Genomic DNA, 288,358 nt, shown 5'->3' with positions numbered 1-288,358 from the left:
CAAAAATCAATGAAACCAAGAGCTGGTTCTTTGAGAAAATAAACAAAATAGATAAGCCTCTAGCCAAACTTATTAAGAGAAAAAGAGAATCAACACAAATCAACAGAATCAGAAATGAGAATGGAAAAATCATGACAGACTCCACAGAAATACAAAGAATTATTAAAGACTACTATGAAAACCTATATGCCAACAAGCTGGAAAACCTAGAAGAAATGGACAACTTCCTAGAAAAATACAACCTCCCAAGACTGACCAAGGAGGAAACACTAAAGTTAAACAAACCAATTATGAGCAAAGAAATCGAAATGGTAATCAAAAAACTACCCAAGAACAAAACCTCGGGACCGGACGGATTTACCTCAGAGTTTTATCAGACACACAGAGAAGACAAAATACCCATTCTCCTTAAAGTTTTCCAAAAAATAGAAGAGGAGGGAATACTCCCAAACTCATTCTATGAAGCCAACATCACCCTAATACCAAAACCAGGCAAAGACCCCACCAAAAAAGAAAATTACAGAACAATATCCCTGATGAATGTAGATGCAAAAATACTCAATAAAATATTAGCAAACCGAATTCAAAAGTATATCAAAAGGATCATACACCATGACCAAGTGGGATCCATCCCAGGGATGCAAGGATGGTACAACATTCGAAAATCCATCAACATCATCCACGACATCAACAAAAAGAAAGACAAAAACCACAAGATCATTTCCACAGATGCTGAAAAAGCATTTGACAAAATTGAACATCCATTCATGATAAAAACTCTCAGCAAAATGGGAATAGAGGGCAAGTTCCTAAACATAATAAAGGCCATATACGTCAAACTCACAGCCAACATTATACTGAACAGCAAGAAGCTGAAAGCTTTTCCTCTGAGATCAGGAACAAGACAGGATGCCCACTCTCCCCACTGCTATTTAACATAGTACTGGAGGTCCTAGCCACGGAAATCAGACAAAACAAAGAAATACAAGGAATCCAGCTTAGTAAAGAAGAAGTTAAACTGTCACTATTTGCAGATGATATGATACTGTACATAAAAAACCCTGAAGACTCCACCCCAAAACTACTAGAACTGATATCAGAATACAGCAAAGTTGCAGGATACAAAACTAACACACAGAAATCTGTAGCTTTCCTATACACTAACAATGAACCAATAGAAAGAGAAATCAGGAAAACAATTCCATTCACAATTGCATCAAAAAGAATAAAATACCTAGGAATAAATCTAACCAAAGAAGTGAATGACCTATACTCTGAAAACTACAAGTCACCCTTAAGAGAAACTAAAGGGGACACTAACAAATGGAAACATCCCATGCTCGTGGCTAGGAAGAATCAATATCGTCAAAATGACCATGCTGCACAAAGCAATATACAGATTTGATGCAATCCCTATCAAATTACCAGCAACATTCTTCAATGAACTGGAACAAATAATTCAAAAATTCATATGGAAACAACAAAGACCCCGAATACCCACAGCAATCCTGAGAAAGAAGAATAAAGTAGAGGGGATCTCACTCTCCAACTTCAAGCTCTACTATAAAGTCATAGTAATCAAGACAATTTGGTACTGGCACAAGAACAGAGACACAGACCAGTGGAACAGATTAGAGACTCCAGACATTAACCCAAACATATATGGTCAATTAATATTTGATAAAGGAGCCATGGACATACAATGGCGAAATGACAGTCTCTTCAACAGATGGTGCTGGCAAAACTGGACAGCTACATGTAGGAGAATGAAACTGGACCATTGTCTAACCCCATATACAAAAGTAAATTCAAAATGGATCAAAGACCTCAATGTAAGTCATGAAACCATTAAACTTGTGGGAAAAAAAATAGGCAAAACCTCTTAGACATAAACATGTGTGACCTCTTCTTGAACATATCTCCCCGTGCAAGGAAATCAACAGCAAAAATGAACAAGTGGGACTACATTAAGCTGAAAGGCTTCTGTACAGCAAAAGAAACCATCAATAGAACAAAAAGGAACCCTAGAGTACGGGAGAATATTTTCGTAAATGACAGATCTGACAAAGGCTTGACATCCAAAATATATAAAGAGCTCACATGCCTCAACAAACAAAAATCAAATAATCCAATTAAAAAATGGGCAGAGGAACTGAACAGAGAGTTCTCCAAAAAAGAAATACAGATGGCCAACAGACACATGAAAAGATGTTCCACATCACTAATTAACAGAGAAATGCAAATTAAAACTACGATGAGGTATCACCTCACACCAGTAAGGATGGCTGCCATCCAAAAGACAAACAACAACAAATGTTGGCGAGGCTGTGGAGAAAGGGGAACCCTCCTACACTGCTGGTGGGAATGTAAATTAGTTCAACCATTGTGGAAAGCAGTATGGAGGTTCATCAAAATGCTCAAAACAGACTTACCATTTGACCCAGGAATTCCACTCCTAGGAATTTACCCTAAGAACGCAGCAATCAAGTTTGAGAAAGACAGATGCACCCCTATGTTTATTGCAGCACTATTTACAATAACCAAGAATAGGAAGCAACCTAAATGTCCATCAGTAGATGAATGGATAAAGAAGATGTGGTACATATACACAATGGAATACTACTCGGCCATAAGAAGAGGGCAAATCCTACCATTTGCAGGAACATGGATGGACCTGGAGGGTATTATGCTCAGTGAAATAAGCCAAGTGGAGAAAGAGAAATACCAAATGATTTCACTCATCTGTGGAGTGTAAGAACAAAGGAAAAACTGAAGGAACAAAACAGCAGCGGAATCACAGAACCCAAGAATGGACTAACTGTCACCAAAGGGAAAGGGACTGGGGAGGATGGGTGGGTAGGGAGGGATAAGAGGGGGGAAGAAGAAGAGGGGTATTAAGATTAGCATGCATGAGGAGGTGGGAGAAAGGGGAGGGCTGTACAACACAGAGAACACAATTAGTGATTCTACAACATTTTGCTATGCTGATGGACAGTGACTGCAAAGGGGTTTATAGTGGGTACCTGGTGTAGGTGAGAGCCTAGTAAACATAATATTATTCATGTAAGTGTAGATTAAAGATAACAAAAAAAAAAAGAAAGAAAGAGAAGGGGGATTATTCCCTGATAGGATAAAACTAACTGTAAATCAACGATTAATGCATGCTTTAAATATCCTTAATTTTGATCACTTAAAGGGTGTTAGATGATCAGCTATGGAGGTACACTTTTCTGATAATATTCCCTTCTCTTAAAAAAAAAAAAGCAGTTCCTGTGTGGTAACCTCCAATGAGTTCTACACAATGGTATAAAGGGCATATCAAAGTGTGGGCAAAGGGTCTGTTTGTGTTTATACAGAGGATCAAAGTCTAATTTGGCTACCCAGAAAATGAACTAAGATTCGATATGAAGAAGAACTTTCAACATCAGCACTCTCTGGAAGAGTCATACCAGAAGATGATAATCAAAAATCCTCAACAAAGATCCAGGCGATACTGCAATTGTAGCTGCATTAATCCCACCAGTTCCTGGACTTGCCATTGGAATGAAGAAGGAGATATCTAAGCTGGCTTGTGCATACAGTAAAACAACAAATTTGACTGGATCTGTACTGTTGGAACTCAACCAAGAATTAGGAGAAGTGCAAGTTGTAGTGCTCCAAAATCTTACAACCACAGACTATCTACTGTTAAAAGAACATATGGAATGTGAACAGTTCTCAGAAATGGGTTGTTTTAATTTGTCTGATTTCTCCCAGATTGTTCAAGTACAGTTGGACAATATCCATTATATCATAGACAAATTTTCACAAATGCCTAGGGTGCGTAACTGGTTTTCTTGGCTTCACTGGAGATGGCTGGTAATTATAGATCTGCTTTGGTTATGTAACTGTATTCCTATTAAGTTAATGTGTGTGCACAATTTAATTAGTAGTTTAAAACCTATACATGCTGAAGTTACTCTACAAGAAGATATGTCAAAGAAATAATCAATCTTCCCATGTTTTCTTCCGTCTGCTACCTCTATAGCTTTTCTTCTTCCTTCCTAATTACAACCCTTAAATAGAATTCATGCCTCATATCGAATTCACCGGGCATCATAATTCCTCCAAGTGGTAAAGATACCTCAAGACAAATGCTGGGCATAGAAGCCACAGGGCATAAATCTGCAAAGAAGTAAAAAGCTAACCTTTTCAAACAATATGGCTTCTCTCTCACCAACTTTACATTTCTCTGTATGGCCCCAGAAGATGACTGATTAGCCAGAGACAGGTAAGATTCCTCAAGGGAGAAACAACCTAAGACAGGCATAATTGCAGGGGGGCCATCAGGTGAGAAATTGGGGATCAACAGAGGTGAAGCTTAGAACCTCAACCCCCCCCCCCTGCTTTGAGAGAAATCTTCTGCATCCGTGGATGTTTTATTGCCCTTGTCTAGCTTGGATTAACACATAATCTACAGGCATACACCTGATCATCTACATTTGCTCTCTTACAACACTAAACTATGTTTTCTACCTTTATCTTGCATCTACCTACCATTTCAGCATTTTATTTAAAAAAATAATAATAATAATAAAGGGAGAAATGTGGGATTCACATATAAATCAAGTATAAAAATCAAACGAATATTCATATTTGACCTGATTGTTTATAGTTCATAATGAGTGATCAAAACCGAAAGTTTTTGTGATGACTGCCCTTGTACTGTTCACCATGTAAGAACTTATTCAGTAGGTAAGAATTCGTTCACCATGTAAGAACTTGTTCGTTATGCTTCAGAAGATTGGAGGCTGATGAGAATTAGGCTGGGGGTGGATTAATGATTGTGCATTGAGCATTGACTCCCCTATACAGAATTTTATTGTTGTTAACAACCATTTGATCAATAAATATGAGAGATGCCCTCTCAAAAAAAAAAAAAAAAGAGCTCTGCCCAGCGGTCTGGGTGGAGGCAGAGATGGAGGTGAACTACAAACCTGCAGACTGTAGGATGCAGGTGTGATCACAGTGCTTGACCTCCCACTGTGAGAAAAAAATAGGGTATAAACCCTTTTACCCCAAAGTGTTGTGTTGTCATTTCTTGGTCTCACCAAATCAATAATGAACTTGCCCAGGGCTGAAACCCTCAGGCAAGGCACCACCTTTTTTGTTTTCTTTACGATTGTGGATAACTGTTTTACACTCATAACTCTTCTAGTGCCTAAAACAGTTGCAAACTTAGATTTTTGTTGGCTAATTAAGAGCATTTTCAGTTTTTTTCTCTTCCATACTATTATTACTCTCATTTTCTCAAAAATAGGGATTGCTGAAAACAATGAACAAAGCACAGTTGCCATTTATTCTTTTATACCTAGAACACTTTCCCACTTCAGGAACCCTAATCTTTATTTTACTTTCTGAATCTGAAGTTTTTTCTCTGGTAATTTAATAGCAGAAAGAATTGTCCTATTGATCAGAAATCAACAAACCAAGAGTTGTGTGTTTGTTTGACTTGGTTTGATCTGCTTTGCTTTTCAAATGGAGAGTAATAACACACAAATTAAAATTAGACAATATATCTTATTCCTTCTCTCTGACGCTGAACGTCTAACAGAATTCTTAAAGAGTTTCAGCTTGGGTTGATCCCAGCGAAATTATATTTGCAGTCATTAGTAAAAGACCATCATGTGGAACCTCTTTAGAAATTGAAGACTGTGCTTCTAAAGTAAGAGATTAGCTCACTCTTCCTATCTTTTCTGTTCTAAATTGATAAAAGCAGTTTCTACAGTTATCTCCTACCTATGCATTTTCTCATGTGTGTCCATTTAGAAGATATCAGAAAATTTTCTTCATTTCATAAAAACAGAGAAATTCATGGTAATATGATTACTCAATTAAAAATAATTTAATGTGCTGGATTAACAGGGTGTTGAAAGGAGACAGGAAGAGTTACCTGGCAATTGATCAAGGTGCTTTATCTCTTAAGACAATACTCACATAAAAATAGCTCATAAATCTGAAAGGGCAATTACTTTAGCAGTAGTGGAACATTTTTACAAAAGAAAATGGAATTAATGAGAAAGGGATTTTTAATAATACTGAAATGCAGTATTCCTGAGCTTTTCCTCTTTGGTACCATTATGTGAGTCATATGCATATTTCATTGAATTTGTTTTAAAGACAGCAAGAACTCTCAGGTAACCTCCATAAGATTTTAAAACTAAAGAACCTCAGTAGAGAGACAAACAATAAATACCAAAATAGCTTTACACATTTTGCAGTGACATGCCCTTAATATAAATAACATAGTTGCGTGTTGACTGTTCATCATATGATATAAATTCATTGATGTTTTTTATAGCCATTACAAATGATTTCACTTTAAGAGTGGCAGTCTTCTGAGACACACCTAATAACCAGATTCATGTTTCCTATAATAAACGAGCCACTTTAATTAAAAGCATTGTGAGGAAGTTGGGGTTCCTGTGGCCAGGATCCTCACTGAACTTAAACCACCTGATGATGTAACTGGCGTGTTGCTGGGCTGCCGGTTCCACACCTTTAGCAATAAGCTATTATTGAGCTATCTAGAGAGCTTGGCCCAGTGCTCTGCGTGGAGGCAGAGACGCTAGTGCTCGACCTACTGCTGGGAGAAAAAGCCGGGTAATAAACCCTTTCACCCCAAAGAACGTTTTGCTGTCAGTTTCTTTGGTCACATTGAATCCATAGCAAACTTGCCCGGGGCTGAAACACATTGGCAAGACAGCATATATTTAATATATATCCAACATTTGCCGTTTTGTAGTTAGCATGATCATACAAGTCTAATAATATACTGCACTCCTTTGAAGGTATATATTTTTCCTTAGAACTAAAAGTTATAAAAGTTCATACAGTAGTGAGAAATATTTTGCATGTAAAGATAGATACAACCATCTTTGTGATATCAAGTGCTCAAAATCAACATCTTTAAAAGGGCATTTCAAGGGTCATTAGCATGCGCTTGATCAATGGAACTAGGTCTTTTATGACACTGGCTGAGTTATAAAAAATAATGTGTCATATAATGGTGTATATAAATAAATATTCTCCAACAAATACAATTAATAGAGTTGATGCTATTAGAAGATATTCTTTTCCCAAATATGTGTCTACATTACCTAAATCCATATATATTCAAATAAAGCTGAAAATGGTTACATAATTGCTAACATTCTGATGTCTTACCTCACATGATTTCAGAAGTATTCTATGACATTTCTACAGAAGTAATGCAATACAACATCATTTACAACATGCCAGAGATGGATATGATATACCTCTGTTATATGAAATTGTATATAAATTTATGATAAAGAAAGAAAAGGTCAAGATGGCCTTGTAAATCAATTCCAAACTTAAATAACCCGGAAATATCTCTTTATGACAATGTAAGAATGTACAGTATAAGTCCTTTCTGACAATGTTTTTGGAAGACAAAACAAATATTTGTCATATGATCATTAATCTATTTTAATAAAATAACTTCATAAAATAATAAAATTAAATTAATACTCTTGTCAGAATTTATTGTATTACACAAAAGGAGAGTAGATTTTTAGCCAATACATTGATCATAGTTTCACCATAAATTAAAATTACGGACTTTAGAGGTATCTCTTCTAAGGTGGACAACATGAGGGAAAAAATCAATACATATTCCCATGAAGAATATGTTGGATTTATTGCAAAAGACTGTATATAAGACTGGATAGACTATTGATCCAAAACAGAATGTTTTTATAAACAAATTAAACCCTTGAGTGAGGCTTTAGAAAAGTATGTTGGTGGAGAAATATTTTTAAGACATTGTTTTCTGCTCCTTTCTTCATCCTTAGTTGACTAGACAATCAAGAATGGTGCTGAATAAAGAATGAAGTTTTCACAGCAATGGTAAATAAATCTCTAGTCTAAAGGAAGCATTTACAATAACTCAGAGCTCCTGTGCTATTCTACAATAAGGAAACTGACATAAGTGGGTGTGTTTCTTAAAAACGTATGTATAGCCTACAGTCTTCTGTGCAGAATGTGAAAGGTAGGTAGTCACTATTTTGTGTTGAAATGTTCCAAGAGCAAATGATTAGGAAAAATACGTAGTTATTAATATAACAAAAGGGTCAAGAGTATTTATCTTTTTGATTGCATGGTTTGCATTTTGTTTTGTCTCCCTTATATTATGCTGATTTTAATTTTCTTCCCTCTTAATTTATTCCACACAGTCAATCATTTAATTACAGTTCTGAAAGATGCTCCCTTTTAATGATTTTCTTTGCATATTTCACTTCCTTCAATTACCTAAGGAATTATTCTGGAATAGGGGAGATTGTAGCCTTAGTTGAGACCATGTCCAATTTCAACAATGGCAGAAATATGCAGAGGGTTCTTTTCTTGTTTTTAAGCTGATAGCGTTTTGGATGCAAAGAAATATTAGCCAAGACAGGCAATGAAAAGTTCATGTGATTTAAGAGCACAGAGTCTTCTTTACAGAATTACTATGGTTTGCAGCAAATTCCACATCATCTATGAAATATAAGGAGAGATCTATTACTATCTATGTACTGTTATACCTACATTGCTTCGAAATAGAATATATATTAATTCAGACATCTGACATTGCTTGACATCAACACAGCATGATATAGCTTTCAAGTTCGTTGCCTCTGTTTCTTTTAACCAAAATAGATATATATTTTCTGTATTTTCTCAGATCTTAATAATAGGGAATCCAGACCCAGGTGACATCTCATAACTCTTTAATCAGAATTAAAAGATAAACCTTTCTACACTTAGTGTTGTTTCTATTTTATTTCTAAGCTTTCTATATACTCAAGGAGAGTATTTAAGGTTTTAAGCAATTCAAGGAAATACACACTAAGTTAGTGTTTGATACAAAGATAAGTATTTTTTAAACTCATTATTTCATGTGCTTCAGAAAGTCTCTCAATGCAGACAAAAATATCTATGCCTATGTACATTTTAAGCACCCCATAATAATTCACTTCAAAAAGATTTTTGAAGATGAAAATATCTTCAAGAAAATATGATATTTCAAAAAATTTAGATATATCTTATTCATATAATAATATGGTGACTTTTAATAAAACTGAGCCTAAAATTTACGTAAGTATAGAAGAGTTCAGTCATTAATACACAAAACCTTACTTGCCATAATAGCCTTATGTGCAAAGCATGAACTAAGTTGAAAGGTACTTCTATTTCTAAAGTCAGAGGGCAAGCCATATTTTAAATGATGGGAATTTTGGCACATAATCCACGTTTTATCAAAGGATAATATGGCCATATATGGCAACACTCAATAGTAATATGAGATCTGAATAACAAACCACAGGCACTGTTTTCATTAAAATGTGGATATGTGATTCTCATATGGGTCATCTTATGTAATTTTTCTCATAAGTTTCTTGTCACTTGGATTTTTAGCAGAACTGGAATGCTTTGCTTAAAGCTAGTCAGTCATAGCAGTGAGACAAGCAGATGCTCACTATAACAGGCATTTACAACTGTAATTTGTTTAGGTCTTTGTGATCAGACATGAAATCTTGAGGAAAGACTGGCATTTGATTAGTGAAGTGGTGATAGAATAAATATTGTTTTGTGCAGTATAGCTGCTGCCATTTGGAACATGCTGAAATAAACCTGTGCTTGACTCGTAATCATCAGAAAACATAACTGTGAACTAGCTTCAAATAGCCATTAGGACATATTTTTGAACTGCTCTGCTGCAAAGCCTATTTCTTTTCATAAAAAAATCTCTTTAAATGCTTTCACTTGATGTGCCAGCACAGACTTTTTTTCATTGTTTTATAACTCAAATATTTTATATTAAAATATTGGACATCAATTATGTAAATAAAATACTATGAAGGACAATAAATATGCGCTGAAATGACTAAAATACATTTTTTTCTGTATGATTTAGTGAATAAGTTGCTTAACTCTAGAGAAAAATGTCAAACTAACTTTATTATTCTCACTGGAAAGTATTAGCATAAAGGATATCTAACAGAGACAGTGTAGCCAATTATTCCTATTGTTCTGCAGTTTAGGTGAATGTGAGAGAGAAGGTTATAACCAAAATAAGAGTCACAATGTCAATGGATTTCTTGGCAATAAATGAGGTTATTTGAATGATATGTCATCAAATCAACAAATGACCTCTTTGACCTAACTGACTATGTTTTAAAGACCATCCTGATTTAAGAGTTCATGACTGCTGAAAAGTTAATGCCATTTATTTCATCAAGAAAGTATTTTCACAGGCAAAAAATACTCAAAGTTGAGAATCTTGTTTCCTGATATCACAGCAGCTACTCACTGAATGATCTTCCTTAAAGTCTCAAACACTTAGTCCAATTGTATGATGTTTACTCTGGCTAGAGGTTATGTAAACTTTCTTTTGTCATTACGAAACTTTAATTGGCACTTTCCATAGACTACAGACAAAATATAGAAATAGTTCTTGATTGTCTCTTGAATTATCATAAATTTTCTCCAAATTTCTTTTATTGGAGGAGATCAGCTTAAGTGGGAATATAAATTTTTATGTATAATAAACTACTTCACTTAAACAGATTTTTAATACTTATCACTATAAGTTTCATCACAGAAATGTAGTGAGTTAAAAGGTGACCAAATGTTTTCTGCTTTAAGTATGGCCAAATAACTCCTAAAAGAATAACCATGTTTCAGATAGTAACTATAAAGCCTGAATAAAATATTTAGAAAAATACATATATATATTTACACTACAGGGGGAATGCACCTGAATATACTAGAAGGTAAATAATACAGGCAGAACTGGAGAGAAGCTGGGGCTTGGATAAGGAGAAAATAGCTTGTGAATTTCATATTTTTATCACATATAACCAAATGGTACACTCCCCCAGTCTTCACCATGTGACTTGGTTAAACTTTGATGGAAAACAGAAGGTCATATTGGCTAACAGAATTACAGGACAGTCTTTAATGCACCATGGCTACTAGAAGATTCAAATCCTTGAAATGAGGATGCTAGAAAGGGAAATTCAAATTAGGGTAAGAGCCAAATATCTGACCTTTGAAAAACACATGAACAGTACAGAATCCAAGCAAACAACCACATCAGAGATTGTAGTTTTAGTTTATCGAAGTTAAATGCTAATTTAAATTACTTTTTTGCATGACCTAACTTAATCCAAATTTTCAGCAACAGAATTTACAATGTCCAAGACAAAATTCAAACTTATATTTCACAGAAATAAGAATATCATTCTTTAAAGAAAAAAAATCAATGCAATAGAGACCAACACCAGATGAACAAGTATCACAAATATACAGAAAAATTTTAAAACACAATTCTAACTACTCAAGGATGGACTGACAGACTAATAAAGGAATGGAGAAACAGGTATGCAATAAACAAGAATGATAAACATTATACAATATTATCAGCAGACTTCTCAGCAGAAACTTTACAGCCCAGAAAGGAGTGGCATCAAATATTTAATATACAAAACAGAAGGACATTCACCCAGGAATATTATCACTCAAATTTGAAGCAGACATTAAACAATTTCTAGATAAATGAAGGCTCAGGGAATTTATAACCACCAACCAGGATTACAGAATATGTTAAAGAGACTGATGTAGATGGATGTGTTCCTAAGGCTAAAAGGTTCTCACCAGTAAAAATAAATCCACAGCAAAGACAGTAGACTAACTAATTAACAAACAAGTACGATATCAAAACAAAAGTAGAAAACCAACTATACACAAAATCAGCCAAGGGATACACAAAAGTGCAGATTATGACCTCTAATACAGAAAGTGTGGAGGAGGAAGAAGAAGAAAGTAGTTTTACATCACGTTTGAAATAGAGCAATCATCAACTTAAATACAGTTATATAATTAGGAAACTATCCTTGAACCTTATGGTATCCACAAACCTAAAGCCTCTAATAGATACTCAAAAATTAAAATGAAGAATCTAATCAAAACACTAAAAAAAAAATCAAATAACAAGAGAAGAGTATAAGAGAGGAAGAAAGCAACAGAAAAGAACTATAAAAACAACCAGAAAAAAAAAAATGGCAATAAGTACATTCATACCAATAATTACCTTAAAGGTAAATGGACTGAATGAACCACTCAAAAGACACAGAATGGCAGAATGGAAAAGAAATAATACCCCTTTATATACTGACTACAAGAGACTTATTTCAGACCCAATGACAAACACAGACAAAAAATGAAAGGATGGGAAAAGATATTTCATGCAAGTAATAGGGAGAAAAAAGGAGGAAGGTACTTTTATCAGACAAAATATATTTCAAAACAAATAAAGTGACAAGACAAAATAGGGCATTACATAATGACAAAGCAGTCAGTCTAACCAGAGAATATAAGCATTACAAGTATCTATGTATTCAACATAGGAGCCACTAAATATGTAAAACAAATACAAACAAAATTAAAGGGAAAAATAGATTGAACACCTTCATTTTAGGAGACTAATGTACCACTGACATCATTGGACAGATCAACCAGACAGAAAATAAAGAAGCAAACAGAGGCACTGAACAATACATTAGATCAAATGGACTTAACAGATATCTACAGATCACTTCATGCAAAACCAGCAGGATACACAATTTTCTCAAGTGTACATGGAAGGTTCTCCAGAAGATCTCATACTAGGCTGTGAGAAGAGCCTCAATAAATTCAAAAACACTGAAATTCTATCAAGCAGTTTCTCAGACCACAACAGTATAAAACTAGAAATTTACACAAGGAAAACAAAAAAGCCCACAAGCAATAGAGGCTAAACAACATGCTTCTAAATAATCAATGGATCAGAGAAAAAATTAAAACAGAAATCAAGCAATACATGGAAACAAATGAAAACAAAAATTCAACAGTTCAAATTTGTGGGACACCATAAAAGCAATTCTAAGAGGGAAGTACATAGCAATTCAGGCCTACCTCAAGAAATAAGAACACTCCCAAATAAAGTCTACATTGACAATTAAAGAAAGTAGAAAAAGAAGAACAAATTATCCCAAAGTTAGTAAAAGGAGGACATAATAAGGATCAGAGCAGAAATAAAGAAGAATAAAACAATAAAAATATCAATAAAACCAAAAACTGGTTCTTTGAGACGATAAACAAAATAGATAAACAGCTAGCCAGACCCATCAAGAAAAAAAGAGAGAGTACACAAATAAATGAAATCACAAATGAAGAAGGAATAGTCACAAAAGATACCAAGAAACACAAAGAATTATTAGAGAATAATATGAAAAATTATATGCAAATAAATTGGACAACCTAGAGGTACTGGACAAATTCCTAGAAAATTACAGCTTCCCAAATTTGACCTAGGAAGAAAAAGAAAATATGAACAGACCAATTACCACTAATGAAATTGAATTGGTAATCAAAAAACAAAAGTACCAATCCAGATGGCTTCACACCTGATTTCTACCAAACATTTAAAGAACAGCTAATAACCATGCTTCTTAAAGTACTCTAAAAAGTAGAAGAGGAGGGAATACTTCCAAACTCATTTTATAGGGCAGAATCACTCTAACACCAAAACCAGTAAAAGATATTAAAAAAAAGAAAATTATAGACCAATATATGTAATGAACATCAATGCAAAAATCCTCAACAAAATACTAGCAAGTCAAATTCAAAAATACATTAAAGGATCATCCATCATGACCAAATGGATTCATCAGGGATTCCAGAATGGTATGATATTCATAAATCAATCAATATCATACACCACATCAAAAAAAAAGAAGGATAAAAATCATAGGATCATGTCAATAGATGAAAAAGCATTTGACAAAATTCAACATCCATTCATGATAAAAACTCTCAACAAAATGGGTATAGAGTTCCTACTAAAATATAATAAAGGCCATATATGACACCCCACAGCCAACAGCTTATCTAATAGTAAAAAGCTGAAAGCATTCCTTTAAGGTCAGGAAAAAGACAAGTATGCCAACCCTCATCACTTTTATTCAACATAGTACTGGAGGTCCTAGCCATGGCAATCAGAAAACACAAAGAGATAAAAGCCATCCAAATTAGTAAGGAAGAAGTTAAACTATCACTATTAGCAGGCAATATGATATTATATATAGAAAACCCTAAAGATACCCCAAAAGCTTTTAGAACTAATAACTGGATTCAGCAAAGTTGTGGGATACAAAATAAATACACAGAAATCTGTTGCATTCCTATATATTAACAAAAAACTAGCAGAAAGACAAGTCAGGAAAACAGTTCCATCTACAATTGCATCAATAAAACTAAAATACCTAGGAATAGACTTAATCAAGGTGGTGAAAGACCTGTATTCTGAAAACTATATGACACTTATGAGATAAAAATGACACAAATAAATGGAAGTCTATCCCATGTGCATGGATAGGAAGAATTAACACTGTAAAAATGGACATTTTGCCCAAAGCAGTTCACAGATTCAATGTAATTCTTATCAAAATACCAACAGTATTCTTCATTGAACTAGAACAAATAGTGCTAAAATTCATATGGAACCACAAATGACCCCGAGTTGCCAAAGTAACCCTGAAAATAAACAAAAATGGGGGTTTTACACTCCCTGACTTCAAGCAAAACTGCAAAGATACAGTGATCAACACAGTATGGTACTGGCACAAGAACAGACCCATAGATCAGTGGAACAGAATAGAGAGCCCAGATATAAACCCACACATATATGGCCAATTAATATACAATAAAGTAAACACAGATATACAATGGAGAAAAGATGGCCTCTTCAACAACTGGTATTGGCAAAACTGGACAGCTACATGTAAGAGAATGAAACTGGATTACTGTCTAATTTCATACACAAAAGTAAACTCTAAATGCATCAAAGACCTGAATGTAAGTCATGAAACCATAAAACTCTTAGAAGAAAATATAGGCAAAAGTTTCTTAAATATAAATCTGAGCAATTTTTTCCTGGACAAATCTCCTTGGATAAGGAAAACAAAATAAAAATGAACAAGTGGGATGATATCAAACTAAAAACGTGGTGTATAGTAAAGATCACCATCAGCAGAACAAAATGGTAGCCTACAATATAGGAAAATATATTTGTAAATGATTTATCTGATAAGGGGTTAACATTAAAAATAAATAAAGAACTCACACCTCAACACCAAAGAAACAAATAACCCAATTAAAAATGGGCAGAGGACCTGAACAGACATTTCTCCAAAGCAGAAATACTGATGGCCAACAGGCACATGAAAAGATACTTCACATTGCTAATCATCAGGGAAATGCAAATAAAACCACAATGAGATATCACCTCACAGTAGTCAAAATGGCCATTAAGGAAAAGACTTGAAATAAGGTGTGGTGAGGATGTGGGGGAAAGGGAACCCTCCTACACTGCTGGTGGGAATGTAAATTGGTACAGCCACTGTTGAAAGCTGTATGGAGGGCCCTCAAACAACTAAAAATAGAAATATCTTTCAATATCAATAGATGAATGAATGAAGAAGAGATGGTAGATATACACAATCAAATATTCAGCCAAGAAAAGAAATCCTGCCATTTACCACAACATGGATGGCTCTAGAGGGTATTATGCTTAGTAAAATAAGCAAGGTGGAGAAAGACAAAAATCATATGATTTCATATGATTTATAAAACATATGAAATATAAAATTATTTCATATGAAATATAAAACAAAGCAAAACAGAAGGAATAAAACAGCAGTAGACTCACAGATACTGAAAAGTGAATAGTGTTTACTGTGAAGGAGGGGTTGGGATGGGCAGTGGGGAGGTCAAGGGAATAAAGAGGCACAAAAATTCTCAATCATAATACAAGTTGGTCACAGAGACAGTAGTACAGCACAGAGAATATGGTCAATGCTTCTGTAACATCTTTCTATTTTGACAGATAGTAACTGCACTAAAGTGGGTGAGGATTTAATAATAGGGTAATTGTTGAACCACTGTTTTGTATATTTGAAGCCAATATAAGATTGTATATCAACAGTACTTAATCAAATTTTTAAAAATTATTTTATAAAATGTTACACAATAAGCAAGTCTGGTAAATAGGTATGCAATAAACAAGTAGGTAAATGTTAACTAGAATTATGACTATGTTCATTATGAATTTCTTTCAACTTCTATGCATGTTCAAAAATTTTTCATATCAAAAGTATGAAAAAAAAATAAATGATTTAAAAGAATGAAAAGAATATTTGTTTTCCTTCAGGGTTATAATAGTTTTCATTATTTATCTGTATTTTCCATATACATATAAATGTCTCTGCTCAATTGGCCTAGTCAAGTCTAACTACCTAATAATGTGAAGTAGAATATATATGTATAATAAATAAATTTCTATTTGTATGTGAACAGTTGACTATTATCAGGGAAAAGAAGAGATATGTCATAGAGTGAATATGTATAAAGTTTGAAAATTTTTAAAACTGTATTACAAATCTATTATTTCTTTCCCAGCTGACATTGTTGAAGTCAATTTTCACTGAGATTATATTTCTTCAATTTATAAAATGCAGTTAATTTTCCATATCCCCTAAGATTATTATAAGATTAAATAAAAGGATGTACTTTGTAAATACTATATCAACTTAGATGTATGCATAAAAAGTGATCATTATATAACAACTGGAAAATATTTGGCATATTTCAATAGGTCTCTAAGTAAGCAACCAATTTTGTACTCTGTATCATTCCTCTTGTTTAATTATTAGTAAAATCAAATTCTTAATTGGTATGAGGATAAAATAAGAAAGTCTATGAGCACACTTTATAAAACTATCAAATAATGTTCTTAATTCATACAATAACTGTTACTGTTTATATTTTACCTTAATATAATTATTTTAAATAATACAAGATATTATTCATATATATAATTATATATACATATATATTACATATACATACATATAGATTATTTTGGTCATATGCTATTAAATAATGATCAAAATGTCTATACTATATAGTTAGATATATATTCTTTCTATGGATTATCTCATTTATGTAAGTACATTTTCTTCTAGGATTAGCTATTAGTAACACAAACTTGCTTTGAATGCTCTTCACCACATCCTAGTTAGATAATGAAGGAGCCATGGATATACAATGGGGAAATGACAGCCTCTTCAACAACTGGTGTTAGCAAACTGGACAGCTACATGCAAGAGATTGAAACTGGATTATTGTCTAACCCCATAAACAAAACTAAAGTCAAAATGGATCAAAGACCTGAATGTAAGTCATGAAACCATTAAACTCTAAGAAGAAAACATAGGCAAAAAGCTCCTGAATATAAACATGAGCAACTTTTCCTGAACGCATCTCCTCAGGCAAAGGAAACAAAATTAAAAAATGAATAAATGGGACTACATCAAACTAAGAGCTTCTGTACAACAAAGGACACCATCATCAGAACAAAAAGGCATCCTATAGCATGGGAGAATATATTTGTAAATGACATATCCGACAAGGGGTTAACACCCAAAATACATATAGAATTCATATGCCTCAACAACAAATAATACTTGTTATTTTAAACAGGTTGTCTGTTATACAGCATCTGCTATACTCCTGGCATTTTCTTTCACTGTTTCCAGTTGGGTTTTTCTGATTTTTAAGAAGATGCTCCTAGAAGAAACCAATAGGGATTGGTGGAAGTAAGATAGAGAATGGGAAGACAAGCATGGATAATATTTCAGGCACAATCTATGCTTGATTATGCAGAAAGTTCTGAAGCATAAGTTACAATTCAGAATTTGTCCTGCCTTGAGGCAAGAGTTGGGCTTTCATATTCCTTCAAGTCAGTCATTGGCTATGCCTGGTCTAGTTGGTGGTAGGGGAGAATACGTAAAATTCCAAGCACACTGCAACTCTCTTGTGCGTATAGGTAAAAGGGCTCCAATAAGCCAAGAGTTGGAAACTTGATATAAAGTTGGACAGTAACAATAAGTGTTTTGAAAGTGAGAAGAGCACTAACAATCTAAACGTAAATGTAAGAAACATTTATTGCAGGCATGCATTGTATAAGACTTGCTACTCGAGGTACTGGAGATATAGAAATGAAAAAAAGACAAAAAACACTGTCCATATGGTATGTTCTAAAGGATTACTTTTTTTCTTTTACAGTATATCCTACTCAGAAACCAAGACTTAAATGCAAGGAATTTACTGGAGTAAGTAATACAGGAAGCACTAGAAGCAAATCAAGAGCAATCAAGAGCCTAAGAGGAACATACCTCAAAATAATGAAGGCCATATATGACAAATCCACAGCTAACATCATACCCAATGGTGAAGAATGAAAGTTTTTCCTCTGAGGTCAGGAACAGGCAGAATGTCCACTCTTACCACTTTTATTCAACATAATAGAGGAATCCTAGCCACAGTAATCAAGCAATTAAAAGAAGTAAATGGCATCAAATTGAAAAGGAAGAAGTAAAGTTGTCACTATTTGCAAATAACATATTATATACAGAAAACCCTACAGTAAACTCATTTATTGAACCCTAAATGAATTTAGTCAATGCACAGTCCAAAATAAATATAAAGAAATCTGTTGAGTTTCTACATACAAATAACAAACTTGCAAAATGATATTAAGAAAACAATCTCATTTATAATTTTATCAAACAGAATAAAATACCTAGGAATAAAACTAATCAAGGAAGTAAAAGACCTGTACTATGGAAACTATGAGATATTATGAAAGGAACTGAAGATGATACAAATAAATGGAAAGATATTCCATGGTCATGGATAGGAAATAATAATCTTAAAAATGGCCATGCTACCCAAAGCAATCTACGGATTCAATGGAATTCCTATCAAATTTCCAATAACATTTTTCAGAGAACTAAAACAAGGAAATCTAAAATTTGCATGGAACCAAAAAAAAAACAAAAAAAATCCAAACAAACAGCCAAAGCAATTTTGAGAAAGAAGAACAAAGCTGGAGGTATCATATGTCCTGATTTCAAAGTATACTACAAAGATAGATAATAAAAACAGTATGGTACTGACACAAAACTACACACATAGATCAAGAGTACAGAATAGTAATTCCAGTAATACAACCACATTTTATGGCAAATCAGTACATGACAAAGGAGGTAGGAAAATACATTGAAGAATAAACAGTCCCTTCAATAAGTGGTGTTGGGAAAACTGGACAGGTACGTGCAAAAGAATGAAACTGGATTACTGTCTTATACCACACAGAAAAATAAATTTGAAATGTCTGAAAAACCTAAATATGATACCTGAAACCATAAAACTCCTAGGCAGTAAACTTGTTAACATCAGCATTACTAAACTTTCTAGATATATCTCCCCAGGCAACAGAAACAAAAGCAAAAACAAGCAAGTGGGATTACATCAAGCTAAAAAATTTCTGCACAACAAAATGTAAAGGCAATCTACTATATGGAAGAACATATTTGCAAATGATCTATCCAACAAGGGGTTGAGATCCAAAATATATGAAGAACTCATACAACTCAACACACACACAAAAAAAATAATAATCTGATTTAAAAATTAAATAGACTTTTTCTGAAGAAGACATACAAACGCACATGCACATGAAAAGATGCTCAACATCATTAATCATCAGGGAAACCACAATGAGATATTAATTCACACCAGTCAGAATGGCTAATATCAATGAGACAACAAAAAACAAGTGTTGACAAGGATGTGGAGGAAAGGGAGTTCTCATTCATTGTTAGTGGTAATGTAAATTGGTGCAGCCACTATGGAAAACAGTAGGGAAGCTTCTCAAAAAACTAAAAATAGAAATACCATATGACTCAGTAATTCTACTTCAGGAATTTAGCCAAAGAAAATAAATAAATAAATTGGAAAAGACATATGCATTCCTTTATTTATTGCAGCAATATTTACAATAGCCAAGATATGGAAGCACCTACTTGTCCATTGATAGATAAATGGATAAAGATGAAGTGCTGCAGTATAATGGAATATTACTCAGCCATAAAAACGGATGAAATCTTGCCATTTACACCAGCACAGATGGACCTAGAGGGTATTATGCTAACTGAAAAAACTCAGAGAAAGAGATTAACATATGATTTCACTTACATGTGGAATCTAAAAAACAAAACAAATGAATAAGCAAAGAAACAAACAGAAGTAGACTCATAAACACAGAAAAAGGACTGGTAGTTGCTACAGGGTAGGGGAAGATGGACAAAACAGGTGAAGGGGATAAAGCATTAAATCTTCCAATTATTAAAACCATTAATCATGGGAATAAAAACATAGGGAATATTGCAATATCTTTGTATGTTGACGCATGGTAGCTACACGTAATAGTGTTGAGCATTTAGCAATGTATCAAATTGTTAAATCACTATGTCATACAGCTGAAACCAATGTAATATTGTATATCAACTAAACTTCAATTTAAAAATAGGGAGGAGAGCCTGTATTACTATATGTAATTGAGTTGCCAACTGCTGAAAGGGGTTGCTGAATTCCATAGGTCCTCCTGTGAAGCCCTATGGAATCTGTATTACAACTATCTGTCACAGGATGAAAGATGAGGTTGCTATTTACCTGTAGGTTTCCATCTGCATTGGTTAAAAGTTTATTCCACCGGGCATTAACTCCCTTGCACCACCAATGTGCATGTATATTTATGCCAAGAAGCTTCTTGTAGCCTCTGACTTGCCACTACCGTGTTATCCCTGAGTAAGACAGCAATAAAGGGCAGGAAACTAATAAGTACAGCAAAGGACTAATGTGAGATACTCTCAGAGCACATATAGAACTGATTCACAACAGCCATGGCTGGAGTAATAAGCAAATGAAGACAACCAGATATAAAGTTGTGTGTAAGAGCTGATACAGATCAGCTCTTGTACCATACTGTTCCCCTTGTTTACTCCCTTAAATCCAATCAAATACAGGATTACTCTCAAGGCGATGGCCCACTGAAATATCTGCAAAGTATTAAGGCAAGGTTATTAAAATTAGCCATGAGCAACAATACAGCCACTGATCCTTGGGTCATATTTAATATTTTTTACATCTATCTTTCAGCATCCTTCTAGATTTCTCTCACACTCAGCTATCAGTTTGGTAGCTCTGAGTTGTTACAAGACCCAAATGCCCCCAAAATATGAATTCTTCATTGTTTTGCACTTGTCAAACTGTGGTTGCTGTAATGTATATTCAAATTTATCCTGAATCCCAAAAGCTGCAAGAGACTTTGAAGAGAATAGTTTGTATTCCAGCATATTCCTCTTTCACTGTTCAAGAGCAATCCTAGTTCCTAATTTTAATTGGAGTTTATTCCTGACAGTACAGTTATTCCTTTCTTTGTTTGCTGGTCTGCTGGAATTAAAAAACCAAAATGAAGATGTTACAGTGTTAATGCTCTATGGAACAAATAGTGTTTCTCTAAGCAGAAGCATTCTCTCCATTGCAAGGAATCAGAAGGTTGACTTTAACATACCCTAAAGTGGTAGACAGAGAGAAATACAGATTCTGAAAGTGTACCAATGGGAGTACTTCCATCTTTTGGTTCTTGAACCTACATATTCTAGATTTGGCAACAGACCATGTTTCAATGGTTTCATATTTCAGCATATATATATAAAACGTTTGGAATATTGGCCCCCATTTTCACAGGATGTTAATTCCTTTCAGAAACATTAGCTAAATACTTAGCATGGCATTCCATGTTATTAATATCTACCTGTAACTGATGAAATACATATTAATACCTGAAAATCCTATGGTCATAAACTCACTCTTAGACATCCTTTGCTGTAAAATAGATATCTTGCTTCAAAGTGATGTTGTGTAGGACACCTTCCTAAGAGTTTAGGTGTTCTGTAAACCCTCAGATGGTCACAATGGAGGAAGATCTTTGGTAAAGGAAGGTAAACCCACATATTAGGAGTAGATGTCAAATTTGTAATTGCTATCCATTCTAGGGTGAAAAATGTCTTATGTAATCAACCTTCCTTTTAATGGCAGCTTGTCTTCTTCAAGACTAGTGACACAAGAGCTCAGCATTGGTCTCCTGAAATAAATTTCGGGCATTTAGCATGTGAGCAGTTACCTCAGCCTTAGCGAGAAGAGGTACAACCATGTGACTATGGCCACTCTCATCAACAGTGCAGTGACTAAGGAGGGAGACTGATTGTCATCCTTAGTTCAATTCAGCCTCTCCACCTGGTTGTTAAGAGTCTTCAAGTGGTAGAAGATTGTCACTTAGGGGCATTAACTTGAGACACAAAGATATGAACTATTTGTGCCAAGTTCCCTAAGTCTGCCCATCTGTTTCTTTCCAGAATTTATTTTCCCTGATCTTCTAATCATTTCCAGAGTTCTGAATAATCTGTCACGCGATTCGACTCTGCCCAGAAGTCATATCCATTCATACTTTAAAACTTGTTCCTTCCATGAAAAGTGAAGGACAAATTATAATAACCAAATATCTATCCTTCATCCTATTCTTTACCCTGTTGATACCCAAAGCTCTACTTAGGCAATCCTGTGATACAGCATCGATGTATCATGCCTTCTCATCTAGCGATGAGACAGCTTTCTATCACTTGGTCACAGAAAATGTCTCAGAAGCCCCTAAATATTATGTGGAAAAAGGTCTTTAGTAGGAACCTAGGTCATCTGCATCTGCATCATTGCTTCTGGACCACTTTGGGCCCAATCTTGCATGCACCATTTCCACTGTAAAATTAATTGTTACACCTCCCTGATCTTATGAAATAGCAGGTCTAAAAATACCAAACCTTGTCAAATAGTAGCTTTGTATCCCATGACTACAAGTCTTTATAGTAGTCAATAACATGACAGGAGCTAACTTTATAAATGATACTGCTATAGAAGTTATAACTTTCCTGCAGAACCCATAAGGTCTGTGAGCCACTTCTGTTTTTATGCACTAAGAATTTTATTCACTAGGACTTTATTTACCAATTCCAGATTACCTGTCACTGTAGCTAGGATCTCCTTCACTGCTCTCTCTTTCCATGGGCCCCACTTAAAACTGGCAGCCTTCAGAGTTACCAACTCTGAAGTATATACATATATACATATATATGTGGTATATACATATATACATATATATACATATATATGTAGTATATATCTAGCTAGCTAGACAGATATAGCATGTTCACTCCAAAATCCAAAGGACCACCAAGTACTATGCCTTTTTCATAGTTCAACCATTTTCACTTTATTCTAAGATGTTGTAGAAATTGGATTTTGATAAACTTCACAGATATCATGAATAACAGATCTCATGCTCTTGTACACATGCCTTCCTAAGGCTTATAGGCTACTTGCACTTTACAAATCATGTCCAATTAGCATGATATGAAACCAGCATTATGATCTCCAGAATGTCAAGATGATCAAAGTCCCTAAGGACACACTACTGTGCAGAGTCCTGAGGCAGGGGAATGAATGTGCACTGCTGTCCTTTCCATGTAAATGCAAATAGCTTTAGCTTCTCCTTAGTGTTAAAGACTAGTAAAAATGTATTGACATATTAATATTGGCAAAACAATTGCCAGAAATTCTGTTGATCTATTGAAGAAAAAATAGTAAAGTAAACATGGGAACTATCATCTAATTAAATTCCCAGTACTCTAAGACAATCCATCTGTTTTTACATGGGTCAGTTAGGAATGGAAACATGATAGCCACTTTCTGCAAGTACTTCAAGTCCTTGATGGTCAGAGGATGTGGTATGGCTTCTGCTTTACCAAGTTGGCTGACTGAGAAGCAATGACTTCCATGAACATTACTGCTTACTTGCTCTTATTAGAGAAGTCAGGAAACCTATGTGAGAATTCTACCAACTGCTAAGTATATTTATCCCAAAAACACATTTGGAAATGGTGCGAGTTACCACAGTTTTTCCACACTCCCATAGTATTCACTGTGAGATGGACTTAGGCCAGAAAAACATTTATCACCTGCCTTCCATTAATCTCCAAAACTACTAGAAGACCTTGATAAAAATTCTGTGTTCTGTAGTATCAGATTTTCCATATCCAACAGTTTTTCATAAAGTTTCAAAATTTTCCTTTGCCCAGTGTGCAAATTCCTTTGCAATTGGATTGAGTAAATGTTTATCACATATGCTTTCAATGTTATTACTGGGTCTTCCTTCTTTTATCACTGAACTCTAGGCTTGTGAACATAATCACAACTCAAAAAGAGGGGAAGCAACTGTGATATCTCATTTCAATGTCAGATACCACACTTCTACTTTATAGCTCTCAATATTTTTTATTATATAAATTTAGCAATGTTCTATCTTGCCACTAAGAGCACCTTGATTCCTCCATCACCTCAGATCCCTGTGGGACAAGTTAGCCTGATTGTTACTCCTATCTTACTACTAATTACACTAATCAGGTCACATAACCTCTGAAGTTAAATGCTGCCATTTAGTCTCTGCCTTTCCAAAACACCACCAGTCCTCTTTCTATTAGGGAGCTCAGTGGCATGATAGCAACTCCCATAGTTAATCCCAGCTTGACAGATGAGAGCCACTACTGAGCTAAAGATGTTCTGGCATATTTCATAAATTTATCACGTCCTGTCCTGATAGTATTATCAGGGCCCTCCTAGGCAATATGTTCTAGTGATGGTTCTCTAGTCTTTTAGAACTAATCTAATGTAAATGTCTGACTTTCTAAGTTTTCTACTCTTATTCAGTGATACAGAAATTCCAGCTTCTTTGCTTTATTTACTCAAAGTTATAATTAAGCTTGAAAGAGCCATCCCACCAGAGTTAAGACCAGCTTCAGATGTCCTCACCAGAACACTGAATTCTGAGATATGGGGGGATGGACAGCTCACAAATTATCACCAAGAGAGGCTGTTTTGCCCTACCTTCTTGGTTTAACACCTTAAGAACTACTCCCACACATTTCTCCCTCTCCTGTTGATACATAATAAACAGATCCCACAATTTATTTGATGTGTAATTATTTTAATCTTGGAAAACACAAACTATTTCCCCATGACTGTGTTAAGTAATATAATGAGGGGTGGCAGGGGTGAAGGTTGACAAATTCAAGTATTATCTTTGTAAGGAACAATTATTAAATTTTCAGCTTTCTAGAAACTGGCTACTGGGCGCTTATAAGGGATTAGGAGGGGGAGGAGTGGGCAAGCTATCCTAGGGGGTGTGGAGAGGTATGATTGGCTAAAGGTGACATAATAGACAACTAGAAACTTTTTTCTTTCCAAGAGGGAGGAGGCTGATATCTGGGTCTTAGTTGGCACATCAGGATGGAATTCAGGGAGAGCTGTCCCCTTTCCATATATGGCACGGACTTTGGGGTCTGGTCTGTTCTCCCCCTATGACATCTCTCTGTTCAGTTTGCATGTCCTTGTTTTTCCTTTCTCCAGCCTAACAGCTACCACTGTCTTAGCCTGGGTATTCTGACAAAACAAAGCTTAAATTTACTTACATATAAGTAATTTATTGTGGAATATAATCCAGGAAGCAGAAGTGAGGAGGTAAAAAAAGCAAAATAGTTAAGCAAATCTGAAGTGGTGCAGAAAAGGTAAACACTAAACAAAATAAAATGTACAGTTTTACAGGTTGTTGTAAGCTCTGGAACAAGAATAAAGCAAGAATGGGGAATGGAGATATCAAAGATGTGTGAGTCAACTCTAAACAGAATGGTCAGGGAGGGTCAGAGGGGTAGAATGTGCTCAAATCATATTGGGCTTTGAGAAGCATTATAGAACTGGCTCTAAGTGAAACAGGAAGGCTGGAGGATTTTTGAGAGATGCAGCATGTCCTGACTTATGTTTTTAAAAAATAGCTTTGTCTATCATTTGAAGAACAGACTATATATGTGGTCTTAAAGAGTTGAAGCAGGGACATAAATTGAGGCTACCTCAGTAATTGTGTGACAGAACAAAAAGTCTTAGACCAAGATGGTAGTATCTTGAAGGAAAGAACTACTTGGGGAGTACCATCACCCAATTTATTAATTTGGCAGGAGTGTGGGTGTGGGTAAAATTATAACTTTTCCAGAATATTTCACCTGGCTTTAGTACATCTGCATATCTATAGGCGTTCAGAGGTGGAAAGAAGTATGGCTTTAGTACATTTGCATCTTTCCTCAGGGTTGGAGAAGTTCATCTCAGTATCAATAGGTGATTACCTGGGCAACAGAGGGCTTATCTGTACCTGAGAGGGGAGGGGGAGGGCCAGTGGTTGCTGCTGGAGCAGAGAAGAAAGACAGACTGGGACTGCAGTTTGTGAGCAATAAACGGGTTTTAAACTTTATTTCTCCCTTTGATTGATTTTGGTTTTTAGAAGTATTTTGCCCGGGATTTCCTTTCCCTGGACTGACAGTGGGAAAGAAGCAATCCCACTGAAAAAGTTTCCTCTGGAAGTTGTACAGTCGGTCTTTTCTCATGACATGTATCTGGACACAGTGCTCCCACTAACCTCCAAAGTAACTCTAACCTTAGATCAATACCCCTAACGATGAAGAAATATAGGAAAAATTGTCAGCTCCACCACACTGAGAATCTGTACACATGAAAAATGGTAAATATCTTTACTTTGGGCTTATAGTTACCTTAAGAGTCCACAGACTGAATGAGTAATAGGGCAAGAATACAAATATAAAAATAAAATGCCTGATAACAAATTTGGTAAAATAATCTCATTTCAAATTAAATTTTTAGGAGTTGAAAGGGCACTTTGATTAGTGCTGTAAGAATGAGTTAGCATGAGAATGGCCATCTTAAGGGCCGAAAAGCCATTTCTTGAGTACAGGACTCCAAGGGAGGAGGGACGGGGTAAGGCTTGATAAACAAGTTTTGAAGAACGAATTAATCAAGGACATCGGGTTGTGGGCAGCTGCGGCCCTGGTTCAGATACATGCAACACCACTCTGTCTAACTGAGGAGTGGTCTTATCTTGCTCTTGCTAAAAATAGTATGTAACTGTGGAAAATTACTGTGAGTTAAGTGCTTTGAAAATGCTATATAAATCCTTAGCTTTGAGTGCTTGGGGTCCTTGTTGAAACCCGCTGCGTAGGGCAGATACTTGGACCCCAGCTAGCTGGAAATAAACCTCGCTGTGTGACTTGAATTATCGTGAGTGTCTTCTGTCTATTTGAGAGGTGGTCGACTCCGGACCCTAACAGTGCATTTTAATAGAAAATTTATAACTCAATGACTAGTAATTGATATCCAGATGTAAGCCCATTACATGTGAATGAATCATTAAAACATAAGCAATGTCTTACTCTATTAAAATAAATCCTGTGGTGTTAGATATTTGTTAAGATAAAAATTTAATTCTAATGCATGTTGAAAGTTTCAACCTTTGATAGAATTTTGAGTCTAAATCTCTACAATATATTCATGCTTTATTATATAAATTCAGCAATGTTTTATCTTGCCAAGTCTCATTTACACTTATAAAAAAATTAATTATTAATCATATAAAACAGGGCTAAATAAAACAGACTATGGTACTTAGGCAAAATTTGGGTATTTTCAAGTTTGTGAATATATACACTCTTGGTATGTATGTTATACATAAATATTTTTGTAATATTCAACAAAAAGTCATGAAATAATTTACAATAATAGTAAGAGCTTATAAAAGTATTTAACAATCATTTTTTCCTTGACATGATATTCATAAAATATGTATAAAGTACTATAAAATAAACATATGAAAAACAAAAGGATTTTTTTCCTTACATATGTGATAGCTTAAAATGAAGACATGTAAATAGATAATTAAAATTCTAGCATTAAATTGGATGTGCTGTTATAGAGATGTAGATAAAATGCTAAAAGATTTCAAAGGAGATTCTACTCCTAGCTATGCAAAGGACAGTCACCAATCTAATGCTAATGACTTAGTATCCGGTGACTAGAAGTGGATTAAGTAATTAAGTAAAATATAAAGTAAAATCTTGGCAATGAAAAATCCTTCATTAATGACTCACTTGAGATTCTGAGGAGAAATCATGGTAAAATCCACTATACATTTCCTTTCCTTCCTAAATGGTGTCCAAATAACATAATACAGCTTTTACTTTTTTATTCAGCATCCTCATTATAGTTGTTACTCTTGTGCACTCCAGTGGAGTGTTATATAATGGTTCAGCTGAAAATGATATTGTTTATGAGGTCAAAAGTATAGTGACTATAACATAAACTAGAACTTGACTTCTTAAAAACATGTCAATCTCTTTTACTTTTTCATACTTTGTTTCTGAAACATTCATTAGAGGATGTGTGGTTGCATGACTTACTATGTTTTATAGCCTAGACATGTGTGTGTGTTATTTATAGGTTTAAAGAATCAAAGGCCAAAGCTATCTTTCTCCAATTGGCTTTCTCAAATATTCCTTAACTCTTTAGCACCACTCAAAATAGCATCTGATTTATATATCATACAATGAAAACACACTCCTTCTTATGAGCCTGCACACATCATTCTAGGTCACTTGAAACACATCTAACCATGGTTATGAAGAATGGGAAACTGACCTTTCCAAGAATCTGTGGTAAATATGCCTAAGGAAAAAATGATCCAAAAATCTCAATTTTTAAATTAACAATGGAAGATATTTCTGTATATCTGATACTAGATATTTATTCTTTAGTTTTGACTTTTAATATAAGTTCAGGAACAAAAAGTTCTTCATCACAGAACTATAAGCCTTCCTGTCCCAGGAGTGGCAGAAGTTGAAGGAAGATTCAGGAGATGGTTGAACAGATATAAGACTGGCTGTTGAGTTACACTAATGAGGTGAGCCAGCAGATTGGAGAGAACATGTGTAGGCTAGAAAATGTCTGTTGCTTCACTTTTATCCTCCAAATTTTGCACACAATTTTCTCTTATGGCTTACCCTAATTGAGAACAAAGGAGAAGGAAATTCTGGGAATGTATTTCAGTCTAGACAAATTGAAACATTACAAAGCTAACACGTATCACATACCACTTTCTTAGACTGAAGTTCAAACTCTTTAGCATATTACACAAGACTTTTTGAAAATTCCCAATTCCCTAAATGGCCCTATATGCATGGGTTTGTATCTGGGTTCTCTATTCTGTTCTATTATCTATGGGTCTGTGCTTCTGCCAATACTGTTTAGATTACTGTAGCTTTGCAGTATAACTTGAAGTCAGGGACCATAATTCTTCCAGCTTTGTTCTTCTTCCTCAGGATGGCTTTGTCTATTCAGTGTCTTTTGTGGTTCCATATGAATTTTAGGATTACTTTCTCTAGTTCATTGAAAAATGTCATTGGTGTTTTCATAGGGATTGCACACAATCTGTAGATTGCTTTGGGCAGTATGGCCATTTGACAATATTAATTCTTCCTATCCATGAGCATGGGATGGATTTTCATTTATTTATGTTTTCTTCAGTTTCTCTCATCAGTGTTTTACAGTTTTCAGAGTACAGGTCTTTCACCACCTTGGTTAGATTTATTCCTAGGTATTTATTCTTTTTTGACACAATTGTAAATGGAGTTTTTTTTCCTGATTTCTATTTCTTTTAGTTCATTGTTAGTATATAAGAATTTAACAGGTCATCTGCAAATAGTGACAGTTTTACTTCTTCCTTACCAATTTGGATGCTTTTTGTCTCTTCATCTTGTCTGACTGCCATGGCTAGGACTGACAGTATTATTTTGAATAAAAGTGGTAAAAGTGAGCATGTTCCTGATCTTAGAAGAAAAGCTTTCAGTTTTTCACCATAGAGCATTAAGTTAGCTGTGGGTTTGTTGTATACAGCCTTTATTATGCTGAGGTATGTTCCCTCTATAACCATTTTGTTGAGAGTTTTTATCATGAATGGATGTTGAATTCTGTCAAATGCTTTTTCAGCATCTATTGAGATGATTATATAGTTTTTATCCTTCCTTTTGTTAATGTGGTCATCTATAAATATTATAAGTATTATACCATCCTTGCATCCCTGGAATAAATCCCACTCAGTTATGATGAATGATCCTTTTGATATGCTTTTGAATTCAGTTTGCTAATATTTTCTTGAATATTTTTGCATCTATGTTCCTCAGGAATATTGGTCTATAATTTTCTTTTTTTTGTGGTGTTTTTATCCAGTTTTGGTATTAGAGTGATGCTGGCCTCATAGAATGAGTTTTCTATTCTTTGGAATAGAAATAGGTCCTCTTCTATTTTTTGGAATACTTTAAGAAGTATGGATATTAGCTCTTCTTTAAATATCTGGTAGAATTCAGCCATGAAGCCATCTGGTACAGGAGTTTTGTTTGTTGGGAGTTTTTTGATTACCAATTTGATTTCATTGCTTGTAATTGGTCTGTTCAAATTCACTGATGCCCATTTTTTTCAGTCTTTTTCATCTCTGCTTGATTTTGTATAGTTTCTATTACTATGTCTTCAAATTCACTGATCTTTTTTCTGGCATGTGTAATCTGCTTTAATCCCATCTATAATATTTTTAATTTTGATATTTTATTTGTTCATCCCTAGAAATTTTATTTGCCACCTTTTTATATCTTACATTTCTTTACTTATTTAGTATCCTTGTCTTCCTTCACTTTCTGGAACATGTGTAACATATTTATATCTGTTTTAACATCATTGTCTGCTACTTGCATCATCTCTCCATTTCTGGGTCTATTTCTACTTACTGGTTTTTGTCCAAGGTATGGGTGGTATTTTTCTGCTTCTTCCCATACCTGGTATTTTATTTGGTTGCCAGATGTTACAAATTCAACCTTTTCGGGCATTATATTCTTTTAAATATTGCTGGGTTTTCTTTTGGACCATAGTTAATGTAAATCAATTTGGACCTTCTCAGGTTTGATTTTAAATTTTATTATGGTATATCTAGAGAATTTCTAGGGTTTTATTAGAGTCCTGGAAATTTTTCAGCCTTCTCCTTTCTGGTGTGATTCACCACCCTTCCTTGGTTAGTATGTACTCACACTGAGTATTTAGCTCAAGAGTCCAGTGGACCCTCATGCATATTTCTGCAGACTGCCTGCTCTCTCCATTCTCAGTCTCTCTCTGAGCAACATCTTCCTCTCTGGTACTCTGTTCCACAACTTGATCTCTCCAAACTCTGATCAAGACCAGTTTAGGTCCCTCCTCCCTGTACTGTTTAACTGCCTAGAATAAGTTGGAGTAATTGTAAGCCTACCTTGTTTGTATCCCTTCTCCCCAAGAGCAAAGTTCTAAGCTGCCCAATATCTGAGAACTGTTGTTTCATATATTTTGTATAGTTAACTAGTGTGTAAGTGGAGGATAAATCCAGTTTTTCATATCCCATCACAGCCTAAACCAGAAATTTCTATAACTGTTTTACATAAAATAGTAACACAAAATAGTTGTGATATTATTTTACTTTAATAATTGGTGGTGAACACATGGCTGTTCGAATGTCTGAATTACTTATTTGATATTATCTAACCCTTCATGAAACTAAATGCTAGGATTTAAATTTCCTGTGGAAGAAACAGATGCAAGACCACCTGAAAGAAAAGCTGGAAAGGGGGACATGCAGGAGGAGCCAAAGAGACACATTTTTGGAAGTGAGTAAAAAAGAACAACATTCAGATAGATACGAAAGATTGCCAGTTCACAAATTGTCCTATGTGTGCTCACTGTTTCATTAGTGTCTTAAGGAGAAAGAAACCAAGCCTGATCTATTGGGGGTAAGAAAGAATACTTGGAATAAGTTTCATTTTCCACTGGATGTCATAGGAAATTAAAAATTTGAGCATAGAGGTAAATATATACAATGGAATATTATTCAGCCATAAGAAAGAAACAAAATCCTACCATTTGCAACAACATGGATGGAGCTGGAGGACTTTATGCTCAGTGAAATAAGCCAGGCAGAGAAAGACAAATGCCAAATGATTTCCCTCATCTGTGGAGTATAACAATGAAGCAAAACTCAAGGAACAAAATGGCAGCAGGCTCAGAGACTCCAAGAATGAACTAGTGGTTACCAAAGGGGAGGGGTGTGGGAGGTGGGTGGGGAGGGAGGGAGAAGGGAACTGAGGGGTATTATGTTTAGGACACATGGTGTGGGGGATCACGGGGAGAACAGTGTATCACAGAGAAGAGACAATGAATCTCTGGCAACTTGCTGCCCTGATGGACAGTGACTGCATTGGGTTTGGGGTGGGCAGTTGATAATATGGGTAAATGTAGTAACCACATTGTTTTTTCATATGAAACCTTCATTAGAGTGTATATCAATCATACCTTAATAAAAAATTTTTTTAAAGTTTGAGCATAGACTTTTTAAGGTTTTGAGATTTTAAATCCTATGGATAATAATATTTATGTCTGCCAAAATGAACAGTGAACAAAGCAAATCCACAGAAGCTGCAGACCATTCTCTTTCTATTTTAGTTTATAATTTATGAGTATGGTTCTTTCTGGTTGAAATCTCTAGATTACAGCATTATAACTTGTCAAATCCCAACCACAGCTCTATTTCTCTTTCAAAACCTCAAACATCACAACACAGAAATAAAGCCTAGTGAATAAAGACTATTTCATAAATGACAGTGGAATACCAGAAACTATACATAGTGAGCTATGTCGCCATACTTGAGAATACTCCACTCTCAAATGAGACTATAGCAATAAAGACAGGTAACCACACATTCACAGGGGCTGCTAAAAATAAAAAAAGATCTATGCCTAATAATTTTGATATGATATACATGTAAATATAACAATGTATAATATAAATATAACTCAATATATTATATGTATAATATATAAACAGATAAAAAATACAGATACTAACAAAAAGTCAGTTTAAAATCATTCTGCCAGGAACATCAAACTCACACATTGCTTTACTTCAAGTCCAAATAATTCCAAGCAGCCTGAACGTTTTTGTAGATATGATAGGGTGCTGTCTGGCACTGCTTATTCAATATTCCTTCATTAATAAAAGAACTCTGCGTGAGCAGAGACAGAATGAAATCAATAGCTCCACAAAAATTCAAGATCAGGGCTTTTTGCCTGATCTTGCCAAGGGCCTTGTTATGATGACCAGCTAAATTCATCAGGCACAAAACTGAATTTCAGAAGAATTTCTTTTAAATCTGCCCATACTATTTTTCATTTGATTTTCAAGCAAATGTATAAAGTAGCAACAATTCCTCTGAATACACCCTATAGGGTCTCCTTTTAAATCCATGCAGGAAACTGAGTGCGACCAGTGCTGATTTGTCCACTGATTATATTCGATTCAATAAACTTTAATCGAACATTCACTAGTTAAATTAAACCATTCTAAACAATGATAGCTATAAATATAATGACTGTGTATTAAAAAAAAAAGACAACTCTAAAGGTCAGGACATTTCTGTATATTTTATGGTACTTAGTATCTTAAACATACTTCTTAAATGTATTACTTTTCAAGAAGAAAGATGTAATGTTATTAAGGTGTTTATACAAATTAATACCTGTAAGTGTAAGTTACAAAAAATCACATTCTGGAGTTTCTTGAATTATCTAGTTTGATTTTAGAGCAACAGAACAATGTACTAACTGATATAGTTAGGACTAACCAATACAGAATGTTAAAAACTGGATTTCTATTATTGTTTTGGTGTGTAGACATAGTTGTATTTAGATCAAATTTTAAATAACTTAAAAAAATGTAAAATATAGACATCACCTGTTCGATCAAGTGAATGAAATGGTGGTCAGTCTAGAAAAGCAACTGTAAGAGAAATCAACAGAAAACTTAAAAATACAAAGTTCAAATCTTCATGTTTTGTTATTTTTTGTAAAGTATGACAATTTCAGTAGATGTCACATTGAAGAACAATAGGAAAATAAGTATATGCAACCTTTTATAATTGACTTAGGGAGATGTAAATAAACAATGCTATTACTGCAACCACAAGTCTCCTATGTATAATATGATGAGCAAAACATGACTTGCTGTGAATTGAAAATGATTTTTTAAGAGAATAAAAAGAAATCTGCTTGAAATGAGATGTCTAACATTAATTAAAAATGTGGCATAAAAAATAAAGAGGACATATACATTATTTAGAGAAAGAAAAATATACTGAGAAAGAGCATTGATTTTTCTTTCACTTTTGAGGCTTTGGGAGTTTAACTTTTGGGCTTTAATGGAACCAGCTCATGGAATCCTTCAAGCTCTCTCTGAAGAAATATAACAAAATACAATTAATCCATACCCAATGCAATTTCAAAATATATAAACTCTTTTTATTCACATATTTTAAATTGAAGTTATAAGCTCTTTAAAGTCAAATATAGATAGTAATTTTACAAATGAAAACTTTGCCATAGGAGTTTTAATATCAAGATGTTTGAAAAAACATTTAAGATGGAATCCTCACTATGCCACTTGCAACCCACGTGACTTCATGTACCATTCTGAAGCTCTGTTTTTAGGTATGTGCCAGTTCGCTACATCTACCAGTTTGCTAGAATGGTTACATGAGATGAGATACATAAGGTACTTGGTGTGGTGATGGCACCGAGGAGTCATCAATAGATAGTTGTGGCCGGTTAACACTGTGGCAATCTCCCAACAAATATTATTTATGAGACATTTCATAATTTAATTGTTTTTTCCATTTGGTTGAGTTCTGTTTGTTTTTTCTAACTTTACCCCAAAATAGAATGCTAGCTGAAAGGCTTTTATAATAAAACCATTCAAGAGAAAATGGCACAATTTGTAATATCTTCAAAAATGAATCTTTCTGATATGTGCATATCTTCAAACACTAGTGGATTCAAGAGTCAGTATCCTTCAATCCATGATCTATATACCTCCTCAGTAATCTTTGGTTTTGTTTTTGGGTGGGTGTACTTAAGGGATCAAGGTCATTCAGTTTTCTGAATTTACTAGTCTGGGAGCCATAGAAGATTACACCTGGTTTATTGCAGATAAGCAAATCCTAACCTCTGAAGAAACACGAAGTTACCCATTGGGGTTATCTTATTATCATATTTTCTCCATTACCACTTTCTGCATAATTCAGTCACCATTTCCACTGGGATGGATAGGTCTGTCAAAAACATAGTCACCTTCATAAAGTAACATGACTCTTGACATTAATTACTCATTTTCCTTGCTAATCTCACATTATGTATCAATGAGTAATGAGTTTTGTGAAATCAGTTCTAATGAACATGAACCTCTATTTTCTGAAAATCTGAGTTTAATTTTTTTCATCTAGCTGACATTCCCTTAAATAGGAAGTACTCCTAATTAAGTTCTTCGTACATCTTCTGTTTTCTAAGTGTATTTTAGGCAACTGAAGATTTATGAAATAGAAATGAAGCCCATGCCCTCTCACTGCAAAGTAGAAATAGAAAGATCCCTAGTTTTCCTCACATCGCACTGAAGTGCTGGTAAAGCTGCTAAGAAATGGGCAATCACACACTTTGCAGGTAGTAGCCAAAACTGATATAAAATGTTTGGAAAACAATTCATTGATATGTTCTAAAAATTCTAAACATGTTTATATCATTGGACACAGTAGGTCTACCTTTAATAATTTATTATAAAGTACAATATAAAATGTTGACAAACATTTTACACAATATTCTTAGTTTAAATGTTATTTGTAATAGTGGCAAATTGAAAATAGCCTAAATATTCAATAATAGAGTTATGGTTAGGCAAGTTGTGTTTTACTTACAGTAATACATTATATCCACCAAATACATAAAAAAAACTTTTAAAAGATTTTTTCAGTTATATAAATAGAAGGTAACATAATTAAATGGAAGTTCCAAATTAGGGCTCTGGAGTGGGATCTTAATTTCAATTAACCACTTGTTAGTTCAGTGATGTTCGGTGAAAGGGTTACTTGGCCTCCATATCTCAGGTTGCTCTTCTGTGAAATGAGGAAAATAATATGATCTACCTCTTTCGGTTGTTATGTGCTCACAAAAAATCACAAGAAAGTGATTACAGCATGCGTGACACAGATATCACTCAAAAATATTAGCTCTTATTATTATTTGTGTAAAATTAGGATACTAAATCTATGTGTGAATTGAAAAGTACTTAGAAACAACACATATGAATTGCACTAATATGTTAAAAGCAGGGTTTTTGTTCTATTTTGTTATGACTTTTGCTAGATTTTCTACACTTTTATGTATTTCCTGTTTTACAAAGAAAAAAAAGTTATCTTTTGATTATCATTAAGATTAAATAAAAAATAATGTCTGAAAAATTTTATGGACAACCTCTATTTCTAAACCATTAACTCAGCATCACTACGAAAATGTCAACTGTACTGCTCACACAAATTAGAGCTATTAGTTATATCAATCATAATTTGTTAGAGGCTAGTATATTTCCAAGAGAAATAATAGAGACACAATTTAATATTCTCAGATTTTCTCGGTTGGTTCAATTAATATCTCTCCCTCCCTCTTCTGACTAAAAATGTATGTCTACATGGATAGTCATATAATTTTCTACTTGCCATGTGCAAGTAGACTACATTTTAAAACTAATCAGCAGAAATGGAGGAGGAATTTCAGTGTAAAATGGCTTTTCACACTGAATATGTCTACATTATAATATGCTTTTTGATATTTTATTTGTCAATGAATTTCTTTCTTGGTCTTTCTCATTTTATCACTAGTTTTAGCCATTCTTGAGAGTTTTAACCTCAACTGTATCTAAGGTTTCCAAATTAACTGGTCCACAGTAAGACTGTTCACTGCAATTACCTTAACCAGTGTTAATAAATAAGCATTACATGGTCAGCATTGAGGCAACATTAATCAGCATGAGCAAAAAGGTTATAATAGTACTTAGTTTACAGAATGCTGAGTTGTAAAAGTGTAGTTTCACAAACAGAATCTAATAGCATGTATTATATGTAGTAGATTATTTTATTATTTTGATCCTTGCTTTTTATGTGCTATTAATAACATTTCAATTGATATAATGATTTTCGATTCTGCTTTCACATATGTGCACATACACACACACACACACACACACACACACACACAGAAAACATAGTGCTACTAAGGATTCAAGTCAGTGGAAGTCATGAGATCCTAGAAGTGATATTGATGTTGGTAAAGCTTGCCCAAAATCATGGGATGCATTCATTTTCATAGGTCTGCAGTCTAACTATGACTCCTAATACATTACATAACACTCTACTCACCTGATAAAACATCTTTCAAAGTTGATAATTATTTGGGTAAATAAATAACAGTTTACTCTTTTATGTACCCTTCTTCCCACTCTCGACCTGTTTTGAGATAAATTTAGTAAATCTAATTTTTTATTTCTACAGATCCTTATTTACTATCCTTTGTGTATGAATATCATCATTGTTGAAGTAAATTCTTGGCATACTGTGGGAGAGAAAGGGAGAGAAGTTTCTAAGAACACTGACAGAAGACAGCTGTGGAACAAAACCAAGCAAAAAGTCAGGGCAAATCTAGGTAACAGACTGTGAATCAGTAGATACCCTGAAGTCCGAGTCTACAGAGAACACGGATCCCGTAGCTGGTGGACTCAGAGGAGGACTGCATACACGAGTGGCGCGCTGGCAAAGCAGTTCAGCAGCAGCCAGGGGGTACCAGGCTGAATGGAAAGCACAATACAATAGGCTGTGGAATATTAAGAAAATAAAATATGTGAAAGTTTAAATAAAAACAAATATAAAATGATAGTGGTACTCTAACCACCAGTAGGAACAGAATAAAGACCAGAGATGTTGCTAACCACCCTACAGGGCATGGGACAGCCCAGCTGAAAAAGAATTTTATCTGGCATCTAATGTCAGAAGTACTAAGTTTGAGATACCCTGTATTACAGAATTGGTGGCCCCGTAGTTTGTGCACACTTAGTACATAGTAATTCTGAATTACATTTATCACACTATTTTTTCTACCATCAAGGACTTAGAGAATAATAGCAAGAGAGCAAGAAGAAAGCCAGAATATTTTTGGACTTGAATCTTTAAAGCGACACCCTATCACTTTTACTATTTTCTATTTATTAGAATCAAGTTTCTAGGCCCAGGTCATACATGTGAGAAGGGGATTACACAAGGCTGTGAATACTGGCAAATTAGGATCAACTATTTTATAGGTTGTCTACCACAACCCTCTCACTTTTCTTTAAAGATTCAATCTCTCCCTCAAACAAAGTACATTCAACTCTCCATAAATCCCCTAAATCTTATCCCGTTATAACATTAGATCAAAGTACAGAATCTCACCATCTAAATCAGATACACGTGTAGATTAAGCTTCTTAGTTGCCCTTCTTTAGCCCTCAGGCGTAGTTAAGCCCATCCTTATCACACTAGTGGGAGAGGACACCAGGAAGCTAGTGCATGATTTCTCCTAGATCTGCCTTTTTCTTTGTTCATATGCCTTTTTTCTCTTTGCTGATTTTCATTTGTGTCCTTTCAATGTAATATACATGTAATATGATTACAACAGTTTTCTATAAATCCTTTGAGCTCTTTCAATGAATCATAAAACCTGAGGGTAGCTGTGGGGACTATGAGCATCCACCACCAACCCTTTGCTTGCAAATCTTCTTAGCTCTATCACCCAATTCAGTAGGCATACTTTCTACTTTTCATATTCCTCAAGTAGATACTGTTCCTACAGTTCTATCACTCCATTAACATGTGCCTTCCTCCAATTTCTAGTAACACTTTCCCATTTCCTTCTGAGTCCTCCCTGGAAAGTTTCTCAACTTCAAAATTTTAGTAACAGTCTTTGGTAAGACAATACAGAATTTCTCTAACATTACCCAGAAACTCCTTCCAGCCTCTATCCACTACCAGCATCCTATGCCACCCCACATATTTAGGTATTTGTTCAAGCATCACTCCACACCCAGTACCAAAATCTATAGTAGTTATCTCCATAAATTTCTCCAAAGCTTGATGGCTTGAAATAAACATTATTTTTATATCACATAGTTTCTGTGGGTCAAGAATCCAGGAATAGCTTAACAAAGGACTTCTGACTCAAGTTTTCTCACAAAGTTACAATCTAGGTGTTAGCTGGAGCTGTAGTCTCCTAAAGGCTTGACTTGTGAGCAGAATATGCTTCTAAGACATCTGGCTGTTCGCAGACCTCATATCCTTACTGGCTATTGGCTAGAGATATCAGTTCCTTGCCATGTGGGCTTCTCTATAGGGCTATTCAAATATGACATCTGCTTCTCCAGAATGAGGCCTGATAGAAAGAGGGAAAATAAGAAATGGTAATAAAGGGAAAGCAAGATAAAAGCCAGAGTAATTTTTTAATCTACTCTAAGAAGTGACATCTCATCACATTTGCTGCACTCTATTCTTTAGAAAGAAGTCATTAGGCTCAGCCCACACTCAGTGGGAGAAAATTACACAAGATGTGTATGCCAGGAGATGTAGATCGATGGGGCCATCTATCACATCTAACTAGATAAGGAAAAATGAGAGCAGAAATAATTATCAATATCAGGTACGAGAACCTACCATATCTATAGATACAAAACAATAATAACAGAACATTATGAAGAAATTTATGCCAGTACATTTAACAATAAATTCCTTGAAAGACACAAACCACAAGAGTTCCCTGTATTAGTTTTCTATTGTTGTGTAAAAAATTACCAAAAATCTAAATACTTAACCACATAGTGGTTCACTGTTCTGTAGGTTGGAAATCTAAGAAGGCTTGGCTAGGATTTCTGATTAGACTCACTCACAAAGCCAAAAAATTAAGGTACTGGCCTGGCTGAACTCTTAAATGGAGATGCTGGGTAAGAATCTACTTTCAAGTTTATTTATGTTGCTGGCATAATTCAGTTTCTTACAGCTTTAAGATAGAGGTTCCCATTTCCTTTCTGGAAATCCATCAGGGGCAGCTCTTAGTTCCTTGAGACAGCTCTCTAGTCCTTGTACCTGACCCTCCGCATCTTTCCGACAGTGCTACTTTGAATAGTACTCTCTCATTTTCTTTTCTACTGAAAGCTAGAGGAAACAGCCTTTAAAAGGATTATGTGGTTAGTGCAGGTCTGTGCTTTCTTTTAATTAACTCAAAGTCTTAAGTAACCTTAATTAAGTAGCCTTAATTACATCTGCAAAATCTCTTTTGCCATGTAACATAACATAATCACCAGCACGGTATCACATCACATTTATAGTCCCAGGTATTAGCATGGGAATCCAGAAGTGGGCATTTTAAAATTCTGTCTATCACATTAATTCAAATGAAATAGATGATGTAGGTAGCCCTGTATCTACTAAATAATTTGAACTTAGCATCCAAAAACCTTCCCACAAAGAAAACACTAGGTTCAGATGGCTCCACTGATGAATTTCACCAAACTCTTAAGAAAGGAACTACTAAATCTACATCACAAACACCTCCAGAAAAATTGAAAAGGAGGGAATACTTCCTAGATATCCAACCAACAGCATTAAAAGAAAAAAGTACAAATAAATATTATTCGTGAACACTGAAGAAAAATTATAATTTTAATGAATGGAGTCAAACAACATATAAAAAGGACACTATATTGTAATGGAGTTCAGCCCAAGAATATATATATGGCTGGTTTAACACTTGAAAAGTAATCAATGTAATTCAGTCTATTAACAAATTAAAAAAAAGTCCTGATGATCATACCAGTGGTCACAGAAAAAAGCAAAGCATTCTACGTAATTCAACATCTATTTGATTTAAATACAAAAAAAAAAGCAAAAAAACAGACATAACAAATGGAATAGAAGAAAACTTCCACAGTTTGACAAACGGCATCTAGGAAAATCATAGAGCTAACATCATATCTCACAGTGAAAGACTGAATTCATGCCTCTTAATATCAAGAGAAAGCCAACAATGTCTGCTCTTTTTTCTTCTATGCAACATTGTCCTGAGTGTTTTAGCCAGTGTAACCAGGCGAGAAAAAGAAAGGAAAATTCATACAGACGGGTAAAGAAGACTAAAAACTGTCTTTATTCCTAAATGACATGACTGTTTATGTAAAAAAGTCCAGTGGAATCTTGAAAAAAAATTACTTGAACTAATAACTGAATATAACACGGTGGCTGGATAAAATGTCACGAAGGAACATCTACTGTATATTTATATACTAGTAATGAAGAATTGACCACTGAAAATTTTTTAAAATGACATTTTCAATACCATAAAATGTGAAATACTTAGAAATACATCTGATGAATGATATGCAAGACCTGTAAACACTGGTATTTACAGAGTGTTGCTGAGAAATTTAAAGACCTAAATAAATGAAAAGATATACAATATTTGTGTTTCTGCCACTGGCTAGAGATATCAGTTCCTTAATTCAATAATATTAAGATTTCATTTATCTATATATTCAGTGTAACCTAACCAAAATCACAGCAATCTTTTTTGCAGAAATGTACAAGGCAATTCTAAAATTCATATGGAAATAAGAAGGACCTAAAATAGAAAAAAAAATTTTGATAAACAGAAACAAGCCTGAAGGATTAATACTGTCTGCTTTCAAGACTTTTAAAGTTTCAGTAATCAAGATGGTATGGTACACGGGCAAAGAAAGACCAATAGAATAGAAAAGAATGGCTAGAAATAGACCCGTCATATATGGACAACTGATTTTTGACAAATGTACAAAGGTATATAAGAGGAAAAAGAATGAAGCCTTTAAAACAAATGATGCTAAAATAATCATAATTACACACACACACACACACACACACACAAAGTTAAGAAAGAACTGTGATTCGTGCCACATATAATACCCAAAAAGTAACTCAAAATGGTTCACAGAGCTAAATATAAAATAAAAAATATAAAAAATAAAATAAATATAATAAATATATAAAATATAAAATATAAATATAAAATAAAACCTTAGAGAAACTCTAAGTCAAAGGTAACACAATATATGAAGCCTGGTCTTTGAACAAATTTACATACTAAATTTTATCAACACTTAAAATATCTGCTCTGTTAAGAAGGTTGTTAAGGAAATGGAAGGACAAGTTAAAGATCAGAATAAAATGTTTGTAAAACTTAAACCTGAAAAAATGTGTCTAGAATATATAAAGAATACTCAAAACCCAATAATGAAATAATAGCTGACTCAATTAAAGACTGGGCAAAAATTTCAAAACTTGACATAAGAATATATACAGTTAAAAAGACTAACATGAGTCATTAGGGGAATATAATTTAAAACCACAATGAGATACCACCTCACATTTAGAAAAATGTGTAAAATTTAAACTATCTGACTACATCAAATGTTTTTGAGAATTTACAGGAACTGGAACTTTTATATTGTACTTGCAGGAATGGAAAATGATACAACCACTTTGAAAATCAGTTTGACAGTTTCTTAATAAGTTAGATATAAACACACCATATAACCTAGCCATCCCACTCCTTATGTATTCACTAAGAGAAATAAAAGCTTATACCCTCAAGAACTCATACACAAATATTTACAGCAATTTTACTGGTAGTAGGCAAAATCTGGTAATAAACTTAAATGTCCATCAACAAGTGAATGAATAAAGTGTCATATCCACAGAATGGAATATTAGGCAATAAAAAGGAATGAACTAATGAAACATGCTACAGCATGTATAAATTTCAAAATAATTAGCTGTGAAAGAATACAGGCAGAAATGAATACACATTCTCTGATTCCATTTATATAACATACCAGGATATGGTATAACAGGGAAGCTTATCAATTGTTACATATGAAACTAAGACTTGAAGAGATTACAAAGGTGCACATTAAAAATCTGGGGGATGATGACATGTTCACTGTGTTGTTTGTGGTGATCATGTCATGGATTTACATTTATGTTAAAACTTATCAAATTGTACACCTTAAATATTCACAGTTTGATGCATGTTGTTTCTGAGTAATGCTATTTCTTAAAAATCATTTTAAAAACACACATGATACCATTTTATACCATCCAGGTTGGCAAAAACAAAAACACAGACAAGTCTATAATTACAGAAACTGTTACAATTACACTACTGTTGGGCAACAGGAGATAAGTCCAACAAGGGCACTGATTTTTTTGTTTTGTCCAACAATAAATTCCTAGGTCCTAGAATTGTGCCTTACACATAATGTATGCTTAATACATATTAATTTAACTTGAATAAATAAGTGAAGCATGTATCAGTACATTTTGACATTATATTGTTGACAGTGCTCATTCCACATGAACCAGTAATTTCATGTACCTTGTACTTGTACAAATATACTAGGACACACTTATAAAAGCATTCATTGGCAGTATATTACTAAACAAAACCTTCAGATTATACCAATGTCTATCATGAGTGAATGACAACCTGACAATGTATTCATGCAATGGAATATTATAACTCAAATTAAAGGAATTATTACAGAACCATGCCAGCAGTATGGCTGAATCTCAATAGTATAATATGGATGAGTGAAGAAGGCAGTAAGAAAAAAAAATGTGCAGTATGATTAGTTACATAGTTAAGAAAAATTTCTGATACATTTGTTTTACTATTGCAGTAGCAAAACAATTATGAATCTGTGTAAAACCTCTGGACATAAAAGACCCTATTGTGGGATTAACATTGCATCCTCTTTTTGAAACAGGAACTATGTTGAACTATGGAACTGGGCAAAGGCTTATCACTGAACAAGTATGGCTGCATCCATACTCTTGATAAAAACAGGACACTCTGCCAGTGATATTTTCTTAGTAACTCACATACTCTACTCAGAAAACCAGTGAACTGTAAAACATAACTTTTTATCTTCTGATCATGCATTTCAGAAAACAACTTGTGTAAGTTCCCTGATACTTCCATGCTTTGCTAATAAAGACTCCTGGCTTTTACTCCTCTGTGGAACAGAATTTGGGTTACTACCCAATTCTGCTCCCTGAATTACAATTCTACGACCCCAAATAGATGCTTTTGTTTGAAATCACAATCGGGAAATTGTGACACAACTGTGAAAAACAGAAGTTTAACAACTTCAAATTCAGAACTGTGATTACCCTTAGGTAGAGTAGGATGTACATGGGGAAAAAGCACGGATGGCTCTGTATTTAGCTTCTGTTATTATTTGTTGTCCTTTATCTATCTGCATTGTATTTATTATTCTGCACATAAAAAATATTCCACTAAAATAAAATCATTTTGAAAAATAATCAGGAAACAGGAAAACTAAGAGTTATGTGTATGAGAGTGAGAAGGTGGGTGGCTGTGTTCTGTGATGTGGGAGAGAAGTGGGGATGTGAAGGGCTAAACCGAGGAGGCTTTAATTGCTCTGCCAATACTCAGGATAACTTCCCTCTTTCTCCCAAGATGCTTCAGAGAATCCTGAGGGTACTCATCCGGCTCCTTTGCTTGGTAGGCCAGGGATATGTGAGAGAATAGGAAGCAGCCATCTACACAGCTCTGTAATCAATCCCCATGTAGTCATCCACTGCTGGAGTTCCAACAGGCAGAAGAGCTCCTCAGTCAACATGAGAATATTTCTGGTTTCCTCTCTGGAAGGCTGTGCTTTTTCTCTCCTATGTTTACCATTAACACTTTCATATAACTCATTCTGCACAATTTTATTGAAACCTTATTTCCTTTGGTATCTCTGCTCCCCTTACTTTATATAACATCCAGCTTTATACCTCATATATTTAAGAAGATCACTAGAGGGAGAAACAATAAACACATATGTTCAGTCTGTCATCTTGAACTGGATTTCTATAATTATTTTCTGATGCAAACACACACACACACAAGGAAAAAAACTACTAAATCCAAACAGACATGGTGTTTTGAATAATTCACTGTTTCGGATGATTTCATTTTTATTTTTACCACACTAGTGGAGAAGTGACCATATAAAGCAACCATTTTTAGTGATTGCTTTTCACTATGTCACTTACCTTAAAATAGGAGACACTAAAAGTAGTTTGTTCTGGTTTCTTAAATCAATGATTCAAATAACTTATTTTTAGGTTTTGTATGAAGAGTATCTAAGGATAGCATGTGAGAAAAACTTGTTCTTTACCAACTGAAGGAAAGTGAGAAAATATACAAACCAAGTTTACACAAACCCCTAGTAGCTTAAGATTTCTAAATGACCAAAATGGCTTCCAGCTGACAAAGAGATGAGATTCTATATTAATTTTCAGTGAAGTGGCTACATTTTCACTGAGCTGCTTTGGATCTGAGAACTCAGCAAAATCCACAGCTAAAAAAGCTATACCAAAGCAAGACACAGGTGCATACTATGCCCTAAGAAAAGTATAAACATGTTGTAGTGATGAGATGTGGAATTAAGATGTGGTTATTTTCTAAATTAATTTTAAACTTTTCATTAAGGCACCTTCCTTAATGAAACTGATACCATTGATTGAGATCGTACCTGGGTCTAATAAAGTGATTTATTTCTTGGCAACTGTGTGACCAACAATACAAGTTACATTATTTTTAATTTTTTAAATTCAAATTAAAATAATAATCTTTGTGTATAGTATATAGCCCAAGAGTCTTTTTAAGAGTACTGGCCATAGAATTGTACAATGCCATGGTTATTTATTAAAATGTATATTTTGAGATATAAGACCTCCTGAATTCAACTTTGAGATATAAAACATGAATTCAAATTCAAGTTCTCATCTCAGGTTGATTTACAGGTTTATTTTTGTAGCTGTACCACAATGAGAAGTCACTTAACCTTTCAATTTCATCATCAATACAATAGGTCCATAAAGAGAATACTTACCTGGATTGTTGTGAGGATTGAGTTAGACAACATGTAGAAAAGTAGTGTGCAACCTTTATAAATGTCAAATATGGAACATGAAAAATTGCTTGATGTTTGCTCATTCTAATGGAAAATCCTAGGTTTTTGTATAGCATGAAGGTAGCCTAATTATACAGCAACTGATAAAATTGTGATGTAGCATAATATTTACTACTAATTTTCTGACATATCTAAGTTTACACAGTACTGCCAAATTTGTTTGCTCTTCCTGTTCCTTTGCAATTTTTCTGCATCTACCAGGTCTCCTATTTCTTCTCATCTCTCCCCACAACCAAATAAAAGTAATTATGTAGATTAATTTTTCTTTAAGGTCTTCTTGTAGTCTCTGTAATCAATATTTTGTGAAATTGTTCCAGATAATGTAAGCTATTTCCATAAACTCTCTACTAAATATAATTGTACAAGTCTAAATAAAATGCCAGCAATGAAGTGGACAACTGCATTAGTTTCTATTGATACAACAAATTACCACAAACTTAATGAATTTTAAGCAACAGGGATTTATTATTTCACATTTTTTTTAGATTAAAATTTCAAAAGGCTATCCCTGGGCTCAAATCAAGCTATAGGCATGGTTTCGTAACTTGCTAGAGGCTCTAGGGAAGAATCCACATTCAGATTTATGCGATTATTGGCAGAATTGAGTTGCATGCAGCTATACTACTGAGGTGTCAGTTTCCTTGCTGGTATAGGGTAAGGTCATTCTTAGCTTCTAGAGACTGTTCACATTCCTTGGCTCATGGCCTGCTTAATCTTCAAAGCCAGCAGCAATGGGTTGAGCCCTACTCATACCTCATCTCTCCTGTCTTCTGTTTACTATATCTCTTTCAGATATTTCTGTCTTCTTTTATTTTTAAAGGGCCAATTGGTAATCCAGCATAATCTCCCTATTTCAAAGCCAGTTTATTAGAAACTTAATTCCATCTGTAAAGTCCCTTTTACTGTGTATCACATCATATTCACAGGTGATTAACATGAGCCAGTGACGGTATGGCTTATGTTAGAAAAAGATAAGAAAATCTAATATATAGGGAACCACTTAGAAAACAGGAACATATGAAAGCAATTTCCAATACCTATAAAATATATTCATATGAACATTTATATACTCTGATTTTAAAGACGTTTTTCTATGAAAATTTGGAATATGGAAATTTTTAAAGACTAATCAATATACTTCTTTTTGTTAGTCTTGAGATATATTAAAATAAAACTTTAAAATAAAACATGTATATACAACATTCAAGATGGTGGTGTGAGAGGTGAGATGGAGAATACCTCCCAAAACCACAGATAATATGAAAATGTAGTTAATTGATACAACTAATGCTAAAACAACAAGAAAAAAGGCTGAACCAGAGTGCACACAGACCTCACAAACACAGCAGATGTCACCAAACAGGGTAATGTAGGAAAGCCTTAATCAGGCAGGACCCAAACCCTTCCTCCACGCCAGGCCACAGGCGGGAGGAAGAGAAACGGAGCGGAGGAGGGGGTGGAAGCCTGAGACTGCTGAACACCCAGCCCTGCAGGTCCACTTTGGGAGTGGAAACCTACACTGTGTGGTGCTCTGGATGTTGGGGAGCTCAGACAGATGAAGTGCTTGAGAGACTGAGACTCTGGCCCTTTGTGGAGGAGGGGATCCACACTCAGCTACTCTGGGACAAGGGCAGGTGGTCAGAGAGGCTTCCTAGCAGCGAGAGGGCTGCTGAAGGAGCAGGGTTTGCACGGAGCTTGCTGTGTGGGGTAGGGGAGAGCTAGACAAGGTTGTCTGGGCATGCTCTGCACAGCTGGTTGGGAACTTTGAAGTGCTTCAGGTGCCGCATCCCCCTGGCTGCCTACTCATCTCCGAGGTCCCCTACTGTGATAACACAGCCTGCTGCGCTTTCCTCCTAGCCTGCCAACACTAGTTCAGAAACCTGCAGTCACTGTGTTGGCATCAGGCCAGCCAGAGGGAGGCCCCACGTACAACAGCTAGAAATGCAAAGCACAGAGGCTTACACCTGTGTGCTTGGCACACTGGCTCTGATACCAGAGACAGGCACCACAGACAAGGATCAAGAAACAGATCCTTCCTCCCCCAAGGCACCAGCTCTGCTCCCTTATGACCCCTAACCCCACCCTAGGGGTGGAGCAGCTACAGAGACTGGAGTCTCTGGGCACTAGTGGGCACCACACAGAAATATGAAACATCAAAAGAACATGATTCAGACCAAAATCTCACAAACCCCAGAAAAAGGGTAAAATGAAACTGAACTCACCAACCTACCTGAAAGAAAGTTCAAAATGAAAATCATAAAGATGCTTATGGAGTTACAGAAAAATATTCAAGAACTCAGGAATGAATTTAAGTTGGAGATTCAATCATTAAGAAATTCCATATCTGAAATGAAACATACAATGGAGGGATTTACAAGAAGATTAGATGTAGTAGAAGAGACAATAAATAGAATAGAAATTAGAGAAAATGAATACAAAGAAGCTGAGGCACAAAGAGAAAAAAATCCTCTAAGAATGAAAGAATATTGAGAGAATTGTGTGATGAATCCAAATGGAAAAATATTCGTATTATAGGGGTACCAGAAGATGAAGAGAGAAAAAGGGATAGAAAGTGCCATTGAGGAAGTAATTGCTGAAGACTTGCCCAATCTGGGGAAGGAGATAGTCTCTCAAGCCATGGAGGTGCACAGATGGCCCAACACAAGGGACCCAAGGAGGACAACACCAAGACATATAATAATTAAAATGGCAAAGATCAAGGATAAAGACAGACTTTTAAAAGCAGCTAGTGAGAGAAAAAAGATCACATATAAAGGAAAACCCATCAGAGTATCATCAGACTTCTCAACAGAAGCATTACAGGCCAGAAGGGAGTGGCAAGATATATTTAATGCAATGAAGCAGAAGGGCCTTGAACCAAGAATACTATACCTGGTGAAGTTATTATTTAATTTGAAGAAGGGATTAAACAATTTTCAGATAAGTAGAGGTTGAGAGAATATACCTCCCACAAACCACCTCTACAGTGCACTTTGGAGGGACTCCAAAAAATGGAAGTGTTCCTAAAGCTAAATAGAAGTCACCCAAGGGATAGACAAAGAGTACAAAATATGATTCATAACATACAAAGAATGGAGGAGGAAGTAAAAGGAGGGAAAAAAAGGGAGAACCTTTAGGTTCTGTTTGTAATAGCACACAAAGTGAGTTAAATTAGACTGTTAGATAGTAAGGAAATTACCCTTGAACCTTTGGTAACCATGAATCTAAATCCTGCATGGCAATAAGTACATACCTATCAATAATCACCCTAAATGTAAATGGTTTGAATGCACCAATCAAAAGACATAGAGTCACTGAATGGATTAAAAACAAGACCCATAAATATGCTGCCTACAAGAGACTCACTTCAAACCCAAAGACAAACACAGATTGAAAATAAAGGGATGGAAAAAGATATTTCATGCAACTAACAGGGAGAAAAAAGCAGGATTTGCAGTGCTTGTATCAGACCAAATAGACTTGAAAACAAAGAAAGTAACAAGAGACAAAGAAGGACATTACATAATGATAAAGGGGTCAATCCAACAAGAGGATGTAACTGTTATAAATATCTATGCTCACAACACAGGATCACCCACATATGTGAAATAAATACTAACAGAATTAAAGGTGGAAATAGAATGCAAAGCATTCATTTTAGGAGACTTCAACACACCACTCACTCCAAAAGACAGAACAACCAGACAGAAAATAAGTAAAGAGACAGAGGCACTGAACAACATTTTAGAACAGATGGACCTATTGATCCATCCATCCAAAGCACTCCATCTAAAAGCAAAAGGATGCACATTCTTCACAAGTGCACATGGAACATTTTTAAGAATATATCATATACTAGGCCACAAAAAGAACTTCAGTAAATTCAAAAAGACTGAAATTTTACCAACCAGCTACTCAGATCACAAAGATACGAAACTAGAAATAAATTACACAAAGAAAATGAAAAAGCCCACAAACACATGGAGGTTTAATAACATGTTCCTAAATAATCAATGGATCAATGGCCAAGTAAAAACAGAGATCAAGCAATATATGGAGACAAACGGCAACAATGATTCACAACACAAAATCTGTGGGATGCAGCAAAGGCCATGTTAAGAGGGAAATATATTGCAATTCAGGTCTACCTCAGGAAAGAAGAAAAATGCCAAATGAACAGTCTAAATTCACAATTAATGAAACTAGAAAAGGAAGAACAAATGAGGCCCAAAGTCAGTAGAAGGAGGGACATAATAAAGATTAAGGCAGAAATAAATGAAATTGAGAAGAATAAAACAATAGAAAGAATTAGTGAGAGCAGAAGCTGGTTCTTTGAGAAAATAAACAAAATAGATAAGCCCCTAGCCAGACTTACCAAGAAAAAAATGAGAGTCTACTCATATAAACAGAATCAGAAATGAGAAAGGAAAAATCACTACAGACACCAGAGAAATACAAAGAATTATGGGAGAATACTATGAAAAATTATATGGTAACAAACTGAATAACCTACAAGAAATGGACAACCTTCTAGAAAAATACAACCTTCCAATGCTGACCAAGAGAGAAACAGAAAATCTGAATAGAACAATTACCAGCAAAGACATTGAATTGGTAATGAAAAAATTACCTAATAAAAAAACACCTGTACCAGACGGTTTCACTGCTGAATTTTATCAAATATTTAGTGAAGACCTAATACCCATCCTCCTTAAAGTTTTCCAAAAAGTAGTAGAGGAGGGAATACTCCCAAACTCATTCTAAAAGGCCAACATCACTCTAATACCAAAACCAGGCAAAGACACCACAAAAAAGAAAATTACTGACCACTATCCCTGATGAACATAAATGCAAAAATACTCAACAAAATATTAGCAAACCTAATTCAAAAACACATCGAAAAGATCATCCATCATGATCAAGTGGGATTCATACAAGGCATGCAAGGATGGTACAACATTGAAAATCCATCAACATCATGCACTACATCAACAAATAAGACAAAAACCACATGATCATCTGCATAGATGCTGAAAAAGCATTTGACAAAATTCAACACTCATTCATGATAGAAACTCTCAACAAAATGAGCATAGAAGGCAAGTACCTCAACATAATAAAGGCCATATATGACAAACCCACAGTCAACATTATACTTAACAGCGAGAAGCTGAAAGCTATTCCTTTAAAATCAGAAACAAGACAAGGACGCCCACTCCCCACACTTTTATTCAGCATAGTTCTGGAGGTCCTAGCCATGGCACTCAGACAAAACAAAGAAATAAAAGGCACCCAGATAGGCAAGGAAGAAATCAAACTGTCCCTGTTTGCAGAAGACATGATATTGTACATAAAAAACCCTAAAGAATCCACTCCAAAACTACTAGATCTAATATCTGAATTCAGCAAAGTTGCAGGATACAAAATAAATACACAGAAATCTGTTGCTCTTCTATACACTAATGATGAACTAGCATAAAAAGAAATCAGGAAAACAATTCCGTTCACAATTGCATCAAATAGAGTAAAATACCTCAGAATAAACCTAACCAAGGAAGTGAAAGACCTATAGCCTGAAAACTATGGGACACTATTAAGAGAAATTAAAGAGGACACTAATAAATGGAAAATCATCCCATACTCTTGGCTAGGAAGAATTAATATTGTCAAAATGGCAATCCTGCCTAAAGCAATCTACAGATTCAGTGCAATTCCTATCAAAATGCCTAGAGTATTCTTCAACAAACAAGTGCAAATAGTTCTAAAATTCATATGGAATGACAAAAGACCCCAAATAGCCAAACCAATCCTGAGAAGGAAAAATAAAGCAAGGGGGATCTCGCTTCCCAACTTCAAGCTCTACTACAAAGCCACAGTAATCAAGACAATTTGGTACTGGCACAAGAACAGACCCACAGATCAGTGGAACAGAATAGAGAGCCCAGATATTAATCCAAACATATATGGTCAATTCATATACAATAAAGGAGCCATGGACACACAATAGGGAAATGAGAGCCTCTTCAACAGCTGGTGTTGGCAAAACTGGACAGCTACATGTAAAAGAATGAAACTGGATCATTGTCTAACTCCATACACAAAAGTAAATTCGAAATGGATCAAAGACCTGAATGTAAGTCATGAAATCATAAAACTCTTAGAAAAAATATAGGCAAAAATCTCTTGGACATAAACATGATCAACTTCTTTATTAACGTATCTCCCCAGGCAATAGAAACAAAAGGAAAAATGAACAAGTGGGACTATATCAAATTAAAAAGCATCTTTACAGCAAAGGATACCATCAGTAGAACAAAATGACATCCTACATTATGGGAGAATATATTCATAAATGACATATCTGATAAGGGGTTGACATCAAATTATATAATGAGCTCACACACATCAACAAACAAAAAGCAAATAATCCTATTAAGAAAAGGGCAGAGGAACTGAACAGACAGTTATCCAAAAAAGAAATACAGATGGCCAACAGACACATGAAAAGATGTTCCACATCGCTAATTATCAGAGAAATGCAAATTAAAACCACAATGAGATACCACATCACACCAGTTAGGATGGCTACCATCCAAAAGACAAACAACAACAAATGTTGGCGAGGATGCGGAGAAAGGGGAACCCTCCTACACTGCTGGTGGGAATGTAAACTAGTTCAACCATTGTGGAAAGCAGTATGGAGGTGCCTCAAAACGCTCAAAATAGACTTACCATTTGACCCAGTAATTCCACTCCTAGGAATTTACCCAAAGAAAACAAGATCCCAGATTCAAAAAGTCATGTGCAGTCCTATGTTTATCGCAGCACTATTTAAAATAGCCAAGAAATGGGAGCAACCTATGTGTCCATCAGTAGATGAGTGGATAAAGAAGATGTGGTACATATACACAATGAAATATTACTCAGCCATAAGAAGAAAACAAATCTTACCATTTGCAACAACATGGATGGAGCTAGAGAGTATTATGCTCAGTGAAATAAGCCAGGCAGAGAAAAACAAGTACCAAGTGATTTCACTCATATATGGAGTATAAGAACAAAGAAAAAACTGATGGAGCAAAACAGCAGCAGACTCACAGAACCCAAGAATGGACTAACAGGTACCAAAGGGAAAGGGACTGGGGAGGATGGGTGGGTAGGGAGGAATAAGGGGAGGAAGAAGAAATGGGATATTATGATTAGCATGCATAATGGGGGGGGTGGGAGAAACGGGAGGGCTGTACAAAACATAGAAGACAAGTAGTGATTATACAACATTTTGCTATGCTGATGGACAGTGACTGTAAGGGGGTTTGTGGGGGGAACCTGGTACAGGGGAGAGCCTAGTAAACATAATGTTCTTCATGTAATTGTAGATTAATGATAAAAAAGAAAGGAAAGGGGGATTACTCCCTGATAGGATAAAACTAACTGCGAATCAACGATTAATGCATGCTTTAAATATCCTTAATTCTGATCATTTAAAGGGTGTCAGATGATCAGCTATGGAAGTACATTTTTCTCATAATATCCCTTTTTCTTAAAAAAAAAAAGAAAAAAGGCAGTTCCTGGGTGGTGATCTCCAATAGGTTCTTCACAATGGTATAAAGGGCATATCAAAGTGTGGGCAGGAGGTTTGTTTGTGTTTATACAGAGGATCAAAGCCTAATTTGGCTACCCAGAAAACGAATTAAGATACAATATGAAGAAGAACTTCCAACATCAACATTCTCTGGAAGAGTCATTCCAGAAGATGATCATCAAAAAACTTTAACAAAGATCCTGGTGCTGTTGCAGTTGCAGCTGCATTCATTCCACTGGTTCCTGGACTTGCCATTGGAATGAAGAAGGAGACATCTAAGCTGGCCTGTGCATATAGTAAAACAACAAATTTGACTGAATCTGTACTGTCGGAACTCAATCAAGAATTAGGAGAAGTACAAGTTGCAGTGCTCCAAAATCTTGCGACTATAGACTATCTACTGTTAAAAGAACATATGGGATGTGAACAGTTCCCAGGAATGTGTTGTTTTAATTTGTCTGATTTTTCTCAAAATATTCAAATTCAGTTAGACAGTATCCATCATATTGTTGTTAAGTTTTCACAAATGCCTAGGGTGCCTAACTGGTGTTCTTGGTTTCACTGGAGATGGCTGGTAATTGTAGGTCTGCTTTGGTTATGTAACTGTATTCCTATTATGTTAATGTGTGCACGCAATTTAATTAGTAATTTAAGACCTATACATGCTTATGTTACACTACAAGAAGATATGTCAAAGAAATAATCAATCCTCCCATGTTTTCTTCCGTCTGCTACTTCTTTAGCTTCTCCCTTCATAATTACAACCCCTAAGTAGAATTCATGCCTTATATCGATATTACCAAGTATCATAATTCTTCCAAGTGGTAAAGATACCTCAAGACAAATGCTGGGCATAGAAGCCACCGAGCATAAATCTTCAAAGAAGTAAAAAGCTAACCTTTTCAAACAATATTGCTTCTCTCTCACTTGCCAACTTTACATTTCCCTGTATGGCCCCGGAAGATGACTGGTTAGCCAGAGTCAGGTAAGATTCCTCAAGGGAGGAATGACCTAAGACAGGCACAGTCACAGGGGGGCCATCAGGTGAGAAATTGGGGATCAACAGAGGGTAGGCTTAGAATCTCACCCCCTTCCCCCTTTTTAGAGAGAAATCTTCTGCATCTGTGGATGTTTTGTTGCCCTTGTCTTGCTTGGATTAATTCTTAGTCTATAGACACACACCTGATCATCTACATTTGCCCTCTTACAGCACTAAACTATGTTTTCTACCTTTATCTTGCATCTACCTACCACTTCAGCATTTTATTAAAAATAATAATAATAATAATAAGGGAGAAATGTGGGATTCACATATAAATCAAGTATAAAAATCAAACGAATAATCGTAATTGACCTGATTGTTTATAGTTCATGATGCGTGATCAAAACCAGAAGTTTCTTTGATGACTGCCCTTGCACTCACTGTTCACCATGTAAGAACTTATTCACTATGTAAGAATTTGTTCACTATGTAAAAACTTGTTCGTTATGCTTCAAAAGATTGGAGACTGTTGAGAACTTGGCATGGGGTTGATTAATGATTGTGCATTGAGTCCCCTATACAGAAGTTTATTGTTGTTAACAACCATATGATCAATAAATATGAGAGATGCCCTCTCAAAAAAAAAAAAACAATTAATTGTGTTTCTTTGTGTATAACTACAAATCTTAGCAGTTCTCTGAATATGGCAGACTATTTTATATTTGCAATGTTTTTTAAATAAATTATCTGCTTAAAATGACCATTTCTCCAGCTTTTATACAATTACTTAAAAAAAAGCTGAAATTTAAATCATGTTTATACAGTCATAGAATTAGTCCCGGTGTTAGTATTCTAATTCCTTGACAGTAGGTAATCTGTGATTAGTAAATGTAAACTATTTCTATAAGCCAAATTATTAGATGACACATAAACTGCATTTAATAAGCAAGCTGGTAGCAAATTGCCATATATTCAAAAAGATTACTGATCACATAATGTAAACATTAAGACATAAATGGTTTTTAGCACTTTTATACTTCCTATATGCCTTCTAAGCACTTTACAAATAGTAGTCTTTCAATCTTTGACATAATCATGTGAAATTAGACACAATTTTCTGTAATTTCATATACTTTATGTGTAAAGAAACTGAGCATAAGGAGGTTAAGTAACATAGCCAAGGACACAGAACTTATAAATGATAGAGCCAGGATTGGAACCAAGCTGTTGCCCCCTCAAGTTACTGTTTTTAACCAAGATGCTATGTTGCTACCATTAGGTCAATTAGCCCAAAATAAGTAAAGCATAAAGGTAAATCATTCAGTAATATCTGGTAAAGCAGAGAAAAGAGTAAGTACACATGGTAAAAATAAATGATCCACCCTTAATGACTCAACCAGTTAGTGCTCGCACTATCACAGAGGTGAATTTCTGACTCTGGATTCGGTATGTTAGTCGATCAGTTCTTCTACAGATGGTATTTTATATGTTTCTGTATTCACATCTTTCCTCAGTTCTCTCTAAGGGAATGGATCGATTATGATTCACCTTACTTTAAATAGACACATATAAATAATCTATTACAGAGGACCACATTCAGAATTTCAATTAAAAAATATGGATATTCCACTATTGAATCTTTACACTTGGCAGAGACAAACTTTTATCTGATATGGGAGATATTTCATAAAGAAGAAAAAAATCAAGTGCCTTAGAACTTTATTTAGTTCATTTGGAAGACTTTATTTTATGTCTGGTAGATTCATAAAAACCACTTGCCTCTTTGTAAATGTAATCTGAATAGCAATGAAATACTTGAAATTTTACCAATCGAGTCACCACTGTATTAACTGCTTAGTGATTTCACATTTGATGTTACTATCTTTTCATCAACATCCTATGGAATTTAGTATCCAATAAGTAATAACTAACAAGGCATAAATAGGTAATTTGCAGAAGAATTAAAGTGGCAGAGAGCAATCTTTCTTTTCTTTGAGGGAAAATTAGTTGACATACACTTTGAAAACAATAATATGGTAAAGCATCTTCGGCATTCTACCAGTTTGATCTAATTCATATTAACCATGTAATTAGAATTAATCATCTAAAATGTAATAAAAAATTTAAAAGGTAGACTATAAAAAAGCTGTCTATATACATGTTTTATTTTTTATTTTTTTATTTTTATATCATTAATGTTCAATTACTTGAACAACATTATGGTTACTAGACTACCCCCATTTTCAACTCCCCCCCACATACCCCATTAGAGTCACTGCCCATTAGCATAGTAAGATGCTATAGAACCATTACTTATCTTCTATGTATATACTGCCTTTCCCATGTCCCTCTCCTACATTATGTGTGCTAATCATAATGCTCCATTATCCCCCTTATCCTCCCTTCCCACCCATCCTTCCCAGTCCCTTTCCCTTTGGTAACTATTAGTCCATTCTTGGGTTCTGTGAGTCTGCTGCTGTTTTGTTCCTTCAGTTTTCTCTTTGTTCTTATACTCCATATATGAAATCACTTGGTACTTGTTTTTCTCTGCCTGGCTTATTTCACTGAGCATAATACCCTCTAGCTCCATCATGTTGTTGCAAATGGTAAGATTTGTTTTCTTCTTATGGCTGAGTAATATTCCATTGTGTATATGTACCACATCTTCTTTATCCATTCATCTACTGATGGACACATAGGTTGCTTCCATTTCTTGGCTATTTTAAATAGTGCTGCGATAAACATAGGACTGCACATGACTTTTTGAATCTGGGATCTTGTTTTCTTTGGGTAAATTCCTAGGAGTGGAATTACTGGGTCAAATGGTAAGTCTATTTTGAGCGTTTTGAGGCACCTCCATACTGCTTTCCACAATGGTTGAACTAGTTTACATTCCCACCAGCAGTGTAGGAGGGTTCCCCTTTCTCCGCAACATTGCCAACATTTGTTGTTGTTTGTCTTTTGGATGGTAGCCATCCTAACTGGTGTGATGTGGTATCTCATTGTGGTTTTAATTTCCATTTCTCTGATAATCTATAGATGTCTATTAGGTCCATCTGTTCTAGTGTGTTGTTCAGTGCCTGTGTGTCCTTACTTATTTTCTGCCCGGTGGATCTATCCTTTGGAGTGAGTGGTGTGTTGAAGTCTCCTAAAATGAATGCATTGCCATCTATTTCCCCCTTTAGTTCTGTTAGTATTTGTTTCACATATGCTGGTGCTCCTGTGTTGGGTGCATAAATATTTAGAATAGTTATATCTTATTATCATTATGTAGTGTCCTTCTTTATCTCTTGTTACTTTCTTTGTTTTGAAGTCTATTTTGTCTGATATTAGTACTGCAACCCCTGCTTTCTTCTCTGTTGTTTGCCTGAAATATATTTTTCCATCCCTTGACTTTTAGTCTGTACATGTCTTTGGGTTTGAGGTGATTTTCTTGTAAGCAGCATATAGATGGGTCTTGCTTTTTTATCCATTCTATTACTCTGTGTCTTTTGACTGGTGCATTCAGTCCATTTACATTTAAGGTGACTATTGAAAGATATGTACTTATTGCCATTGCAGGCTTTAGATTTGTCGTTACCAAAGGTTCAAGGTTAGCCTCTTTAGTATCTTACTGACTAACTTAGCTCACTTATTGAGCTGTTATATACACCGTCTGGAGATTCTTTTCTTCTCTCCCTTCTTATTCCTCCTCCTCCATTCTTCATATGTCGTGTATTTTGTTTTGTTCTCTTTTTAGGAGTGCTCCCATCTAGAGCAGTCCCTGTAAAATGCCCTGTAGAGGTGGTTTGTGGGAGGCAAATTCCCTGTACTTTTGCTTGTCTGGGAATTGTTTAATCCCTCCATCATATTTAAATGATAATTTTGCTGGATACAGTATCCTTGGTTCAAGGCCCTTCTGTTTCATTGCATTAAATATATCATGCCATTGTCTTCTGGCCTGTAAGGTTTCTGTCGAGAAGTCTGATGATAGCCTGACGGGTTTTCCTTTATAGGTGACCTTTTTCTCTCTAGCTGCCTTTAAAACTCTTTCCTTGTCCTTGATCTTTGCCATTTTAGTTATTACGTGTCTTGGTGTTGTCCTCCTTGGGTCCTTTTTGTTGGGAGTTCTGTGTATTTCCATGGTCTGTTCGATTATTTCCTCTCCCAGTTTGGGGAAGTTTTCAGCAATCATTTCTTACAAGATACTTTCCGTCCCTTTTCCTCTCTCTTCTTCTTCTGGTACCCCTATAATACAGATATTGTTCCTTTTGGATTGGTCACACAGTTCTCTTAATATTGTTTCATTCCTGGAGATCCTTATATCTCGCTCTGCATCAGCTTCTATGCATTCCTGTTCTCTGGTTTCTATTCCATCAATGGCCTCTTGCATCTCATCCATTCTGTTTATAAATCCTTCCAGAGTTTGTTTCACTTCTGTAATCTCCTTCCTGGCATCTGTGATCTCCCTCCAGACTTCATCCCTTGCATATTTCTCTGCATCTTTGTCAGCATGTTTATGATTTTTATTTTGAATTCTTTTTCAGGAAGACTGGTTAGCTCTGTCTCCTTGTCAGGTGTTGACTCTGTGAACTTTGTCTGCCTGTAATTTTGCCTTTTCATGGTGATAGAGATAGTTTGCAGAGCTGGCATGAGTGACAGCTGGAAGAACTTCCCTTTTTGTTGGTTTGTGGCCTTCCTCTTTTGGGAGAGCAGCGACCTCTAGTAGCTTGTGCTGGGCAGCTGCATGCACACAGGGCTTCTGATTCCTGCCCGGCTGCTATGGAGTTTATATCTGCTGTTGTTGTGGGCATGGCTTGCCTCAGGCTGCTCCTCCAATATGGTGGAGCCGAGTTGGAAGGGGAGTGGCCGGGAGGCTATTTATCTCTGTGAGAGTCTTCCGTGCTCCCTGCTGCCCAGGGGCTTAGAGTGCCCAGAGATCCCCAGATTCCCTGCTGCCTGACTAAGTGTCCCAGGATGCTTTGGTCCTGTTTTGGGGTCCCTGTCCCTTTAAGACTTTCAAAAAGCACTCACAACAAAAAACAAATACAAAAACAAAAACAAAAAATTAAATAAATAATTATAAAATAAAATAAAATCCGCTCGCTTTTCTTTGTCCCCCGGTGCCGGCCTCCAGGACCTGCTCACAGGTCTTGCTGTCTTGTTTCCCTAGTATCCAGGACCCCACACATGCACTGTGTCTGTGCTCTGTTCTAGATAGCTGGGGATGGGTGTGTAGCAGTCCTAGGCTCCCTCTCTCTCCCAGCTCCAACATCTCTCCTCCCGCCGGGAGCTGGGTGGAGGGGCGCTCGGGTCCCGCTGGGCTGGGGCTTGTATCTTACCCCCTTCACGCGGTGCTGGGTTCTCGCAGGTGTGGATGTAGTCTGCATGTTGTCCTGTGTCCTCTGGTCTCTATTCTAGGAAGAGTTGTGTTTGTTATATTTTCATAAATATATGTGGCTTTGGGAGGAGATTTCGGCTGCTCTACTCACACTGCCATCTTGGCTCCACTCCCCAATTAATTGTTTAAGAATATCAATTAGTTACAGTGAACCCAAAGATAAGTAGAGCTAAATAATGACACTCCAGAGACTAGAATACATCACTCAGTCCATCTGGCATCTATGGTTCTACTCTCAGCCTTCATTCTTCTTTGCTATACTCCAGCTTTCTCCACAGTGCAGAAAAAAATATGCTCAGTAAGAATGCACGAAATTTCAATCTTTACTGCATTAGCCACTGGACAATACTAGAGTCTAATGGTTGGATTCTCTAGGTTCTAAAACAAAAACATTAGAGAATGAATTTGATTTGCTTAGTGTGGAACAAATGGACCAAAATCTATGTATGATCTGGGGACAGACCTCAAGGTATGAACATACAGATAAAGCACCACGTGTGTGAGAGCATTGTGGGAGGAAGGAGTGGAGCAGTTCCCAGAGGGAAGGAGGTGAAAAATGGGTAGAATATCTATATCTGTCCATTGTAATTTGCATATGAACATTTCCCCAAAAGAATAGCAGGTACATTGTCTCCCATTTCCACAGACAAACTATGGTCCTTGACTTTTCACTTTCTGAAATATAAAAGAGGAGGGTCCCAGAGATGTGAGGCAAGTAGGCCAGTGGTCTTTGCAACTGGTATAAAAGGAAAAGGAGAAGCAGCAGCAGAGCATGTGGCTGAGAGAATCAGAGAATAGCGTGAGAAGAGGCGAAGGAGAAAACAAAGGGAAGAGGGAAAAACAAAGTATAAGAGCAAAAAGTATAAAGAGATAGAGAGATAGCAGTTGTGAAATGAGGCTTTGACTGTTTTAAGACATTTATGGCATTTGGCTTCAGTGAACTAGGAAAGGATGCAGGGAGTAGTCATGTTGGACATTTCTTTAATAAAGGAGAGTCCTACAGAGGAATGTTCAGAGCAACTGCCACCCTTCTCTTCTAATTAATTACTGATAGGAATTGATAATATCATTTTAATTGTGGTAATGTAAATGGAAGAAAACATCATCCTTTTCGTTCCTTAGTGACCTAGGGAAGTACACATTGCATTGAATGAAAAAGATGTTAATAACTAACTGATCATTTTCAGAAGTACCAAAGAAAAGGAAAAACTTATTAATTTTTTCATCTTAAAGCTCCTTTGATCCCAGAATAAAGCCTACCAATGGCAAAATTCATTTGTTAGGAAGTTGTGGAGAGATTATTTAACATTAAGAACATTAAAATTTGTTTCTACATATGATGCACAATGAGGTAACCAAAAACCCACTCAGTTGCCAATATTAATTGAAAATGGAGATGATTTCTCTACCAAAGTATTGTGAATATAATTTGTATATAGAAAAAAATTATATGCATGTGAATCATTTTGTCTTTGAATAATTTTAGGTTCTGCCTGGACAAGCATATACTCTTTTACATTATCCTCAACTTCTGATTACCTAGGAATATACCTAGTTACCAAGCATACAAAATCCATTTTAATTTCTTTTTTCCTCATCCATCCTTTCCCAGTTCCAGCAGATCCTTGATCCACACAATCTCTTTTGTCTTTTCTGTTCAATTTTTGGTGTCTCTACCCGAGAACAGAACTTCCATTTCAGACCTCAGCTACAACTATTTCTGATTTAACCTTCCCCCATCTACTCCATTTTGTCTGACAATTGCTTTCACACCTGTTCTAAAATGCTGATTAATTATAAGTTCCAAACTCTTGGTATACCATGCATGACCTTCCATACTTTGATTGCATCATGTTTTCCAGAGTTAAGATTCTATTCTTTTTACCAACGTCTCCCCACACATATAACTGTCTCTGCTGGCATGATTTTTGGTGACATAAAGGTTTATTTTTCACCTTTAAATACACTTAAAGTGTCTGGTTTATTTTTTCACTGCCTACACCCCCACCATGGATTGCCCCCTCAATGTTTATACCCATTCAGTTGTACTCATCATGCAAGATTCTACTCATATCAATAATACAGGTTTTATCACCTCTCAATAGCTAAAACACATCCAGCATTCACTTGACAAATGTATTTTACATTACTTTCAGTATAGCTTTGGCTTCTTGAAGACTATGTTTTCAGCTTGTGCATATTCACCTTTATGTGATTATTTACAATAAGACTATGTGGGTTTACTTATTGAACTGTGGTTAAAATTGCAATATTTCCAGAATCTCTCAGCTGGCCTTAGTATATCTTCATATCAATATATGTTTCCAAGGGGTGGATAGAAGTAGTCTATCTCCATACCAATAGGTAATTACATAAGCAAGCAAGGGCTTATCCAGACTAGAGAGGTTGGGTGGGGTCCCTTCTTCTGCAGCTGGGTTGGGAGAGACACTGGAGAGCAGAAGTAGATGACCGCTTGTAAGCAACAAGTGGGTTTCTCCCACTTTATTTCTCCCTTTGACTGACTTTGGTTTCAAAGATATTTTGCCCCAGGATTAACCCCCGGAATCACACAAATAAAACAAAAGAAAAAGAAAATGAGAGGGATAAGATGTTTACTGCTATAGAACTTATGTTAAGCATACATCTGCAAGTTAATTTGCAAGTGATTCTTGAAATTAAACTGATTCAGTCCATTAAATAGTTCAATAATTTAGAACCAGAACTTCAGGGATAAATAGCTACAATGGGTGAGATTATCTAGTCACAGTGTTTTAACGGTGACAATTAAACTGAATTTTTAAACAGTGACAATTAAAAACTGAGTTTTCTGATAAACTAATATTCATAATGTCAACTGACAGCCCTATAAATATTGGTTGCCACTATAACTTAATCAGCTCTAAAAACAAAACGCTAACTTAAGACAAAAAGCAAAGAATAAACTATCTACTTGGTTAAATTTTTTCTGAGACAGTATCAATGCAAATTTACTGCTGCTTATGTCTGATAATCCTATTAAAATATTAGCACATTTCAAATAGTACAATAATCATACAGTTTTATATTCAGATTTATTACCTATAACAGACTAAATACATAATATGTCAGTAAATACAAGTTTATCTCAATAAACTGACTAGTTAAGTGTTTTTTTTTAAGTGTTGTGGGTAAAATTGTAATATTTCCAGAATATATCGCCTGGCTTTAGTGCATCTGCATATCAACAGGAATTCTTCAGAGTGGAGAAAAGTTCCTCTTTATATCAATGAGTGAATTACCTGGGCAACCAAGGGCTTATTTGAACCTTAGAGGTTAGGGGGAGCGCTGGTTTGCTTCTGCTGGAGCAGGAAAGAGAGACACCCCAAACTGCAGTTTGTAAACAATAAATTGGTTTTAAACTTTATTTCTCCTTTGACTGATTTTGGTTTTAGAGGTATTTTGCCCCCAGGATTTCCTCTCCCCGGACTTAACAGTGTAAATTTTGGTTGTTATAATATGAAAGACCAATTAAAAGAAAATATAAATGGTGACTAATAATCTCATTTTAAAGACCCTGAAAATACTAGAAAAAAATAATTCAAAAGGTATATAATTTCACATAGCAATCAATAAGAGTTTTTATAGGAAATTGAAAGTATTAGTAGAATTTCACTTCCTTTGGATATGGTAATAGCATCAGTTCATACTGTATTTTATTTTGCTTTTTCTCTTTGTTTTGTTTTTGGTTTTTCTCTTTTTTAAGTGTCCTAGGACAAATTGATTCTTATTTATTCAATATGTTTCACTCAATTACAGTCATTATTATTTAAATTCCTCTAATTGCTCCAATTTGGCCAGTGAGAAGCTCTTTCTATGGGCTCCTGTGTCATTTTGGCATGACCTTTTTAGTCTGAAAAGTTTCTTCTTACTGGCACAAGATGCTCTTGGCTTCCTTTTTGTATTCTCTGCCCAAGACCTAGAATCAGTGATTATTTCAAGGAGTCCAAATTACTTTAAGTGTGTATATATATATATATATATATATATATATATATATATATATATACACACACACACACTTGTTACTTTAAGTACACACTTATTACACACAAATTACTTCAAGTGTGTTTATGTGTATATATATATATATATATACACACATGCACACACATACAAATTACTTCAAGCACACACACACTTATATGTGTGTATATACATATATATATATACATAATCTGTTTCTGTTTTTCTAAAATGTTAATAGTATTTGGGGGAAAAAAAGGAGGGAAGACTGCTATTCTCATTGCTCTGCAGTTTTCTGGGGGATAATTAGAATATTCAATAGTAATCTGCCATTAGGTTCCTGGTAGAACTCTGGAGATTTACGGTTAAAGGAGATGTCAAATCATGAAACCATTGTAAAACAAAATGTCTAGAATGCATAGAGATCAATAGGTCAAAATAATATAATATTTTGAAAGCTACTGAAAGCCAGCAACACTCAAATTTCAAAGAGGAAAGCAAGGCAGATGGCTAATAAAGAGTGGTAGGAAGGAGCCAGGGAGGATCAAAACAAATCAGGTATCAAGTGGTGAGCACAAGTAGCAAGAAGATCTGGAATCTGAAGTTAATTCTTTTCCTGAAAACATCTTACTACTATGCATCATGCTGTGGTAAAGTCACATCTATGGGTTTGGCAGCCATATAGATAAAATAAGCCATTCAGATACGAGAAAAATAATTATCTAGACAAAAGAAGTAATAATGAAAAATTTTAGAAGCCTTTTCAAAAAGTACAAGCTGATTCACAAGTAAATCAATTAATTGCCTGAACAAAATTCAACGCTTTACAGAAAGGCCACAAAATCCACTCAAAATCATAACATGCACAATATTTAACTACAACATGTGAGAAAGCAGGATAATGGGACACATAACTCGGAGAAAAATCAGTCAATATAAATAAACTCTAAAATGATAAAGAAGGTAGAACAGGAGTCAAGCACTTTATAAGATTGCTTTAACGTATCCAAGCACTCAAAAAAAAGCATAAATAAAATGCAGAGAGACATGGAGACTCTAAGATATGGAACTTCCAGAACCAAAATATATTTAATTATTGGAATGAAATACCATTGGATGGGCTTTTCAAAAAATTAAACAATGACAGAAAAGTATTAGTAAAGATGAAGATAGTAAATAGAAATACCAAAACGGAAGCAGAAAGAAAACAGGCTGGAAAAAATAGATGCTCAGTGTCCTTGGAATAATAACAACCTGTCATAAATGTAACTGGAGGTAAAAAACAAAGAGGAAGAAATAAGGGAACAAAGTTATGAAAAAACATCAATTTCTTACCAAAGTGAAATTCAGAAGGCAATGTTACATCTTTAAAATACTTAATGGAAAAAAGAAATTTAAAAAATGATTGTTGACCTAAATGCTGTATTCAACAAATAATCTGTAAAAAGTATTTCAGATAAGCAAAAGTTGCATGAATTTTGAGCCACAGACTAGCTCGAGAAAATCCTTCAGGCTGAGTGAAGAGTTTCCAAAATGGTAAACATGTGGATAAATAATTATATTCTATTCTGTATATCGTCATAATAATAGTTTACTATTTAAAGCAAACTTAATAACACTATATTGACAGTTTTTGTAAACTGTAGACAAAAATGGGAAATAATAACACAAAAGATGAGAAAAGGAAAATGGAAATATCCTAGATTCTTTATTATTTATGATATGCTGATATCTTTTATACACACACAGTAACTCTAGCAACCATTAAATTATAAATCAAACAAGTATAGCTAATTAGGCAATAGAAGGGGTGTTTCTCATCCTATTTATTTTGCTTTCTAAGTTCCATCTTCTGGAATGAAATTCCCTGCTGCTTTCTCTTTTTTCCTATCACTTCTGTACCTCTAGGTCTGCTTTGAAATTGTCAGTCACTATATTACATATGAAATATGTCATGTGTCATGTCTCCAATCCCCAGTTATATGGTTCAACCATACTTTGTGCACACACCTATCTTAGGGAGTATGACATTGTTACAAGCATTTTCTTAAATGAGCTAGACACTAAAATAGGTGCTGGAGATATAGCAGTGTACAAATCAAAAATAATTTGTATTCACAAAGCTTATATGGGTAAAGACAACTCTTAACTGTGTGATAATTATAGCTAACGAGATTTACAATGAAACTAATTCTTATTAACTTTGTTTCTCTACTGCCTAGTCCATTTTGAATTATAGAAAGTGGTCAAAAAATAACTATTGACTGAATAAGGAATGTGCAAAGACATGGTGATTTAAATGCTGACATTCATGATTTAAATGCTGTTCTCTGATAATGTCATCTCTGTTTTCTCCAAGAAATACGAGCTTCCACAGCTCTTTGTTCATGTCACTTAATAGCCCTTATCATCATATTGATGATAATTTATCTACTTAAGTAATTATGGGCAATTTGACGACAAGTTCTGTACATTTTCTATGAATAAAATGAGTATCTCCAAATTAATAAACTTGCAAGATTACCCTTTCTCTATTATTGTTCTTAATTGCTTGACTGATTTTTCAAATGGACAACCACATTTTCATTACTGCAATGAAGTCTGCCTTTACATGATATATTATGCTTCCATATGGATTTCATAATGAGCAAGGGATTATCTTTATTTTATACACTAAGGAAAAGTCTGTGTGAGATTGGTGTTATTTCTTTCTTAAATACTTGGAAGAATTTAAGAAGACATCTGAGCCTAGAATTTCCTTTGTGTAAATGTTTTTAATAAGAATTTTGAGCTTCTTTAATAGATATGAGACTAATTATGTTTCTTATTTCATCTATCACTTTTGGAAAACTGGGTTTTGAAGAATTTGTGCATTTCACATACATTGTAAATTTTATTTTTACAAATTTACTGACATAAAGTTGTTCACATTACATTTTAATAATTAGTATTTTAATGATTGTAGAAAGTGTGCTGGGTTACCTTATTTCTAATTTTGAAAATTTGTACTTTTCCTTTTTCCCTTAGCAGTCTTAGAAGAGTTTATAAATTTGTTAATCATTTCAAAGTACAGTTTGGGCTATTCTCTAATAGACATTCATTCTCTATACCACTGATTTCTGCTCTACTTTTATTATTCTTTTTTTTCTTTTTCCTTTGCCTTTGATAAACTGTACTTTTTCTAGCTTTGGGAATGGAAATTTATCATTGGGTTTTAACATTGTTCCCCAAATATGTTTTCTCATCCTTATAACTTACAGCACACTGTGCTATAAGTTAGATACATATCTTAATCATCATTAGGTTCAAAACATTTTCTAATTTTCATTGTAGTAATTTATTTACCCATGGATTATGTAGATGTGTACTGCTTAATTACCAAGAAATTAGGAACTTTGTTATAAAATTTGATTCATTCCATTAAGATGAGAATATACTCTGAACTACTGAGACTTTGTCAGTATATTCAGACTATATTCAGAATATAATCAATTTCAGTACAAGCTACACATGCACTTTGAAATAATGTACCTTTTGCCATTGTTGGAGTAAGTTTCTACATGTGGCAATTCATTTATAAGGTGTGTTGTTTAGATTTTGTGATTTTATTCTATCAATTAAGACATTAAATTCATTCTCATGATTTTTTTTTGTCTATTTCTGCTTCTAATTCTGTCAGTTTTTGCTTTATGCATTTAAAACTGTGTTACTGGGTGATGCAGATTTAGAACTGTTTTACCTTCCTGATTGTTTAAAAATTTTTTAAAAATTTCATAGTGATGCATCTTAACTTAAAATTGTTTTGTCTGGTAGCAATATTCTACATAAGCCTTCCTGCGACCAGTTGAGTGGTAAATTTCTTACCCTTTAACTTCTAATCTTCCTGAGTCTTTTCTGGGCATGGAATTGTAGCTTATTCTGAATTACATTTTAGCATTTTAAAAATGTCACTCCACTGTTATATGGCTTCTATTTTTAGTGTTTTTTGTTGTTCTTCCTTTGAAAATAATTTCCTCCTATTGGCTACTTTTAAGATTCCTCTCTTTGGGGTTTGCACAGTTTTATTATGATATGTGCTTCAGATTCACTGAGCTTGAATCTGTTGATTGATATCTTCCTTCAGTTTTATATAATTTTTGCTATTATTATTTCATATATTACATTTGCCACAGTTTTTTCTTTGCTATCCTCTTCCACAACTTTTTCTTTCCTATCCCTTAGGACTCTAGTAACAAAAATGTTTGGTATTCCAAATATATGCATGGTTGACTGCTTTCCATCTCTTTTTTCCCATTCTTTGTGGTTTGTTTTTCTACTCTAGAAAACATATTTCCTACTGTACTGCTTTTGAATTTGCAGACATGATTTCTCCTGTTGCCAGCCTACTGTCAATCTCATTTAATGAGATAATGACTTTACATTGTAATTTTGAAGTTTGGGACTATCCATTTGACTTTGTTTTGTAGATTCAATTTTATTGTTTAAAGTCTGTATCTATTAATTCATTTTGTCCATATTCTTTCTTCTCTATTTGATTTATAATATTTATAAATGTCATTTTCAAGTCCATGTTATTTCTAATGACTTAGCCATGCATCTGTTTCTATTATCTATTTTTTTATCTTGGCATGCTTAATAATTTCGATTGAGTGCCAGGAAGAGTGTATATAGATTCTACAGATACCATATGTTATCGTCCATCACAGTGGGTTTACCCCTCTCTTCTGCTAAGCAGATCAACTGATACATTAGTTGCATCTTAATCTTGCTACTGAGCTAAGTCCAGGATACAACTTTGCTAAAACCAAGTGTACCCCTACACTTCCCTTGTTCTTAGATGATGTTCTTCATGCTGTCAATGGATACTTTTAGTAGGTTCCTGGATCCTGGTACATCTTTGTCTCCTGAGCACCATTAGACTGCAAGTAATTGCATTGTGCTTGTGAAAAGTCTTCAGCTTATCTGATTATCCTACCACCTTGGAGAGTTTCAGAATGGGGCAAATGTGTTCCACAGGAAACCAGCTGTTCATGAATTCTACTCAAAATGCCTATTTTGTTACTCCAATCCCATACAGCTGGCAAAAGCTCTTAGTTTCTCTGGCCAAGTTCAGACTCTTTAATTCTCACAATTAGCAAATAACCCCAAGGAAAAAGTTACAGGTTATTAACTTGTCTTTAAATATAATTCTCAGATATATTTAAACACGTTTCTTTTTTATTTTATTAAGCCTTTCTAAATTTTCTCAGAGCATGTTCTGCTACAAATAAAATAAAATCATCTTACCTAAAACCTTCTTGAATATGAAAAGAATATCCTGGAAACACATCCCATATTCATGGCTAGGAAGAATTAATATTGTCAAAATGGCCATCCTGTCTAAAGCAATCTACAGATTCAATGCAATTCCTATCAAAATACCAATAGCATTCTTCAATGAACTAGAGAAAACCATTCTAAAATTCATATGGAACCACAAAAGACCCTGAATAGCCAAAACAATCCTGAGAAGGAAGAATAAAGTGGGGGGTGGGGATGGGGATTACCCTCCCTGACTTCAAGCTCTACTACAAAGCCACAGTAATCAAGACAATTTGGTACTGGCACAAGAACAGACCCATAGACCAATGTAACAGACTAGAGAGCCCAGATATAAATCTAATCACATATGGTCAATTAATATATGTTAAGGAAGCCACACACAATGGAGAAATGACAGCCTCTTCAACAGCTGATGTTGGCAAAACTAGATAGCTACCTGCAAGAGAATTAAACTGGATTATTGTTTCTCCCCATACACAAAACTAAACTCAAAATGGACCAAAGACCAAAATGTAAGTCATGAAAACATAAAACTCTGAGAAGACAACATAGGCAAAAACCTCCTGAATTATTACTTCTTCCTGAACCCATCTCCATGAGCAAAGGAAACAAAAGCAAAAATGAACTCATGGGACTACATCAAACTAAAAAGTTTCTGTACAGCAAAGGACACCATCAACAGAACAAAAAGGCATCCAATAGTATGGGAGAATATATTTGTAAATAATGTAACCAACAAGAACTCACACACCTCAACACCCAAAAAGCAAATAACCCAATTAACAAATGGGCAGAGGATATGAAGAGACAGTTCTCCAAAGAAGAAATTCAGATGGCCAACAGACACTTGAAAAGATGCTCCACATCACTAATCATCAGGGAAATGAAAATTAAAACCACAATGAGATATCACCCTACACCAGTAAGGATGGCCAGCATCGAAAAGACTAAGAACAACAAATGCTGGCGAGGATGTGGAGAAAGAGGAACCCTCCTACACTGCTGGTGGGAATGTAAGCTAGCTCAACCATTGTGGAAAGCAATATGGAGGTTCCTCAAAAAAATAAAAATAGAAATACCATTTGACCTGGGAATCCCACTCTGTGGAATTTCCCCAAAGAATACAACTTCTTAGATTAAAAAAGAAATATGCACCTCTATGTTTATCACAGCACTATTTAAAATAGCCAAGATATGGAAGCAACCTATGTGTCCATCAGTAGATGAATGAATGAAGAAGATGTGGTAAAGAACATACACACAATGGAATACTATTCAGCCATAAGAAAGAAACAAATCCTACCATTTGCAACAACATGGATGGAGCTGTAAGATATTATGCTCAGTGAAATAAGCCAGGAGGAGAAAGACAAGTGCTACATCATTTCCCTCATTTGTGGAGTACAACAATGAAGCAATACTGAAGGAACAAAATAGCAGCAGACTCAGAGACTCCAAGAAGGGACTAGTGGTTACCAAAGGGGAGGGGTGTGGGAGGGCGGGTGGGAAAGGAGGGAGAAGGAGACTGAGGGGTATTATGTTTAGTACACATGGTGTGGGAGAGCACGGGGAAAACAAGGTAGCACAGAGAAGGCAAATAGTGAATCTGTGGCATCTTACTATACTGATGGACAGTGACTACATTGTAGTATGGGTGCGGACTTGATAATAGGAGTAAATGTAGTAACCACATTGTTTTTTCATATGAGTGTATATCAATAATACCTTAATAAAATTTAAAAAAAAAAGAAAAGAAAAGAATATCCTTCTAACTCCACTCCAACAAAACTTCAATAGGTTTGTACCCTTTACAATATTTCTGTACTCCCAGCTGTGGGATGAAATGTGGGGTAAGGTTGAGGGGTACTGCTTTCATTCTCCTGTGTCTACCTGTGTCTCTAATCCCTGCTCTCTTGGATCAGTTTCTATCTTCTCTTGTTAGCTGTCCCGAGGATCCTGCCTGCTGTTTTCTCTGCTTGACTTTTGCCCAAAAACATTTTAAAAAATTACAAAACATAAAGACTAGTTTTTTATGACCAAGGCCTGACTTACAAATGCTATGTAGGGCAACAGATACTTTACTCATGTTTCAGGGATAACAAAGTAAAATTACAAAATTTAATTTCTTCTTGATGTTTATTTATTTATAAAACCACTTTAACATTTAATATTACATCTCATGCTAACTCTAGTCTATTCACCTTCTACCCGTGTACTGACTGATTTCCCTATGTTGGTAATCTCAGGCTTTGTCCTTTTGACATGTTGCTGGGATACACTTCACTCCCTAACGAAAATAATTTTTTCCCTCATTTCATCCTTCCTTAGGATTGTCTCTGCACTCCAATCACAAGTAATATCTTTCATCTCACCCACTAGGTACAAAACAAGAATTCCTCTTACTTTTTTAATGTAAAATAATATAGCTCTAAAACTCTCCTATCACAGGCCAACTGGAGCCTCTCTTTCTTAGTTAAAAAAACTCAATAATATCTGACAGGATTTTCTACTGTTGTTTTCCCTGAATAACTGGTCAAATGGAAGCAAGTATTTAAAATAGCATTTTGTGAGATACTTGTATATTACTTCAGAGAAGAGTTATTAACATGTAATTGAAAAGCTCTGCCTAAGATATAGTTAGTGTTTACTGATATTTTTAAGGGACAAACCATATTGTTTTACAAATACTAATAGATTTACTCAATGAACACAAACAATGGTAATGATTTTATTTCAACAATCAGAGTTCTTCAAAAGACAAAAACTAGGTTATAAGGACAAACTCTGAAATGTCCTAAAATTAAGTGACCTAAGGGCCAAAGAATGAAGGAGGCAAAGAAGGGAAGGTAATTAGTCAACAGCTGTGGGCTGTAGCTAACTAGAAACTCCACGTTTGTGGATGAAGTTATTTCAACAATCATTTAGAAGGTCCCCAGAACTACCATATACCTCTTGCATGTGACCAGTGCATCAAGCAATCTATGAACCTTCTCTGTGGAATAACCACATATCCCAGGACTTTCCCCACTTCCCATTAGCCCACATTCCTTATCTGCAAACAGTGTGAATTTTTCTTTATTAAGGAATCATTGATATACACTCTTATGAAGGTTTCACAACAAGAACAATGTGGTTATTACATTCATCCTTATTATTTATGAGTCCCCCATACAGCATTGCAGTCACTGTCAATCAGTGTAGCAAGTTGCCACAGAGTACCTATTTGGCTTCTCTAAGCTACACTGTCTTCCCGATGACCCCATACACACCATGTGCACCAATCATGATACCCCACAATCACCTTCTACCTCCCTCCCCACCTGCCCTACCACACCCCTCCCCTTTGGTAACCACTAGTCCCTTCTTGGAGTCTCTGAGTCTGCTGCTGTTTTGTTCCTACAGTGTTGCTTCATTGTTATATCCCACAAATGAGGGAAATCATTTGGTACTTGTCTTTCTCCTCCTGGCTATTTTCACTTAGCATAATATCCTCCAGCTCCATCTATGTTGTTGCAAATGGTAGGATTTGTTTCATTCTTATGGCTGAATAGCATTCCACTGTGTAAATGTACCACCTCTTCTTTATCCATTCATCTACTGATGCACACTGCGGTTGCTTCCATATCTTGGCTATTGCAAATAGTGCTGCAATAAACATAGGGGTGCATTTGAGTTTTTGAATCTTAGAAGTTGCTTTCTTTGGGTAAATTCCAAGGAGTGGAGTTCCCGGGTCAAATGGTATTTCTATTTTTATTTTTTTGAGGAACCTCCATATTGCTTCCACAAAGGTTGAACTACAGTACATTCTCACCAGCAGTGTAGGAGGGTTCCCCTTTCTCTGCATCTGTGCCAGAATTTGTTGTTCTGAGTATTTTCTATGTTGGTCATCCCAACTTCTGTGAGGTGATATCTCATTGTGGTTTTAATTTGCATTTCCATGATAATTAGTGATATGGGGCATCTTTTCATGTACCTGTTGGCCATCTGAATTTCTTCTTCAGACACACAGACAACTGTCTGTTCAGACCTTCCACCCATTTTTTAATAGGATTATTTGCTTTTTGGGTGTTGAGGTGTGTGAGTTCTTTATGTATTTTGGATGTTAACACTTTTTCAGATATGTAATTTACAAATATATTCTCCCATACTATAGGATGCCTCCTGGTTCTGGCTGACGGTGTCCTTTGGTTTACAGAAGGCTTTTAGCATGATGCAGTCCCATTTGTTCATTTTTTATTTAGTTTCCCTTGCCTAAGGAGATGAGTTCAGGAAAAAGTTGTTCATGTTTATATTCAAGAGACTTTTGCCTGTGTTTTCTTCTAAGAGTTTTGGGGTTTTGTGACTTACATTCAGGTCTTTGTTCCATTTTGAGTTTACTTCTATGTATAGGGTTTGACAATAATCCATTTTCATTCTTTTGCATGGAGCTGTCCAATTTTGCCAACACCAGCTGTTGAAGATGCTGTGATTTCCCCATTGTATATCCATGGCTTCCTTAACATATATTAATTGACCATATGTGATTAGATTTATATCTGGGCTCTCTAGTCTGTTACATTGGTCTATGGGTCTGTTCTTGTGCCAGTACCAAATTGTCTTGATTACTGTAGCTTTGTAATAGAACTTGAAGTCAGGGAGGGTAATCCCCACCCCCACCCCCCACTTTATTCTTCCTTCTCAGGATTGCTTTGGCTATTCGGAGTCTTTTGTGGTTCCATGTGTATTTTAGAACTATTTTCTCTAGCTCATTGAAGAATGCTATTGGTATTTTGATAGGGATTGTATTGAATCTGTAGATTGCTTTAGGTAGGATGGCCATTTTGGCAATATTAATTCTTCCTATCCATGAGCATGGGATGTGTTCCCATTTATTGGCACCTTCTTTAATTTCTCTCATGAGTGTCTTGTAGTTTTCAGAGTATAGGTCTTTCACTTTGTTCATTAGGTTTATTCCTATGTATTTTATTATTTTTTTTGAGGCAATTGTGAATAGAATTGTTTTTCTGATTTCTCTATCTGCTAGTTCATCATTAGTGCATAGGAATGCCACATATTTCTGTGTATTAATTTTGCATCCAGCAACTTTGCTGAATTCAGATATTAGATCTATTAGTTTTTGAGTGGATGCCTTAGGGTTTTTTATGTACAATATCATGTCATCTGCAAACAGGGACAGTTTAACTTCTTCCTTGCCAATCTGGATGTTTTTATTTCTTTGTGTTGTCTGATTGCCATGGCTAGGACTTCTAGAACTACTTTGAATAAAAGTGGAGAGAGTGGGCATCCTTGCCTGGTTCCTGATGTTAAGGGAAAAGCTTTCAGCTTCTCACTGTTAAGTATAATGTTGGCTGTGGGTTTGTCATATATGGCCTTTATTATGTTGAGGTTCGTACCCTACATACCCTTTTTGTTGAGAGGTTTAATGATGAATGGATGTTGAATTTTGATAAATGCTTTCTCAGCATCTATGGAGATGATCATGTGGTTTTTGTCCTTCTTTTTGTTGATATGGTGGATGATGTTGATGGATTTTTGAATGTTGTACTATCCTTGCATCCCTGGAATAAATCCTACTTCCTCATGATGGGTGATCTTTTTGATGTATTTTTTAATTCAGTTTGCTAATATTTTGTTGAGTATTTTTGCATCTATGTTCATCAGGGATATTGGTCTTTAATTTTCTTTTTGTGTGTTGTCTTTGCCTGGTTTGGGTATTAGAGTGATGTTGGCCTCATAGAATGAGTTTGGGAGTATTCCCTCCTCTTCCACTTTTTGGACAACTTTAAGGAGGATGGGTGTTAGGTCTTCACTAAATGTTTGGTAAAATTCAGCAGTGAAGCCATCTGGTTCAGGATTTTGTTAGGTAGTTTTTGACTACCAATTCAATTTCATTGCTGGTAATTGGTTTGTTCAGATTTTCTGTTTCTTCCTGGGTTAGCCTTGGAAGGTTGTATTTTTCTAGAAAGTTGTCCATTTCTTCTTGGTTATCCAGTTTGTTACCACATAATTTTTCATAGTATTCTCTCATAACTATTTGTATTTCTGTGGTGTCCATAGTGATCTTTCCTTACTCATTTCTGATTCTGTTTATGTGTGTAGACTCTTTTTTTTCCTGATAAGTCCTGACAGTCTTATCTATTTTGTTAATTTTCCTGAAGAATCAGCTCAATTTCATTGATTCTTTCTAATGTTTTATTATTCTAGATTTCATTTATTTATGCTGTAATCTTTATTATGTCCCACTTTCTACTGACTTTGGGCCTCATTTGTTCTTCTTTTTCTAGTTTCATTAATTGTGAGTTTAGACTGTTCATATGGGATGGTTATTCTTTCCTGACATAGGCCTGTGTTGTAGTATACTTCCCTCTTACCACAGCCTTCGCTGGATCTCACAGATTTTGTAGTGTTGAATTATTGTTTTCATTTTTTTCCATATATTGCTTGATCTCTGTTTTTACTTGGTCATTGATCCATTGATTATTTAGCAGTATGTTATTAAACCTCACTGTGTTTGTGGGCTTTTTCATTTTCTTTGTGTAATTTATTTCTAGTCTCATACCATTATGTTCTGAAAAGCTGGTTGGTACAATTTAAATCTTTCTTGAATTTACTGAAGCTGTCTTTGTGGCCTAGTATATGATCTATTCTTGAAAATGTTTCATGTGCACTTGAGAATTATGTGTATCCTGCTGTTCTTGGATGGAGTGTTCTGTAGATGTCCATTTGGTCTATCTTTTCTAATATGTTGTTCAGTGCCTCTGTGTCCTTACATTTTCTGTCTGGTTGATCTGTCCTTTGGAGTGAGTGGTGTGTTCAAGTCTCCTAAAATGAATGCATTCTTTTATATCCCCCTTTAATTCTGTTAGTATTTGTTTCAAATATATAGGTAATACTGTGTTGGATGCATAGATATTTATAATAGTTATATCCTCTTTGGACTGACCCCTTTATCATTATGCAATGTTCTTCTTTGTCTCTTGTGACTTTCTTTGCTTTGAAGTTTACTTTGTCTGATACAAGTACTGCAACTCCTGCTTTTTTCTCTCTATTAGTTTAATAAAATATCTTTTTCCATTCCTTCACTTTCAGTCTGTGCATGTCTTTAGGTTTGAAGTGAGTCTCCTGTAGGCAGCATAGAGACGGGTCTTGTTTTTCATCCTTTCAGTGACTCTATGTCTTTTGATTGGTGCATTCAGACCATTTACATTTAGGGTCATTATCGATAGGTATGTACTTATTGCCATTGCAGGCTTTAGATTCATGGTTACCAAAGGTTCAAGGGTAATTCATTTTTTATCTAAAAGTCTAATTTAACTCACTAAGTATGCTAATACAAACACAACCAAAAGGTTCTATTTTTTTTTCCTCCTTTTTCTTCCTCCTCCGGTCTTTATATATTAGGTATCATATTCTGTACTCTTTGCCTATCTCCTGATTTGATTTTGCATCTGCTTAGTAATTAACTGTTCTGCTTTCTTTGTTGTGGTTTTATTTCTCCTGGTGACAGCTATTTAGCCTTAGGAACACTTCTATCTATAGCTTTCCTTCCCAAATATACTCTACAGATGGTTTGTGGGAGGTAAATTCTCTCAGCTTTTGCTTATCTGGAAATTGTTTAATACCTCCTTCAAATTTAAATGATAATCTTGCCAGATAAAGTAATCTTGGTTCCAGGCCCTTCTGCTTCATGGCATTAAATACATCATGCCACTCCCTTCTGGCCTGTAAGGTTTCTGCTGAGAAATGTGATGATAGCCTGATGGGTTTTCCTTTGTATGTGATCTTTTTTCTCTCTCTAGGTGCTTTTAAAAGTCTGTCCTTATCTTTTATCTTCACCATTTTATATCTTGATGTTGCCTTCCTTGGTTCCCTTGTGTTGGGAGATTTGTGCATTTCCATAGTCTGTGAGAGTATCTCCTTCCCCAGACAGAGGAAGTTTTCAGCAATTACATACTCAAAGACACTTTCTATCCCCTTTTCTCTCTCTTCTTCTGGTTCCCCTATAATGTCAATATTGTTCCATTTGGATTGGTCACACAGCTCTCTCAATATTCTTTCATTCCTAGAGATGCTTTTTTTCTCTCTGTGCCTCAGCTTCTTTGTATTCCTCTTCTCTAAATTCTATATACCATTTTCCATCCTTTCTACTACATCTAATCTGCTTTTAAATCCCTCCATTATATGTTTCATTTCAGTTATGGAATTTCTTAATGATTGAATCTCCATCCTAAATTCATCCCTGAGTTCTTGTATATTTTTCTATACTTCCATGAGCATGTTTATGATTTTTATTTTGAACTCTGTGTCAGGAAGATTGGTGAGTTCAGTTTCATTTGTTCCTTTTTCTGGTGTTTGTGAGATTTTTGTTTGAGCCATGTTCCTCTGCCATTTCATATTTGTATGTGGTGCTCTCTAGTGCCCAGAAGCTCTAGTCTCTGGAGCTTCTCAGCCCCTGGAGTGATGAATGATGTAGGGGGTCACAGTGGAGCAGCGCTGGTGCCTGGAGGGGAGGAAAGAGATGTTTTCTGCTTCCTGGCTGCAGTGCCTGTCTCCAGTGAGCCGAGCACACAGGTGTAAGCATTTGTGCTTTGAGTCTGTAGTCCTTGTAGGTGGGTCCTCCCTCTGGCTGGCCTGACACCAGGGCAGGGACTGCTAGTTTGTGAACTGGTGCTGGCATGGCAGGAGGAAGGCCCAGCACGCTGTGTATCACAATGGGGGCCTCAGAGCTGAGTAGCCAGCCAGGGGGATGGAGCGCCTGAAGCTCCTGAAATTTCCCAACCTGCTGGGAAGAGCGCGCCAAGACAGCCTTGACCACTTATCCCTTCTCCCACGCTCCATGCAAACCCCACCCCTCCAGCAGCCCTCTTGCTGCTAGGAAGCCTCTCAGACTGCCGGCCTTTCCTTTGTTCCAGGGTGGCAGGATGTGGATCTCTGTCATCCAGAAATGGCTGGGATCTCAGTCTCTCCAAGTGTTCTGGCTGTTTTAGCTTTTCAACCCCATTAATCTCCATAGCACCATGCAATGTAGGTTTTTGCTCTCAAAGCAGATCTCTAGGGCTGGGTGTTCAGTGGTCATAGGCTTCCACCCCCTCCCTGCTCCACTTCTCTTCCTCCCTCCAGTGAGCTGGGGTGGAGGAAGGGCTTCAGTCCCATCTAATTAAGGCTTTGGTATGTTTCCCTGTTTCTTGAGGTCTGCTCTCTTCTCCAGATGTATGCAGTCTGGTGCAGCCTTCTTTCCTGTTTCTCTTTTAGGATTAGCTGTATTAACTATATTTTTGTATTATATGTGGTTTTCAGAGGATTTCTGTCTCACTTCTCACTCCGCCATCTTGAATCCCCAGGCTCACCAGTGTGAATTTAATGAACTTTCTTTCTTTGAGGCCTCTCATAAATATGCCCTATTTCTTTAGTCTAGCAGACAAGTTGTTTCTGTTAACTGGCATTCCTTTTGGTGAGGCATAAATTTTCCATCCCAGGACTCATAGCTTTTCTAGCTAGCATCTGTAAAGACTCAATAAGCCTTTTTATTTCTATCATTCATTGGTTATGTCACCTTAGGTAACAAACAGGGAGCTCGCACTAGTTCTTTTCAATTTGTTTTATCAAATGTTTTATCAAAACATTATCAAATGTTTTCAATCTGTTTTATCAAAATAAGGATAAACTATTTACCCTGCGTGTCTGTTATGAGGTGCAAATTCAAAAGCATTCAGTCATTCATCTTTAACTTAATGCCTAATCTGAGCACTATGTTGAATGTTGTGGAAAGAGATGTAAAAGATACATTTCCAGGTTTGGAAGTGTTCAGCATCTAGTGATGAAATCAGAGATGCAGATACATTATTACAATTTGTGATAAATGCCATGGAAGGATCATGTTTAGGATGTAAAAAACACAGAGAAGGGCTACATTCATTCTGAAGAGGAAAGGAAGAAGTTTATTGAGATATGAAATCAAATACAGAAGTTGGGAAAAGATATTTAAAATGGAAGGAGCTGTTAGTGTAAAGGACTGTTGTGAGAGAGTGATAACATTTTGGAAAAGTCAAAATTAAATCAATGTAACTAGATTATTTTCACCTAACAATTAGGAGAGTGAATTCTAGACAGGATGTTTGGGTCCAAATGTTACAACCCTCTGTGCCATGCTAAACAATTTATATTTTTGTCATGAAGTCAATAGAGAGTCATTCAATTGTGAAGGATTTTTCACAATGATCAGATTTCCATTTTTGGAACGATCTCCAGACACTTATTAAATGCTCAATCATGATTATATAGATGATAATCTCTTTGTTGAACCTGAATTCATGTATTTCCAAAAGATTAAAGTTAATTGGAGAATGTATCCATGACATAGCCTCATTAGTCTGAAAATTTACCAGTTATATTTCTGTCATGTCTGACTAACTACTAAGGGACTGGACATTAAGCTCTGCAAACCATAAAAAATCAAAAGAATTTTCATGCCATCCCTACAGCAAGCTTCAGGATCTATTCCAAACTTCAATACATTTTATCTTCTTTAAACACTTCCAAAATTTTAAGCTATGGGTTTCTTTAAAGAAATTTGTATTAAAGGGCTACGATGGTTGAAGACACAGTTGTTGAACTGATCAAAGTGGGTGGGTTAAAAGTTATGGTGAGTCCATGGATTTATTTTTCTACAGTGGGCCTAATCTATTTTCTTTTTCTAAATTGACAGCTTTGTCACCTAAGTGCAGATCAAAATCTCTGCTAAATCAATGTATTTTTTACTGCCTTTAGCAGGTCCTGTATCCTGCCTTAAGGTAAAATTACATTGGTTTTATAAGATTTGTGTTGTACACACAACAATGTTGATTATTTTCCTGCACCTAGGATGATCAAGATCTTGTGAAAGTTGATTGATGGTTTGTTTGCATATTTTTCTAGGTATCAAATTAAACATAATAGTACTGTAACCTCAAAAGTGTTTTAAAGCTTATTTACAAAAGAAAAAAATTCATGTATTACTGATGATCCTTCCTTGTTTTGTGGTGGGCCTGTATTGTCCTATAACCTTCAATTAACACTCAATGGAAATAGTGAAAGAATTTAAGGATCTTGAAATACATGACACTGAAGTTCCTATAAGTGAAAGGATTCAGGTTATTTTAGAAGAAAGAGATTCTCCACTTAAAATGGATTCCACTAATCACAGTCTGGCTCTGACTGGGTAGTCTGATTCTAGGTGAACTTTAGCTGCTAAAATTAACATTTGCAGGTAAAGAATAAACAGCCCTAGTTTCTGAGTATGTTCTGACCTCAGTTTTTTCACCAACTACCACCTCGCACCTTAAATTATCTTATTCTTGATCTATTAAAGGACACTTTTTAAAAACTTTCACCAAAATAACTGCTCTTCTTGTTTCTTTGTGCATTTGGTTTTGGTTAATGTTTGGTTAAATATTTTTGTTGAATGGTAGAAGTTTTAAAATGCTTTGTTCTAAAACAAAACAAAATGTTCAGGTTTAATGAAATGATACAAACCTTTGAGTCATAGTTATAGATATAACAACCAAACATTGAAAATAGTTTGAAACCAACAAGCCAAAGCTACTAAAATGTATTCTTAAGAAATTTTAGGTATCACCAATTTAAAAAATGCATCTTGACCTTTTCTCCATTGCAAAGAAGGATTTGATTACAGCGATGAAGCTGCCTTTTTTATATTTTTTCCATTTTATTTATTTGTAATAAAATTTATGCATCGAGCTATTGTTCACAGTGAACAGACTTTCTATCCTCCCTTTCCAAGCTCAATTTATAATTCCAAGCTGAATATAATTTCCAAGCTGAATTTATAATTCAGAGATTATAAATGCTAAGTAGTGAACACGAATTGAAAATCCCAAGGTGGTGAATAGAGTCCATAAAAGGAAAAAAACTTCTTCAAAATTCTCTATGGAAATATTTGTTCATTTTTTTCATTTTAGAATAGTTAATATGCCCTCTCTTGAGAATTTCTAGCTGATGATGTGTCAATATTCAGGAATTTTACATTCAAATGAAAGAATGCTCATCAGGCTATCAGGCGTGTTTTCTTTTAATAGCAAAGTATACTTAATATACAATTTTCCATTATAACCATTTTTAAGTTTATAATCCAGAGCCATTAAGTACATCTACAGTGTTGCTCAATCATCACCACTATCTTTTTCCAGAGCCATTTCATCATCCAAACAGAAATTTTATACTCATTAAACAAGTACTCCTCATCCTCTTTTCCCCAGCCTTAGTAACCCCTCTATTAATATTTCTGTGTCTATGAATTTGCCTGTTCTCAGTACCTCATATAGGTGGGCTTATACAATATTTGTCCTTTTGTCTCTGGATCATTTCCCTTGGCATAGTGCCATTCAAGATTCATCCATGTTGTAGCATTTCTCAAATCTTCACTTTCTTAAGGGTGAATAATATTCTTTGTATGTATGCACCACATTTTATTTATATGTTCAACTATTTTTGGACACCAGGGTTGTCTTCATCTTTTGGCTATCATAAATAATGCTGCTATGAATAATGATGTGGAAGTGTCTGCTTAAGTCCCTGATTTCAATTCTTCAGGGTATATACCTAGAAGTGGAACTGCTGCATTGGTTGGTAATTCTATGTTTAACTTTTTGATGAACTTTCATACTGTTTTTTCCACAGTGGCTGTATCATTTTACATTCTCAGCAGCAATCTACCAGGTTTCCATTTTCTCCACATCCTCACAGTTTGTTAGTTTTCTGTTTTTTTTCATAAGCGTCCTAATGTGTGTAAAATGATATTTCACAGCAGTTGATTTTCTTAGTGATACTGAGCATCTTTTCATGAATTTATTGCTCATTTGTATATTTTCTTTGGAGAAGTGTCTATTCAGGTCCTTTGCCCATTTTTCAAATCCAATTGGTTTTTGCTGTTCTTGTTAAGCTGTAATTCTGCCTATAGTCTGGGTATTAACCTCTTATCAGCTATAGCTTTGAAAATATTTTCTCCCATTAATAGTATGCCTTTTTACCCTCTTGATGGTATACTTTGAAAGACAAACATCTTAAATTTTGAAGAAATCCAATGTATCTATTTTTGCTGTTGTTGCCTGTACATCTGGTGTCATACCCCAAATAGCTTTTCATAGAGAAAAACATAAAGTAGTCTCGTGCCACCACACGCTGTTGGAGGAGCACAGTAAGCTCAGCTATTAGAATTCTGTACTCTATAAAAGCTGCAAAAAAGCTTTTGGAGTCATTGACTGTTTTTCAATTACTCCTGGGTTTTGGAGCATGAGATTCCATGTCCAGTTCATCCACTAAGTAGCTAGACGTGTTCTCCAGTTGTTAGGCCCTGCTGCTCACAGGACATATCTGGGAGCACTTATTCCAAAATACATTTCAGCATCTAGTTTTAAAAGTTTTAAAAATCAGTTAGTAAACTTCAAGTCACTTAGGATTTAGATTAAGCTTTATAGACTTAAAAGGAAACTTCCCAACTGCCTTGTAAAGAAATCTAAGGAAATATTTCTAGTCAACCATCTAAGTGATCTTTGCCTTTATTGTTTTGACTGTGTTATTTTACAACCCTAGAGAGATAGAAATTAATTTGTAGAAAAACTGATAGCTAAGCAAATAATTCTTGTCTTTAGAAATGTAAAATATCTCTGGTGGAAGTTCAGTTGATTTCTTTTCCCCACGGTAGAAAAAGCCAGTTTGCATCTATTAAGCAAATTCATTTCGGGATTTCTAATGGCTTGTAAATGTGTCTTTTTCTCTGTGGATTCGGCTCCAACCAAGCCAGTTATAATACTTTTCTGGTTCCCTTATTAATTAATGAGTTAAATAAAATCTTTCACACACATTTTATATTTCTATGAGTCATAATTGTAAATATATACAAAAATATTGCTTAATAGCCTGTACCCCACTAAAATATTCAGTGTGATTGTTTTAGATAAGTAAATATATTCTTTAAAAATCAGCTTGCTTTCATGTTTTTTTTGTGCCATTATAAAATTCTTATCCATATCCTATACACCTTTTACATCCCAGGTCAAGTCTTTTCAAGATCAATTTAAACATTTTTTTATTCCTCTGAACTAAGAACCTTTATGAACCAACAATGTACTCAATAACTGACATTGTACAATATTGGGATATATTTGTCTTTGTACACTATTTAGTTTTACATATATAATGGCTCAATATAGTCAACAGTTCTTAAATATTTGGACTTTGTATTATCCGCAATATAAGCTTTATGCAGAATAGGAATTTAAATATTTAATCTTATTTGCTGATATAGTTAATTCTCATAATGTTTGATAAAGTTTGCAAGTATTTTTGATATTTAAAAGAATCAACAATCTTTCTATTAATTAATCACAGAAATACCCAGTGTCCAAATAATTCTAAAATTTGTTTTTTTCTTAATCTAGCTCAGGTATTTTAAAGTTCACCATACCCTTCCTCCAGCTCCATCCCTACAAAGCATACAAGATCCCTCAGAAGCAGAATTACCAATCAATGTTTCTCAACCTTTTCATTTTTGCCTCCCTCAGAGAAAATTTTAACTTAAATTCTTATTGATGAGTGTAGTTAAGTATTAGGGAATAAGATTTTGCCATGTAAAGTTGAGCTTTGGAGGGTCACAATATACCATAATATCTAAAAAATTTTTTCTGTCCCCAAAAGTTTTACCCCCTTGGGGGCAATACCATCCGCACTGAGAATGCATGCTATATGTGTTTCAAGTTGCTGGAAATTCTAATTTCAGGAGGCTGCTTTAACTGTTTTAAAAATTAGAGCGTATATGAGATAAACAAACTTGTACCACAAGGCTTAAGTTTGACAATTATGCTAACAAAGCCATTTACTCTTTATTTTATTTTTCAAGACCCTCACCCCAACCTGACAGGGGAGACAGTCAGGGAGAAAGAGAATAAAAAGGAAAAAAATTGTTCTTTAATGTTATCATTTTTATTCTCTCACTATACATTTTTAAATATTTATATATGTAAACATTTTTAAATGAGTTATTTATTTGTGAGTTTCCATCCTCAAGGAATACACACAGTATGGACAGTCCTGTCTCTGCATTGTTCCATATGAACAATTTCAATTACCATGGTTTAGTTCAATAACATCAGTCTTCCAACAACATGGGTCAAATTTCATTTACCATGTTGTAATAGCTCTGAGTAATTACATAAAGTTCAATTCAATTCTGGCTCTTTAGTCCAAAAATCATGATGTAAATAATTGAGGCACATCATTATTAGCAATCAATCACATCACTTCTTCCAAAGTCTGTCAACAATTGTCACTGTGCACCTGTTATTCGTTCACAGCAAAAAGCATAGTTGTATTGCCTCCTCCTTTCCCAGGCATAAACTCCCAAGACAAAATTAATAATTAAAGAGAGAATTGGTCAGTAAATATCAAAGTGCAGCAAAGCAATGAAAAGTGATCATGCTGGAAGTGAAACTCAAATCCAAAGTAAGTGGAGTGATAGAGGAAACCTCTGTCTCTGGGAAAGTTGACGCCATCACAGTTGAAGAGACTCTAGTTAAAGCAGTCAGAGTAGCTTAGTGAAAGTGAACTTAGGGACATAAAGGAAGAAAGTGATTGTAACGAAATGAAAGACTTCAAAAGGAAGTGACAACATCAAAACCTTTATATTAAAGCAGCTCTAGGAGATACTTCAGGACACTGAATGTGCAAAGCCCTCCTGGCCCAAATTTTGGGAGCTATTTCAAACTTAGAATGGAGTAACACAATACCTCTAAGACATAAAAAAGATGCTCACTCTCAATGTTACACCAGGAGAAGCAGCAAGCACCATGTAAAACTCTTGATAACTGTTTATAGACATATAACCTTTAATTCTTGATACATGTTTTAAGAATTACACTGTACCAGATACATATTAGTTTTACTATATTTTTACTTCCCTGCACATTTACTGCCATCAGTAAGAAAGTAGTAATGTTTTCACAAAAATATTTAGAAGTTTCAGAATAATAGTAATTCTCCCACTAATTATTGGAATTGTTTTGCATAGATTTAGTTTACATGTCATTTTTACCATCATACACTACTCAATAAAGAAGAAGTGCCTATTCTTGAACTTTGTACTATTCACTCAGCAAGTTTCAATGTCTGATCCTGTGCATTTATGTATATTATTTAATTTTAATAAGTTGCATGTGTTGAACATGTTAGTGGACCCCAGATATTCTCTAAACCATGGATTAGGTACCACCATCCTGATCGCTGAAAGAGCTGTTAAAGTAACTAGATCTGTTTCCTGGACTTGTGTCCCCATGTACTTCTTTGCGAATGAGTGAGTATTAAAATGTGGCCAGAAGCCTCCTTTAGTGGTTAGGAATTTTTTCTTCCCTTCTCCTTTCTTTCTTGATCTTGTACTCTTTGGTTCTGGTTATGATTTTCCATCTCAAGATATTTCAATCCTTTTCCTGTACTGAGACCAAACCTTTAAAAAAAAATAGTAAGTGCAAGAAAAGAAATAAAGGAGAGTCAGGTACTGGAAATCCCCAAAAGATACGAACTTCAAAGTATCTCCTACTCCATTATTTCTTTTTCAAATTGAGTTTCCACCCTATTCTTCACCTCAGCATTTGTGATAAAATATTTGGCATAGCCTGAAATTTTGTTTCTAAAATATTGATGATTTTAACATATGTCTTCTGTGTAAAAAGTCAACCAACTGAAATCTATGTGTAATTTTTCCTTTCCCAGTAGGAACACAGAGAAAAAGGAGAAATCTGTGAGTAGGTGTAAGACACATTTTTACTCTCAGCCTGTGTTCCCTTAGATAATTTACAGTAAAATGATTTGAAAGACTTCAAAAGAACTTTGTGTACACTCAGGATTTATAAAAACAAACTAGGTTTACATAAAGTTGCCTGAATTCAATCTCATGATAGCACTACTCTGGTACTTAAGCATAATCATTCCACAAAACATTAATAATATGCATTATAGTTAACAGTAGCTTCATTAGATATAGTGGAATCTTTGGTCAGAATTCACTTAAATGTTACTCAGTCATTAATATGCATGATCAATATGTAGAGAATTTGTTAAAAATAAAAAAAATCCAAGTCAGAAGGTCTTGGAGTAGAGCTCAGGAATCTGTTATTTTAAAAAATGTCTTGACAATTCTGATGCTAGTGTGCTGAGAACTAAATTTTAAGTAATACTGAAAAAAGAGACCTATGAGTATTGTAGTGCAGTGTGAATCAAAGGCAGTCCAATGAAGGTGAAAATGTTTAGTTTATGGAGTCAGATTGTTTGACTTCAACATTCACTTACTATTTGTGTGATTGTGGTTCAGTCAAAAACTTTCTCTGTGCTTCAGATACTTCATCTGGAAAATAGAAACTAGAACAAAACCTCTTAAAATGCGTTTTGTGAGGATGATGTGAAATAATCCTTTCTAAGGGTTTATTTAGCACAGTGCCTGGCAACTAGGAAGTACTTTAATACAGTTGATTTGTATTGGTTTTTTGCTTTTTTTTCTCCACAGATTCTGCAGATCACCTTCATTGTGCTCAAGTTTTGATGAGAATGCACTCTAAGATGCCTTGTATCACAGTTGTTAGAGCTAATATATATGGCAGGGAGGTCTCAGAAAGAAGGAGAGGAAAGGTATAAATAACCATGACCATCAATATTTCCCAAATTCAGTAAGGTATTTCATTCTCCATCCCACAGCAAAGAGTAAGGGGAGGCAGAAAGGACAGACATGTTTCTCTAGTAAAGTCTTTCCACACAGAAATGAAAGTAGATGGGAATGAGAAGAATTAATCAATATGTATATTGGTAATGTGCAGCAAGTACATTGGTAAGGCTCATCAGCTGTTGAAATATTGATATGAAATGCAAATTTGGATGTACTGTTATTGGCCCTTTGCACCTGCCCTCCACAGCATGCTTATGCAATATGGCTGGGTTTTATTATACTTTCCTAAACAACTGGTCAATAGCTGACCAACTGGTAGTATATAAAGACATAATAATGGTGCAAAGTAATTACTATTTAATAATGTAAATATTATGTACATAAATCCATAAGTAACAATTACCTATATTGACAAAAATACCTGTATTTCCCTACTGGCCACTCTTCAAGGGAGGCTGCCTCAGTACCTACTCTTGGACCTCTACCCTTCCCTTGAACACTCAGGATATCTGCAGGCACCAGTAACTGTAGGTTCAGCAGGTCTACAACATACTTGCTTCATGTTTTAAGTTTCCTTCTAGAAATCAGTCTTTTTCTTTCTCTAAGGTATTTATTTGCACATGGTAGAGTATAAGGTTATTAACACAGTACCGTCTGGCAACTGTGGATGGCCTGAGATTGTAACACATAAAAAATTATTTCTAAATGCAGAACTGTCACGGATTGTGTTTGGGAATTCAAATTACATCAAAATTAGTTGATTGCTATATATATTTCCCAGTGTTAATTAAAAAATGTCATGCACATGTGTGACACTCTCTGGAGTATCTATAGAGTATTAGAAGCTCTGTATCAGATTATGTACATTTTAAACTTTATATTACATATTTTCCCATCAAAGCTGGGCATAAAAGCTTCTGGGAAGACTAATTTGGGGTTCCCTAATTGGGGTTTTAGTACTTCCATATCTCAACCCAAAGCATATTGCATTCCCACTAGCAGTATATGAGCATATTTTCCTACACCCCAGCAAACACTTAATATTTCCAGACCTTTACATTTTTTCCATATTTAGTAATATGAAATTTTATCTCATTTAAATTTTTTTCATTTTCTCTTTACTCATGAAATTCAACATTTTTTCATATATTTTAATTTTATTATTTTAGCAGAATATATAATCAAATTAAATGTTTCTGCTGCTCTAGTTATTAAAAAAGCTATCTAACTAGTATTAAGTACTTTATGAAGAGGTTTTAAATAAAGCAAATAGAAAAATATAACAAGAAAGTGAGATCTTTTAAGCTGTATAATTTAGCTATTACAAATCATAGACCACAGAATTTATTTCTATATCTATGTAACCATTATTTTCCTTCCACACTCAAAAATTATATTTTGAATTATAAAATAGATTTTCTGGAGTCTGTCTTTCCATTAACTTAGATTCAACCTGATTAAAACCAACAAATGCCCTCCCCATGCTCTCAAAACTAAATACAACAGATTTGCTATAAGTTTTTTATTTATTTCTGATACCTCATTTTATGCCTAAGACTGAAATTTCAATTATAATTATCCACCAGTCAATTAGACACAAAAGTCTACCAAGTCATGCTTAAAATAAGTATAGGAGAAATAAATACTTAGGTCAAGAATGAGAACCAAAACAAGATCACCTTTGTAAGGGGTCTATGTTTACTCATAATCCCAGATCATCTCCATACAGTGGCAGGGGTGGCAATGGTCAGAAGCTGGGCATAAAAGCCTCTGGAAAGACTGATTTGGGGTTCCCCTTACTAATTGAGGTTTTAGTACTTCAATATCTCAACCAAAAGTAAGGACAGGGGATACGAGTGGAGGCAGACGGAAGGATTTCAGGGTGGTGCCTTGGAGACAGAATTCCAAACTGTGTTCCTCTAACCTGCGAGGCTGCCAAGAACTCTGCTACGTTTCTCAGTCTCCTGAGAGAAGGTAGCCTCTTCTGAAGGTGGCAAATGATCTTAATGGAAAAGTGCCCCTAAATGCCAGGCTTTTCTTTCTTTATTTCTTTACTCTCCCACATATTGGTCCCTTATTTCCTCATTACCATAGCAGTGTTCTAATGCCTTCAAGTAGTTGTGTTCACATTTTCATGGTTCTTCCAGTTATTCTTAGTGAGAGAGCTGATCCAAATTACCTAGTCTTGCATTACAGAAACAGAAGTCCTTTGTAATATTGGTGTTTATTTGTAAATATGCAGTTCCTCCTTACTGGAATTTTTTCTCTACTCATGATAAATATTCCAAATCAAAATCCTACTTCAGATAGATTAGTAACTGGTAGGAGCACCATGGGTATTTTAAATGAGTGTGCAAAACAATCCTTTTTGTTGTATATTTTAAACATGACTGACATAAGTTTCTTCTTGCTCTCTATACATATACTGTGCCTCATATTGAGATATGGACCCTAATTAACCTCTCTTTAAATCTGGGCTGGCTTTAGTTTCTTACTTAAACAAAAAGTGTGAGCAAAAGTGACTCAGGACTACTGAGTTTAGGTCATAAGAATCCTTGCAGTTTCTTCCTACATCTTTTAGACCACTAACTCTTAGGATGCTCCCTCAGAATGCAGCTGCCATGCTGTGAGAAAAACTAGCCACACAGAGTGATGACATGGAAGTGATCTAGTCAACAACTCCACCTGAGCAACTAGCTGACAGTTAATTTAGATATCGAGCCAAGTCTAGCTGTGAGATGACTCTAGTCTTCATCTGAGACTGCATAGAAACCTCAAGTAAGAATGACCACAGGATCATGACAGTTAATAGTGTATTTTTGCCTTAAAATAGTGAATTTCAGAATAGTTAAAAATATCAATTGATAACCTAAACATCCTTAAGAGCTTTACAATTAAGTGAAGAAGAAAGACACAAAAGTAGATTCTAATAACCATATGTAGTAAATACAATGAAGAGTGTGTGCATAATGCTATGAAGAAAATGAGAAAAGAAACCCTGAGAGAAGGTACTACAACCCTCAGAAGAGGATTTCTACATTTAAAATATAACTTAAAAGCAGAATAAGAATTTTTCTGGAAAAGAAAGTCTGTTAATGACAGAGGAGAATGGTGTTAAGGAAACTATAAGCATTAAGATTTTACTGGATTCAAATTATTGGGAGACAATGGTTAGAAATGAGTCTGGGAAGAAAGGCAACGATTCATATCATGCAGGGCCCTGTTGATTATGTAGAAGATAGAGAGACATTGAAGGCCTCTAATCTGAGAAGCAACATAGCCAAATTAGTTTTTAAATCAATTGTCTCAGGCCATGTGTGGATAATAAGTGGCAGGTTGAAAGTGGAAGGAAAAAAAAACTGGTGCTAAGGCAAGGGAAAGAAACCATTGTAATAATTTAAGTGATATAAAATGAGGTCCTGGCCTAAGTATACACAGAAAAGTGGGAAAGATTTAGAGTATTATGAAGAATATATTAACAGAATTTTTGATGGATTGAATGCAGGGATAAAGTGAGGGAAAAATCAAATATGATTTCCATGCTTCTTGCATGCAATAGAGAAAAAAATGTGATACAAATAAGACTGAGGAAAAATATTGGTTTGAAATATTGAGTTTAAGGTGCCTGTAAGAAATTAAGCTAGTGACTTCTAGCAAATCTTGGGTATATAAATATTATGCATGAAAAAATTAGGGTTTAAAATTTATTCATTCATTCATTCATTCATTAAATTATTGTTGATTAAATGACTAAAAGGTGCCAGGCACTACTGTAGGTGATTGGATTACATCAGAGCATCGAAGACCAGTATCATTGAGAATATATTTTAATAAAGGAGACAGACAGTAAATAATCAACCTAATAAAAAATAATAAATAAACAGTGAGTGAGTGGGGTGTTATTTTAGGTAGTGTAGTTAGGAGAGGAAGGGGATCTAGATGGACATGGCTTAAAAGGAACATAAGAAAAAACATATTCCAAAAGAAAAAAGAAGAGGGGAAAAAACGTGTGTCAGTACAGTGACAGGTCAAGGACATTAGGAAATGAATCAGACTATTCTCATTTATCTAATGAAAGATGAAAAGTTTCTCAAGGGTTTATATAACTTGCTGGATAATCCTTTTTAAATTTTTTCTAAAATGATCAAGACCATTAATGTTAAATGATTAGTGAAAATCAAAATAGGTAATAGCATTTTTTAACATAATAGAACATCTCTGGGATGTCACAGCAGTATAACATATATAAAAGAAGAATATCATACAGTCTCTTATCCAAAGAAGATTAACTCACATAAAACAGCTCACAACATAATCTATTATATAATTAAGAACTTACTTTGGTAATTTTGGGTATAAATATTTAGAGTTAACATTCTTTGTTCCAGGTGTTGTATATGTACACAGTTTCATATAAGCTTATTTTTGTGCATATCTTTGTAGACAGTACTGGCTAAAATGTGTGTAGTGTTTTATAAATTTCAAAACAATTTTGTACCCATTGTAGGCAAAGAAGGCTACCTTACATACATAAATACCAAAATTTTTCTCATGTATGTTTTGAAAAAAGCAGTATTTCTAAATCTATGTTATGAAACACATTTAATCATTTTGTTCTAAATTCCAGCTACTAACTTAATTTACAATAACCAATCAGAAGTTATTTTGAAAACAAAAGTAGATATACCATTTCCTTTCCAGAATAGAACTCTTTTTCACAGCCAATGTAGAACACATGATACAAATTGCTTCGTGGACTTTCTTTCTCTCAAGGAGAAATGTTGTGTGAATTGCTATGTACCTATAAGCTATGATGTGGTCCATGACATCACAAAATTGGCCATCTGGAAATGTAGTATAAAAGAGCTTTACTAACAGAACAAATCACTAACTAAAAACAAACAATACTCAGAATTATGTTTAAGAAAACAATGAAATTTTACTTATTTACTAAAGAAAGTAGTAGAGTATTGGTGAATTTGTGTTGTTTAGTTACAGCGTCTTTCAGTGGTGTGCAATACAATCTTTGGTTTATTACTAAGCTTTTCTTATGGCAAGTAAGTATGCTAAGACCCTGTTTTTATTCATAACACAATTATCACATATTGCTTACTTTGGATCTTTAAATATTACCATCTTCTATCAAACTCTTCTGGCAAAATTTCACAGCATTTCTCTTCTTAACTCCTAGTTAAAAATGATCTTCTAATGCCATGAAATATAGGAAAATGGAGACTTAAAGATGTGTTCATATAGGAGTTTTGGTCCAATCATTGATACTGTGAATATGAATGAGATCAGAATAATTTTTATCCCCAGAAAAAAAAGCACATATTGTCATTTAAAGAACACCTGTTGATCTTGAGGTGATAAAATGGGTATGATTTTGTTACTACATTACAGTTTTGTGTGTCTATTAAACACAGCTTCTCATACCCAAATAGGCATGCTACCTTGCTTACTGAGAAATGGAGCTGGAAAAAGATGGAAGAAGACACTCGGAGAAAAATGAAAAGTGTGTGTAAAAACAAATGATCAAACAATTATGTTGTATTTAGAACAGGTAACAAAAATTCACTATTATAACCACCCAGCTACTGTACCTTACCAATTCATTTTCAAACTGTTCAATGATTCTAAAGGTTTGAAAATGATAAAATTTCCAACAATTTTTATGTATGAATCTTTGAAAAAAATACTCTATGCTGATTTATCCTATATAGAGAGATAGAAAGAGGAAGATTAAGAAACAAATGTAAAACTATATTTTTAAACAGAGTCTCAGATATGTTCTAGAAAGTTATCCCAAAGTGTTTCAGATGTAACTCTGCAGTTTTATCTATTACCTCAAAATTAATTTTCTGTTCTGTTTCTGCTAGGAAATAATGGGAATTTCCAACTGTGGTTATGATTGCTAGGATTATCATTACACTAACAATCACCAAATAATTCCATTTTTTCCCTCTTATTCTCTATTCTCTTTTCTATGCATGATCCAACTCTTCAAAAGGAATTTTCAAAGTTTTTCTTGTTATTAATGTTTCATGGAAAAAATACCTCAAGTTATCCCACACACAATGACAAATATTCATAATATCAGGATGAAAATGGATGCAATGTGATGAAAATCTTAGGGGATTATAATTTTCAAAAATATTTGAATCCTGACATTTCCTATATTAAAAAACAAATGAAGAGTTTTCAGAAAAAAATTAGTAGTGATTTGGTGTAAAGTATGTATCTGATATTGCAAAAAATTTACCCTCATTTTAATGTGGAAGTAATTTCCATATTTCCAGCTCACATATTTCAATACTTAGGAAGTACCATTTCTAGAAAAATCAACAGAAGACATAGCTCAAGAAGTATTAAAGTTATAACTATATGAAAGAAAGGGCTTAGGGTAGTTGCCACCTCCTCCCCATGTTTTTATCTTATGGAGAACACTTACTTTTTCCAGCTTCAAAGAAATGAAGTTGCTTGAGTATAAACAGTGCAGGGTGTGTAAGAGAGTTATTTACCTTTTTCTTTGCTCATGGGAAGCAGCTTTTCTGCCTCTTTTCTTGAGATCTAAGAAACAGAAGTTTTTGGTAGCTTAGAAGTAATCATTTTTTCTATCCTACTGTCCATCCATCACTGAATTCTTCCTCAGGAATAAACACAAGTCAGATACACTGGGAAATTATATTTTTGAGTATGACTGCGTGTGAATAGGTGAGATTTCAGCTGTGTGTGGGTGAGTGGAGGTCACAAACGTAATATCCCATTTATATGAAGGAAAGAAAGCCTGTTAGTTATTCTATGCACAGTATTTTAGATGACCAAAAGCCCTAGATAGATAAATACACATGAATACCTAGCCAAATAGATTATTTCAACAGGCTATTCATAAATGGCATAAATGGCAGTGGATATATATGCATATATAATAGCTAAATACTGTGTGCCTTTAACCAAAAACACTCAATGACGGTCTGCACTACAAACTTTGTTTAAAGCATTAAATACGGTATCAAGTCCTCTGTCAATGACAGAAGAAGGTTCCAGACACTACTTGTTTCATAATCCTGTGTTCAGCTAACTCTCTACATCTCTGCAGCTCAAGTTACCAGCAAATGCTGAACTGGAGCACTAGAGTCAATGCTTGTTGGTTAACAAATTCCCCGCAAAATATCTCCCAAAGCCTCAGAAGCTGTAGTGATGTCATATCCGTTGCCCAGGTCTCCACACCTCTCTCAGCAGTTACTCCCTTTATCTTTCCCTCTGGTCAAAACTTTTGAACGGGGCTGGCTGGATAGCAAAGGGAGAGGGTAAACCGGGGCGCAGGTGGGAGCTGCTTCAGCACCTCGGTCAGCGCCCGCCGCAGCCCAGCCCACCGTCCTACTCGCAGACACCCAGCTCTGAGAATGCCTGCGGAATGATCGCCCCCCAGGGCGGCCGCCGCTGCAGCCGCTCCCGCTGCTGCTCCAGCCACAGCCGCTGCCTCCACTCCGCTCTGACTGGCAGGCAGAAAGTGCAACTGCTAGGGGAAGGTCTGCAGTGAGTGGAGCGGCCACATAAAAGAGAGTACAGAGGGGCAAAAACCTACATCAGAATGCAGGCGACGTCCAACCTACTCAATCTCCTGCTGCTGTCTTTGCTTGCTGGATTAAATCCTTCCAAGGTATGGGCAATATTTTAACTATTGTTTGAAATAAATGTGCAATATGTAACAAACTGACCAAAAAGGCAAATAAATACGAAAAAAAAAAACGGCACGAAAGACAGCTCCTCTAGCTGTCTTGTGGTGACTGCCGTATCCCCACTGCTTGAAAGATACGGTGAACTACCGGAGGAACAGCTCCTCAAGGTAGAGTCCTGGCGAGAGGGGGTGGGGACAAGGAGCGAATATAATGTGCATGGGCAGCGGGCAATGCGGCTCTAGGGGGAATTTAGCTTATTCCGTATCCAAGTGCTTAACGTTGTTCTTAAGTCGGACGGGTAATGCAAAGAAAGAAGGAGTTAGCAGTTGAAACAGTGCAATTTTTAAACATGTATTAGGAGGTGGTGAACCTTTTCTTTGTTGAAAACAGAAAGCATTCTCCAGCTGATTCTGGTCAATAACTCCCATCGCAGACGTGCTGCGGTTTGCGTCCAAAACATTTAGGATGCTGCTTGTAACACACGCGGCAGATCAGCAGAGCCGTAGTCTCTGCCATGGCTGAGAGGCTTTGGTGAAAGAGGCTTGTGTTTATTTGCTTCTTTCTTTTCATTAAGGAAACTAGAGGGCACTGAGGAAGTTCTGATCACCACTGTTAAGAAACAGGAAGTGAGAATCCTATCAAACTAAGGAGGGCAATAGGAAGGATGAGTTGTTTCACAGCCGTTGAACTCTGAAAATTATCCAGTACGGACAATTAAAGTGAACGCTCACCTTTTTTGATTAAAAAGCAGAAAAATATGGAGAAATGTTTTCAGCGATGTATTAGAAAAGTCTTGATGATAAAGTGAGATAATTTGAGAACTTCAGCATTCTAAGAAACCATAATTATCTGAAATAAGCGATAAGGCATCTGGTAAAAAGAAGGGCAAGATACAATTTAAAAATTATTTCACTTAGTTAGCTTGTCAAGAACAATTTGACAAAAGGAAAATTGATGCCCTGTAACAAAACCATTTAAAGCTGTATTTTGGAAAACCGTGAAGTTATTTGTAAAGCTTTACATCATCTGTGTAGTATAGAGAAATTAAGTTTCTTTTAATAATTGAACAGAACTAAACATGTAACCAAGCATAATTTAATATTGTGGTTGGCTGAATATTTTTAGGCCTAATATGTAGGTTATAGTAAAATTTAGAATCATATCATATATACTTTTAATTATTTCTGTGCATTTTTCATATTTACATAGACCTGATGAGAATAAAATCATTTCATCTTAAAACTATGGTTATGCTGATAGTGTCACTGTGAAGTCTTTATATGGTGTGTGAATGCCATCTTAATGATCTTAATGGAATATTTTACATATTAAGGAGTATTTTAAAACCTTCTATATCTAGTAAAAAGTGCTTTTGCTTTACATTTTTTAATTTTTTGTCCTCTTTGCCTCTGGATCTATAGTGACACATTCTATTTTAAGTCTCATCATATTATTTTGGTTACAACTTTTGAACATATTCCATTATAAATCTCTCTTGAAATATTTTTGATAAAACATATTTAAAAACAAAGCTAATTATTGAGTTACTGCAGAAAAAAAGGTCTTGACTAAAGTGAGTTTTGTCATGTTTTATAATGAATTCAAAAATGCAGACCTTTACTAACAACTCTTTGTGTGATTCACTTTGTCTGATATCTGTAATACATATCTTCACTTCCTGCAACTCATTCTTTCCCCTAATAAAATATATATAAACAAAGAAGAGCTTCTGTTAAATATTGAGATAAGTGCCCCAAATAAATGATGCATTTTAGTCAATATGATCTTTTCTAGTATTAAGTTTATTTCTGATTTGAATTAAACATATTACAAAACTTTTCTTCAGTCTTAAATGTGGCTGCTTAGTTCAACTGAGCTGAGAAATCCAAGGAAGGAAAGGCATACATTAACTTTCCAAACTGTCTTTCAGCTTCTAGATACTGCAACACAGTGTGCAAAGAACAGAAGATGGTATTTTGTTCTACACCATAGATGACATTATAGAGTGCACTGAAGTGTTCATATCAGTGTTTTTAACCTTTAAAAAGTTCTGAGACTGGAAGGCAAAATATTGTTTTAAAAAGGTGAATAAAAGCTAGTTTTGTATATTTTATCAAACAATTGTTGACCATCAAACTATTTCCTCCACACCCCACCCTAAAATCACAAGTGGCAGCACTGAATTCTCAAAAGAATTGTCAATTAGGTTATGAACTAGGAATTTTCTCATATTTTATTAGTTTTTGTGCTAACTACTTGAGTATAGTTAATAAAATTAGCATTCATGTACAAATTATGCTTGGTGAAATTGAAATTAAAAATCCAATAATGTACTACCACATAAGACCACAGTTTTTGGATAACTAAGTAACAAATAAGTGGTAACACTTAAAGGTACAAAAGTTCTAACATCTAATTCTTTTCTTATATACTAATATGTTAGGGCTGATTTCATATTCATTTATTTTTAAAAATTCATTTAAGTATTCTATATTATACTTCATGTTTACAGTAAACATGTATAATCACACATGGATACACACAAACTGGCTAAATAGGAGTGCTCTTAAAATTGAATAGAATTATTTTTCACTTGTAAGATTGACACATGTATCAAATATTGGAAATCTAAATGTTAAAAAATAATGATTATATGTTTATCTGGAAATAAAAGGGCTTTCAACAATAGTACCAACTCCATTTCATGGATGACTATATAATACTTATATTTATGATTAATTTCCTGGGAATTGAGACTTACTGATCTTATAGGACATTTTATAAAATGCTTAAGTATCGCCATCTTATGGCAAGATAAGTTCCTTGAAAATAATTTTATTTTTAAATTTAAAAAAATGCCCAAACTTCTATATTCACAAGATGAACTTGCTTTCAGCATGCATTTACATTCTTTTCTCTCACTTAATATATTAGAAAATAGGGAAGATTAGTATTTTCCTTTGGCAAAGAAAGTCAATTCACCATTAATTAATTTTTGTATTTTTATATAGACAGATTATCAATTTTCCTCTCCGGAAACGTATGAGAACTATGTTTTCTTAATTAAAGTATTATTAACAAGTTCCTAGTTCCATTTAGAAAATTCACTGGTATATCACTTTGCCTATTTTAAAAGAGATTAATTAATTTCATTTGTAATGGAGTATCTGATTTATAGGCAATATGCCAAATCATTCATTCAGTAAGTAAATTTTAAAACTGAAAACTTGTAGGAATTTTAAGTATTGCTCCATTTTTTACAGAAAGGACTATTTCTGTGTAGGAAATTCCTAAGAGCGGCTGCTAGATGGCATCTCTGTGCTTTTAAACTAAAGGCATTCAATTGTAATGACCTTGATAGTATGAGAGTGAACCTATTTTTTTCTTTTACAAGATTTTTAGCAGACCATTATTTGAACAATGTAACAAAATAGTAATCCCTGTGAATCAGAACCATGAATTTCTGTGTTCTGCAATGCTGAACTATAAAGAAAGGAGAATGAATATAAATGTGACTGTGTGAGTTTCAAATGGAACATTTACACTGGGATCAGACAGGTGGGAAATAGTTAAAAAGAGGTGACATGGGCATAGCCACACATTTCAGCGACTATTGAACTTTAAAGCAGCCACACTTGCGTAATAAATATATTGCAAAATGCCTAAGCATGCTTAGGTGGAGAACACATTTACTATCGTCTTACCTAGAAATATCTTAAATAACTTATCACCCATGGTACTTGCTCACACTCCAGACATAAAATGTAACAATGACTCAGCAATAATCTTCAACACCAAACTGTCCTTTCTGTCCAAAACAAGTCAGCCAATTAGAGCTCTTGCCTTAAATAAGACAACTGCTTTAAAGCCATATAAATAAGATGGGAGCTATGAGAACTTCAATAATAATACTGCAAAATGTTTCATAACAAATCATGTATAAGTGCCCTTACTTATGTTTTGTTACTGCTATGCAAAACCATCAAAGACCTAATTGGCTAGAAGTTGACTGTACATATAAATCTAGTTAAAATTCTTATTCTACTACTTTGAAGCACAATTGATAAAACAAAAAAAAACAGCAAAAGAAAGAAATTGAGATCAGTATCAATTTGCTTTACAGTTCACCTTAAAAATATTCTTTTGTATCATTTGTATGCCAGAGACATACTCTATACAAGATCAACATAAATTAGAACAGAAAATACGGATCAATGGCATTGGGCAAGGACCTGAATTATGCACCAGTAAACCCTGATATGGTAAAAAGTGAAAAGTTCAATGTAACCCATCCATGTTTTGAGAAAGCAAATGGCTTTCCCACTTTGACTTTATCCCATCTTCCTTAACCCAATTCAATTTTTATTTGGGAGAAAGTATTCTTTCTCACTCTTTCCCTTGGCAATTTGGAAAGATTAAAATGTAGTGCTTTCCTCTATTTTCTTTTAAATCCTATTCCCTGTAACTTTGCAAGTGTTCTCTTTAAAAAATGACTACTGTAATGATTGATAAGTGCTCTTCCAGGAGGGAAAGCAGTACAAGGCTGAGAAACATAGGGGGCAGGACTCAGAGTCCCTCATTTCTCATCCCTACTTTGCCACTAATTAACTACAGTATATATAATTTTGAGGAAGCTGTGATCTCAGTGCCCTCACCGGTAAATGAAGTGCCTACATGTTCTTAAAACATGTTTGTGAACCCGAGGATGGCTGTGCTATGGTCCACGTTTGTGCCCTTCTCTGCCCAATTCATATGTTGAAACCTAATGCCCAAAGTGTTTGGGTATTAAGACTGATGTAAGTGTCTCTAGAGAGATAACTCCCTCTTCCCACCATGTGGGGCACAACAAGATTGTGACCTCGAAGAAGGCCCTCCCCTGACCATGCCAGCACTTGATCTTGAACTTTTGAGCTCCAGAATGGTGAGAAAGAAGTATCTGTTTATAAGCTCCCAGTCTAGGTTATTTTGTTATGGCAGCCTGAATGGACTAAAATAATCTGTTTAATATTTGATCACTCATTAAAAATCAGCAGATTTGTTCCTAAGATCAAAAACTTTGTGAGACCTGGGGATCAACCCGCCTAGGTAGTATCATGAAGTTTTCATTGTCTGTGTTTGGCATTTGGAGCCTTCAATTTTCCACTTCCTCGTGCATCGGCCTCTCCCTCCCTTCTCTGTCCACATTCGTGATCCATGTATTTGGGCTTCTATCCATTCACCCATTAAACTTTGCTCCCCTGACAAGACTATCTATCAATTTAGTGGATCTGAAAGCCAGCATGTTTCCTGCTTTAGCTGTAAGTCCTTTATTTAATGAAAAAAATTCCCTAGTGAAAAGTAAAGTAAAATATTATTTCCCATATAAAAGGAATTGCTGGTGTATTGAAGAGATGTAGAAAATATTTGGGAGGGCTACTTGTAACAGGTCCTGCATATTCATTGCTGACTCTTCCCAAGCAGGAATGTCCTTAAGGATTTTAGATTGGCAATCATTAGAAAAGCCTCAATTTTTGTATAAACAAAATATATAAAGGAAAAAAATGAGACTGGATAAGGCTGTAGCTTTAGGAGATAAGACCCATCATTTGATTTACTTAAGTATTAATTAGCCATCATTTTACCTTAAAATGAAACTTAATTGGCAATAGTGAAATTAAGAAAGGAAATACAAAAGCAGATAATTGTCTTGGAGGTTAGATAAGATGACAGTGAGTCTTTGGAATCATTCACATTTGTATAAATGTACATGTGTGCATATATGTAAACAAATTATTTCACAATGGCATCAAGTTAGCAAGGTGACATAAAATCTATTTAAACACACTATCTAGGAACCAGGTTTAAATAAAAAATAAGATGTTGAAACTGGCCATACATCTACTCATTCTACACCATTTATCAATTGAAAACCTTGAAGGATGTTTTTTTATTAATGAAGCTAACATTATAATGACAATTTTCAAATATAATTTAAAAAGTTGTATCCCAAAATAATAGTAAAGTAAAAGGTGAAGATGTGCATGAAATCATAAGAATTGATTTTAACTCCTACCTGTGCAACTCTAGTAAAACACTTAACCTTTTGGAAGCTAAGTTTTCATAACTATGAAGCAGATGTAATAGCAATTGATTTGTAGTTATTGATGATGTTAGTTTATATAAAAATCCATTTTAAACCATAAAGTTCTATGCAAATATTCCACTAACATCAGTCACTATAAAAGCAAATCTAAAGTCTGTTGTGGACATAAGAGAAATATGTTAAGATGTTAATAGAAGAAGTTCTCATGTCTCTTCTATTGTGTTGTTCCCCCTTCTCAACTTTAAGAAAAGTGAGTGCCATATAAAATTATCAGCAGGGCTTTTCAGAACAAGCCTTTAATTTTGGTCAAAGCTCCAGTTTCAACACATTACTTTAAAAATTTACATTATATTTAATATCCAAAAAAGCATATCTTACAAGTTTACTATGAAAAAGTATAAGACATGAGTGGTTCCATAGTATTAGAGCCAAACCACACAAAGGAGTTTTTAAACTAATCATGGAGAGTAGACTACAGAGAGGATGGATATATTTAAGCTAAGAAGATATCAACAGATAAAACTGCTTTTTTGACCTTCTTATATCTTTGCAAAGTATACCAATGATAAAGTAGTTTAAATCCTCTCTAAGATTTAGAACTATTAAAGAAATAAGGTTTAAAAAGGAATTTTCTCAAGTTACTCAATCTAAAAATGTTCAGGACAGAGGTCACTGTCTTAGTCCTTATAGGATGCTATAACAAAAAATATCACAGACAATGTTTTTTTAACAACAGAAATGTACTGCTCACAATTTATTCTGCAGGTGGGGAAGTCCAAGATCAAGGCACCAGCATGATCAAGTTTTGATGAGAACTCTCCCCCTAGTTTATAGCTTATGCCTTCTTGCTGTGTCCTGGCATCACTGTAGGGGCTGGGAGCTCTGTGGAATCTTTTGCATAAGAGCACTAATCCATTTCATGAGGTCTCCACCTTCATAGCCTAATCACCTCCCAAAGGCTCCACTTCCTAATAGCATCCCAATGGGCACTGAGATATCATCATATTAATAAGGCTGGTGGCAAGGGTGGTGGATGCGGGGAACAAACATTTGGACCTCACAATCATGAAGAAATGATCACTTTTATGAACATACTTTCTCTGCTCTTTTCTCCTGGATTGATTTCTCAGTCCCTCTGTTTATAATGGTTTTCCTGCTGTTCTCAATAGAGCTAACTACAAAATGCTTGAAAAGACCAGACCCTTAATTAGCCACTTAATAACTTTTTTCTATTGTTGCTCATCCAAAAGCAAGTCTACCAGAGTAACTAACTATGAGTTGACTCTTTCTTCTCTCAGTTAACCCATGTAGATGATATGAAGGGTAAAAATAGATGAGAGCAACCATGTAGTATCTAGGATAGGCCCTACCTAAGAACAAGGAATATTTAAGAATAATTGTACTCTCCCAAAAATACTTGTACACCATACCACAGCAAAGTTTAATTTATTTCTGTTACTTGCTACAAGAGGTTGCAAACCCTTTTCTTTGAGGGGCAGGGTGATCAAGAACTGCGTAAGACCATCTCTTAATAGTGCCAATAATTTGAATGGCACTAATAAAATACTCAAAAATATTATTGAAACAATGAAAAATAGACTTTCTAATAACATTTATGTTTCGTGCACTAAAAAAAAGATGTTGGGAAGCATGTACCATGAAGCTATGCCTTCTATTTTTCTCATATCAAGCCTTCAGAAGAATAAAAATAAGTTCTAAAAGAGGGTAACAGATGTTGTCGTGTTCATGCTTTCGCTTCTCCCTAGAAAGCTCTTTCCCTCTTCCCCATATGTCAAAATTTTACCTATATTTTAAGATGCAACTCAAGTGTCACTTCCATAAATCCTCCCTGATTCTCCTTGCACACCAGGATGAAGTAATCCTGATAAACTAAGAGCTCCTATAAGTAAGAATCATGATTTATTTATCACTTGTGCAGAATAGTGTTCAGAGAACAGATTGAATTGTATTTCTTATGTCCCCCACAAATTTGCAAAGTACTATTTGTAATCTTATCACTTTTATTACACTTACCATTTTGATTTAAAATAAAACAAAATTCAGACATTTATTCTATCTTTTCCCCTACTAAATAATATTACAGCTGAGGGAAGGCTCTGTGTCTTGGTCATTACCTTTTCCTGTCTAGCAACTAACACAGTGCCTTCTCAGGTAAAATATTTATCAAGTACTTGCTGAAAAACAAATGAACAGATGAAGAAAACATTCAGAGAACACTTAAAAAAAACTTAAAATGCTGTGTTAAATGTTACATGAATGTAATCGATGATTTTGCTTATAATAGTACCATATAAATACTGACTCCATATTTGTACTACATTACTATATGACTGGCACACCACCACCATACAGAATAACATTAAATAATTAAAAGCAAAATATAGGTATATGGAGTTATATTTATCTGAATTGTCAATTTCTAAATATAGTTAGAAACTCAGAATTTTCATCAACTTTGTAGGCTAAATGTTCTGGGAAGAAATGTCAGTAATAAAATTGTTCTAATAGCACAAATAAACAGCTATCTAGATAACCCAAAAAGGAGGGCATAAAGTGGAGATACAATCCTTTTTCTTTTTCTAACTAAGCTAACGATGATAAAGAAGCATTATACCATGATGATTTAAATAGTATTAGTAGAGGGACCAATTCCAGATGGTAGGATTTCATCAAATAGATAATCAGTATTGGAAATGTTGATTCACTGGCACCAAAATATCACTGGTGAAATACTGACTTACAAGACACCATCATTTCTGGGAATGATCTGTGTTTATGGTTGTTTAGGTAACTGTTTATACTGTTTATCTGAAATTAGTATCAGTGGTGGGTATTTTACACCTACATATGTCTTATGTCATGACAACTACATCTTAGTGCATACAACCATAGTACTAAACAAACAATTATCCAGTTCAAGACTTACTAAAGACTTTTTATTATACTTACCATATATTATTTATACCATACTATAGATATATTCTATTCTTTATAACAAAATGAGTGCTAGACAAAGTCAGTCAAAAATAACTCTTGTTTGATTGGCATATGCCTTAAAGAACTCAAGGGATAAGCTGGAGGTTATGTATAGACAGTTATGAAGCTCATGCAGAAGAGGTAGTTATTGTAACACAATGACTCAAAAATCGGTATATTTGAGAGTAAGGAGTCAAGCAGATGGAATAGAACAGTAATTTATTCATGGTGCCCACTGTTGGTGCCCAAAGCATCATGACATCCCTCTCAGTCAAAGCAAGGAAAGATTCCAAGTCTAAATATTTTTCCTGAAATAAAAATGGAATAAGACTTAGAGAAATGAAGAAATTATAAATAAGCTTATATGTAGCATGAAGGTGACTACATTCAAATATAGTTAAAAGAAAAAGAAGGGTTGAGAGGAGGTATTTGTTTACGCATCAGTGAAGGATTGAAGCTTTTAGAGATGATGTGCACATTTGCCAATGTGTATTTAACTATTCTGAGTGAGGGTTATTGCCTCTTATGAACAACACACACCCCACCGAATGATTGCATTCATTAATCTGAGACCTGGCCACCCTTCTCCTACTGTTGGCATTCACTTTAAAACAAGGTCTGTAATAGTTCAATCTTTGATATCTCTTAGTAAGAAGAAATAGAAGGAAGGAAAAGGCATGGAAATACTTTTAAGTTCCTTTTCTGTTCTTAACTTGCATCATAACTTTGCAGGTAGCAGGTAGAAAGGCAATAGAAAAGTGATTGTATTTTATTCATTTGTTCATAATCATTTCTTTTGGGAAAGCTACCTTTCAAGGGACTCAACCTTATTAATATTAACAATATATAAAATGAAAGTAAAGGAAGAGAGAAAGCAAACTGGAAAGTTCATAGTATTGTGGACAGAGTACTAAATTAGGAGTCAGGAAAGCTGAGCCCACACAGCTTGCGAACTACCTAGTTGTATGGCTTTGGCCAACTTACTGAACATTTTTGGTTTCCATTTCCTTGTATACAAATGAGGATATTATACTAAATGCTCTTTTTTTAATTGGTAGGCCATCCTAAAATGGTGAACATTCATCCCTTATAAATGTAGCTCCTCACTCTTTCATCCTCTTTCCTTCTGCTCATATACTCTCCAATTGTTAAAATTAAGGTAATACCTAGGATTCTTTTACTCTGAAAAGAAAAAAGACTGATTTCTGTTGAAAATCAAAATTAATGTCATTGAGAAAATCACAGCAATTCAGTCATATACATATAGTGACATAAAAATATCTAAGTCCATTTCATATCCCAAGCATTTCAGCATATTTATCATTTATTTTGTATCCTTCCCTTTCATTAGCTTTTGTAGATTTAATGAAAAATAAATGAGTGAATGACATTGTGTTAGTACTGTCTTTTTCTGACAATAGTTAAAAGATTCAGAGTTACAGGAAATAGAGAGACCACCTATTTTAATTCTGCATAAAGATAAAAATCTCCTCTGTAACATAGCTGTTGGATGCTAGCTAGCTACTGTCCTAAGTTTCTAATATTGAGGAAAGAGACAGTATTCAAGAGACTGGATTATTTTTAATCAAAAATAATTAGAAAGTTTCTTTTTATATTGAGTTATGACTTCTAATAGTGTCTTTTACTAGTGAGCTATTATCCTTTATTTGGCTAAATATAATAAGAAAAAAAGTATATGGATTATTGTAGGCAGAATAATGTCCCCCCACAAAGATATTCATATTCTAATCCCTAGAACATGTAAATGTGTTAACTTACATGGCCGAAGGGAATTTGTAGATGACTAAATAAGAACCCTGAGATGGGAAGATTATCCTGGATTTTCTGAATGTAATCAAAAAGGCCCTTGTCAGGGAAGGCCAGATGCTCAGAGTGAGAAGAAGAGAGGATGACAGAGCAGAGATTGGAGAAAGGCACTTTAAAGACAGGGAAAGGGGCCAAAAGCCAAGGATCATGGGCCACCTCTTGAAGATGGAAAGCCATAAACTGGATTTTTCTCTAGAGCTGCCAGAAATACAGCCTGCTGACACTTTAATTTTAACCTCATAAGACTTATTTCAGACATTTACCTCCAGAACTGTAGATGCTAAACATGTGTTATTTTAAACCACTGAGGTTATGGTAATTTGTTACAGCAGCAATAGGAAACAAAGACATTAGTTTAGATGATAATAATTAATATCTACACACAAAAGTAAGTCAGCCAAATGATGCTGTAGTCTATGTTTGTGAATACTGAGGTGAAAGAGACCATAGATGTGAAATTATAGTGAGGTCAGAAAAGTATAAAGTTAGAAAATATAGAAATAAAAAATTGCTTATTAAAGATGACTAATTAGGTAATAAATAACCCTAATTGAATTCCATGATAGATTATTGTGCTCCTTAGATAGCATTTATAAGATACAAAGTGAGTCTTTTTGTTGACTCTCACCCTCAACCTAAGAATTAGGTGGTTGTAATTTCATTTCTTTGTCAGCATAGGATTTAAAAGCATTTGATAAAAGATTCTTTATACTAGATTTGTAACTCACAGTGAAAATACAAATAAATTGGCTACATAAGATTCAGTAAAATGGTGGTGATGGCTCCTTTTTCACTGATAAAATTTGATATAACAAAGGCACTGGCATGTCTTCAGAGAAAAGCAATTTTATTTAGAAAACTAATACGTGTTAAACAATGAAGGTATAGTCAAACGTGATGATTGCTTAGTGACATCCCACAAAATAGAAGAAGGATATACCCCTTTTACATGGAGTTGAAAAACAAAAATTTGTGTTGTTGAGTTTGCTTATTTAACTTCAAATAATTGAGATTTCTTTTTACCTTTAAGAAAATGTGTAATGTGAAGAAAATAATTAGTCTAGAAATGAGTGATTCTCAATGACCTTAATTACCACATATGATAGAGTAGTCCACTGGCATTCATATTCTAATAAGTGTTTAAATAAATACTCAGGCCTGGCATTATTCTAAAGAGAGCTGGAGATAAAGGACTTTTTGAAAAGTTATAGTTACTACTCTCAAAAAGCCTTCCTTTTTTTACAACTGGAGAACTCACACAAGTATACTAGTAATTGTAAGACTATGTCCTATAACAGTCCTATAACAGAGATTTGTAAAGGACACAAGTAGGAGGTAGAGAATGGACATCTACATAAGATTGGGGCACAAGAGAAAATCTCCTTTTGTTTCAAGGAAGATCAGCAAGACAGTAAAGGAAAAGAGGGCATTCCATTAAAATACAACAACCTGTATGAAGTCACATAGATGAAAAAAAAAGATATGCAACCCTGAAGAACTTGCTTACATGACTTAAGTTTTTTTACTGCTAGATTATATGGGAACCAGAAGAAGTTGATGCAGATAAAAAAGAGAGCTGTGGGTGACATTAAAATGGTAGAAAAATTATTACCTAAAATTTCTAAGACTTGACCTGTACAATATTTATAAATGTTTCTGGACTTTATGTTAACCTAAAACAAATAAGCAAAACACAAAACAGATGCATTACTCAGAGTTCTCCAGAGAAACAAAGAGGATGTATGTATGTGTGTGTATGTGTTTGTGTGCACGCATATACAGGTGACACTTGAACAACACAGATTTCAACTGCGTACGTCCACTTATACGTGGATTTTTTCCAACAAATACATTGGAAAGCTTCTTGGAGACTGTGGCAATCTGAAAAACATCGTATTTTCTCTAGCTTATTCTGTTGTAAGAACAGAATATATAATACACATAACATATAAAATATGTGTTAAAAAATATTCAGTAAGACTTCTGGTCAACAGTAGACTATTGGTAGTTAAGCTTTGGGAAGCCAAAAGTTACACGTAGATTTTCAGCACCATTGGCATCCCTACCCCTGTGTTGTCCGAGGGTTAACTGTAAATATTAAATATATATATATGTAAATATATAAAACCGTGTGTGTGTGTGTATATATATATAGAGAGAGAGAGAAACTATACATGTATATGTATGTGAATATATGTATCATATATAAAAAAGATTTATTCTAAGTAATTGGCTCATGTGGTAATTCCCAATGTAATTCTCAACATCTGCAGTCAGTAAGTCAGCCAGGAGAGTGATAATGCAGATTCCATCTAAAAGCCTTCAGACTCAAGACTTAGAAAGAGCCAAAGTTTCAGTTTGAGTCCAACGGCAAGAAAAAAATTGTCCTAGCTGAAAGGCAGTTAGGCAGAAGGGATTTTTTCTTATTCAGTCTTTTCACTGCATTCAGGACTTTAACTGATTGGATGAGGCCCACCTGTATTAGGGAAGACAATCTGCTTTAACTCAGTCTACCAATTCAGTTGTTAGCATCATCTAGAAAACAGCCTTGCAGACACATCCAAAGTAATTTTTGACCAAACCACGGAACCCCATAGCCCATTCAAGTTGACACATAAAACTAACCATCACAGAAGTAACAGAAAAACAAAACTCTATATAGATATATATCTAAGTGTCTCTTATATTATAATATATTCCTATCATCTATTTATGTATTTAATGTCATCTCTATCTACCTACATGTCTAGCTTTACAGTTATCCACCTATTTATGTCAAAACATAAATTAGAATCCCAACATATACCTTTCCCCAAAATCTCTATGATTTCATTGTGATTGTCCCTTCCTCAACCACTTATCCTGACTGGGCTCCCAAGAAATTTGTGACCAAAGATTCTTTGCACTCTACGTTCCATCACCACCATCATACATGAAAATTATTATTATTACTCAGTTATTAAAATTATTATAAGTCCTTTGATAACGAGTCTGTTGTCAGAATGGTTTTCCCAAAATAAATGATCTTCTACTATATTGTCATCTGATTACAAGATGAATCTGGCTTTGTTAAACTGGCCTGCAATTTGGCATCACTTAAAACTTAGGTTACATGTTGATTTAGAATTCTATTGATTAGCATTTTTTTATAATTTAAAGTTCTTTTTTTCATCTTGAACTAACTTGGACTAAGGGAAATTACTTTCTTTAATCTTTGTTATTTTTCCTTTTCCTTCCTTCTTTCTTTCTTATTTTTTTTCTGTTCATTCAAAAAACACAATAAAATCCTGCCATAATGTTAAAATTAGACTTTAAACCATGTCAAATGGGTTGCCATGTTGCAACAAAATAACAAAATGACCAGAGTAATGCTGGTATGAAAGTCAGAGCCAATCACCAATTATGTGACATTCACATCATCAGGACTTCTGGCGAAAGATTTTCAATGTAGTTTTAGAATATCTGCCATGTACCCAGCACAATCTGGAATCTAAGGATACAGCAGTAATCAATAACAGAAAAATCTCTGCCCTCATAATGCTTATGGCCTAATTAAAAATATGCAATAAAAACAAACAAACAAAATGTTACATGGTAATACATTATGTGAAAGGAAAACAATGCAAAGAAGAGTGAGATACAGCAGCATGTTGTGGGATAGGGACAAACAGAATATATCCCACAATAAATGTGATACTTGAGCAAAAGCATGAAGAAGGTAAGTGGGTGAGCTATGTAGATGTTTGGGCAAAGAGAGTTCCAAGAAAAGAAAATTTTAAGTACAAATTCAATAAAGCAAGAGCATACATGGCAGGTTTAGAAAAGGCAAGGAGGCCAGAAAGCAAGTGAAATGAGCAAGGGGACTAATAGAAAATGAAATCAGCAATTTAACAGGTGGCCAGGTCATACAGATCCCAATATGTTTGAAGGATTCTAAGTGGGATGACAATATACTAGTGTGTTTTGAGCATAAATGTGACATGATGTAATTTGTCTTAAAAGGATTATTTTGATGAATGAAGTATTTACTTTCGGTTTTAAGAAGGAGAAAGACCAGATAGTATAAAAAATGAAGTTGGTATTGGTGGTGGCGAACAGAACTTTTCAGTGAATTTCAAAACTGGCTAAGAAGTTTTTTGTCTTGAACAACTGGAAGGAAATATGTCTCTTGAGATGGAAAACAAAAACACTGGGAGAGATCAGGAGTTTGATTCTGGACATGCTAAGTTTGAAGTGTCTATTAGACATCCAAGTGTAGTTTTGATAAGAGTAGGTAGTTGGTATTTGAAATTCAGTGGAGAAGTCTGGACTGAATATATCATATTAGCAATCATCAATACGTAGAAAGTATTTAAGCCCATGAAACTGGAGGGGATCACCAAGAGAAGTGGCCTGAACACTAAGCTTCAAATACTTAGAGGTAAAAAGCTGAGGGAAAACCAGTAATAAGAGACTAAGACAAAATCAGTGAAATGTAAGGAAAACTAGGAGAAAATATTGTCCTGAGAACAATGTGAATAAAATGTCTCAAGGAGAAATATTTATTAAATTACTAAATTATAAGCTCTATATGGACCAAGTAATATGAAAAAAATTAATCATTGTCTTTAGGAATGGAAATCATTGGTGACATTGATGTGTGGTTTCAATGGATTGGTGATGACAAAATCCTCATCCTAATGGATTCAACTGGAGGAAGGGGCAATTAGACACAACAAACAGTTTAAAACAGTACTCCTGAGGAATTCTGCTATGAGGAGAAGAGAAATGGAATGGGTATACCCATAGGAGGAGATGGCATCAGACATTTTTGTTTTGTTTACATTTAAAATAGGAGAAATAACACCATGTCATAATGCTGATTGGAATTGTCCATTTCATATGCATGGTAATAAATCAATGAAATAATGGATTTTAAATCCATTTATTTTAAATAGGGCCACAGAGAATTCCTCTCTGGGTACAGGTGGAAAGACAAAATACATGTGTACAAATGCTGTTGGTAGTTTAGATAGGGAAGTGGAAGCACATGGAAGCTCTCTTGTAATTGCTTTCATTTTCTCAATGAGATAGGAGGATGGGTTATAGAGAAGAAAAAGATTAATGTCCTGAAAACCGCCATTAGAAGCAAAGAGGACAGCTTTCCCACTGCCAAGTTTAGTGACAGATAAATGTGGCAATGGGCTTGAGAGTGCTTTAGTGGCAGCTGTGCACTAAGGGGAAAACCAGATTTCAATAAAAGTTAAAAGGCAAAAATTCTCAGAAATGTGAGTAAACATGAGAGAATGTCACTAATGATTGACTGTGAGTTTGTCACATGTTGCTATCTGCATTAACTTGATAATGAATATTTCACATACATGGAAAGAGAAGTCTGAGTTTTCCCCAGGAACTAGTTACTTTTTCACTGACTCTATGAAGAAGTTTAGCCTGCCGAAATCCCCCCAGATGTGGAAAATGTATAAAACCATAAACTGGTTGGGCATTCAACACAGATTATAAAAGAAAGTGGAAAGATGTACAACTCCTTTCTCCCTCACTCTGGGCCAGATTTATCTTAGATGTCACATCATACTCAGGGGAAGACTGATCCACTGAGTGTTAGAAGTTGATATGATATAACCAGGAAAGAGGGTGGAGCTGACAGGAAGTGGGATTATGTATTTTAACTACATTGGGTCAAACCTCTACTCTGAAAGTTTCCTGGGAACATGTTTAAAGCAATGTAAGAAAGTTGTATTGCTAACTAATGTGGGGGCTCTATGTTCCAAAAGCAATTTTCCCATGTCCAAGACAGCATATTGTTTTAGCCCCACCAAACACATATAGCAAAATTTGTTCCTTCCATAAATTCTAAGACTAAAATAAAATCTTATTTCAATGTACTATATTAGTGGAAAAAAATCTGTAGTTTATTATACTTGATAATTTATTTCTGTTCTAGCATATGCCTATGGAGACATGGCCCACTTATGGCTCTTAATCTTATGATGTCTTTCTAATTATCCAACAAACATAAAAGAAGAAAAATGTTTAGTCTTATGTGACTAAAGCAAGGGAAAAAATGATTGATGTGAATATTCTTTTTATCTCTCTTTCTATAGGATGACATTATAATAGAGTAAAAAGAATGTGTGTAAAATAATGTAATGATGTTAAACTAAGAATCTGGAAATAGAAAAATTAAAGCATGTCCCTGTGTATTTGTGCATATGTGTGTGTGTATTGTGAAAGAGAGAAAGTTTCACTTGGTAATTACTAGTGTAACACTCAACAACTGAAACTATTTACATTAATTATAGAATTTAATGAACAGCATGATCTACAAAATATTTTTAAATGCAACTTGATTATTTCCAAATCATGTAATAATCTGCTTGTCCTACAAATTTTATTTGAACTGTTGTCTAATTGAGATCTTTAGAACTCATTGTAAAAATAGCTGAGGTGACTTTCAAATTATCCTATCGATTAAGAAAATATGGTGATTTAAATTCCTCATGAAAATTCTGTTTATATTAAAAAAACTTGTTTCCTTCCTCAATTTTCTTTTTACCTTTTATACAAAAAAAGTCATCTTTAATCTTGGTCACAATCAATAAATAGTTCAAATGACAGAAAACTGCAATACATTTTCTTCATAGAAATGGTAAGAAATTACTTGTCTTGCTTGAAGCATCTAATGTCTCTCAAAATCACACATTTCTCATTATTATTATTATTATAATGGGGGAAATAATACTATCGTCATGGTACTACATGAGGGTTAAATAACATTTTGAAGCACCAGGTCAAGTACCTGAAATTTAGTTAAGTGTTAAATAAATAGCAGCCTATTTTTCAGTTACTCAGTGTTCCAAAATATTACTTGTGCTATATGTTCTTCTTCTTATCTAATGTGCTATATCTGTACCCTGACATTAATGATTCAGTTCATCTTATCTAGTTTTCTTATGTATGATTCCCAGTATATCTTATGAAAAAGCAAAAGATATATATTTCTTTCAGAAACTCTCTACCTGCTCCTGGCCCCATCCTCATAAAGTTTAACATTCTTAGATTATCTTTTGAAACAGTGATGTGAAAGTCTTTATATTTAGGGGAGAAAAAGAAGAAAAAGAAAGTCACAAAGACCCTTCAAAACAAATAAGGCTGTGTCTGTGGGAATAAATCAAGAGCACAATTATTCCCCCCCAAAAAAGAATGACAACCAATGCTTTGCCATAAGGGTTGATAAAGGAGGGGTGGAAGAACACAAATTTTATATGTTCTATCGTTATTCACTTACAGACCATTTCTGATAGCTTGAACATTACTTCTGGTGTTGAAAATTCTTTTGTACAAAGTAAGATAGAACTGGATTAACAAATGACCCTAAAAGTTCCTTGCAATTCTGAGATGTATTTCAATTCAACACATCTTTGCTAAGCACATATTCAGTTCAGGTTCCCCAGATGCTGTGGTTTTAATTTGTTCCAACTCTCTATGCTCTTTTTGTAGTCATGCCCCATTTGGTATTTATACAGAATCATAGCATGTGTTCAAGGAAAAGAGAAATACAAATATCTAAATTTAAGCTAATTATGGTCCAGCTCTTAGCAAAAGAGAGTATCTCAAAGAACTCAATGATTCAGTAAAGATGTCAGAATAGAATAACATCAGTTACTGGGCTATCTGAGAACTTTTCCCAACCATTACAGTAGAAATGTTGAAAATGAGGAAAGGGTTGATTGAAACCCCCAAATGATTGTTATTTAATTACAAATCCTTTTGGACACTTATATTTTAATAAAGGTTGTTAATTCTACCTCTAGCATAACTGTTAATACATATAATTTGTATAAGTACCATTGAGATTTCCAGAGGGTAAAATTTCTAGTTTACTGTTACACACTTTTTATTAACAGCACTGTTAACAGCAAATAATTCAGGGAAAGTTATTCAAATATGAGCTACAGATACATAATGCAATAGCTCCCTCTTCCTCGTTGTTCCTACTCATGTATATTTTAAATCATGCCAAGTAAATCTAATGAATGTGTAAAGGATTTTGAGATCAATAAAGAGAGAACAGATGGAAAAGTTATCTTTCTTGCAGTCCCAGCATATGCTAAGGCTTCAAAAAAATTTTTTCTTAATTTAAAAAATATAGCAGAGTGGTTAAAACTCATAGTTTTGATCAAGACTTTCTATTTATTAGCCATGGAATCTTGAGAAATTATTTAACTTGTATAAACCTCACATTTATAAATTCAGGGTAAAATGAAACCGATCTCTTAATATTGGGAAGAATATGAGATAATATTTTCTGGGAGTATCTGGAACATAGTAAGGCAGGGACAATAAAGACACTAATACCAACTGGAGCCATATAGCTAATTCTATTATTGGTATTAGTATTTTTGCCTCTGTGTAATTATCTCTTTTTAGGTCATCTATTATGTAAATCCTCTCCGTGCTCTTTACAAGGTGGAAAAGGCATGGGTGTAGCTAGAAATCAGCAATAGTCTGTCCGTTCCTGGGCATCTATCCAGTGACCAGATGGTCACTACAATCCACCTGGATACGTGTAATTCCCCTGCAAAATACCAGGTCAGAGTTCCTTAAGTGGAATTTAACAATAAAATGGAGTAATTTTAAATTATTAGGTAAATTTATTTTAAATGTCTGATGAAAGAGATAAACACAAGTCACTAATTACAAATTGTATTGTGTCCTAGTGTTTTGAGACTTTTGTCTCTTAATCTTCTGTTCTTTCCTGTCCTGTTATTAATTTTTCAAAGAGCTTAAAATGCCTTAATTTAAGAATGTTCACTAAACTACAAATGCACTTTTATGCATTTAACTTGTAACAAATCGTCAAAACGTGCTTCTGACTCCTCCTGTACTTTCTTCACATTGCTTTTTTTATGTTCTTTTTGTCATTTTTGTAGATTGTTTATATACTTTTTTCAATTCTCTGTGTATATTCCACTGCTTCTTGTCTTCTCCTATTTTTTCTCCTATACCCTCTATGCAATGAGCTACACCCTCCTGCCCTCCTCTTTTGCTCTTTTCTGATAACTTCCATCTATATGGAAATAGCAATATCTTATGAAAGCATTGTGCTACTTGTACTGCAAACATTTATAATAAATGATTTACAGTTTCTGTGGCAATGCTTACTTGTAGTTCCAAATGACATTCTGCTGGCTGAAATTCGACTATTTTTATCCTCAAGACACATTGATATTTTGGCTAAAAACACTGGTTGTAACTTAGAAAGCCACTAGAAAAACAGTTCCTTTAGGAAACAAAGAAGATTATATCAGATATTTTATTGATTACTCTACCTACAACAAAAACAACACATTTCAAAAACAGAAAACTTTAAAAAATATTTTTACTATTAATTCTTTAATGCCCAAAGGGCATTGCTGTGGTTCCATTAAGGTAAATGGATTAGTACACAAAAATAAGCTTAAATTCATTTTAAAAACTAAAAGCACCTGTGTGATTTAGCCTGATAATTACTTTATAGCCATGGGACTATGTAGGTGTGGTGCTGTGCCACTTTAAATGTTAATCTAAGCGTTATCTGACAATATCCACACCACTGTCCCCAAACAGCAACAATTTGCCTGGGAGAAATCTGGATTCGGAGGTAATTTAGATAATTGAAATAATTTGCTTCCTGTTGAGCAGAGAGGATTACATGCTTTACTTTCATCGGCAAAGCACAGCTCTCCACGGAACATATGTGATAACCTCATACTTGTTTCCCATTGGTTGAGTTTAAAGTCATAATCCATTCAGTATACAAGTTCCATGGTAAAAGTGACCGAGCAATAACTTTTTTTATGTCATCAACACAACAGTCGCATCAACCACATAAGCAAAACAAAAGCATGACGTTCCATTACTGAGTTTCTTCATCTGCGGAAAGGAGAATGAGGGAACACGAAGAACAAATGAGATTGTTTCTCAATTCCTATTTATCCTATACCTTCTTCCAGAGAATCCGCTTTAAGAGCATGGTAGGGCGGTCCCTGCTTCAGGGGCTTATAATCTAATTGTGGATACTGGCCAAATCAAGCAGTGGATAAATAAATAGCAAAACAATATAGTATTTGCAAATTGTCAAGATACTGGTTCAAAGCAAAAGCATCAGGAGATGGTAGGTTATACAGCATTACTTGATCCTGTCAGAATTTGATTAAAATAACACCTTGCATCAAAACACCTAGCACAGGCACAACAGTAAGTGGACAGGAAATTATAGGTCCTTATCACCTGCATAAGAAGAAACTGATAACATATCCGCTATGGTATAAAGATAAAATCATGAAAAGAGAACCATGGTTGTAACATCCCAAACTAAAGAAAGTGAGGAAACCACAAGCACAACTGAGGGGTGGGAGTCCTTGAGGCCGTCCCGCTGTAACCCTGAAATCACAGAGCTGAGGGATGATACTGAAATTCAGTCTAGTTACAGCTCCTAAAATAGAGAAGTATGACTTAGCTGACTTTAAAATAGTATCCTCTGTACAGAAATGCCCAAAACCCTAAAAGACCCATTTATCCACTTATTAAATCATGCTTTCCTGTTCTTATTTCACAGACCACTAAGAAGTGAAATGGTAGTCATTGGCAAAAAAGCATAAAACACAGACCCACCAGTGAATTAAAACATCTGAATAATAATTGTTAATTTTGCCAAATAATTTTTGAGTACCTATTATGTTTTAGGCACGAAACTCTTTGTTAGTGGTATAGAATCTCAACAAGTTACAGAAAGGAGAGTGCTGACTATCAAAGGGCTAAGAAAAACAGAGCATATGGGTGATATAAACTGGGATTGAGGCTTAGCAGTAAGGAATTTGGCAAGTGAATTCTCAAATGGTAGTGACCTTTTGTAAGGGTGAATAGTTTAGGCTGTATGATTTCAGAAACCCTGGGAAAACATTAAATCAAGACAAATTTATTTTCTATCTGCTTCTCTTATTAAAACCTTCTCTAGTCTCAAATTTCTTCAGAAAAAAAATAGCATTCCATGTAAAATCCTTTTCACTATCACCTCATCTCTCTAGTCCCTTGACACTTTTTGCCAGAGCCCTACCAAAAGATGTACTATTCCAAAGACATCTATGCCTTTTGGAGTCTCCAATCGTTTGCTTTATGATATGTATTTTTCTTAGAAGACCAATATTTCTACTCCAACTCTCAAAACCTACCGATCCTTCATAGTTTCAATCTGCCCAGACAAATTAGCTTTTTCTTCCAGGGGTCCATAGCACTTTTTCTTTCTGCTATAACATTTAAAGAGTCTAATCTTTTAGAGTCATTTGTGTTTGCATCAGATTCCCTCATGAACAACTCAAGACCAGAAATTCAATCTTCTTTATTTTTGCAGCTGCCTCAGAGGAGGCGCACAGTAGCTTCTCAATAAGTGGTCATTGAAGGGACTGAGATGGACAGATGGGTAAACTCACTTTTTGTGGTGCATACAGTCCAAATTCAATAAACCAGCGGCTTGCTCTCCAAGTGAGAGAGATCTAAGCTTTTCAGCACAGAGATGACCTTAGAAAAGAATTAAAATTTACAAAATGAAATGTAGACCTTCCTATTTTTAGCAGTTGTGGACCTTGTATATTAAGGACTCAACCTGGCAAAATTCCTGGACCGTGCTTCAGCACACTGAAGTTCTTGGCCTGGTCAACAATGCTGACTGACACAGACCCTCATTGAGCTCTCTGGAACTTGATGACTTCATCTGAAATTGAAATTTAGACTCAGTTTAAAAAATTAAGTTGATTAATTTTATTATGCTGGTTTTCCAGACCAGCATTCTAAAGCATAATTTCAATAAATAGCCAATGAAAGATAATAAACATTTCAACCAGAAAAGATAATCCACTGGAAAATATTATTCATCAAGTAGCAAAAGGAATGCATTTTTAATATCAAGATCAAAGGACTAATTTTCTGTTTTTGCCACTGAAATAAATGAGAGACAGCAGACACTACAGCCTTATCATAAAGATATTTCAAAGTGGCACAATTTCCAACATAAACTGAGATTTATCATATCCTTCTGGAAATATCACAGGCCTTCCCTCTAATGGGACAGAAACACTCTATCTGCCCAAGGAACAGTAGGTGCCATATCACAATTACTTTCTTAAAGTATTATGAAAGCAGTAAAATTAAACATCAAAGACTTGAAACACTGAGCAATACTTAAAAAAATACTAGTTATGCCACACTGTTATAAATCTGTAAAGAGAAGAATCCAATTTAAGAAATATTTACTGAACTATGAACTCAAAAGTTGACTTTTTAAGAATTGTCTTGATGTCCAGTTTAGGAAAACACACACACACAAACACACACATGCACACACACACTAAAATACTTAAAGCAAAGCTAAATTAGATTATCAATCTACTGGCATATAAACTACATAAAAGAAAAACATTCTTTTATATCTCTTTAGAATACTTTGTATACTCTTAACAACTTGATTTAGAATAAATAAAAAATGATATAACCAAATTGATATTTTTCTGTCAGCTCTATTCTATAGTGATGAACTACACAGTATCATCTTGGACATCTCCAGATCACACTAAAGGCTGGTCTGATCAGGCCTCATAAAATAACTTTAATATTGAAAAGAATACCATATACTCCAATTAAATTACTTACTGAATTCAATTCAAGAAGCACTTAAACTGAATGCAGAAGTTTTTCTCTACTTCAACCAAGTTTTTGGAACTTCATTTTGGAATATTTGCCATCTTTGTAAACTATTAATGCAGTTTGGCCATCAAAATTCTGCCAACAGGTGTGGCTATTCTCTAACTAGCAACAAGGAAAAGAATTTATCAAAAGAAGAGGAAAAGACTTGAAAATGTAGTTCTAGTATTCTTAAGCTTTCAAAACCATTTTCTGTATAAATTTCCATTTCACATTTGGCATAATACAGCTGAAAAGAACAGTCGAGGGCCATCCTAAATGGTAATGTAGGAGTTATCCCAAATTCCCCTCTCTGTAATCCCACATTCAAGCAATCACCAATCCCTGTTACACTGCACCATTAATCTGACTTAAATCTGTCCTGCCACTCCAATTCTTTTGTGAGTGCTCCAGCTCAGGAATTCATTTTCTCTCACATCTGGACTGGAACAACTGAAGCTTACTTGTCTCCTATTCTCTGCTTTCTTAGTGTATCCTCAACACTGCTCTGAGCATCCTCTTTCTGACAATGGCTGAAAATGCAATTATTTCAGAATCCTACTCAAAAATCTTCAAATCATTTTCATGATCTCAGAACAAAATCTAAACTCCTTTACATACAAAGGTCTTCATAATCTGCCTATACATTGTTCATCTCCCATCACACAAGCTACCCCTACCCTACACATTATGTCCAGAAGTGCTTCAAAATTCAAAACATGATTTTGTGTCATGGCACCTTATACTTACATGTATAAGGTGTTCCTTTTGATGGGAGTATCCTTCCCAAGTTATCCTGCCTGCAAATTCCTAGCCATGCTTCAGTGTAAACTATTCCTCATGAGTGAAGCTTACACTAGCAGAAAACTGGAGGGCTCCTTTTCTCCTTTGTATTTAGAAAAATCATTACAAGGGCTAATTTTATTATAATTGCTCATACATTTGTGTTTGTCTCCCCTAAAATGTGAGAATCTTAGAGACATGAATCGGCAGCCTGTCTTCATGATTTTCATCCTCAGAGCTTGACAGAATGCCTCACAGGAAGTAGGTGCTCAGTAAATGTTTGTCACAGGAGAAAGGAAAAAAGGGAGGGAGGGAGAAAAAAAGAAACAAAGCAGGGACAGATTGAAGAAAGGAGAGAAGTACTGCTTAGCAGAGAGTAGTATTTAGACAAAACACCTTGTCTTCATCTTCTCCCCAAACCCTTACCTCAAATATTTTTTTTCATAGTGATATCTATAGTAAATAAATACCAAGAACAATCTTAAAGTGGAAAACATATATATGTGTATGTGTGTGCAAGTGTGTGTGTGTGTGTGTGTATAAAGGGTCTGTTAGGATAAAATGTCAATCTATAGCCTGAAGGGTACATCAGGGGTCCCTGAGAGAATGAAGTGTCAGCTAACTCCATTAACTCTGTCACTGACTTGCTGGTAGGGAAAGAAAGCCCCCATTTTTATTTAATTCTCCATAAAGAAATCCTACCTCCTCTACCCTAGTCCCAGTCCCCTCTTAGAGCTCTGGCTCACTTATTTTCTCCATCTTTTTGAGACTGACATCCCATGATGCCTTGACTTCAATGGTGCAGAAAAGACAACAAAGAGAATGACCTGCCAGCCTGTCTAGTTATCATGAACCTGCACGTAAGAAAGGCTGGCATATAACTTTGTGTTTAATGAACAAAATAAAGCAACTGTCTAGTTGGCTTTCTGAAACTTGAAATGCATAAAAGGAAAAGTTAAGGTCCCTCTTGACCCCAAAGCAACAAGCAACTGATCTTTAATGAAAAGAATCTGTGGTAAAGGGACACCGAATAAGAGAAGACACTGGGAACCAAAGAGAGGGCACTGTCACTGACACACACAAGCATCCACCCAAACTCCTCTAAAGGAAAAAGGGTAGGTAACAGGGTACTCAGGATATATGAGGATGGAGAAATACAGCCTGCGTGGGGAGAGGGGTCTGTACATCCATTAGTTAACTATTATAATAGGATCCCTAAGACACCTTTTTATTCTACTGCTAAGTTATCACACTGCCAGACCATGTCCTTTAAATGGAAGGTGTGCACTCACCTAGCTATCTTGTCATTTCCCTTTTTCCACTGACCAGGATACAAATGAAAAGGCAGGACCCTGATCCAAAGAGGGAAGCTGTGTGTAGGCAGTTAGCAGAGCCTGTCGCTAGCCCTGGATAACTGATATTTTGAGTGCTACATAGGAGAGAAATTAATTGCTATCTTGCTTAAACTATTTTCTTTTGTTTTTTTTTGATACATTAGGTTAGACTGTACTCTAATACAGGAAGGTAGGTAAATCAAATATAGCTATAGTAGCCATGGTATTTGGGTGTTAGTCAAAGTGAAATGGGAAATTGTAAGGAATTTTTAAATAGAGGAGACATTTAAGAGTAGACATCAGTAGTCAGTTGGACTACAACTCAGAGATATATAAGAAATGTGAATTAGTAAGTGGTTTGGATACAGGTAGTTATTGAAATCCTGAATGTGTATTAGATCCCCCCCCAAATAGTATAGAGGATGAAAACGTGCAGGTCAATGTACAGCCTGTAGGAATTCCAATAGGAACAGCAATAGTTAATTAACAAACAGGACAAAGAAGGAACAACCAGAAAGGTAGATAAGTAAAATGTTAATGAAACAACCATATTTGCCCTAATTTCCACAGTAAACATTCAGAATATTTTCCCTTAGTGAACTTAACATTTCATTTATTTTATATGTGAATTTTTATTCAAGTAACAGACATAAGAAATGTACTAACTCAAGTGAGATTAACAACAAAAAGTAAAAGTATTTGAAATACACACAGATTCATCAAAGTTCAGAAACTCACCCTCCATAATTAAAGCCTCCTATCATTATACTAACCAGAAATATGAGAATGCCAATATCCAATATCTCACTAAAAAACTCCAGATGCTTAGTTAAGTGAAATAGAATGTCAGGACTTATTCTCTGTTCATTTGCTCTGACTGGTTTTCTGTCATTTTTTACATATTCCCCAGGTCAGTACCCCACATGAAAATATTTCCTCACAAGCTTACCTTTCAGTAAGTGGCTACCTATCAACCAGAGTCCAACAGATGGCAAATTCAAACAAGGAACTTTAGTGAAAGATTTGTTTACCAAAGATGAAGAATTTAAAGGAAACAAGAGATTGCACAGTGTTCAGGGGTTAGCAGCAGAGTGTTAGCAACTACTACCCCAAACCTAAAGGGAGAAGGGGAGTTAGCAGCAACCTGAACTGGAGAGATACCTGTGGGAGAGGTTCACCCAAAATAGACTAGGACTCTGGGTAAAGGCAGAGAGTCAGAGAAATAAATATATAACATTCACATTCCTCCTGCCTTCTGATGTCCTATCAGTACCCCTGATTGGCCAAATACACCCAGAAGCCAATTATTAGACCCCTCCTCCCAAAGACACCGCAGGAGGAGAAGGGTAGAGAGTGGATGTAGAGGTGCAAATTAAAAATAGGCGCCTCTTCAGAATTGTAAAGACTTTGGTTATAGTGGAGTGGGTACTATAAATAAATATTCTGTGTTATTTGAACTAATTATAGAGTAAATTAAAGCTATGAACAATATTTTAGTTATTCCTCAGAATGAGCTATTTCTGGTTTTGGTGTGATACCCAGTGACTCTAAACTCTGCATGAAGAGTTAGGACATCTGGGCTTGGATATGTCTGCCAGATGGTGTGGGATGCTCAAAGATCTGGATAGCTAATTTTACACAGTAACTGCTTCTAATAGGAGTTTTATATTGAAACCTCTGACATGCTTTTACCATCTATTGTACTGCCAAGTATGGCTATAATAAGTGTGCATGAATTAATAGCTAATTCTCCAGAAATACTATGCGGTTTTTTTTCTGCTTTCCTTCAAAAATCTTTACCCTGCTCAGCTACTCACACTTTAATTCTACAACCTTCATCTTTCTTTCAATCCTTTTCTGCCCTGAAGTGGTAGTTCCCATTAGCCTAGGCATACACATATATACACACACACACACATATATACATGTATGTATAGTACATACTATTATAGTATACAATAGTATACTATAGTATACTATTGTGCATTCAGAGTCAGGAGATTTGAAGATATTTTTTTCCACAAGTAACAGAAGCAGTGTTTCCTGAGCATTGAGGAAATTCCAATCACAACTCTTTATTTTCTTGAGGTCCATTAATGGCCTTTAAGCAAATGTTGTTCCCCCCCTTAAGTAACTGCTATCTGTGCAATTCTCTCAGCTCTTAAAACCTCACCACAATTTAAGCATGTTTTGAACGATCTTCCCCCTTTGAGCTAGAACACATATTTGAACTTTTTTTTACTGTCTAATTTGCTATCTCAGAAATGCTTCTTTATACTTTACCTCTCATATAAGGGACACATCTTTCATGTAAGGGACGGGATATGGCAAAACACCAGTCGCCTTGTAGCATTGCTTTTCATGTCATCCAGTTTGTTCTCCTTCCTTGGATTCTACCAACTTGTTTAAAATACAAATGCATTTCTCTTGTATACTGGCATGTTGATGTTCCATAGTGAATTTTATTTTCTTTAACTCAGAATTAAAGTGCTAGTGGGAAGAATCAGCTTTCAAAGAAAGTCAAAAAGTTACAACTGCTTGATGATGGTGACAATCCATTCAAAGTTTTACATATCTAACCAACAGCAACATAGGGTGTTAATGATGAGTGTTTCAAGATATATTGCACTTCTAATTAATGAGTTTTCCACTTAATGTGCTTCATTTATAAATTGGTGAAAATATATTCTACTCTCAATTATTAACATCTTTTCCACTTACAATTCTTCAAAAGACGCCCATTACCCTAAAGATAAAATGCAAACTTTTCAACATGGCATATAAAACTCCCATACTGTTTGATCTCACCCTTGCCATTCTCATTAGGCCACATGCTCCAGCAATAAGGAAGGGTGCCAACATGCTCTTCCTTACAACCCCATGTTTTGGCATTTGTAGCTCTCTTGGACTGATGTCATGCTCCTCCCAAACCCAATTCCACATACATTTAAAACCACCATTACATATTGTTTGTTTCAAGACTAACCAGGAATTAAAATTTAGCCTTGGTCAGTGTTAGCTGAACTGTCAAGAGAAAACAACCAATGATCAGACTTCTATCAATGAAAGTGAAAGCCATGTAATATGGGCAAAAATTTTGTTTTTACTATTATTTTTGAACATACATACATCCCTGGCACTGTACTAGTAACTGGCAATATAAACATGAGTAAGAAGAGGCCAAACCCTCTAGGACACGGTTATCCTTGATACAATAAATTTATTTGTAAATCAATATTAAAAACACATTTAATATAAAAGGATACTGGAATGAATTTCTTCCTCAGTTAGACCTCCAACCCCACATGAGGAATTTGCAGCGGCATGAATTAAAGTCTCTTGGTCTGCTCATCTACATCAAGGATATAAAAAGGATAGAGAAGAACTGACAAAGGGGTGAAAAGAAACATGCTTACATCTCTTTGACCCCTCATTAAGCTCAAGGGTGTAAAAGGCATCTGAGAGGAAATAAAATAGCAACAAACATCCTAGACCAGTAGAGAGATTTCTTCTGAAAGAGCCATGTCTCCCTCTCCAGATACATGTGAAGGTACCTCCTTAATACAATCCTCGCAAAAGGACTATTTGCAGAAATTTGAGTAGGTTTTCTGCAGTTAGAACATAAAACTGACATTGGGTCCACTGGGTGGTTTGGGGTTGGCCTCCTACCTAGAGGACAAGAGAAACGTTAAGTACCTGCTTTGGAAGCAGATTAAGGAGAGTAAAAACGGAATTTGCCTGTACTCCTAAATTTCATCAGGAAAAAGGATACGTAAAAATTTTCCATACCCTATGTAACAACGGGGAAATCACAGATTATGAGACCTGGGTCCTGCCCAACACAGTAATTCAGAAGCATGAAACTTCAACAGGAAGAGTCTGAACTTGTACTGCCTGCTGTCCAGGGCAGAGAAGGGAGCTCCCCTCTGCACATGTTACATCCATGTCAACTGAACTGCAAAGGAAAAGGGAGCCCACCTGGGAAACTGAAGAGCCTACCAACTCACAACCTGAGACAGTCAGCTCCAGTCAAACAAATCCCCAAGTACAAAATTTAATTAGCAACCCAGTGAGCACAAAGACACACAGCTAAGAACTTGCTTGTCTCCTATCACTCTCCCTCTCTGTGCACCAACCCCAACTTTCACTATGGCAGGAAGTTAACTGCTCAGGAAGGGTGGAGACAGAGAGAGAGAAAAGGATGAAGAAGAGCTACTAACCAATGCTTCCAGTTTGAGAGAGAAGAGAACAATTAACACAGAGAAACTTCTGTTCTTTGATATTACAAAGGACATGCTAATTTCTGAATCAACACTTTTTGTTACTTGAAGTAACTTTAGAGCTGTTACTTTTCTGAAAATGTAAAAGCCCTGGAATCTGCTAGAACTTTCGTTCTGGGACAGAAATTTGACCCCCATTGAATAAAGTACTGAGGATCAATAAAAGTCAGAAGAAAGTCACATTTTGATTATAATACACATATCCTTTATGTTCAACAAAGTAGTTAGAAAACAAAGGACAATTTATTCTCCAAAAACCCTTATAGGTGGTTATTTTCCCGTTTATTTGGTGTTTCTGTATTCTAAAAGAGGAGGACAGAAAATAATACATCTGACTTTACCAATCATAACATATTAATTAATCATTTTTCAAAGTCCTTACTAAAAGGAAGGTGCTTTGCGAGGTGTCACATATCAAAAACAGGCAGGGGGTTTGAGGGTGGGTGGCTGTAGTTATATAATATCTAGTGAAAATTCCAGGTATGTTTTTGGCACTGAATGTGAATCTCTACAAAAAAAGCCGAATATGTTAATAATTTCTGAGGAGCGACTAACAATAAACTTTTTATCTTCAGAAAACATTTCTATACCTATTATGTAGAAGACAAAAACAGTGCTAAAAAATGAGCAATTTGATGATTTTGGAGAATAAATGAAAAAATTGACAGGCATATTAATAAATGAAAATGAGGCTATTATGAGTGTTAAGAAAGAAGCCAAGAAGCACTTGCACTAAGGCACTTGGACCCTGAGACCTTCACAGAACTTACCACACTCCCAAAAATATATATAATTATGTAGTTTTCTTTTGTTAAGAGTTTTTTTTTTAACATACTATCTCTAAAGCTGAACTCCTATGTGAAGTTTTACCCCCAGTTTCCTGGATCACTATATAAGTTATATCTTTCAGTCATGAAAATAAATTAGTTATTTACTTTACAGCCAATTAGGGGAATTCGTTTTTTACTAATGCATGGTCTAGCCTTACTGTCTGCAATAAATCTTGATTTCCTCTTTTGTGAAAACACTGCAAGATTATAAATCATAACAACAATATTAACAACTTTTTATTACATAGTCCTTTAGTCTGTCAGCATCCAGAGTTGTTAGGAAAAATATTTCTGTTGGTATTTTCTTCTAACTTCATTTTATTTACTAGTCATGAATATTTCTCTTTCAGCAAACATGTTGTCAAATGTTAAAAATTATTACTTAGGGACCAGCTCTTTTCAACTAACAATGAAGGCTTGACACATGGTACATAATAGAGCCAACAAATCTAGTATCAGCTGCAAAATTTAACTGCTAAATATAGTATTCATCTTAAATGTTATAATAATTTACACAAGACAGATCATTTGGTTTAGTCAACTTAAATTTCTTTATTTACAAAGTAGATGTAAAATTACATCTAATAAGAATTAGCTTCTCTTCTAGGTTCTTCATTTTAAAAATGTAACATTAACTTGAGAAGTTTATAAAGTCATTAATCTTGTAAAATTACAGTTCAGAGAATTTTTCATTTGCCCCCATCATCTTTTTTTGCCAGTTCTTTAGATGAGTACTTCCTATGATAAAAAATCATATCCAAAAACATGTCTCCTTGAGCCACTGAACATTGTACATATATTATCCAAGAAATCTCATCATTGAATCTCAATAATTAGATCCTGAATTTTCTTTCCAATCAATTTATTCTTACACTAAAGACTTATTTAAATATGTCTTCTCCCAACACTCAAAAGTTTAGAAATATCAAGAGCATATGTCAAACAAGGACTGGTTAACATGGCCTATGAATGCTGTGATCAGATTGCTCAGCTGGACTAGCAAAGCTGTGGGGTTCTAGGTAGCTCTAATTCTCTTCCATCTGTACAGGGTGAAATGAGACACTCTGACAGAAGTCAGTACATAGCTTAATAATGTGTTCATCAAAATGGAGAATTGGCCAGTCATGTAAAAATAGTTGACCCTGAACAACATGGGTTTGAACTGTGTGGGTCCATATATATGTGGATTTTTTTCAATAAATACATTGGAAATATTTTTTGGAGATTTGCAACAATTGGAAAAACAATTTCCTTTCTCTAGCTTACTTTATTGTAAGAATATAACATAATACATATAACATATAAAATATGTATAAATCAACCATTTTTATGTTATTGGTAAAGATTCCGGTTAAAAGTAGGCTACTAATAATTAAGTTTCTGGGGAGTCAAAAGTCACATGCTGATTTTCAACAGCATGGAGGATTGGCACCCCTAACCTGACCTTGTTCAAGGTTTAATGTAAAAGGAGAATCACTGAGGCAATTTGACAATGCCCACCCAAGAACTTTCTAGAAAGAAGGGTGCAAACACAGCAGACTGTTCTGCCACAACACATCTTCTATAACACCAATCATCTCTCATATGATTGGAAAATACAGAAATAATGTTCATATAACAGAAATGTGTTGTTTTGTAAATATTTTTTTCTTGGCATTTACAGTTAGAATCATGACAATAGAATTGATAGTGAGCCCCTGTACTCAGGTCACCTTCCCCAGTAAGCTGTGCCCCGAGCCTTGAGCTGAGCTTGTGGCAGGTTGCACTTACTGCTGGTCCAGCGAAACAGCCACAATAACTCTGAGTTATGCTTCTGTCTGCATTGCTCCAGGCCCACAAGTCAGCATTTACATGTAATTGCTTTTGGCACTTCATACTGAAAATTCCAGCTATTGTAAGCTGCATTCCCAAGTTATCTAAGTAATCTCTCAAGGTACTTATTATTGTTTCTGTTAATACTCTAGATCCACAATTATATAGTTTTCAGTGGTTTGGCCCAACTCTATTTTCCCCATAAGCCTTGTTATTTTTTGTACACAGTTTTGAAGAATCAAGGATTTGTCATGAATCCATGTCTCATGTTACAACAGAAACACCTCTATATGTCACCCTTTGTAGAGAAACATCAGGGTATCAGACATGGATGTTCTTTGATTTATATGACTAAGTCTTGTTACTTTGATTTCTTTTGCTTGAAGCAACTTCTGATAATTACTGGTCAGTCAATGCAAATATGCAATCCACTCATATTTTTAATGGGAAATCATAAATTTGCATTTTTATTACATACATAAATCTCTTGTGAATTTGGTTAACATACATTAACAAATAACAGTTCAGTCAAGTCTAAGCACTAAGAAGATTGAGCTTCTGAGCTTAAAAAACTAAAGACTAGATTCTGAACTCCAGGGCTAACAGAAATTAATGCCCTCCTGCATGGTCTTGACTCAGTAGCCAGCTAGCCTCATCCAAGATTGATCTGCCTTTTATCTTGCTCTGTAACTTTTTTAAATATCTCATTTCTATATTGCAAAATGGTGGAGATCAATTTTGATTCAAACCTTCAATTCTAGATAAATTAGTTAACCTTTGTAAGCCTAATTTTCTGATATTGATATACCCACTGCACAGGGTTGCTGTGAATGTTTTATAAGCCTCGCACAGTGCTTGAAATGTGCAGAGGTGCTTGATAAAGTATACTCATTATAATTATAACTCATGATGAGCAATGCATCCCATTTGTGCCAGTCCTTTCCCACCATTATGCCTCCAAATTCAATTCTTACTTTAAAAAGTAAAAGGGGGAAGAAAAAGGGCAGAGAAAATGCATTGGAATTTATAAATATGTGGTTGTGAGGTCTCTATATATTTATAGCTTTATCTTTCTAACCCCTAACATATTTAACAGTAAAGAAAATCTATTCCTGTAGTACTGCTGAAAAGGAAAGCAGTATAAATGATACGCCTATACACAATCTCAGATAGATGCACGGAGTCCAGAGTACCTCCTGGGCTACCTTATTGGTAGAAAGCTTTATGATTATATTATCCAAAATTGCATTCTCAAGACAATTAAAAGACTGCATGCTCCATTTGAGGAAAAATCATTTTCCTCAAGAATCCAGTCTGAGCTCATACATTTTAGCCAGGAAATTCTTCCTATGTCTTCTCCAAATTCAATTTTCATTGCCTGCTCAGAGAGAGCAATGTGGTTATGTTTGAAGAATATGATAAAAAGCTTACACGTCCTGAAGAAAACTTAAGGTACATCTAATTATTATGTTGCTCTGATCCCAAATCTGTAATGTAGTATTGTAAAAAAGACTCTAAGTTAGTGAATTAATTTTGACTTTAACAAACTGTCTGAGGTTGGGAAAACCATTGACGTATCTGAGTCTGTTTTCTCTGAATAAGATGGGACCAGTAATGTCAGTCATGCCAACCACTTCACAATGTAGTAAAGAACCACTATGAAAAATTCAATCAATTATGCTAGACTATATAAGTGCAAGAGCCTATCACCATACTAAAAGTGCAATGATTTTTTAATGTAAAATTCAATAAAAAATTCCAAGCCAATAAAAAAAACCAATAAAAACAGTAGATGAAATTAACATGTAATTCAAATGGTCAGTATTAAGTAAAGCATAGAGTCTGTTTTTCCCATCATACTTGTAAAAATTTCACTGTTTCAAGGAAATCAGTTTGGCTACTGCAGGTTCAAACTTAGAGGCAGAACAGGTCATCAAAATGATTCACCCACGAATGCTATCTCCTGAATTCAATAGCACCTCTAAAGTTCATTCCTTTAGCCACAGTCATTGCTTAATCCCATTGTTGCGGCATCCCTTCCTGTGTGCTCACTTTTTACTCTGGTTGTCAGGTAAATGTAAGCATTGGGTTATCATCTTTCCACTCCCATTGGGTACTTCTTGAATTAAACACACTTAAGAAGAGCTGTCGTCTAAAGTTTCTCTAATTTCCATTCTTAGCATTAAGAATGCTTCCTTAGCGTTCCTTGATATATGATACTTGAAACTGGTCATCTGTCAATTCTACTAGTGCCCAGCCTTTTAAGAACCTACAGTGTTATCTTTTCACTTCCTAATTATTCAGCTTCTTCTCAGAGAGATCTCCTTTATGTAGTATCTAATGTTTATGATTTTCTTAAGTTTCAAAGGAAGAAAGAGAAAGTGAATGTAACTTAAGTATTAACTGTTATTTAATTTCTATAGCCATTCTTTGGTGTAATAGCTAATCATACATATTATTATTTCAGTGATATTTGGCAATAAAATTGGTAACAATTAGGTTTTTAGTTTAAGGTTTAACAGAAGATTAGGTTAGACTTTTTCCATTTTTAATCTATGAATTCCTTTGTGTGGTTTACTGTGAAGATGAGATGGTTTTCATTTGTATTCAGTTTGCCATGTAGCTTTCAAACTGTCACATGAGTATTTCTTCATCTACATGCCTTCTGATCTTCATGGTCTCTGGCACTCTGATGGAGTACATTATATCAGCATTCAGTCTAAGTGTTTTTCAAACATCTTTCACTTTTCAGCAACCAATAGCATCATGTAAAAAGCTTTACTTACTACTCTTTGAGTAGAAACTCCAAGTCTGACACAATAGCTCTAAAACTATTTTGTTCTTATAAGGTGATAGTTAGAAAGTACCCTTTGAATACATACTTATATGTTTTATATTGTCAGGAGTACGTCTATTCCCTGCTAGAAATCATGGACTATGGTAACGGGTCTCCCTAGTACTACATGGGCATTTTGTATCAGGTACAATCAGTCTGCCTAAAACCACAGAATATTTACAAAGACATAAGTGCAGGTATGAAAGGAAATAATTGAGTCTAGAAGCTTATCAATTTAATTTTATGATGAGAGAATTGAATAAATCACAAAATACAAAATAACTGAAAAGAGAAAAATTGATGAGTAGTACCCTCAAAAATTCCTCTTCCTAGCAATTAGAAATGTAAGAAAAGCATCACTCACCTGACTACATTCCTCTCAAAAAGATTGTTTGCTGGTTTTTAAGTACTTCATGAGTTTAATGCCTGTGAGAATGTTCTCATTCAGTCCATTCAGTTAAGAATGACATTGCTCAATGTTCTATCAGCACCCAGCTAAAATTATATAATTAATTCTATGTTTTCCTACCCTTGTAATACAAATTCATCAATTCAACAGAGATATTTCCTTCTTTCTTTAAGGCCTCATGGCATTTGGCTTATACCTCTAGTATGACATTTATGGTGTGGCTAAGTAACTATTTGTAAATTTTGCCTGTCTTTCTATATGCCTGTCTATATGAATAGCTTGTGAGTTCTTAAAAGATAGGATTATTTTAGCCATCTTTGTACCCTCAACACTGGTAAGGTTTCATAAATTATCTATATCAACCATTTATCAATAAATTAATTCAAATGACATAATGCTGTTTTAATTAGCTCGCTAGCTAATTAGCTATATTTACTGACCCTACTCTGAGGTCTAAGCCAACATTTCTCACAACTACTTGACATCTTAGACATGTCTCCAAAGTGCCTTAAATTTAATATGTTCAGAAGTAATTCATGGGCTTCTAGCCCCTAACATGGACTCAGCCTAATATTTCCTCCCCCAGTGAATGTTACCATCTATCCACCAGTTGTGCAAGCCAGAAACCTAAAGCTCAACACTTGACACACTCTCCTTTTAGCACCTCCATTTCCATTCCTCTTGGTTTTGCCTGCTAAATATCTTTGAGTCCTTCTAATTTTTGCTATGTTAATCACCCCACCCTAATCCAAACACCAGCACCACAAGTGGGTTTAGAAGAGGTGAGCTAAGGGCAGTAATTAAAAAATAAGTAAAATATGAATAGATTTGTAGAATTTTAGCTAATAAAAAAAATTTTTTTAAATGACAAGAAATTAATCATAGCATCCCTATCTATTAGGATTAACCTAATAGAGGATTAACCTAATAACTAGGATTAACCTAATAACTTCAGGAGACTGACCTCCAGAAGTGTATCCCTTAGGATAGACCCTTCCAAAGAATACCTTTAGAAAGACAGTTATGCAGTTGGTTTTATTTGGCCTATCAATGAACACTGAACACCAACTGTAATATGTAATGTTGTTTAGAGGGAGAGGAATTCTTTTATACATCATGGCAAGAGAGGTTTTGTGGATGAAAAGAAAGACTGAGACCTAGCATTCCTGAGCTTTTCTTCTAATGAAATTTCTTTGATATTATCAAATTATCTTACCTGCAGTTGGAACTGTAGGCACATTTTCCTTTGTTAGCCAGAGGTCCCAGGATAGATAATCTCTGTCTTGCAGGAGGAGCCCACCATCCAATGGGAAGAGAAAGGTGTAAAGCAGTCACTAATAATGATACAACATGAAAGGACTATGTATGGCAAAGGCTTATGATAGTGAAAGACCAAAAGATGCAAAAATGCCTTCTCTCTTCCCTCCGTTTCCTATAAATACATATAAAATATATGCATTCTATTACAGAAAATCTGACTGCAATTACATGCAATATTTATTAATGACTGAAACAGACCTTTGAGGAATTACAAAGGGCCATTCAAAATATCAGGGCCTTCCATCAATATTAGTTAGGCTAGGTAAAATAAATATATTGGTAGGAAAATAGATGTTTCCTAAGAAGAGAAGGCAAAGGTAGAGTATTATCAGGAAGAGAACAATGTGGAAAAAGACATGGATCTTTAAAACTTAAGTTTGAGGACCCAGTGGAAAGAATGGTGTAGATGGAACTAAAGACAAATGGTTCTATGTATTGGAGTGAATGCCAGGAGATGAGACTGGACTAACTCAGCAGGTTCAGGACCACATTGTAAAGCTTTATATGGCTTATTAGAGAGCTTTAATTTCATCTTGCAAACAGAGCTAAAAGAGGATTTTTTAAATATTTGTTTTAGTAAAATTATTATGGTAGCACTGTGGAGTTTAGACTGGAATGAAGAAGACTAATAAGGAAAATCCCAAGAAAAATCTTCAAAAAGCGTTTTATAAAACTGTGATTGTCATAATATAAATTAGTCACAGGGATGAAAGTACAACATAGAAAATATAGTCCAAAGTTCTGTAACATCCTTCCATGTTGACAATAGTAACTACACACACCAGATGGGCTTATAATAATTTATTTAACTATAACTATCAAATCACTATTTTGTATATTGAAACCAATATAATATTGTATATCAATTATACTTCAATGAAATTTTTTTTTAATTGTGATTGTGTTGGATTGAGAGAGAGCAAATATAATAAAGAAACATAAAGTAAAATAGATTTTGGTGATTGGTATTAGAAATATAAAAGCTAAAACAACTGTGATTTATAACTTGAGGGTAGATGGTGAAGCCCTTAACTGGGATAAGGAACAAGAATGGGAAGAGACTTTGGAGAGGTAATGGGAAATCATGAAAGTTCAATTTGATACCTGTAATATTTGATGAAACTGAGGTAAATTCAAGAAGTAATTAGATGTGAGTATATAAAAAGTTTAAGACTGAAGACAGCTTTGAGAGAACGTAATGCATTGAAAGTGCTTGAAACTACTGGGCAAATGAGATTATCCTGATTTACACATAGTTAGAAGTGAAATATAAAAGAACACAGTCTGAGGAACTACAACAGGTAATGAGAAGCCTCCAGCAAGGGGAACAGAGCACTAACAGTCAGGATCTAGGAAGAAAGTCAGAAGAGAGAATTGTCTTAGAAACTGAGAGTGAGAAAAAAACTTAAGAAGCAGGGGATATGGGCAATAGCAGTAAAAAATGTACACAGAAGTCCAGTAGTGCTGAAGACAAGTTACCAAAGTTGGTGATCATGAGTTTGTTAGAAACTTTAGTGTTTACATAAAGCAGCAGAAGCAGGCTAAATAAAAAATACATGTGAATTAAGTGTAACAATTAAACAGAATCTTACTTGTACAAAGAATGACAGAGACAGTCTCACAACTTGAGCAGCCCAGGGCGACAGTGTTTCGGATCAGAGATTATTCCTTATACAATGGAGAGTATATACTACTCTCCATTTCCCAACTTCAGAATAGCCAAGGTGTCCTCGTGATGATGTTCAGAAAACCTAGGGATGCTTGAATCTTGCCTGTGCAACCGCTTCTTTTTCCCTTTGAGTCCCCAAGGGAGATAGAGGCACCACAGCAGCAAAACAATTGAACATTTTTCTTATAAGCTAAGACTTCAACCTCAGCATTTCAGAATTTTAGCATACCAAATGAACAATACAGAGAACTTATTTAATATAATATTTTGGTCTATTGAAACAGCCTCATAATGAGTAGGCTGTCTGGTGAGCTCCACCTTCCTCATCTCTACCCCACCTCCAGGGTTCAAACTGAGCTGGACAAACAGAAAGGTCACATGTCCCATAACACAATGTATTCTGATCCATAACATGATGGGGAGAAGACAACTCCCATAAAGGAACAACCCTGGAAACAGTCATACTTAGCTGTCTGAGAGCATCTGAAAAAGTCACTTAATGGCACAGTACCCAATAAACTTCTAAATTCTGACTAATCTAGATTACCACTCCTCCTCCTTTAGGGTGGAGTAAAAGAGGGTGGAATTCCTTATTGAAAAGGAAGTCTAATTATTTTTCTGACTAAACTTTGGAAATGCTGCTATCTACCTTTCAATTACTTTATCTTCATGTTAGGTGGCACTTCTAGTTTGAAATATTAAAGTGCAGTTATTGCTTTTAGGAAAATGTTATGACACCAAATAGGAGCTCATCTTAGGAAAGCAGTATCATTATTCAACAAAGTTTTAAACCTAAATTAAAACGTTTTAGGGTTTATGTTCTTTACAATCAAGAAACAATATTTCATGTCTCTAGAAATGTAATGAAATTCATTTTGATTTCACAATCATCATATATACCCATCTAAATATCAGTTTTTCACATTTGTTATTTCTAAAATAAAAATTACAGGTAGAAGAAACGGCACATACCTACATAAATTTGAAGTAAGTCTTTTTTATAATAAAAGTGGACAAGTTCATTCTATAATGTAAGATAGAAAAGCAATTTGCTTTTGGCTACAATTCTATTAAAATGGGTAGGCAATTTGGTCAGTTCTTAATTATTAAAGAAATGCTAGTATCATTAAAATAATTTTAAATGGATAAGCTAAAGGTCATTTTAAATTTATTGTAGAATATATATTTTACTACTTACATTCAAATATGAATGTATCCTAGGAATAAACCCCACTTTAAATAATGTATTAGCACCATAGTTCATGAAGATCAAAGTAGGAAGAAGCCAGAAAGCTGAACAATTTACCCTACTCACTCATGAACTCCACCAATCCTCCTTCTCTCAAAATCTTCTCTTAAAGGTTCCCCCAGTACCTAGAATCTGAGCTAGTTGTTCCCTTTTCTGTGTATCTGTATTTGTCACTTTCTTTTCCTATATGTGGACGCATGTAGGGCTAAATGTGTCACAGTGTCTGATGGGTCCAGCATCCTGTTCTGCCTGTTCATATGAGTCTGTGAAGGGTAAAAATATTAGGCTGAATGTTTTTCTCAGAACCAGCCACTTACTAGACTGAACTGAGTATCTGATCTATAGGTTGAAATGGCCTGTACAAGATGCTCTGACCAAATAGGATCAATTAACTTGGATAAAACAAAGAGTCTGTTTTTTTCCTAGAACTTAGAGATTACAAAGGGGTTTGACTAATTCACGCAAGAAGAGACAGAGTTTCATACAGGGAGAAGCAGAAATATCATGAAAGAACAATTGTTGAAAGTTGCAGTCTGCAAATTTTTCTCTGTAAAGGATCAGATAGTAAAGATTTTAGGTTTTGCAGACCCTAGGGTATCTATTGTAACAAGCAATTTTTTTTGGCTACAATTCTATTAAATTGTAGTCAATTCTGCCACTGTATCAAAAAAAAAAAACAGGCATGAACAAATTTAAACAAATGGATGTGACTGTGGTCTAGTACAAATTTATTTACAAAAACAGATGATACACAGAATTTGGCCCATGAGCCATAGTTTGCCAGTCCCTATTCTAGAGTTCTGTGTCCAGTGAAAGACAATGTGAGCCACATATGTAACCTTACATTTTCTAGTATCCATATTAAAAAGTCAAAATAAACAGGTGAAATAATTTTAACAATATATTTTACTTACTGTATGTCTCCAAAATGCTATCACTTCAACATAACATTAATATAAAAATTGAGAAAGTTTTAATACTAAGTCTTAAAACCCAATGTGCATTTTATATTTACAGCATCTCTTGATTAGTGTTACATAGCCACCACTAACTACTAGGTATCATATTGAACTATGTAGCTGTAGACAGTGAAAGAGAGTATATAAGGGAGTAGTCAGTCTCCTGATGCCCACAGTCCTTATTATTTTCACAAAATTTTTCTAAAGATAGCCTGGGAAGATCTTGTCACTGCTGCCCAAAGAGCCTAACATAAAGTGTGAATAAAAAAATGAAAGAACAAACAATGGAATGAATGCTATTAAGTGTAAAAAAATCCCCTTATATATTTTAAGTCCAGGGAGAGGAAATCCCAGGGCAAAATACCTCTAAAAACAAAAATCAGTCAAAGGTAGAAATAAAGTTTAAAATCTGTTTATTGCTCATAAACTGCAGCCCTGGACCATCTCTCTTTCCTGCTCCAGCAGAAGCAAAACTGGCCCTCCCCCTCACCTGTCAGGTACAGATAAGCCCTCTGTTGCCCAGGTAATTACCCATTGATACAGAGATGAACTTCTCTCCACCCCTGAGGAATGATGGATATGCACTAAAGCCACACTTCTTTCCACCTCTGAACGCCTATTGATATGCAGATGTACCAAAGCCAGGTGAGGTATTCTGGGAATATTACAATTTTACTCACAATATATATAAGTAATATGTACATATTACTAGCTTAGTGTTTTCATTATTATTAGACTGCAAAATTTTCGAGAACGGGGGTAGCTTGTCTTGCATGTTTGTAGTTCAGTGGCTGCCCTACATTCTCCCTTATTTAATTCCACAAAGAAGCTTAATATCTGTTGTTTGAGTAAGCAATGAATATGATAGTCATTGTTACAGATCCCTAATACAGATCTGTATTAAGCACTAGGTAACTAAACCAAGAAAGATGAAATAACTCAAGGATTCTATAAATTATCCAAGAAGTACCAAATGTAGGCAAGTCAATCCAGTAAAGGAGGAAGGAAGGAGAGAAGCAGTCTTTCTTGGGCTAAGGCCTGAAAGCTCAGCAGGTGTTTCTTAGGCAGATCATTTGCTTATGGTGGTAAATAGCACAGTCACTGTACTGTTTAAACAATACTTTGTAATCAAGAGAACACGGAGGAAGTTAAAAATTTAAAAAAAAGAAAAAGGCAAGTTTGAACTAGCTGAATGCTATTTAAAACCTTTTTAGGTCATTTGAAGAAATTTAAATATCTATAGATTTTAGTTTTGTTTCAAAGAAACAATTATCCCAATCAATTCTTTTCAATTTACAATCTACCTTCTCTACAAGGATAGAAAAATGGAAAACTATCATCCCCACAAAATTTAGATATCTGTTTCAGCAAAGACAATTCTTTTACTATTTGGGACAAAGAAAGTTGAGTCTGAATGATTTTGCTGACTCAACTCAAAACATGCCATTATTTTAAAGATTGGAAGATCCTGAAATTTTCATTTCTATGTGGGCTCTATACATGCAGAATATTTCAAAACCTATCAAGAATAGAGCTTGTTTACTAAAGAAATGGCACTTTTGAAGCTTTGAATCTGGCTGACCTTTCCTTCTTTCAGCTTATTCAAGACAAATGGCTGCAGACAATGACTAAGAGTTGTGGGGAGCTATGAACCTTCAGAACTCTGAGGCACTTAGGAACAGCAGATCATTTCCTTTCATGGCAGAATCCCTGCCAATGTCTGATCATGCTGATGATTAGCTCAAAGTGATCATGAATGATTCATTAAGTCAGTCTCTAGTTTATTATGAGGTCAAAGCTGCACACACCTGGAATACTGAGATAGGAAAGAAACTGTGTTTCATTTAAAATATTTTTCCAAAAATGTAGATTCATACCACTGACTTTCTTGCGTATATTACTGCATAGCTACTTCAGGGGAAAATAAGTTATAAAGTCTCATAGAGCATTCACGATCACTAATTCAAAATTTATTAACTTATCTCACTTGATCTTCACAAATACATGTTGGTGGTAGTTACTTATTTTTGTCAGGTGACACTGACTCATAAGCAATTTGGAATAGGAAAACTAAGGTGATAAAATGCTATGCTAATCCAAATAGTTCATAGCCAGACTGTCACAGTAATATAATCCACTTATTAACTTACTGTATGCTAAAGTATCCCATACATATACTGTCACTTAACCTTAAATAGACCCTACAAGTATGAAATTCACTGATTTGTTCAATCAATAAATATTAAGTTCCTTTTCTGAGCTTGTCCCTGTCATAAGGGACATAGCAATGAACAAACCAGACAAACCTCTTATTCGTATAGAAGACACTACTGGACAGAGGCAGTCTATCAAAAAAACACAATTAAATATCATTACTAATAATAGAGGCGGTAAGGTGAGAAATCCATCCAGGAGAAGATAAAGGGTAAAGTGATCAGCTAGTCTATGATTTATACACTGAGGTGATGCTGGGCCTGTCAAAATGACATTTGAATGGAAATGTGAAGGGAGTAAGACAGTAAGGGACAAGACAAAAAATGATAAAGGAGTTTAGGTGGAGAAAGACAAATACCATATGATTTCACTTATTTGTGGAATCTAAAAACAAAACAAAAATGAGCAAAACAGTAGAAAACTCATAGACACCAAGATGTGACTGCTGGTTACAATAGGGGAGGGTCTGGGGAGTGTGGGTGGGAAGTGTGAGGGGATAAAGGGACACAAAAATTTTCAATAATAATATAAGCTGGTCATGGAAATAGTAGTACCACATGGAGAACATAGTGATTCCGTAACATCTTCCTATGTTGACAGGTAGTAATGTGCTAGGTGGAGTGAAGTTAATAATGTGGATAAGTGGTGAATGACTGTGTTATATAATTGAAACTAACATAAGATTGTGCATCAACTATACTTCAATTAAAAAAGAGAAAGAAAAAAAAAAGAGAGAAAGGTTGATGGTGAAGCTTCTTGGTGCATTCAAGGAACACCAAAAAGACCAGCATGCCTGGAGAGGATTGGAGTGATGAGATAATATTAGGAAGGTCACTGAGATAATATTAGGAAGGTCACTGGAACAAGATCCCAAAGGGTTTTAAATAGAACAAGCAGATTTTAGATAGAATACTCAGTAAAATTGCAGCCATCAAAGGCTTTTAACAGAGGGATGACTTGATCTAAACTTTTATTGTACAAAGATTATTCTTTCTTTTTTGTAGATAATAGAATATTGTGGATATAGGAGTCAAAAATAGAAATACCCATTAACATAGATTTGTCTAGAAGGATAGCAGTCAAATTGTGAGAAAGGTTCCAATTTTGGAAGTATTTTGAAAGTAGAGCTATTATAACTAAGAATATGTAATTAATTGAATAAAGATCACCACTTCTAAATGTCTATAACTTTGCCTTTCAAATGAGAGCTACTCCAAAAATATAGGTTAAGTGAATCAAATAGCTTCAAAAGGAAATTTATCCTTCCTTCCTTCCTCCCTTCCCTCCCTTTCTTCCTGCATTGTTTATTCAAAGGTATGGCACCAAATGAAGTCCTAACATTACTGAATTAAGACCTTTACAAACTGCTTCTGTTCTGTGAATTATGTCTCTTTGTTTCTGGGATTTTCAGAAAAAAAGCAGCTTACATCTCCTTACCTCTCTTACATTCACCACATTCACTAAATTCCCTCTCTGCAATGTATACTTGTTTCAAAAAGGAATCATAGCCTCTCATCCCCTCTTTTTCTCCCTTCTCTTCCTACTTTACGAAAACTGCAGGATGCTCAAAATAACAATACCAAATTGATTAAGTTGTATGCTTCAGAAAACAAAATCTTTAGTAATTAAGAACAATGAATGTGGATGTGGACTGCCTAAATTTAATTCCCAGCCCTTTTAGGTTTCGGACCATGAACAGGTTGCCTAGCTCTCCTGCCCCTCAATTTCCTCATCTGTAAAATTGGGATGATAGTAGTATTTATCTCAAAGGATTATTGTGAGAATTAAAGAACTTACTGTATGTGAAACAGTTAAAATTATGCCCTACACAATAGTATTACTTGGTTCATAGTCTTCACAGTTGCAGAGAGAATTAATTTGTTGCTATTCACATGACAGACAATTGATAAATATAAAATCAAACTGGATTCTTGCTGACACTCACTATTTTTTCTCTTTTACCTCTGGCAACACTTTAGTGGTCTGTAAAGTTTAGTGACCCTGCTGACCAAGGTAGTAAATTCAGATTGTCTGATAGTACCAGGAATACACTGTCTTGGGCATTTTTCTGAAAGGACAGTATCTGATGTGTGACTCCTAAACACTCAAATTTTAGGAGATTCCATTTGTAATGATTTTAGACCCTTGTCATGACCCCGCCTGAACACCATCAAGAGAAAGCACATTCAATTGCAATCACAATCAATATTTCTTTACACTATTTTTAAAAATTGTTTTATTCTTTTTTTGTGTATTTGCTTTTAAAATAACTTTATTGGGATAAAACTGATATAAAAAATACAAATTTTAAATGTACAATTCTTTAAAATATAAAATATAAAAGTATATTCACCCATAAAACTACCAACACAATTGAGGTAAAGAATATATCTATCACTTTGCAAAATTTCCTTAGTAATCTTTCTTTCCCATCCTTTCCTCCCCACCCCCACACCACAAAAACCATTGATCCACTTTCTGTAATTATAGATAAGCCTGTATTTTCTACAACCATATATAAATGGAATCATATTGTATGTACTCTCTTGTCTGGTTTTTCTCACTCAGCATTATTATTTTTAGACTCATTTACGTTGTATATATCAAAAGTTCATTCCTTCTTATTACTGACTTGAATGTCTCTGTAAGAACACACTATGATTTCTTTATCCATTCACTTTTTTAAAATTTATTTTTATTTCATTTTATTTTTTATTTTTTTATTTTTATTTTGGTATCATTAATCTACAATTACAGAAAGAACATTATGTTTACTAGGTTCCCCCCTTCACCAAGTCCCCCGCACATACCCCTTCACAGTCACTGTCCATCTGCATAGTAAGATGCTATAAAATCACTACTTGTCTTCTCTGTGTTGCACAGCCCTCCCCATGTCCCCCACACACTATACATGCTAATCGTAATGCCCTCTTTCTTTTTCCCTGCCATTATCCCTCCCTTCCCACACATTGTCCCCAGTTCCTTTCCCTTTGGTAACTATTAGTCCATTCTTGGGTTCTATGATTCTGCTGCTGTTTTGTTCCCTCAGTTTTCCTTTGTTCTTATACTCCACATAAGAGTGAAATCATTTGGTAGTTGTCCTTCTCTACTTGGCTTATTTCACTGAGCATAATACCTTCTAGCTCCATCCATGTTGTTGCGAATGGTAGGATCTGTTTTTTTCTTATGGCTGCATAATATTCCATTGTGTATATGTACCACATCTTCTTTATCCATTCATCTACTGATAGACATTTAGGTTGCTTCCATATCTTGGCTATTGTAAATAGTGCAGCGATAAACACAGGGGTGCATGTGTCTTTTTCAAACTGGGCTGCTGCATTCTTAGGATAAATTCGTAGAAGTGGAATTCCTGGGTCAAATGGTATTTCTATTTTGAGCATTCTGAGGAACCTCCATAATGCTTTCCACAATGGTTGAACTAATTTACATTCCCACCAGCAGTGTAGGAGGGTTCCCCTTTCTCCACAACCTCGCCAACATTTCTTGTTGTTTGTCTTTTCGATGATGGCGATCCTTACTGGTATGAGGTGATAACTCATTGTAGTTTTAATTTACATTTCTCTGATGATTAGTGATGTGGAGCATTTTTTCATGTGCCTGCTGGCCATCTGGATTTCTTCTTTAGAGAACTGTCTGTTCAGCTCCTCTGCCCATTTTTGAATTGGGTTATTTGCTTTTTGTTTGTTGAGGTGTGTGAGCTCTTTATATATTTTGGATGTCAATCCTTTATCGGATCTGCCATTTATGAATATGTTCTCCCATACTGTAGGATACCTTCTTGTTCTATTGATGGTGTCCTTTGCTGTACAGAAGCTTTTTAGCTTGATATAGTCCCACTTGTTCATTTTTGCCTTTGTTTCCCTTGCCCGGGGAGATATGTTCATGAAGAAGTCACTCATGTTTATGTCCATGAGATTTTTGCCTATGTTTTTTCTAAGAGTTTTATGGTTTCATGACTTACATTCAGGTCTTTGGTCCATTTTGGGTTTACTTTTGTGTATGGGATTAGACAGTGATCCAGTTTCATTCTCTTACATGTAGCTGTCCAGTTTTGCCAGCATGATCTGTTGAAGAGACTGTCATTTCCCCATTGTATGTCCATGGCTCCTTTATCAAATATTAATTGGCCATATATGTTTGGGTTAATGTCTGGAGTCTCTATTCTGTTCCACTGGTCTGAGGCTCTGTTCTTGTGCCAGTACCAAATTGTCTTTATTACTGTGGCTTTGTAGTAGAGCTTGAAGTTGGGGAGTGAGATCCCCCCACTTTATTCTTCCTTCTCAGGATTGCATTGGCTAATTGGGGTCTTTGACAGTTCCATATGAATTTTTGAACTATTTGTTCCAGTTCATTGAAGAATGCTCTTGGCAATTTGATAGGGATTGCATTGAATCTGTATATTGCTTTGGGAAGGATGGCCATTTTGATGATATTAATTCATCCTAGCCATGAGCATAGGATGAGTTTCCATTTGTTAGTGACCTCTTTAATTTCTTTTAAGAGAGTCTTGTAGTTTTCAGGGTATAGGTCTTTCACTTCCTTGGTTAGGTTTATTCCTAGGTATTTTATTCTTTTTGATGCTATTGTGAATGGAATTGTCTTCCTGATTTCTCTTTCTATTAGTTCATTGTTAGTGTATAGGAAAGCTACAGATTTCTGTGTGGTAATTTTGTATCCTGCAACTTTGCTGAATTCTGATATTAGTTCTAGTAGTTTTGCACTGGAGTCTTTGGGGTTTTTTATGTACAATATGATTTCATCTGCAAATAGTGACAGTTTAACTTCTTCTTTACCAATCTGGATTCCTTGTATTTCTTTGTTTTGTCTGATTGCCGTGGCTAGGACCTCCAGTACCACGTTGAATAACAGTGGGGAGAGTGGGCATCCCTGTCTTGTTCCTGATCTCAGAGGAAAAGCTTTCAGCCTCTTGCTGTTCAGTATGATGACAGCTGTGGGTTTATCATATATGGCCTTTATTATGTTGAGGTACTTGGCCTCTATGCCCATTTTGTTGAGAATTTTTATCATGAATGGATGTTGAATTTTGTCTAATGCTTTTTCAGCATCTATGGAGATGATCATGTGGTTTTTATCCTTCTTTTTGTTGATGTGGTGGATGAAGTTGATGGATTTTTCGAATGTTGTACCATCATTGCATCCCTGGGATGAATCCCACTTGGTCATGGTGTATGATCCTCTTGATGTATTTTTGAATTTAGTTTGCTAATATTTTGTTGAGTATTTTTGCATATATGTTCATCAGGGATATTGGTCTGTAGTTTTCTTTTTTGGTGGGGTCTTTGCCTGGTTTTGGTATTAGGGTGATGTTGGCTTCATAGAATGAGTTTGAAAGTATTCCCTCCTCTTCTGTTTTTTGGAAAACTTTAAGGAGAATGGGTGTTATGTCTTCTCTGTATGTCTGATAAAATTCCGAGGTAAATCCATCTGGCCCACGCGTTTTGTTCTTGGGTAGTTTTTTGATTACCGATTCAATTTCGTTGCTGGTAATTCGTCTGTTTAGATGTTCTGTTTCTTCCTTGGTCAGTCTTGGAAGGTTGTATTTTTCTAGGCAGTTGTCCATTTCTTCTAGGTTTTCCAGCTTGTTGGCATATAGGTTTTCATAGTAGTCTTTAATAATTCTTTGTATTTCTGTGGAGTCTGTCGTGATTTTTTCTGTTCTCATTTCTGATTGTGTTGATTTGTGTTGACTCTCTTTTTGTCTTAATAAATCTGGCTAGAGGCTTATCTATTTTGTTTATTTTCTCGAAGAACCAGCTCTTGGTTTCATTGATTTTTGCTATTATTTTATTCTTCTCAATTTTATTTATTTCTTCTGTAATCTTTATTATGTCCCTCCTTCTGCTGACCTTAGGCCTCATTTGTTCTTCTTTTTCCAATTTTGATAATTGTGACATTAGACTATTCATTTGGGATTGTTCTTCCTTCTTTAAATATGCCTGGATTGCTATATACTTTCCTCTAAGACTGCTTTTGCTGCATCCCACAGAAGTTGGGGCTTTGTGTTGTTGTTGTCATTTGTTTCCATATATTGCTGGATCTCCATTTTAATTTGGTAATTGATCCATTGATTATTTAGGAGTATGTGGTTAAGCCTCCATGTGTTTGTGAACCTTTTTGCTTTCTTTGTAGAATTTATTTCTAGTTTTATATCTTTGTGGTCTGAAAACTTGGTTGGTAGGATTTCAATCTTTTGGAATTTACTGAGGCTCTTTTTGTGGCCTAGTATGTGGTCTATTCTGGAGAATGTTCCATGTGCACTTGAGAAGAATGTGTATCCTCTTGCTTTTGGATGTAGAGTTCTATAGATGTCTATTAGGTCCATCTGTTCTAGCATGTTGTTCAGTGCCTCTGTGTCCTTACTTATTTTCTGTCTGGTGGATCTGTCCTTTGGGGTGCATGGTGTCTTAAAGTCTCCCAAAATGAATGCATTGAATTCTATTTCCTCCCTTAATTCTGTTAGTATTTGTTTCACATATATTGGTGCTCCTGTGTTGGGTACATATATGTTTATAATGGTTATATCCACTTGTTGGACTGAGCCCTTTATCATTATGTAATGTCCTTCTTTATCTCTTGTTACTTTCTTTATTTTGAAGTCTATTTTGTCTGATACTAGTATTGCAACACCTGCTTTTTTCTCTCTGTTGTTTGCATGAAATATCTTTCTCCAACCCTTGACTTTTAATCTGTGCATGTCTTTGGGTTTGAGGTGAGTCTCTTGTAAGCAGCATATAGATAGGTCTTCATTTTTTATCCATTCTATTACTCTGTATCTTTTGATTGGTGCATTCAGTCCATTTACACTTAGGGTGATTATTGAAAGATACGTACTTATTGCCATTGCAGGCTTCAGATTTGTGGTTACCAAAGGTTCAAGGTTAGCTTGTTTACTACCTTACTGTCTGACTTAAATCACTTATTGACCTATTATAAACACAGTCTGATGATTACTTCTCTCCCTTCTTTTCCCTTCTCCTCCATTCTTCATATGTTGGGTGTTTTGTTCTGTGCTCTTTTTAGGAGTGCTCTCATCTAGAGCAGTCCCTCTAAGATACCCTGTAGAGGGGGTTTATGGGAGGCAAATTCCCTCAACATTTGCTTGTCTGGGAATTGTTTAATCCCTCCTTCACATTTAAATGATAATCATGCTGGATACAGTATCCTTGGTTCAATGCCTGTCTGTTTCATTGCATTAAATATTTCATGCCATTCTCTTCTGGCCTGTAAGGTTTCTGTTGAGAAGTCTGATGATAGCCCAATGGGTTTTCCTTTGTAGGTGACCTTTTTCTCTCTCTGGCTGCCTTTAATACTCTGTCCCTGTCCTTGATCTTTGCCATTTTAATTATTATGTGTCTTGGTGTTGACCTCTTTAGATCCCGTCTCTCAGGAGTTCTGTGTGCCTCCATAGTCTGAGCAACTATTTCCTCCCCCAGTTTGGGGAAGTTCTCAGCAATTATTTCTTCAAAGACACTTTCTTTCCCTTTTTCTCTCTCTTCTTCCGGTACCCCTATAATGCAGATATTGTTCCTTTTGGATTGGTGACACAGTTCTCTTAATATTGTTTCATTCCTGGAGATTCTTTTCTCTCTCTCTGCAGCAGCTTCTATGTGTTCCTGTTCTCCGGTTTCTATTCCATCAATGGCCTCTTGCATCTTATCCATTCTGCTTATAAATCCTTCCAGAGTTTGTTTCATTTCTGTAATCTCCCTCTGGACATCTGTGATCTCCCTCCGGATGTCTGCATTCTCCCTCTGGACTTCATCCCTTAGCTCTTGCATATTTCTCTGCAACTCTGTCAGCATGTTTATGATTTTTATTTTGAATTCTTTTTCAGGGAGACTGGTTAGGTCTGCCTCTGTGGATCCTCTCTCAGGTGTAACTATCTTGGTCTGGACTATATTTTTTTGCCTTTTCATGGTGATTTCAGTGGCTGTAGGTAGGTTGCAGGTGTGTCAGCTGGGAGAAGAAAGTCCTTCCCTGCTTGCTGGATGCCTTGCCCTTCTCCACTGCCTGTGATGGCTACCTGCACTCCTGGAGCAGCCACCAGATTAATCTTCTAAGCTGCTGTGGACGGGGTGTCTGTCAGAGCAGCGTGGAGCCCTGCGGAGAGTGGCAGGCAGGCCAGATGTGCTCCTCCATGCTTGTGGCAATCCTATCGGGCAGCTGTGTGACAGTAGCAGCCTTTGGGTCTGGCCCAGGTGGCTGTGCATTGGGCTGGGATTCGGGTCAGGTCCTGGGAGCACGCCTGTTCCCTCTGGCTCCAGAGGCAGTGCACGTGGGGCTTTTCCACACAGGCTTCTACCAGGCTCTGGTTTCACTGCCACTGGTGCGCGAGAGCCGCGCCCGGGCTGTTCAGTCGCACTGCTGCGGGCTAGCCCTCCAGTGCACGGATCTGCTCTCAGTTCCTTCAAGCGCTTCCGCCCCTGGCGTGCGCTCCCACTCTCCTGCTACTGGGCCCATGTGTTGGGGTCTGCACCAGTTGGAGGAACGACTGGCAGGCTGCCTAGTCCTGTGAGGGGCTTCAGAGCTGCACTGCCTCTGTTTAGGGCCCCTAAGTTTCTCTGGTATTCCCAGCTGCCGGGACAACTTCGTCCAGCTATGGGGTCCCTGTCTCTTTAAGACTTGCAGAAAGCACTCGCTTTTCTTTTGTCTCAGGGGCACTGGTTGCAGGGACCTGCCCACAGGTTTTGCTTTTCTGTTTCTCTAATATCCAGCACCCCGTGTACCTTGCATCTGCATTCCATGTGCGGATTTCTAGAGCTGGTTGTTATTTAGCAGTCCTGGGCTTTCACTCCCTCCCCATTCTGACTCCTTTCTTCCCACTGGGTTTTGGGGTGGGGTAGCATTCAGGTCCCACCTAGCCACGGCTTGTATCTTACCCCCTTCGTGTGATGCTGAGTTCTCGAAGATGTAGATGTATCCTGGCTGTTGTACTGCATCCACTGGTGTCTCTTTTAGGAATAGTTGTATTTATTGTATTTTCTTAAATATATATGTTTTGGGGAGGAGATTTCCTCTGAACTACTCATGCTGCCATCTTCCTGTCTATCCATTCACTTTTGATGAAAATCTGGATTTTTTTCCAGTTACTGTCCATTGTCAATAAAACTATTATGAACATTCATGTACAAGCCTTTGTACTGGGCATATACTTTCATTCCTCATGGATAAAAACCTAGGAATGGAATGCCTAGATAATATGGTATGTGTATGTTTTTATTATCAAAATGGTTTTGCCATTTAAATTTTCACCAGCTATGAATAAGAGTTCCAGTTATTCCACATTCTTGTCAATATTTGGCATGGCCAACCTTTATAATGTTAAGCATTTTACTAGGTGTGTAGTGGTATTGCATTGTGGTTTTAATTTGCCTTTCTCACTGACTACTGATGGTGAGCATCTTCTCTGTCTTGATAGTTTCCTTACACGCACATGCTGATCAGTATTTGTCAAAGTGTACTATAGATTCCTCAATCTGTGTGACTCTCTCCTGTATGAAACTCAACCCAAAGAGCTCTAGTCTTTCAAAATTCTCCATTTCCTCTACTCAGTTCAAAGTATCCAGTGGATTTGTCCTGGGTTTCCCATGCTCTGCAATTTGGAAACCACCTCACAGCAATAAATTGCGATAATTTTGGTCTTCATTCTGTTTATTTTCTATCTTTTGGGGATCATTATCCTTTGTTGCCTGGTGTCCAATGTCATCAAAATCACTGTTTTACATATTTTCTACAATTTTAAAACTTACCAGAAGGAAGAGTAAATCTTTTCTGTGTGACTCCAACTTGATCACAATGTAAAGTACTACTGTATGTGCTAATGATTCATTGTAATGTGTCTATTAAATCCTGTATGACAATTAGACTTGCATTATTGTGTGTGTATCTTTTTATTATGGGCTCTGGATTCTGATAAATGTATAAAACCAGATAATCTATCAGCAATGTGATCTTGGGAAAGTAACCTTAATTCTATGAATCTCCATTTTTTAATTATAGAATTAAGATAATCATATTTACTATTATATATGATATATAGTAAGATCATATTATTAGGATAATCAGTTGTGTGGGGAGTGAGCTTTAAATTTGATAATGCATATATATGTTTTACATAGTCACTGAAACACAGTTAATAATAAATTATCATATATTTTAATATCTGATCACCAGAAGCACCAAGGTACTATTATGTCGGGGTGTTTCAGAATAAGGAATAGATGAAGATAGGCAGATACACAGGTAAAATCAGAATAAGTGGAGTTAGGGTGAGTCATCTCTATGTTTGAAATGGTTTTCTCAATGGGTCAGCCCTCTCCTCCTTTAAATAGTGGTTGAGTAGGCACTATCTAAGTTTGTTTCTGATTCTTTTTTTTATCTCTTCTGAACAACCTCTATCACCACTCCTTTCAATTTCTGCATCTTTCTTTAATTATTAATACAATAAAGTTACAGGTAACTCTTGTAGAATTAAGAACCTTTATATGTAAATTTCTATGTGTATATTCTGATCCTTAAACTGATAATAATGTTTCATTCTCAGATCCCATTTCTCTAAGTATTGGCAACCATTAAGTAGAATTCATGTGCGATAATGAAATATAAAATAGAAGTAGCCATAAATTCTTTAAAGACACTGACACATCAGGAATCTAGGTATTCTTTTATTAATAAGAATAGTAGGAATATAACTTTCAATGAATGTTGTGTCAGGGTTACTTTACCATAAATTAATACACAATGAGGCAAGAAGTAAAACTTTACCTTAATCAGAAGATCAGGGTAGCAATATGATGCAAATTAATTTGTTTCTGGAGTTTTATGAATGTAACCAGATATGGTGTTATCAAATATACCAGTATCCAGTAGCAATGATTCTTCCTTGGTATCCCTATGAAAATGCATGTTGAGGGGTATTAGATACATATGCAGATACAGAATAAATGATATGTAGATACACAGATATAGATACATACATCCATATATTTTTACTTAGGATAATATTATAAGTAAGACTAATAAGTAATATATTTTCAAATTAAGTGTGAATAATAGAAAATCATGTACCTACAATAACAGCTTACTGATCCAGACCTGTTCAATGTTTTGAAAACTACAAAGGAATCACCATATTTTCTCTCTGACTCAGGGTTTTTCCTCACATTGAGTTTGTATATTTCCTGGCAACTAAATGGATACTTGAAGTTATTGCTCTACTTATGTGTACATATGTTCCAGTGCCAGTCAATGTTCAACCAGAGAAGCAGAACTAATAGTAGGCATGTAAGAAATTTATTACAAAGAATTCTCTTACATACAATCATGGGGCTGATGAGGCAAGTCCAAAAATGTAGGGCATGTTGTCAGAAAGGGCAGGCTGAAACTCACAGTATGGGCTGAGGTTGCTATCCAGAGGTAGAATTTATTCTTCATTCAGGTCTATTTTTTAGGTCCTTCAACTGACTGCTTCAGGCCCATCCTATCTGGGATAACTTCCTTTAGTTAAAATAAATTAGTTATGAATTATAGTCACATCTACAAAATACTTTGACAGAACACCTAGATTCATGTCTGACTGAATAACTAGGGACTGTAGCCTAGCCGAGTTGAGACATCCAAAAAACAATCACAATGCTCTAGGGTCCAATTAGGAGGCATGAGGCTAGAAAGCTGAATGTTTTATCAGTCCCTTACGTTTCTGAGCTCAGTTATCCATAGATATTTTCGTCCTAAGGCACCATGAGAGGCAGAGTTGTAAACAGTTGCTTGCAGCAGTCACTATTAATCAAAGAGGAAATTATGGTCTAATTGCTAAAAGACTGAAGGTCACTCTTAATTTTTTTTCCCTGAACTTTTCTAAGAACAAAGCAAGAAGTGTGGCTTCTTCTAATACAATGCTATTATTCAAAGATTGCTCTCTAATAATTTATTCATTGACTGTAGGAGGAAAATAAGAGTCTTTATCAAAGAACAGTTCACCCTGTGGCTACCAGTTATGACAGGCAATTGTGTAATAGTAATTGGAAAAATTGTAGCAGGTCCATAAAACAATGGGATTGCAAATGACTGTTCCATATAGTGATCATGTGGGTTACTGCTACAGGAACAGAAAAAGAAGAAAGATGTGTCATGAAGATACATAGAAAGGAAATAACTATATAAAAAGGCCCTTACCCCTTATTGGTGAATATATAAATTATTTTAGGAGGAGATACTTAATATATCACTGGAAATCATGATATGAAACTTAATGGAAAATTAAATATCTTGAATTTCGTGTTGGGGGTGGAGACAGAGGTGAGGAAGGTTTTACATCTTTGCTGGTTTGTTTTACTTTTTCACATAAACTCTCCACTTATTAAACTTAGTTGTTATAGCACTGCAATATACCAATAACCCTTAGCCTGAGTTTTTTTATCCTGAGGTCTTTAGATATGTACGTTATCCCTTAATATGTTTCATAATTATTTCTGAAAGAATATTACAATTTTGTATATTTGTACATTCCTGTACAGTTTTCTGGGAAGAGCGCTTACCACTTTCTTTAGCTTCCCAAATATTCCATTACCCTAAAATAATTAAGATGCACTCTAGGCATAAGCCCATACTCACAGCAAGGAAGTTATAACAGCAATCTAAATACTTAAATCCAAAATCCCTATAATCTAGGATGCAGTTTCATCTCCCTTAACTTTGATTCCCTCATCTATAAAATAGGGATGAAAATATTTTCTTTTAAGGGATATTGTGAATAGTAAATGAGATGATGAATATGAATGTGGTAAATTAAACAGTGTTTTACATGAGTTAGTTTTATTAGTATCTTTTTATGGGTAAGGGAGTATAGCTTTGGTCTTCTACTCTGAGAGCCCTTTCTAATGACCTAGAAATATTATCAGCTGCTTTGAAACAACAGATAATATAAATGCTCCACTTTGTCTGAACCAAACCTGTGCTTCAGTTTTAGCAAATGTTACTTATATTTTAACTTTGGTATTTCTTTACCCCTTAGCAGACTATAACTTTTGAAATGTCATCTAATTCTTCAAGTTTTAAAATGTGCCAAGGATTTTAATTTTTCATTGCTTTTTTATTTTTCCTTCCTTTTAAGACCTTGTAGAAAAGGAAAAAAATGTTTTGCCTCTACTCTTCAAAGTTCTAATCTGGGACACCTGTAACGAAAGACAGATTATTAATATGAGTTTTACGTGACACACAGAAGGAAATGAAGACCCACATAAACAGTTAAGCCTGAGTGTTTTCCTGTTAAGACAAGGAATAGTACAAAACACAGGGAAATGTGATAGGACAAAGAGTATGAGCTAAGTGTAGTCAACTGTGGGAGACTTAGCAAGGCCTGTTCCTCAGATTCCTCTGTCTCCCTCCATCTTCAGAGACAGGGGTGCTCCTTTCCTTGGCTACAGGGAGGGCATATCTCACATGAGGCTTTTATGACCTGCTTCAGGTAAGGGTCAGAAAGTCCTTCCTGTACATGCTATTTTTCAAATTTCTTCGATTAAAAATATTTAATATGCTGACATGCCCTATTTTGGGATAGCAGACCATTAGGTAAAAGCATAAGCCAGTGGAATAGCAAGGTAACTTAAGACTTCACCAGCCTCATTTGTGGACACGAAGGAGGTGACATTCATGAACATGTTATCTCCAAACAAGATAATTATGACCTTTCAGCTCTACCTTTAAAATTCTCTCCCCATGGCTTATTTCCAGGAGACTTCAGTGGGATTTTCAGTCAGCAATTCCATCTGGAAAACCAACTGTCCATCACTTCCTGCTGAGTCACAGCCTGGACCAGCAATTGCTACAATCATGCTTCTGCTTTTCACTCTCCCAGTCTGACCCTGTGGGTCAAGTTCTGCCTCATATGTCCACAGCCACCACGTGGCCAGCAACTCTGCCCTTGCTGTGGCTGACCTTCCACTCAAGAGTCAGACTCCTGTGAAACCCATGGGATCTGGGCTTTCAGCCTGCTGGTGCTTCCCCTTGCCTTCACAGCTTTCTGTGAAGGGAACTGGGAAACAGCACACTTCTTAAAGATGGTCCCACACAAGGGCTCCCTGGGCTCACAGTGTTGCAGAAGTTGATGAGTCAACTCTTTGAGACTTACCTACAGCCTATTATTTCCCAGGGTACAAATGTGCCACTGGCACAGATTCAGAATACACTCGCTGTGTTGTGACCACTATTTTCCTAGACTTGACTAGCCAAATATATTTATTTAGATAGGCATAAAGTAGATTAGATATAGGAATGCATATAGCTATAGTTATACACAGGTATATACACATAGAGTCTGGGACTGCCAGGGACTGCACCACCAAACATACCTGCATTTGCTCCTGGATTCACTGAGACTCACTGTTTCACACAATGATACATAGATGGATAGACAGATAAAGGTTTTTTCAAAAATCAAGACTCATATTTTTTCAAAGCTCAAAAGAGGGAAATGTGAGAAGGTCCTGAGTGAAGAGCTAAACAATTAAGGACATTTCCACACACTATGGATCCTGAGAATAGTAGAGCTCTACTGTAGTTCTGAAAAATGAGTAAAACCTAAGAAACATAAGCAAATCCCAAAGTCTCACTTTTTTCTGGTCATCCGGTCTTTTATTAGCCTGGCTCACTCTTTTTAATTATTGGCTGAGAACATCTTTCTATAACTTCTTGTCTCAGAACGTTAGGGAGAACACATGCATCTGCCTATCACAAATACACTTACAGGTTTTCCTACTACACTCCTTTTGGTCCACATAAATTCTCACACCCATGTATATATGTTTATGAAGTTTAAATCAAATTGAGATGGAAATATAAAGCACTATGTATTTTTAACTGATGCAGTTGCATGATTCTTACTAATTTTATCATAATTTTTACAGATTATGAATTAATGCTCTCTTTGAGGACTGATTTGAGAATTCTATGAAAATTACTAACAGAAAGGACAATCACCACATGGAGTGAGGCTATAGTAACATCTGGTTATTATTGTTTGATCAAAATACCCTAAAAACAATTTAAGTTCAACTTCCCACCTAAACAAAGCAAAACAACAGCAACAAAAAAGATTTCTGTTACCACCTTGTTTTAAAAACTCTATCACTGGGAGCTTTCTTCTTAAGGAAGCCCCCTTTTGTTATTTTAAAGACTATTTCTTATATAAGTTTTAGGTTTACACATAAAGTTGGAAGGAAGGTACAGGGGTTTCCTATATACCTTTGCCCCAACACATGCCTAGCCTTCCCCATGATGAAAATCACTCACCGGAATTTGCATTTCTATTTTTTACCAAGGATGAACCTACATTGACATTCATAATCACCAAAGTCCATAGTTTACCTCTGAGTTGAACCTTGCTTTGTACATTCTGTAAGTTTGAGTAAATGTATAATGACATTCATCTATTATTATAATATCATATATACATATATATTTTTTCACTGCCCTAAAAATCATTTGTGATCTGCTTATTTATCTCTCTCCAATCCCAACTCCTGGCAAGCACTGACCTTTTAATTGTCTCCATACTTTTCCCTTTCTTTTCTTAACAACCTACTTAATAAAAATATCCTTACAATGATACCAAGTTTGCCTTTTTTTTTTTTGCCAAAGTCCCTTATCTTTGCCTTCTAAAGCAACACACTCTTGAGTCACTTCTTTATGCATATAACTTTTCAAATACTTGAAGAGACATATTGAGCCTTAGTTTTATCTTCTCTCTCAACTGTTTCAAAGAGCCTAAGCAGTATCATTGCCTTCATGAAGATATACCCAAGTTTATAAATAAGGTTCTTAAAAAATGTGACTTAGATTTATAGCTATAATTTTGAGTCCTGGGGAGCAGGGACTATGTATAACCATCTCTGTAGGTCCAACATGTATGACATTTTTTTGATAAACAAATGAATGACAGAAGCTACTTTCAAAATATCCTTCTAATACGAATTAACTAACCATTACTACTTCCAAAAATATAATATATTTATCCAATTTTAGTTTTCAGAAAAGTCTGTTAACAAGTAAAAAAAAATAAGTGAATTACTTTCTTGAGAATAAAAATTCAGAGATTTAGTATACAAGTCTCAGTGTTTCTTTTTATGTAGTTATAGTACTAGTGTTAATGCCAATTGTGAACTGGCTTATTTTCTAAAAAAGATTTTGTTTTTTGTTTTTTTTTTAAAGCATTGCAGGGATTTTACAAAATGAGGCCTAACTTGGCATGATAATTTATAAGCAATATTAAAATTAGAACTATAGAACAAGACAAGGACAGGAAGAACCACCCATCTCTCCAGGACTAGTCTCTCACCACGGACTCCAGGTGGGTGGGAATTTTACCCTCAATAGAGAAAGACAAGGCATCTGGGATTTATCCTGGCAAATACACTGATTTTCAGCATGGGAGGATGATTTGGATGAATACTTGATAGAGACACTCCAATTCTTTCCAGCCTCAGGGGAACTTGTTACAAATACCTTGAGAGAGGCAGCTGTAAGAAACTGAGAGAGTAAACCTAATAAGAGTTTTCTCTAATATATTCCAGGGAGCAATATAAAAACTGAGTGAATGGGAAAACTCAGCAGGTGCCCCAATAACCTTTAATACAAGTGGGCCAAAGCATCTCTACCTCTTTAGCAAAAGCAGCATGTGCTGTGAAGTGCACAGTTTTAAGGAATGTCTGTGCTAATGATCTTGACAGGACTAGCAAGAGTCAAGTCATCACTTATTGGCCAGATAAAAGCTGAGTGACAAAGCAGGCCACCAGGAAATAGAGCAAAGATTACCAAAATGAAAACAGGTGTGTGAAAATAAGTGAATGAAATTACAAATATGGGGGTGTGGATAAAATGAAAGTTACTGTGGCCAGGATTCTCACCTGGCCCCGGTTAGCTAGCTCACTATACACATGTGGGCAATAAGTTGCTATTGACACTATATAAAGAGCTCTGCCCAGTGCTCTGAGCAACACAGTGGCACAGCTGCAAGGCTTCAGGAGAGCAGAGCAGAGGCTGGAGTGGTGGAAGCACTGACGACAGGGACTGGGACAGCTGCACAGCTAGAGAGACCCAGAGAACACCTGTGCAGGCAGAGAGGCCCAGAGGACGGTTGTGCCAGCAGAGAGTTCCAGAGGATCATTGTGCGGGCAGAGAGGTCCAGAGGCAGAGACTGGCTTGCTGCATGTAGGCAGGATTTTAGTGATTGACCCGCCACCATGGAAATAAAGTTGGATATAACCCTTTCACCTCAAGAATGTTCTACTGTCATTTCTTTGATCATACTGAATCCATAGTGAACTTGCCTAGGGCTGCAAAACATTGGCAAGACAATTGGAGTAGTTGGCAGGATTCCCTTTGACCAAGGAAAAAGAATTGGCTACCCTCATGGAAGGAGTGTTTCAGCAGGCTGCACCTATGGATGGGGAGACATTTGAGTATCCCCTGGGACATGTGGTACTGTGAAGGGGTGGAGTACTGGGGTCCAACCCAAGAGAAAGCTGAGTGAAATGGCATCACTATGAAGTACTGTGGCCCAAGAGTAAGCAGCACAAGAAGGAGCAGAGGTCTGAGAAAGAGCGGCACGAGAAGAAGCAATATGGGAGTGCAGGCTGCCAGGTGCCATGGCACAGGTGAAGGAAGAGGCCTGAGAAGGAGCAGCACAAGAAGAAGCAACATGTAGGCTGCCAGGTGCTGTGGGGCAGGTGAAGAATGTAGTGGAGCCATCAGTCCCAGAAATGGAGGAGAAATGGAGGTTGGGGTGGAAGCCCTGCCAGTGCTGAAGGCATCGGCCCCTCCTCAGTTGAGAACCCATCTGCTTGAAAGCGGGTGGAAAGCCAGAAGGACTTGGCAACTGTGGGTTCTTTCAGGAGAGGTGAAGCCCCCTCCTCAGATTGTGGATCACTCCATGCTCTGCTTCTATCTTCAGGCTCAAGCACAATGGGAAATACAGTCTGCTTCTCAAAGGAAGAATTAAAGGGCCCCACGAAGGTCATGAGGATCCAGATGTGGGTTGGTTTGAAAAGGCATGAGCAAACAGAAAGAAATTGGATGACTGCAGCTGTGACAGTGATTGGGACTGGACAGCAGTTCCGGCTGCTGAGGATTAAGCAGAAGGCAGAGATAAAGCAATAAGATCTGCTTCTGTGTCTGCAAAAATTTTTGCTGGAGAGGCTGGAGAAGGTGGGTATTGTAAGACCCACCCATGGTCCTTTTGCTTAACTCCTTTGAGTAGAACTGATTTGAATACATCCAGGATGACCATTTGGTGGCAATGGATCTCCTCAGGCTTGAGGTTATAATTTGTTGTAATTTTTGTTATTTGTATATTGTCATAGCCTCTGTTGTTATTATGGAATTTGATTATAATGCTCCAGCTTTCTTGCACAGAGACCATTGCTGAGGATTGAGGGCACAAAGAGAGGAGAGAATCCTGGAGGGATGGAGTGTAAAATAAAATAAAAGTTCCTGTGACCAGGATTCTCACCTGGCTGTGGTTGGCTAGCTCACTACACACGTGTGGGCAATAAGTTGTTATTGACTCTATATAAAAAGCTCTACTCTGTGCTCTGGGTGACACGGTGGCATGGCTGCAAGGCTGCAGGAGAGCAGAGCAGAGGCTGGAGTGGCAGCAGCACTGAGAACAGAGACTGGGATGGCTGTGCAGGAAGAGAGACCTGAGGACAGCTGTGCAGGCAGAGAGACCCAGAAGATGGCTGTGTGCACAGAGAGCCCAGAGGCAGAGACCAGCTTGCTGCATGCAGACTCGCTCTGAGTGAGTGGGATTTTAGTGATTGATTTGCCACCGTGGAAATAAAGTTGGGTAAGTTGGGTATAACCCTTTCACCTCAAGAACATTCTACTGTCATTTCTTTGGTCACACTGAATCCATAGTGAACTTGCCTGGGGCTGAAACCCATTGGCAAGACAGGAGGCCAAAATCATATTTACTAAGCTCAAATCATGTATTACTTGCTAGCTATATAACACTGGATAAAATCTCAATATCTCTGCTCTTCACTTTCTTTATGTGTAAACTGGGATAATAGCATCTATATTGTGGTTTTGTTGTGAATACTATGTAAATTAAGGTGTCTGCATATCATAGGCACTCTACACAATAATATTACTATATTGTTATCATAATGTAAAAACAACCTAAATCTCCCATTACAGAGGCTAAGCTGAATAAAAATAGTGAAGTAATCCACTGTAATAATAAGCAGCTATTATACATATAATAGAAAATGGGGGAATGTCTATCCATCCATCCATCTACTTACCCACTGTTTACATGTGAATAGCTTTTATGTGTCAAATATTGTTTACAAATTTGACATCATGTTCCCTAAGTAAAAGAAACCTGGATTTTTTGCTCCAACTCTATCACTTTCCTAGCATTACTTAGTATGGAATGAAAGTAAAACAAAGAGAGACATTTCTCTCTATATAATGATGACATATCTTCGAGAATTTTCACCCAAATCCAAGGAGCATGAGATAGAAGTTTAAAAAACTAGGGTTGATGAGTGATGGTTCTAGAGACTGAGGTCCAAGAAGATAATATAGTAAGCTGAAACCAAAGGAGGCACATAGAAAACAAGAAATTCCCCAGGGGAGGATACAGTTAATGGGAATTTAGATAATAATAGCTAATTATCTAACACTCAGCTTTACTTCTTGTTTTGTGCTTTGCAGCACACATACTCCACTACCTTCACCCTGCAATGGCAATAAGTACATATCTATCAATAAATGGATTGAATGCACCAGTTTTGTGTTAGGGTTGCTTAGAACAATTAAAGGAGATTCTGTTCCATGTTTGGAACAGTATAGCACAAAGAGAATGCAATGGAGAGAAAAATATAAGGAGCTTCAAATTTCCGGTAATGGAAAATTTGAGTAAACACTACCTATGCTAGATAATTTGCAGAACCTCTGAGAAGCTATAGGAATTTCTACTGAGTAGTACAATTGAACCATTTTATTAATAATTAAAGGATAGACTCTTCCCATACAGCTGGAAGACTAGGGGAGGGGGACATTCATAAGCATCTACCAAAGTGAGTTTGGTAGACATTTTTGTAAGTTCTTATATGGAAGTGAGCATACAGAAGAAATGTTAACTTTGGAGAAGGGAGGGTGAGTCTCAGGGAATGTGTCCTAAGGCAAATGACATTTGAAATATTTTGGGAGATTGGTAGGAATTACTCTGGAGAAAACAGGGTATTAATACCATGTAAACAACATAAACAAAGAACTAGAAACATGGAAAGCATTAAGGTAAAGCATAAAGGATTTTGTTGGTTATGCTTTATATAAACAGCTTATCATAACACATGCTTCCTATTCATTTTATGTGAAAATTAGAATATAGTTATACTTTCATGAAACCTCATAAATTTAAAAAAAGGTGACATATAGAAATATATTTGGAAAACAATGTGCCTGGGTCATTGAATTATGCCATTTCTAGGTAATTTCTAAGCCAAACTGAAAGGGAGTTTCTCTTACACTATGCTACCTGAGTAAAAGAGCCTTCAGATTTTTCCATCCCCCAGTCTTTGAGTCTTTTAGCTGAGACTCCAGACATTACAGAGTAGAAACAAGCCATCTTCCCAGTAACCTGTCTCAATGCCTGACCTACAGCAACAATGAAAGATAAGAAACATTGTGATTGTTTTGAACCATTAAGTTCTAGGGTGATTTGTTATGTAATAACAATAATCAGAGCAATCTACTTAAATATTTACAATTACGGCTAATTAAAAAATTCAGGTACATGCAGCTACCATATTTGCAAGCTATATATTACTAAATTATATTTATTCTTGGGTAGTTTTTTGATTACCAATTCAATTTTGCTGCTGGTAATTGGTCTGCTTAGATTTTCTGTTTCTTCCTAGGTCAGTCTTGGAAAGTTGTATTTTTCTAGAAAGTTGTACATTTCTTCTTCTTACTATATAGATTTTCATAGTATTCTCTAATAATTCCTTGTATTTCTGTGGTGTCTGTCATGATTTTTCCTTTCTCATTTCTGATTCTGTTTATGTGTGTAGATTCTCTTTTTCTCTTAATAAGTCTGGCTAGGGGTTTATATATTTTGTTTATTTTCTCGAAGAACCAGCTCTTGGTTTCATTGATTTTTTTCTCTTGTTTTATTCTTCTCAATTTTATTTATTTCTTCTCTGATCTTTATTACGTCCCTCCTTCTGCTGACTTTGGGCTTCATTTGTTCTTCTTTTTACAGTTTCAATAACTGTGAATTTATACTATTCATTTGGGATTGTTCTTCCTTCTTTAAATAGGCCTAGATTGCTAGATACTTTCCTTTTAGCACTGCCTTCACTGCATCCCACAGAGGTTGGGGCTTTGTGCTGTTGTTGTCATTTGTCTCTATATATTCCTTGATCTCTATTTTAATTTGGTCATTGATCCGTTGATTATTTAGGAGCATGTTGTTAAGCCTCCATGTGTTTGTGAGCCTTTTTGCTTTGTACAATTTATTTCTAGTTTTATACCTTTGTGATCTGAGAAGTTGGTTGGTAGAATTTCAATCTTTTTGAATTTACTGAGGCTCTTTTTGTGAGCTAGTATGTGGTCTATTCTGGAGAATGTTCCATGTGTACTTGAGAAGAATGTATATCCTGTTGCTTTTGGATGTAGAGTTCTATAGATGTCTATTAGGTCCATCTGTTCTAGTATGTTGTTCAGTGCCTCCATGTCCTTACTTATTTTATGCCCAGTGGATCTATCCTTTAGGGTGAATGGCATGTTGAAGTCTCCTAAAATGAATGCATTGCATTCTATTTCCCCCCTTTAATTCTGTTAATATTTGTTTCACATATGTTGGTGCTCCTGTGTTGGGTGCATAGATATTTATAATGGTTATATCCTCTTGTTGGACTGACCCCTTTATCATTACGTAATGTCCTTCTTTATCTCTTGTTACTTTCTTTGTTTTGAAGTTTGCAAGTACTGCAACACCTGCTTTTTTCTCCCTACTGTTTGCATGAAATATCTTTTCCCATCCCTTCACTTTTAGTCTGTGTATATCTTTGGGTTTGAGGTAAGTCTCTTGTAAGCAGCATATAGATAGGTCTTGCTTTTTTATCCATTCTATTACTCAGTGTCTTTTGATTGATGCATTCAGTCCATTTACATTTAGGGTGATTATCGATAAGTATGTACTTATTGCCTGCCATTGCAGGCTTTGGATTTGTGGTTACCAGGTTCAAGGGTAGCTTCTTTACTATCTAACTGTCTAACTTAAACTCACTTATTATGCAATTATAAACACAATCTGATGATTGTTTATTTCTCTCCTTTCTTATTCTTCCTCCTCTACTCTTTATATGTTAGGTGTTTTATTCTGTACTCTTTTGTGTTTCCCTTGACTGCTTCTGTGGAAAGTTCATTTTATTTTTGACTTTAGTTAGTATTTGGTTGGTCTGCTTTCTTTGATGTGATTTTATTTTCTCTGATGACAGCTATTTAGCCTTAGGAGTACTTCCATCTAGAGCAAGCCCTTTAAAATACCCTGTAGAGGTGGTTTCTGGGAGGCAAATTCCCTCAACTTTTACTTATCTGGAAATTGTTTAATCACTCCTTCAAATTTAAATGATAATCTTGCTGGGTACAGTATTCTTGGTTCAAGGCTTTTCTGTTTCATTACATTAAATATATCATGCCATTCTCTTCTGACCTGTAAGGTTTCTGTTGAGAAGTCTGATGATAGCCTGATGAGTTTTCCTCTGTAGGTGATCTTTTTTCTCTCTCTGGCTGCTTTAATACCCTGTCCTTGTCTTTGATCTTTGCCATTTTAATTATTATATGTCTTGGTGTTGTCCTCCTTGGGTCCCTTGTGTTGGGAGATCTGTGGGCTTCCATGGTCTAAGAGACTACTTCCTTCCACAGCTCAGGGAGGTTTTCAGCAATTATTTCTTCAAAGACACTTTCTATCCCTTTTTCTCTCTTTTCTTCTTCTGGTACCCCTATAATGTGAATGTTATTCTGTTTAGATTTGTCACACAGTTCTCTTAACATTCTTTTATTCCTAGAGATCCTTTTATCTCTCTCTGCCTCAGCTTCTCTGTATTCCTGTTCTCTGATTTCTATTTCATTAACAGTCTCTTGCACCTCATCCAGTCTGCTCTTAAGTCCTTCTATTGATTGTTTCATTTCTGTTATCTCCCTCCGGACTTCATCCCTTAGCTCTTGCATATTTCTCTGCAGGTCCATCAGCATGGTTATGACTTTTATTTTGAATTATTTTTCAGGAAGATCGGTTATATCTATCTTGCCAGGCCCTCTCTCTGGCATTGTTTGAGTGATTTTGTTGCCCTTCTCTGCTGCCTGTGCCAGTTACCCACACACAGGGAGCAGTCTTCGGGTTAATCTCCTTTGCTGCCATGGGCGGGGCGGCCCTCAGGATAGCCTAGGGCACTGCAAGGGGTCGCAGATGTGCTGGGTATGTTCTCCTGTGAGAACAGCTCCCCTTTGTGCCTTCTGGACCTTGTGCTGGCTTCCTCTGCCTGTGTCACGCAGCTGTGCATAGGGAGCCGCCTCTGGTTCTGGCCCAGTTAACTACACACTGGGAGAACACTGTGTGGTTGCTGTGGGCGGGGCTGCTCCCCGGGTGGTCTGCCACAGTGGCAGGTCAGGCAGCTTGCTTGCAGTGCTGGCGGCGGGGAATGAATGGCAGGCTGCTTGTCACCATGAGGGGCTTCAGAGCTGCATTGCCACCCAGGGGGTTTGGGTGCCTGAATTTCCTTAAGATTCCAGCCTGCTGGGCCAAGTGTGCCAGGATGATTTTGTCCACCTGTTAAACCCTTGTCCCTTTAAGACTTTTCTTTTGTCCCAGGGGAGCCAGCTGTGGAGACCTGTTCACAGTCTCTGTCTCAGATTTTACTTTTCTGCTTCTCTAATATCCAATACACCATGCAATGTGTGTCTGTGCTCCTGATGCAGACTACTAGGGCTGGTTATTTGGCAGTCCTGTGCTTCCACTCCTTCCCCATTCTGATTATTTTCCTCCCACCAGTGAGCTGGGGTGGGGGGAGTGCTCTCGTCCTTCTGTTTCGTGACTTTGTATCTTACCCTTTTCATGAGATGCTGAGTTCTCGCAGATGTAGATGTAGCCTGGCTGTTGTACTGTATCTTTCAGTCTCTCTTTTAGGAATAGTTGTATTTGCTGTATCTGCAGAATGTATATGGTTTTGGGAGAAGATTTCTGCCACCCTACTCATGCCGCCATATTGAGCACTCCCTCCTAAATTATATTTATATACAGCTTTCAGTAATCATAGATATTTTCTCATTTAAGGAAATATAATACAGTAAATTCAAGCTCCAAATCCCGAGTCTGACTACCTAGATTTGGAATCTAGCATGCCACGTATGACTTTAGAAGAATTAACTAATCACCATATGTCTGTTTCTTCATCTATATAATGGAGATAATATTAGTACCAACCTCAGAGCACTGTGATGAAGACACAACATGAAAAGTCCTCATACCCTGACTGGAACACAGTGAGCACATATGAACTCACAGAATGTTAGTTGCTATTATTATTCTTTGATTTGCTCAATAATCACTGAGCAATTATATGTGAATATTATTCCAACTTTATAGGTAAGAAATTGAAGCTCAAGGTGATTGAATGTTTTGCCCAGAGACATGCAGGTACTAGATAGTAAAGCTGGAAGTCAAGTCTGAGTTTTGTGATTCTAGATCCTATTTTAGAATGCATTCTCCTGGGTTTCACTGGCCTTACTGAATCAGAATGGAGGGTGAGCCCACCAATTGAATTTAAACATGATTCAGGCAGGTTTTTATGCATAGGAAAGTTTGAAAACTATTCATCGAGTCAATATAGAGGAAATAAGATTTCTACAAAAGAAAATTTAATAATCAGTTTATCTTTTTGAAAGCTTTCCAGCAGCTTTATGAACTGATTTTCATTTCTATGTAACATAATCTATGCCATGCAGATTTTGCCTTGAGGTCCCCACATATTTTAATACATTCATGCCTTGTGAAGAACAACTGTTCCATTATTGTAGGTGATCATGTGAAAACAAGAAGATGAAGCTTGTCCCCAGGTGACAGGCTGTCATGTTGCTTTCTGGCATGGATAAATTTCATAAGTATTTTGAATCTGTTTATCTGGCTGCCCACAAAACTACAGTAGGTTTCCTGTCTGCTTTCTTGATGAAGGCCAGACTCAGGCAACCCCAGTACACTGCCAGTTATAGTAAGAGATGCTACTGATGGAGCTCCCCAAACCTATATTTAGGGCACAAGTCAAAATACCTGTGCTTCTGGCAAGTATGAATAGCCTTCAACCTCTTCCCACTTCTCATTAGGAACCAGGCATCTGCTCAATACGGCTATGGGCACTTTTATCTCATTTTCTCTATGAACTCTAACTTCAGCTCTACTGTGTATCACGTCTGTGATAGCTAGATCAGGAATATAGAAACAGTTCTTGCACTGACAGTGGGGACAATGGCAGGGAGCCAAGGATGGCGGTGCTCCATGAGATGCACTCTTCAAGACTAGGTGAGAGCAGTGGGAAAGGCGAAAGAGAAAGAAAGGCACAGGAACATAAGGTTTCTCCCCACGGGGAGGGATGATTTGTAGGAAGGCCCTAAACAGTACAGAAAAAAAGGAACGTTTCTTTTTTGGCCTTATGCATCTTTGTAAGAGCCCAGGGCCTTAGAGTTGGATAAAAATGTGAGTTTGGTAGAGGTCATGAAGAGCTTATTATTGAAATACAGAGACAGTTGATTTCATTTTTGCTGATATGGTTTGGAAACCAAAACTCCTTGAAAATAACCTGAAACTAGTAAACCTCTTAAATATTTCCACATACTATTTTAAAAGTCTGCCTTGCATGGCAGTTATTTGAGTAAGATTCACTATAAATTATGAAAAATAAGTATAAAACAACATATTGATATATCTGAAATCCTGAGATACTGCAATATGCACATTCCCATTGATATGATTTCTTTAGGTCTCATTGTTTTTGTAATCCTTCTCAATGCTATGGAATTGATTGCTTCATGTAAAAATAATGAAACCCCAGCTCCTAGCTCCACCATTTACAAACCATATATAATCTTGGGACATTTATTCAAATTTTCTGAAGCTTTCATTTTCTCTTTTGTAAAGTAAAGGTTGTAATAGCAGCCTCCTCTATGAAGAGATTCTGGATCTTCCTTTTGTGGAACTGACCACACTTTTCTTTAAAACACTCCTATTAACGAAAAAACCTTTTTATCATAGCACCTACCATACTTTCTGCTCCCAACCCACATTATACACTGTACAGCTATACAACCAGGCAAACAATGGACATTGAGTACATACTTGTGTATGAATAAATGAGAAAAAGTGTACAAAACACTTTTGAAGTAAGTACATTCTATTACCACTATTTTACAAATAATGAAGCTGAAGCTCCAAAAGGTTAAATATCTTGCCCAGGATCCCGAATTGGAAGATGGCAAAGCCAGAATTTAAACCTCAGTCTCGCATCTTCTCACCCTACCATGCACACTTCTCCATGACACAGTTCCCTGTTTCCCTTCAGAAAGCTCACAGAGCATTCTGTTTTGCCTCAGGTAGCAATTTTATTTTTTGTTGCACTGTGAGGTGCCCATACTTCCCTTACCCATTAACTAAACTGAAGATTCTTTAACGACAAAAACCACACATTGCTGATTTTTGTATTTTAATTCATAATGCCTAGTGTAACAAATATTTGTGGACCTGAGGAATTTAACTTTTTCAAGAGATTCCAACAATCCTTTTAGGTTGGTTTAACTGTGGCTCTATCTGTGACAAAATAAGGGATTAAATGAATTTCAGCAGTAAGATTATTATGCCTCCTTTTATAGCAAATTCAAGGCCCCTTCCATTCTCTTACATCCATCATAGAATTTTATGTAGTTTCTGCACAAATATAACCTTTTTGTCCTCTACGGTCTATATATTCTGTTTCATATTTTTTCTATATATTTATTTATTCACATAATTTTGGCAGAATTATTAGAAATTATGAAATAATTTCCCATAAACTGACCCTCTGCTGAAGATCTTTTCTATACATACATTATAATCTATAAGCAATCTTAAAATACGTATTTCATTTAGAACAAACCAAGCAAGAAAGCACTATTGGGATTATTTACTTTTCAAAAAGACAGAACAATTCTATTCTCTCCAACTTTCTGATAGTTTTGGATATCTCAGATGAATTTCAAATAAACTTTATTTTCCACAGCAAAATGTTTGAGCTGTACTATTATGACCTCTGCATGCAGAATTGTAAACTTGATTTTATAGAGCCCTAAATGATTTCCTAAGTTATTTTTAATTCATATGAATTACATGCATTGGAGGTCCATTAACTTTCATTAGGCTGTCTCGGGAGCCGGCTACTGGCAAAGTGCCAAACTCCTGGAGTGTGAGGGGTAGAGACAGGTGAGGGACTGCTAGAGTGGAGAGACCACAAATAAAGGTAAACCTCCACCAAGAGCCAAGCCCACTTAACACTGCTACATTCAAATGGACAAGACTCCAATTCAACTAGTACTTTTGACTTAAATAATCAGGACTCAAGAAAGCTTAGTGAACTACAAGGGGTGGGTTTCCCAAAATGCCTCTGTGTTTGGACTGTACTTTTGTAGGGCTTGGTATTACTCTAATGCTTCCTGATTTTGCTCATACAAATGTAGCAAAGAAATGAAAAGATGATTACACTGGGAGTGCTTATGACATTTTACAGTGCCAGGATGATGGAATATCTGCTTAGTTAAGAAGTTTTACCTGTGTAGTTGCTGCTGTTAGGAATGCATCACTAATGAGTTCAGGCCCATACATCATAGCTAGCAAGCATGTGACAGTTTGAGTGCAATCCAAGTCCTGGCATTTCAGGGTTGTACTCTATTTCCATCAGAATTTCTCTGGGTGTGCGTGATCTTTACAGAGAAGGGGCAGCTGGCAAATAACATAAGGACAATGGATTATAATTAAAATGCAAAACAAAACAACAGCAAGAGCAATCATGCTTAGATCTAGACCTATCAGAATTTAAATCTCAGGAAAGTAATTTCCATACACTCCTTGTGTGAGTAAATTTAATATCTCTGAGTCTCAGTTTTACTATCTAAAAATGGATATAAAATACTCTTAGGGATTTTTTAGAAGAACTAAATTAGAAAATGAATATACTGACAAGCCTTCAGAACATATCTGCTGCTGCCTCTGTAGTTGTAAATAGATCTAAACAGAGTTACCCCTTATCACACCCTTAGTACCCATGTGCCAGAAGGAAATACCAGGAATGACTGTGAAATTCTAAACTCAATGGATTTTATCAAGTTTCCTCTGTTTGAAAGTGGAAACGTGCTTCATACAGTCTAACCAGGCAAATGCTCCCATATGAGCAAAGATTTCATGTGGTCACTAAAGACAGACTCAGAATTAGTTGTGGCATCTTCCCTTAATGTTTTCATTCATTCATTCAAGAAATATTTAAGTGACTTCTGTGAGGCAGGCATGGTGAAACACAGTAATGAACAAGACAGAAACAGACCCTGCCTTTTGGGGGTTTACACCTTCTCTGCGTCTCACTCCCTTATGTTGTTCTACTACTAATTTGTTAATGACAACATTTTCTAATTACTGAAGACATGTATGTTCTCATGCAAAATTCAAAAGATAGAGCATAGAGAGAAAACTTAATCATTCCATTCTCTGCAAAATCACTACTACCAATAGTCTGGTATGTATTTTTCCACTTTTTCTAGTCTCTCTATAGAGATATTCATATATTATTACTTTCTCTAAAAAGGTATTATAAGTCCTTAATATTTAGCATAATGACTAAGTCATCATAGTTACTCAATAATATTTCCTTGTAATAAAGTTTGCAGGCTCTGATTTAATCTTGAATTTAAAACAAAAGGGGTTGGGAACAAGACTTCAGGCTTTTAAAAGAGCCAAATAGTACCTGTAGAATCATGAAACCAAATTTTTCACAGAACTGCCAGCTCTAATCTGATTAACCTCTTAAAAAATGTTCATTATTCACCAAATCTTGAAAAATGGACTGACTTTATCACACAGGACTTCTTAATGGAAATTTCCAGTGATGTGATAAATCCTCCTCTGTATTGCCAAGAAGTGTTTGAATATATTATTTTTCAAAGAAGGGTTTTTTTAAAACGCACTTGAGACTAATAGGAAGCTGTTTCCTTTCTATTTCATTCAAAAATTGTTTGAATGACAAGTCAAAATCATTTTAGAAAAAAATGCCATTTTACATCAAAATGCTTTAGGCAGTTTTTCCTTCTTTTCTCACAATCCCTCTCTAGGCCTTTACAGCAGAGGGTTATAGAGGACTTCATTTGCAGTCCTTCTATTTTTTTAGAAGTGAGAGTAGTTACATATAAAAAGATGAAAGCCATTCTTCCTTTGAAAGAAGGGTAAATAATTTTTAAAGATTTCAAGCTCAGTGTGGCTCTCAAATGCTTTTCACTCCCAAGGAATGCTGTGGCCTTCACTTAACAGGCAAGGTGATTACAGCATCTTTCAGAAGGTAATGCTAGAATTAAGGAATTGCTTTTAAAAATCTGATAAAAACAGAAAACTTTATTTTAATATAAAGTTTTAAAACTTTGTTCTGTTCCTATTTTGTATGTTCTACCATATTTGAGAGACAATTGTCTACCACACATGAAATGTAAATAGGTCATTTAAAACCCATCTTTATAGACTTAAAGACTCATAAATACATGAGAAATGATCACAGCTAATCCTCTGATTTCAATAAGGAAGAAACAGGGAGGAGACCAATACCTCCTCTGTGCCAGTTACTTTACTAGGTGCTTTAGCTATTCTACTTCATTTAAATCTGATAACCAGCTCGAAATCAGTCAGCCCAGTTTATGCTGACTTGTCCAAAGTCACAGAAGATTTAATTGCAAACTGAGACTTTTGCTGGGAAATGTGAATCTTAATACAGAACTCTCGCAGCTAAACCAGGCTGTCTTGTGCCACTGATTGGTCAAAGGCTAACATGAATGTTGTGACAGCCTGAAGGAGAAACAGTTTGAGAAACAGAATCATACTGTCAAAGATAATAGATTTAAGAGTAGATACTATACATGTGATTTTGTCTGTGATCTAGACTACCTTTTAAATATAGACTAGAAAGCATCCTTATTTAGCATATAGCATCCTTATGGTACCATCTATACTGCCAAAGAGAGGTTTATGATCAAATAGGTCAATGTGGTTGAACAAATGCTTAATTGGTTGAAGCCTATAGCTAGAAAATTCTAATATTTTTATGGTCTAGTTTAATTAAACTAACCTAGCACTTCAAATATTGAGCTGTTTAATATGAGCAAGAATATAGATTATTCACTACCCTATACTTTACAATAACCCTAAGATTCAAATGCAGACTTTGCCACTTCCTTGACTACTACCTTAGCTCACTTCTCTGCATCCTTAACACTTGAATCAGAGTTATTACCCTAAAGAATGTGATTCAATGTATTCACCACATATTTACTAAGCAATTTACCATGGGCCAAACCAAGTGCTAGGTACTCATAGTATAACAGAGATTACGGTTTGTCAGAGTCTTCCAGGAGCTTACAGTTTAGTATGGAATGTAGACATATAAATACAATTACAAAACTCTATGATAAGAGGAGGAAGAGGTGAATAGGTGAACCACAGAAGATTATTAGAACAGTGAAAATACTCTGCATAGTACTATAATAGTACTGTAATGGATACATATCATTATACATCTGTCTAAACCCATAAAATGTACCCTTATGTAATCTATAGGTTTTAGGTAATAATGTTCAAAACAACCTCCTCACTTGTAATACACCACCCTGGTGGGAGATGTTGATAGTAGAGGAATGGGGGAAGGAGGTATATGGGAAGTTTCTGTACCTTCCTCTCAATTGCGCTGTCAACTGAAAACTGCTCCTAAAAAATGAAGTCTTGAAATTTTTTTAAACTAATTTACTAAAAAGCTAAAACAAACCTTCTGTGATAAGTGCTTTGGTAGAACTAAGTACAGCATAGTATGGAATACGGAAAGATAGAAATTTAGAAGTGGAGAATATGGTAAGGCTTGTTATAGAAAGTGGTATTTCATTTTAATCACTACTGTTTAATAGACATTAATGCCTATTTGTTTCCTACTAGTAAGTAAAAATATCTTTTAAAATATGTAGGTCCTTCACTATCTGACTGCATTCCACCTTCACTATAAACATTTTGCTAATCAATACAAAATTGATAGATTATGTCCTCTTATGTTTAAGTTTAACAAAGAGGTTGGCTTTCTAAGTTATATATATAAAATAAAGATATTCTCATCAAAGATTATGTTTACCTCTGGTATTATTTCTTAGGTAATGGAAATATTTTCAATTCTGACTAGGCCTGTTAGTGTTGTTAATATTGAAGACATCAAATGGGAAATTTTAATTCTAAGTTAAATTCAACCATTAGTTTTCAAAATTTCTATTATTAGTTTTATCCTTAAGCATACAAAAGGAACAAATCTGTAGATTTTTTTAAGTATGTATGAAAATGTTTAGAGAGAAAATATTTTAGAGTATAATCACCAGGTACCACAGTCTCAACCTTCTATGAAGGGAAACTGGTTTAATAATAATAGATGCCTGAGTTCTGTAACTATGTACATAAATGGAATTAGAAAATAAGAGAAACTATCAAAAGAATTATAAGCAGAGAAGATCTAGATAATTAAGTAAAGAACTTTTATAGTCTTAGATCTTTCTGATAATTGACTCAATTTTTCTTCACACTTTTTGTGCATAACTAAAAGATATATACATTTCATTTGCTAGATTTAAATAGGACTTTTCCCTCAAGCTTTGCCTAATCACATAAACTTTAAACAGATTTACCCAGGCTTTAATTACTCCACTCATAAGATGAAGCTAAGAATATATTTCAAATGTCCCAATTTCCAAATTGTTCAGAATTCAGAAATGCTGAACTGTTCTGAAATCCCCCTTTAGAATTTAGTGCAAAAACACAAGGTAAAAATAAGTAATTGGACTGAGATTATAAATACACAGATTTAAAAGGACATGGCCACAGGAGAATCTTAAAATATTTATAAATTCTACCAAATCTCCTTATATTATATTCAGGAACAAATATTCAAAAGCAAAGGAATAGTCACACAGGAAGGAATATATCCTTGTGTAAATTTTAAAATTAGCATTGATCGGGACAATCAGGTTGAAGTCAGTCATTCCACAGAAATATGCCTAAGAAATAAAGGGCATTGCCTGCTGCCTAAGTACTACCTGGCACCCAGAAAATGCCTAGACAGAATCCTCTGAGGCTCATGGGTAAGCCACAGGGCCCTGTAGTCAAACAGCCTGGATAATATTCAGGCTCTATAACTCTACTAGTTTGGGCCATTTACTTTCAGAGCTGCAGTTTTATCATTTACCAAGTTGGGAGAAATTATAGCAAATGTTTTACAGGGTTTATGTGAGGCCTACTGAGTTATGGAATGTCAGCTGCTTGGAACAGTGCCTCCTAAACCATCAACTCTAAATATGTTGGCTATTAGTTTTATTTCACTTCACAAGTTACTCTTTCCATTCTCACAGGTCTTGATTTATAAGAATGGTTTACATATCCACAGGCACATCTGATATCTCTGAGGGAAAAATACCCCAGGAAACAACCCATTTCTAGGAAGGGGTGGAGCTTTTACTATATGAACTTCCATACCTCTTACTCTATAGATGACAAGTACAAGGGCTCCCTGACAGATATTCAGGGGTTAACTGGTTCTAAATGACTCTACCCAGAGACAGGATGAACAAATGAGGTAAAGTCAAGTAGAAGAATTGTTATTATGAAGGAAAAGCCTCATCTGTCAGCTTGAACCTCAACCACTCAACTTAGCTAGAATCAGAGAGATGCTGTTCTTGAAGCCCAACTGCTCCCAGTCCTCTTCAGTCCTATAGTAAGCTCATCAGGGATCTGAATGTGTGCTCTTCAAAGCACGGACTGGAGTCAGAGGAGCCTCCATTTGACTCCTAACTCGGCTACATAATAAATTAAAAGCAGCATTTGTTAGGCACTTAGTAAGATTCAAGTACTTTACCTGTATTAACTCATTCAATCCTCATACTAACTTTATAAAACAGATATGATTATTAGCATTAAGATAAAGTAATGAGGTACTGAGGTAATAAGAACGTCTCCCCAAGAGCACCACTGGTAGATGGAGCCTGGATTTACACCCAGGCACTCTGACTGTGGAGGCCTCACTGTCTCTTGTTTGGGCAGGTTTCCTAAGCTCTCTAAATGTCATTTTCCTCATTAGTTCATACAGACTCATTGCAGAGGTAAATTAGATTAAAATATGATATGAATGAAATGCTGCTGAGAGATAAGCAAAATCAGGAATGAGATTTAACATGATTTAGCACTGTGGTGACTGTTGGTAACTAGAACAGCTTCTGTGGAATACTGGGGGCAAAACATGACTGGAATAAGTTAAAATAGAATAGAAAGAGAAGAACTGGAGATCGAAAGTTCAGAAAACTCAAGACATTTTACTTTCAAGGGGGAAGAAATGGGCTGGAAGAGGGATATGTGGAATCAAGGATCTTTATAAAGTTATTAAAGATTTGTGATTAGATAATAATATTGAAATTTCTTTCCCATCTACTATTTTATTATTTTACAATTAATTTATCACAAGAAATTAAATAAGAACAAAATTAAGTTCAATCATATGGTTGTGTTTGCTCTTTGATATTAAGACTGCAAATACCTCACGGTAAGTTTAGATAATTCACATGTGAGAGTGAACCGAAATACATATGTAAGTCCATTAACTAAATGTGAACATTATCAACAAATTTGCTTCCTTTTTTTGAAACCTAATATTGGAAATACTCCTTGCCTATTTAATTGAATACATTAAACTATTTGTCTTACAACCTTTCCTATTAATATTTAAATATTTTTTACATAAATAATTTTTACATAATTTTACATAAATAATATTTAAGACAACCTAAATACTGAAATTTTGAGTGTGTCAATATCTAATTATCAAACTACCAGAATAAGTGTTAATCTATTTGCCATAGTCAGTTATGTGTAGCAGGCAGATGTTAACATTCTAATTCCTAGAACCTATGAATACATTATCTTACGTGGAAAAAGGGCCTCTGCAGATACGATTAGGCATTTTGATATGGAAAGATTATCCTGGATTATCCAGGTGGGTTAAATTAAATCACAGCATCCATATAAAAGAAAATACTAAAAAAAAATGAGAGTTAGAGTCAAAGGAGATGTGAGGATTGAAGTAGAGTTCGGACTGATGTGATTGTTTGCTCTGAAGATGGAAGGGGGCCTCAGGCCAAGGATGCAGGCAGCCCCTAGAAGATGGAGAAGGCAGGGCAGCAGTGCCTCCCCTAGAGCCTCTATAAGAAGCACAACCTTGTTGACACATTAATTTTAGCTCCATGAGATCTATTTTGGACCTCTGACCAAAGAACTAAAAAATAATAAATTTTCTGTTGTTGTGAGTCACTACATTTGTGGTAATTTCTTATAGTAGCAAATAGAAAACTAATACAGCTTTAGGTATCTATATTGGTCTAGATCCCTTAGTAAACTGTGAACTCTTTGAAGTCAGGCTCAGTCTTGATCATCTTTTTCTTTTTTATAGATCTCTATAATACCTTGCCTATAGCCGTTGCTCAATAAATGTTCAATTTCTTTGGAAAATTAATTAATATTTAACTATTGTGCCAAACCTAGACCAGTAATCATGTCTGTGCAGAAGGAATTTTTAAAGGGAAAAAATAAAATGTGATATTTATAATCAATGTTCCTTATCAACGTAAGTGAAAGATACCTTAGATACTTATAAATTATGTAAACATTTCCTACTCAGAGGATGCTACTATAATTCCTGAACATTAGGATAAATATACTGTTTGATTTCCACAAGTTTTTAATATTGTATTCTAGGATTTGTATACTTTTAATCATAGAAGAAGTAGTAAGGTAATAAGGTATTTCTTTAAATTTTCAGCAATAGTGATTGTGACTTGTAAATTGTTTATTGTTTTTATTTTGGAAAGATGTCTAAAAAAGACAATAAGAATTTAACTTTTAAAAAAAGGGTTTTCAGAAAACAACTTCCATATTACACAAAACAAAGTCTGTGACTATCTTCATAAACAACACTGTATTCCATTTCAATCCTTCATTGCAATACTGTCACTACAATAGAGGATACTGAAATTTAGGAATAGTATTAAAAATCATTTATCTTAATTCCTGTTTTAACTTTGAAACACACTAGCCTCTCCACTTAGCACATATAACAGAGTACTGTACTATAAATAACAAATAGCCAGAAATAAAATTGTCTGGGAGATTATTTTATGTTGAACAAAGAATGTAAATATATTAAACTGTGTTCCTGGTTGTGATTCCTTTAGGTATATTATTCAATATTAAATTACTCTTAACTCATTGAAGCATTTTTCTCATAGGAACTTAAAATGTCTTAAATATTTCATTTGATCTTTTATCAGAACTCCGCAATGCCTGCTGTTGTAAAATCTAGGTTATGTGTTTAAGTTTGTTCATATGCCTCCTTTGCTATAGGTATAATCAGAATATGTTCATATATAGCTACAGAAACACACATTATATAGTTTAATATCTGGATCATAGTAGGTATTAATAAATGAACTACCCAGATCTCTCAGTCATAAAAACTCAACATTAATGACTTATTTTTAAAAACAGAATTAAATCATACATGATAGTCAATACAGATTAGAGGCTATTTCCATATCTATATAAAAATAATGCAAAATATGAATTAAAATAATAGTCCCAAGAAATTGAAAGGTAACTATCAACTCCAATATATCAAATATATTGTATTTGATAAAGCAGAAAATTTAATTATACATTCCTAAACTACTGTCAACAATTACAAAAACTGAAAATTCGGACAGTCAGAATGATAATTCCCCAACCAATCTCTTCCTGTGACATTAACTCTCTGAAATTATCTCCAGAATTATAAGAAGGGATGTACAGTATACATATCTCAGGGAGACAGAGTGAGAATGAAGTAATATCCCAGAGGGAAGAGCTTGGACTTGGAAGTCAGACAAACCTAAATTTTAAATCCACTATGTCACCTCTCTGGGTCTCTGCTCCTCACTTAGAACAGCAGTGTGGCAATATTTATCTTTGAAGTATGTTTGGCCTTTAAAAAATAAAGTATGTCAAATTATCTGACACAAACTAAACAGAACAGTACACTGGTAACTACTAGGAAATGAGAGTGACTACTCATAACAAATATTTAATAAATATTTACTCTGCTTTCTAAATTAGAAATATTCTTAATCTGTGAACCACAGTCTCCAGTTGTGTAACCGCTTAAGTCAATTCAGTCTTTATGACTCAGTTTCCCACATATACAATGAGGATTAAAATAACCAATCCTTTGTATTTCTCAGAGCTGCTGAAAGTATCAGCACAAATGAGGGAACACAAATGAAAGCTCTGAAAACCATAAGGTGGTACTATTAATGGCTGTGCTAATACTCATAATAATTTTAATAGCACAGATAAATTTGGCTTTAATTCATAACAATAGGTCATCTTACTGAGAACATTACATGATCTATTTTCAGGATAGAAAGTGCCCAGTGAATTGGCAAGTATATAGAAATAGACCTCTGAAAGAATGCCAAAGCTCGAAAATCCTCAGCCCATGCAGTTTCCAGCTATAGGAAATGAAACCATTCTATCTTTCTAAGTGATTGTTACTTTAACATTCATCAATTTCTCTATGTTTTGACTATTTGCCAACTTGTTTTCCAAGAGGGGTTTTGCACTATTTCTAAATGAGAAGGGTTATTTTACTTTTAGCTCTATCAAACGATTATGATCATCATCTTTAATTTCTTCAAGAGTAGAGAATCAAGCTTTAAAAAAAATGATCACAAATTTTAAGATAAAGTGCTTCATTGTTTCAATGGTGTACTTTATCATTTACCTCAAAATAATAGAACCCTCTTTATCAGTGTCTTTCGTTGTTTTAAAATTGCTTTCTTTTGAACAGTTCAATTCTAAGAGATTACAATATAAAAATTATTCAAAGTACATTTTCAAAAAGCTGAACTACACATTATTTAAAAAATAATAATTCCAACCTGGTTAAACGAAGGACACCAAAAAATTCAAGTATTTTCTGTTTTCTGATAGCACACTGGCCCAGTTTTCCATAAAACACTGATACATTTCTTGCCACTTAAAAATCAAGTTGACTTTCTTTTACGCCACTCTGCACTTTGTATTCTACTAATTCATTAGCAACATGTACTATGTACATAGAATGCATAAGTACCATGTATGAACGTAGTTTATGTAATGTTAGTGTGTGAACAATTCTTGGAGTTCTTAAAATTGTTAATGTTTGCTGACTTTACTTGAAATATATATACTGTAGTAGGCGAAGCAAGTAATAAAATCAAGATAAAAAAGACGTGTCTTAATATATTGAGTTCATAGTGATGAATAAGGCAAATATTAAATTACTATGTTATAAAAATATTTCCCAATCTTTTCTGTCAAATGTTTTCACAATTGAACTCTGTAAGTACTTGTATACACAACTTCAATGCCTTTCCTTTAGACCATTTAAAAACTCTCTTATTGTTTTGACTACAATATATTTAAGGCTGGAAGGAGCTCCATGCAGGGTTTCACCTTTCAGTTATACCTATACAGCATTAAATCTTATCACTTGATCTGTGCTTCAACATATTCTCACCTCTAAGCGATTTCTGACATCACAGCATTATTAGAGATGATACCTATAGTGGTATAGTTCCCTGGAATATCAATCCAATACAAGAAGCTAATCCAATTCTATTGAAATGGTATTCTAAAAACTGGGTTCAGATTAAATCGTGAACTTGTAACTTAGTCTAGTTTAACAACTACTGTTGGAAGCCAGACACCGCCTGAGAAAGCAGTGTATTACCAAGTTGTATAGAACATGATCACTACCTTCAATTATGCACCCTGTGTACTGAAGGAAACTGACACTTAAGTAAATAATTTCAAAAAACAATGTAGTAAATCCTAAGAAATTGGGTATGGCAGCATGCTACAAAAACAAGATAAAGAAAACCTAATTCAGACAAAGACATGAAGAATGGCTTCATGAAGAGGCAGCAGTGGGGCAAACTTGCAGGAGGACTAAAATTTATTAAATATCAGTTCACCACAGTGTATAATAAGCAATTTATTTAAATTAATGTATATCCCATTTTTTCTGAAAAGGAAATGAATGTACAGCCCAATTAGAAAATATTGGCAAAAATAATTAGAATTTTTGAGAGGGTCTCACTGTAAATATTTAGTTTTATATTACTTGATTTTGTGTTTAGTACTTCAGATAGAGCATTAATTAACTCAATATACAGATAATATATTTGGAATTTCACAATGAGTACTATGAGAAATGCCTAGATTTAGTAATGCTTTAATTTTTCCTATTCTTTTTTATTTTTAAATTAGTAATTTATTTTTCAGAAGCATTTAAATTATTTTACTCTGTTGCTAAGTTTTTAGATGATCTGCAGTCCTAATGGTGATGGAAGTTATTGCTTTCCTTTGCCGCTTAATGATCTTGGGGTATCAGTATTTTTGACGGTTGACAGTGGATATTTACGTCTGCAGCATTTTTAGAAATAAGGATTGAATTTGTAATCTCTGGATGTCAAGAGCTACCACATGATCATCCTGACATCATCTTCTTCACCTGAGTATACGCCAAATGTCAATGTCAATGTCAGCTGTAAAGTGGCGGGACATCTTTTATAGTCTTTACCACAATCAGCAAAAACAAATATCAGAGTATCCCATTCATAAGCTAAGGTTATAAAAAATTCATGTATTTTATTTCAGTACAAGTTTTAAATATCTTCTGTTGATTGGTAATAGTAATATTCCTTTTCCAAGAAGTGAAATTGTTCTTTTAAAATCCTTGGCCTCTTGTCTGTTGGGGGAGTCTAAGTCTGAAATTATTTAATGCAGAATTAGTAACCTCAAAAGTTCGCTGATCCAGCTTCCTCTTAACCTTTCAATTAAAGCATCTGATGTGGAAAATCAATAGCTGCAGTTACATAATCTGCAGTCTTTTATGAGAGGGAAGATGTTGAAATTATGACTAAGCCAGATATATAATTATTTCTTTATATCCTAACTGAAGTTAGAAAGCTACACTTGGAGTGCTGCTTCAGAAAATGGTTTGCTCCTTAAACACTTTCAAGACTGTTCAAATCAGAAGGCCTTCCTACTAATTAATCTTCAGGTTGGCATTACAGTATATTAGGAGGGAGAAGATAGGTAGCACTTTCAATGGGATCTTTGCTTTGAAATTTCATACCCCTTACAGTTACTGGTGGTACAAACCTTAAAGAAAATACATTAAGTGAAATCTGACCATGGAGCTCCTTTATTTGCAGTTTCAGGTACTTCCCTGTGTTTTTGGTATTCCCCTCGCTCAAAGCTATTAGAGCTTAATTTATAATGACTTTTCAAAAGACACTTGCATTTTAACAGAGCTTGAAATTCTAATAAATATTTAATGGAAGGAATCTGGATTATCATGAAAGACAGCAGAAGAGACCATGGGTAAAAAAGTAGCATTTGGATTTTCTTCCAATTATTCCAAATTGGAAGATACAAAGTTTGATGTGCCTCAACTGTACGATTCTTTCTCACTGTAGGCATCCCCAAGGTTTCCTCAACCTCTTCTCCAAATCTCTTTAGCTAACATATTCAGCTCTACTGCATTACTTAAGCAAATAAGAGCATAGACTATGAAATCAGATAGATAAGGATTCAAATCCCACACCCTCCATGAAGAAACTTGAGGCCTTTTGCTTTACATCTTCAAACTTCAGTTTCTTCCTCTTTAAAGCAGGGATAATAGTAAAACTTACTTTGTAGGATTGTTGTAAAGACTCAATGGGTAACAAATAGGGTTTAAATTTGTTGAAGACACTCTTAGAAGCCATGTTGCATGCCCCTCAAACTGCTTACACAAGAGGTGGAGAAAGGAGTACTTATCCTCTGCCCCCATCTTCTACTGCCAGTCACCAAAAAAACCTTATGTATTTTAGGTTGCAGGAGATTATGCCTTTGCCCTGGCTCATATTTGCTTCCGTTTTGTACAAAGGATGCCCACTGAGTTCCCTAGTAAATCATTGACTAGATTTATAATGTCTCTACTTACAAGGCAGCTACACATGAAATAATAACGAGATTCATACAATATTACCATTACGAGTTGCTGTCCATTGTGCTGCTTTCCTTTTAAGTGTTTTAACGCTACAGTGCTAATAACTTCACAGATTGAATATCTTTTCTGGATTGTGATAGAAAAAAAAATTCCTCACTAGAATTATAAATTCCCCAAAGGCATCATTGAATCCTGGTTTTTAATAATGACTCCTTCTCAGAAGCTTTAAATATATCAGTTATGTAATTTGGAAATAGCAGTGATTTCTATCAGGGACTTTAGGCATAATTTCACTCTATCAAAAAGAATTTTAAAGTGCTAATTCTGCACTGTGCTATTTCAGAGTCTGTACAAAGAGAATTTTTTAAATATGATCTCAAACCCTCAGGACTTCACAATCTAAGAAAACGCTGGCAAGAAAAAACATAAAAGACATGTAAAATATTAACCAGAGCAGAAAGCCAGGAAACTGACCCAGTTGACCATGAATATAAATATACTTCATGTATATATGTTTTGCAGTTCATGTTGATAAATTTGTGAGTACAAAAGGCTGAACTTATACTTTTTATAGTCCATTTAGAATGTATTTTTACATCATAAGTACTCAATAAATATCCAGTGATGATGAAGAGGATGATTTACCTATAGCACTGAAGCTTCTTTGGGACAAGAGATGAGAAAAAAATATCTTAATGTTATACATCAAGATCAGACTTGGTCCTCAAGAAGTGCTATCCTTCTATACTGCAAATAACTTTACTGGATGATTCTATAGTTTACATGGATATCAGGTCTGCCTTTAAAGACATCTATCTCACTCAGAGGACCTTAACATTTTCCAAACCAATATACAACTTTTTTATTAGAAACATTTTTAATGCCCCCAACAAAATACTTTGGAAAAAATAACCTATCAACCTACACACAAAATAACCTACTGACACTCAAATTTTAACACTCAATATAATGACAATTGAAATATATAAGACAAATGATAGTGACTAGGTAATATATCGTTCAGTATGGAAAAACACTTGCACCAATATGTATAATCATAAGTGTTAGAGTTACAAATGAAAATTAATCAAATGTGTGGTATGGAAAATTCACATATTATTGCCAACAAAACACAGTGGATTAGACAGTGAGCAATTTAAAGCATGATGAAATAGTCTTGGAACTCAGTTTACATTAAAAGCACGCCAAAACATTTTCTATTTATACAAAAAGTAGTGCTATTTTTAGGATCAGATAATTTCAAAAAGACTGTTGCCTATGTTAATGACTATTAAAGAGTTTGAATGTTTTGAGGGATCCAGGAATTTTTCTTTTTTAATTTGTGACTGTCATTTGATCTGCAAGACCTGTGGCTGATCTGCTGGCTAGCCACTTAAAATCATCAGAATTATGAGTGGTTCTCCGTAGATGTCCTCCAAGTGGCAGCAGAGAAGCCCCAGGGCAAAAAAGGGAGAGGTGTATTATACAACTCAACGGGGGCAGCAATGGCTGAAGAAAGAAGGTAGGCAAAGTGGATAAGGCTCAAAAAAACTGTTTGCTACCTTTCCATATTAGTTTCTGGTGGTTGCTATAATGAATTATTACAAAGTTGTTGGCTTAAAAATGAAAAAAATAAATTCTCTCATAGTGCTGGAAGCCAGAAGTCTGATGTCAAGGTATCAGCAGGGTCACACTATCTCTGAGGCTTCTAGGGAATTCCATTCCATGGACCTTCCAGTTTCTAGTAGCTCCAGACAATCTTTTGCTTGTGGCTTCACCTCTCCAATCTCTGTTTCCATGGTCACATTGCCCCCTCCTCTTGGCAGTGTATCTTTCTCCTCTGTGTGTCTCTTGAGGACATTTATCAATGGATTTAGGGTCCACCCTGGATTAATCCCAAATGATCACACCTAAGATCCTTAATTGTATCTGCAAAGATTGTTTTCCAAATAAAGTAGCATTAACAGGCTCCAGGGTTTAGAACATGGACACATCTTTTGGGGAGCCACTGTTCAATTCACTACACTCTCCTTCCATTCCATGCTGTGATTCTGCCCTGCCCCACTGTGTCAATCAAAAACACCTCTACAGATATCCAAAATACATCCATGTGCAAAATGTTGCACCCCTGAGAACTCCCTAGTCTAGCTGGCTTTTTCTGTCTGTACCTTCTCCTACAAAAAGTGCAAAGCTATTCATGAGCTCTGAGCACATATCACTTACTTTCTCCCCTATTTATTGATTTTGCTTGGATTGTTCATCACAGTAACTGCTTTCATTTTTAGGTACAGATGTTTTTCTTATGCTCACATGGCACAAATAAGAATAGCAAGGCCACTGAGAAAGGATTAGTTCTACATATTAAGTTGTTCACACCACTTTCCTGGTCAAGTCACTTCAACTGTCTAAGATTCATATTTTGCATCTGTAAGATATGGGGATAAAAGTTTCTCCTTCAGAGGTATGTGTGATGATTAAATAAAATTGTTCAGACAAATCCATTTTGAATGTGTAGAACAAAATGTAATGTAGAAATAAACAGTACTTCAGTGTTAGAGTTTGAATCATATCTCCAAATTTGGAGAGGAAAATAATCTAAGTAAATTAATTTTACAAATAATAAATACTACATCTCTATCAAATATTATCCCATAATTCATATATTTTGGGGCTGTATACAGATAAAGCAGTAATATGTGAATGGAAGCTGACAGGTATGTAGAAAACTTCATTTGGAATGGACAAAAATTTTAAGTTGTTCAGTATTACTTCTGAGTGTCTCTTTTAAGAGAAATGTAACTTTCTAAATATCCCATGGACCTTCCCCCTTTTACAAAAATAAACTTCTAAGTTCAAAAGAGGTAATCACAAAATATTCCAGATTGATCAGAGACACTTGCCACTTCTAATTCAAAGTTAGCGTTAGAGCAGACAATGGTACAAGTTCTAAAAAAGCTTTGACATTGCACTAATATCAATGACATGTTATATAAAAAAATACCTTTAAAATGAATATTTATAAATGTTTTATTTGGAACCCACTGGAGACCCCCATTCACTACCCCTGCTGGATGAACTGGGTCCCTTCTGCAATTTGGCTAATTAAATCTACAAAACAACTATCAAATCAGAGTGATCTGAGTTATTGTCCTCTATAGTCTGCACTCATAAGGTCAAGTAAGGTCAAGCAGTCAGCAGGAGTGAGGCAAATTTTGAAACCACATTCCACTGTCTGCATTTATTACCACCTGGAAAGATAATGGCATTGTCATTAACAATGATTTTGCACTTAAAGTATATAGAAATAATCCTAATAATTGACCCTTTAAATCAACATGTGTGTACACAAGCAGGTGTACTTTAATTATATTCCTTGCAGAAATAAAAACTTTGCATTCCTTTGACATTCCCCCTTTCATCATATTTAAATATCTAAATCAGCTTATGATTTTATCTGGATCCCATGGTAAAATTTATTTTTAAAAATTTCCATTGTTATTATAATGGGAACCTAGTTCAAGCTCACATGTCAGATTACATTTATCTTTTAGCTCAATTTTAATGATTTGTCAGAGTGTTTTAAAAACTGAACATTTTTATTTCAAAATGAAGAGCTTGAAATATGAAAAAAATGAAATGCACATATTAAAAACAATGTTCTAAAGACTTCTACTAGTTTAAAAACATATACATGTATATGTATGCATGTTTGCATATATGTGTACATGTATGTATTCATATATATCACATTCTAAATTCATTGGTGTGTATGGTTTGCACATATGTATGTATACATATGTATGTCATATTCAAAATCTCTTCATTGATGGTCACGATTGTTGAAGTCAAGTGAGTACAGCTGTCAGATTTCCAAATGACTGAAGTGGATTTCTATTCCTTTTGTCAAAATTTTTGCTTTTGTCAAGAGTACTGTGGCATCATCTACAAGCTGCCATTGCTTAGGATGAGACTGATTTTTGCTTGTTTTGTGGGACCTGGGAAGTGTGAGGTAGTTCCACAGTTTTATTGTTTTAAAGGATGACAGATACCAAAATTATGGAAAGATTACTAGGCTAAAATCAAAGGATCTTATTCCTAGACCCAGCTTCCATTTATTTTCTTTTTCATCACAGAAAATGATTTAACTTCATTTGGCCTCAGTTTTCTTACATGTAAGATGAGCACACTCAGATAAATTACCTCTAAAATGATCTCTTTGGTAATATAAAGCAAGTTAGATAAAATATGAGAATGCTCACTAGGAAATGCACAATTGGAAATATAGAAACCTACTATTTGTATTCAGATATCTGAACTTTCTCACTAGTGCTAGACTTTGAATTAAACCTAGAAACTAGGCCCATGTCATTTGTAAATGTATGTTTATTTTACCACAATAATTTAGCAATGATATAAATCATTGTATTTTATGTATTTTTAAATCATATGTATTTTATTAGTGTATTCAATACCAAAGTTTAAGAGGAGCTGATACTATAAAATCATTTCACCAGGAGTGCCTGGACCCTGGTTTCTGTGGAACTGACTTACCAATCCGAGGGAACACCTCCAATTTATGGGGGGAAATATAACTGTTCCTCCCCTGGCTCCTCAAAAAGAAGGCATTCTAAATTCATCCCTAAGTCCCACCCTAGTTACAAAACGGAAGAGATGAGTGTGTTTTCCCTTGATCCTCACTGGTTACTGATGACTTAACCAAACAGTAAAGGGAAAAGAAGTCCACACAAAGTTAATATGATGAGAATAGATCATTTTCTGGTTGTATTGCTGAGAACTGTGGGCCTCTGTTCCGAGTCAGAGGCAGATTATTTCTGGTTCTGAATTATTAATTAAACCTTAAAGGTAACTTTTAGCCAATTGTTGAGTGTTCATATAGATCCTGGATGCTGCCAGTAACTGACTGCAGCTGTAATTTCAGGCATTAATGGCCAATCACAGTTCTGAAAGCCAGTGATTACAATTTTTATAGTGCCTCCTCCTTATGATGTAGTCAATCACAGTTTCAAAGGGTTTATTTACTCCCTGGAAACTGGCTGTTACCTTGATGATCACTCCCTACTGAGAAATTAACTTTACAACTTTCTAAAACCTGCGGGAGAACCCTAACAGAGCAAATTGTACGATTCTTCCAAGGAGCAAATAGATCAAAAGTAAAATAACTCTTTTGGCAGCATAACATCTGGCAAGTTAACAGTTTCCATACCCAATCGAGATACAGAATATTAAATTCTATTTGGCCTGAATCCATTATTGAGCGTAACTTAAGTGATATTCTTATTCAATAGCTGCTTTTAATGAGACTTCGGTGTTCTGGAAAGTCTAGTTGGAGTCAACTGCAATCGAATGAATGTTTGGTTGTCCAGATTACTCTGTTTAAAAATGGGGGGAGGTGTCTTCCTCCACAGTGGCATTAAAGCACTGAAACATATAAGGAGATATGGCAGGGAGAGAGGGAAAATGCACACAAGGAATAAGAGCAGCCAACTGAAGCCCTACTTGTGAGAAACAAAACCCTGAAATATTTTGATACACACACATCTAGCAAATTCCTCATTGCTACATCACTACCAAAACCTTCTTTTGGAAATCTCTGGAAAGGTTCCTTTTTTCTTACCATAGCACCAGTTTAAAAAAAAAAAAAGAAAACCTCCTCAGGCCTTCTCATTTTTTACATTCTTTTGTGTTCAAAGACTACAAGTTGTCTGTGTCCACCACATGCTGACAGTGAGTTACCTGATACACTGGCTAGGTGCTGGTGGTGGTTGTTGAGGAATCTGTGACGTAAACAGGTGGGAGAATTAATGCCTGTAGTTTCACTTTTTTCTGGATGGCTGACTTCCATAATTGTAAGTTATTTTCAGTGACAGAGAGAAAGGTACTTGCCTTGATTTGTTTACCATCAATTTTCACCTTCCAAGAAGAAAATGTCTTTGGGGGAAAAAGTCACTTGCCATCACTGAATTATACTGCTGGCCACCAGCTCTTGGCAATTCTGTTTACAACTTGGCATCATGCAGTTTTCATGTATGTATCAACTATGTACTCAAGTGCTAACACAGAGTTAGCTTTCCTACACACATTAAAGGATCAGCAATATGTTCCAAGTTACTTAAAAGTTAGAAATTAATAAACTCATTTTCATTCACTCTTTCTATAGAATTACAGGCTATGTTTCAGCCTGGGACTTGGAGCCAGTAGCTACACCTTCAGAAATACAGAATGGAATGTCCCTTTCTTCTTCCATCCTGCTAAATGTTACAAATAACTTCTGGTTAGTTCCTAAAATAAACTCAAGATTTTTTTTCTCCTGCTTGATATGATTAGTTTGGAAGCTCTGTTCCAATTTACCCCAACCTTATCCTTTCCCATCTTCACTCATTCAAAATTCTTTTTTAACTTCTCCCATTTATTTTTTGATGATCAAATAGTTTAATCTTAAAGCGTGTGTGTGATGATAGACTACAACACAAAAAACTATAACCTTAAACCATAATGATGACTGAGTCAACAGAAAAATAAACCAAAATTGCCTATATTCTCTAGTAAATAATAGTTGTTATAGAAAGGGGAAGGTCTGCAATATTTGGTTTTATTGAAATTGAGGAAATACTTCGTTCTGATACCCAGAGCCCTCTGAATAAAAAATGAATTCAAATCACAGAAGTGGAGTAAAGTGTAGATATGTCCAGTAGCATATTAATAAATAAAACACAATCATGTAATCAGAGAATCATTTCAAAATAATAATTAGAAATAGTTTATCTGACACATAAAGATTACTATTATAAAAAAACTTCTTATATTTTTATCTTCTTAAAAATATAGTACTTTGTGTTGCAGGATACAAAATTAACACACAGAAATCTGTGGCTTTCCTATACACTAACTATAAACTAATAGAAAGAGAAATCAGGAAGACAATTCCATTCACAATAGCATCAAAAAGAATAAAATACCTAGGAATAAACCTAACCAAGGAAGTGAAAGACCTGTACCCTGAAAACTATAAGACACTCTTAAGAGAAATTAAAGAGGTCACTAACAAATGGAAACTCATCCCATGCTCTTGGCTAGGAAGAATTAATATCATCAAAATGGCCATCCTGCCCAAAGCAATATACAGAGTCGATGCAATCCCTATGAAATTACCAACATCTTTCTTCAATGAACTGGAACAAATAGTTCAAAAATTCATATGGAAACACCAAAGACCCTGAATAGCTAAAGCAATCCTGAGAAGGAAGAATAAAGTGGGGGGGATCTTACTCCCCAACTGCAAGCTCTACTATAAAGCCACAGTAATCAAGACAATTTGGTACTGGCACAAGAACAGAGCCACAGACCAATGGAACAGAATAGAGACTCCAAACATTAATCCAAACATATATGGTCAACTAATATTTGATAAAGGGGCCATGGACATGCAATGGGGAAATGACAGTCTCTTCAACAGATGGTGCTGGCAAAACTGGACAGCTACATGTAAGAGAATGAAACTGGATCACTGTCTAACCCCATACACAAAAGTAAATTTGAAATGGATCAAAGACCTGAATGTAAGTCATGAAACCATAAAACTCTTAGAAAAAAACATAGGCAAAAATCTCTTAGACATAAACATGTGTGACCTCTTCTTGAACATATCTCCCTGGGCAAGGGAAACAAATGCAAAAATGAACAAATGGGACTATATCAAGCTGAAAAGCTTCTGTACAGCAAAGGACACCATCAATAGAACAAAAAGGTATCCTACAGTATGGGAGAATATATTCGAAAATGACAGATCCGATAAAGGGTTGACATCCAAAATATATAAAGAGCTCACACACCTCAACAAACAAAAAGCAAATAATCCAATTAAAAAATGGGCAGAGGAGCTGAATAGACAGTTCTCTAAAGAAGAAATTCAGATGGCCAACAGACACATGAAAAGATGCTCCACATGGCTTGTCATCAGAGAAATGCAAATTAAAACCACAATGAGATATCATCTCACACCAGTAAGGATGGCTACCATCCAAAAGACAAACAACAACAAATATTGGCGAGGTTGTGGAGAAAGGGGAAGCCTCCTACACTGCTAGTGGGAATGTAAATTAGTTCAACCATTATGGAAAGCAGTATGGAGGTTCCTCAAAATGCTCAAAATAGAAATACCATTTGACCCAGGAATTCCACTTCTAGGAATTTACCCTAAGAATGCAGCAATCCAGTTTGAAAAAGACAGATGCACCCCTATGTTTATCGCTGTGCTATTTACAATAGCCAAGATAACCTAATGTCCTTCAGCCAAGCAACCTAAATGTCCATCAGTAGATGATTGGATAAAGAAGATGTGGTACATATTCACAATGGAATATAATGCATCCCTAAGAAAAAAACAAATCCTACCATTCACAACAACATCGATGGAGCTAGAGGGTATAATGCTCAGTGAAATAAGCCAGGTGGAGAGAGACAAGTACCAAATTATCTCACTCATATGTGGAGTATAAGAACAAAAGAAAACTAAAGGAACAAAACAGCAGCAGAAGCACAGAACCCAAGAATGGATTAATAGTTACCAAGGGAGAGGGACTGGGGAAGACGGGTGGGAAGGGAAGGATAAGGGCGGGAAGAAAAGAAAGGGGGCATTATGATTAGCATGTATAGTGTTGGGGGGGCACAGGGAGGGCTGTGCAACACAGAAAAGACAAGTACTTATTCTACAGCATCTTACTATGTTGAAGGACAGTGACTGTGAACTTGGTGACAAGTAGTGATTTTACAGCATCTTACTATGTTGATGGACAGTGACTGTGAATGGGGATGTGGGGGGGACTTGGTGAAGGGGGGAGCCTAGTAAACATAATGTCCTTCATGTAATTGTAGATTAGTGATACCAAAATAAAAAAGTTTTATTCAAAAAAATATATATATATAGTACTTTGTGTCAAAGAGTTTTTCAGATAACAAATTATCTTAAAAGGGCATGTATAGAAATATATAAAATGGAAAGTTGACTAAAAATGTATTTTCATGGATTGATTTTCTTTGATAGGATATCAGGGAATTAACAGATTTTGACAGGATCTGTAAGCAAGTAGTTCTTAAGCATCACTAAAGTACGAGATAGCAAAACTAAGAAACTATGTTGTGTCTAACCTTTCCAAAATCAGTATTATCAGCCTCACTAACTCAACAGTTCACATCATGCACCGACTATAATCCCTGTTTATCCTCATATTCCTTAGCTCCGTGACTGCACTGATGCCCATTTCCACTCTATTTCAGCCTATTAAACTTTTTCTACCAGGAAAAACTATGTCTAATTAACTTTGTATATTCAGGGCTTATCACAGTGGCACCTATTTGGGACTTAAATATTCTGAAGGAATGAAACTCCTCTCTTAACAGTTTTTCAGTCTTTCATATCTATTAACTCTTCCCTTGTCCTTCTTGTGAAGTCCAGGTCCTTGATTATTCTCTGTGGTTCCAACTAGCTACCTTGTTTGGGGCTTCTCTTGTTTCCCTTCCCAGATCAGTCATAGCAAATATATGTCAACTCTCACTTAAGAATTTTCTTCTCCTTTGTCTTTTTGCAATATTTCTCTTGCAATTCCTAAAATCTTCAACTATCTTCTCTCCCAAATTCTGCTGGACAAAGGCACAAAACCAGACTAAACATAATGCATTACAGACCCATGCTGACCCATAATGCATTACAGACCCACGTCTGCTGAGAAATCCTTTATATCCTCAAGTTCTCAATCCACCTACGTACATAGCATAGTGGAGCCAGAGAGTCTTAGGTTTAATTCACAGACCCACCTCTCACAGAGAGTCTTGAACAAGTTACATTCTCTTAATGATTTAGTTTCCTACATTTAGAATGAGAGCATGTGCAGCACATACTCCTCGGAGCTGTTGGAAAGATTAAATAAATTACTGCACACAACCCATTAAATGAAGTTCCTGGCAAATAGTGACCCCTAAATAAATAGTAGATATTTTTTCATTGGTTACTGAAGTTGGAACACCAACCAACTGGGGTTTCCTTAACATATCAATTATTTCTGGCTCTTCCATTTCTCTTTTTGTGTATATGATGACTTTGAGTTTCTTTCTGGAACAATTTATCTTTTAATTTATACTTTTGACTCTCTAAACTTTCAAGTTCCTTATAGTTTCATTTCCATATTCAATCTTTTCTTCTGTACTACATAGTTTCTACCCTGGGTGACATATTCAACTTCTTCATTTCCTCTTTGTGATGCTACTATTTCAAGTTTCCATACCATCTGCCCCCTTACTTTGCTGCCAAAAGTATGGAAATAGAGTGTATCTTCATGCCTCCACTCACTCAGAATTCACTTACTCAAATGTATCCCTCATAATAAAGATTCAGTGTGGACCCACTCTATTGAATAGGTCTATTAGATATTACATTGAAATTATTGTCTCCAAACTACTACTTACCTAATCACCAACCATGTTCCCCTTGAAATCTCTCTCCATTTGGCTTACAGGTCAGAATAACCATCATTACTCACCTCTTCTTTCCAAACACTCCTTGGTTGTGTCTGGTGCTGGCTCCTCTTTCTCTTTCAGCCTTCCAATAGTAATATCTCGGGTAAACAAGGTGTTATGTTTTTAGCCCTCTCTGCTCTCTGATTTCATTCATTCTGCCCACACCTCTAAACAGACGATTCCTAAATCAGAAGCTCTAATTATGGCCTCACTCCTCAATTCTCAGCTCAAGATTTAAATTGTATAATATACCTCCCCATTCTGATTTATCTATAGCATTTTAAAATTAAAGCAGACAAAATTATTTATCTGCCTATTACTTTTCCACAGATTTTCCTATTTCTGTTTAAGTACCGTCAGTGTCTCAATTGAGATCAAGTAGTCATCTTTAATGTCCTTCTCTCCAACTGGCCTCACAACTAAATATTTATTGGGTCTAGAAATCACCATATATTCCTCACACCTATACTTTTCTCCACTCATAATTCGGTTACTCTAGTTCAGGCTTTTACTTTTCCTTCGTGGGATTACTGCAGTAACTCCTAGTTGTTTTTCCTGTTTCTAATCTTCTTCCCCATCCATTTTACATTTTGTTGATCATATCACTAACCATCTTGAAAACCTTTAGAAACTCATGAAACTGCAAATTCTTTTTCTGGGTTCTAATTCTCTATCTTATATTCCCAGCTCTATGTCTCTATACCCCATATGCAAGGACAGTCCAGCACCATGTAAACTGCTTGTTTCTTTCCCTACTGCCTACCACATTTGATTATCTCCATTGCTGTCTCTCAAGTTTTTGTCTCTTGAAATTGCACTTCATTCTATATGACTGATGATTGGTGAAATACATATTCTTCAAGCTGCTGCTCAAATACAATTTTCCTGAATTCATCTCTGATACTCCCAACTGGTGTGACCAAAATAGTATAAATCTTTTTGTAACATTGTTTGCCTGTCTTAACTAGTATTAATATTAACTGGTTTATCAAAAGAATTTATCTTTTATTTATTAATCTTTGTATTTATCTTTGTACCTTTCATATCATATAATAGCCTCCAAGGAATAGTAATAAATTGAATTGTTGAAGTGGACTTACGGTAATATGGTCAAAGATAAAAAGACATAAAGGACATGAAGAATCTAAAAATGTCATAAATACCCATTGCAATTCACCTTATTTTTGAAACATGTTTAACAATTTGTTTAAGTATAGGTACCCACTTCTGAAAAGAATTTCTAAATGTTCACTAAACTTATAAAGTTAGTATTTTAGAATGTCTTCAAAATAGATTCCACTAACCTTCAAACTCAACCCACTGCAGCTACCCAGATCCATGACCCACTCCAACTTTGTCACCACAAATATGTTCCATATTTCAGTCATAATCTTCAAAGTTCAGCTTTCCCTTACTTGTCTTCAACCTCACTGAGCATTCCAATCCACTGACTCTACCATTTGCTCCCATATTCTTAGCCTGGCTAAATTTCCTTTACTACTTGTCTTTAACCCCATGATTTCCCCATACCAAATACTTTCTTTCTTAACATTCAGTTTACCTGCTTCCTCATCTGTGTCTCCCAAAGCTAAACTGCAACCCTCTGAATGCCTTCTGTACATCACCCACATCATGAGCTTCTAGGCAACATCAAATATAGGCACAGATTGGTATCACCATGGACTCAGAACCTTCCTTTCCTTTAACTCCATTTGTTTTAGCTAAAGCATTATTTCCTCTGGGAAACTTTTCTGATTAAACATGCCATGGGCTAGCAGCCTAGTTAGGTATCTTTCTTCTGTGTTCCAATAGCAATCTATAGTGCAGTCATTTCTTCAGTAAATATTCCTCAAGTCTATGTCCATGGACTTGTCTTGATGATTCGTACAGATGAATCAACAAAGCAAACAATCTTCTTGTCATCCTAAAACTTATATTCTTGTGAGGGAAATTCATAAGTAAAATCATAGTAGTATATTGTCAGGCTATGATAAGCAACAAGAAAAAAATAAAGCCAAGTAAGGAAGGGAATATACTAGTTCTAATGTGGATTTTAAAATTTCTTGTCACAATTCTTCTTTTATCCACCCTAAGATTCTAAGGCCATAATATGGTAGAGAAGTCCACTCTGAGGAGCTAACATTAAAACAAAGGCTGGAATGGAGTTTAATAAATTAAAAAATATATATATTAAATGTTAAGACATATAAAAAATTTACCAATTTTCAATTATCTATTTATATATTGAACATATATAAATGTATTTATTCAAGCCATTTTTATTGAAAATTCAAATTGTTCTTACAATTTTTTTGCAATTAAAAATTACTCTCAGGTAAGTATTATTTCCTTTGGGGTGACTCCAACAGATTAAACTCATGAGATAAAAGGTAATGCTAATTTGTAAGACTCTTAATTCATATGCCATTAGCAATTAATTGCTTGGGTAGGGAGTTTCTACACTGTCCCCACACATCACTGCCTGCTAGTCATGCCCTTATGTAATCCTATCTACTTGAGTATGGACACTGATCCAATGATTCCCTTCTAATGAGCAGCACATGCAAAAGTGAAAGAATTCTACTTTAAATATGAGGCTACAAGGAGACTTTGGTCACAGTCTTGCTCCCCAGACTCTCTTTTTTACCTCTTCTCTTTCTCTCCCTTGCTATTCTCTGTGTCTCTGTCATATTGTTAGTTGCCCTAGGCATAGGCCTGTATAACCAGGAACTGGAAACAGTCTAGGCAACTGCCTGTGAGGAAATGACATTGTTAGATGAAGAACCTGTGAGGCGCTGAATGCTGCCAACAGCCACGAGTGAACTCGAAGCAGATCTTCCCCCTTTCTACCTTGATATGATCACTACTCCAGCCTTGATTGTGGCCTTGTGCGAGATCTTGGGGCAGAGGCACCCAGATGAGCTGTACCTAGATTCCTGACACACAGATACTTTGAGATCATATGAATGTTTGCTCTTTAAAGCAAGTAAGTTTTGAGGGTACTTTATTATACAACAATAGATACCAAATATAACTGCCTCTTCCTGTTGTACACTCTGTGACACTCATATAAATGAGCGGATTTGTGGAATGAATGAATTAAATAAATGTTCAGGATTTTCTACTCTTATCCAAATGTTTTTTTTCTTTTATTACAAACACACGCATAAAATTAGTTCCCCAAATCACTCAGTATTACATATAATCACTTGAACATCAAGAAGTCAGATCTGAATATCCTTAAGAATTACATTTAATACCTACTATAATTGCAAAACTGCTAACCCCTTTTAAGTAAAGCTGCTATTATTGTAAGTATCTGGAATCAATCGAAAATCTTATCCTGGATCTGCCACTTATTAGTTATATGACGTTTGGGCGAGTAGCTTAAATTTACTGAATTTCCTCAGTTTCCTAATCTGTCAAAAAAGAGATTGTATTACCCACCTCAGAAAATACAGCTATGATAATTAGGATCCAACAAGATATACTGAAAAAAAATCCTTTTTGCAAAACACTGAGCCCTGACTAAATGTTCCAGTTTATCCTGCACTCTGAAGTTGTAGTATCTGACCAAGATCATATTAACTCCATTAAAACATATATATATATATTATGACCTAAGAATCTCTAACTTAGGTTAGAACTTAGAAGTTGAATTGTCATGAAGTATTTTTAAATCATTAATTTTTAGATGGGTTACTTGTTTGTCTATGTTCCTTGAAACTTACAAAATAGAAAACAAATTTGTTTTTGCCTAGCCTGCAGAAATGTCAAAGCACACAGAATTGCCATTAATTTTTCCTGACTGGAATGTCCTCATCCATCAAGTTCTTTCCTTAAAGAGTCACTCTGAAATTGTGATGCAATTTGAAAATGCCAAGTAACTATACTTTAACTTTTCTGTTAGTTTTCCCTATATCCTGGCATTCACAGTCTGAAAACCTTACATGGTTAAGAAACATCTTTCTTTCAGGACAGGAACCTTTATTTCTAACCTATAAACCTAAAGGAAAAATTCTGCTTGTGAAGTAAATATGTTCTTTTCCAGGTAAATTCACACCAAGGAAGCAATGCAATGTGGCTCAGTATTAATATCTTTGGCAAAGAAGGAAATGAGATCTTCTACCTTATATTATCTCCTATATAGTAGTTGCCCAAAAATATTAAATATTTAGAAAACATCCTTCTATAAAACAGAAAACATGAAATGACCTCTCTAAAACACTTATTTTAGTATAAGCTAAATATTTCCAATATGGATAAATATTAGGGGAGGGTGATTCATTTCCTTTGAAAATTTTTACCACCTAAAAACTAACAAATGAATAAATGCCTAGAAGCAAAATTTTTTTGCTTTCAGACACATCCTAGTTTGTCAAGCTAAGAGTCCATACTCAATTGAAATGAATTTACTGTTAATATGATTTATCTTAAAAGGCATTTCAGAAAATTGCCTTAGAAATAGGAAAGTTTTTTGTTCCTCTTATGATCTTACAAGCTCTATTCTTAATGATAACCTTAAAAATTCTACTTACTTGGAAATAATGATTTTCCTGGTTTTAATCAGATGGCTTACCTGGATTATGTTAATCAATTTTGTAGCTGTACATTAATCAATCAACTGTAAATTTTGTTTTAATGTTTCCTAATGTATAATTTACTACCCACATGGGCTTCTAATGCCTACAAACTGATTTTTTCCATGTTCACTTGAGAGCTATACAAGTAACTTGATAAAATAATTAATAGAGGTTATAATAATTTTGGATTCCCAAATTAAAATAAGGGAGTAGAGTTTACCGAGCATTGAAATTTAGTGTTCTCCTGCCATATAATACTTAACCATTTAACAAAGTTCAATGTCGATGTATTAAATAAAAATCATTGGAATGCTAATGTTTTAGAAAGAACATTTTGTAATACTGATGTCATAATTGCCATATTATGTTAGTAATTTTTAATAGTGATTAATATGTTTTATATATAATTATATATAATATTATGTAGCATTAACATATATCATTAACATATTTTTTGAATAACAGTTCAACACCTATCGGAAAGTGTCCTGATATAGATCCAATGTCCAGAATTGGGCCCAATATAAGGGAATGGAACTTTCAATGGAAGAAAAAAAAAACTGGTAAAAATTCTCATTACCATATGGTATTATTATAAGACTTTTCAAAAAAAATGACTGGAGCATGGAATTTAGGTCTACTTTAATGTAAAGAAACAAAAATCCCAACAACAAAGTCTCCTTAAGGTTTACCAAGGTAAGGAGGTCAAAAGTTTACTAAGGTCAAAATCCTAGCTTGAATAAGGAGTAATTTGGTCAGCTTCTACTAATATGCATAATTTATCTCTAGCAACTGAATTGGAGGTTTGGGGTTGGAGCAGAATGCTCCAGAACCAAGACAACAGATCACAAAGAAATAAGCAAACAGAGTAATTTAGTCCAGGGCCATGGTAAATCTGATGAAGAAATAAATCCCATTAACTGAGTTGTTCATGAAGATAAGCAGCATGTGCAAGGGAAAACGACTCCCAGGAAAGGGTACAAATAAACATGCTAAAACCACTGAGCCTATTCATCTCATTTAGTCACTCCACTCCCATGAAGGCAAGCAGTGTTACATCTATTGGTATTCATATTTATTTCCTCTGTGAAAGGTAAATAGCTCAATACTGGGGTCATGTCCTTTATATCCTGAGAGTACTGAATAAAAGAAATTTCTCAGGTGCTTGTATAATCATATATAATACTTTCAGCTCCAAAACAGTTCCAAATATGCTAATGGCAAGCTTAAAGAAGGCAGCTGTCCTTTGAAAGTGATTTGTGTTAAAGATGCTTGAAGTTACACTGTTATGGAATAAATAGCTTAAGCTACAATTTGTATTATTATTACATTCAGTAGACTGTGAAACATGTTTAAAGTGGATTTTAAAAAGAGAGTTCAAATATGACACAGAGGCAAATATTAAAATAGTCATTCATTATGCCATAAACTTATTTACCTTTAAAACAGAAAATATTAAGTGACATTCTGAGAAACCACAGTTCTCTTTGAGTTTACACAGCATAAAATGAAAAAAGGTTAATCTACTTGCAAAATTATTCTAAGGGTTTAAATTATCTGGACTAAATATCAACACTGATTTAATAAGCCAGATAATTTATATACCTACCATTTTATAGGTCTCAGTATATACTGTTAATATCTCAGAAGAGATTGTTTAATGAAATATCAAATAATGGCAAATCTTCCCTTCTGACATCTCACTAGTAGAACACTTTTTAATTCTGGTTCTCTGTGGTATATCTTGTATTAATTGACTCTCGAAACCAAATTAAAACTATTTATGCAAAAGTGAAAAGAACTTCATTGGTCATGCTCATCTTTGTCAGTTTGATAGCTTCCTTAGTGACCAAAAATTGGCTCACACAGATCTTTAAAGTTTCTTTCAACCATAGCATTTGGGGATTGAGGTTCGTCAGTAATATGAATGAACCGAACACACACACACATGCACATCTACCATACAATGTACTTCGAAATACTCAAGTCCTGTTCTCTGTTACACTTTACCAAACATATTAAGTGTGAAAATGATAGCAAATTATAAATACAATTACCATTGATTTGTTAAATAATTAGAGGTTGAATAGAGAGACAAGTATTTGTTTACAAACAGACTCTTTCTTTTGTAGGGTTTTATCAGTCTTTGTGATTTCTTTACTTAGGCCATAATGATACTCAGAGCAACTCATGGGTGTTAGAAAAGGTTGGACATCAGTCGAATTGGTTACACTTTGCACACAATTTAAGTTTGCATCATTTTAAAAATATGAGCCAGTGAATTTATTTGGTTGTTTCAATAGCCTTGGACATAAAAATGAAGAAAGAGATGGGGTAGGGAATAGGAAGGGAGGAGAGAGGAGGGCAGGGGAAAGGAAAGGAGGAGAGAGGAGGGCAGGGGATAGGAAGGGAGGAGAGAGGAGGGCAGGGGAAAGGAAGGGAGGAGAGAGGAGGGCAGGGGAAAGGAAGGGAAGAGGAAAGATAAGGATATATTATAAGCCAAATTTTTTCAAATAAAATTTTTTCTCAGTTCCCTAGGATAAAAAGTGAACACTCTTTTCCAAGGTTGTATTTTGGAAAAGAAATTAGGAAAAGTGTAATTGTTAGATAGATGTGCAACTTTTAAAGTCTGTTGTTCGGTTATTGCTATTCATCAGCATCTGTGGATGAAGTCTTTGAACAGAACAATAAATTTGACTTGTTTTTTTTTTTTTTTTTTTGCTGTGGGTCTCTTATCTTCACCAGCTTGTTACAAGAATTGGGGAAAACACAAAAACTTATATCACCTCCCCAAGCTTTTCAAAGCATTCTGAGGCAGGACCGTGGCCAGACCCAGTATATCTCTTGCTTGTATAGTTTAGATAGGAAAAATAAATTGCAAAATCATTTATCAAAAACAATAGAGTCTCATTAGGGTAGAGTCTCCTTCTTGTCCAGCAAGGACAGAGAAAATATAAAGTTTGAACTAATAAGGACTGTGAACGTTATATGATTAAATTAGACACCAGAAAAAATTTAAATTGTTCTAAGTGTGCCTAATTTTACAATCCAGGGTGCATGTAAAGGCAAATTGAGAATTGTTGAGGAATAAGGATTAGCTTAAATCATATAAAATTTACCCTATTCAACATTTATATTGTTTAATGGCAATTTTGTAAGATTCTAGTACACAATGAAATATCACATTTCATGATTTTCATAGCAAATAATGTGCAACCAAACCTGAAATTTAAAACACTAGTAATGAATATTAAATGTACATAGCTTTACATATACTCATCAGAAATTTTGCCATAACACCTATTTTATTTGATAGCTAAGCACTACATTGCTTTAGAAAAATGACATGGCATTAATGTAATGATCTAATACATACAAATATGGTCTGTATTATTTATCACATAATGAAAGCATTGAATGAACTTGTGAACCTAGGTAAAAAAAAAAAGACAAATCGACTTAAAATGGGGATACTATATAAGAAACTGATCCAAATATTAAAAACTGTGCTTCCTTTCCTATAATATGAAAAGTAGATCATCAATATTTTTGTTCTTTCCTCTGGTGCTTACATTTTTATTGTTTTTATTTTAATATTTTAATATATTTTTCTAGTAATAACTAGCATGTTATTCAAGCTGTACTTCCTTATATGAAACACTTGATAAGGGATGTTATTATTTCTTTTCAAAAAACCAATGACCACTTTAAAATTTCCTCTTTGAATCTCTGCAAATGATCTGAATTGCCATGCCTAACTCAAACAAGAAGACACTGCATATTTTACATACTAAGTTACTGATTCACAGGATTGATTATGTGCAAATTTAAAATATCTAGCTAAATCCTCCTAAGCTCCGAGAGCTGGATTGAAGTATATGCCCTCCCACCCAAAACTACCTGCAGTTTCAACCAGAATTAGGAAGATAGATTTGCTACATCACTGTGCAAACTAATCTATTACTAATAATTTTCTGGAAGAGTGGCTGTTTTATTAAACCAAATTCTCACATTTTCCAAATACATGGTTAGATTAGCATTATGCTGTATTATATAAGGTCTGAAAGACTCATGCTATCAACTGGAATGTGGAAATATTTGCTGCTGTAAGATTAATATATTTCACCAGTGATAATCTGTTCTGTTGTCTTGTTTGATGAACAACTAACCTCTTTTCATTACCATAGACATTCTAACTCTGTGAAATATTTACTGAATTTTATTTTTATAGTGATTTAAGCAGTGAATCAAGTAGTTCTCATTTTCTTTGTTTCTAAATTACCGATTTTCCCTTTATTCAGCACACTGAAAGAAACCTTTTGGGATTTTGTTTGTATGCTTAATTCTGTTTTCTGCATAACAAATTGTGCATAAGCACATGAAATAATTAACTCTTTTATATAGATAACATAAAAAAAGTTTTACCTTGATTGGAAGAATAATCAACTACTTCTATACAAACAATTCACAAAATTCCTGGCTCATTTTGGTGTTTTGATATTGAATATAATTTTTTCTTTCAAGGAATTATAAAATCCCTAGAGACTTATAAAAATTTGAGAAATTATATAAAAAAGTTTAAAAAATGAAATGAAAATAATGTCACTCTTAATGCAAGCACCACAATAGTTTTCTCCCAGATTATTTTCCTTTTCATGCATATTTGTGTATGAGTACGTGTATAAGGATGTGTGCATTTTAAGTACTGTTAGTAATACTTGTGTCCATGATTACTCTCCTTTTTCCACTTAATATCATAACCATTTCCCAAGATAATAAGCTTGATAAAAGACACAATTTTAATATTGTGGATTTAATATTAGGATTGCCACATGATTTGCTTAGTCCCCTTTGAATGGGTTTTGGGGATGTTTCCAATTTAGTAGTTATTTGTAGTATCTGAAGATGTTTGCTTTACATTTTTACTCTAGATTTTCAGTTATTAGGATGCCTTTTGAGAAATAGAATTGTTTATTCAAATGATATTAAAATATATTTGAATTACAAAAATAACACATTAACTATTATAGACGTAGAGAAAAAAGAGTAAGCATCTTTCTACTCCCTCTAACTTTTTACCCCTTAGTTAATTAATGCTAACAATCGTATGTATATTTTTACATAAGTTTCCTGTAGTAGTTCAGTGTATCCAAATAACAATATAAATTTATTACATATACATTTTCCTCTTTATTTCTCCTTTCTTTAACCAATAGAAATGAATAATATCATACTTACCCTGCAATTAGATTTTTCCCATTCAAAAATATAACAAGAATTTTTCCAAGTCAATAATCATGGATAAAACACATTCATGGTAATAGTTGCATTCTACTGTACAGTACAGATATATTAAATTTGATTACTAGCTTATTAAATGATATTCATGTTGTTTGAAATAATACAACAGTAAGCACGGTACTTATATCCTTTTGTACAATGATTTCTTCCTCCTGTAATGGTCTCAATTGATAGTTTCAATAGACACTGAATTCACAGATTTTAGCAATTCAAATGCCTCACCCTCTCCACACCTACAAACCAAGCTGTGCAGCAGACTGCCAGTTTCTCACATTAAGCTAACTTAAGAGATGTTTTAGATCTTATATTAAGAAGCTGAGAAAAGATTTTTTTCAAATTTTGTTTTTTCTGTTGCAGAGTTTAAGTAGATTATTATGTTTATTTCCCAGTTTCATTTCTTATTCCCTGAGGTGAGTTTCCACATGTCTTTCCTATTTTTATACTGGATTATTTGATACTTGATTATAAAAATCTAGGAGCTGTTTAAATATTAAAGATTTTTAACATTTTCCTTGTCATATATATATATATATGTAGTATATATATATATGTATATATAGTATGTATATATGTATATATATATATATATATATATATACAATTCTTTCCCCCTAATTTTTTATTTGTTGTTGTTAGCTCTATTTATTCTGTCATTTGCCACAATAAAACTTTTTTTTAATGGAGTCAAATATTTAAATCTTTTGATTTACGGTTCATGGTTTTGGGTCTTGATTATTAAAGCCTCTCTCACCAGGAGATAATTAATACAAAGATTCAATCTTTGTATTTTCCTAGTGCATTTAGTTCAATTTTTTAAAATTCTGTAGAAAATTTGGACAAAGGGGTCTAAATTATTTCATCCCAGGAGAGCAGCTTATTGTATCAATAATGAATACAAAAATTCATTTACTTCACTTTAAGGTTTTCTTAAGAGAGGAAATTATATATAATTGAGGATACACTGTGTATAATCCACTGGAGGAAAATGATATTTTATTTGTCTTATTATACCAAGAGACTGTCATAGTATATGGCATTTAATAAATGTTTGCTGAATGAACTGAAAATGATAAACAAAAAGAAAATATGGTCTTACTAGTAAATTGATAAAAGAGTACAATTATCTACTGCTGTATAGCAAATCATCCTAAAAACTTATTTTCTAATATATTTGGTTTTTAAATAAATTAAGACAGTTCATTGTTGTCTCTCACAGCTCTGTGGGTTGATGGGCCTCATCTTGTGGACTTTACTTGTGGTCTCTCATGCAATGGCAGTTGCTCCTCCATAACACTTCCAACCTACTTTATTTGTTACATGGGGATAGCTCAGATTCACTTTGATAGAGGAATATACAGGATTAATACTATTAGGATATGTGCTCATTGAGGGAGCAGGTGTTATGTTCAAGACTAACTATCCCAAATACCAGCAGGGGTCTTCTTCCACTCTAAGATCTGGAAGATATTATCCTAAAACTCATTTCCAAGCCCTTGACCCTCCTCCTTCCTTCTCTACTCTAAGTTAATGTTTTTCGTCTGCCTTGGGAATGAACCAGATGTGAAACAGCAACAATTTGATGCACACAACAAGTTATCACCCATCTCAGATGGGTCTACAATCCAGCCTCCCCATTCCCAAGACTTTCATGCGTCTTTACATGTTTGAGCAAAAAGGCATGATTCAATTCTACAAAACAAACAGCTTAAAACTGAGTATCATTATCCTTAATATAAAAAGTCTTTAGCATTTATCTTTCTCTACCATGCCTTTCGCCTTTTCTCCTCCCTTACCTCTCTTCTCTCTCCCATTCCAAATCTCAGGGGGGAAAAAAATCTTCCCATTTTTTAATGTACATGGGGGGAAAATCCTTCCCAATCATGTGTGTACCCTATCTTGCCCTTCTCTCAGAATCAGTTCCAGATCTCACTTTGAATATTCAAAAATTCAACTGGACTTTTTATATTACCTCTTATAAGAAATCACTTGAGTGTTTAGGCAAGGGCTCAACCCCTTCTTTTGTCTGTGATGTCTATATATGTATTACAGAGAACTAACATGCTTCTTTGAATTACTCAAGAAACAGAGAGCATAAAGAACATCATCAACACAGGTAAAGAAACATGAAAAGAGTAAATAATGACTAAAGAGGGAACCCAAAGGGGAACAGGAAGAATTAAAGGGTATTAGGGGAGGTTTGAGGCTCCAAGAAGTCCATGGATGGACAAAGAAAGCTAAAGATCTAAGAACAAGTTTAAGAGAGTGCAGATTCTTCTAGATCATTGGATGGTGCTGTAAATTAATATTAATAAATAAACCTACTTATTTGTAAGGCTCTTGGTGACAGCAGCTCCAAAACATTTGTCTTTCACACATGTAACCTGTAACTCTAGAAGTATGCATTCTTGAGATTACAAAGACACAATAAACATATAAAAATAATATAATAATGTTACATTATATATGATGCATATAATCATACATAGCTTCTTAATCATACTGCATCTGCTCCAGCCAAAAATAAAAAAATGAACAGGCAGTTATAATAAAAGTGGTATCGGGCCCAGGTGGAAAACCAACTAGAATGTAACTTCGGTGACACAGTGATAGACATAATGGACATATCATAAGTATTAGGGTATATCATGGCCATACAAGAGTGATGGAGGAAAGTATTCTCAAATATACAATAGGATGTACCCCCCACCACCCCCACTCTTAGAAATCAGGGACCTTATACCACAGTAGAGTAAGAAAATGACTTGAATTTTTTCATGACTATATCATTTTAACTGGCAGCAGAAATCCTGAAAGAATGTCTACTCTTTCAAATTACACACAGAACAACAGTATATTGTTATACAAAGAAAAATAGTAAATACAGCAGGTAAACATTCAGATTTGATCCCAACCAGGGTCCTCTTGGGTAAAGGTAGAAAAATGATCAGTTTTGTTTTGTTTTTTAATTGCAATACAGGTTATATTCTTCCATTTCCCTAGAATTCTAATGGACCCTGGGACAGTTTCTGCAGAGTACAGTTGGCTGTTAGGAATTATCTTAGGCTCACTTGGTCCTCATTGGTCATGTCTGATTTCCTCCCTATCTTCACTCAAGCAACTCTTTGGGAAATAAACTACTAACAAAGGCTTGAACTAAAGAATTATGCCCAAAGACATTTCTACTAGCTTCTTTGAGGGAAACATAGAAATAAAATTGTCAAAACAGGAAGTTAAAGAGAATAGGAGCCTCTACTCTCCATCCACAGCTACAACTTGAGGTTCTGGCAGATGTGGTCAACATGACATGCAAAGGGAGACGAATGACAGGGATGAGGCGGTGGGCAGGAAGGGACTTCTTTGTGCTAGTGGTCTTCATAATCCCATAAGTTCTTGACTGAGAAGCTACAGCTCCTGTGGCTGTACACAAAGTCTCTTAGTTACCCAGGAAATGCATGGTTTTGTTGTATGTCAAGTTCTTGTCCAATTCATAGACAACTGGAATACCAATGGGTAGGTCCAGCCCCATGATAGTTCCTACAAAGAGACACTCCAGATATTTGACAGTTTCCAAAAGACTTTTGTCATAGTCTACATCAGAACCTACTCCCTCAACCCTTCTTGATTTGGGAACTATTTATTCATTCTGAAAGATTAAGATCAGATATCAGTACTATTTAGACTTTTCACTGAAGAGCAGCTGATCTTCAATGTAATTTATTTATGGAGGCTTCTCACCGGAGTTGTTGGAGGAGTGACTGCACTCCTTTGTAGGAGGTTGGACTTTATAAAATCTATAGGTATTTTCTTGTATCTCAACATACTTGGCAGCAGTCCTTTCTTTGTTGAGATTGCTCAGACCTTCATTAAGTTGCTCTCAACTGGCAACTATAATTGGTCAATGTCATCCACCCAGTCTAGAGGGTCTAGGTTGCTGTCTTCTGTGTGAAGTGCTGCAGATGTCAAACTCATAGCCAGGATTTCATGCTTTACCTCCTCAAACCTTGCCAGGCTTACATGAGTATTGCTCTCGAAGTTAAAGCAGTTCTCTAGGTTCTAAATGCTCTCATGATGCCAGATTACCACAATCTTACAGGCAATCATGGCTGCAGGATTAGAGGCTGTACTGACTAGACATGGCATAGACATTGAAAGGGGGTTTGGTGGGAGGTCTGCTTTTATTTGTCAGGGTCACCCTAATCTAATAAATATATGGGTTAAATTTTTCTCAGGTTCATGACTAAAGTTTCTTCACTGATTAGTAAAGAAGTAATAACCTCTACATGTTTTCATCATTAGGTTACACACAATGTTAAATATTTAGGCAAGACTCAGACAAACAGATGGGATTTCTGACAGTATACAGTTTGAATGTTTGTTGTATTAACTGCTCTTTATGTAACCCCAGATTTTAGGGGCTGGAGACCATCCCTAAAATGGAGTTTCTTCATCTACTATATACTATGTTTCCTTAAAATAAAATTATAATTAAGGAGAAACTTGAAATTTAAGTAATTTTGCCACTAAAAAATTCATGCAGCTGCTAACTCTGAATATTTAAGAAATTCAGAAAATGCATTAATCAAGTGTTCTTTGTATCAGTCTTCTATAAATTAACACTCTTTGAATATGGAATAGAAGATACCTGGCTGGCTATCTGCTATTGAGAATTGAATTTATCAAAATGGCATTCAGTTAATCCATAGATAAATCAAGGCTTCTATACAAATCCACTTTTATTATGTGAACTAGTAATATTTCAGCTATGATAAAAGATAGGAGAAAAAGACTTTGGAGCTAGATTCAATGTATTGCATCAAAAAGCAAAACAGCTCATTAAATCCAAGACAGACATATAAAATATCTAACAAATGTCAAACAAAGCCTTTCACAGAAGATAAAACAGAATAGCATCAAATAATTTATGGTACAGCAAAACAGCTAAAATATTAAATAGAAAGTTATTATTTTAAGGAATAGTTTTTATTTATGTAAGATAAAGATATCATCAAATATAGGAAGAACTATGAATAAATCAGGTCACCATTCAAAGTTGTATAATCAGCATCACACAAATTATGCCATGATAACTGACATGGAAAGGAAAATATAGTGATTAATAAGCTGTTCTGTGTTTTAGACAAAAAAATAATTCTCATTAGACCTTGATAAAAGAATGCTACCACAGTCCATCCAGGACCCCATGCCATCCACTGAAGTTTACAGCTCTCCTTTAACTTTGTTAGGACCCAAGGCTGAGGGAATAAATTCAGTTCATTCCAAATCACTCTTTCACATTTCACTCCCTTGGTGACATTCCTCAGAACTTTTACAATCATTGCTGGGCAACACATCCACAAATATGATTTAAATATATATATGTGTGTGTGTACATACACACACACAGACACACACACACACACACACACACACACACACACATATATATATATATATATATATATATATATATATATATATATATATATTTAAACTCATTAATTTTACTGAGGGACAATGATTACTAATTGATTAAAGTCCAAGATGAGGTCCATCTAAATGTAATTTGCATAACTATTCCCTGCTAATTGAATGACATCTGATCCTAAAAGCACAAATAAATATGTAGTTTTGACTAATTCTGAATCTGTTTCCAAGGATTCTGGTTGCCTTTGTTTTCTAAAGCTCTATAGGTAATATTTTCTGCTATTATCATAAACTTGCTCCTGGAACTCTGCTGCTCAAAAGACAAAAGACTGATCTAGAAGATGCACTGCTACTGAGGATGCTGGTGGCTCATATGTAATGGCTTCTGGCATGAGCCCAGTTTGATACTGGAATCTTGCTTCTATTATTTCCACCCCTGCTACTACCTATAATTGCTAATCTCAAGCTAGTGTCAGAGCCTCAGTGCTCAGATGGCACCATTACTCATCACTGTAGTTGATGCAGGATACAAATTTATCAGCTTTTCACAGCCAGCATCACTCTGGTGTGACAGTTTAATGGGCTGACCAATATATATGAATGTCTATGTGTTTTGTGGGGGGTACATGGTAACTGTGTATATGCTTCCTCTGGCACTGAACAAGATGCACAACAGAACAGTCTGGGCAAAGGTTATCTCAGGTATGCTGTACCATCACTGCATACCAGCCAATACCCCCTAAACAAGGCATACAGCCAGGGACCCAACAATTCGGAATAAACAATGCTCCATATCATCTCTTTAATTAAAAACACTGTATAGTTTTCTCTTTCCAGGTAATATTATGTTATGTCTCTTTCTAAGGTATAAAATCCATCTCTGGCTCTCTCCAGACTTACCAGTTTCCAGAGGTCTATTGGCTTGCATTGAAATAAAAGCCTTAATGTTCCACTGTGGAACATCCACTGAGGAAGGCACTTAAATTCCCACTGTGCTTCATGAGCATGCTCACAAGGTCTCCTCAATTCTTGAGCAACATCTGAAGTGATGTACCTGCCAAATATATCCTACATCACTTTCATAATTATCAGTTAAGGGAAATCTTACCCAGCAAACTCTGAGGAAATCTGAATAGTCCTAAGATTTCATCACAATGATATTAAAGTCACAACCAAGCCTTGACAAAAAATGTTTCACATAAATAAAATCAGAAAAAAAAGATGTATTTCATTGAAATCTAAATGTTTAAGTGCCATGTAGCCAACTAATTTACCTTAAAATAAGTGCCATGTAGCCAACTAATTTACCTTAAAATACTTAAACTAAGATCATGTTTTAGTTAGATTGTGCAAATAATAATTTATTTTTAGCATTCAATCAAAAACTAAGGCTGGTATTGAAAGTAGCACTGAAAGCTAAAAGCCCAGAATTCCTCATTCTTTCCTCCTTCTCAAAGTCCAAAGAGGTTATAGAACACTTTGTCAGAAACATTAAAATATACAAAGGGAACTGTGGATGATGTCTTTTGTTTTATTTATTAATACAGTTTTGGAAATACAGTTCTTTGAAAAACTAGTTGTTAAGATGTAATAATGGCAACAACAAAATATGAACATCTTCAACCAAAGCAAAATGCATGTTCTGAATTCTGATCTACTTATCTCCAGCTTATAAAATAAAGGTCAAGTCACTATATTCACTGTTGGGAAGTCTTCTAGGAAAGTAGATGAAAAAAGAAGGATCTACTTTTTCTCTGAAGAGTTCTGATGTTGCCACTCCTGTAGGTTAATCTTAGATAACATATATTAAATAATAATAATAATACCTTCAAAACCCTTCATTCAACAAGCGAGTTGAAATTTTCAAGGTTTTCACTCAACACTAGACTGCTTCAAATTATCAACAAATCAAAAATATCCATAGCTCATCCCATTGATTACTAATCAAATACTGTAATTACCTGCATATTTAGTAACTAATTTTTGCATATTACTTTATTGTTCACAAAGTACTTTCACATGTAAGCTCATTTGTCTTCAAAATGACTCAATGAGGATCCATTCACCAACAAATACATTTCAGATATTGTGTATATAGGTTTCTTGAGACACTGACATTTTAACCTAAGTCACATACCTAAGAAGATGACAGATCTAGATACAATCCACATAAGGTGATTCCATCCCAGGTCCATCCCACTATAGGATGCTATCATTCACAAGGCAATATAAAAGCAATTCAGTGATGCAATGATTTGTTATAGCCTATACTAAAATCCTTAGACAAACTGTGCTGTGTCCTAAAAGATTTTGACATACAGAATTAAGGTAGGATAGTTATTATGAAAAAATTTAGAAAATCAAAATATAAAAAAACTTTAAAAACTAGATGAATGACAATGTTAAATTTGGAATTTTAGCATTAAGTTATCTCTAATTTTGGCTATGCTTAAGCTTGTTTTCATCCTAAAACAAATACAAACAAAACAACAGAGCTAGAGCTACATTTGACTGCCCTACATTTCTGAAGGTAACATCTGTTTTTTAGCCAATCTCCATCCTAGAGGATACAGAAATGCTTTAGTAAAATGTAACTTGGTGAAAGCATTTTAGAGGGTACACCATTAAACAATGGCCCAGCAGCCATCATTTCTCGCACAGTGTTCGCTGCTCAGGTGCTCTGGGAGTTACTGCATGGAGGAAGGGGCTTGAGAAGCCATCCAAAACTTGGCACCACTGCCTTCTGGCATTTGCCAATTCCCTCTAATACATTTTGCACACCAAGGCTGCTCAGAGCAGGTGGCTTCCACTGTAGGAAGAGAGTTGTGGAAAGATATTCATGAAATAAATATTTATGAACAATCCCAATTTTCATTTTAAGTATGAGGAAAAAATAAATTTTAAACAGAGAAGACCTTAAGAATTGCTGATCTAAGACACCATCTTTTAAATATTTACAATGTCCTTGTGTTACCTCTGAAATCCTTTAATCTGAAGTACAGTAAATAAATTAGGAGAGCAACACTGAATCTGCCACAGAATTCTGATAAATTCTCCTTAGCATGAGCAGTCATTTATGCAGTTTCTTCATTTTTGCACAAATTGTTTTTCAAGTTAAATCATTTTGCTAGTCAACTAAGATCTAGTGTGTGACACTCACTTAAATGATAGTGTTGACTTTGTAGTTATTTCAAAATTGGTGAGGTCATTTTCACCAGAGCACTGGAAGTTAGGTATACAAATTGATATTTTCCAATTCCCCTCCATGAACATATTTGTGGGGGTCTTTTACAGCTTCAAAATAGGGGCAAATGGTCTAATGATAAAAAGCAATATTTTAAAAGATACTGTTGTATAAAATCCAGTATAGGGATTATAAATTGTCACTTCTTGTATGTACTTTACATTTGTTCATTTAACTCTTCCTCTGTCCTAGAATATATATTTTGATTTTATAAATGAGTAATTTTATTTTTTTAGGGCAGATTTAGGATTATAGAAACACTGACCAGAAAGTACAGCGTTCTTACACATACCTCCCCACCACACATACACATGTGCAGTTTCTATTCTTGACATCTTGCATTAATGTATGCTATGTGCTGAACCATATGCCTGCTCAAGTTCACATGTTGAAGATGGGGCCTTTGGGAAATAATTAGGTTTAGAATGGGGTCATGAGGGATAGGCCTTCATAATGGGATTAGTGCCTTTATAAAAAGAGGAAAAGATGTCAGAACTCTTCCTCTGCATGTGAGGACACACTGAGAAGCAGTCATCTCAAGTCAGGAAGAGAAACAGGTAGTCTCACAGGAACCCAGCTATGCCAGCACCCTGCTCTCTGGCTTCAAGCTTCCTGTGAGAAAATAAATCTCTGTTGTTTAGAACACCCAGTCAATATTATTTTGTGACAGCCCAAGCTAATCCCATGCGGCCCATTTGCCACAACTGATGAATCAATATTGATACTTTATTAACTAAAGTCCATTGTCCACCTTATAGTTCATTATTGTGTTGTATATTTTATGGGTTTTGACAAATATATAATGACACACATCTACCATTATAGTATCATACAAAATAGTTCACTGCCATATTATAATATGCATTTTAATTGCTTCTTCAGATTGCTTACCAACTGCCATCTCAGTACTTTTCCTTCCAGACTACAGAAGATTATCTATTTAAAAATTCTGGTGTATATAGAATCATTCTGTTTCTTCGTTTATACTGAACTTAATTGCTTTGTTTCATAAACTTATTTCTTTAAATGGATTTCACCCAGGACTATGAGGTCAGAAATAATTCTACTTAATGAAATTGTTAGTCATGAGGGGATTCATACTCATTGTGACTCAGAAAGTCTAATTCACAAAAAAGAGAAGCTGGATTTAGAGCTCTGCAATAGTTTTCAGTATAATGTCTGCACAATGTTCAAATCAGCTTGGAAAAATTTACAGGCTGGCCAGCTCACTGCAAACTAATTAGGCAGCTGGGGAGGAAAGACCAGATCCCTGCCCCCATTTCTTAAAGTCAGACTTAAGAAAAATCTGCCTTCTCCTCCTATTTCTACCTCATACAGTATTTGAATGCAGTTACAGCAACAGTTCTAACACTGGAGAGGGTGTGTCACCAGTTGTATTATGTGACACTGGGTGAAGTAGTTAATGTTGGAGAGCCTCAAATTCCTTATTGTAAATATCATAATAACATTTGCTTCACTTAATTTCTGCAATGATCAAATTACTTAGTATATATAAAAACTCCTAATATAGTGCCTGATATTTGACAGATGCTCAATGAATTTTCACCCACTGTTACTATCATTATTATATTATTAGAATTTTTATTATTACCATGGATATCAAAGAAAGAAAGTAACCAGAGCAACAGGTGCCTGCAGTACAGGCAAAAATGATCAAGAGATGTATTAGAACTTCCATTCCAGAAATGGATAATGTTAGCTGTACAGCCAACATAATACAGCATATTGGTGGTGGGAACAGCATTAAATTCAAGAAATATTCATTGAAATTTCTCCTCGATTCTTTCTGGGTTACTCTTACATGTGTCTATTTACTTTAGAATGGTATAATACTTCAAAATATAGCCTTTGAAAACTACATGGGTCAAGAGGCAGAAAAAAAGGCGCTTTCAAAAAAACAACCATTGATAGTAAAAATATATTGAAAAAAGGTTTGAATATTCTTTTTGTCTAACTTAAAGAGGTAGAGAATTACAAAGGCGTAATGGTTTCAGGACAGCCTACACTAGATGAGAGGAAGAAATGAAAAACTAGAGTGGAGAAACATGTTACATTTCAAAAGTCAAAATTCTTTTTGCTAGATCATGAATTTGGAGATAATTTATTCTAATAAATGTAAATCATTTGGGAATAATGATAATAGTTAATATTTACTACAGGTGTTTCACTGGTCTAATAAAAATAAAAATGCTGAACAAGTGTTATTTAACCCAAACATAACTCTTTGAGTACCATTATTTTCTCAACTCCACATTTGAGAAAATTGAAAATGACCCACTAGTAACTTGACTAAGCTAGTAAATGGTGGGAATACAATTTGAACCCAGGACATTGGGTTACAAAATCCTGCAGTCAACTATTCTTTCATGCTAGAGAAGAAAAAACATTGGTCATCAAAAGAATTGGCTGGAAAATTATTGTGATTTGTATCTGTGCACATGCACATGTTTATACGCAGCAGGAAGAGCAATGGAAGAGGAGCTTACAGATCAAAGAGGACACCAGATACTCTTTCTTCGCTCCGTTTGTATTACTCAGTCCTACTTCAAGCTTAGTCATACTGAAAGAATTCTATTTTATGGTGATATTTGGACAGACTTAATCTTATTTTAGCAAGTCTCTTAGTTTGTGATAACCTAACAGAGTTCTAGTATTCACTGAAGCATACGTAACTTTTCAGCTCTCAGCTTTTGAGTGTCTATGACCATGTAACCCGAATGTTCATTCAGCTGTAAAACCTGTGGCTCTGCGGTAATTAAAATTAGACTCACTGGGGGGAAAAATAGATTCTGAAAAACACTATATTTTGTATATTCTTTTGGAATTTATGTTTTGCGATTAAGATATAGGGTGAGAGATACTCTTCAATAGAGTTGATACAAAAGCAAAAATGAAGGAACAAGGCTTTTGAATTCTATGAAGTACCAAAGTGTTCACCTTAATTACTGAAACAGAGTAATCAGATGCATTTTTATCCCCATGCCATGCTGCCTAATTTATTGATGCCAACTTGAGGTTTCATTAAGAATAATTATCATTCATCATCATTTAATTTGGTAAGTCTAACTCCTCGGGAAAATGGGATTAAACTAGAATAAGTGAGATCTTTCCAAGGAAGAAAGATAAATAGCTTTTGCAAACACTATTTTTAAAAGGTGAAAAGTAGGCTGTAATTTTCATTTTTAAAAACAAATTCTCTCTAAAGAAAAGTATAGCACTTACTTCAAGCGGACATACACTTATTACAGCTGAATGAACTCTAGGATAAGAAACTTTGTTGAAAACCCTCTAATATCAGAATCACTCAAAACAGAGTATTTATCAAAAGAATATTCCCACATACAATTTAACTTCATCTGTCTTACCCCCTGAGCCCCACCATGGTCAAACTTCTGCAAAAAAGGACTTGATATTGTTTATGCTTTGATAAGCCCACTTCTCCTCAATCTGCACATGTCAGATGACCAGCTCTACTAATCCACTGAAGGAGATCAAACTGAAGTAGAGTGGCTTTGAAACTGCCTGGAGGAATAACCATTTTCTTACTCCAGGACCAACTGTGACATTGTTGATGTCATGATACTCTCTCCTTGGCACACAGGACAAAACTCTCCTATTTCTCCTCCAAACTTTCCCAGCATTGCTTCTTTTGACATTGGCTCACCTTATTTACTCTGCTTATCTCTCTCAAAAGTGATGGTCTCTCAGAGTCCTGTCTATAGTAATGTTTTTTGTTTCATTCTGTATATTCTTTGAGTGGTGCTCATCTATTCCCTTGGGTGACAGAGATCAAATCTGAATCTCCTGCTCCAACAATTTCCCAAATCTCCATTTCATATCTCCACTTATGAAACATTTGCACTTGGATGTCCTACTGGCATTTCATTCACACTTACGATGTTCCAAGTTGCATGCATTTCTCTCTGCTCAAACCTATGCTCATCTTCATTTCCCTATCTGCATTAGGGGTTCTTTCTCAGTAGTTCCACCCATCTCCTAACTTTTTCCACCCCTGTAAGCCCTAAATAACATTTTAGTATGTCATTTCTCTTTCGTCTTTTTCAGACCTGTTAAAAAATTTTTTTCCTGACCTCCTGCCATAACCACCTAACCAGTCATTTACCAAATCCACTCTCCATTCATTCACTGGAGTTCCCAGACTAAGACAAACCATCAAAATCCAGAAACTATTAAAAAAAAAACAAATAAAATTGAACTTAGTAAGAGTTTTTTGTGCATAGAACAGTTCATTAACTGGGAGTCTTCAAACCAACAAGGGAACGAAGCTCAAACTGCTTGCCCCTAAGTCTGCTGGATGGCAAGAGTTGAGACAGCCTTCAGAGAGGAAACAAATTTTGAGTTAAATTTTTATGGGTAACAAGCCCACTAGCATTCTAGAATAAGGAAATAGTATCTATGGGCACAGAAGAACCAGAAATTTAGTAACTGGGGTAAGCCTTATACTGTGGTATGTCAGAAGGAAGTAGCATAAGCAGTTGGAAAGCTAGGCGGGGACTACAGATACTTTATAAAAAATTAGAAATCTCATACTGGCATGACAAGGCCACTGTGTTGTCTGTAGCTCATTCAAGTGAAGTAATTTCACATTCACTACTCCCAGTGTTATCAGTGAAGAAAATAAAATGAGATCATTCTGTGCACTGTAGCTGAAATCCTGTGTGGGAAGATTGTGAGGGTCAAAGGTAAGCACAATGTTCTTGTTGAATTTTGGAAGACTTTTAAGGCAGTGGGCAACATCCCTGGAACCACTTACATCTCAGAAATCTTTTAACTCTCCAAGTGTAAAGAGATAATATCTACATTATGTGGGGAAGGTGAAGCATTTTGAAATTGACCAAGTAAAATTTCACAATCACTCATTGACTACATGCTATTTGCTGGGAATATTTGTCTAAAAATTGATGGGACTATTAATATTATTAACAGCTAATATTTTTTAATATTAATTTATTTCAGATATAATAGTAAGCATTTTAGCTAGTCAATTTTTTCATAATAATCTTCACAATAACTTTATCAGCTAAGTCCTAATATTTATTCCTATTATAAATTAAATGAGGTATTTATAAGTTAATTAACTTCCTCAGAGGACACAGTTGTTTAGTAACAGAGCCAGAATTTACACCTAGGTCTGGCTGACAACAGTCTACAAGCTCTTTATCACTGAGTTATGCTGACACAGTGGGATAAATAATTATGAACCTTGCTCTACCCAAGGAACAGAAGAATACTGCTTAATATGAAAATAACAGGGTTAGGGAAAGATAGTTTAGCCTAGATTTCCCCTTAGAAGCATCGGGTGGCTGCCAGACTGTAACAATCCTTCAGTAACACTTTCCATGGAGATTAAGTAATTTCCATCTTTGTAATATTGGAATAACAGTCTATCATTTTTAGGTCAGTGATGAAGTTCTGATAGCAAAAACACTTTAGAGATAGATCACAAAGAATAAAATTATGAGTAACTATAATCTCCAGATTTGAAGAATCAGAGGTTTGAATTTCTCTGCTACTTTGAGATGTGACAGTGTTGTTGACCACTCTGGGCCTCCAACTGTTCATTACGTAAATCGGTTTAACCATACAAACCCACCCCCAAAGCCTGCTGTAAGCATCAGCAATGTAATTGTTGAAAGGAGGGCTTGTAAACGGGAAGTACCTCTTCTGCTATGCTGTCATGACTGCAGGAGGGGCAGGCCAGTAAGTCACCATTGTCCATGACAGCAAAGAGCCTCTGCTTGAATTTTAAAGAATGGCATCATTCTCTAACATCATCAAAAAGTACTATTCTTGCTTGCTTTCTCTCAGGCATAACACACAGTAGAGCCAAATAAATAACTGTAATCACATACACACACAAAAAAAAAAACAAATCTTAAAATTAGTGAAGCTATATTCCAGCACTAAACCATGCTTTTTACAGAAAAAAATTTCACATACTTAAATAAATGACAAGTGATCATTTACTTATTGCATTTCAATGATTACCCAACTTGCAAAAATTTTTTATGCAAAATGCACACATAAAAACATTAATATGAATAGATGAATGCTTATTTGCATAATTTACTGAGTTTACATTAAGTACTACTAAATGTTCTTTAATTCCCCATGTTCTCTTATAGCTATTTTTTAAATTAACATTAATCAGATTTCAAAATGCAGATTGCATTTCTAATATACCATGACATTTAACCACAACTTATGATTTTATGAAGCCAAGTATTTAAATTAAGGTACTAATCACTGCAAACTACAAAGATGAGGCATTATATATTTTTTAATTTTATTATCTATTGATTCAACAAGAAAATTACAGTATTTAAACAATGATATTGAAAGTATTTATATTTTGATAACACAGAAATACAGTAGATATTGTTAAAGTAGTTTTATTCGATTTAATACCAGCCTAAAACTAGATTTTAATCCAAATCAATGATTCTATTAACTAAGACAAAAAAGTACTGAGCCTCTACTCCAAAAGGGCAATTACATTTTCCATGTAGAGATAATTGTATCATATTCATTTATATTTACCAAACATAATAGAGTTTCCTTAAATACATTTGCTTGCTGACACAATTTTCTGGGAATTGGAGACATTTATTTCATCTGGCTATATTTTACATACACAAATGAATGGTTATTTGTGTTCTACATATTGATAGGTTCCTTCAGCTGGTGAAATATGGTTGCTGTTTTTTCCTTTGTGTGCATTTGAAAATGCAAACGGCTTTGTTATATATAATGGCAAATCACTGGACTTTCTTTCTAAGATTCTTACCAAATATATGAACATTCAACTAACTAGAAATGTTATATGAACTCTTAAAGACTTTAATAAAAACTATTTTTTTTAAAAGCAAATCTAGTAAAGTTAAATGTTTCAGAGTTTTCTGTTTTGACCTAATAGTCCTTGAACTTGCCAACTTTGAATGAATGTGAAAATTGTCAGGCCTGGACTGATGGCACCAGTCAGTGTCTCCTGGGTTTTGGCCAGGCTGTGACTTTATGGGGCTGTTAGATACGCTAGAATAAATACTAATGATTTTAGAGTAAGAAGTTGTTATATGGTGCACTGGCACAAAACATTCCTGAGTGACCTGTCAGTGATCTGAAAGAATTAATGTGCCTTTACCTTTTATACTAATACACTCCTACATGTAGAAAAATATCACACACTAGGAAAATCTACCAGCATATAAAATAACATTAAAAAATATGAAAAAAGAACCAAGGCCCTAGGAGTCTGCAATGTGGACTGCATTCCACTTTGGGCTTGTGCTAATAAATAGACTGCTTTTGCAGATACAAAGATTAAACAGGCATAGACCTACTAGAAAGTCACAGTGACTTTGAAAGCAAGTCTCCAGGATCAAAAATGTCATTATGTGCTCCCATGACAGAATCTTTCCAAATCAACTTCCTCCTAAGGAACAGGCAGGGCTATTCCAATCAGAGACACTGCTGAAAAATCAGCCAGGTTGAGAATAAACAAGAAACCATGCAGAAAGTCCACAGGGCAAACACCTGAGGAAAGGCAAAGTGAAGTCCACCTATTATAGACAGAGATACTGACTGACTTTGAGGGTCTGAGACAAGAAATTGCAGTGAAAGAGTAAAGAAAAAGCAAAATCATAGTGGGTAAGACTGAGGGGAATGGACTGGAGGTCACTGAGAGGACAGGGAAATTGGGAATCCCAAGAAATTGTTTTTATGAAGCAGCCTGTGTGTGGTGGTATAAGTTTGCTTATAATTCCTGAGAGATTCTATTCATCTATTCAGCCATTAATTGTTCATATTTAGGAGGCATATAAGCACTGGTGTTGTGGGTGACCCCAAATGTTTGAGTTAGAGCAGGGACAGGTACTGAGGTGAGTAAGGTTCAGAGGGCCCCAGCCCCACCAAACCCTTCAAACCATACTATCACACAGCAGTTCTGGTTGGGAGAGTCCTAATCACCCTGCAAATGAAATGCAAAATATACATTCCTGAACAAAACATCGTGTTTTCCAAAATAATGCCTTAAAAACAAGAAGTTAAGGGATAATAGGTTATGTCAGACCACTCAAACCTACATAACTTGGTTAGCATACTAATACAGTTAAAAAAAAAACTCTTAGTTTCCCATAAATAAGGAAATATGTCCATAAAAATAGGATTTTAACTTTCAAGAATATTTGAATCCAACTTGATACAAGGGGATGTAAGGATCTATTGAGGCTGCTGAGCCACAGAGGTAAGAGCAAAAGGCCCTCTGTGTATCACAAGCAGGAAACAAAGTGCACATTAAGTCAGGAAAAATGTCATCAGGTGAAGTCTCCTCGTGTAGAACTAAGTAACTCTGCAGCCTGCTGCTTTCAGCTATGTTACTGTACTTTGCTTCTCTTACTTCTGGTATAGAATAGCCATTACTTGGAAAAAATAGGTATGAACCAATGTAAATTCACATTATACTGGCATCATTTCAACCGACTGTGTACCAGCTAATCCAATATGTTTGAGTTTGTTAGAAAAGTAAGGAGAAGGGAGCAAAGTTGAATTAGAACCTGAAGTTCAAAGTCATAAAACAGAAGAGGCAAAAAGCACTGGTAGCCTCTGAACTGTTCTACCCACTGTATCTCAGTCCATTTCTGAAGTAGCAAGATGATGGGAGATCATAATTGTAAGACTCTGAAATTCTCTGTAGATGCCAAAGCTGTTAGGGAAATCCTAGCACAGTGACTCCTTAATGGAATTTAAAAATACAATGTATGTTAAATCATTCTGCGAACTGATGAAAGATTTTTAAGCTGATTAATCATTGAAATATGTATTATCATAAGTGCAAAATTACCATGCTCTCTGAAACTGGACTTGACTTCAACAGACAGCAGTCGTTGGGTTACAACAGAAGATGTTTTCTTTAAGCTAGTTATAATCATAAGTTTTTAAGGAAAGGCTAATATAGTTAAATGGTGATAAATTTCATTAATCCTGCAGAGGGAAAAAATGGATAGTCTTTCTATGAATAAGCCTTTTTACTTTTCTCTAACCTAGGCTGATCAGCTCAAACCGGAGTATTTCAGAGAATTTCCTTCTGTTCTGAGCATAGTAATATTGACTGATAAGAGTGTGTTCAGAAGAGAATAATCCAAGGTGGTGAGAGGTCTGAAAACATGCTGCAAGAGGAAGACTCAAAAAGTCTGTGCACTTTCTTCTTGGAAAAAGACAAGTTTGGGGAGCTTGCTACTCTAAAGGGCCATTATGTAACAGAGAGTAGTTGACCTCTCCGTTGACAAATTAGAAGGCAGAACTGAGGCAGGAAATGTCATACGGGTAGTAACACGGACTTATTCGTGATTAGAGATACCCAATATCAGAGCAACTACTTACAAAGGATAATTCTACCAACAGAAGGATCAAAGCTGAGAAACCCATATATCAGGGATGTTGCAAAGTGCATTTCAATTTTGAGTGAAATCTGGACTAAATGACCCCTAAGCCAGATTATTTGATGTTGTAAAATCACTCCTAACCATTTGGGAGTAACATATGTACTGTGATGACCCTTCCCTTGCTCATTTGGTTATATGAATATTTCTTAAATTTGGATGCACATCAAAATCAGGAGCTTTTGAAAAGAGCAAATACATGTTACACTCCAAGCCCTTTGAAAAGCATTTCTGGTGAAGTGGGGCCAGGAAATCTGCACTTTCAAAGGCAATGGGTGATTGTGCTACATACAGACCACTGTTCAAAGCATGGGGATACCAAGTTAAGACAATGGTTTCATCCTTTTATTGGCTGACTAGGCTTTTCACATTGTGCCTTCTAGTGACTAAAGACTGGCACTTTCACCCAGCCAATTTTATTACAGGAAGGTTTATTTGTGAAAGGACAGCTAGCCAATATAATACTGATAATAGTAACTGCTTATAGGACAGGCACTGCGCTCAGCACTTGATATGCATCATCTACTTTTTTTTATTAAGGTATCATTTATATACAATTTTTTAAAATTAATTTTTTAAGGTAGATATACAATCTTATACTCAGGTTTCACATGAACAAAATTGTGGTTACTACATTTGCCCTACTACCAAATCCCCACCACATACCCCATTACAGTCACTGTCCATCAAGCACAGTAAGATGCTATATAGAGTCACTACTTGTCTTCCCTGTGCTATATACTGTCTTCCCGGGTCCCCCTATATTATGTGTGTTAATAAATTATAATGCCCTTAATTCTCTTATCCCTCCCTTCCCACCCATGCTCCCACTCCTTTTCCCTTTGGTAACTGTTAGTCCATTCTTGGGGTCTGTGAGTCTGCTGCTGTTTTGTTCCTTCACTTTTCGCTTGTTATTACACTCCACAGATGAGTGAAATCATTTGGTACTTGTCTTTCTCCACCTGGCTTATTTCACTAAGCATAATACCCTCTAGCTCCATCCATGTTGTTGCAAATGGTAGGATTGGTTTCTTCCTTATAGATGAGTAATATTCCATTGTGTATATGTACCACCTCTTCTTTATCCATTCGTCGACTGATGGACACTGAGGTTCATTCCATTTCTTGACTATTGTAAATAGTGCTGCAATAAACATAGGGGTGCATATGTGTTTTTCAAACTGGGCTGTTGCATTCTTAGGGTAAATTCCTAGGAGTGGAATTCCTGGGCCAAATGGTATTTTGAGATTTTGAGGAACCTCCATACTGCTTTCCACAATGGTTGAACTAATTTACATTCCGACCAGCAGTGTAGGAGGGTTCCCCTTTCTCCACATCCGTGCCAGCACTTGCTGTTTTTTGTCTTTTGGATGTTGGCCATACTAACTGGTGTTATCTCATTGTGGTTTTAATTTGAATTTCTCTGATGATTAGCAATGTGGAGCATCTTTTAATGTGCCTGTTGGCCATCTGAATTTCTTTTTTAGAGAAGTGTCTGTTCAGTTCCTCTGCCCATTTTTTAATTGGATTATTTGCTTTTTGTTTGTTGAGGCATGTGAGCTCTTTATATATTTTGGATGTCAACCTTTATCAGATATGTAATTTATGAATATATTCTCCCATATTGTAGGATGTCTTTTTGTTCTATTGATGGTGTCCTTTGCTGTACAGAAGCTTTTCAGCTTGCTATAGACCCACTTGTTCATTTTTGCTTTTGTTTCCCTTGCCTGGGGAGATATGTTCATGAAGAAGTTGCTCATGTTTATATTGAAGAGAGTTTTGCCTATGTTTTCTTCTAAGTTTTATGTTTTCATGACTTACATTCAGGTCTTTGATCCATTTCGAGTTTACTTTCGTGTATGGAGTTAGAGAGTAATCCAGTTTTATTCTCTTACATGTAGCTGTCCAGTTTTGGCAACACCAGCTGTTGAAGAGGCTGTCATTTCCCCATTTTATATCCGTGGTCCTTTATTTATATTAATTGACCATATATACTTGGGTTAGTATCTGGGCTGTTTTGTTCCACTGACCTATGGGTCTGTTCTTGTACCAGTATCAAATTGTCTTGATTACTATGGCTTTGTAGTAGAGCTTGAAGTAGGGGAAAACAATTCCTCAACTTTATTTTTCCTTCTCAGGATTGCTTTGGCTAATCGGGGTCTTCTGTGGTTCCATATGAATTTTAGAACTACTTGTTCCAGTTTGTTGAAGAATGCTGTCTGTATTTTGATAGGGATTGCACTGAATCTGTACATTGCTTCAGGCAGGATGGCCATTTTGAGAATATTAATTCTTCCTATCCATGAACAAGGGATGTATTTCCATTTTTTGGTATCTTCTTTAATTTCTCTCAAGAGTGTCCTGTAGTTTTCAGAGTATAGGTCTTTCACTTCCTTGGTTAGGTTTATTCCTAGGTTTTTATTCTTTTTGATGTAATTGTGAACAGAATTGTTTTCCTAATTTCTCTTTCTGCTAGTTCATCATTAGTGTATAGGAATGCAACAGATTTCAGTGTATTAATTTTGTATCCTGCAACTTTGCTGAATTCAGATATTAGATCGAGTAGTTTTGGAGTGGATTCTTAAAGGGTTTTTTATGTACAATATCATGTCATCTGCAAACAGTGACAGTTTAACTTCTACCTTACCAATCTGGATGCATTTTATTTCTTTGTGTTGTCTGATGGCTGTGGCGAGGACCTCTAGAGCTATGACGAATAAAAGTGGAAAGTGTGGGCATCCTTGTCTTGTTCCTCATCTTAAAGGAAAAGCTTTCAGCTTCTCACTGTTAACTATGATAGTGGCTGTGAGTTTGTCATACATGGCCTTTATTATTTTGAGGTACTTGCCCAATATACCCATTTTGTTGAGAGTTTTTATCATGACTGGGTGTTGAATATTGGCAAATGCTTTTTCAGCATCCATGGAGATGATCATGTGATTTTTGTCCTTCTTTTTATTGACATAGTGGATGATGTTAATGGATTTTTGAATGTTGTACCATCCTTGCATCCCTGCAATGAATCCCACTTGATCATGGTGTATGATCCTCTTGATGTATTTTTGAATTCAGTTTGCTAATATTTTGTTGAATATTTTTGCATCTATGTTCATCAAGGATATTGGTCTGTAGTTTTCTTTTTTGGTGGGGTCTTTGCCTGTTTTTGGTATTAGAGTGATGTTGGCTTCCTAGACTGAGTTTGGAAGTATTCCCTCCTCTTCTACTTTTTGGAAAACTTTAAGGAGAATGGGTGTTATGTCTTCTCTGTATGTCTGATAAAATTCCGAGGTAAATCCATCTGGCCCGCACGTTTTGTTCTTGGGTAGTTTTTTGATTACCAATTCAATTTCGTTGCTGGTAATTCGTCTCTTCAGATTTTCTGTTTCTTCCTGGATCAGTCTTGGAAGGTTGCATTTTTCTAGAAAGTTGTCCATTTCTCCTAGGTTTTCCAGTTTGTTAGCATATAGGTTTTCATAGTATTCCCTAATAATTCTTTGTATTTCTGTCGTGTCTGTACTGATTTTTCCTTTCTCATTTCTGATTTTGTTTATGTGTGCAGATTCTCTTTTTTTCTTGGTAAGTCTGGCTAGGGGTTTATCTATTTTGTTTATTTTCTCAAAGAACCAGCTCTTAGTTTTATTAATTTTTTTCTATTGTTTTATTCTTCTCAATTTTATTTATTTCTTCTCTGATCTTTACTACATCCCTCCTTCTACTGACTTTGGGCCTCATTTGTTCTTCTTTTTCCATTTTCAATAATTGTGAATTTAGACTATTCATTTGGGATTGTTCTTCCATCTTTAAATAGGCTTGGATCATTATATACATTCCTCTTAGAACTGCCTTTGCTGTGTCCCACAGAAGTTGGGGCATTGTACTGTTGTTTCATTTGTCTCCATATATTGCTTGATCTCTGTTTTTATTTGGTCATTGATCCAGTGATTACTTAGGAGCATGTTGTTAAGCCTCCATGTGTTTGTGAGCTTTTTTGTTTTCTTTGTACAATTTATTTCTAGTTTTATACCTTTCTGATCTGAGAAGTTGGTTGGTACAATTTCAATCTTTTTGAATATACCTAGGCTCTTTCTGTGGCCTAGTATGTGGTCTCTTCTGGAAAATGTTTCATGTGCACTTGAGAAGAATATGTATCCTGCTGCTTTTGGGTGAAATGTTCTGTAGATGTCTGTTAGGTCCATCTGTTCTAATGTGTTGTTCAGTGCCCCTGTCTCCTTACTTATTTTCTGTCTGTTTGATCTATCCTTTGGAGTGAGTGGAGTGTTGAAGCTTTCTAAAATGAATGCATTGCATTCTATTTACTTCTTTAATTCTGTTAGTATCTGTTTCACATATGCTCCTGTGTTGGGTGCATAGATATTTATAATTGTTTTATCATCTATATAGCTTTTTTTGTAGAGACCTGACAAAAAGCCTCTATACTACAAGTAATATTTTAGCTATATACTTTATGACTCAGATTATGTATAAATATTAGAATTCAAACTACTTGTTGATGTGTGCATGGTATTTTCAATACTATTTTCTGATAATGTAAGGTTCTTCAAGAGTTCTGATATTTGTATTTGTTTCCCTCCTTTTCATGGAAGATGTTGTTTTCAAAACAAATTGCATGTTCATTTTCTTTTCAGTCTCTTTACACTCAGTGGCCCCATATTATGGGTTAGGTATATCAAGATTTTATTTTATTAACTGGAAGAGAGGGCAAAATGTAAAATACCAGTACTTTTTACTCCACTGTATCTCTATACTTATAAGATTTGACCTATTCAGTTCAAATATACATATTGTTTATATTCTGTTACATTCCCAGAATAATGACTTACTCAAAAGATGAGGCTGTATCATATTAATTTTGTACTTCTCAGAACAGTACATTTCCTGACCCAAAAAGATTGCACTTAATAATAATGCCTTTAAAAGTCAAGGAGACAGTTATATACTTGGGCTTAGGTTTTTTTCCAAAAAAAGCAAAAAATATATAATTAAGCTGGAAAATGTAGAGAGAACAAAAAACATTTTTTTAAATCATATCTTTAATTTCAATAACAAGATCTTTGTCAACAGTTTTCCTTTCCTTATCCACTGTCAAATACATACGTCTGTATGTCCCTGGACACCTCTGGACCCCTTTTAGATGAATATTCACAAAGGGGCTATTTCTAGTCAAGTTACTTAAGTCCTCCTAAAACTGTTTTTATAAGGTTAACAGTTCTTAACTGCACTGAACTAAAAAAGGATAAGAGAATGAGGTAATGAGTTTGTACAGTTTCATCTCTGTGGTAGTTGTTTAAATGACCTGGCCTTAGTGTTTTTCTGACCCCCTTTATAAAACTGCATAACTCTTAATGACACTTTCAATGACAAAACATGCTGACTTGTTTCATAAGTCCAGATCTTTAGAAATTTCTTTTAATGTTTGTCTGCCTGGAGCTTTCAAATCAGAAAACTACGTTGACTACACATACTCATGAGGGGACAATGCTAACAAACAATATAGCGAATGCTGCTACACAAAAATTAATTCTACAGGGCTCCTGCTATTTATGTAAATTCATAAAAAAAACAGGCTACAAATGTAATCTTCTTTCATATTTTGATGTTTGGGCTCATTTACTACCACCAGATTTCTGGTTTCTGCTCAACATACATGCTAAATTTCATGAAAGAGATAAACTCTATGAAACAACTTACAACAACTTTTCAGAAAATTGCACATTTGAAGATCCAATTTTATTCTTTCATGCTACGACTGAAACAGTCTTCTTTCTGATCACCAGGCAATTTCCCAGCCTCTTTGAGATTTCTCTTCCTAAACCATTTCTTCCAGGAAAGCTTTTGGCAATCATTTAACACTTCAGTCTGCCCTAGTGAGTTGAGTGAATTACAAAAATCTGAAAATAGATTCCAGTGAAAATGAAGCAGGGGCTACACCCTTACCTGAGTGTCAGTGTCTCCCCAGTGAGGGTCTTGCTCTGTCACATTCAGAAATAAATGCAGGAAGTGAAGACATCTTACTTTCAATTTTTGTGCTCAGCTTTAAGCATCCATTTACATAGAGCATGCCAATGACTAAACTGTAATGTTTCCCCAAAACAATTCCAATTATTTAGAAAAGACAAAATTTGAAATAGTTCCTATGATATTGTTATCCAGCGTGTGTGTGTGCTTGTATGTGTGAACATAATAATTCAGAGCACACTTAGCATGTGACTGTTCGGATTCAAATATTGGCCTTGCTATTTACTGTGTGATCTCAGCTAGATTACTTAAACTCTCAGTGTCTCAGTTTCTCATCAATAAACTAGTTATAGTAACAATAACAATCTCATAGGGTTTTGTGTGAGAATTAAGTTTATACAAGTAAAACTCTTAGGACAGTAGTGGCTAGACAGGCTTAAATAGGCAGCTCCTCAAAGCAGGTCTGCGGAATGGGCATGTTTTAGATCCATCCTAGGGTATTTCTTCTTTGTATTCTTTCTAAAACAAAGAGGAGGAAAAAATACATTAACTTCTTTTGCACTGGCATAGTAACGACTAGCAATGATTGAGAGCTCCTTATTTGCCAGGGCCTGTGACAAGTGCTATAAGTATAGAAGTGTATTTCATCCTCACAAATGCCTAAGGAATTTGGTTCTCTCATTATCCCCAATTTATCCACAGGAAAACCAAGGCTGTGGGAAGTCACATCACTAGTAGTCTAGTAGTGTCCGTGCAGAGTGAAGAGGTATTTGTGGGACTGCAGAGACAGAAGCTGAGTTTTGTATTATTGAAAAGTTATACAGAAAACTCAGTTTAATATCTTAATTTCCCAGTTGAAGCATCTAGAGAAGGCGGTGACTAAACTGAAGCAAAAGCTAAGTCTTCTGCCTTAGGCTGGAGGTCCTTCTGTCACACTGCTGGACTTCCTCTTTTCCTCCAGCCTTATCCTGGATTTCTATTTTCCTTCCTCATCAATTCTGAGTAGAAAGTCAGAGAAAAAAAGTTTGCCCTGAACATATTCCTCCCAAACACATCCAATTTTTCTCCTTTGAAGTAGCAAACAACAGCTGCCAACAGAGGATTCCCCTGGGCTTACAGAGCATCAGTCAGCTTCACAGATGAAGGCAAAGATGAAAAAGCAGACATCCCTTGTTTAAGGAATTTTGTAATGTTTTTCACTCCAAGTTCATTATTTTATTAGTGAACACTTTTAAAACAACCATGAAAGCTGAAGGCAAGAATGGCAAAGTACTGAATTCTAGGTGCGCCAAGTGGTCCCTAACTGATAGTCAAGGCCGATTGAAGGGGAGTTGTGTGAAGGGACACACAAATCTCTATCTTCTCTAATTCATTTTATTTAAACACATTCTTTCCATATCCTATAGTCTCTTCCACCTTTCCTACATTGTAGAGACAAACTTCATTAGCCATAGGAAAAGGAAGAAAAGATTGCTTCCACATTTATTTAAGTTTCCAGTGACTTAAGACTTATCAAGAGATGACAGAAAAAAAGTTGGAGACAGTTGTTCTTGGCTTAGACTTAGTGCTCAAAGTGCTTGCATTCTAAATCTGAAATTTAGAAGGAAGAAGCATTCTTAACAATAAGTGCAAGGTTTCAATGTTTTATACTATCCTTTTTTTAACATATAAATCCATTATCTAAAGAAGCTCACATGTTAATCATAATATAAGTTGGTTACAGGCATGGAAGGACAGCATGGAGAATATAGTCAGTGGTTCTGTAACATCTTCCTATGCTGACAGGTAGTAACTGCACTAGTTGGGATAATGATTTAATAAAGTGTGCAAATGTTGAATTACTGTGTTGTGTATTTGAAACAAACATAATATTGTATATCAACTATACTTCAATGAAAAAATGAATCAAAACAGTCCATCATCACACATAAAAACACACATGCAAAGTGCAATATGTAACACTGGCTCATTTTGCAAAAAAATAAGTTTTGTTGTAATTTCATACAAGAAAAATGGTCTCTTTTTTAAACTGAGGGCAGGTCAGAAACAAAACAGTAACATATTCATTTATTTATTCCCTTAATAAATATTCACTGAGAACCTACTATGTGCTAGGCACTTGCCTTGGCATTGAGAATACACCATTAAACAAAACACCCAAGAAACCAGGGTGGTTCCATTGAAGTGAACAAACAGAAGAGCTATAAGAAATAAGATCAGAGAGATAAGTGGAGGCCAGATTATGCAGAACATTACAGTTCATGCTAAATATGCTGACTTTTACTATGACTGAAGGGAACCATCAAAGAGTTTTAAGTGGAGGAATAATATAATCTGACATACTTTAACAGGATCACTCTGGTTTGGGGAGTTAAAAATGAACTAAAGTGATTATAGGTCAATAACAGATCGCTTTTGCAACAAAGCAGATGAAAGGTGATGGTGATTTGGAACAGCACAGTAGTAGCAGACATGTTATAAAATGGTGGGATACAGGATATATTTTGAAATTAGAAACTACAAGACCTGCTGATGTAATTAATAAGAGATGTTTAATAAGAAAAAGTTAAAACTGAAACTTAACTTTTTGGCCTGACCTACTGAGCCATGATTTAACATGGGAAAGACTATAGGAATATCTGCATGTATGTGGGTTTTTTTCACTTTTTTGGGCTTTTGAGTTTTGTTTTCTTTGCTGAAGATGGGGAAAGCATATCACGAGATCATTTTTTAACATGTTCAATTTAAGATGTCTATTAAACACCCAAGTGGACATGTCAAGTAGATAATTGGATATGCAGGTCTGCATTGATGAGAGAGGTCTGAGTGGAAGAAATGAATTTGGGAGTCATTAGCATATAGATGAAGAAGAACTAACAAAAGAGATTGAGAAAGACAGGTCAGAAAGTGGAAGGAAAACTTGGTGAATGTGGTTTCTCAAAGATAAGTGAATAAATTATTTCAAGGAGGAGAAACTAAATCTGATGAATGCTGCTCATATGTCAAGAAACTTCAGGTCTGACACTTGCCTGCTTGATTTAATAATATAGGGTCATTAGTAGGTAACCTTGATAAAATTATTGGTGGAGCAGAGAAAGTGTGGACAAAAATTTGATTAGGGAGACAATTGAATATGGTGAATATTGACAATGCTTTCAAGAAGGTATGCTATAAAAGTAGAAATAGTAAATGGAGAGAAAATATAAACAAGAAAATATTGGTGGTTTTTTTTGTATGTAAAATTAGAGATATCAAGTAGTGTATGTATCCTGCTGGGAATGATCTATTAAAGAGGGAAGATTAGATGCCAGAAAGAGAAGAAAGAACAGAGAGTTGTCTTTGAGTGCGTGAGGCAGATGTGATCTAGTGTAGTCTACTCAAAAGATAGTCCAAAAATAGCAACATACACATCAGCTGGGAGATTTGTCAGAAAAGCAAATTATTTGTCCCCGTGCTAGAGCTAGTAAGTCAGCATAGGGTTTGTGCTCGGGATGGGTCTTAGAGCGCTGGCTCCTGAGAAGCTTCCTAGGTAATGCTTATGTATGACAGTCTGGAAGGTATTGCTCTAGTGCACTGGGGAGGAAATCAACCTTACCTAGGTTGTATCTGTGGCACTAGGAGAAAATGAATCTGTGGCAAAAGGAGAAAAGGTATAATATATGACTACAAGTGAGATGGGTAGGTAGATACAGTAGTGAGACTTTATAGAAATTCTCATGTAATTGCTTTGACATTTGTCTTGCCAATGGGTTTCAGCCCCGGGGAAGTTCACTATGGATTCAGTGTGACCAAAGAAATGGCATTAGAATGTTCTTGAGGTGAAAGGGTTTATTACCCGGCTTGTTCTCCGGGCGGTAGGTCGCGCACTAGTGTCTCTGCCTCCACCCAGAGCACTGGGCCGAGCTCTCTATATAGCACAATAATAGCTTATTGCCTATGGGTGTGAAAGCAGGAGCCTAGCAACAGACCAGTTACATCATCAAGTGGCTTAAGTTCGGTGGGGATCCTGGCCATAGGAACCCCAACTTCCCCACATCTCAATGAAGGAAGAAGAACAATGGTCCCTTTTCTGTACTTTGAGTTGGATTATGAGCTCCAGAAACCGAGAGAGATGTGTCACTCAGCAAAGCTGTATTATTCTCTTCATCCTCTGTGACTGAGTGGTAAGTCAGCACGTACTCCAAGCCCAACTCAGCTAGCCCTTGAAAAGACACAAAAACTTTCTACCTTTTCAGGTCTAGTTCCTCAAGCTGATCTACATTTTCTGGCCCTGTCTCAGTTGTGACATTTCTTATCAGAGATAAGACAGCCATTTACAGAGTACCTGACATGCTATAGGTACTTTCAAAAATATTCTCTCATCAACCTTTCAAATAATCCTTCCACAAAGGTACATTTACCCCTATTTTACAGATGAGAAAATGTAGACTCCTAAGTGGAGCTGTTTATTGATCTGATCATTCACATACTACACCTGCATCCAGAGGACACAGCATCTCCAGAGCGATCTCAGCACACAAGCACTGTGTGTGCCTTCTCCTATGTGATGCCGTGCTTACTACGCTGCCAACTTAACTTGCTATCAAGAGTTCACTTTGTCTTTTCTTGAGGTCACTTTGGTTTAATTGTGCTTTTAGCCAATCAATACAATTCATCTTTCAGGGTTCTACCCAAGTGCTACACCCACTTCCCTCTCCTCTTTCTCTCCTCCCCCTGCTGCTGCTCCTTTTTCATCAATAATTTATTCACCCCCTACAGCTGTGTCTTTACAATTACATCTAATATGCCACTTTTCTCTCTTCCTCAAACTATCCACAAAGTTTGAATGTTTTAACTTATAAAAATAAAGTGCACACAGACTATTCCTTCTTAAATTTTCTACTGTTTAACAAATGATCTCAGACTCCTCCCATTTTGCCTAAAGCCAAATTTTTGGGCTTTCTACCATTATTTTATGTGGCAAACAAGTCTATTCATGTGTTTGACTGTTTTGTAACTACCTAAGTTGGGTTCCCCAGAAACCCACACATACCTACCACAGAAAAAGCCCCCAAGCTAGAAAGAGCATTGAGCATTAAAGCACTGTTAAATTTTTATGCCCCAAATCAAGGAAAAAATAAAATTCCAATGACAGAACATGCCAATATTATATAAGAACACCTATAAGTCTTTCTTGGTCAATATTTGCTTATTATTTATTATATAGGTTTATTATGAAATGCTGTCAAGGTAACAAAAAGATAGGCTACCATAAAAAATCTAATGAATAAATATATCAATCAATATCTTTCAGCATTCTGTGAGCAATAATGCACTGTTGTAGGTTTTATAATTATTGATTCACATTGAGATTCTTAAAAGAAAATAAGTGTGTAGTCAGGTCATTTTTCTGTTAGACTAGTAGATTTAGTAATATTTTCATTATTTATTATTGATAAAAGTTGTTTTGTTATGTTTTAAAGAAAAGTATAGATAATTATGTATAGGTAATTAAGTCTATAGATTATCTTGAATTTAAGTCTAGATAAAAATTGGTTGTTTTAAGACTGTGTGTTCCTAAATTAACCATTTTTTTCACCTATATATGACATATTTTTACTAGGCTATTAAGGTCATGTGCTCCAGTGAAATTTACTGTTTTGTGAATTCCATTTGTGGATACTTTACCACCCAGGGAAGCTCTCTACCACAGGCAACTCACATCCAGTATGTAACAATGAACTCTTTTCCCTAAGTTATAGTTCTACCTATATTTCTTATCCTAATGAACAATATCCACCCCTCAAATCCCAAACCTGGAAATTCCCCCAGATAACTTCCTCTCCGTCACTTCTTACATCTATGCAGTCACTAAGTCCTGTTAACTTTACCTCACACCTTTATGGAATCCATCCTTGTGAACTCCGCTGACAGTTTCTTATTCCAACAGCTCATAATGTCTTGCCTAAACTGAATAAGCCCTTAGGTGACCTTCCTGTCTCTGAAATGCTTTGCTATTCCCACAACCCCTACTCATTTCTATCTGCATCATAAAAATGCCAAAGTAATAATTTATTTGAGGGATAAAACTAATGACTTCAATGCTTTGCTTAAAATTTTCGAATTACATACAAGATGATGTCCAAACATCTTTCATGATCCTGAACCCTGGGAACTGGTCACTCCTAGTATTTCCAGCCTCATTTCTTGCCACTTACTCCATCACCATTCACACTATTCTTGTGGAACTTCTGAAACCACTGGGTCTCATGTCCTGAACATAGGCTGTTACTTCTACATAAAATAATCACCTCACCCACCTGCAAACTAGAACTCAACATCTAAATGGAAATTATAATGATCACTTCACTAGATTGAGAGCACTGCAAAGTATTATTAGCTCTTTAAAATAGTTTTTATTTCCCAAATATAATCATCATTATAATTTGAGCTTTTCTATTTCAATGTGTGCCATTTAAACCTGTTCTAAAAACATATTATAGATCTTATGTTGTTCATAAACATCACTGAATCATAAGTTTTCGCTACTGTTCTTTTTGCTCTTTAGCATAGTAATTCGCATCTCTAGGAAACTGCAACAAGCATTCCATTTGTGTTGTGTTTTTATTTCTTCCTTTCTTTTTAATTTGCAAATAAAAGCACTGGTTTCCCCTGATAGTCAATCCTATATTCTTCTAAAGATGCTATTATTTTGTTGACTGATGTTCTTTAGTAAGTATAATTACTACCTGTCATGTTGTATCTTAAATTATCCAGTAATTTCATGTACATTAAGTTTTCAATTTTGAAAATTAAGCTCTTGAAAAGACATTCCCCTCCTTTATTAAAGTCAGTTAGAGTTCCAGGTGCATTTTTCAAACAATTAGATTTGTAAATCCACTTTGCTTTTTGTTATTGCCACATTGTAATACTAATGTAAAATCCCAATCCTTTCTAGGAACACTCTGTTATTTAATGCTAAATTTAACAGACAAACTATTGTGCTTTTATCACTACTGGTTTCTCATATGATAGGATTTTGGAAAAACAAAAATAAGTAATTTTGATTTTCTGGGCACTGTGGTTAAAAAATAAGTCAGCTTATCTGGATATAAATGAAGAAAAAAAATAGCCTGGATTCCTAGGTAATAAATGCAAGGAAGACTTAAGGAGTCTTTTAGTATTCACCCCAGTTTAAAGCTGTTTTGGAGAATAAAGGGCAGACATGCCTCTATAAATATCTATCTTTTTCAATTTTATTAAAAACATTTTATTTCTCCTGTCAAAATTGTTTAAGAAAAAAATATATCTTTGGCTGAAAATTCCCAATACAAACAATTCCAGAACTCTCTTAAGGAATCAAAATAATATTTTTTCCTTCTTATACCAGATTCCTTTTCATTTAATTTTTATTCAGTCATATTTCCTTTGATGTCTTCCCTCTATGTTTTTATTTTAAACCACATATATTACACAAGACAATGGCCTCTGATTTATTCCATTTGAGACCTGAGGTATGGATGTGGATAATTTGTAGTATTTATAAAAAGAATATAATAAAATTAACCACAAGCTCCAAATTCAATATAACATTTGTCAATGGAACTCTAATAAACAGATCATTGAATTTTAAAGCTGGAAGGGCCCTGGAGAAAATCCAGTCCAACCCTCATCTATTTCAGGAAAAAAACTAAAACAAGGAATTTTAAATCCGTGGCAGTGACCCAACCAGCTCGAATATGAGCACTACACCCTCAGACTTTCTGAATCCAAGCCCTGTGATCTTGCTGAGTAGGTCACACGTTCTCTCATGACATAGATTTCTGGTAGTGTTCTCATTCCTCACAAGGTGAAAACAGAGTTAACTGGGTTTGCCATGTGCCTGAACAACCCTAAAGTTCTCATTCTTAAAAGCAAAAGTGGAAAGACATGAAATTTCTATAACAGAAACTCTTCTGCAAGCCAGCCTTTTCTATTCACAGGGAATGTGCCTAGTGTAATGTCCTCCACAGGCTGTAGCTATTAATCTTTGGCAATTTTTTTAGAGGCAACAATGCTAATTTCAGGTCAGTTTAAAAAATAATCTCTTACTCCCAATATCTGATCATCTTGGAAATTCTGACAGACTTTGTTTTTATGCTCTGTCTAAAAGCATGCTGTCCATACCTGGAGAAATCTGTAGGTATTAAGTTTGGTGCTTGAATGTACACTTTAGCAGACCTCCATTTAAAGGTGTATTTTTATGAAGAATAAAGGGCAGCTGACTATACTCACAGAAACCCCAGAGGAAATGGGCTCTGTTGCTGGTAACTGACTATAGTGGTTCAGGAAAAGCTTAAGTTTCCTCCTCCCTTCAACCTCTGCTCTAACAATTACCAACAAAGCCCTATCAAGAATATTTCATTTGATGATCCTGTAAAGTGTCTGGAAAGGGAGGAAAGGGAAGGGCAGGGCACTTCCCATAAGGGTGAGGGAAACAGGTTCTGTGAGCTTTCTCTGGTGATTAGAGCTGGGGAAGTTGATCTTTTTTCATGCTGTAGATGTAGCGTGCTGCAGTCACGCCTCCCGCTGCCAGCCCAGCACTGGGATTTTAATCAGTCGCTATGAAAACTCATTAGCTCCACAGCAATGAGTCCCCCACTGCTGAAGCTTGGCGCTGTGCTCAGTACCATGGCAATGATCTCAACCTGGATGTCCCAAACTCTCCCATCGTTGGTAGGACTGAATACCACGAGACTGTCGACACCAGATACCTTAGTAAGTCACTCGGGTGGGTTTGGACATCTTGGGAAGTAAGTGCATTAAACCAGGGGTTTTATTTTATCAACTGCAAAGTCTGAGATTTTGCTTCTTTATTTACAGGCTAGCTTTAGTGATACAACATTTATGTGGTAACTTTAGTAATGGATATTTCTTTCTGAACACTTGAAAGTTACACCAAAAAATAAATGGAGTATGAGATATTAGCTGTAAAAGGAAATACTAGCCTCATTAAATTCTTAAGAATGAATGTAAAGCTTTAACTTGATTATATAAACCTGAGTTTTTGAAGGATTATTAAGGAAATATGTTTTGTTTCTTATTTTACTTCTTTGTATGTCCACAAAATCTTCAAAATTTTTCCTACAGAGGATGCTACAGAATATATTCTATCTCATCTAATTTTATTACAGCAGGTTCTTCCTTGTAATTCAATGCCTGTGACTTTTTGCAATGTATTCAGAGAAACCAGCCTCTTTCGAACATAAATGAATAAAAGACCTCAGCAATGTAAAGCCTGCCAAAAAGATCTTCGAGCTTAGAAATATGAATAGAAAATTCACTTGATAGAATCATCTCCCTGTATTGTTTTCCTTTCACAAGTTTAACTACTGTAGTCCTCATTTGCCTAAAATTAATGGCTTTTTAACCCTTCCCACATTATAACAAAGTCTTTTCTGACAGTTTCAGGCATGGTTTAATTAAGAATACTCTAAAACCTTTTAAATAAAAATAAAAACATAAGTTTTTCAAATAGAAGTTTACAAATTCAAATAGAAAGTATATCCTGAAAAATAATTTCCCTGCTGTCAAATAAAGTACAGAAACAATTAGTATTTGGAGCCCTTTACCTTTTTATCTTTTTTGTATTTACCACAGTATTACTCTAGTGGATCAAAAAAAGCCAGGTACTATAAGAAAAGTAACCCTCCATTTTAAAGACTTGTCTACAGTTACTATTAATAATTAATCTATCAATTAATGTGTAATTAACTGAGTAGAATGAGATCAAGTTAATGACATAATTTGCCAGCTTCACGCAGTGCTTAGGGCACTGCAAAGCATGTGAGGCACACTTTGACCTGCTTCTATGTTTCACCCCCCTTGAATCACTTACAGTACCTTTGCAGCTCCATTATTGAGATGGTCCCCTTACCTGCATGATATGTGTGGCAGGAGATGTAAGAGGTTTATAAAGAAAGCATGATATATCATTAATAAACAATTACAAAGCAAAGAAGTTTACATTATTTAATATTTACTGAGCCAAATATTCTAATATTCTTAATGTTCAAGTAGCTGATGGTTTTCAACAGATCATTGTTAAATGAACTCTTTCAGGAAATGAATCTAACCTAAGAAATTCATGAATGAGTTTTATTTCAAACTCCACACCTTGGTTCTGAGATGTATATTTTTTGTGTATTCAGACATTAGTTTGGTTATTTCCTATTGTTATTAATGGAAGAGAATCAAATTTCAAGAATTATGCACGATTCTTTTAAGACCTCTAATTATCTTGTAAGTTTAAAGTGAATGCATTTTCTTTATCTTCTTACTGGTAATCTGTTGGTTGAAAAATGCAAAGATTTACCATGGTTTATCAATATTCTAACACAAGCGAATCTTCCATTGGGTGACCAAAAGATAAAAAAGTCCAGGAATGTTTGCATTACAAGATTTACTGGAATGGAGAAACCAGGTTGCAAATTTTTTGAGGGGAAGAGCATGTTTTACAGAAGTGGCATGTTTTACAGAAGGACAATGTCTACGACATTTCCGTACCATAATTATTCAAGATAATTGCTCATACCTTAGGATTCCCATGGTGAAAAATGAATGAATCTGTTTCCTAGATTAAGATCATAAAAAGTTAATGTTGGTAAGGCTCTTAGAAACCATCCAGGACAGTTATTTTCACACTATTTTTGGCAGTAGTGCCTTTTTTTTTTCAAATTAAATCTTATGTAATAATACATGCTGAATAAATATCTGCTGAATGACACTTGAAGTGGAAATCCAATATGTAAAACAGATAATGGGTCAAATGATAAATGGTCAGGGGAGCGATGTACTGGGCCTCCACCATCTGCTCCCTCCCACACAATCAACCCCTTGCCTAAGGCAGGGTACCTCTATGAAACTTTAGAGCATTCAAGATCTTAGTTGGAAACATGACTAATCTAATCCCACCTCCTCATTCTGCAAGTGGAAAGTCAGACCCAAAATGTGTGACTTAATCAGATTTCCCCCAGCTGGAGAAGGACAGAGCCAAAGATGGAAGCAAGTCACCAGACTGCAGTCCTGCCCAGGGAAGTCACCTTGCCCACCTTTGCTTGTCCTTGTACCCAGTACCATACTAGGTTCTCTCTGTCCTGCTCAGGTGGTGCAGGACACCCATGACCCTGGACAACAGGTCCCTTAGACAGAAGGGTTAACATTTCCCTTCCCAGTAGTTATAGCTGTGATGACCAGCCCTTCTCAATTTTCTCACTCTTCTGTTCTCACTTTAGATAGTATGAATTGGATAAGCCTACAATTCTGTATACACACACACACACACACACACATGCACTCCATAGGTCTTAAAATTTGTTTTGAGTGTTTGTGGGATGTACAGATGCAAAAAAAATGCAGATTTACACAAATATGTATAGTTCTTTCTTTAGAAGAATAGTTTCAAATGACCTGAAAAAAATAAAACACAAAAATAAGAAAGATGGGTTTTAATCAATAAATGTAATCAAATCTGTTTACGATAGATGTCTGTGAAATAAGCAGTGTATATTTGTTTCAAAAGGTAAAAGGGTTTTTAAATGTCCAGGATGTTTTGTTAGTAAGTAGGTAACTAAAGCTTCTAATTAGGGAAATAAGCTCCCTCTTGTTTTTCTGACAGTCTTGAAACATTCTTTTATCCTAGTCCTTGGCCCTGTTTTCTTTCCTTTCTTCTCTCTTTTTCTTTTCCCTGCTAATCTGTCACTGGATCCATCAGAGTTGCTGGTTTCTGCAGAGGCAAAGCCTTGGCTCTGAGAAAGCTCGGGCTCCCTTTGGTACTACTACTCTTTGATGCACAGCAACTTCCCCTTGAGGCTGAACTTCTGAGAAATACCCCATGCTGTGGACTCCACACTAAGAAGATCCTGAAAAAGAGCAATTAAACAAGCAGAGGACATTCAACAGACACCAGCTGTTCTCAGTCAGCCCTACCGCTGTGGTGGGAAGAGGCCTCGAATGGACCACTGAGCATAAGAGATTTGTTTTGCTACATTTTCAAACATGTACCTGGCTTCTCATAAATAACTACTTCAATGAGTTAGTCAGTTTTAAGTCCTGTAAAATGTGTAGAATACCCCAATATAAATTCTCAACACTCTTTTAAGTTTCTTATCCTCGACTCAACTGTTTTTAGTCCTGAATGAAGATATCTTACATCTCTGTTTTGTATGACACTTGTTTTTCTTCCCCAAATCTTTAGGCAATGTCCATTCTGTGAAAGAGCAGTTAAACAAATTAAGGAGTGGGAGAAGGAGAAGAAAACAAAATGACAAATCTTGAGAGTCACAAAGAATGTGATAGAGAAGAAGAGTGACATGAATGAGAGTGTAGGTTTATTCTTATTTAAGTAAAGTAGGATTAGGGTCAAAGGGGGAAAATTATAGAGAGAAGTTTAGATCCATACCCGCAGCTTTTCACCAATGGAAGGGGCTGCCTACAAAGCAGTGAAATTCCTACCCTGCAGAGTCCAACTAGAAACGCAAGGAGAACAGGTATTGGTGTCACTGGGCGGAAAGACATGACCAGATGTGACTGTTAAGTCCTTGCCAACTCTAAGTCCTTGTGATTTCCAGAATGTCAGAAGTGACCAGCCAACCTAAATTTTATGTTTTCTTTGGTTTTTTGCTTGTTATTTTTGTTTTTCTAGTTGTTTTCTAATAGCCTTGGAGTTTTCTTGAGTGAAGAATATGCATTTCTTATTTCAGCTCCAACTAGTCTCCTAAGAAATAGGAAGAAAACTGCTATGCAGTGACATCTTTATTAACACGTCCTCCATAACACAGCTTCTTTTAGCATAGTCTGTCAACATCTCTTTAATTCCTTTCCTAGCTCCACATTTCTCCTACCTCCACAACTGAAGTCATTAGCCAAACCATTTTCACTCTCTGAGACCAAACCTATCTTCAGACAAAAAATTTATAAGAGGTATTTCATCATTTAGGTATCTCCATTCTAAATCCAATAGGTTTCAATAAACAGATTTTTTTCTGCTTTATCTCCCCCTACCTTGTACACCATTCCCAGTAGCTAGATCTCTTATTCCTTTTGCCTCAGTCTGTAATTTTATGAAATACCCAGAAACTCAACATAAAACATAAGGCCCAGTAATGTTCTACCAACTGATTTTGTTCTCTTCAAGGATCAGAATTCTGTCCCTTTGCCTGCCCCTCCACGTGGGCCCTGATAAAAGATTTCAAGGCCTTCTTTCACAGGAATACTTGGGGTGTCTTGCTGAGCCTTTACTGCTAACTACTTCTCTGGAGTGCCAATTACTACTTATTTCCATACTGTTAAGATAATGGCCTCCACTTACCCTAAAGCTTTTTTTTTTTTTTTTGGCTATTACTTAAGTGAACATAGACCATCTACCTGCATCTTTCTGCAGAAGATGAGAATGAAGTGCTCTGGGCTGAAAAGGAGAAAACTGGCATAAGTCCTATATGTGACATTTACTAAATCTAAATAGGGGATGGGAAAAAAATTGCTTATGATGACTGAGTTTCAGTTTCCTCATAAATAAAAAAGATAAAGTATATTTCTAAAGATTTCAAAAAAGTAAGACTAAAACAAGAGAAAGGATTTTATAAACAGAAAAACAATTGAAATGCAAGACATTTTTATTCCTTTTTTACTGTTCCCTCAGTCCTCAGGATCTTTCTTTTCTGTACAAAGTCCCTTAAGTTTTAATAGAACATTCACACAGCAGGTTTATATTTATAAACCATAGCTGTGTAGTTAAAATATAAGCAAAGAATCCATACATGAAATCCAATTGTTAAAACTATCGTTGTAATTCTATTTACAGCATTCTTAAATATTTATGAGTTTTGTAATATTAAAAGCTGCTAAATAGTTCATTTAGTTCTTCTACTTAACACAAAAGGTTCAAAGAGAACTGCATTAGTAATCACTATGATTAGCAATGCTTTGGATTCTAATAAACTATGTGCAAGCCCCAGGTTCAAGGACTGGGCTTCACAGTAGTTCTGAAAATTCTATCAAGTTATATTCATCATATATAAAAGGCAATTTTAGATAACTTGTGTTACAGCATGGTAAATAAATTTTCAGTCTTTGAAATCACACTGTGCAAATGCAAATCCCAGCTCTGCTGATTACCCACTACATGACCTTGAACAAGTTCTTTCCTGTTTCTAAGTCTCAGTTTCCTCACCTATAAAATGAGCAGAATACCACCACCTAGTCCATAGGGTTACTGTGATATTTAACATGTGAACTGCCAAGTAGTGGCTCCATATATGCTTGCTATAGAGTTTTATTGACACCTGAATAATTGTTCTTACAAGTTAAAATCAGATCAGGTCTTTTCTCATTGGTATCCAATAACCATCTAAATAGTTCCTTCCAACTAAGGTTTTAGCTGGTTTTATTTTGGTTCTCTTTTCAATGCCAGGATGGGTGCCCTAAAAGGCAGCACTCAGACACTCATAAAGCTTCCTTTATTTATCACTGACCCTGGCACAAAAGTCTCTTTCAAAAAACAGGACTGTCAGATACTCATCTTTTATATTAGCTTTTTTCTCTTCAGAGTTACATTTTTCTTGCCAAAGAGGTAACTTGTTATAGTTGAGATCATTCAGACTACCTCATAGTAGATAAGGTCATCGCTCTTTTCAGTGATTTTTACAAGAAGACAATGGGAAGTACAAACAACCCTGGAATCTACTCTTATTAAGCTGACACTTCAGGGAGAATGCTAAATGAACATCAAACTCTATTCACATTTTCTGCTTCCCTCATTCCAGATAGCAACTGACAACTTGCCCTGTCATGATAAGCTCCTCACTAGCCAAACACTTGGCAAGAGAACATCAATATTAAAGCTGCCAGATTTAATAATAAGCATTTGCACTGCTGTTAAAGGTATTTTAGTAATATAATTGGGTAGCTTCTGCTCCTTTAACAAAAAGCTAAACTTATTCTACTGACACGCCTTAATTTTATGACATATTTGAGATTTGTGTCCAATGTTAGGAGAAGACTAGTTGAAATTATAGGACCTATATCTAGGTATAATAATCCCATACTGTTACTCAGCTTACACCTTTAATTATATCATTGAAATTACTCTGCTAAGCTGTTCCTTTCTCTATTCTGTAGATAACCTCTGTATTTTTCTTCTTTAAAACAAAAAGAATAACACGATAATCTTTTAGATCCTCTCTGATTCCAATTATATATAATTCTAGGGACATCTTTTATCCTAACTGGATATTCAGGCATAAATACTAGAATGAAGGAAGGGAATGGAAAGAAAGGTATGATAATGAATACCCCAGAAATAAAAGATAGCACAGACACTTCTGTGAGCTACCTGAAAAGGGTAGCTGAAAAGATCGGTTTGGCACCATTTGTTTTTCATTTCAGACCACGGACAAGAAGAATGATATCTTTATGACAGTTTCTAGCTTCCTCAATATCTGTTCATGATTGTTTTGGAATGCCTATCAGCACCTTGTAGTGATGATCACTAAAGCCTTTGAAAAGAAAAAGAATTGTGTGTTGGTTGATGGTATGTAATGAGCTGAGACCCAGGAAAGAATTAGTAGGAGATTATGTCTGTTCTACTCTGAATTCCAGAGACAGAAGATCTCACAGACTATGGCAGATCTGTGGTGAAGGAAGTGGGCTGGCTTAGTTCTTTTAATAATTTGCTTCCAACCAGGCAAAGCACTCCAGCCACTAGTCAAATAGAGCAGCACGGTAACACAGGACAATTTGCAAAACAATTTTCTGCTAACGTCCATTCACCTCCCAGTTTCCAGCTCCATCTCAGCTTCCAACCCTCAGCCCTTCTCTCTCCCTTCCTCAGGCTAGCCCCTCTAGCCTGATTCACTAAACATCTTGTTTTCTGCATAAATTCATCTCCCTCTTCTCCTGATCACACAAGAAATACCTCTATTTTCTGGATTCCTGGAAACAATAGAAGGAATTAAGGAAGGCAGAAGAATTGCAGATCCTGGCTGTAGAAGGAAGCTAGAGCTTAGCTAGAAGGAGGCCCAGTGATTTATCTGATATCTCCAAAAGAAAAAAAAATTCATATGTAAATTGGATGATTTGTCTATGTAACATCTGTCAGGTGTTTTTTCCATATGACTGACCTTTAAAAACAGAATGTTTGGCATCATTGATATGGATATAGCATTGGAATTAAAAGCAGGACTCTGATGCTGTACTGTCCAATAAGGAGGCCACATGTGGCTCCTAAGCACTTAGAGGTGGCTGGTCCCAGCTGAGGTGTGCCATAAGTGTAAAATGCACACTCAATTTCAAAGACGGTACAAAAAAAGGAGAAAAAAACCGACTGTAAGTTTCATGAATAATTTTTATATTATGTGTTGAAATGGTGATATTTTGGGTACACTGAGTTAAATTAAATATATTAAAATTAGTTTTATATGTTTCCTTTTACTTTTTTAAATCTGGAAGAAAATTTAAAATTACACATGCATCTTTCATTATGTTTCTATTGCACAATACTGCTGTAGAGCCTGCTGCTGAACTTCATACGTGGCTCTAGTACATACAAGCTGTGATTTTCAGGCAGGCTGACTAATTTTCTCTTCTGTGAAATGGGAACAATAATTCCTGCTTCCTAAGGTGCTTCTTTGTATCCTTGCATCAGCAAGTCAATGAACACAAGCTGTCCCTTGGAATAGGGCGTGGCCTTGAGCAGGCAGTATTCTTTAGCCCAGCAATCCCCAAAGAGATGCTCCACTGAGAGCCAAGCTGCCACTGCTTTCAGCAGCTGCAGGAATGAACGAGTGCCTCTCTGGACAGTGCGTGATGGCACCCATGGCCCACTTTGTCTGCACAATGGGCAGTGCATGTTTAAAACACAATTCTTCCTGAAAAATAACTAGACAAAAAAGATGAAGATACTTATCTTTGTATTTGATATGGCAGATATGAAACACTGAATATATCTAGTAGCTGGATATAAACTAATTATTGAAATAAGATATATGAAAGACAAATGACAATAGTAGACGACACACATTAAACACCTAATGAACGACATGGGCAACGCTTCAGAAAAGGTAGAATCACGAGGACTCAATAAATTGAAGGTTTATAAAGGAGGTATTCTAAGCAGAGAAGCAAAATGCATAATGTACAAAGATGTGAATCAAGGTGGCATGCTTTCAGGGCACACATAGACCAGTTTGGCTTGGGAGAAGTTTCCTATAGCAAGATAAAGGAAATAAAACTAAAAGCATAAATAGGAAGCAGAAGGCAGGAGAGGGAATACTACTTTAACTTAGGGTTCTAGGGAGGTAGGGTGATAACTGCCCAAAGCTAATTTGGGAAGATCAGTTTGGCAGACTATACCCAACACTCTGACTCCTCTGGGACTCTGCATCCTTTGCAAAACCATGCTTTTCTATTTATTTTTACCCTATACATATGATACCTTTCCAGTTTTATCAGTAATTGGCCCTTCAATTATCCCAAGATGGGATATCCCCTCTTTGGGATAGGGCTTTGCTTCAGACTATCACATATGAATAATAATCAGAAACACTACTAATTACCATTTACTGTTGAGAGAGGCAAGCTAACAGATCTCATGTGGAAAGACTGGTAATATGTGACAAAATGGTTATCATATGTTTTTAAAGTTGCATTAAAATGTTCCAGTATGACAAAAAGCATTAGGAAGCCATGCAGGGCTGATAAATTGTAATACGGAACCTAAGAATCTCTTCCTGGGCACTGAAAAGAAAGGTATAAATGAATAAAGCTTCACTTCTTACGTAACTTGTTCAATCTTTTTCTAACCGTAAAGAACAAAACAAACTTTAATTAGCAAAAATGATGCTTTGCTTAAAATGCTACAAATCCACAATCTCTTTATCCTATAATGGGGGTCTGTTTGTGTGTTTGCTATTGGTTTCCTCAGACTCAGATTAGTCCCAAAGAAGGGTGGCAAGTGTACAGCTCCGCACAGGATCCTGACGGACGATGCATATGCACAGTGGTTGCTCCAGAACAAAACCTGTGTTCCCGGGATGCCAAAAGCAGGCAACTTCGCCAACTGCTGGAAAAGGTAGGTGTCTTATGTGCCCTGTGCATATTGTATTGAAATTTACCATTCTTGAAAAGGAAATATAGAAAAACAGGAAATGGAGAGCAGGGGCCTTCCCATTTTTGTCCCCCTTCTCAAGCAAACTTCCCCCCCTTCCTTAGAAGGAGTACCTGAGGCGTTCTGCTCTGTTGGTTCTATTTATATAACTTTTTTAGTTTTCTCAGCCTTGCCTTCAAGACTGGCTCTCTACTGTGTATCTTCACAAAAAGTCAATCTCTCCTTAAAAAAAAAAAAGCACAGTCTTCCTCCAAGACAGAAATCTAGCCACAACTCTCAGGATCACACTAGGCTCTTTGAGTTCATACTTTTGGATCCCATTAAAAACCTTGCAAGGAAGTTAAAATAAAGACATGCAATATGCAAGCTATCTAGACAGAAAATGAGCAATTTCAAGTATTTATCATCATTCTCTAAGTCATTCCTTTGAACAGTAAGCTCTTCAACTTCATTCAATAGCATTCTCTCTGTATAATTTACTTGAGCTGGATCCATAACAATCAAATGCAGAATGCCCTTGATTTGTTCTCTTTTACAGAGAAAAGTCAGCTCATGAAAGGTTATTTATGTTTAGTTTGTGGTAAAAAAAAAAAAAAAGAAAACAATAAATGGTTCTTTCAATTATTCTCATTCAGACTTTCACTGTGTTGGGCTCTGAATATAGTGGGACAGCTGGGGTGGCCAGAGTGAAGGAAAGATGACAACATGTTTGGATTTTAAAAACCTCCAGGAATAATAAGATAAAGTAGGTATTATGTATTTTTAGAGGATATAACGCTCAACAATTCACTCTGTGCAATATCATTTCCATGATCATCCACACAATTATGGCACTGAATAGGAATTTTTTACAGAAAATTTGAGAGAAACTAGAAAAACAAAAGCATTGAATTTGTTAATGCAGACACTCCTAGTTTATGCCATGTTAAGCCTAACCACAGTAACTTTCTTCAGTGCCATATAATGAAAATAAGTTTCCTCTGAGTACATTATCTGGAAGCCTACTGATGCTCTAAGATATTAAGATGACTTCTTTCATGTTTTTATACAAACATTAGTCTGTTTTTCCTCCCCCTCTCCTCTTGAGTCTCTTTATATAATAAGATCCCATTTTCCCTGCTTTGTCAATATCTGCCCCCCAGACAAAAGCAAATGTCATTTTCATTCAAGTGAATGACTCTAGCTTATGTGCCTCTCAACTATTATAAGTCATGACATATGGACTATGATTATTCTTGGGCATTGTTTTCTAATGTTGATTTTATTTCTGTGAAAAAAATTCAAATACATAGTGTAATATTGTTTGGTTACTAGGGAAATTAATTTTATTGGTAAAAAGACTTAAATTTTCAAATCCCAATTTGGCTTTTCTATTAAATTGTATTTCCTCTCAGATTACTGATTTTCTGCTCCAAACTTGTATTCTATTCAAAAAATATGTATTTTCTATATCAACTATGGTGAGAAACATTTTCTTAGACACCATACCTGATTTTGTTACTATTTTTCAGTATGGCAATGCATACACACACACAGACTCAGACATTTCTTCAAAAATCCGTTGAAAAAAGTTCAAATAAAATATGAATGTTAGGAAGTGGATAATAACTTGTATAGGTCCAAAGTAACTGTAATACAGCACTATGTTAAAATCAGAAATAAGTGAAGGATGACTAAGGAAAAAAAGAAACATATAACCAAGGAGTTGATTGAAAGCATTGTTGAAATTGATATGGCCAGTCTATCCAATATACAATGTGTTTAATGTTTTAAAAAATTTCTAGAAAATCACACCTTTAAAAATTCACCAGAATCTAAATGACAAACAATAAATAAAATTTATTAACAAAATCAAGGTCACCACAAGTTAGACTTGTCAAATTTAGCATTTGGTAGTATTCTGCCAACAGAGGATAGTAAATTATGTGCAATGTAGGGAGTAACACTGGTTTGCTGTAATTACCCAGAGAAAAGGTATCTGAAACAAGCACTCCTTATTCAGACTGAGCCAGTCCCTTGCTGCCTTCTCTGTTGTTTCATGTATATCAAGTTACCAAAAGGCAAACAGAGCATGACCGCTAAGCAGCCCATTTAACCATTAACCAAAGAATCAATTTAGTCATATAATTAGGGAATGTAAAGAAGGGTAATATTAATAACAATAGTTCCCATGTATTATATTTTTTCTCATTCCATTAAATCAGCAGAGGTAGTTATACTTCTAAGTTTGCATAAAAGGAAACTATGCTTTCTGAAATTAAAAACCCTACCAATGTCACTTAGCCAGTAGACTGTGAAGCTATACCAGATCAGTTTTGCATTTTCTCAACACCATGCCAGTGTCATCCAGAATGCCACTGGGGATACCTATGCATATTTAAGTGATACTCTATCAAACAGTTTTAAGAAGTATTTATATTACTGAATATTAGAAAAATAACAATTGGTTTAACAGTATTTCACATCTTAGAATGCCCAAACTAAAATTGTCCACTTAAAAAGATATTTGTTAGCTATGCAGCTTTTTTGAACAGGTGAAGATGCACTGCACTGTATAGATCAATATTTCCTGAAGTGTGGTTTTTGAAACAGGATATTGGTGACATCTCCCTGAAAAATAATTATAATAAACATTGTACATAATAACTCACTCTTGATTTCCATCACATAGTTTACTATTATAGGTTCTGTGTAGACAAGCAACGAAATCTCTATTTTTTCTATACCCAGGTCATCCTGACATATTAAACCATAGGACTCTTTTTTTTTTAAGTAGCCTCCACACAAATTATGAATAAGCGTGAAGACCTAAATTAATTTGTGTTTAAGTTCAGAATGGCCTCAGATATTTTTATTTATACAGAAAACCAGGATAAATAATGAATTCAAAGAACTATCAATGAAAGGGTCAATGAGCTTGCCAAATTATGTAGAGAGAGTCTAAACACAGGGACATGTCTGGAAAGCTGAATTTCAGAACATCAACGACAAGCAGACTAAAAGAGGAACCAGACCAGATGGCTCCTTTTCCCAGGAGTGTAATCATGGGGATCCAGTCTCAGGATCATCAGAAAACTGAAGCTCAGTAGATCTCCAAACCAGTGGGAAACTAAACAACCCTTGATACAGCCAGCCAGAAAAGCAAAAGGCAATCCAGAACCCAATCTTTTCCAATTAGCTCCATTTCTAGCCATTACCCCAAATGTCTCTCTCAGAATTATGTATGAGGCTACAACATAGACAGTCACAATCAAGTCTCAGCAAAAATTCTCTCAGTGAATTTTCTCACAACACAAATAAAAAGTTGAAAATTAACATGATAAGGTAGGTCAGATGCAAAATAAAAGACTGTTCTAACTTCATCCAGAATATCTCATTTGCTTATCGTTCTCTAATTGTATGGATTCTGCCTATGAACACAGAATTTCTAGAAGACTGGCCATCCAATGATGGGTGTCTTTAGAGACAAATGCCATATTCAAAGTTGTAGATAGTTTATTTAACACAAATAGTTTCTCTGTATTCATGCTTAATCATAATGGAATTGAAAATTATTCTGAAAGCATAGTATTTATCCAAGATATAGCTACCATGCTTTCAATGCTGTCTCATTAATTTTGTCCTGCACTAAAGATATTTTTTCTTTTAATGAAGCTTTCTGAATGTAGGACTGATAGTGAATTAAGAAATATTTGGGAGTCATGAAATGTTATAGCTTAGCCTACAGTGATAGGAGGAGGAAATTTTCCTCAACATAATTAAAATATTAATTACTTATTACTACTATTGGAGGCCTAACATAATTTTACCCGACAGATATTTACTGAGCAATTATTCTGTGCCTAGTTCTGTGTAAGGCCTTGGAAATACATGATGTGAGTAAGATACAGCTCTAACCAAATGGAGCTCAGAGATGGTCGGTCACTTCTCTGCTTCCATCCAACATACACATTACACAATTAATTTTAATACAAGCCAGGCTGTACTATGTCCTGAAAAAAAGAGATTCATAAAGGGCAGGACAAAAGAAAAAGAGATAGGAAAATATGACCTTCTCGGACAAAAAGAAGAGGAATTGAGGCAAGCCAAGGCAGAATTCACAGCCTTTTCTGAATGTGCCAGTTCTGCGAGACATATCAAAAATGTTTTTTGGCTCTTTATAGCTGTTTATAGCTGCTAAAATTTGTGATTTTACCTGATGAAAAAATTTGTCTTTGAACAAATCATCCCTTTCTTATTTTTAATGCACAATTTTTGCAATCAAAATAGTTTTTTATTACATAAACATGTTTATGGAATAACACATCAAATTATATGAAACAAAACTCACCTCTAATTTCACCACCATTGTTTTGGTGTCCAAGCATTCATGTATTCATTTATGCAAATAAAACATATAAATTCTATGCAGATGGATTTATATATCATCTACTTACGAGGGATCCCTTTCTACAATGTTTATTTTCTTAGTTCTCTTATCATCCACATCTCACCCCTACAGGAAAACTGTTAACAACCTTATTATGTGTTCTTCTGATTCTTCCATAACTTTCTCCACAACTTATATTCCATTGTCTTTTATATGTATGTGACTGAGTGACAGAAGGAGAGAAAGAATGAGAGAAGGAAAAAGAGTGAGATAACATTTGATTTTGAATAAAAGAATGAAATCATATAAAGATCTTTTACATTTGCTTTTCTCATAGAAATTCCTCCATGTTGAACAGTGTTTCTCAAGATTTAATAAACATAGGAATCTTTGGAGGAACCTTAACAAAATGCACTCTGACTCAGTAGATCTGGGGAGGATGCTAAGATGCTGCATTTCTGACAAGCTCCTAGGTGATGTCAAATTTGTTGCTCTGCAGACAATACTTTGAGTGCCAAAGGTATAGGACATCTACCTTATTCTTTAAAAGAGGGTATTCATCTTCCATTCCTCAATTCATTTAAAAACTCTCCTACTATTAAAGGCTTTCACTTTGTTTCCAGGTATTTGCTGCCACAAAAAATTAAAGTAGTCTTTCTTTCCTCATTTCTACAGGTTTTACAGGTCACCTATTGCCTACATCTAAATAGCCTGGGGCTCAATAAACTTGGGATGACACCATCAGCTTTACAAGTATTTATTGCCTATTTACCAAACACTTGATACAGTTGCCATTTTCCAGGTCTCTTAAACAGTGTGCTGAGTTAGGATGCGTCCCAGCACTACCACCACTCCTCTTAGCCAATTCGATCTCACCCCTGGGAGTTCTTAAGATGCAACTTGAAGTAACTACACTGTAATGCATGTATTCTAGGTCTGTGTGACAACACCTCACTACCATCCAATCCACGATTGCTAAGCATCTTGAGGAAATTAGATTTAGTATTTATAGAAACAACTTATTTTATCATTTAACAGATTGGGGCATTTATAAGTTTATAAAGCCCTGAAATGAAAATCCTATTTAAAAAATTCATTTTTCTGACATACCAAATTCTTATTTACATCTATCTCTAATGCTAGAATGTCCATTTTATTACTTCCTGCCTAGGTTTAATTTTCCTTTGTGTATTTTTTGAATACTTATCATGAAGAATTGTCCTTCTGAAATTGTCATGTGTTAATGCAATTATGGATTTGGCACTTCCAGTTCTTTACATTAATGTTATTTTTGCTACTTCAGTAGTGATTGCGTATACCTGTAAACAGACAATAACTTATGGCCAATGTTCTTCTTTAACAGGTTCAGAACATGTCCCAGTCTATTGAAGTCTTAAACTTGAGAACTCAGAGAGATTTTCAGTATGTTCTAAAAATGGAAACCCAAATGAAAGGGCTGAAAACCAAGTTTCGGCAGATTGAAGATGATCGAAAAACACTCATGACCAAGCATTTTCAAGTAGGTTCAACTTCTGCAGTCTTATCAACCCAAATGAGACAGTGAGGGCAAGAAATAACTGTGCATTGGCCCATGCATGCAAGGTTAAAGACTCACTGGGGGCATCAATCACCTCTCTACCGTTAACTGATATGAATGCATAGAAAGCTTGCTATAAAAAGAGCCTCATCCTCCTAGAGCTTGGAGTTTCTGGACAGATTTACAGCACTTCCATATCTATGACAAGGGGAAATCTCAAAGAAAATTAATAATTAAATTTATCAAAATTTTTCTAATGATTTTATGCCCTGCTAATATTGGGAGAAATATACAGAATATAACTTTTTAAAAGAGGTGATTATACCATTTTAATAGCATATTAAAAATGGTTATTTCATAATTTGATGTAAAGTCTTTAGATTTTAAGTTGTTTTTTGGCAATTATCTAGAAACTTAAAATAGAGAAATAATGCTTTTAAGCATGTTGTGGACTTTTATTAACTATGTATGACAGTGCCATAGATGAAAAAAACAAATATGACCACAATAATACCATTTCAGCCTCTACTGAAAAGAAATATTCTTACAATGGCATAGCACATAATTTATATAACACACTGTGGTTTTATAAGCAGAGGTTTTAATAGCCTCTGCTTTCCTTGCCAATTAGTAAGTGAGATTCACTGTGATGGTAAGGGACTGAAACCAAATTCAAGCTCTGGGGCAAGCAAAGTGCTCTTCACACATAATGGTGATGGACAGGGAGCTAGTCAGGGACATGCAACAGGATCTCTGCATAGCGCATTTTAATGTGGCAGAAATTTCCATGATTTTCTAATTTTCTTCAGTGATGCTCCAAATCCTTAGTGGAAAGACACAGAAAACAGTACTGCACTGAACCAGTTTTAAAGTTTTACCAGGAAGGCACACAATAGTAACAGAGGGTAATTAAGTTGGGGTTATTCAAAAGAGAGGAGGCTGAAGTGATGAATCATGAAGTTTAATTTGAAGGGAGAAATAAGCAAAACCAAAGAGGTTAAGAAATTAGAGCAAATTAGAGTAAGGCCTAAAAGATGTAATAAATTTAAGTATCACTGGACATAAGAGAATGAGTGCACTGGACAAATAGATAATTTATGTGGAAATGGTAAAGAGAAGAATATAAAGCAGAGGAGCAAGTGAATGAATTTCCATCAGTGTTTATTGAGCATGTCCTGCATGTAAGGCAGTGGTGGACCCTCTGCTGAATACGTAATGCATCATATCTCTTCTGTGAAAGACAACTAACAAACAGGCAGGCAAAACTGATGGTAAGTAGAGGCATAAACATCATTCAACAGAACAAAAGGCTGATTAATTTTGTTTAATATTGTTTAGAGAAGATCAGGAGAAGAATCAGAAGATTTGGCAATATTCAAAAAAGCAATTTTGGACTAGTCCCCAAATACTAAATCACAGAGGAGATCAAAAAAACCAAAAGGTTTTCAATGTCAATTCTCAATGTTCAGGGTTAGAGTATAAACTATGCATGTGGAGCAGTACTGTGAGCCTAAGGCTGAGGCCAACATAGTAAGAAATGGTGAACTGACACTTAGGGCACAGGGTAGCATCCCCAGAAAGAAAGGTGGACAGGAGAGGAGCTCCGGCTGTCTGGCTCAAAGTGAAAACTACTCAAGCTCAGATGGACAGTGCAGAACTCGGTGACACCAAGCAACAGCCTGAGAGTGCCAAGGCTGGGGACACACGATGAAGCACCTGCGTCTCCAGGAACTTCTGGGGCAGCAAAAAGATACAAAGCAGAAAGAAACACAAGAAATAGTCTGTCTATTCTATAAATTTGCCTAGCAGCAACCAGGCCACCAATAAGAAAACTTAATTTTCAGGCAGTACCATATAACATGATTTTGATTTTTCTCATTCATGTAATCCAAGTAGATCCTGAAGTTTTATGCCAAAATTCAAACAGCAATGATGATTATTTTTCTGAGAAATTACCCATATTCAACACATAGTTCCAAGCACCTTAAATATATTATATATTAACTAATTTAATCCTCACAGCAATCATTTAAGGTAGGCACTACTTTTATCCCCATAATTCAGAAGAGACTGATGTAATCAGTCTATAGTAAAACATCTGACATGTATCAGAACCACCAAGTCCAGCTTCAGAGTTAAGCCTAAGACCAAAGCCACACTGACTCTCCAAGTAGACTATGTATAGCTCTGATTTAAATTTAAGAAAAATTTAGATGCTCAGTATGTTTTTTGAATTTCTTCATTCATTCCTACTATGAGTCACATTTTGCTTGAGGTACTGTACTTTGAAAAAAAGAAATGGAACATTCCAGAAATAAGTTTAACATACAAGAATACTTTTTTTAAGTGTTTTTTATTGAGGTATAGTTGATATACAGTATTACATTGGTTTCAAGTATACAACACAGTGGTTCAACAGTTACATTAATAAATCCTCACCCCAACTAATGCAGTTACTGTCAACACAAAAATATTACAGAACCACTGACTATGTTCTCTATGCTGCACTTCCATCCCCGTGACCAACTTATATTATGACTGAGATTTTTATACTTCTTTATCACCCTCTTTCACCCCAGCCACCCACCCCAACTCCTCCCCCATGGTAACCACCAGTCACTTCTCAATGTCTATGAGTCTATGGCTGTTGTGTTCATTTTAATTTAAATTGGAAGAAATCTTCTAGTACACCATTTTCAACTTAATCAAAAAATACTGAGGAGGTTTTGTCTTCTACACTCTTCAAGATGAAAAGCTTGCTCCAGTTATCATATTTGCATCTCTCATTTTTCTGTGAAGAAATCATGACTGGGCAAGATAGTCAGCTACAACCATTGTAGTCAGCTACAACATAGTAGAAAGTGAAATTCTAAAAGGGATTAATAAGCAGAGATCTCAGCTAGTCTACTTTAACCTTTTAAGTATTTGATTGTATATTGGTTGGACTTTCCACTGCTCTCTGACAAGTATTCAGTCTCAAAACTGACTGCCAATAATCAAATTAGGAATTTTTATGAAAATATCCAAAACCATAAATACTTTTTTTTCAGTTCAGGGGAAAAACCACCACCAGAATTGTGACACTGAATTACTCTTTTCAATATTCCCACAGTAGAATGTAAAGCTTCTCACTGTAACTGTTGCTATAAAATTCAGCAAATGGTGTCAACAGAAGTCTTATAAAATTTCTAATGATGGGACTGTGTCTTCTTTTAGGGATGCCACAAGTTGCTCAAACTACCAAGTTTATTTCAAAATGAGCCACCAAAATTAACAAAGCAAGGCAATTCTTTTGACTGTGATACTTATGAATCTTTCTCATTATTAGGACTCTCTTTCCCCTCCCACTCAACATGGACATATAAACAAATTCAAAGAATTCCAAACTTATCCAGCAAGTGGAGATTTCCCCACAAAAAACATAAGCCCATAAGTCAGGGCAGCAATGGGAGCTCCTAATATTTTAATACATTTATAGGAATAACATCTTCTAAATTTAATTTCTAAATAGATATTTTCAGCTCCTTAAGTTAGTGTAAAACATGGTTTCTGATAGCACCTATGGATTATTCTTAAATGATCAGAACAGTGGCAGCTATTTCACAAATGAGATCATCTGCAATAAACTCACAACTGAATCAAACTCATGAAATATTTTCACTGACCACCACCACCAAAATGAAGGAAAAGAAGAAAAGGTAACATGTCTAGAAACTTAAAGCACTACTGTGGGTATGGCTTGGTTCCATGATGCTAGGAGAGAGGGACACGGTGTTGGCCACATATGCTTCTTGTTCACAAGATAAAAAACAGTGTTTCAGTTTCAAACAACTCTGTGCAACTAGCTCTCTTATTATATAAACTATGAGCTCCTTAGTCGCTGAAAAAGTTAATTCACTTCATGGGTATATAATTCTGCCTTACACAAAGAGCTGTAAATTATGCTAAGGCAAATGGAGTCAGTATGGTAATAATTCAGAAATGGCAAACATCAACATTTATTTCTTCAAGAAGCTTTGCATGATTTATTATGCTTGCTGAACTTACCTTCCTAATTATGCTGTGCTAAGATGGACATTAAAGAGTGTAAGGAATACCTGAGCACAATGGAAGGACAGAGTGCTAGAAGGCCATAGCTGGAAAAATTCTAAGTGTTAAGGAAGAGCTGTTCCAGGATCCAAAATTCCCTGTACGTACCCCTATAACATAAATAATCAGTACATAGATAATTAGACTTTACTAAACAGGAATAGAATATTTGGCCTAATTCTAATAATTCATAGTTAAAAGATGAAGCCTACTTATATTTCCTAAATAAGTAATGCATTGTTTATAAAGTGCTACCAGAAAGTGAAATAATGTATAAACTCATAACTACTACCACAGGAAGTTTGTAATTTTGATAAGGATCAATTTATTTTATAAAAAATCATGTAACCATGTAAAGAGACATTTTTGTATTGAAAAAAATGAGAAAAGTGGATTAACTACTGATGATCACTTGGCCACTTACATTCTCACAAAATACCTAATTTCAACCAGAAATCAGTAAGGAATATTTATATAAAAGTATCAAAGCATTATGTTGTATGCTTGAAATTAATGTTATATGCCAATTATATCTCAACAGAAAAAATTTTAATTTAAAGAAAAGGAAACGTTGAGTTTGTTTAAATAATCTCCTTTAAATATCTATTTTAAAAAATGTAGCTGCTTGGTCTGTTTAAATGACGCTCAGGAACAACTGGTTGCTTTTCACAGGAGCTGAAAGAGAAAATGGACGAGCTCCTGCCCTTGATCCCCGTGTTGGAGCAGTACAAAACAGATGCCAAGTTAATCACCCAGTTCAAGGAAGAAATCCGGAATCTGTCTGCCGTCCTCACTGGGATTCAAGAAGAAATCGGTGCCTATGACTACGAGGAACTACATCAAAGGGTGCTTAGCTTGGAAACCAGACTTCGTGACTGCATGAAAAAGCTGAGTGAGTAGAAAATTTCATTTATCTAACTTGGTTTGTAAATGGTTTCTATTAAAACTGCATCCTTACATTTTGCAAATAGTCCTAAGAACCTAATTTTAGAAAAAGCAGTGCCTGCTTTCTAAGTATAAAGTAAGTATCTCTTAGTGACTTAGCATACTTGGGTACTCAGTGTTATTTGATTAATAGTTGCCTAATTTTCTAAGCAACCTTTTACCATTTGGTGACTTGGAATAATACAGGCAATTCTATTGGCTACACTACTTGAAATAAGTTTTATTGCAGAGAGATAATATGTGATAGTAAATCATAGCTGGGCTAGGGGAGAGGAGATGCCATTTTGTTAATGGAGAAAGTTAGAGGCTGGGGAGCAGAAAGTTACCCTGGGACCAAATGTTAAACAGTAATGATTAAGTCAAACCAAAACAATGCAGAGCAGCTCCGACCCACTCAAAAAATAAAAAGGAGGCATGTACTCAAATAGATACTCACTACTAGATATAGTAGATATTGAAGGGGCCAAGCATATGACATGGGTTACGGACTCAAGTCCAAAATGGACTCAAGTCTTGACTCCAAATATGTGTGGCTGAACCGAGTCTGAGTTTACAAACTCTTCCATTGCGATCACGAGGTAATTATTCAATCGAAGTCATCACAGGACTAGTCTGTAACTATGCAAGGTAAGTAAGTGGTCGCAAATTGAATTGAATAAGGAGGAGTTTCAAGTCCACTAAGGAACAGTGGACTTGTTGACATGATGTGACATGACAGGGAAGGCAACTCAACAGACATGAAAAGTGTTCTCTCAAAGTAAAGAAAAACTTTTCTGGAATAAGAAATAAGCTGGAAAGAGGAGTAAAACTTGAAATATCCTATTCCTGTTTAGCAAAGTCTAATTGAAAAACTCAATTTCTAGTAAGGAAAACTCCAGAGAATAAATGTAAACATTTAAAATAAAAGTTGAGTGGCTTACAAGAATATTTTAAAGACTACTTATTTTACAAATGCAATTCAAATGAAAAAGAGATAAAATAACAAAAAGTTGCATCTGGCAATCACAGCCTCAAAGCAGTTTAGGGACTCACCACAACAGAGGCCCCACTACAGTCATCCCAGGATTTCCAAAAGAATACAACAAAATTAATCAGAAGGCAATAAACTGAAAGCTAAGGCTAAATGCATTCACAGGAATCCTCAGCTCCTTATTCCTCATCAGGCAAGATTCACACTTCTTCATTTATAACTGGTCTCCCAACAATCATGACTCCAGTAAATGCTATAACTCCCATTCTTGCTTCTCCCCACCATTGTCTGAAATATTGGAAATGGGATTTTTTTAAGTATAAATCTGAAATTATTTTGCTCTGCTCAAAATCTCCTATGAATCCCTTATATCCTAGGATACAATCCATGGCTTATGAAGCCCTTCATGTGTGGCTCTCCCTACTTCTCCTGTGTGAGGTCCTGTCACTTCTCCCCTCACATATCATGTCCCAGTCATGTGTGTGCTACACTCTCTTATCACAGGGCTACATTGAGGCACTGTTTGTTCCTTCTCCTGAAACACTCTTTCCCTTTTGTCCTTTCTCTATCAACACACATTCACCTGTCCCATGGCACAAACCCCTATTCATTCTTCACATCTCAGTTTAAATGTCATGCCTTGCCAGAATCTTTCATTTCCCTTCCTATGTTTTCCCATACCCCTACGTGTCCCTGGTAGGTGCTCCCAAACTGTGATATTTCACCAATGATTGGACTTTCATGCTTATCTCTGTATATGTAATTGGATGTCTCTCTTCCTAGATTTTTGTGCCATGAGAAAAAAGACAATGTCTATGATGTTCACTCTAAATCTTTTATCTCCCAATTTCTAGAAAACTGCCTGACAAAGAAGTTATGCAATGAATATTTGCTAAATAAAATAATTCTTTAAGGAGTATAGTAACAATTTCTAAACCCTCAACAGAGTAAATATTAGCTATTTCAAGTGGCAAGGAACAATCTTTGACTTCTTAAGAAAAACACTCTTTTAGCCACGTATTTGTGTCAGGATGGCATAGGATCAATTAAGACTAAGAAAAGGAAATGTTATTTGATACAGCACTTAAATAATTCCTTATATGTTTTTCTTTTATAATTAAAGTTGTGCAGTTTATAGCTAATATACAATAGGTAAATATTACCAATTAAATAAATTCTGCTGTTATATATTTTTATCAGTAAGTACCTTTACAATTCAATACATAATTGAATAAATGATGTTTCCACCAAGCAAGAAGAAAATCTCAAACCAAGAATTGTCTGAGTGCCCTCAGTATCTAAGTTACTTTGGGGGTTAGAAAGAAATGTCTAGGTGAATATTTTATTAGCCCATAAAATACCTAATTAAAGATTTTCTGTAAATGACAGTATATAAGATTGGTCTGTGTAAGCTTTAACTTGCTTTGAAAATGTCTTTTTGTTACAGATGAACCATTCCAGACCCTGAGAATCAATTCACTTTATCATTAACATCTCACAATAAATCCAAGCCACAGGCTTTGTATACTGAAAACAGGTATCTCCTAAGTACAGATAGACTCTACTAAAGCAAGGATGGGCAATAGAATGATTCTTGCTAATAAACACCTTGAACCTTAAAGTATGCCAATTATACTTCGAAGGGATAAACATGGAAAACTCCATTGGCTCAATTTTAGAAATGAAGTTCAGGTTAACATATATTCTGAGTTGACTTAGCTGGAAATAATATCTCCTGTAGTTAGGTAATTCTACATGCCTGCCAGCTCTTTCAAAATACCCCCTTTTTTTTTAATCCACATATAATTCCCCCCACACACACTTCTTTGATATCGAAAATGGTGTTTGGGACAAAAGGGGTTAAACTAAGTAGACACATTTGTTCTATTCCTTCTAACTGAAATAATGGATAATATTTCTATGGTATCTTTAAGCCTTAGTATTATGCTCTGTAACATATATTTTTTAACATCAAAGGCTCTATTTCTTGCCATGGACCACAAAGTTTGAAAGAATGTAACTGTCAAACTACATTAATGAGTTAATATTTACTTTATTTAAACTAATCAAAAACATAAAATCTAGCAACCAATACAAATATCAAACAGCAATAAAACTAGTATTCAACTTTCTCATTTAATTAGATGGCTGCTATTTAAGTTAATTAATATTCCCTTTAAAAAGATTGGAAATAGTTCTCACAGGTCATAAACTCTCTCCTTGATTATTAGTAGTCTTTAAATTCCTATTCACTTAATAGAAAGACTAGTGCCACAAGCAAGGACTCTAACTCATACATGTTTTTTGTCTCAAGAACTGGGTACTTTTTCCCATCACACCATGTTATGTCAATCAATCAAAACCATTTACTTAGAGTCCCCTTAGCCAAAAGAATACATATCAAGTGGACCACAACCGTTACTTACAATGTAAAAACCATGTCCTGGTAGGGACAGAGACCCCTTATGCCATGAAGTATAAAGCTACATGGTCCCTGAAAAAAATTAATGAATCTTCATATTTGCCATTAAAAAATACTCCAATTTGAAAGGAGGTATCTAATGACATATACACACACACACACACACACACAGAAGAATGCACATATATTTTTAATATCACTAAGTTACACTTTAACACTTCACTTCATATTTACATTTCCTGGAAACTGGTACAGACTGGACCAAATTATTTCTGAGAATCCTTTTAACTCCATGCTTAGTATTATCTCATAAGTAAGTGCCCAGATATCAAAATATCAGAATACATGAAGTTAGAAAACAGGTATTAATCAATATTGGGACCATTAACAGGAAATGTAGAGGAAAAAAACATATTAGGAGTTCAGTGCTCCCAATGTGTCTAAAATCCAGTTGCTATGCTGCTCAGATCCAGAGTGGGATGTTAGATAATTATGGTACTGGCAGCACAGTAACAGGAGCAAGAAGGCTCACCCGTCAATGGAATCTTCACTCTTCACAAAAGCCTCTCAACCCACACAGCTAATTAGCAGAGGGTAGAAATGGATTGAGGAAAGAGAACAAAATTGCAACAAAGACGGAACATGTTTCCATTCACCTTTCCAGTGAATTTGCTTTTAAGGAAAATGCCACAGTATATATCACATGAATTTTGACATAGTAGCAAATAGTCTCATTGCCTGCAAGGTCTAAGTTACTCTCAAATAGTAAATACAGTGCTGAAGGAATCACAAGTCATTGAAACTACTGGGGTACCATTCAGCTTATCTGTACAAAAGAATTAAAGTTTTGGAGAAAACAGAATGTAGAAAAAACATTTCAACAATAATGCACCCTAGTGACCTCAATGAATTATGGCAATGCTCTTTTGTAAGTGCTTATTTTTTTCCCCGAAAGACTGAATAAAGTCCCCTTGCTTAATTAAATCACATCGCATTCCTAAACATGTAAAACATACACGCATGTGAGAATCTGATTGAAAAACCATGATTAAAGCTCTCACACACAACCCTGAGATCACCAATAAATTTAATATAAGTTATAATCAGGCTTCCCAGTTTTCCAGTCCTCTGCCCCCAACTCCTTTATGTCTTATTTTAGGGCAATGGTTTGGTGCCATCTAGTGAAGCACAGAATGCATCTTTCTATTAACACATGGTTTTGAGGCTTTGTGTTTAACGGAAATATCAGTAGCATTCAAAACTTGAGGTCATAAGTAATGAAACTTGGTTTACCATCTTTATCATGTTTATGCCAAACTCACTTTTAAGAGAGTAACCAAATTGTGGTATAGTCTCACTTGCACATTCAACTAATATTTATTGACCCCCAATGCGTTTTGCTAGGTATTTGTTGATACAAAGATGAGTAGCGGACCATCTCCACTTACTGTACAGAATATTGAGTTTTAGTGAGGTCAAGCACATAAGCCGATAACTACCATTTAACAGACACACTATTGTTTAGAGGCACTATGCCAGCCATTTTACATGTGTTAGTTCTAATTGTTGCAAGAACCCTGGGTAAGGCATTATTTTGGCAATTTATAAAAAAAACAGATGCTCAGTTTTAATTAATTTGTTAAATGTACATGACGGAAGCAACAACTTTAAACCTAAGTCTTTCTGAGTTCAAAGACTGAGAATTCAGCCCCATACATGTCTTTTTTTGGCTACAGACAATAATAGAGAAATGCCCTGGACACCTCAATAAGTTTAATTCAATTCAAACACAGAAATACCCTGGACTCCTCAATAAGTTTAATTCAAACAGAACCATCCACACAACTGCTGTAGAAACAAAGATGCCAGAAAGTCATTTTTTATTCTTCCCTGAACCTCATTCACATGTAATCACTGCCTTTTCCTCCCTCTCGCTGATCTCTCAAAAGCATTTCCTTTCTTCAGCCTCAGTCCCACCACCCAAATCCACAGCATCCTTCATCATCTCTCAGTAGGATTACTACAATGGCCTCCTACTCAGTCCCCTTACCTGAGTCTCCCCAACCACACTATTTAGAATATCTTTTCCAAATACAAATTAGTCATATTATACCTGTGTTTAAGTGATTTTAATTTGAAATTAAATCCAAATAGCTTTGCATGGTTTGTCCTGATGATATGGATTCTGTGTATTCCTCTAGCCTTTTCTCTCAAGTTCTCCCCATGTATTTAATCCAAGCATTAGCCATTCTAATCTTCCAGTTTTTCAACCATTCATGCTTTTTTATCTGGACATTGACCTTTTCCCCTCCTTTCATGGAACACTCTTCCTCCCCATGCTACCAATCTTAATTCTAATGATTTTTCATTTCACACACGAGACACCAACTTTTCTGTGAGGCCTTCTCTGATTGCTCTTTAATGTGGTTGGACTACCCAGGCATGGCCTCCCACAGTCTCCCATCCCATTAACACATGACACATGGCACATTTTACAGAAAATTCCCATTTGCTTTTGAAAAAATCTTTATCCCCTTAAAGACAAGTTGCCCCGGTTTTAAGAAGTCAGGGAACATCTATGTCTTCTTCCAAATAAATCCTCGTAGACTATCATAAAACAACTGCAACAATGTAAAATTAACATTTAGAGTATGTTTGAACTTTATGTGGCTTTCAAGAAATTAATCAGTCTGTGTCAAATATAAAACATCTGTATCTTTTAAAAAACCAAAACTCTTTTGGAAAAAAAGAACGGAAGTACAGCCTTTGGTCACCTTTGTTTCTGTTGCCATCTGTTCTTTCTTCTATGGCATTACAAAACACCCGATATTTGGCTTTACCTAGCATCTAAAGCAAGAGGCACTGAAAAGCTCAATGAAAGGAGGGATTAACAGAAAAGTCAAGCTGTGTGCCTGGGATAGAGAGGAGTTAAGACTGAACTTGGAGATGTAATAGAGGAAATTTTTAATAACCCCATGAATTTAACTGAGGGACTCTTCAAATGATCTTCATTTACCAAAGATTATCCTACTCTCCCTAGAATGCAATATACAATGGGATTTCTCAGTACCCATGCACTTGATGTTTCATTATTCTGGAACCATGGAACCTTGGTTGTTTTAGCACATTGTGGGCAAACTGGTATATTTTACCATAAGACAATTTATTATTTATCTTTCTATTTCATGCCTGCATTTTCCTGGATTACAAATAAATTACAAGATTTTTAAGGATATAAAACCTGTGTTTTCAGAGGGAAGCATGAATCACCACATTTGGGATTTCATAACACAATATTATTCCATTCATTTTGAATTTTAAGTAGGCTTCTTCTTAAAAATATGTTCATATAAGCTTTATCCCAAAAAACCTTGAGACAGTTTTTAAAGTGTTTTAAGGGTAAATTATGTTAATTTTTGAAAATGAAGATATTCAGACACATTTTATTCTTGATCCTACTTATAAGACACCCACTTGAAAACAGATTCTAGTGTCCTGTCCAATAACGCATCTATTATGTCCATCACTGCCTCCACCTGTTTCCCAGCAGTGTAACTGGTAAGATTAAACATGTAAATGCAAGTTTAATTACTATAAACTGACTTCACTAACAAATGTATTGTAGAGACAAACTTATTTTAAGTAGCTTTAATAGACAGACTTTAAAGATGAAACTATATCTACTTCTTGCTACATGAGTTTTGCAATGGCCTTAAGTAAAAAAAAAAATATTCTGTCATAATCATATTCACTATTATATTTACTTATATGGGTATGGCTTTAGGATTTAAATCCAGAAGCTGTTAGTCCAGGATATTACAAAGCATAAGTATATATTGAAGAAATAAACAAAGGAGAAAACAGCTGGTTCTCATGCTTCGTTGATTCAAACTAATGATCTTCTGCTTAATCCCAAATAGCATCTTTCCTGAGCTACTGATAGATAAATATGGCTTGTAAATGACCATAAAAAGTTTAATGTCTAAAAGTCATCAGAGAAATAAAATGGTCACTTTCCTCAACTACTTAGTCACTTTATTTTCTGAATATAAAGAACCATACACGTGCAATATATTATAAAATGCTAATATTTTCAAGTGTCTCACTGTAGACAGAAGAGCATAGCAAGAGAAAATCAATGAAGCAAGTCTCTTAGCTTCCTTCTTTGCCATCACTTTTGCAGAACATTTGTCTTCCATGCATTTGGGGAATTTATCCTTTCTGTCTGGCTTCCTTTGTCCTCATAGAAAGTGAGACTGAAGAAAGAAAGATAATAATTTATTTGAACAAAAACTAGTTTGGGGGAGCCACGAAATAGAAATGACTTCAATTGTCTATATTACTTTTTTTTTTTTTTTGCAATTTCAGCACTCCATCAGAATCTGAGAATACCTTCATTTACTTAACAATAAAATACACAAAACTGTAACTCAAAAAGAAGTCAGTTTTTAAATTCCTGCAACTTTAATTTTACTAATTTCATTCAACACGGTGAATTTTATCTTAGGAATACAGTAACTATTTGTAAGATAAAATTCTACTGGGAAGAGGTCAACATGAAGAGCCCTTTCTATCTGTTTTTGCCGCCTGAGCATGAGAGTAGAGGAGGCGGCTAATGGCCATGATCACAATCACCCTAATGCTGTGTTTTATTTATTTTACCACAACCACAAATCCCACCTACCCACCATCAACATCCTAAAAGTTTGTTGACCTCCTCTCCCCTCAGTGTTTCCCTGGTTAGAACAACAAAACATAAAGCTTCAGGATTTCCATCCCAAAGACGAGAAAACTATTTCATCCCAGAAAATAAGGGCATTATCCAATATTATATGATAATATGATGCCATGGTTTAGATTAGGAACCAGATCTCCTAACACTCTCCTCAGGACTCTAACCTGGATGGAGTATACTACACAAAGAATACCTCCTTGGAAATTTCCTGGAAAATTACAGAAGTGAGAACAGAGACAAAAAGAAAAACAAAACTATAAAAGGATAAATAGGGGCATGGTTATTGGTAGTTACTAAACAAACAAAACTACCATCTGCTCAAGGAGTTCATTTGTTTAATTATTCTCTTTCACATCTCAGTTCCTCCCTATTAGATTACTCCTCAAGTCCAACAAACCTTTCCTAAACAACAATCACAATAACAAGCACCACAACAGTAGATCTTCCTGAGACCACATGTCTCTCCACCCTCATTTCCCTGTTCCTTCTCCCTTTAAAGAATTTTCTATTGATGCCGCTTTGGTTTAGTCTTCCCAAAACCAACTCTGATCCAGCTTCTGATCTCAAAACTCTTCATCGGATTCTTGTGATCACCAATGACGTTTTGCTGAAAAATTCCATGGCCATTTCTGTGATTTTATCTTATTAGACATCTCAGTGGTATTCCCCACAGGTCAATACTTCAACCTTCTTAAAATCCTGTCCTTTCTTTTTAGAATTTTTTAACACTACACTGTTTTTTGTACCTTATTTATAGTTTCTTATTAAGTGCTTTTGCTGGGTCTTATAAATGTTGTGAGGCCCCAGAGCTGTGTCATGCCTTTCTTTCTCTATGCACGTCCTCTCTGTAAGGCAGTATTCAGCCTCTGGCTTTCACAGCCATCACTGTCCTGAAGACTGTCAAAACTGTATTTCAAAAGGGTGTCTGCCCTTAGAATGATATACTATCTTCTCTACATCTTCACTGGCATGTATAGTAGTCATGAACGATCTTAAATAATCTGCATTCAATTTTTTATTTTTTCTTCCAAATTCATTACTTCTTCTGTCACTTCATCTGAGTGAACGATACTACACTCTGCCCAGGTGAACAAGCCAAAAATCTGGATATTATATTAGATCATTTTTTAATTTGAGATTTTCTTTATCTTTTTACTTTCTGTCCTAATATCTATTCCAAAGCCTAGTCCTAGCGACTTTATCCCAAAAACATAACCCAAACCCTCAACTTTTCTCCATCTCCATGACTACTTCCATCATCTCTCACCTGGACCAATTTGATAATCTTTTAACTTGTCTCTCTGCCTCTACTCTATCCCTTCTATAATTATTTTTCTACATACTAGCTGGAGTGGTCTTTTTTCAATGTAGCTCACATTCTGTTATTCCCCTTATCTGCTTAAAGTCCTCTAATACCTTTCCATCTTACCTAGAATAAAATCCAAATACTCACTCTAGGTTTACAGAGCTTCATTTTCTGGACTATTTACCTCTTCAAATTCATCTTCTACTTTTCCAAGTGTGCTTTAGATACAATGACCTTTTTTTTTATATCTCTTAACTCACCAAGCATATCTAGATATATATATAGTGCCTTGGCAAGAACATAATAAATAATAGCTAACATTAAGTTAAATATGTATTTTTTCTTATTAACTTTCCCAATAACACTGTGAGATGGTTATTATTACTGTCATTATCCCTGAGACATTGAGAAGCCAAAAATTCGTCAAAATTCCCAGAATAAGTGATAGAACTCGAATCTAAATCTCGACAGTCACACTCCTTAATTCATGCCCCCAACGTTAAGATGCTACCTTCCCCTACTTATTCTACTACCTGAATGTCCTTCCCTCAAATTAAGGGTCAATGGATGACTTCTTGTCAGCTAGACCTCAGATAAACTAACACCCTAAGAGGTCTTCCCTACTCACCCAATCTAAAGCTTCTCCTCAGTCACTATCAAACTGTCCTATATTAAATTTTGTTCTGATATGTTTACTTTATTTGCTTGTTTATATATTCCCTCTCTCTCCCCATCAAGATGTAAGCTTCACCAGAACAAAGGCGTCGTGTCTTGTTCACCATTATAATTCTAGGACCGAGAACACTGCTTGATGTTCATTAAATCTTAGCTTGATAAATGAATAAATGAGAGAGTGAGTGAAAAACTGCTGTCTGAAGACCACATCCAGAAGTCCTTTTTTAAGCATCTCAAGGATGTGATTTCTGAGGTAGAATTGACTGGAGTAAGAATCAATGACTCCCACCAAACAAGGCAAATGGTAAAAAAATCAATTAGTCAACAGACTACCCCACCATAGTATTCACCAAATATGGAGGAACTTTATACAAAGCACTTGATTCTCAATTTAGTGAAGAGTAAATGACATTTCCATACATAATTATTATAGGCTTATTTGGGGTTTTAAGCATATTTATTGCCATGGGGTCTAAAACTGACAGTGTCCTTGCTATTTCAGATTAAGAAACTGAAGGAGTCATTTAAGAAGTTGTATTATTTTCAAGTTGTTAATACTTTGGGTCATTACTTCTTCTGCTTTGTCTTCCTGTTCATCTCATATCCCCAGCACATAGCAAAATTTTAGTACATAAATTCTCAGTAAATGGTTGTTAAATGAATAATTACTTTGTATTTAAGTAGGAACTGTAAGTTTTACCCTCTAACATATTTCAGAGAAAATACCCATTGCTATAAAAAGAAAACAAAGTCATTTTTAGGTTAGGTGTCAGAAACTTTTAACCCCAAGTGTAAATCCTGTCCCAATTCCTGGTCTGAACAACCTCAGGCTCAGCAGTATCCCTCTGCCCTATGGATACAATCCTGGGTTAGCTCCAAATACCACAGAAGCCAAGCCACCCCAAGCCACCAATGTGCTGTCAGTTTTTCCAAATGTTGATTATATGAGATTCATGGCATGATTCCTAGACCCACTAAATATAGTTCTTGTGCAGGTTTTAACTAATCCATCCAATTTAATTAATATTAAACTTACATCTACATAAACTGAATCTAAAGGATCATTAATACCCAGAAAACAATTCCACATCTGAAATATTAATTCATCTGAGGCAAATATAGACTTTGTGTCTTCTTGCTTTTTTTAAAACTATACTTCAGTCTTCAGGCAATAGTGGCTACCCATAGCAAAAGGGTTGTTTTTGCTGATAAGGCAGGCTAAAACCTCACTTTAAGATTTAATTGTATAGTTCAGCCATCTAAAATGTTAAGTCAAACTCCATAACTATAAAATCTCTATTTGCTTTCACTATTGAAACAACTTGAAGTCACTATAATTTCTTATGATTGTGTTTCCATTTGGTCATTTCTTCTAGGTATAAAGTTTTGTGGGAGAATATTCCATTATGTTTATGTTTCATATTTGGTACATTATATTGATTTATATTCAGAACAAGTTTCAACTGACTTCTTTGAGTCCATGTATTTTTTCAAATATTCATGATAGTTTGTTCATCTTTAAAAGATATTTTTCTGAAATTTTAGACTAATTTTTCCTCTTATGCAAAGTGGGTGTTCAACAGGAGCACAATTTTCCAAGGTCATAATCACTGTTTTGATATAAAATGCACAGCATTTATATTTGAATCTCATGCATAATATCTTTTAGTACAGCTCCTACACATGTACCAATGTAATTGCCTATTATATCCCTATGAAGTAACTATAAATGTTACAACTTACTAAAGATTCTAAATATTTTTAAGTTGAAGGAATTAAAGACAGAGACATCGCCATGCCAATTGTAAAACATAGCTGGAAGTTCAAAGAACACAATTTCAACTAGTCCTTATAGGACTGAAACCAAATTAAAATGCAGAATATTCACAGCTTCCATTTCTGGAGACTATTTACATCTTCAATTTCCACCTACTTCTTAGCACTGCAAGGAAGTATGGCTTATAGAAACCTGGAAGTGATTTTTCAATAGGCAGTATATAAATGTGATTTTCGCTTTTTAAACTTAATGGCCAATATTAAATTTCTGCAGCTATTTTAACTTTTAAAATTATAATTTAAATGTTGTATGCACAAGGCTGGAAAATTATATGCTTAGAATAAAAAAGACTGAGAATAAAAATAAACAGTCTCCTCCTCCAGAAACATCTCCAGAGGCAACCACATTTAAGTTTAATTTTAGGACTTCAGGTGATTAAATCCATCTCTCTAATAATATGCTGATTTTCATTTTTTGTTAAATTTGGACATTGTTTACTGACTTTCTAGTCTGCAAAATGAGGATTTAGTTTCCACATTCTTGTCTCCTCATAATATAACTTTATGACTATTTGCACTTCTACCGCTATCAACTTTCTATCTTCAAGCCTCATATTTAAATATTTATTATTTAAATAAATAAAATAAATATTATTTTCATCATAGGAAAATTCTTTTAACACCATATTTTTAAGTATCAAGTCAGTTACATGCCCATCTTTCTTTCATCTCTTTTCCCAATTCGTAATTCTCTTACAGTGTGAGCTTCACCTATTCTTCTATGTTATCATGGTTGGAAACATTTAGTCTTTTCTATAATCACAGAGCCAATGGGATGTCTGTTAAATATTCTGTAATTAGTTTATGGGCTGATTCAACTTAAACATGAGAGTTTACATCATTTGACAATGTTGATATTGTTCTTAGGAGGTAAGTGGTAGACTCCAATGCATTCCCTTCCTCTCTTAAGTTCAATATCACATCTGTGCCACTCAAAGCAGATTAGCAGATTTAAGTTAAAATGAATTCTCCTTTTATATACTCCAATAATTGCCTTCACCATACCCAGTTTTTCCTAGAGAGTCTCAAACAGGATTTTAATGATCAATTCCTCTGATTTCTGAGACCTCCCTTCTGGACACCGCTGTCCAACTAGACTATTTGCTTTCAAGACCCACTGCACAGCTGTTATTCTGGGACAAGAAGTCACTGCTTTCTTGACCTCATGTCTTCCCCTGTCTTGGTTTACTTATTTATCTACAATCCTCTAGTAAGTTCTTAAGAAAGAATGTATTATAGGTAAACTTTGGAAAGTTCGCATGTCACAAAGTATCCTCATTCTACCTTCCTCTGATTTTTCTTTCTAATCTAAAGGCTCTGGTTGTCTTCCAGCATCTAGTATTGATAAGCCCAAAGCCAGCCTAAATCTTATCAACATGAATGTGACCTGCTCTTTCTCTGAAAAGTTCCAAATCCCTCTCTCTATTCTTGTAAAATTTCACAGTAATTTTTTAAGAGTGCATTTTTTTTCATTCATTATAAAGTATCTTTTTAATCTGAATATTTAAGTTTTATAACTGGAGAAATTCCTGGTATAATTTTTTTTATAATTTTCTCTATTCTCTCTCCTCTCATTCTAGAAACTTGCTTTTCAGACACAGATGCTTATGGATTCATCCTATATGCATCTATATTTTTTCTCTTATTTTCATTTTCATCTTTTTAATTTTTAGGATAACTTTTTTAACTTCCAACCTATTGACTTTTTAAAATGTAATCATATATTTAATTTCTAAGTGCTCTTTTATATTTTCCTTTCCATAATATACAGATCTCTCTAAAGATACCTGGGGTTTCTTCTGCTCTGAATTATCTTTCTTCTTATGGGGGTTCTAGATTTCTGCACATTTACTCTGGTCATATTTATTCTAAGCTTTTTGAAAACAAAAGCTAGTCTTTCGTTATCCATTTATTGTTTATAAAGATTTAAATAATCTTAGAAACTAAGTATTTAGGCAGGGCTTGACATTTTATTCCATACTGAAAAAGGGAAGGAGACTCCCAATGTCAGAAGGCAGTAGACTGCTCTGCTCTGGAGCTTCCAGTGCCTCATTAGTTTCCCTAAGTCCTCTCAGGTAACAAACAGTTTTAAATTTTTTTTTTAACCTCCTTCTGGGATCCTGCATCCAGGGATAAAGACAGAATCACCTGCTCCTCAGGCATGCTTTCAGTAATGTCCCTATTTTCATAAGCTGTCTCACTCCCAACACCCTGACACCTGTTTCTATCCCCCTTCTCTTCAAGGCAGAGCAGCTCCCACTTCAGCTCTTCCTCCTCTGCTTATCCACTAGGCACTGACGCTTCTTATTTCATCCTACACCTTTAATTATCAATCTCCATCAATTCTGCCTTCTAGAAATTGATTAAAGTTTCTTTTCCACTAATGACTCACACATCATTGTCTTTGCTTTGTTTTCACCCATGCTTTACTCCTTTGCTATTATTTTAATGAGATCTTGGGAAAGAAAGTAGAGAGAAGTATGTATTAGGCCATCACTTTAAGCCTGAGTTACTTTTCAGATTTTACCTTGCTAACTTTGCCATTTATATCTTGTTTAACAAAAGAATTTATTATTTATTTATTATTATTATGGAAAAAATAAATGTTTGTTTTCTGGGTTTTTTCAGGGGATGGAATTGTGTTCCTACTTAATACACTTGAAATTTTCACATGATTACCATCTGTGAATTTAGAAATTTTTACATAGAACATCATCAGAGGTCACATTGTTCTCACTTATTGTGCATTCAGAGAATACACTCAACTAGATTCATTCAGAATATATGTGTTATTTTCTAGCTCAAATTGATGCTACTTTACTCAAATGTTGTGCATAAGTTTAAGTGATATATTCTACATAGGTTTAACCTGTATGGATAATGCCATAAAATCTGAATTACTTGCCCAGTTTATCAGGCTTGAGGAAATTAAAAACTAATTAATTTACATAAGGTACATAAAGATGCCATCACATCCATTTTTTTTCACAAAAGGAGAAAAAATATTTACTCTATCCAGGTTTCATGAGATTCTAGAGATTGCTATAAATTTGTAGTTATTACTTAAGTAATTGTACAAATGTTATCATTCAGCATCTTCCTAACTACACAGCTTAGGATTCCACCAGTTACGAATTATTCTTATGAGAAACACATACAGAGAAAAATAAGCCAAAATAGGCTCCAAGCTAGAGTTAGTTATGTCCTTGATATACTTTGGGGAACTGTTCTTTTGCTTCCAAATACACAGGAACCAACAGAAACTAACTAAATTCTTGCCAATTTTAAGAACAGGCAGAGGAGAATGGAATGAGACAAAATTGCTTTAAAAAAAAATAGAACAGAGAGGAAAAAAGGGTATAAATGGAACAGAAAGAATATTCCTTTGTTTAGACTAATGGTCAACATTTAGAGGTACTTGTTGCCTTTTACAGTATATATAACAAATCACTTGAATTTTGCTGATTAAAAATTTCACAAAATACCTGGATTTCTGTTTGGTTTAGGTTTTGGTGTTTATGAAGTCTAAACTTTTCCTAAAATCTTATCCACAGCTAGGGTGATAAAGACATTAGTATTTTTCAAGAAAGTCACTAATTTTTCATCATGTTTTACACTGCCTGTGACCAGAGAGTCTGAGGGCTTGAGTTTTTTGGGCATTTTTTGCCTTGAACCTTCATGGCTGCTCTCTCAGGCCCTGCTACCTGCACAAGACATTTACTGTTGGAAACTACCTCTTTCAGGTAGACTGTGATTTTTTATTTTTATATTCTATAAAGATATTTTTCACAAGAGCTTCTCATTCACCAATACAAACTGAAAATCAGCTTCAAGAGTCCTCTCTGGCCTGTAAGTTGTTCAAAGTCTCTGAGCATAGGAGCAGGGGAGAGAAATGAGTTGGTAATCAGGTAAATAGGTCCCTGAACAGCCCGTTAAATTTTTCTGACTTCTTAGAAAAAGCAGCTGCTGAATTGGTATAATGATAATGACTTTCCTCATTTGTTTCTTTCCAGATTGTACAAATCATTTCCCATTTTAAAATTCCACACTTTAGGTTTAGAGCATTGAAAAGGCAACTACTTATGGCTCAAATTATAGTTAAATGCATAGCACCCAACACAAATGAATATTCATTCAGAATATGTGATATTATTCCCACAGAAAGGCTTCATGTTAGGATACCTTTCTTTGCTCTTGGTATGAGTATGTGTGTTGGAATCACTGGCCATGTCACCCAACATGTTTCTGTTTATCTAATTTCAGCTTGTGGCAAATTGATGAAAATCACAGGCCCAATAACAGTCAAGACATCTGGAACCCGATTTGGTGCTTGGATGACAGATCCTTTAGCATCTGAAAAAAATAACAGAGTATGTTGCTTCCACAAATGCCTTTGCTTAGAATTATGTTTTATTCATACTTTATGTGTATTGGACTATTCATTTCCTTCAGGGATATTTAGTTTCAACTTGAAAAGTATTACACTGTTTGCAAATATTTTCCATTTGATAGTATTAACATATCTACAGATATATGGCAAACTTACTTCTAGTACAATGTTCCATCCTATAATTTACCAGTACAGTAAGTATAATTTTATTGTTTTTAGTCTTGTTTTATGCTTGAAAAGGACTAATTACAAGTATACAAAATTCTCTCTATACTTCTAAAACTTGGTCCTTAGTGTGAAAAAAAAAAAGTGAGAAAGTTAAGAGCTAACCAGTTCACTAAACAAGCTAAAAGATCCTTGGGGTCCATAGGTAACTGTAAAGGAAATGGCACTGAAACTTTGGCGGAGGTGGGGGCATAGGGGGTATTTTTGTAAGTTGGCAATGCCTGTATTATGTAAATCGATATACTGGAAACTTACCATTACTCCATATTCTATTACAGAACTCAGTATACATTAAGATTCTCCAGGGTTACATCCAAATGAGACCAGTAGCTAAATCAGTAAACTGGTTTCACTGAAAGACAGTTATACCTATAAGCCTATCCAAGGAATAAGTGTTACTAGAAGATTCTGTGATATCCATAAAGGAGAAATAATTGAATGTGTAAAATTAAACCATGTATTTTTTCAAAGAAAGGAACGGAATAAGTAAATTTGCTATTTTGTGCAGCTATCACTGATTACACTGATCTATCAGGTAACTGAACAATGTGATGTGACTTGCACTGATAGATGTTTGGTTCATGCAGTGATATACACTGAATGGTCAAACTATTTTTTTAATTTTAAAAAGAACAAAAAGCAAATTAATGTAACGGCAGTAAATACAGCTGTTTCCTTTCCACATAGACCATGCCACTATTTTTGTAAAAGCCTGTAGTGCTATCACATTGTAACAGGACAGCAGGTAGATAATGTGGCTTTGAGAGCCCTGAGAATGGTGATATTAGTATGTGCTGACTCTTCACTGTCTTCTTTATTTTTGAATTCTCAGAAAAATACAGAAATTAGTAACTTTTATTTTTCCTTCTTCTTAGGTCTGGTACATGGACAGTTATACTAACAATAAAATTGTCCGTGAGTACAAATCAATTGCAGACTTTGTCAGTGGGGCTGAATCAAGGACATATAACCTTCCTTTCAAATGGGCAGGAACTAACCATGTTGTCTACAATGGCTCACTCTATTTTAATAAATATCAGAGTAACATCATCATCAAATATAGCTTTGATATGGGGAGAGTGCTTGCCCAACGAAGCCTGGAGTATGCTGGTTTTCACAATGTCTACCCTTACACGTGGGGTGGATTCTCTGACATCGACCTAATGGCTGATGAAATTGGGCTGTGGGCTGTGTATGCAACTAACCAGAATGCAGGCAATATTGTCATCAGCCAACTTAACCAAGATTCCTTGGAAGTGATGAAAAGCTGGAGCACTGGCTATCCCAAGAGAAGTGCAGGGGAATCTTTTATGATCTGTGGGACACTGTATGTCACCAATTCCCACTTAACTGGAGCCAAGGTGTATTATTCCTATTCCACCAAAACCTCCACTTATGAGTACACGGACATTCCCTTTCATAACCAGTACTTTCACATATCTATGCTTGACTACAATGCAAGAGATAGAGCTCTTTATGCCTGGAACAACGGGCACCAGGTCCTTTTCAATGTTACCCTTTTCCACATCATTAAGACTGAGGATGACACATAAGCAAATGTAATTTGTTTTCATTGATCTAAACAGTATCATCTGTGATAAACTCTATAAAACCTCTTCTATTTTTTCTTTATTATAACTTTTCATCATTTCTCCAAAGCATTTTTTTATTATAAAGTTGATGCTTCAAACAACAGCTGAGCCTATCTAAACTAACCTGTTGGAAACACATCTTAACTCCTAAATTTACAAAGTCTATCACATCCCTGTTATGAAGAGCACTAAAAAAAGCGTAGTGGCTAAAGTCATAGTTTTGCAAAAGATTAATGATCTGCCTTATATTAGAGTCAGAGACTAATGATGGCTTAAATGCATGAATGTCTTTTTTTTTTAACTGCCATTTTTTAATGTCTTTTGCTTCACATCAGTAAATATTTTGGTAGGAATTAGGGAGAAAAAAACACTTCCCCCATTTATTTCTAAAAAATATTTAAGTATTTTATTTATATGAAGAAATAATATCAATTGTGTTGCTGTTATACAATTCTCTGATGCGCGGTGCTGTACAGTCATTTTTAAATCTCTTGCTAACATTTTATTGGCAATATGTATTTCTACCATTGTAACCACCATTGTGCAATTTTATCTCTTCACTTCTGTGAAAGTAAGTAGTATTTTTTATAAAATACACTGAAGTTTAATCTTAGTACTTACTATGGGTCAGTTTTCAACTGTGGTCAAGAAGGAAGTATCTTCTCAGCTCACCCCTTTACACAAGCATTATAAGCTAGAAAGAAAATCAAAACAGATCCCTTACATAGAGTCTTTATTTTACCCCAAGTTTACTGGACCACACTGACACTAAATACTAAAATTTATACAATTCATATGAGTTACTCTGTTCACCCCACTGAAAGCAACTATATTGTTGCTAAGATGCAGTTGAGTCACAAAAACTGGATTTGAGTTGACTCCCATTTATAATACAACCAAATTTTGTTTTTCATGATTACATATGTTAGGGTTTTAACTTGTATTTTACACAAAACATGCAATAATGTAAGTCCTTCTGTCAGGATTCTAAATGGATATGAAGCACATATAAAAACTCTTAAAACAAAAATTAATGTCATCTAGATTCACATTATGAGCACTGGAGAGTTACTGGCAAGATTTGTGTGAAAGAAAATGATAGGAATACTTGGGAGTTGTCTGTGTGGTTTCAATGTGCAAATAACCAATTCAGAAAACAAGATGGAAAGGCAACCCCTTGTTACCTTGATTAATGTGTGTGCAGAAATAATGTAACCAAAAAGAAAGCTTTAATGATATTTCATTAATAACTCCAAAAACATATAATCAATATGTATCAAATAAATCATTGAGTTTGGATGTACTTTCCATATATTAAAAATATTACCTAAAGTAGTTTTACAGAAATAGTACGAATTGGTTTTACAATTTAAAAAGTGTATCCTACAATAATTAATATATAACTTAAATTGTAAATGTTTAGTTTCACATATGCACAATATTGTAATTTCCTTTGTAAAGTAAGGATATAATAATTCAGAGCATTGTGTGTAAAGAAATCTTAATACTTAAGAGTAATTCATTTCATATGTCACAAGTAAGACATAATTCTCAAATATCTCACTGTCAAAATTGTAGACTTAAATAACCCAATCTTGAGATTGTTAAAGTTTAACAAAGATTTCCTTTTTCCTACAAAACGCATGATTTAATGACCACTCTGGGTCCTTTTGCAATGTTGTGTTCTCTTTTAAAATGTTTATATTAGTTCTCCTCTGCTTTTAAGAGTTAGAAAATTTAGGGGATTCACTTGTCATTGTACCTGCATCACAAAAATAATCAGCTAATATTTTGTATATCAAGAGTTTGTATGAAGAAAGTTTCAGAAATGAATGAATTTTTAAGTAGATGGCCTCTGATAGACACATGAGTCTTCATTACTTTTTATTTTAATGTTGTAATTTGATATCATACACATTCAAAACCTGGGTGATAACAGCGTTTTTTGTGAGATCTAAGGCTTGTAAAGCACTTTGTTTTCTATGTAAGGTTTCATCACCACATCCAACTTACAGTGTATTGTGCTGCTAGAGCAGGCACAGATTTTATTGTTATGTAAGTGGGGATAACATGAGTTTAAAAATGTGATTTGCATTACACATTTACATTTTAAAATCATTTTTCTTAATAAATTATCAGTTTTGTGCCTGACATAAGAACTTGCTTTAATCACTGTTTGCTTTTTTTAATCTCAGACTAATAAATTTTATGAGTGACATAATGAATATTTTAAAATCATCCACATAATCCAATCAGTAAAAAAATCCAAGCTCAGAAAGTCTTAATGCTAAGTGAACTGTGTAACTGGTGCTTTATAAATTAACCAGATCATTAACAAACTTCCATGTCATTCAAATAATAATATGATCATGATCTGATTCTATCTGTGTGACATTTGTATTTATGGTACTTGAATCACAATTTTTCTTACTTTAACCTACACATATATATAAGTTCAGAAAATGATAGTGTTTCAGTATATTATCAATATGTAGAGATAAAATAGAAAATAATGACAGATGCCTAGAAGTGACATGGCAAGTGATTAGGTGAGATTTACCATAAATTCAGAATCCCTGACTCATAGAGTCATTCCATATTTATTATCCATAGTATTATCTCTGATGAAACCTTATCTTCAAAAATTGATACTTATTCCTAGTAAGGAAATGGTCTTTATATATATGAATATCACTACCAATCTTAAAAGTATAAATTTTTCAAACAGAACTATCTTAAAAACATAACTACATAAAACTGTATTCATGTTAACCTAAAAAATAAAACCAGGTATTTTCCTACTAAGGTAAGTTTTACATATATATATATATATAAAATAATCATTTAGCTTTATTCTAAAGAATAGATTTTCAAAAACAAAAAAACAAAAGACAAACCCTATCTGGTGTCCTTAGTTAGCACTTAGGATTACCAAATAGTTTCGGCAAATGCTAAATTTGCATGCAACTGATCAAAAAATTAAAATATCCCTTTAAGAAGGACAAAATATGAAATATATAGAGACTGCAGTTTCTAAAAGCCAAACACTCTAGAAACATATTGGATATTTTTGAAAACTGAAAAAAAATGATATCTTGTTGACTTGATGGGGTAGATGTGGATTATAACCTTTACTAAATGTACAATTAAAGTTACTATGATATTATAAAAGAATGGGCATTTACAGACAAAGTGTACTTTGCCTTCTCCATCATCACATGATAAGTGGACCATAAGAAAAGCTACTATAAAGACATCTACCCAGCAGTATAGACAGGAAGCATTAATTTAACTTTAGAATCTATAAGATGATATAAAACCTAAATCTCTGGCTTTCCATAGCTAGAAACAGTCATTTCTGGAAAGGTTCAGAAGCACTAAATATCATTCAGCTCAGTAGACTATATTCATACTTAAATCAAGATCATGGAATGGCTTCTGGTTCTAAAATTTAGTAAACTCAAAATAAATCTCTAAGCTAATAATTTGTCATAATCAGTGACTCTTCAGAGAAGATCTGGAGCTTAATAAAAATATGTTCTTTGGACTGTTGGACCTGTATTAGAAAAATACAATTAAAAAGTTAGCTATGGAAGAAAAACCAACTTTACCAAAGTCTTTTAGTTGTTTTTCTGTGAAATAATGAATTCAACTGATGACAATCTCTTAAGAGAAAATGGCTCTACTGTTTAACCAATCAGAAGGAAATCCTCCCCAAAGTTACTTTACCAAGCTGATTAATTGACTTACACCTTAAAACTATGTTATACAGTTTATCCCTTTGGTAGAACTATTCCTACAGGCTTAGAAGAATTAGAGGAATCCTGTTTAGTCTCCACTGTTTCCAAAAAGTCAAGCTGGTTGGCAGAAAACTTATGATGTTCAAAGCTCAGACTGCCAAATTAGTTTTACAACTACAAATTATTTTAAACATGATTTGAAAATAATTTAAAGAAGGATATAAATTTGTGCCTTGCCAAAAGTACAATAACTTTCATAACTACAACCATCTTAAAAAATTATTCCTTATTACAGGCATGAAGCAATATGGTGACTATGGAAGAGCTATCAGGAATATCCAAGTGCTGTAAGAAATGTGCTGGTAAACCACGCACACATGCAGTTCAGACAGAGCTGCATCCCTACCAATGTTACAGTCTGCTCAGAAGAGCTTGTACCTAGTTTTTAAAATAATAACTGAAATGTTGCATGTCATTCACTACCACAATTTAGACTCAATATTGCATATCAGCAGACATTTCAAGAAAATAAATACTATATCACAAAGGTCTTAAAAATAGAGCAAGAAATAAGCTGACTAAAATAAGCATTAGCCATTTTACATTTAAGCTTCTTAGAGAAGTTTATCATCCTGATGAACTATTTAATTCATATCCAGCCACTCTTTGTCTATACCATTCTTGACTTCATAGGAATATATGTTACCAATGTGCAGTTTATGGGCTTTCTGAGTAGATTACACTGCACTATTTATTCAATTGTTTAAGCAAACAATGTGCCAGACAATTGCCAGAAGCTAGGGATATAGCTGTCAACAAGTAAGATCTTCATATGTTTACATTCTAGTGAGAACAGGTTGTAACAAAAATATTAATGAAACATATATTTTGAGTGTACTGATTGATGTGAAAGAAATAAAGTCTGTGCCATAAAGACTCAGTAGGTGTTTGCTAGGGGTAGAGGTAATGCTGAGAGGGAACAGTCAAGGGCGGTCTCTGTAAGATGCAGCCTGCCCTGGTAAATTTAGTCAAGGAATGGAATGTCACCACCTGATCCACATAGGAAGTTTGACTTCTTTCTGTTCCTAGAAATCCATGGATTGGATGTTTCTTAATATTTCACTATTACAGAATTTTTTTTTCTTTTTTTTTTACACGGAGATCAAGGATACACTTCTGGGGATGAAAAGACATGCTGAAATTCAGTGTGTGTGTGTGTGTGTGTGTGTGTGTGTGTGTGTGTGTGTGTGTGTGTGTGTGTGTGTGTGTGTATATGATGGTTGTACATATGTGTTCTTACACATAAGGGACTTAAGGCTTTCATAACATTTTCAAAGAAAGCCATGACCCAAAGTCAGCCATTTCAATGCAATCTATTTAATCCAAATTAGTAAACATCTTTGAGATAAATACTGAATGTCACCTCTCTTACAATTCTCAAGAATTTCAGCTTGCTTCAGAGAGGAAAGAAATCAACATCCTAGTATAATCAATAATTTTTTTCTTCAGAAGAACTCACAATTGAGTTGTTCTATAAAAACTGTAAAGATCTTTTATAATATTTAGACCAAATTCAATTATTTTCTGTGATCTAGCCTTTAGGGTGTGTTCTTGACAGATTCCATAACCCAAAGTCAATTATGGGGCCTGTCCTACATCTGATTGAGTCATAAGAACACTTTCTTCTAATTCTAATGCAGTTTTTAGCAGCACCATTTAGAGTGTGATGGGAACTGAGACGTGGTGTGCTCCATCAGATTTAACTGCAGATTACTCTTCTGAACTTAGCTACTATGGTGACACATGAACAGCAGAAGGAAGTTTTAATACCTGCCTTGTTTCAGAAACTACTGTAATTCACATACATGTAATCTACAGCTGCAGAAAATACACTTTTTAATTATAAAAATAACGGCTGCCACATTTATACAGATGAACTCATGCTAGTAGAGATTTAAGGCTGCTTCAGTCAGTGATGTTTTATTTCTCTTCCCAAAGGACTTGAGAAAACTTAGCTTCTACCCCAATGTGAGCCAAATAAAATTAAGTATTTTCATTCTCTCTCCTGTATCTTTATTAAACTCCATCAGAAACTACTCTTAGAATATGAAGTATGCATTGACAAAAAAGCTTAGTATGTCTTTATATGAGTAATGAGGTCTTCTGTTCAAATGACATTCTTGCCTCTCAGGTAAAGTTTCGCCTAACAAAGTAGTTAAAATGCCTAATTAATTTGTGATTAGCTTTTCCTGCTCTTCTTCCTCAGAAAATGGGCAATAAACAAACATAATCAAAAGAATTCTTTCCACTATACACTGCTTTCTACTTTTCAAGACTATTTCATCTTTATTCTTCAGCATGAGGCCTTCCAACAGACCTATGGGAAAGAAAGAGCAAACATTATCATCCCTATTTTACAAATGAAAAAAAGAACGTTTATGTTTCAATGTCTGTATTTCTCCATACATATTCCACAGGCGCCTTACACTCAGTATGGTTCAAACCAAAACCTTGCCTTTCCCTCATCTGTCCCGCTCATCCACGTTCCCTTCCTGCCTCTGTTAGTAAAAACACCGTACCATCCTCATCTGGTTTTCTCCCACACCTTTGGTTCTTTAAATGCACATACCCCTCCCATGATCAGATTTCTATGATAAATAAATAAAATCTAATCATGCCTAAAATCTAAATCAGTGCGTATTTCAGATGTTTTTTTCTCAAGTTATCTTCCAGTTTGTTCAGTTCAGTTTCCTGATCTATTCAATCAACCCTCTCATCTCCATCTCTGCCCAGAATCAGGTGTCCTGTCTGAAATGGTTATTGTGTTTGCTGACCCTGACTCCTCTCCTACATAATCAGCTCTCCCTTCACTTTGGCACAGGCCACTGCAGTTAGCTATGGCTCCATGGGATGCTCCCTGACCAAGCAGCTCCCGCTGCAGGTCAGAGTACAGAGTGGGGTTTATACCTTCCCTCGTAATTCACATTCAAGATGGACCTCTTACTCTCTTCCATTAAATTCCTATTCATTATTTGGAATTCACTTAAAATATCATCTTATTTCTGAAGCCTACACAAAAGTCATTTTTGTGTTCCTCAAGTATTATTCGTGTATTGTCAAAATTATCACATCACACTGTAATTACTAGTTTCCTCCAAATTACTGTGTACTTCTCAAGAGTAAGCACAATGAGTTCTTTTCCTTATATACCCTGGCACATTGTCTGAGGAAAATAATCCCACAATAAACGTTAATAACCAGAGAAGTGTAAGATTGAGTGGTAAGGTAACCACCTCCCATGTCTGAAAACACAAAAAAACATTGTTCCTTCCTGAGAACATTGTGAGAAATTAACTTTTCCAAATTTCCATCTCTAAGGTAAAATTCTAAATCCAAGAAGTGTTGAAGAAAATAAAAACGTGCTTAATTTTACTCTCTTGGGTGAACTGCTCTCTCCATGATACAGTCACTTTTTTTCCAAAATAAAGTAACTTAAAAGGGTTTCCATAGTGATGTGTATTATTTTTCTCCTTAACACCCATTTTTAGAAGAAAAGTAGCATTTAAATTTCATCCACTCTACTTTTGATCCCTTATGATGCCTTTCATTCCCTGTAAGCAAAGACTTCTCTTAATAACATACTTTATCAAAGGGCTATGCACAACCAGGCCAGGGAAATGGGAGGGAGCCACTCCTCCATCTCATGTGCCCCCCTCCTTCCTTATGTTTTCAAAGAGTGTACCTAGAAGTCTGATGTTTAACAATCTGTCAGTGATTCTAAAGAAATGCATCTTTTAATGCCTTCTAAGTAACATTAGTGAAGATCAGTTCATATAGCACAAGCAACTCTTCAAAAATTAGATCTAACTATATTCCTCAGAGCAAGTTTCTTGGTTTCTGTAAACGAAAGCACTGGGCTCTGTCAGCAGTTTTCAGAAGCTGCCCTTTAGTGCCTGAGGTTTCTGTGGGGATCCCTCAGAGTCGGCCCTGAACGGGTGAAGGACCGTGACTGAGGTGAGACAATGGACCATAAACTCTGCCCTACCACCTCCAATAAAAACAACCTCACTTTTTTCAATCCGCTTTTTAAAACACTTCTATGTTAAGCTTTTTCTGTCAGAAAACAATTTTTTTTGTTTTTAAAAAAAATGAAAACCATTTAAAAAGATGGTCCCCAAGGTTTCTTTCAGCTCCAAACTTCTACTCTCTTGTTCAAAAAGATCAATAAAGGCTTGCATAAACGGGAACTCAGATGCTTGTATAGCTCAGACTGAAAGGGAAAATACCAGAGGGAAAGGAGAAATGAAGGTTTACTGAATCACTTTCTAAAAGTTTAGGTTATTTCTATAGTGGCCTGTATTAGGTTAAAACTAAGACAAACATTTCATATTGTTCATATAGACAAGACCAAAATTTGCTACCTAAAATTAGGGATATCCATTCCCAACTCCCAAAATTCAATTCAAAACTCATAGTTCTGTTCTTTTAAGAACTCATTCTCTCACATAGTTTCAATTATTAATGAGTAATTTCCAAATCCATTTCATTTCTCCAAGTTCAGAATTTCTAGCTATCTAATTGATACCTATATGCAAATGTCCCATTAATTTAAAGACAGCATAGCTATAAATGAACTAATCTTTCTCATACTAGCTTCCCTAGAGGATAAAGTCTAACCTTCTTAACACAGTAACACAATCTTCCATAATCCTCAACAAATACTGTTTGACTCCTTATCATTCCCCCCTGCTATTCCTTCTACCTATAGCACCATCTGTTGTATCTTTCTCATCTGGTTAATTTCTGCCCATATTACAAAGATGAGGTTAGAATTTGCTTCACTTAGGAAGTTTTCCTAATTACTTCCTCAGTTGTGCTGTTTAACCCCTTTTTGTGCTGTCATATTACTCTGCACATGCCTCAATCATAGTACTTTTACTACAAATAAGTATTTGTTCACTTGTTTGCCCCTCATCCTGGACTGTGAATCTCCAGGGATCATGAATGACTTCTATAAGAGCATAGCATTCCCTAATAAACTCTAAGTTCTCTATGTTGCTGGCTTGAGCAGTCAAACCATTATATTCCATCAATATCACTATTTTTCTTGACATATTTAATTCTTCCATCACCTTCATTCCAAATGTCCAGACTGTCACTGAAACACAAAAATATGTTGTTTTTTCTTTCAAAAGATTATTTCCTCCATCTTACTGACTCACCCCAATGCCACAAGTGATACAAGATCTCACCATCTTCTACCTACAAAACATACTGTGACATGCTACCAGCAGGTATCTGTCTCCAATCTCTCTTTGTGCAATTTAACCTGCATTTGTTTGTCAAGTTCATCGCGATAAAGCATATGCCACTCCCTGTTCATTAACAAACCATCACTTTCTGTTTCTGACTGTATCAACTTCAGGCTGCTCTGAATGAATCCACCTGACATTTCTGACTTTATTTTCCATTATTATCCAACTTACGTTCCTCTTGTCTAGTCATAAAGTCCTCTTCCTTATTCACACGCATAATATAATCCTCCTTTCCTCTACGCCATCCACATTCTGAATGTCCTTTTTCCTCTTATCGAAATTGTTGCTTACACTTCTTGGCCCAATGTAAAGCCCACTCAGTCCAAATAATCCCACAGAGAGCATCAACACTAAAAAGGAAGGGAGAATAGGAGTCAGGGAAATTTGCAAGGAAAACACGGTTCTTCTCTCTGTGGGAGTATAGTGATACTGTGAAATGATTGTCAGGAAGGTCTAGTTCGCACGTTTATAAAAACAACATAAAAATTTGCCCTTGACCCTACAGACCAATTACTTTCCCAAGTATGTGTGAGCTGTTTTGTTAGAATAACCTCTGTCAGAAGCTAATGATGTTATAAAATCTTCTCAAATAAACTTCATATAAACCAACACATCACTACATCAACTCACACAGGGTACGTAACTCTGGTGGAATGATACAATTTCTAGAGAAATAGAAGAATAGCCTCCTTTAATGAACCCTGAAAGGAAACTGGAATATTTATAATAACATAAACAGGTTTGGACTACATCCAAATTCCTCCTTGGCATCTTATACCTTCTTGGGGCTTTCCTTAGGCTAATTTTGAAACTTACGTCCAGTGAAAGCTTCTCAAAACCCTAATATTTCAGTTCCCAAAAAAAAAGGGAGGCCAGTTGAGATCAGAATGTTAATGAAAAAAGGAAAGAAAGAAATCACACAATGCAGGAAGATAAAATAAAACTTTCACTAAGAAATAAGTTCGGGTAATATCCAAGTTGATTCTGAAGAGAGACAATCCATTCCTTTGTTCAGCAAATATTTATGGTTTCTCCATGAAATATGAGGTTTATCTAATAAATAAACTAGAAATAGTTACTGTGGACACAGAAATTAACTAAAGGCAAACTTAGGGACTATTATGAACATTACAATCTATAGTACTTGACTAGGTGTGCTTTGAATTTCTTAAGAGCAAGAGTGCACATTGACCACTTTGTTAAATGTTTCCTGATTAGACTCAGCTGCAAGATTCAATTTTATGTTCTTTAATCTGCTCATTTTTTCTAATTTTCCTACACTGCTAAATAGCAAACACACTCCATCAAGGCTGGGATCATGTTTGACTTACTCCTGTTTTAATCTGCAGAGCCTAAATTAGTGCCTGGAAATCAGTTTGTTCCCTAACAAACTGCTGAGTGAACGAATGAAGCAATCAGTTGTTGAAAAATCAATAATTATCTCAGTCAGAACTCCAGATTGTCTATCTCAATGTCTGATGTTGTTTAGTTGTTTATTTCCTCATTAGCTTTTGAATTGCTTTGGATTTTGTATACTTATGTTCATAATAGGATCAAATATGTGTTTGTTGAAACACAGTGATTAAGTAGCCGGCTAAAAGAAATCTGAAGCCTTAAGTCTGCAATAACACAATCCAAAACCTCAGTTTTTTATTTTGTTTTGTTTTTTACCTATCAAGAGGTAAGTAACAGTGGAACATGATGCTTATTATGACTTTCTATAACGACTTTAGCCTTTTTTTTATTAAGGTCTCATTGATATACAATTTTATGAAAGTTTCACATGAGCAACATTACGGTTATTACATTCACCCATATTATCAAGTCCCCCACACATATCCCATTGCAATCAATGTCCATCAACGTAGTAAAATGCTATATAGAGTCACTATTTGTCTTCTCTGTGCTATACTGCCTTCCCCGTGCACCCCCTACATTATGTGTGCTAATTATAATGACCGTTAATCCTCTTCACCCTTGCCAACCCCATCCCTTTGGTAACTACTAGTCTCTTCTTGTGGTCAGCCTTTTTTAAAAAATAAAATAACAGAGATGTTAAAATTTAGGATTAAATTTTATATCTCTTCCTTTAATTATATCTGTGGAGCAAAAATCAAATAATGAAACCTTGAGAGAGAAAGCTGCTTCATAATAAGAACTGAGATGTCTTCATTTTATTTTTTCTTTGTCAGAATTTTAGTGTTCCATTTTTATAGCTAGGATGCTTAGCCCTTCTGTTCTTACAGCTAGCAGGCAATTGGAAATTCCTTATTTTTCCCTAAGAGAGAGATAGATTCATAATATAAAGTCAGCATTTCCCTAAAAATCATCAGCATCTGTTGCAGTCATAAGTAACTTGCCTTTGGAGTCTCCTCAGAACATCCTGCAGAGCTCTGTCTACACCTACCGCATCAACCAGAAAAATAAAATAAATTCCTTGTGAGAGTGACATGATGGTTGAGGGGAACAGGATGCACTTGAGTAAAGAAGGCAAAAAGTGCTGTGCTGTACATGACAAAGGCATTGATTCTGATTAAATCAGAGGTACTGGGCTATTCTGTTTCCACTCTGTGTTAGCTTGTTTTCCATAAATGCCACGAAAGTACTGTAGTATAAAAAGGGGATAAAAAAGTTAAGTTCCGAAAAGTTATCCTTTACATATAAAAGCTACATGTACATTACCGACTTCCCAAATTCTTAAATCAAACCATACAGTGTCTTCAGTTCATGTTGACATTGTAGATTTTTCTCTTCTTTAACTTAGTTCCTCAGAGCCAGAGGAGTTGTAAAGTCTCATTTTATCAGCAACTTATAGATATTCAAGTGGCCAGACTGCAGAATTTAATCCTCAGAAGAGTCGTGCTTAGCTTTAGTCCCCAGCAGAGAGACCTGTGTCTACCTTTCCTGTCATTCACAGGCAGGCTGTGTCAAGATGATTTCACTTTTATTGAATGCCATCTATAAACCAGCTAGTACTCAATACTCCTTCATCAAAGCCTAAGGTGTTCACCTGCATGAGATACAGGTCTTCAAAGCATAAGAAATGATCATGAAACAAAAATACATAATTTTATAAAGTATATCAATCAATGTTATTTTAAAGAAAACAGACAACAAGGCTGACATTTTGGGTTCCTATACAAAAAAAAAAAGAGAGAAATAAAGCAAAATGAAAAAGGTAGTCTGGATTGCAGTCTGCAATCCTCACTGTTCCCACTGGCAGAGGTCAAAAAGGACCTTGCTTGCTAAGAATAAAGTTTTTCCCTCCCCCATCCTCCATGTGTCTAGTGGTGAAGAATGAAAGGGAAGCCAGAGAACTCTGTGCACCTCCAGCAAGAACTCCTTGCCTCCCCACCTCACTGCCCAATATTCACAGCCTTCAGTCCTCAAGTCTGACCTGCATATGACCAGAAACCTGGGACCAGACCACCATAACCCACTATGGCATTGCACAGCCACTTTCAGACTTCTGACTACCACTCAGTGTCTTCTGGAATTCAAAACCCATCATAAGCAAACCTACCTACCTTTCTTTGAGTTACATTCTTAATGTTCCCTTCATCACCCTGATCTAACTAAAACCTGCCTGCAGTACAAGTTTTCAAACCTAGCTCAGGTTCTTGGAGAGATGATTGTCAGTTTTTTGTTTTATTTTTCATTCTATTCTTTGGGATCCATTCCTACAGAACCTTATTTAATTGGTCTGAAATGAGTACCAGCAGCAGTATTACATTTAAAGTTTGTGCACAACCAGTACTCTCAGGTGAGAACCTGTGAGGAATGTAATGGACACCTGGCTGTCCCTGGAGAACACAATTTCTTCTTTTAAAAGAGGGCTGTTTCCTCTCCCAATGGCCTCAGATACTTGGATGTGGAGGTGAGTGTGTGTCCTCTCTGTTCTTCTTTGCTACATATAATCATTCATCCTAACACTGCCACAACTCAGTTTTGAATCTCTTGTCACTGGGCTTCACACTCATTATGCCTCTTCATATAATCACCAACTGACCTCAGGCCACACTCCCTTTTTTCAGAATTCTGCAGTCTGGTTCATCATCACTGGCCCCAGCGCTAGCACTGCAGGTGATCTTCCAGCACTGGAGCTTCTCAATTCCTGGACCTCTTCTCTACAAGTAACCTTATCCTGGGTCACTTGCTCACATGATCATACCCCAGACATGACTGTATATACACAAAATGTCTTTCTAGTGGAGACTTCTTCCTTCAGAAAGCTAGTATTCCCTTTTCTTAAATATCACTGTTTGTTTGTTTGTTTGCCAGAAAGCAAAAGATAATCAATTCGCTAGAAAAAGAGCTGGGAAATTTAATCAACTCTATAGACAATGCTGTGGGAGATACCACATTTCTGGACCACCCTATAAGCCAGATTCCATTGCTATCACTTCAAAGTATAATAATTTTTATATATTCAATGATCCTTGAATTAACTAAGCCTTTTCCTACAGACTAGATTTTTTGTTGTTAAATTAAGAATTAAATTATGATCCAGTTTATTATAAAGAGGTCTGACCTACTGAGGAAAGGTTCCTTTAGGCAATTAGTCAATTTTCCAATTAAAATAAATGTGTTTCAATCATCATGGTCCATACAGGAAAAGGAAAAATGACTCCAATAATTGCACTTTGCATTTCTATAACAACTTTCATCTCAGTAGCTCAAAGCACTAATTAAATCTCCAAATACTCCCATGAGGTAGGTATTATTTCCATTTGAAAATGACATAAATGAAGCCACAGAAAGATTAACTCACTTGCCTGTGTTTACACAGTGAGTTACTAGTGAAAATCAGAATAAACCCTGAAATCTGAGCAGATTGTTCTATCTATAGTCTGATCAACAATTGCTCAGTATTTATACTTTTTCCCTAAGTCTCAATAGCTCAATTCCTGCCCATTACAGGAGCACTGGTGATTTTAATTCTTCATTACCATGGTGAATATGAAGGAAAGATTATTCAAAAATGCTTCTGACTTTCATTTTTTTAACCCCATTTCTGGAATGCCATTTATTTGGGGCACATTCTGGTATTATTTTCTTACTTTTTCTCCTCAAACACTCTTGATCCTTTTTTTTTTTTCATAACTATGTGGCTTAATCCAGAAAGCAAGGCTGTTTGCTTTTAATTAAGGAATAAATTGTGCATCAAAGTTTCATGGGGAATTTTTAGAATCTCCACCTAATCATCTCTTAATGAAATGAATCTGATGGCTGTTCTGTGTTCTGTTTGCATTAGTCATAGTACACTCCATACACGAATTTAAGAAGTGTATATACCAGAAAGTTGTCATTATCCAGAGGATGAATATTTAGACATCCTCAAGAGCAAAAAGTCCATCAACATTACATTACTATATAGAATCATTCCATCTTTGTCACAAGGCAGATTCTTACCATTACTTTCTGACATCTAAACTAAGGGGCCTGTAAGTCCTCTCAAAAACAATGGTTTTAGAAAATCCATTTAGAAAAAGGTAGCTTTCACTCTCATGTAGTCACAAAAAGTGTAGATGTTGAGACCAATACTATCAAATGTATAGGATCAAACTATGCTATTTCTTATAGTTAAGTGATGTATTACTCAGCTTGAGTACATGTGCCGTAACAGAATACCACAGACTGTGTGGCTTAAATTATAGAAATTTATTTTCCCACAGTTTCAGAGGCTCAGTACCAATGGGGTTGGTTTCCAGTGATGCCTCTCTCCTTGACTGCAAATGTAAATCTTCTTGCTGCGCCCTCACATAGCTTTTTTTTCTGTGTACACAGAAAGTGAGAAATCTCTGGTGTTTCTTCCTTTTAAGGACACCAGTCATATCAGATTAGGGCCCCACCCTTATGTAAGACTTCATTTAACCTTAAAGATCTGATCTCCAGATACAGTCACATTGGATGTTAAGGCTTCAGCTATCAATTCTGAGAGGATACAATTCAGTCCATAACAAGTAATTTCCATCTTAGTCAAAGAAGCAGAAAAAAGACCCACTGCTATATCCAGTAAACCATATAAACAGGGATGACTCAGATCAAGAAGTATATAATTTAACATTCCAGAAACATACATATATTTTAAAAAAAAGAGTCCTTATTTCTTTAAAAGGAAGCTAATTCTGTTACTTCAGTACAAAACTTATTCCAGTTCAACGTTTGAAACACTTCACTTCCCTACCCACACCCATTCACCAACACAACTTTCACTCCAGACCTAGGAAACTCCTCACCGGAAGCCTACTCCTGCTGCAGTATGTTCAAAACACAACTCCACTTCAACTTTCAAAGGAAGCAAAATAGCATAGCAGAAATTCTGTTCCTATTATACATCAAAGATCTGAAATTTAGTCCTATCTCATATATTCAATTATATTATGTAACTTCTTTCCTTCCAGCTTCAATTTTTAATATTAAATCCAGATTCAAAAATATTATGATTCCAAGAACTTTAGTATATGAATTTGAGGAATAGTGGTAAATTATAATGGTAAGAATAGCCAGCATCAGGATATTCTTCTTTTACTAATTAGCACATGGTCATTATTTCAAATACAATGAACCATTTAGAACCACTTAGAGTGATGAAAGGATGGATGGGCAGACATGGTAATGAAGTATGTATTTATTTGAGCTTGAATAATATGCAAAGAAGAATCCCTTAGAAATTTCTAGCAATTTCTTATTTCTGCTGCTAAGTTCCACCATAAAGATAACAATCCTTATGGTTTTAAATAGCCTAAATAATTTTAGAGACTTATTAACTTATGAGATATTTCTTTCTAGAAACATTTTCCCATTTATGCTGTATTTTTTACTCCATTTTATCTGTTCTCACACTATTTTATACATACTGTCATTGTAGCAGATTTCACATTGTATTACACATAATTAGTTATTTGTAAGTTGTCTGTATATTGTAAGATTCTTAAAAACTAAAATCAATTATTCATTTAAATGTGTTTCCCCAGCATTTGGCATACTGCCTAGACATCGTATGACTCAATATATATTTGTTTAAACATGCAGAAGATTCCTCCAAAATTGCAAATGATAATTTGATTTCCCAAGATGTTTGACGTGTCTCTTCTTGTTTAAGTAATTACATAAAGGATTGAGGAGTGGATTATAAAATATTCAAATCATGACTTTTTAATTAATAACATATTTGTCCTTTAGAACTCCATTAAATTCAGGTTAGCTACTCTCTAAATTAGGAGTCTCCATGGGTCATTTGTAAAGTATTTGGACTTATAAATTAGTATGCAAGTATAAAACATAACATTATATAGATGGGTAGTACATACTTACTGTTGACCTGGCACACTGAGAACTTGAAAAATGAATTATCAATGATCCATGGAAGTGTCATTTCCAGAATTTGTCTGTTGCAAGATATTTTCCATTTTCCTATCACAAGCAGCCAAAAAACAAGAGGAAAGCATAGACAGAGATAGGCCATCATGAAAGATATGAGAACCAATATTCTGACTCTGCAAATAAATAAAATTTATGTCCATTTTTTTATTGATACAAAATATCCAGGAGAACACTAGAATTTACCACTGACAGTCTTGCTATGCTAGAATAATCTGATTATGTTCCCAATAATATAGACCAAATCAGTGGAAAAATTGTAGCTGAAAGGAATTTTTTTTTAATTTATACTTTTAGAAGACTTCTAGCATAAATACTGTGGTGGTAGTCTTCAGTCACATTTATGCTTGAGGAAAATGGAGCTCACATAGGTCCCAATGATGATATGAGCCCATGGTTCACAAAACATGGCCTCCCACTGTCAACATCAAATGAGAATTAGTCCCGAAGCAAATCCTTGTGCCTTCGGCCCAGATCTACTGAATCAAAAACTCTGGGCAGAGGCCTGGTAATCTATGTTTTTATAAGTGCTCCATGTGATTCAATTTAGACTAAAACCTAAGAACCGCTGATCCAAGCTCAGAGTTAGTTGATGGTAAAATCTTGGTTTCGATATTGAGTCCCCATCCTTGCTTCAAGTGCCTTGATTTTAATGTTTCTGCAATAAATGAATGTTTTATTGGTAATATTAATAACAAGTTTGGAAGTAATGATAAACCCCTGTCAAACTCTGTTTTGTCAGTGTGTTTTCTTAGTTAAAATCTGCCTTGTGTACCTAGAGGGTATTATGCTAAGTAAAATAAATCAGACAGAGAAAGACAAATAACATGATTTCACTTATATGTGGGATCTAAAAAACAAGACAGATGAACAAACAAAGCAGAAATAGAATCATAAATAGAAAACAAACTAGGGATTGCCATAGGGGATAGGGGTGGGGGAAATGGGCAAAATAGGTGAAGGCAATAAAAAGCTACAAAAATCCAATTATAAAACAAACAGTCGTGGGGATGAAAAGTATAGCACAGGGAATATAGTCAATAATACTGTAATAACTTTGCATGGTGACAGATGGTAACTACACTTACCATGATGAGCATTTAGTAATGTATATACTGTTGAATCACCATACATGAAACTAATGTAATATTGTATGTCAACTATTCTTCAATTAAAAAAAAGTAAAAAAACTGCAAAGACAATTTGTCTTGAGTGACTAGATGTTCACCGTGATGCATATAAAGAGATCTGGTTTAAAATTCTGAGTTTTCATCTCTCTCTCTCTTTCCTTTTTTTTTTTTTAACAAGTTCTTCATATAAATCATTCTCATGCATTTATTTTCATGGTGTCCTCTAACTCTCTCCAACTTCCTCATTCAGTTCCTGTTGTTTCCATTTTATCTCTTTCTCTCTGGCCTCTTTATATTAATCGTCATCATTGCTTACACCTGCTCTAGCCCTGTTTATCTTACTGAATGAATTTTAATGCCAAGTTCTTTAGACAGAATTTGAAGCTGCAAAAGAGATTTATAGTTCAGAGAGCACCAACTGGAGAAGGCCCTAATTTATTTTCACAGTTATGTAAAATTTAGATCTCTTATGCCTAAAACCGACTGAAGCAGCAGCAATTGTATTTCACAGGATGGTCTGTATGAATGATTTAGACCAAACTCTAGACAGCAGGCACTCTTTTCTTTACCTTCTCCCCTCAGGAAAGATTTGAATATTCTCTAAGAAGGAAAGGATATTAAA

At 35.2% G+C, this 288,358-nt stretch overlaps 1 protein-coding gene and 1 long non-coding RNA gene across 4 annotated transcripts; one reads left to right on the top strand and one right to left on the bottom strand.

Annotated features, from left to right (window-relative positions):
* Positions 1-94,167: 94,167 nt before the first annotated feature.
* OLFM3 (olfactomedin 3) lies at positions 94,168-270,797 on the top strand. 3 transcript variants are annotated; one of them, XM_073234370.1, is made up of 7 exons: positions 94,168-94,610; positions 240,895-241,041; positions 246,122-246,199; positions 246,810-246,965; positions 251,745-251,964; positions 268,225-268,331; positions 269,452-270,797. In XM_073234370.1, exons 1-7 carry the CDS (start codon positions 94,542-94,544, stop codon positions 270,127-270,129), a joined length of 1,455 nt encoding a protein of 484 aa, XP_073090471.1. In that variant the 5' UTR covers positions 94,168-94,541; the 3' UTR covers positions 270,130-270,797. The 3 variants fall into 3 exon arrangements, with proteins under 3 accessions (XP_073090471.1, XP_073090470.1, XP_017498580.1); XM_073234369.1 differs by lacking the exon at positions 94,168-94,610 and adding an exon at positions 231,496-231,692; XM_017643091.3 differs by lacking the exons at positions 94,168-94,610; positions 246,122-246,199 and adding an exon at positions 231,499-231,692.
* Positions 258,960-270,862, bottom strand: LOC140848931 (uncharacterized). Its single transcript, XR_012130261.1, has 3 exons — positions 270,790-270,862; positions 268,144-268,314; positions 258,960-259,665 (listed from the first exon to the last, which is right to left on the bottom strand). It is a non-coding gene; the product is annotated as an uncharacterized lncRNA (long non-coding RNA).
* Between the last annotated feature and the right edge of the window lie 17,496 nt (positions 270,863-288,358).

The sequence above is a fragment of the Manis javanica genome, chromosome 4 (genome assembly GCF_040802235.1).
Source record: "Manis javanica isolate MJ-LG chromosome 4, MJ_LKY, whole genome shotgun sequence".
Taxonomy (NCBI): Eukaryota; Metazoa; Chordata; class Mammalia; order Pholidota; family Manidae; genus Manis; species Manis javanica.
The sequence above is the reverse complement of the archived record's forward strand: the minus strand, read 5'-3'. Positions and strand labels throughout refer to the sequence as shown.

Coding starts and splice junctions, on each gene's coding strand:
- OLFM3 (XM_073234369.1), top strand. CDS start 231,564: ATGAGTCCCCCACTGCTGAAGCTTGGCGCTGTGCTCAGTACCATGGCA. Junction 251,965..268,224: donor TGACTGCATGAAAAAGCTGA/GTGAGTAGAAAA, acceptor ATCTAATTTCAG/CTTGTGGCAAATTGATGAAA. Junction 268,332..269,451: donor CATCTGAAAAAAATAACAGA/GTATGTTGCTTC, acceptor CCTTCTTCTTAG/GTCTGGTACATGGACAGTTA.